We start from the raw sequence: 238,740 nt of genomic DNA on the forward strand, positions 1-238,740 counted from the left end.
GTTGTCACCCCATCAACTGGTAAAGGAAGTCTTCCTCAGGACTTTATTTTGCTGGCTTCAAGAAGACGCCCATGTGACAAAGGGTAACATGATATATACAAAAAAAATATGATCTGATTATCTATACATTTTTATCAAATCTGCCTAATTCAGCTTTTTCCTGTTCACCACCTCGCAGTGATCCATATGTAATTGCACTAAGATCAGTTACTCTTCCCACCCATCCTTCCACTGAACATTACACAAGGAGTGAGGTCCTCTGTGCTGGATTTACCATCTGGGAAGAATCAGACTGTATTACTAAGGTGAGAACAGCTTTTGAAAATGATCATTTCTTATTTAATGTTAACTTTATACTAGTGCTGGGCAGTATACCAGTTCATACCAAAAAACGTTTTTTATTATTTTTATGATATGGATTTTTCTTATACCGGAACACTGGTTTAAATAGCCTAAACAACGTTCGGAACGTGGCGCAGCGGGAAACTGTTCAAGTGGGGACCTTTTCACTGCTGCACCACTAAATAGGAATGCAACAGAGTACATGCGTTAATGGAGGTATTGAGTGGTGAAAATGGACAGAGAACATTCCTAAACGGAAGCTGTAGCAGACGATAAAGTTGAACATGATGACACAGAAGAACTTTTGATGAAAAAAGGTGCCTTGTCTGTTATCTGAAGATACTTTGGTTTTAAAAGTTTGGATGTGGACCCTTATGTTCAAATGTGTGAATACTGTTTCTATACTACTGGATAATACTGCAAGCCAAGTTGTACTTGTTTTATTTTTTTTTCTTAATACTGTGTAATAGTGTGACGATGCCAGTCCCATACAGACTCCTTCTTCCCACATAGGAATCTGTTGAACCAACACTGTCGATAGTTATGACCAAGATGAGCTGGGAAATCTATTTGAAGTCAGGAGATGGTGGAAAGTGCTCAAGTGCTTTTTTGTTAAAAACAGTCAAAAGTAAAACCAAAAGTGTCCATTGTGCAGTGTTCAGAAAAATACAGTACCCAAATAAATTGCAAATCCATAAAACCAGTGAAACGTGGGGATAAAATCCATAATAAATAAATCCGTTTAAAATAGAGGTTAAAATGCAGTCTCTCTCCTCACCCGATCGCAGCACACCACCTTCTGTGTCCACAGCTCACCCTTTACGGGCGTTGCTGGCAGGGCCTTTGCAGCATGAACTGCTTTCTGCCAACTCCTGTCTTGGCTGCCGCCACACTGCACAGCCAGACCCTCCGAGATCGGCACACCTCCCATCTTCCTTCGTGCTCACTTAGACACTCCTCAGATCCATTGGAAGGTCTTACATTTCGCTCGCCCCACTCTACACGCTTGGTCAGTGGGATGAACCAGCCCCTAGATCGCCGGAACCCCAGCTCATACTGCCTTCACCTTCCTGATGTCTGTATCATCTCCCATGACTGCCTTTTCCCTTCTTTAACCTCCTTGTGCTCTATCTTTTCTTTTTTGCTTCCCTCTATCCTGCCAGCCCATAAATGTACATCTCCGTGGGCGCAACGCCTTATTCACATGCCACAATAAGCCGATGAAGCAATAGAGAATGATTGGGTGCGCCTTGCCCCAATCACCTCATCAACTCCCTGCGGTCGTGCAATCGCGTTTTGAAGTAATAGTATTACTAGAAGTTGCACTATTATTTATTTTATTGTTATTATTTATTAGTTTAAATATTATGCAGTTTAATGATGGTAAAGTTGTTTAAATAGTCACTTGGTGTCAGTGGACAGAGATTGTTAACATTAACAGAAAGTGTAGTTGGTTTACAAAAAATATTTACTATTTATTCCTTTTCTAAGACATGTTCAGTACAATACAACTTTTGACAAGCACCTCTGGATATTTTATTAAGTTTAAATGCCTCTTTGGATGATTGACAATATGTTGTCAAAATTTTAGTTTAAGTTGTTTGCAAAATTTGTTTAATAAAAAGGTTCTATATTTTTACTGCAACTGTCATGCAATTTAATTCCTTCTTTTTATTAATTGCCAGCCCCTTGAAAACTATCACTTTATGGGGCCTTGCAAACCTGTACTAATACTTGTGTGCACAAATATTGTTTTTTTGTACAATGTACAATTCTCATGATCGTGGAATAGGTTATTCTTAGCCAGTCTACTGCAGAATTGCAGTGAAAAATGTGGTTAACTTGTGCATGGAAAAAAATACAGTTGAATACCGTGATATAGAATTTTGGTCATATTGCCCAGCACTACTTTATACCAAAGTTTTGTTTTTCAATACCTTACGAAGTGTAACTTTCAAACTAGTTTTGTATGTTCTATGGAATGTTTGATAATCCTTTTTTGACTTGCACCTGATGAATGAGTATTTCTGAAAAATGTCTTGAGTTTAATAGACTTCATTATTTTATTTTTTTTCTCGTTTTAAGCAAAATCATGTGCCATCTCATCTTACTTGATACAAGTTCACTAAAAAGGACAATTTGGTTGGATTGGTGCTTATTTCCATTGTTAGTAAATTAAAGTATTTCCATTTTGTGCTCTGGTGCATTAAATGAAGTAAGCAGCTTGTGGGTGTGTGGAAATAAGACTTTAATCATGTGCTTGCTGACCATTTTAATTTTGATAACCTATTTAAACAACAATTGGAGTTTGGAAAACTGGTCTCAGCCAAATAGTATTTCCCTTTTTCTGTAAGTGTTCAGAATTTGATACTAAAAATAGGTGTTACTCTGGTGCAGATATTGTGTCACAGTTGATTTATAGTTTAAACAATTTGTTCTTGAAATTGACATGAGACAAGTAATAAAATGTTGTCTTATAGTGGACCAATTGAATGGCTGGAGTCTTTTTAATAAAAAAAAAAAAAAATACCACTGCTTAAGATTTTAAACGTTATGGCCCACAGATGTTTGTTTCCCTATTTGTAATGTACAATTTATTTTTTGATTCTCTTCACTTTGTTATATTGTACAGTACAATGAAAAGTTTTTGAACATTAGAACACTCTAGACGAGAACAGGCCATTCAGCCCAACAAAGCTCACCAGTCCTATCTACTTATTTATTCCAAAAAAACATCAAGTCGAGTTTTGAAAGTCCCTAACGTCTTACTGTCTACCACACTACTTGGTAACTTATTCCAAGTGTCTATCATTCTTTGTGTAAAGAAAGATTTCCTAATGTTTGTGTGAAATTTACCCTTAAGTTTCCAACTATGTCCCTGTATTCTTGATGAGCTCCTTTTAAAATAAGTCTCAATCCACTGTACTGATTCCCTTCATAATTTAAACACTTCAGTCATGTTACCTCTTAATCTTCTCTTGCTTAAACTGAATAGGCTCAGCTCTTTTAATCTTTCCTCATAATTCAACCCCTGTAGCCAGCCTAGCCATTCTTCTCTGGACCTTTTCTAGCTCTGTTATGTCCTTTTTGTAGCCTGGAGACCAAAACTGCCCCCAGTACTTCAGATGAGGCCTCACCAGTGCATTATAAAGGTTGAGCATAACCTCCTTGGACTTGTACTCCACACATCGCTATATAACCTAACATTCTGTTAGCCTTCTTAATGGCTTCTGAACACTGTCGGAAGTCGATAGCTTAGAGTCCACTATGACTCCTAAATCCTTCTGATAAGGTGTACTCGATTTTCCGACCACTCATTGTGTATTCAAACCTAACATTTTTACTTCCAATGTGTAATACTTTACGCTTACTGACATTAAATTTCATCTGCTACAAATCGTCCCAAGCCTGTATGCTATCCAAGTCCTTCTGTAATGATGTAAGTTTGTTACTAGTGCCACTTATGATGTTTAATTGTGTGTATTTTCTCTTACTACTTAATTATTCTCTATGCTGCATTGCATTTTCTTGTATACATTACATTGCAGGAAATACCACCATGAAGGAAAGGGAGATTCATAAAAAGATCATTCTTCTAAAAATTCCTCAATGTTGTACTCCTACATGGGTGCTGCATGTAGGGACGTCCTGAAAAAGCAGCTGTCTGTCTTATGGTACTGCACATATATTTAAATGCTATATATATATATATATATATATATATATATATATATATATATATATATTCTTGCTTTGTTAGAATATTTGGCAGTTTTCACTCCTGCAAGCCAAAATGCTGCTTATTGACACTTAGAAATGATATGTGATAATAGAAGGGGTTTTCAGAGTCCACTTAGGGAATTTGTAAATCATCACTTGGATCTAAATGCTCCTTGAGTATATGCACAACTTGTCTCTCATGCAAGGCTCTTGTTACCTGATTTCACTATGGATATTCCCCTACAAGATTGGAATTATGAATACTAATTGAGGCAGTAAGCATAGAAGCTAATTATTAGATTCAGCATCTTGTCAAACCCACAATCTTTAATTTTAATTTATCTCACTTTCACTAAAGGACTTTTCTAAAATATAATTCATCTGTTTGCTGTACATTCATTTTTGAAATTCTTATTTCTCTTATCTCTAATTATTATCAATGTTTAAGGTGAATGCATATTTTCATTTTTGTAATCCTCTAATTTTTATTTAGTGCTTCTGTCTGGCTCCATTAAATTTTATTTCCAGTACCCTTAGTATTTTACAAGTTTTGTGAACTTTGAACTTTAGTTAAAAAGATCAGTTTTCTTCTAACCCAACAACAAGATCATTTCCCATACTATATAGTTGGTTATTCCTTGTGCTTTCTGGCAAACTCCAGACAGGTCTACAAATTATTTGTAATTAATGTTACTTTTTAAATCCTGTTACTTGTGTCTGTATTACATTTAATATTGTTTAATATGCGTGATTGCTTTCCCAAGCTTCCTTCAAGTTAACATCCATGAAATACTAAATCATACTTCAGTTAAACATTGCTAATGCTGATACACTTTTTTGAGAAACTGACCTTTGACATTTTTTCTTTTACATTCTACTGCTTGCTGAAGGTCAACAAATCTAACACTAAAATAAGGCAAAAAAAGTTCAGTTTTAAGGGGAAGGTTGACAGCATCTGGTAGCATGAAAGTGGTATTTGGGTAAAAAAGTGTTAAAGAATATAAAGTTAACACTGGAAAAGCCATGATGATTTTCTTCAAGGCAGCAGTGTTGGTAGACATTGTTTACGGATTTAAGCAAAGCTGTTTGATTGTCCTGTGCTTTCCAAAAGAGAATAGGGTAAGGTGTCTGGGACTGTTAAGGGGATCAACAACTGAGTCTTTCAGTACATTATTGCATTACTAATTGATGTGAAGGCAAAATGATTTTTAGGTTAGTCATTTAGTTATTTTACTAGCATTACACATATGTCACACTGCACAGAGATGAATAATCATGTTAAATGGTAAAAAATAGTTCAAACAATAACTGTAAAGCATTAACTAAATTAAAATGATTCAATGAAATTTCCATTCATATTGTGATGGTGTGTTCTATGACTGTCTTTTTTGTAAGATGGGAGTCCTGAAAGCATGTCACCTTTGAGTCTCTGTAGACCTTGTATGATATGGAGTACACTTGTAAATGGCAACTTCAATTTTGCAAGAATTAAAAAGGACATCTTTGCACCAGCCAAACAGTAAATGTCTTAGTTTTTGAAAATAGCTTTATAGTTTGTAACAGATAGTAAAAAGTACAGTGCAATGTTTTATACCTCCAACACACACTATCATACTCAATCGGTTTTATATTAAAGTCACTTGTCTGTGTCGTATTTTAAAACACTATATTACTACTTGACTGTTGTCCCAGTTAAGATCTTTTTGATTTTGTTTAATGTGCTCAAAATTTCCCTTACGGAAATGTAGTATTTTTCATTTTAGGTTGCTGTGGTAATGCTGATGCCCTGCAGTAAAGAGACCAGGGTTCAGGTCCCGGATCCTCCCTGCGTGGAGATACAAGTTCTCCTCATGTTTGTGAGGGTTCTGTGGTTTACACTCACTGTCCAAAGACATGCAGGTTAGGTAGATTGGTAATGCTAAACTGGCCCTGTGAAGGGCTGGTGCCCTGTCCAAGAATTGTTACTGCCTTGCACACAGTTCTTGCTGGGTTAGGTTCCAGCTCCCACGCAACCTTGCTCAGGATTAGGTTGGCTTTGGAAAAAATGGTATTTTAGCTTTTAAATAGGCCAGAACACAGTGACTGGTAATATTTAGGTAAATAGAGCCCTTCTTGCTTCTTTAAGTATTAAGAGATGCCCAATAAAACTGGTGTCTTGACTGTCCTTAACTCACTGTAGTAAAAAAAAAAAATTCTGTGAAATGTTGGAGTACCAAGCAGGAGATTTTAGCACAAGATGTTTTATTTTTGGAAATATTTTAATTCTGAAATTTCTTTTTTTCCCCCCACAGATAAGTTACTATAACCAAGCCACACCAGGGATTCTACCTTACATTGCCACTGACATTGCTGGGCTGTCATCTAGCTTCCACGATATATTTACAGTTTGCAGCAAATTTCTAGAAGAAAACAGAGAAGGAGCATCTGTGACCAACTTATAGACAGTATAAATATATTCTTTATACATATCTGTAAAATCTTACTCCTCAGAGTACAAGAAGTGGAATTTTTTACCTTGGACCATTTGCTTCAAACCATCTACAGACTGTGGAATGACCCACGTCAACTTTGAAGTTAAATATATATTTATATTGTATAGTGGTAAGGTACGAGTGCTTGCCCAATGTATCTACCACCTATACATGTTTTTATTTGTGCATTGGTCACCTGTTTTGCACAATGTAGCACTTAGAAAACCTGTGATAGGAGTATGTTAATAGAGAAGTCATTTATTCATGAATTCTTTCATATTAGCACACTAATTGAAATTCTGCCACTGCTTTAATTTACTTGAATTTTGTCCAGAAGGGGCGGCGTTTGTAAAGTTTGTTTTGCTGGTACCAGTTTTTTGGGAAATATTTACTCTGTTGGTAGGTACTACTCTTTCCATTGTGTTATAGGATAAATATTGCACATAATGTAATATATTGGGCCATGGGCATGTACTGTATAAAAACAACCATGTAATTATAGCACTTATTGGTGGGAAATTTGCTTTGATCAGAAAGAAAATTCGGCATTTAAAACATTTTCTGTATAACTGATTTGATTTTTGGTCATAAATTCCTGTGATTTTAATATGACTTAAGCATCCTATTATCCTTAAACATCTTTCAGTTATTTACCACAGAAGAATGAAATAAAGGTCCAGTTGTAAAGAAGATCTGTTTGCTAGTTTTAATGTTTGGGTTTTTTTTTTAATTTTGCTGATTTTCTGTGAATGTATTTTTTCAGGTGGTGTGACTTCATGGTATCTGTTTTGCAAATTGAAAACCATTTCACAAATAGTTTCTTTAGGTTTATCAATTTATATTGCAGGAAGCATATGGGATGGACTTGCATCCTGGCAGGAAGTTAAGAATATCCCTTACCTGGACAGGAGGCCCTGAGAATAAAGAAAGGCTTCCCTGCCAAAACAGTGAAGATTAGCGCCCGGACAAGGTTGCCTTAGGAGGATGGTTGGATATCCTAGCCAGACATAGTTCCAGTACCTTCCCAAGACGGGAGAAAAGGGAAGGACAGCTAAAGACTGTCGCCGAGGGATATCTAGTTCCCTCAGGCACTAGATGGCAGCAGCACTCCATGACGGCTTCCATTCAGGAACCAGCAGGGAATGTGAAGAGAATTAGTCAGGCAATATAGCTCTACTGGGGACCATGGGTGCTGCAAAGGGGGTGTGCTGTAGGGAGATGCGCTCCCCAATTTATGGGACATCCATATGACCCAGAAGTACATCCATTGGGCAGTTGCCCTGGAACCGGAAATACTCCTGGGTCCTCAATAAAAGGGACCACACTCCCTTATCGAGGGTGAGTCGGAGCTGGGAGGATGTGGAGCAACACTCAAATGGAAGAGGGCAGTGCGGTGGTGAAAGGAGAGGTGATTAAGAGAATATTTGTATAGAGAGAAGACCTATGTTTGTGCTTGTGCTACTTTGTGGAGGTAGTTTTTGGATATTAAATCCATCCATTACTTGAACTCGGGACTTTGTGTATGTTTCTTTTTGCTGTTTGAGGTTCACAGACTCCCTGGTACCATTACAACATATATAGCCATTTATGTAGCCTTGGTGCTGACTTTAAACTTCCAGGTTAGAGTATACTGTACATTGCATCCGGAAAGTATTCACAGAGCATCACTTTTTCCACATTTTGTTATGTTACAGCCTTATTCCAAAATGGATTAAATTATTTTTTTCCTCAGAATTCTACACACAACATCCCATAATGACAACATGAAAAAGTTTACTTGAGGTTTTTGCAAATTTATTAAAAATAAAAAACTGAGAAATCACATGTACATAAGTATTCACAGCCTTTGCTCAATACTTTGTCGATGCACCTTTGGCAGCAATTACAGCCTCAAGTCTTTTGAATATGATGCCACAAGCTTGGCACACCTATCCTTGGCCAGTTTCAGCCATTCCTCTTTGCAGCACCTCTCAAGCTCCATCAGGTTGGATGGGAAGCGTCGGTGCACAGCCATTTTAAGATCTCTCCAGAGATGTTCAATCGGATTCAAGTCTGGGCTCTGGCTGGGCCACTCAAGGACATTCACAGAGTTGTCCTGAAGCCACTCCTTTGATATCTTGGCTGTGTGCTTAGGGTCGTTGTCCTGCTGAAAGATGAACCGTTGCCCCAGTCTGAGGTCAAGAGCGCTCTGGAGCAGGTTTTCATCCAGGATGTCTCTCTACATTGCTGCAGTCATCTTTCCCTTTATCCTGACTAGTCTCCCAGTTCCTGCGCTGAAAAACATCCCCACAGCATGATGCTGCCACCACCATGCTTCACTGTAGGGATGGTATTGGCCTGGTGATGAGCGGTGCCTGGTTTCCTCCAAAGCGTGGACGCCTGGCATTCACACCAAAGAGTTCAATCTTTGTCTCATCAGACCAGAGAATTTTGTTTCTCATGGTCTGAGAGTCCTTCAGGTGCCTTTTGGCAAACTCCAGGCGGCTGCCATGTGCCTTTTACTAAGGAGTGGCTTCCGTCTGGCCACTCTACCATACAGGCCTGATTGGTGGATTGCTGCAGAGATGGTTGTCCTTCTGGAAGGTTCTCCTCTCTCCACAGAGGACCTCTGGAGCTCTGACAGAGTGACCATCGGGTTCTTGGTCACATCCCTGACTAAGGCCCTTCTCCCCTGATCGCTCAGTTTAGATGGCCGGCCAGCTCTAGGAAGAGTCCTGGTGGTTTGAACTTCTTCCACTTACGGATGATGGAGGCCACTGTGCTCATTGGGACCTTCAAAGCAGCAGAAATTTTTCTGTAACCTTCCCCAGATTTGTTCCTTGAGACAATCCTGTCTCAGAGGTCTACAGACAATTCCTTTGACTTCATGCTTGGTTTGTGCTCTGACATGAACTGTCAACTGTGGGACCTTATATAGACAGGTGTGTGCCTTCCAAATCATGTCCAATCAACTGAATTTACCACAGGTGGACTCCAATTAAGCTGCAGAAACATCTCAAGGATGATCAGGGGAAACAGGATGCACCTGAGCTCAATTTTGAGCTTCATGGCAAAGGCTGTGAATACTTATGTACATGTGCTTTCTCAACCACAGATAAGTTACTATAACCAAGCCACACCAGGATTCTACCTTACATTGCCACTGACATTGCTGGGCTGTCATCTAGCTTCCACGATATATTTACAGTTTGCAGCAAATTTCTAGAAGAAAACAGAGAAGGAGCATCTGTGACCAACTTATAGACAGTATAAATATATTCTTTATACATATCTGTAAAATCTTACTCCTCAGAGTACAAGAAGTGGAATTTTTTACCTTGGACCATTTGCTTCAAACCATCTACAGACTGTGGAATGACCCACGTCAACTTTGAAGTTAAATATATATTTATATTGTATAGTGGTAAGATGACAAGTGCTTGCCCAATGTATCTACCACCTATACATGTTTTTATTTGTGCATTGGTCACCTGTTTTGCACAATGTAGCACTTAGAAAACCTGTGATAGGAGTATGTTAATAGAGAAGTCATTTATTCATGAATTCTTTCATATTAGCACACTAATTGAAATTCTGCCACTGCTTTAATTTACTTGAATTTTGTCCAGAAGGGGCTGTGTTTGTAAAGTTTGTTTTGCTGGTACCAGTTTTTTGGGAAATATTTACTCTGTTGGTAGGTACTACTCTTTCCATTGTGTTATAGGATAAATATTGCACATAATGTAATATATTGGGCCATGGGCATGTACTGTATAAAAACAACCATGTAATTATAGCACTTATTGGTGGGAAATTTGCTTTGATCAGAAAGAAAATTCGGCATTTAAAACATTTTCTGTATAACTGACTTAAGCATCCTATTATCCTTAAACATCTTTCAGTTATTTACCACAGAAGAATGAAATAAAGGTCCAGTTGTAAAGAAGATCTGTATTCCTTTTTACTAGTTTTAATGTTGTGTTTTTTTTTGTTTGTTTGTTTTTTAATTTTGCTGATTTTCTGTGAATGTATTTTTTTCAGGTGGTGTGACTTCATGGTATCTGTTTTGCAAATTGAAAAACCATTTCACAAATACAAAATAGTTTCTTTAGGTTTATCAATTTATATTGCTGGAAGCATATGGGATGGACTGGCATCCTGGCAGGAAGTTAAGAATATCCTTTACCTGGACAGGAGGCCCTGAGAATAAAGAAAGGCTTCCCTGCCAAAACAGTGAAGATTGCACCCGGACAAGGTTGCCTTAGGGGATGGTTGGATATCCTAGCCAGACATAGTTCCAGTACCTTCCCAAGACGGGAGAAAAGGGAAGGACAGCTAAAGACTGTCGCAGGTGGATATCTAGTTCCCTCAGGCACTAGATGGCGGCGGCAGCAGTACCCCATGACGGCTTCCATTCAGGAACCAGCAGGGAATGTGAAGAGAATTAATCGGGCAATATAGCTCTACAGGGGACCATGGGTGCTGCAAAGGGGGGGTGTGCTGTAGGGTGATGCGCTCCCCAATTTATGGGACATCCATATGACCCAGAAGTACATCCATTGGGCAGTTGCCCTGGAACCGGAAATACTCCTGGGTCCTCAATAAAAGGGACCACACTCCCTTATCGAGGTGAGTCGGAGCTGGGAGGATGTGGAGCAACATTCAGATGGAAGAGGGCAGTGCGGTGGTGAAAGGAGAGGTGATTGAGAGAATATTTGTATAGAGAGAAGACCTATGTTTGTGCTTGTGCTACTTTGTGGAGGTAGTTTTTGGATATTAAATCCATCCATTACTTGAACTCGGGACTTTGTGTATGTTTCTTTTTGCTGTTTGAGGTTCACAGACTCCCTGGTACCATTACAACATATATAGCCATTTATGTAGCCTTGGTGCTGACTTTAAACTTCCAGGTTAGAGTATACTGTACATTGCATCCGGAAAGTATTCACAGAGCATCACTTTTTCCACATTTTGGTATGTTACAGCCTTATTCCAAAATGGATTAAATTATTTTTTTCCTCAGAATTCTACACACAACATCCCATAATGACAACATGAAAAAAGTTTACTTGAGGTTTTTGCAAATTTATTAAAAATAAAAAAACTGAGAAATCACACAAGTATTCACAGCCTTTGCTCAATACTTTGTCAATGCACCTTTGGCAGCAATTACAGCCTCAAGTCTTTTTGAATATGATGCCACAAGCTTGGCACACCTATCTTTGGCCAGTTTCGCCCATTCCTCTTTGAAGTACCTCTCAAGCTCCATCAGGCTGGATAGGAAGCGTCAGTGCACAGCCATTTTAAGATCTCTCCAGAGATGTTCAATCGGATTCAAGTCTGGGCTCTGGCTGGGGCACTCAAGGACATTCACGGAGTTGTCCTAAAGCCGCTCCTTTGAGATCTTGGCTGTGTGCTTAGGGTTGTTGTCCTGCTGAAAGATGAACCGTCGCCCCAGTCTGAGGTCAAGAGTGCTCTGGAGCAGGTTTTCATCCAGGATGTCTCTGTACATTACTGCAGTCATCTTTCCCTTTATCCTGACTAGTCTCCCAGTTCCTGCTGCTGAAAAACATCCCACAGCATGATGCTGCCACCACCATGCTTCACTGTAGAGATGGTATTGGCCTGGTGATGAGCGGTGCCTGGTTTGCTCCAAACGTGACGCCTGGCATTCACACCAAAGAGTTCAATCTTTGTCTCATCAGACCAGAGAATTTTGTTTCTCTTGGTCTGAGAGTCCTTCAGGTGCCTTTTGGCAAACTCCAGGTGGGCTGCCATGTGCCTTTTACTAAAGAGTGGCTTCCGTCTGGCCACTCTACCATACAGGCCTGATTGGTGGATTGCTGCAGAGATGGTGGTCCTTCTGGAAAATTCTCCTCTCTCCACAGAGGACCTCTGGAGGCACTGACAGTGTGAGCATTGGGTTCTTGGTCACCTCCCTGACTAAAGCCTTTCTCCCCCGATCGCTCAGTTTAGATGGCTGGCCAGCTCTAGGAAGAGTCCTGGTGGTTTCGAACTTCTTCCACTTACGGATGATGGAGGCCACTGTGCTCGTTGGGACCTTCAAAGCAGCAGACATTTTTCTGTAACCTTCCCCAGATTTGTGCCTCGAGACAATCCTGTCTCAGAGGTCTACAGACAATTCCTTGGACTTCATGCTTGGTTTGTGCTCTGACCTGAACTGCCAACTGTGGGACCTTATATAGACAGGTGTGTGCCTTTCCAAATCATGTCCAATCAACTGAATTTACCACAGGTGGACTCCAATTAAGCTGCAGAAACATCTCAAGGATGATCAGGGGAAACAGGATGCACCTGAGCTCAATTTGGAGCTTCATGGCAAAGGCTGTTAATACTTATGTACATGTGCTTTCTCATTTTTTTTTTAATTTTTATTAAATTTGCAAAAACCTCAAGTAAACTTTTTTCACATCATTATGGGGTGTTGTGTGTAGAATTCTGAGAAAAAAATGAATTTAATCCATTTTGGAATAAGGCTGTAACATAAAATGTGGAAAAGTGATGCGCTGTGAATACTTTCCGGATGCACTGTATGTATTTGTATACACAACACGATGAACTACCTATAAATAGTAAACCATAGTACTAATTATAAAGAGAATAATTTACCTAGGTTGAGGGTAATACAGAATGAGCCAAGGCACTGTGGCAGACTCATTACTCATGTTAAAAGTTTTATAAAAATGAGATATTTAAGTCTATCACCTTTAATTATCCAGTGTAAGTTATCCAGCATCTTGTCCAGGTCAGTTATTAGTCACTTTAGTACAGTAGACCAGCATTAATTCCCAAAATCCACATCAGTAAGGTTATGACTTTTCCCTCAATACTGAATCCACAGATTTTCAGGCAATGTTAGGAATGTAAACACTCAGACATAACTTTGACATTTCATAGTGTTCCTCAGCTATAAACAGATTATTTTGTTTGTTAAATACTGCATATTTATAGATAGGCTCTTGGGAACAGATAAAATACTTAAACCCTTTTCCACATGTGTAGCTTGTACTTGAGTATTTGTCATTTTGCTTCTAAACTGAATCTACAAGTATTTGTCTAGATGTTGCAAATGTATCTCTTTCCAGGTTTGATTTCTTCTGCAAATCACATTTGGTAATGCAGCATATCTGTTTGTATTAATGTAAATTACGAGGAATGATGTTTATAACAAAGTCTGGCTTCATGACAAAGTGGGCCAAAGTCATTTGCTACTTGTGGACTCCAGACTTGTTTATAGATGTCACCTGATGAAATCAAAGCAGGTTTTTTGACAAACGTTTATCTTAAGTCCTGGCAGTTACAGTAAGTGGGATATTATAGTGGGGCATTAATAAAGTAGTTCTTAACCTGTGGAATAGCATTTTGGCTGTGACTACATACCTGGAACTGAATTTCATCTGGAGCACTGATTTGGAGACTTGGGTGAAAGCTGGCATAACTTGTAGCATCGTTTCTTAAGTGGGTATTTCTTTAGAACTGCAACCCTGCTCTCCCCAATCAAACCTTTTCCCAAAATGCCTTTATCAAATAGCATATTCTATTTTTTAAAAAAAAACTTACATCAAGTTAAACACAAATAGTGCAATGTTTTTGTTTTTACTTTAAAACTGCTATATTAGCACCAGGCTGTATTTCTAATACTGTACCTGTGAATTATTAATTTAAAAAAATAATGTTGAATCACAGTGTACTGATTTTACCCAAGTATGAGGCAACCGAAAGAAGAAGAAGAAGAGAATGTTTAATAAGTACTAGCCAAAGTGTTGCCTGGGTATAAATAAACAGGGAGGAAAACCTGTCTTTTGAAAATACAGCTTGGCTAAACACAACCCATAATGTGACAAAGACATAATCTTAGATAAAAGCTGTAACCCTGCAATACATGTCCAGATTAATTAAGGAAAAAAATGCATGTAAATATATTGATTTCACTTATTGACCATTATAAAGTTTGTGAGTTGTGATGAGGATATCCTTGTCCTAGTGCACTCCTGCTGCCTGATGGGAATTGTAGCCACTTCGTCAGTTCTGTTTGTTGAGTTGCCCCCCTTTCATTATAACCACTCTTCCCAATATGACATAGAAGCCTATATTAGATAGATACTTTATTAATCCCCAGGGGAAATTCACATAATCCAGCAGCAGTATACTGATACAAAGAAACAATATTAAATTAAATAGTAATAAAAATATTTTAAGTTGGACCAATGGAAAAAGGCACATGCAACATTTTCTGAAAATCATTTCAGCAGTTTTTGTCTGATTTAGCAAACAGACATCCCAAAAGAAGTGGCTTATGATTTTATTTATATAGATTTTCTCTAGGGTTACTTGAGTAATTTCCTAAATCAGAATTTAGGGTTATGCCCAGAGCAATACATATTAAATGAGAATGATTCAATGTTTGACCAGTCTGAGATGGGCCTTAGTTTACCTAAGAAGTCAAATCAAGTCTTGCACAACATTGTCATTTGCTAAACTACTCTTTAGATGTTACAGCAGTAGTGGCTTTTCAGGGCAAATAATCATAAGTTAAAGCATTATAGGCCAACATTTCTTAGTTTGTTCACTTTTTACCAACCAAGTGTTGATATCCGCTGGGAATATGCATAGTATGATTTAAAGACTTAACTCAGGTAGGTTCAATAAAATTTATTAGAGTTGTATCTTCAAACAGTCAACCAGATGTTTTTTATGACTCTGTTTGAAAAAAGGAACATTTTTATTTGGCAAAGTCAAAAGAACCAAGTAATCTAGTTTCGTACTAAGATGTGAAAATATCTCTAGAAAAACTTCTTCTGTAATCTTCTGGCAGGTTATAAAAAACTCTAGATTTATTTTCATCTCGACTCAGAAGTAAACCTTTGAAACCAGCATAATAACCACCTTGCTCATGTTGGTGCTCCACAGTAACTGAAAATCGGTTTGCACTTTGCAGCAGCCTTGTGGCCTCTAGCCATGTCTTACCTAAAGGCACTGCTTCCAACTGGAATGATACATCCTGCCATACGTTTTTAAATAATCTTAACATATCTTCTACTAACTGCTTTGTATAGCCATTTTTCAGAACTTCTTTTGGCCAGCCAGGAGCAATAGTTACAAAAGGAAAAATAGTATTAATTATGTTTACAAGTTTTTCACCTTCAATATAACCCAGAGTGGCAAATCTTCCATGAGAAATATCCATATTTATCCAGATAGGCCTGAAAAGCATGTTGTTTTGGTAGAGATGTTTAAGTAGGGTAAGGGTCAGGTTTAAGACTTTTTGGGACTTGATTTTTAAAAATATACCCCATTTTTTGGAGGAGGATTGGATCATTTCCAAACACTCCTCTAGCCGAAATGGAGTCTCTGAGCCTTCTACTGCAATTCTTTCTTTATGATTTTTCATTGATCCAACTTGTAAAATGATCATTCCACCATCTTCCCCTAAAAATAAAAGAATTATTTAGTGTTTTACTTAAGTTAACATGATGCTCCAACAATATAATATATAAACGTGTCTCAGAATCATCAATAGTTAATTAAATACCACACATTTTCAGTGTTTTGAAATGTCTAAGCAGTGCCAAGCAAGCTAGAGGGCAGAATGACTGGGACAATAAAAGCGCCATAGCAAATCCAAGACCCCTTTGTTACTTTTTTGCTATTTGCAATACTTGTCAATTAAATATAATAAATGTCTAAATGTATTTTTGTCACTATTCAATAGCAAAATAAGGACAAGTCTTATGAGCTATTTTTCTTGCAGAAAAGAACTCTTAAAAGCAATGTGGATATACAGTAAGTAAAATATATTGGACTTGCTGTGTTTTCAGTCTTGATTTTTTATAATACTGTGCACTGTGATGCACTCTGGATCTTAAATTTAATATAAAAATTAAACCTGAAACCTTCTACCCTAAACCCCAAGAAATGGGGTAGCTTATTTTAAATATGTTGGTCAAATGGGTTATGCTGATACCATCATTATTAAATGGTTTATATTCTGACTGATCCCTTGATTTCAAAAAATGTTTTGTTGATAGCAAATTGCAAACAATATTAAAGAATGACCAATCGAAAATATAATGTACTTGAAAACGGCATAGTTATCAAAGTGGTTAGCACTGCAATAATACAGACATCTGTGCAGCTATCAATACTGAGAGTTTAGATTAAATGAACAATCTAAATCGGGCCATTGCAAGTATGGGTACAGTATGTGTCACGATGGACTTCTCCATTACTGCCTCCTGCTTTTATAACCACATATATTGTAAGTTCACTACATTTTTCATTCATTTTTTCAGATTACAAATTGCTGTTTATACTTATCCTGCGAAAGAACCTGTGCAGTTTGGATGTTGAATGTGAGTACTATATTTGCAGGCTAATCGGATAGTAAAGCTTTACGGGGCTATTCAGGCTGGATACTTCTGCTAATGTTGTGTGTAAATTGGAAACTCAGAGCTGCAGTTGCCCACTTCCCATCAAACACTACAAATCTGTTATGTCATCATAATGCTGGTTAAAACTGCAGTGTGTAATATTCAGGGAGAGCCACTCAGCTCTTTAGCTTAATCCATAAGCCCATCAGTGCTAAATAAGCCCATCAGTGCTATTGTTTTGGAGAAGTCAACCATCATGTTAGATAGTAAAGGTGTTGTGAACACAAACTGGGTTCAGTCTGTGCTGCTTGGATATAACCTTCCTGTAATATGTAGAACTTTTATTTTCTTAATTTTACTACATGCTGCAATTTACTTTTTATAAGAAGAATCAGCTTTTGATATTTGAAAGGCATTGTGAGTTTAAAATAACTTGTTATACAGCAGGGTGGAAATGGATATGCTTTGTAGGTACACATCTCCATTACCAGCTTCTCTCCTCCTTTCCTTGCAGGTGCATGTGTATTAAATATAGTGTGTATATGAACTATATGCAAAAAAAAAATGAACCATTTTACTTATTATTTTCTCAAATTAGAACAGTTGTGGCCTTCCAGTCCAACAAGCTTGACAATCCTGTTCAATTAGATTCCCGAAAATAACATTAAGTTGCAATTTGAAAGTCCCTTAAGTCCTCCTCTCGAACAGACAAGTTCAGTCATTTACTCCACGTGTCTGTGGTAACTGCCCTCCGATGCTTGGACAGCGCATATATACAAAATATCCCAGCATTCTTGTGTGCAACTGAAATATGTCAACTCCATTGTGTCCTTTGGTTATTTAGAAACATTCCTTTAAAACCCCAGCAAGAACCCTCTGCACAAGTCGTCTGAGTCAGCCTGTTTTTTTTTCCTTCATATATATATATATATATATATATATACTGTAAATTGTGTATGTGTTATTTATTCCTGACTACAGCACTGCCCTTGGTGTCTGTATAGCATAGAATGGTTGCTTTCCTGATGTCTAGTATTTTGCATAGCATGCTGGTTTCAAAACTACTTAAATCATTATTCTTGACTATTCTTTTGAATTGTGCACTGGTGATCCATCGCTACCTGAATTTAATAACACTGGGTACAGTATATGAGTCTTGTTGCTGATCAAGAGTCTAATAAAATTCTTACTGACAGTAAATGTCTGATGTAAACATGTGGAAAGAGGACTCATTTTTTAATTTATTTTTTACAGAATCACTTCATAGGTCTCAGGTCAGGCCAGTTGAAATCAAACTCCAGTGCAGTACAGTAAAGCCTAAAATGACCTCGTGTTCCAGTAGCTTATTACTCTGTTTATAGACTATATTTAAATCTACTTGTTCTGCTTTCTCTAAATAAATGTTTCTGTAGTTTTCACAATATGCTCAAGTCCTACTTTCATTAAAGCAGAGAATACTATAATGGTTTTTGCTACTTTGTTTTCTTGCTTGTTTTTGTGTTATGAGATGTTTGATTTCGTAAATGGTTAGACACTAGGCAGTAAACCATGCTTATTAATGCACAAAGGGAATTACATACTTGTATTTATTCATTTACGCAGGTAAGTGATCTGTAAATTAAAATTAGTATGTTCAGATTCTGCGCTCTAAAGGCTTAATCATGCAGTAGTGCACGTTTATTTTAATTTAGCATGACCACAGATTGTAAAAAACTAATTTTTACCTTTCAGTATTGATTCAAGTGACTCCTTGTTGTTGATATGGAACCATTCAATATAAAATCCATCAGAGCTCTGAGGTCTGAAATAGTCAATCAGATTTCCTCCCGTGTAAAATCGTCTTGCTCGATTTTTTTTCACTGAAAGATAAGATGTTATATTTGGTAATGAATTCATCATATGCATATATAATATTTTTATAACTGGCAATAAGAGTGTGGAGACACAACTGAAACCATTTATTTTTCTCATATTTATAAGTGAAAACCACCATAGCCATGATGTTATGTGGTGGTGTGTATGTAATGACTTAAATATTTAAAGAGTAATAAATATTCATTGGGCTCAAGTATCAATGGGGTCAATGTCAGCTCAACTGATCTACAGAATATTAGCTGTTTTTTTTTTTGAGCCATCCGTTTAGGGGTATAAAGATTTTCTATTTCGTATTCAATATATACTGCTGCTTGTGTTATTTTGAATTCATTCTTTTTATATATTAAACATGGAACGGTTTTCAGAAAGCATTTTGTAAAACAAGTGTACTTGATTCGGTATTAAAACACCTTATTATTATTATTAAAAACAACAGTTTACTTACAGGCCACTTCTTTAAACATTGATAAAACTGGCTCATAAATATCATAATAGATCTGATCAGGCTGACTGTTGTCTCTTATGAATAGCAGGTCATCTACAGTCACAGGGTCCGCATTTCCTTGCCACAGTGTTAAACTGTACCTAAATAGAAGGGGAAATGAGAGAAAGTTTAGTTGCAAATTTGAATGATGATTTATTACTGTAGATGAGTTATAATTGCAATACACAAATGTATAATGTATTTGTAAACCAAACTTTACCCTTTGCTATACATAAGGCTAATCCATTAGCTGAGGCCTACTTTGGATATGCAGTGATCGCCAGGATAGTGCATTGAATGTAATCTGAATATGCTTTACAGACCATTCACTAAAAGTAATTCAGGGTCAAAAAAGGAGGTTAATTCAAGTAAAGAGTACGACAAATACCCCCTCATCAGAAAAAGGAATACTTACCCCATAAGTTTACATGTAAGCTGTTTTCTTAAAGCAAACTATAGGTGCTGACTCATACTGGTGAGCTTTACAAGTTAGGTACATTAGAAAACCATTTTTTATTTTAATTGAGCCTGAAGCTCCAAACTTGGATTTTGCCGGTACCTGGTTGTCCACATCAAACTCTAAGAGCACAATAACTGTTAAACATTTTCAAAGCTTAAGATTTAACATTGTATTACAGTGCAGGCTTACCGTGGCGACTGTTTCAGCAACCAGCTGACATGTGGCCAGGCTTGTTTAACCATGACAGCTTGCAGTGGGAAGGTGACTTGCTGAGGAAGTTCCTTAATAATCTCGTACATCTTCTCCATCATTCCTCGTGTGTATACACTGTCTGGCACAAAGGGTAAGTACAGAGTCTTCCATCCTGGTGAGATAGTGACGTCGGGAAACTTCACCTGGATGGCATTTATAAACCTAAGTCACAAACCATTATTTTACTTGGGGGGGAAAATATTCTGGATAGTGTTTTGAGTTAGTAGAAGTTTGTATTCTATAGCACAGGTTCTCTGGTTTGGTCCTGGAGGCTCCCTAGCACTACAGGTTTTCATTCCAACCATATTCTTCTTTTCATTGGACTCCTACATTAATTAACCAAGATGGTCCTTCCCAATCTGTGCTTTTGTATCAATTAAGAAATTACAAATGGTTATTTTTTTGAGTGAAGAGCAGGAATTTAGATGCAAACAAGTTATTTTTAGATTTTTGATGTTATGTTAATTTAATTTTTTAAATATTTATAACATTATTTACTAATAAGTACTCAGGTGGATATCACTAAAAAAAAAAAAAAAAGCTGCATTCAAATGTGCCACTTGCCCTGGCAACTGCTATTGTGTCATTAATTGTCTGTATTGAGATATAATTAAGAGAGCAAATACCCAGGAATAGATGTATTAAAAAGAAAATTACATTTGAGCATCAAATTCTTAAATTTGCGTAAATACAAAAATAAAACTAACACGCTTTTGTGAATGCCAGTTAAGATCAATAAATGGGTAAAAAAAATCAAAAAATGAGATCAATTAAAGGTAGAAATGACTTGCTCAGTGTAATTTGGCTGGAACAAAAACCTGCATCCACAGAGTTACTCCTGGACTGAACTTGAGAGCCTGCATTCTGTAGCATAAATTGTAAAATTGCTCTTATTTTGAATAAAACCACTTAGTACAAAAATAGTCACTCCTTGGCCCTTAGACTTGTTTCAATGGGTCAACTACTGTTTAAATCAGTTCTGTGTCTTGATAAGATTTTTCCTTTGTACCGAGTATGTGCTTATGATTCACTATTTTCCAGGATGTACTTTTAAGACTGGTCATGTTTTCAAGAATCAAAGTCTAACGATTGTGTGAAGCGTTTATTCATTTTTCCATGTTCTTAATGTATTTTAAGTAACATACTTATGAATGTACATGGTTATATAATAATGGGATGACACGGTGGCGCAGTGGGTAGCGCTGCTGCCTCGCAGTTAGGAGACCCAGGTTTGCTTCCCGGGTCCTCCCTGCATGGAGTTTGCATGTTCTCCCCTGGGCGCTCCGGTTTCCTCCCACAGTCCAAAGACATGCAGGTTAGGTGCATTGGTGTTTCTAAATTGTCCCAAGTGTGTGCTTGGTTTGTGTTTGTGTGTATGTGCGCCCTGCCCGAGGTTTGTTTACATTTAGTTAGGATATAGCGGGTTGGATAATGGATGGATGGTTATATGATGCCAAGATTCTCAACTGGATAGCTCTGGCTGATTTCTTACTGTTTCCATCTGTCACATTTGGCTTAATAGTTAAGGTACTGCTTTATAAAAGGAACCTGCTGGAGAAACACCTGCTCTCCAATTCACTGTGTGGTCTTTAGTGAGAAGGTTAACCTTTTAGTGCTTCAGATATGAACTCATAAATGTCTGCACTGCTTGACCATTATATTATATCATGTTTAAGAATCACCGAGATGTATATGTGCCATAAGGGTGACCTGGGTGTGCAAGCCCTGATATAATTAAAAATGCAGTAAAGCAATTCATGTATATTAGTATGCAAAACTATACAGTAATCCCTCCTCGATCGGGGTTTGCTCCAGAACCTCCTGCGATAGGTGAAAATCCACAAAGTAGAAACCATATGTTTGTATGGTTATTTTTATATATTTTAAGCCCTTATAAACTCTCCCACATTGTTAACATTATTAGAGCCCTCTAGACATGAAATAACACCCTTTAGTCAAAAGTTAAAACTGTGCTCCATGACAAGACAGAGATGACAGTTCTTTCTCACAATTAAAAGAATGCAAACATATCTTCTCTTTAAAGAAGCGTCAGGAGCAGAGAATGTCAGAAAGAGAGAAAGAGTGACAGAAAAGCAAACAATAAAAAAATCAATACGTGCTGTTGGGCTTTTAAGTATGCCGGCACCGCGATAAAGCAGCCGCAAAGAAGGGAGCAATGTGAAGGTAGTCTTTCAGCATTTTTAGAGTAGCATCAGTATCTTCTAGGCAAACAGCCTCTGTGCAAACAGCCCCTCTGCTCACACCCCCTCTGTCAGGCACAGAGAATGTCAGAGAAAGACCGAGAAAAGCAAACAATCAAGCACCGCTCAGGAAGCATATCGTATATCATTGTGGAGTTTTAGTTAATATGTAATACATGCTCTGATTGGGTAGCTTCTAACCCATCCGCCAATAGTGTCCCTTGTATGAAATCAACTGGGCAAACAAACTGAGGAAGCATGTACTTTACATTAAAAGACCCATTGTCTGCAGAAATCATGAACCAGCAAAAAATCTGTGATATATATTTAGATATGCTTACATTTAAAATCCGCGACGGAGTGAAGCCGCGAAAGTCAAGCGTGATATAGCGAGGGATCACTGTATATGAAAAGAGCACACACAAAACTCCAAGAGGGACCCACATCCCCACCCCTGCTATAATATGCCTATTTCGGCACACTTGAAACTTCACTGGGAAGCTAGCTGATTGATTAGGAAATTGTGTAAAAAGTTCTTTGTATTAGGCCAAGTGGTGCTGATAAGATAAGAAAGTGACATATAATAACCTTGTGCTTATGTAATCATTAACTTATACATTTTACACAATTTAGGTAATGTTCAGAACCCATCCAGATCTTTGACATCAACATACGGACAAGGAGATGAAAGGCATTCAATGGACTCTTATTATAAACCCAGTAGGTCCTGCCATGACTGTTACTTTGCTTTTGCAGAATTTGCTTTGGTTTGTTTTCCTTAAAATTATGCATCTTTGAGTCTGCTGACAGTTCTTTCAGTCAGACTGATTGACTCAATTACATTTGCAGTTTCCCAGTTTTGAACATTGTGCTTATATTCTTGAACACTCCATGACCAATGAGAGCACTACCAGTTGTTTGTACCCCACTGTCATACTTACTTGGTTGCATTGACCACATCTATAAACTGTGGGACATTAGGACCATGAAGAATGTCTGCATTCAGCCAGACTGGCCGGTCAATGTTTACTTTTAAAGACTTCTTGAGTAAAACGTCTAATGATGGGTCAATTGATTCAGTGCTTTTAAAATCCAGCTTAATGCCTGTGTTTATAAAAAAAAAAAAGAAAAAAATATATATATAAACAGGAAGTTGATTTATCAGATATACTGTATTTGTACTGTAGTAACATGCTGACAAAAGGCCAGAGGTCTGTCGATCCAAGTTATACACATTACTGATCTTGTTCTAAATATTATAATGTCTTGTACACTAAAAAAAACAAGTGTCTTGCATTTTTGACCTGATATATACAACATAAATGAATAAACTCCTCTGAAAGCCAAGAATTCTTCCAGCTATCCGTCTCTACAACTAAGAAACATTTGCGATTCCCCATATGATGGCAGTGTGTCAGCAATGCTGGTTTATTACTTACCAATTAAATATGCCAATTCTAATCAGGAATGTGCGTTTTTAATGTTGTAAAAATGAGTACACCCTGTGGCAGACAGCCGGGTCCTATGACCGGCCAGGACACCCCTTCAACATATGTTCCCGGGGAGCAACCACGGGCTGCTCAATACCTCCCCTGGGACGCTTGGTAGCAGCATCCCTGGCTGACGGTGGTGCCTCAGCTTCCCGCTGGGCTCCATGGGAGATGGAATCCTCCACAGCCCGGTTGGGATCTGGGGTGGCTGTCAGGGGGCGTTGCATGGGTTCTGAGCCCGGCTGGACAAGTCTTCAGCCCCACCCGGATGTGCACTTCCGGGTGGGCTATAATGGGGGCCGGCAACCACCACTCAGGGGCCAGAGTCGGGAGGATGAGGTTACCTGGGTGGAGTGGTGGTGCAGGAGAAGAAGTGTGTGGTATATTGGTGTTTTGGGACTGTGTTGTGGCTGGGGGGCATGAAGAAGTCTCTTTATTTTATACATGGCTCCGTGTCCATCTGTGTCGGGTCAGGCGCCTTTTGTTACAAGCCTTGCGAATTGTATAATAATACTCCAAGTCTAGTTTAGGGTGATTGTCCAGAAAAGTGGTGTTTTGAACCTTCATCACACTCAAATGGGTATAATCAAGTTTATCTTCTCGAGTTGTACTTCTCCCACTGAATGACACCTGGGCCTAATGCTAACCACAGGAGAGAATTATCTCATTACACAAAAAATGACAAGGGAATCCGAAGATCATAAATTACTGGTATTAATCCAAAATATATTGGCAATGATGACTGAGAGTTCAAAAAGTATGGACATGTGATTAGCACCCTGAAACATTCAGGATGTCGTCGTAGCCCTTCATTGCATTCGAGTTTACCCCGAAGCCCCCCCTTTTTTAACTGTGAAATGTACAAGAAAATCTCATATCAAGTGCCTTGGAGCTGCACAAAGTCTCGTCTCACAGAGTCCGACACACCATGCATGGAAGTGGAATGCATTGTTGTAGTATGCACAAGAAGACAAAACACAAGAAGGCCTGTTTAGTCTTGGCCAAGACTCATATTAACAAAGTAGAAGACTTTTGGATGATTTTTTTTTTTTTAAACATCTGATGGTGCCCAAAACGTATGACATTGCTAGGGGCTGGAGTAAGGTGGGATATGTGTGATGGTAGAGTTCTTGTATGGGGATGGATGAGTGCTCAAATGTTTTGAGAATTGTGCTTCATCGATGTCATCAGGAATTTAGATTGTACTACAAAATCTTGAAAGAAAACATACTCCATTCTCTCCATACCCTGGGTCACTGGACAAATTTTGATTGTGACAATGACCTGAAATATTGTTCCAAGGCCACAGCTACGCTCTTAAGAAGAAAAGGTAAAGGTGAACATGAAAGTGCCTCAGAACGCCTGTGGGGAACTTTAAGGACATATTGCCAAGCAGTCAAGATCAGAAGCGAGTTGAAATGGGACAGACATGACAACATGCTGGATCAGTGCAGTCCCAAAAGGTGGTAATGGACATATTCAGTACTACAATATTACCTATTTGTAACAAGGATGTACTCGTTTTCGCCACTCTCGATTTAAGCACTTTCACCCTAATTTATTTGTTTTACATGTATTGATGATGTATCTTTCGATGTTAAATACAAGTTTAATAAACGTAATATTTATTTTTTTCAAGAACTGTCACAATTTAGATATAGAAATATATCTGTGTTCATACAGGGTGTACTCATTTATGCTGTTCCTGTACATTATAAATGTTTTTTTTTTAATAAAAGGGATGCGGAGCTGAAGCTGGGGACCAAGGCATGAGCCAGCACCCCTTTCCAGGTAGCCTGCTGTATATTTGCATATGCCATGCTCATTTAAAATGGGGAATCGCCTAATGTGCACCCCTTTAGGATATGCAACACACACACAATTGATCATTATCAGCAGTAAAATAGCAAACAAAACGACATTCTTGAACTCTTGCAGTCCTATTGTGGGTTGTGGTGGCGGCACAGTTTCTGTCCCAGGCCACACTAGAATAGATGCCAGTCCACGGAGGACTTGGAGTCCTTGGGGTGCCCCAGCCAGCATGATTATTCCAGTTTATCTAGGCACATTATGCTTAAATGAGATTGAAAACAATGCAGCCTTCACCTGTCTTGTAAAAGGAGCTATGCATTTTCACGTTGGGGAAAGAAGATGGGATTAAAGTGTGAAGTGAGGCCGCACTAAAAGCCTTGAGCACTCTGTCATTTATCATGCCATTCTGAGGACATCTTACTCTGACTGACTATTCTGACATTTAATATAACTAGGGCACAATTTCAATTTGTATTTTACCAGAGTAACAATTTTATACGAACGGCACGTTGGGGCAGTGGGAGTGCTGCTGCCTTGCAGTAATTAGGCCATGGTTCACATCCTGGGTCCTCCATGCGTGGAGTTTGTATGTTTTCCCCCCAATGTCTGCTTGGGTTTACTTCAACTGTTCAAAGACATATGAGTAAGATGAACTGGCAACTCTAAACTGGCCCAAGTGTGTGTGTCCTGCGATTGACTGGCCCACTGTCCAGGGTTTGTTCCTGCCTTGTGCCCTATGCTACCTAGGAGAGGCACCAGCAATCTCTGCGACCCTTCTGAGCAATTGTGATTTAATTCTGAGCAATTGTGATTTAACAGATGATTTAAATTAGTTTCATTCAGTCAGTTTCGCAGTATGCACCATCACTTCTTTAGTTATTTGCTATAAGGCAGGTAGGTCTCTGGATTGCTGCTTCCTCAACTGTACTCTGTCTTCTGGTCTTCTTTTTTTATTTGTTGGTTGAATTTACCATCTTTTAGATACAATATGCCCTGCCTTGGACCTCCTCTGGATTAATTTCCTCCAGTTTACACTCCAGCACTATTTTTAACACTCCATCGCCTCTTAGTACATATGTCCCTTCCAGTTGTATTGCCTTCTCACTGTTTCCGTCATGCTCCTTCTTTCACCAGTCCTTTCCAGCACTTCCTCATTAGATAATTTATCCATCCAACTAATCTTTTCCATCCTTCTCCATAGCCACAGTTCAAATGCTTCCAATCTCAGCATTGTCCATGTCTGTACTCCATATGGTGCAACACTCCTCATTACTGTTGTTATTCTCTTCTTCAGTGTTCTGTTAGCAATTGTCATTTTGTGTTGAACGTTGCTTTTCCCATTCATATGTGTATTTTTGCTTTTCACTTCTTCTATCCCTTTGCAGCATACTTCTGAAATATTTAAAGAATGCTTTCTACTTCTTCCAGGATGTGTTCTTCAATTTTTATTATTACTGGTTTCATCATTCTTTTTTTTTTTTTTTGATAGACGCGTCACTTTTGTTTTCTTTATATTGATCTTCATTCCATACATCTTACACATGTAATCTAGTTTTTTCATTAGTATCTGTTATCTTTTTTCATTGCTTGATGATGATTGTTTTATTGTCTGCCAATCTTACGGATGTAATCCATCTTTCTCCAGCTTCTGCCCCCGGCTTGTCATTTGCCAGTACTTCCTGAACTATTCTCTCAGCGCAGATGTTAAACAGGATTGGTGAGAGTGAACATCCCAGTTACCTTCTCCTGTTTGACAGGCCTCTGTTAGTCCATTTCTGGTTCATACTTTTGCTGAATGGTTCTTGTATAGGTTCCTTATTAGTTTTCTGTCCAACCAATCTAATCCTAAGTGTCTCAGTGTTCCTAGCAGTTTTACCAACAAAAACACAAGACTAAAATATACAATAACAATTATAAATTAAGTGTTTTAGCAAATTAATGCCATCAAAGGTGTAAAACAAATCTGACAGAGCACTGTCAAACTGAATATGTTGTATGCATCCTGGGCCAAAAACATTAAAGTTGCATGAAACAGGAAAGGTGGCCATCAGGCAATGGATGATGGCATCACACCAATTGCTCTTGCTGAATATTTTAACAATTTTTAAAATGACGCAAGTTAGGACAACATTACAGGATGTAATAAAGCTGTTTACTGCTCCATTAAGACATTTAAAAAGCATTGATTCATTTTGCTGCTGTTTTAATAAAGTTGGTGTAGATCTTGTATGTCAGTAAAACGCACTGCCTTTTCATTCACCACAGTCGCCCTCCTGCTGCCACGTCTTTTCAACCACCATCTTAACATCTGGGGTTAGGGTTAGGGTTAGGGAAACCTGCTGTTTCAGAGCATGAAATAATGTTGATTCCTAAAACTGTCATCACCTTGATACTGTTCTGTATTACTGACTTCTGTACCCTGAGGGGAATTCATGAAGTGAATTTAAACTGTAAACTCCTGTTTGGGTCTGAGGAACACATAAGGTAAATAAAGCCATGGGGAAGCCTACCTTTCCTAGTGTTGAGGACAGTGTCCAGCCATTCTTGGAGTGTGTTATCGCTGTAAACGTCTGGTGGGTGCGCCATGATGGGGATATCGGTCTCTTGGGCTGTGTTGTAGCCTTCTACATTCACATCGGCTTCAAGGACCAGTGCTGTACCTGAATAAAAGAAAAGCGGTCAACTGCAATTAACAAGGGAGTGTATCAGGAAGACAGCGTCTTTAACTAAGCTGCCACGTGTCCATGCTCAGCTGATATATGCTCATCCACTCCTGCATGTGTCATCGAGTGCAGCACAAATGTGCTGTGAAAAAGTAAAGCAGGAATTATTTTTCCATAGTAGACTGACAGTGGAAAGAAGATTAACACTGAAAGGAGGCATATTTTGATTAAAGCATTGATTGAAAATTCATGTTTGTAGTCTGAAAACACCTCAACCTCTGATGCTTTCTGGGCAGAGCTGGAGAAGTCTGCTTTAGTGTAGCTGGTGTGTTTAAAATGCAAAGCCCGCTGATTGGGCTGCCTTCAAAAACTGCAGAAGTATCTTACTGTTTAGAGCCTGCTGCAGCTCCATTTTTTTGTTAGCCGCATGATACCAGGACACCAGAAGCCCATCTTTCTCTTGAATGTCGCCAGAATTCATTAGGTAATCCAGAAGATCTCCATTTGTAGGGAACGGGGGTCCAGGCACTGGATCTAAGGACACAAGAGAGACAGAGTCACAGAAATGAAACTGTAAAAGGTGCACCAGTGGCGACAACAAAGAGACATGTGAGGTCTGTCTCTTTCCCTCTTAACTACAGGCTTTTAGCATCTACTGAAACTGATACGACTGTATTGAACTGCAAGGAGGAAGTCTGATAGAGAAAGGAACAAACAATGCTTTGTGCAGTTGTGTGGAAGCCAAAATGTTTGAAAACTGAGGCTAAAGACACTGCAACCATTCACTTTTCTTACAAACTATTAGGGAAATTAAAACCTGAAGCCCAGAAATGGCATAAAGTGCAAGGAGTGCTGCTTTTCATGCTTGTTGTTGCATGTGTGCAGTACAATGAATTTCTTACTCACATGTGTCTTCATACCCCAAACAGCATACTTTGTATACAATATTTATATAAAGTGTAGAGAGCAGGATTTTGTTTGTAGCATACTGGCCATGTTGGCTATCACAGGAATAAATACTTGGACTTTATTACGTTTCAGTCCGATATCGCTGAGCCTTCTTAAACCAGGTTTAGAGTTGTCAAAGGCCTGAAGAGGTGAGGCCACAGCAGGTGGTTGTCAATCTAGTAACTCATGTCTTTGTGTTTTGAGTGAAAACCAGGACACGTACAACAAAGTGCTGGGCTCTATCAGCAGACATGAGAAGTTTGCATGAGATGTTTAATACAGACGCACATTCTGGACTACTGCTTGATGACTGTCCTGACCATCTGGTTCCTCCATCGTATCCTGATGCCCTACTTGCACAGAACAATGTTAGACTTCAGTAGTAAGGAATGTATCGGGTAAGCTGATTTGGGTTTTAATACAGTCCTGTTTATCATGGTATCATGTAGTGGTAATGTGTTGCATGTTAGTATGAAAAGCAAGTTAAAATTTTAGTGTACTCTGTATACCTAACAACTTGAAAGATGTCACAGGGTAAGTGTAGACATTCTGATGGCTACCTTATGTGTACAACGTAATAGGAAATTAATATCTAACAGCAGGTTCCATCTGTGGACACAAGCTGGACCTGCTGTAGTTAAACATTAATACCTTTAAATGTTAGCCCATGGTACACCTGAGCAGGTCCGACCAAATCATACTGCCACGTACAAGCCTGTTATCAGATGACAGCAGCTCTCTATTATCCATGTCAGACGTTCTTTTGCGTGTTTAGGGGATTGTGCTTTGTTATACGGTATATCTCTTTCCCGCATACTAGTGCATGCAGTGTGGTGTAGTGGTTAAGGCTTTGGACTTCAAACCCCTATTTTGTGTGTTCAGATCTCTCTAGTGACACTGTGTGACCATGAACAAATGACTTGACCTGCCTGTGCTCCAACTGGGGAAAAAAATGTAACCAATTGTATCATAATGTTGTAAATTGCCTTAGATGAAGGTGTCAACCAAATAAGCACATGTAAATGTTATAATGTTTGTTTTTTCTTGACCTTCTGTAAAGTTTTAATTCTCCCCTTTGGAACAAATAAAACTATTGTGGGGCATAAGAGGGCACAAGCAAGCAAAAATGACGGCTTGGAGCCCTGGGAAGTGGCCAGCCTGGCCCTGAGAGAGGAATTACTCCTATATAATTGTTACCATCCATCCATTATCCAACCCGCTATATCCTATCACAGGGTCATGGTGTCTGCTGGGGCCAATCCCAGCCAACACAGGGTGCAAGGCAGGAACAAATCCCGGGCAGGGTGTTACTCCCATATATATTCTTGTTCAAAAAAGGACTTCCCAACCATTCATCTAAAATGTGGTGTAGCTTGGATCAAGTTATAAGCTGTGCGCTTTAAATTTCTAATTTTCTTAGTAACTTTCCCCTGTCTGTAGGATGGTTTACTACTTGTTTGCTGTCTTATCTACATGAGCCTGGGAATCTTTGTCTAGTCAGAGTTGATACAGTAGAATGGTGAGTTCACTTGCTTCTCCTCAATAGATCTATTGAATGAAAAAATATCCACCTTTATACAACATTTATTTATATAGCACATTTTCATACAAATAATGTAGCTCAAAGTGCTAACAAGGGGTGTAATGATGGTGTCCAGTTGTTTTGTATCTGTCATTCCAAAAGATGGTGCGTCACAAACAATAACACTGCTTTTATGAATCCCATACAAAATGGCATATGACAGAGACATATGCATTGCATGGCGTACTGCAAACTTTAATGCTCAGGTCTAAATTGATTACTTAAATTCCATGCATGCAGGGGATGGGATTAAGTGTATGGAGGAATATTTCGGACAAAATGAAATAAATAAATAAATGCGTAAATAAATAAAAGTACTGTGAAATGTGAGCATAAATAAATAAATGTGTCATGAAATGAGAGCCTTAATAAATAAATATGTCATGAAATGAGAGCATAAATAAATGAATGCGTCACGAAATATGTTTTTCGTTGCTTATTTATTTATTTCATTTTGTCCGTAACATTCCTGCAAACCGTCATGAAATACGGCTTTAAATAAAACTGTCACTTTCACTCGTCAAAGTTGAGAGGGTGGGCAATAACACGCCCTCTAGTTACTGATTGGTGAATCGATAGCACAAGAATTAATTGGAAAAATGCTTACTACTGCCGATGATATGGATTCTGCGAAGATATTACGTATTTCAGAGAGAGAATTGAAGATTTATCGGAAGAAATTACAATGTTGGCGGCCCTTTTAGAATCCGATATAGATGAAAATGTTTTTGAAAATATCGAAGAACAGGTGGAACGGAGTCGACTACACTCCAGTTCAGGTGATGCAGTACCCTGCTCTGGACGTCCATCCTTTGACATTCCAGCTGAGTCAATAGAACACCTTCTGTTATGCGGTTTAAAAGTACGACAGATTACAGATCTATATGGTGTATCGGAGAAGACGATCACAATGTGAATGAGCCAGTCTGATATATGTAAACTGCAACGGCTGTATTAGTTTAGGTAATTTTACATGGAATGCCCAACGCAGCTCCAACTAATAATTTAGAACTGAACAACTTTACCACTGATCAGAGCTGTACAGTTGTTTGAAAAAGTAGCTGCGAATATGCAACTGACTTTATACTCGTAAAACAAGGGTCAAATACTCAGTTCTAAAAGGGCCGCCAACATTGTAATTTCTTCCGATAAATCTTCAATTCTCTCTCTGAAATACGTAATATCTTCGCAGAATGCATTTCATCGGCAGTAGTAACCATTTTCTAATTAATTCTTGTGCTATCGATTCACCAATCAGTAACTAGAGGGCGTGTTAGAGCCCACCCTCTCAACTTTGACGAGTGAAAGTGACAGTTTTATTTCAAGCCGTATTTCATGACGGTTTGCAGGAATGTTACGATTAAAATGAAATAAATAAATAAGCAACGAAAACATATTTCGTGACACATTTATTTATTTATGCTCTCATTTCATGACACATTTATTTATTTATGCTCACATTTCACAGTACTTTTATTTATTTACGCATTTATTTATTTATTTCATTTTGTCCAAATATTCCTCCATATAAGTGGTCTTCGAAAATAATATGGTATACACACATTCACAAATACCATACCCTTTGCAGTATGATTTTAGAGCATATATAGAAAAGAAATCTATAACAGATAATGATAACCGGCAGAATCTAGCCGCTGTGCAGCTTCAAAATGGAAAGACAACAGGAACTAAAATAGGACTGGAAACACACTAAGCTGTGGATTGCATTGTATCATACTCTTTTGCCTTTATTTCTTGTTTGTGTTGAGGTTTGAACTAACTCTTTTATTAAGCAGTTTCCTATTCCAGCGCTTTCTGGTATATGTCACTGTACTGTATTTTATTTCAAACAACCACTTAATAAATTACATTCTTTCCCTGCCATGCTGGAGCTTTGCATATGGTTTTTCAGTTGCAGAGCCTATCCAGTTGGCTATGGAGGAATATTTAGGCCAAAATAAATAAATGGCTTGTGAAATGTAACATAAAAACACAATACATGTACTCACTTAGAGCTTGCCCTCAACTTTGACAAGTGAAAATGACTTTCATGTTGTAGGCAGTGTAACTGAAATAAATAAAAATAAAGAAATAGGCAACAAAAACATGTTTCATGACACATTGATATATGTATGTTCTCATATTGGTTTTATTTATTTGCTTTATTTTATTTTGTAGTACATATTCCCCAGTAGTAACTTTACAAAAGTATTGGATGGACAAAATATAATGGATTGATTAAAATAAGAATTACAATTTTAAAGAAATTAAGACAATTTATAACAAACAAGTATTAAATAACCTAGAAAGAAGAGGTTTGGATGACAGTCAGGAACAGGCCGGCTTGGTGGGTAGTGCATGCACGTCCCGACATATTTGGGGTCGTGGGAGGAAGAAAAAGTGGGGTTAGTCCCGTCCTCACCTAAACACATCATTTGTGTCTGCTGTATACTGTGGCTGCTTACCTTCGATGACTTTTGGTGGTGCCACGTATGATTTGGCGTTTTTAGTGTTAAGCAAACTGCAGATTATAATACAAGCTTTTTTTGTTATAAATGAACTATAATCTGACATGTCAATACTTTTAGTATTACGGTAGTAAACACTGAGAGAGTCCTATAAACTATTAACGTGATTCGAAACCTTTTAGAATTTCAAATGTCACCATCTAAAGAGTTGCAATGGTTGTTAGTGATGCCCTTCGTTGCTCTTTGAGCTGCCTTTTGTAACCAAACGACCAGCCTCCGCGGTCTCGGGCATTACAGCAGCCCTGCGCCCATCCCGCGCGCGTTCCCAAGTATTACGGCGGATTTTTCAATGCAATCTTGTTTATCGTGGCGACGCATTGCATGTTGGGAGGACTTGACTCTGGTCTACACACGTGACAGTACTAATAGTCCTACGTACCATCCGCGTGCTGTACAAATCCATTTTGGGATTTATTTACAGCGTAGCACTATATTAAGAATTGCAAGCACAGCTCAATGGACACTTGGGTTGGTCACTTGCCGAGTGTCGTCTGCATGTTCTCTCGTGCTTGTTTGGTTTGTTCTCCGGTATTCCAAATTTGAAATTAGACCGGGATGACCTCGAGCTGCCCGCGACAGATTTCTGGAATAAACTGTCAGAGAAGACGATTTAATCAGGTGCATAGCTACTAGTGCGCAAAATGTGCTCCGTGCAGTTTAGAAGGCGCACGTCTTGTCCGTGCAAACAGATTAATTTAATTACTGAACACGTTAAAACCCATTAACCACGGATTGCTTCTACAGCTGGACATTACCGGCGTCTGATTCGTCCAACAGCCTTCTTTCTTTTCATAGTTTTTAAAAGTCGGGGCTGGGTAAGAATGAACCGTTAATGCCGATCCAGAAGTCCTTAAAGGCGTATTACAGCTGATCAATCTTGTATAATCCATCGCCCTTTTTTTTTTTTTATAAAATTTGGATTAATCGGGTGTTTGAATGAAAAGTTATTTTATCTTATAGGTCTAACATACCTTAAATAGGAAATAAAGAAAAACAGCTCAGGTTAGGAAAATACAATTTCTGAAAGCAGACTGCTGATCTTGTGATAATGCGATAACTTGGGGTGTGGCTGCAGTTGCACAAAAAGATAAGCGTAGAAAACTTTTGGTTAGAATCCCCAGAATGTATTTATTTAGTCATTTATTGGCACATTAACAATGTACGTTTTCTTCCTAACTTCAATCTTAAAATAGCGGAGCGGCACCTTCCGCCGCCACCTGCGACCGCTGTTCACCCCTCAAGTCACTCGGTCGCGTTTAAAAGTTCACGAAACTGCAGTTCAGTAGTTCGGAGACCCCGAAAACCCCCGTTGTGCGATGATCCCCGTAAAATACTGAACCAAAATGAACCGCAGAACTAGACACAAATAGCATCACTAAAAAACAATCAGCACTTTTTTTATAGTCTTTGGAAATGTCATACCCCGCTACTATTACACTGTAACCGATCATCCCTTCAGTAGCGGGCACTTGTAACGGTCAATATAAAAACAGTAATTAGGTTTACTTCCGTGCCACATCGATGGAATAATAGTCAACTCCTTGAAAACAATAGGAAAGTACAGACACAGAAATAAAAATGTAACAAAGTTGAACAAAACAAGAGTGTGAGAATCCAGCTACTGGTAACGAGCGCAGCGCCCCTTTGTCAAATTTATAGGCACAGGTATACAGCTAAAACTCCAATAAGAGACTAATAATAATTTCCACGGCGCGGCTAACGGGCGTATCGACTGGTGCTCACCTTGTCATTCAAGTCACCTTGTCCGCTCAGCAATTGGAGGATTTTGTTTTTCCTCTAACTTTGATCACGTGCACAAATACACATTATGTTTTTGAAATATGTTCTTATTTCATCTCCCTCATAAACACACAAACGTACTTTACCTGTTGAGTTGTGCCTGTTGATAAGAAACACTGTGACTGATCCGATGATCACCGTGGCCACGACTGCGAGCGTCACCATGACTCGGGCGGTGCAGAATGCGCAGGGTTGTGATTTTTCATCCGTTTCCATTGTTTATATCCGGCGCCGAAGCCACTGACTCATCCAACGCTCCCGGTTCTATAAATACGGGTTCAGATTACTTCGCACGGCTCTCTCTTCTCTGCAGGTTCACACCGGGCAGCCATTCCCCCTTCAGCCGGTAAATGTGTGCGGCGTAGCGGCAGATGGACGAGGTGTAGCCGATCTACTTATCGGCAGTGCTGACGAAGGGTCTGCCACAAAACAAACGGGAACATATTTCAGTCTGTTGTAAATATTACTTTTTTAACACACATCTTAAGTACAGATTTTACTTTAACAAATACAAACGCACACTTTGATGTCCGTGTATCAGGCTCAAGTTCCATCCCGCATGTGAAATTCAAACTACGCGTTGGATTTCAGGGTCGCGGGGATCCGGCGCCTACCCAGACAGCATGCGGAGGGCTGTTGGCCTGAACAAAGGGGCCGGTCACTCGGACACTGGGCTGATTTATGAAAGTAACGGGAGCTGGAGACGAACGTGCAAACTCCATGCAGAGATTGTGCCCGTCGGAACAGGAACCCCGATACGAGGAGAGATTCGATTCAATTCATTTCGGTTCCGTTTAGATTTATAGGCTATAGCGTCATTCACCGAGTGCAGGCACAGGTCGCAGTAATAAGTTTACAAGTCCAATTCCGTAAAGACAAATTCGATCAAACACGCAGGGAGATGCATTTCTAACTGATGTGGCAGCAGCGCCGCCGAGTTATCCAAATCTATTGTTACACAACTAGAACTCAAAGGGCACAGGATTTATTTTAAAATGATTACATCTTGCCTGATGAAGGGGCCTGAGTTTCCTCGAAAGCTTAATAAAAAATAATCGAAAGTAAAATAAGGGTTGCAAGGTGGCTCAGTGATCAAGAAGGCTGTCTTTGAATGCCACCTTGGTCACTGCCACTGGGGAGTTGCGTTAACTTCATGAGTACCAAAGTTGAGCCAACCACATCAGCTGGCAGGTCCTGACTAGTCCAACATGAGTGAAGTTAGGTGGTCCTGTGATGAACTGGCACATGTCCAGTGCAGATTCCTTTACTGGTGGAGCCCTGCCATCTTGGAATGCATAGTCATATGAATTAAAAAACACAAAAGACTTAACCAGATTTAGGTTCTGGTAACCCTAAATCAGGTGAGGGCACTCTAAGGCTTTTACAATTTAAGAATGCATTTTAACGCGTTTGATTAAAACACCAGATTCAAGTTTGTCAGACTTTAGTGGAATTCTTTTTTCGATGTGTGCCCGTAGTTCCCGGCGCCACATTCCATATTAAAAATAAGACACGACTGTGGACTTTGCACATCCTCCCCATGTCTTGGTGGCCTCTTCCTCTCTGGTAGATTGTTCATGCCAAAATGAAATGCAATCCACTGTGTTAACGACATTGCAGTGCATGAGAATGTGGCGCATTTAATGTTGGTATGCTTTTAATGTACAATAATTAAAAAAGTATATCAACCAAATGATTGATTGTTTTTCACTATGGCACAATATTTACATGTCCGTTTAAATTAAATACGTACATTTAATTTAAGGGGACTTGAGGGTGAACAGCGGTCGCAGGTGGCGGCGTAAGGTGCCGCTCCGCTATTTTAAGATTGAAGTTAGGAAGAAAACGTACATTGTTAATGTGCCAATAAATGACTAAATAAATACATTCTGGGGATTCTAACCAAAGATTTCTACGCTTATCTTTTGTGCAACTGCAGCCACACCCCAAGTTATCGCATTATCACAAATGTGTATTGTTTTTTCATTCATGTCCATATCTCGTGTGACATAACTAAAAGCAAAGCATACTTATTGCACTTTGCTTAGTGGCTGCTTAGAGTTTATTGCATTTCAAGTTGAGACCACACTTTAATTATATAATGAAATGACCAGTCAGTTTCAAAGGGAGGGTCAAGGGGCATCCGATCACAAGTGTGTTCCCTCAGCACCAAGGATGATGAACAGGAAGTTAAGGCAGGGGATCCTCCGTCGTAATGGACAGGCTTTCATTTTTCCACAAGTAAAGTTCCATATTCCTTGTTCCACCATAGACCTTCAGGTTTGGCTACACTAAAGTGGTCCGTGTGTGTGTTGTACCTGTGATGAACAGGCGACTCTTCCAGAGTGAGTTCCTGTCTTGTACCCGAGGTTTTGGCTGGCCCTACCTTGCATTGCATTTGGTAGGTGTGAAAGTGTCCTGTAAGTCAAGTTGGGGGGCTCAGGAAGTCAAAGTGAGCTGGCACCATTATCTTTGTTGACGAGATTCACTTATGAATGATTTGAAATCACTTCAGGTTGGTTTTTTTTTTTGATCGGGCATCTCCTGACCCACTGATGTGAGTAAAGGCCCACATATGATATACTGTTTGATGCATCATCATGTCTGCTTATGCAAGATGTTGAGATTTTTGGCCACCCACACATTCAAGCCCCTCATTTTTAGTTAAGTTTGGTAAAGAGTAAAACAATAGGTGTATTTAGCAAAAATGATCAGGAGGACTGGATGTTATGCTGGCCACATTAACCAACCCCTGGGGTTCACCCCCAAATGGGATACGAGGGGCCAAAGTTTACTCCATTTTACAAAACGTAGAAGAAATGGAGATCATTAGGATTGTTAATCCAGGTATGCGGAGTGTCAGTTTTTTGCTATTTTGAGGTTGCTGATTATGAATATGAGATTGATTTCTTGATTCTTTATAGGTGGTCCTAGCCCTCTGAGTCACTCCATGAAAGTCAAAAATGGCAGTTTTCAAATAAAAACATGTGGGATATCATTTTAGACTATTTCAAGGTCAGTGATTACGAATATGATGTTATTTTTGACCTTTTACTGAGGATCTAGTCCTCTATGGACCTCTATCTGACAATGAAAAATGACAAGTTTCTATTGCTATTGAGAATATTTAGACTTTAAACATTTAAATTATAGCACATATTTTAATATGGAATTGTTCCGTTTTACTATGTACTTCTATCACATCTTTATACTTCTTATGAATAGCCCAAATTTGGGTGGCCTATGCTAATTTAGACTTTTCATATACAGACGCGGTTCTAATTTTCACCGCTGAAGTGGTGGGCTCCATGGGGAGGAAGGCTGGAGGAACCCAACCAAACGCAGAGAGAGTATGCAGACGCCAGAGCAAGGTGCAGCCAGAGGCCCAGCGCTCCAGGACAACTTTATGCACAATTCAGTTCAGAAATAATTTTTCTAGCCGAATTGTCTTTACTGTGGATGAAATCTGCACGATCCATAAATGAGCCATTAACATCTTAACAAACTTTAATGATTTAGACCAGGGGTGTCAAACTCCAGTCCTGGAGGGCCGCAGTGGCTGCAGGTTTTCATCCTAACCATCTTCTTCATTAGTGACCAGGTTTGGCTGCTAATTAACTAACTTCTTTTGCCTTTGTTTTAATTAACGTGACTCAGGCCCCTTACTTGTTTCTTCTTCCTTAATTAGCAGCCAAACAATAACGAGACACAAAACGAGCTGCCACATGACCAGCTCACCTCACACAATATCTGAAAATAAAGAAAGGTGAACGTCTTGGTAAGGCTGATCTCTCTGGTCCCCAAAACATTTTGACCGGGTTTTTTGAATAAACACAAAATCAACACTTTTAGAAATGTCTGCTGTGGCAGAATGAGAACAGCAACAAGCCATGGAATTAAATAACGGGTTTATACTATTTGAAATTGGAGAAAATCAAATATTCACTTAGAGGATCTGTAAAGAATATTTTCAAAACCTGGCAGGATCTAATCAGTAATATTTTAGAATAAGCTCTTAAAGCACAGAGGAAGCAATTCTTGCCGCATTTCTTTTTCTTCTCCATTCATCTCTATTGCTTATCAAACTCATCAATGTAGGTACAAAGTATGTTTACAAGCCTTAAGTTTTACTCCGTTGGCCACGCTCTCTCTCTCACGGGTGGGGGGCGACTTGTTCTCAATCCTACTTTTTGTAAAAATTGATCTATTTGTATGGAATGATAACAATAAAATTAATAAAAAATAAATAACAGGTTTAATTAACAGCAAGAATCAGCTTTTCATTAAGAAACAGGTTGGAGTTTGAAGCCCCGATTTAGCTGGTCATTTGTTGGCTTGTTTCACGTCTCATTTCTGTTTGGCTGTCATTTAGTGAAGAAAAGAATCAACTCAGAGGACTGAATCCTTAAAAACTGGGCTATAAAACGAAGGGAAAAGGAGTTAATTAGCAGTGAAAACTGCTCGCTGATTAGGAAAAGGGTCAGAATGAAAACCTGTAGCCACTGCGGCCCTCCAGGCCTGGAGTTCGACAGCCCTGATTTAGGCCATCAAAAGAACAATTATTTGAAACGGTTTTTCAGATTTCTTAGTTTTGTTCCACAAAGTTTTGAATTGTATGCAGTAGAAAAATTCAACAGAGAAACGCTGTGCTGAAATTAAATCTTTAAAGACAAAAATTCCATTTTACTTACTGCAAAGATGTTTGTTCAGGTGCCAGGCAGCCAACACGTTCACCTTTGCAGTATGGACAGCAGTACGCTGGTCTTTTGATCGTTTACCTTATCTGTAATTATCTTCTTGTGTCTTCGAGAAATGAAGGAGGAGGCGATGAAACTGTGATAAGAGCAAAGGGAGACGCTCCTCCTGCTATCCTGCAATCAGCCGTGACATCAAACTCTAAAGTAACGTCAAGGCAGTAGGTTGCCATTTGCATAAGATCAGTAACAGCAAACCACTTTGTGAGATCTAAGAAGAACAGAGAAGTGATGAGAAAATGGCCATTGTGCCCACCAGAGCTTGTCAATCCAGGCAGCGCAATATGCCACATTTCCATTACCTGACGTTTAGTACAGCAGAGTTACAATTAAATATGGACTCCTGTGTTGTGGCAGTTTATATGCACTCCGGACTACCTGTAATTTTGAAATGATGGAGAGCAGACAGCTTAGCAGGTGTGAAGCACTGTGTTCTTCATTTGTTTTCATTGTTCTACATGGAAGTAACTTTGTTTTAATGACGTTCATAAATCTAGCCTATGGCACGCAAATAAAATATTTATTTATACTTGTGTGGCCAACATAAGAAAACTACTCTTTCAAAATTGGGCTTATTTTAAAACCTACATATATATGTTTGGTATCAGAATTTATCGAACTTTAATGTGATGTTAGATTTTCAGATTCTTATTCTGTTTTTAAATTATAAAGTAAAAAAATATAAAGAAGTTCACATCCCGCGAGATGAGACTTTGTGCCAAGAGATTTGGAATAAAAGACAAAGAGTAGGATGGCAGCCGCAGAAGAAACTGTATTTGTTTCCCCATTGTATCACCGTTTAAGAGGGGATTTCAGAGGAGCGCCTTGGGGTGCGTTCAGCCCCCCTCTTCAGTGGCTGGTGTGCAGTGCAGGCCGGGGGGTTGGTGAGCGAAGCGAGCAGGGGTCGAACCCCCTAGTTTACCAAATGAAAGGAGATCATGTATTCATTTTATTTACTTATCTGACTGACGCCTTTTTCTGAGGTGACTCACAACATTTATGATATAATTGGTTCCATTTCTTTTGGTTTTTCTTTTTGGATCATAGCCAGGTCAAGTGACTTGGGGTCGGGTCATACAGTATCAGTAATGGAATCTGAACCTCAGGGTTTGAATACCAGAGCCTTAACCAGTACATCACACTGAATTTAGTCTATCAGGCGAGTTCATTTAGCTATTAGCTAAGTCGTCCCATATATTTTTCATTCAGATTCTTCTTAAAGATTGTCAAGGTTTCTGCTTCACCTTCAAGTCTCAGTAGTTTGTTCCAGAGTATCATCTCCTTGAGTAAAGAAGGCAGAGGCATGGTGGTTAAGGCTTTGGACTTCAAACCCCAAGGTTGTGCGTTTGAATCCCACCACTGACACTGTGTGATCTTGATCAAGTAAGTCACAACCTGCCTGTGCTCCAATTGGGAAAAAGCAAAAACAAATATAACCAATTGTATCTGAGACATTGTAAGTGGCTTTGGATAAAAGTGTTGGCCACATAAATAAATACATGTAATGGTTTCAGTCCTAATTGCACCTCCCCATCACTTCCGTTAGCGTCCTCGAGTAGAAGATTCGCCCTCGCGTTGGAAAACATGTTGCTGGATCCACTTTATCAATGCCTTTGTGGCTTCTTAATACCTCACTGTAGCTCATTTGAATTCTTCATGCTTATTTGTCTTCAAGAGGAGATTTGAAATCTGTCTTGCCCATCTGTCTATTATATAATGCTTTTCATATCTCTCACCCTCACACTCCACTCTTTAGGATGACATTACTTCCACCAAAACACACCAGCATGGGCTGACCGCTTGGAAGAGTCTGGCTGGTCCTTCAGTAGATTGAGGAGAAAGTTGTTGACTTAGTTTGGTGGGCTCATCCCTCTGGAAGGAAATGCTAGTCACACCTCATCAATTCCAACTGGTCACCATGTTGTATTTTTTTTTGTCTTGCTTGGAGAGAGAGCTTTAAGGCTGACCCACACTACAATCTGCAGAACATACTTGATCTGATGAACATGATGACCACAAACAAGTCACTCATTTATTCCATAAGAACCCACCCAAGCACTTATTTGAAATTTTGGAAGAACCTTGTAGATGGTGCTCTCCATCTCCATCAGCAAGGCCTCAATTCCTCACTTTTTCTGTAAAAACAGGGGCCCACATTTCTCTTGTTGAATTACTGATGGTAGGAGATTCTTTTCCAGGGCGCGTACAAGCAGTTGTGTGAGGAGACTTCATGCTGCCATTTCCAGTGATTCATTAAAATGCCTGAGTCATCGGATTTTACTCAGACTGTAAATTAGTAAACAATATTATCAACATAATCAAGGCCGTGGACCCTTTTTATCATCACGAATCTTGTGATCTTGGCTCCTTTATCTCAGGCTGCTATCACCTGAATGTGATTCCATGCCACAGCAATAAAAAGAAGGCAGAGAGCTGCTCTGACCTGCGACTCTTCTGCTGCCTTCAACTCAAATTAATTGTTTGCATTTTGCAGGTGGACGGCACGTTGCCAAAGTAGTAGCACTGCCGCCTCTTAGTAGCGAGACTAGGATTCATGCACTGTGTCCTTCCTGGCTGGTGTTTGCATTTTCTATTCTGTGAGTTTTCTCCGGCCGCTCCAGTTACAGTACTTCCCGCTAACCAAATACATGCAGCTTAAGTGAAGTGGTCACACTAAATTGGCCCTAGTGTGTGTGAGTGGCCACCCTGCCATGCACCCTGTGCTAGCTGGGACACTGTGCTAGCTGGGATAGGCTCCAGTGCCCCCCGTGACCCTGGTCTGGATTAGGAGGGTTAAAAATAACATGATATTTTGCACACAGTCATGACCAAAATTATCGGCACCCCTGGAATTTTCCCAGAAAATGCACCATTTCTGCCAGAAAATTGTTTATTTCCTTTATGTGCATTGGAACAACACAAAAAAACAGAGAAAAAAGGCCAAATCTGACATCATGTCACACAAAACTGAAAAACTGGGCTGGACAAAATTATTGGCACCCTCAACTTAATATTTGGTTGCACGCCCTTTGGAAAAATAACTGAAATCAAGCGCTTCCTATAACCATCAACAAGCTTGTTACACCTCTCAACTGGAATTTCTGACCACTCTTCTTTTGCAAACTGCTCAAGGTCTCTCAGATTTGAAGGTCGCCTTCTCCCAACAGCAATTTTGAGATCTCTCCATAAGTGTTCAATCGGATTTAGATCCGGACTCATTGCTGACCACTTCAGAACTCTCCAGCACTTTGTCTTCAACCATTTCTGGGTGCTTTTAGAGGTATGTTTGGGGTCATTGTCCTGCTGGAACACCCATGACCTCTGACGCAGACCCGGCTTTCTGACACTGGGCCCTACATTGCCCCAGTATCTTTTGGTAGTCTTCAGATTTCATGATGCCTTGCACACAGTCAAGGCATCCAGTGCCAGAGGCAGCAAAACATCTTAGAACCTCCACCATGTTTGACTGTAGGTACTGTGTTCTTTTCTTCATAGGTCTCATTCTGTTTTCTGTAAACAGTAGAATGATGAGCTTTACCAAAAAGCTCTACCTTGGTCTCATCTGTCCACAGGATGTTCGCCCAGAAGTATTTTGGCTTCCTCAAGTACATTTTGGCAAACTCCAGTCTGGCTTTTTTATGTTTCTGTGTCAGCAGTGGGGTCCTCCTGGCTCTCCTGCCATAGCGTTTCATTTCATTCAGATGTCGACGGATAGTTCGAGCTGACACTGTTGCACCCTGAGTCTGCAGAACAGCTTGAATATGTTTTGAAGTTGATTGGGGCTGTTTATCCACCATTCGGACTATCCTTCGTTGCAGTCTTTTATCAATTTTTCTCTTCCGTCCACATCCAGGGAGATTAGCTACAGTGCCATGTGTTGTGAACTTCTTGATTATGTTGCGCACAGTGGACAAAGGAACATGAAGATCTCTGGAGATGGACTTGTAGCCTTGAGATTGTTGATATTTTTCCACAATTTTTGTTCTCAAGTCCTCAGACAATTCTCTGCTCTTCTTTCTGTTCTCCATGCTTAGTGTGGCACACTCAGACACACAACAGAAAGGTTGAGTCAACTTTTCTCCATTTTAACTGGCTTCAGGTGTGATTGCTATATTGCCAGCACCTGTTTCTTGCCACAGGTGAGTTCAAACGAGCATCATATGCTTGAAATAAAACGATTTACCCACAATTTTGAAAAGGTGCCAATAATTTTGTCCGTCCCATTTTTGGAGTTCTGTGTGACATGATGTCAGATTTGGCTTTTTTTCTCTGTTTTTTTGTGTTGTTCCAATGCACATAAAGGAAATAAACAATTTTCTGGGAGAAATGGTGCATTTTTTGGGAAAATTCCAGGGGTGCCAATAATTTTGGCCATGACTGGTATGATATATTAATTTTTTAGGGGAGGGGACTGGGCAGTCTAATGGTCTGGAATCCCTACAGATTTTATTTTTTTCTCCAGCCGTCTGGAGTTTTTTTTGTTATTTCTGTCCACCCTGGCCATCGGACCTTACTCTTATTCTATGTTAATTAATGTTGACTTATTTTCTTACTGTGTCTTTTATTTTCTATTCTTCATTATGTAAAGCACTTTGAGCTACTTTTGTATGAAAATGTGCTATATAAATAAATGTTGTTGTTGTTATATATATATATATATATATATATATATATATATATATATATATATATATATATTGTTATAATATATATATATATATATATATATATATGCCCTGTGGTGGGTTGGCGCCCTGCTCAGGGTTTGCTTCCTGCCTTGCGCCCTGTGTTGGCTGGGATTGGCTCCAGCAGACCCCGTGACCCCGTAGTTAGGATATAGAGGGATATATATAGAGATTTATATATAGATATATATAGATATACAGTATATAATACTAGCGCCGCATAATCAGGCCGCTTTTTAAATGATTTTTAAGCACAGAGGAAAAAATAAACATTTGAAAAATCCGTAATTTAATAAACCACCAAGAAAAGTAACATTGCAACAATGCACGCCACGAACCAACATACAATTGTCCGTGACTGAAAACTGGAGGAGCGCCGTCGCTTTCTCCTTCAAAGCGAAGGACGGGGTTGAGCGGCGCTCGTTCAGTACGCACTGCCCGCTTATGTGCCCACCCCCCAACTCCCTACCTGAGTCGCGTTCGTCTGTGTACAGTCCACACGCACCTGTGAGTCACGTTGACTATTAATTTTCCAAACACCGCCTCAGTCAGTTTCCACGTTGATTTTTCATTGTTCTTTGCGGTTCCAGCTGCTTTTTATATATATAATCCACCAAGTCACCCGACCATAGGGAGCTTTACAAAGGGCAGGGGCGTAATCAGTGCGGCGTATAACCCGCACGCACTGGGAATTCTCGTTCGTGGGGAACAATTGGAAGCCACGGTCTCCATCACAAATGGGGTTCAACGGCTTACCTATGCCTCCCGTACACGTTGATCCATTCAGTGTAGCGCGTGCAGTACCGGACATACAAATGCATCACAGACCTGTTAATGCTCAATCTCACGTGGCTGAAAGCCACTTGTCCCTCTAAGAATTTGGGCGCCGACGCTGTTGGGTCGTGTAACTATTTAGTAGGCGGAGTCTCGTTCGTTTTGGAAATAACCAGCCAAACCGCTCCACCAACTAAGAACTGCCATGCACCACCACCCACAGAATCGAGAAAGAGCTATCAATCTGTCAATCCTGTCCGTGTCCAGACCGAGTGAGGTTTCCTGTGTTGAGTCAAATGAAGCGTGTGGTGCCCTTCCGTCAATTCCTTTAAGTAAAGACTTTGGTTACCGGTTGGCTGCCGCGGGTCATGGGAATGACGCCGCCGGATCGCCTGTTGCGGGGCCTGCATTGGTGAAGCAGGTGAGCGGTAATGAAACAGAGGCACAGGGCTTATTGGTTTTTAAAGACTGCTTCCTTCATTGGGTTTTAACCAATGCACGGAACGAACCAACACACAATCGTCCGTGCGGCTCAGGGTGGAACGGGAGGAGAGGAAAGGGACATCCACTCCGCTCCCTCCGTCATGCTAGTCTGCTGATTTCTCGTTCAGTATACACTGCCTGCTCATGTGTCGTCTTTGTACAGTCCAGATGCACCTGTGACTCACGTAGACTTTTCATTGCTCTGTGCGGTTTTGGCTGCCTTTCTATATATAATCCACCAAGACACCCGACCACGGTGGGAGGGGGGTGTGTACAAAGTGCAGGAGTATCTAAGAAGGCGCATGTTTGTCGCGGATGCAATTGCTGTATGTAGCATGTAAAACAGTTTGCTATAGTGCACGCGTGCGTGCATCGTAACGAAAACTCGTTTTTAAAGACTGCTCACTTCATTGTGTTTTAACCTCAGTTGTAAAGGAACGTTTTAAGGATCCCATGGGATACCCCTCGCAAACAGTTTTACACGCGATATGGCGATTCACCTCGCGAGAAACATGCCTCTATTAACAGTCAGCGTGGGTTGGAGCTACATGTGACCTCTACGACAGACGAATATAAATGACGCCGGTTTTTCTGTGTCGTCGCGTCGAGTTGGTGGGCGTGGCTCTGTGAGTTGTCGTCGTATCCAATGGTCTTGGAGTTGGTGGGCGTGGCTCCTTCCTGCGTGCGCCATAGGTGTCTCACTTGTTGGCGGCTTAGTGAATCCACGCCCCTTCCGGCGTGCTTTCCATGGTTGTCTTGCCTTAGTGAATTATATATATAGATAATAAATTCCTAAGCCTAAAAGTGCAATGATTTTATGTGACATTTTTATGTCACATTTTTTGTCATCCTTTAAATCGGCTTATTTTAAAGCCTGCATATATATGTTTGGTATTTTTTTCAGAATGTATAAAACTTTAATGTGATGTTGTTAGATTTTCAGATTCTTATTTAGTTTTTAAATTATAAACTAAAAAAATATCAAGAACTCACGTCCCCCGAGACGATAGTTTTTGCCAAGAGATTTAACTATGCTCGGGGCCGGAAATAAAAGACAAAGAGTAGATGACAAAGACCACTGCTGTACAGGCTTTTTAAATGTTTGAAGTGCAGCAGCAGCAGTGAGGAGGTAAAAAAAACTGTATTTATTTCCCATTGTGTTACTGTTTAAGTGGGGGTTTTGGAGGAGAGACCGTGTCTCCTTGGGGTGCATTTAGCCCCCTTCTTCATAACATGAGCGGCAGAGATGCGAAGTGGCTGGCGTGTAGCGCAGAAAAGGGGAGTTGAAGAGTGAAGCGAGCAGGGGGTATGCCCCCTAGTAGTAATATAATAAGAGTAGTAGTGGTAGGGTGTTGTACTGTGTTAGCCATGATGGATGCAATGAGATATCCAGTAAAATTATATTTTTATTGGCTAACTGAACAGATTACAAGTGCAAGCTTTCAAGGCAACTGAGGCCCCTTCAGGATTACAACCTGCCTCAAGAAAGGGGCCTCAGTTGCCTTGAAAGCTTGCACTTGTAATCTGTTCAGTTAGCCAATATAATATATTTATAATTTAGACTTTTCAATAATAATAGTAAAAAGACAGCATTCTCAGTTGTAAGGGTATTAAAAATGACCTGATTAATAAACTTGTGTAGTTTAAGAGCTAAATGGGCCAAAACCAACATTGTGGAGAAGCCATCAAATGATGAGGGTCGGGCAGTTTAAGCCTGTGATTGACAGACTCTCTTTGCAGGAAGAAGAATGAATTTTATATTAATTTATTTTTTATCTGACACTTTAACGTGTTTTGTAAACTATGTTGCAGTGCACAGAATTACTTCTTCTAAATTACTCCGTATGGTGTCTGCACCCTACGATGGAATCACGTGTGTACTGGTGGCAGCCTTTCTAACTGTGTCCTGGTAAATGATGGGTGACACCCTGGCATAAAGCACTGAGGTAACACAACAGCCTACTAGTACACCAGCTGACAGCTTGCCATCTCAACTATTCTGACTTGGGCTCCATCCTCACTGGCACATTAGTCTCCGTTTCTGCCTTTCCTCCACACTACCCCAGGGGTTTCAACCTCCAAAGACAGCGACTTTAAAAAAACACTCTCAGTGCCCATATACTTCTGAAAACGGAGCCTCAGTGTTGTGGTGTGGACGGCAAAAGCACCGATTGTTGGGTTTCGTTTTTGAGAATGCACTCTAATCGCATTTGTGCTTATTCTGCAGCCCTTCACTGATTGGGTCCTGCTCTTTACAGCATCTCATTCTCTGATTGGTCAGCCTTCATGGAAGAAAAACCTATTCTGTATTCCATGATGCTGCTTGTATTGTTTACCTGTATGCATTTAAATGGTGTTTTATACACTATGAACGATGCATAAATGCGTAAAAGGCAAATAATTTACTGGGCACTACAGTTTTGTGATAAATCCCATGGCCATCAGTTTTACCATCTCTTCAAAAATCTTTCCACTTATGTACACATGCCCAGTGTAGGCAAACGCCTAGGTCATGTCGTTTTAGTGTGGACAGAGACTCTAATGTAAATGCTAAATGTAGACGTAGAGTTTTATCATTTAAAATAGCATATTTTAAATGAAAACTTTAATGAGCATAGGCTTGGCGACAGTTCCTTTGTATTTCCTAAAAACAAAATATATGAACCAAATCCCCATTAAATGTGCTTCAGGACCATTAAACAGCCAATTATATTTCTCTTTAATGACCTATAAAGGTAAAATGTACATTATTCAAATAATTCTGTTCATAGTTAGGATTTTGTCTTATCAGATATTATCCTCAGTCACAAACCTGGTAAATAAATCATTTGAGGACATTACCCCATACATGCCCATAAATGATGAATTCTTAGTAAATACTGAAAGTGACTGCTGTAAGTCATACATGCATGGACTTTCAAGCTGCTCAATTCAGTTGTTGGTCTTGGATGTGGGGGTGGGGGATGGCACCCATAAATGTGTCGTGAACAATGGAATCCCTTAAACTTTGTGTCCCTGAGTGGGTCAGAATTGTTCACTACACCAGCAGTATCTGAGGCAAATCAAGAGCCAACTTGGGAAGGGCGCACTGAGGCACTCGGTCTCTCACTCGCCATGAGCCCAACACACATATCATTGTTACTGTATGTGGGAGAAACAGAAGAAACATCTACACAGTAACAGAAAGAAGAAGCAATCAAGCAATACCATAAACAACACCAAAGTAAAAGGCAGATGATTCTCCAAATATCCAATTCAGCTTTGCCCTTTTAGGCCTTTTTATCGTTTTACTGCAGTCCTGCCATTCCTTACTCTCAGAGTAAGAACCTAAATATCTCCTCAAGTGCAATACTGCGTATTGCTATCTGGGGTCCCCCAACTCCTTCTTACAACAACTAACCTTACAGTGACCTGCTGACCATTACTCAGGAATGAAACGGACTACCCAGCTGGCCTTGCCACAACACTCATGAAAGAGCTACAGTCAAGATGGTAGGGATGGAGACGAAAATACAGATGAAATACAAAGGGCTTGTCATCTTAAGTCTCTGTGAGATGTTCGACAGGCTATCCACCTTGAATTGCCCTCCTGTACAAGGATGTGGGCCTGTCTGACTGAGGTTGAGTTAATGCTTAAGTAATGGACTCTGATCCACCAATACAGGCTCCATGACGTGAATTGTCACTTGGTTTGCTTTTAAGGCTCTAACTCTCATTTTGGCCTGGGTAAGGTGAATGTCCTCATTCGTTTTGATAAGTTGGTCCACCATTTTTCTTTCAGAAACAGTTGCAGCTTGAAGGGCCAACTGCCTGAAAAACAAAAAAGGCAAAAATCATTTCTTCAAGAAGATGTTATGCTTTCTTTTAATAACTGAGTACAGTTAGACCTCTGAAACTTTGATTTTCTTCTCTACACTCTTGTAGGTGCCATTAGGCAAAAATTACTAGATAATCAAGTGTTGCATATCCACACTCAGCCTGAGCCAGATTAGATGTGCCTGACCCTCTAGCAGCAGGTTTCTTGGAACTGGAAGAAAACATGTGAACCAAGCAAGAACTTGCAACGTGCACACAGAAATCACTGCAGGGACAATGGAATTGTTCTTCAAGTGCTTCCCATTTCACCGCCTTGTTGCTTTACCCACAACTCTCCAAAGGAAAAGATTTTCAAGATAAATTGTGGCATATGTTATCCTGCTTGAAGTATTTGTATAAAGGAGTCGAGAGCTGATCGCTGTAATGTTGTCTTATGCACATATGGCATAATTTTGCTGACAAAAAGTAATCCGTTTATTATTGGACTTGCTTAATTCAGTCAAGGTAAGGGTGAGGTGAGGGGGCAGAGCCTACCCTAGAGGCAGTGTTGTAGTGATGAGGTTAACATGCCTCCTGAGACACACTGCCTCCAACTCGAGTGGTGCTCCCCCTTTTTAGAAAGAGAAGCGGGAGGGTGAGTTTCAATCACCAAGAGATTGCACTCCTTAAAATCTTGGAGAAACATTTCTGCCAGGGAACCAGAAAAGAGACACCCATCCAGTAGACGAACCTCTGATCTAGGGAGCCAGCAAATTCTATGCAAGTCATGCAATAAAGGACCAACTCTGCACTTTCACAGATACATGGGGTGTCATGACACTGTGCCCATCCTGTTTTGTGAACCCAAACGAGACTTTTTCACAATAGAACTACAAGAGAAAGGAGTTCTGAGGTAGCTAAAAAAGGTGTTTTAGAATTTAACAAGAATACACCATTGTTTTTCTCCGGTAAACATGCTTGGCCCCACTGTGGTGTTGTCGGTCAAACACACTGAATGTTCTATCTGAAGGATTGGGGTTGTTGTTGAATCTGATAAAATGTATATACTTAAGCGTGATTGCTCTATATCAAATTTAATGGAATGTAATCGTATGAAAATAATAAATGAGGAAAAACGCACTAAATTTAGTAAGCATTTCAATTTTTAGCACTCAGTAATTGTTGTGGTGGACCACAAGCTCTCCAGTTAAAAGGCCCATTCAGAGCCACAAAGTAAACTCCTACTGAGAACTGAATGGGCAGCCCTGTGGTGTACGACTGAGTAAGGTCTTAAACACAGTATCAAAAAAAAGCTACATTTGTATTTTTTGTTTTGTCAAAAGGGAAAACAGAAATAATGTCATTTAGGGTGACTGGCATGCTGTTTGTTGACATAAACAGACTTTTCTTACAAACTTGTGAATGTCACGTCAGATTTGAAGATGCTGCTATATAGTATGTTGGCATGAGCCATTCTAAAGGTCTATAAAGCAAATGCATGAGAGGCGTCTACACTAACCTGTATTTCATGTGTTTCTTGAACTGCTCCTTTTGCTCCTCCTCCTCCTGCTTGAGGGCCAACACTAAATGTGTCTTTTTTTGATGTAGAAGGCCTTGTCTCGATTTGGTGTCATGCTTCAGCAGGGCCTTGCTCAGAGACAAATGATGTTTGCTAAAGTTCTTCACTTGATCTTGCTCAGCAGTTTTCCGCTTCTTGTTCTCCAAAAACCTGGTATATCTCTCCTGCACAAGCTCTGCCATCTTCTTGTTACTTTCCTCCTGGAGCTGCATTGCATTTTGCAAGTGGAGTTCATCCTGCTGGCGCATTTGGAGACAAACATTCTTTTTGGCCTCGGCGTAACCTTGAATATTACTCTGTATGTCATTTCTGTTGGCGCGAATGTCACTGACCCAATTGGACTTGATGGTCTGACTTTCAGCTTTTTCCCGGTCTTTGTATGCTTTTTCAATCACTTGAAAGGGAGCAAGGCTTATGGAGCCGTACATTTTAGCAATTAACCTTTTCTCCATACTGACTGGTGGCTGGTAAAATGTTTTTGATTTCACTGCATCCTGGCTGAGGAAATGGAGCTGATCAATGGCTTCTCTGACAGTCTTCCCATTTTCATGCCGAGATATTCTCAGATCATTGACTGGGTTAGCATCATGGAGAATCGTCTTAAAGCCGGACAACCTGAATCCCACTTTGTCTTCACCCTGATCTCTCATGTCAGCAATGCCTTAGTGACATAATTAAAGGAAAAAAAATGACAGTTCTGTATATTAGTTCAAAGTAAAGCTCACATTTATTGCTGTGTACACAGTACAATGAAATTCTTACATGTCTCTTCAAAAACGTTTATGTACTGTATATATGTATCGTGTATGTTGTGGACTATGGCCGACTGTTCATCCCGGCCAATACCCCCACGCATCTAGATGGAGCCCTTCCGGCAGCATGGAGGTGCCCCGAATTCCAGCAGGGCATCATGGATATTGGAGTTTTCTCTTCACAGCCCTGCTGGATACCATGGGGGCCGCAAGGGGACACTCTGCAGGGAGGCTCACAGACTTGTATTTGCCCTATAACCCGGAAGTACATCCTGGTCACAGGAACAGAGGAAATGATGTACTTCCGGGATGAAAAAGAAGAGTTTTTGATCTGACACGGAAGTGCTAGGAAATCACATGGACTGAGGGTTCAGAAGCACTTCCGGGTCAAGGACTATAAAGGATTGTGGTAAATCCCAGACGGACGAGCTGAGCTGGGTGGCAGGGTGGGAGTGGAGGATTGATTATTGATTGGAGTATTGTGGAGAGGAGGGTGCTTTGTGCACATTATTATTATAAAATAAATATTATTATTATAAAATAAATAATTACTGGACTTTTATCTGGTGTCTGGCATCGAGTCCGAGGGTTCAAGGGAGCGATAGCACCCCCAATCTGTCACAATGTGTATATGTATGTTGTAATGGTCGGTTGGGACCCTTGCCTAGCCGGCACGCCTGGAGAGTAGAAGGAACAGGAGAGGAGCAGTATCTTCCCCGGATCACGAGAGGGCAGCCGCCCTGGTGGGTGTTGAGACAACAGGAAACAGAGCTTGAAGGTTCAACCCTGTGGGGGCCCGTGGCCACCACCAGGGGCACCTGGGCATTTGCTAAACCTTTGACTGCAGCACTTCCACCACACCAGGAGTGCTGCAGGAAGACCATCAAGGAGCACCTGGAGTACATCTGGGTGCAATGTAAAAGGGGCCACCTCACTCCATTCAGAAAGCCAGAGTCGGGAGGTGGAGGGTGGAGGGCAGAGCTTGTGGGAGAGGAGTGGAGGTGGTAGAGAAGAAATAGAGAAAGAAAGAAAAAGATACAAAGAGCAGTTGTGAAGGACTGTGTAGCGTGTGCTTTTTGGCTTTGGGTGTCCTGTTTCTGTGTGTGTCTGGGCTGATTTCCACAATGCGTGTATATACAGTATATGGAAATATATCTATACAGTAAAACCGTCAGGGCTGAAAAAAAGAAAACCCATTTTGCACACCAATGCCTACCTATTACTGTACTGTTACTGCCGTGCAGTACGCTACTAGCTTTGCACATTGGAACAACTTTCCCCTGTGCTAGCGTGTAGTGTTTTGTTCTTCCCCAGCACCACAGTGTCAGTCTCGTATCTTCAGTTCTAATAGCATTTTACAACTTTTCTCTTTTGTTATAATTAATCTACTATACACTGTTATGGCTGATAAATGTGTGTGGTGTTGGAATTGTCACTAATATTGAAATTATTAAACATTTCTGAAATGGCCTAAGTGTTTCAAGTATTGCTTCAATTTACGGAGTAGGAAGAACAGTGAACGATATACAGCATGATGCCAATAAAATTGAAAAACGTGTTGAAAATGGAAACCACTGACGGCAGTGTTATTGTGTATTAATACAATACAATACAATTTATTTTTGTATAGCCCAAAATCACACAAGTGCCGCAATGGGCATTAACAGTCCCTGCCTCTTGACAGCCAGCCTTGACTCTCTAAGAAGACAAGAAAAAACTCCCAAAAAAAAACCTTGTAGGGAAAAATGGAAGAAACCTTGGGAAAGGCAGTTCAAAGAGAGACCCCTTTCCAGGTAGGTTGGGCGTGCAGTGGGTGTCAAAAGTAGGGGGTCAATACAATACAATACACAAAACAGAACAAATCCTCAATACAGTATAAAAATACAAATTTTACAAGTACGGAGTAGAATTTAACAGTGGATGATATCACATAATATGATTTGGATTTGTTTAGAGTCCTGGAGACTTCAGCCGTCAAGCTGCCTCCCCCATTTGGCCATTCCACAACTGAAATAGCGCTGAGCCAGCCAATCCGATGAAAGGACCCCTCTACCCCACGATTAATACTAATGTTGATGTTCTTCCGTGTTGTAATTTTCTTTTTAAATTCTGTTATATTAATATATTGCGACATGCAGGCAGCTCCTGATGCACTGTATGGGAACAGAAAGGCTGGAATGAATGCTGTAAGTGATGGGACTGGGTGAAGGGCTTCTGTTCTGTAAGGGGTGGACACACAATGACAGGAGAAGTTAGGAGAAAAAGGAAGGTGCGGTGGAAGGACGTTATTGAGTAGGGAGTCAGGAAACAATAAGAGGAGTGTTTTGCGATATAGAGAGAAAAAATAATGGAGGTGGCAGGAGAGAAACTGATTGGTAGGGAAAGCTTTCTTTTGTTGTTTTGGAGGTGTACTCCGTAACTCAGATAACCTCGTATAAGACTGGGCACCGTTTGTTATAGAACAAAGATTCAATGTAAAACATAGAAAACTCCAGTACCTCTGAGTTGTACTTGCTTATTACACTATTGAATGCATTGAATAAAGCTACTGTATATTATGCTTTGTTAATATACTGTATTGTTTTGTAAATAAATATGACTATTCACTAAACTAATCTACTATATATCATTTTTAAAGTAGCCGTTCTGTTATTTGACTTTTCTCTTATCCATCATGGCCTCGGTCCTGACCCGACAGATAATCAAGATTTTACTGTTTCTACATATATACACACACAGTATATGCTAGTATAATACAATAATAATAATAATTCTTTATTTATTTGTCACATACATATGTTTAATATGTTAGAATATCTGTGGTTATTATTGGCTGCTCAGTAACCTTATGATCTCTGGACAGAAACTGTCTCTGAGTCTGCTGGTGTGAGTGCCAATAGCCCTAAACATCAGAAGGAGGCGCGAGAGAGGTGACTACCCAGGATTGCGCAGGTCTTTAATTACACTGTTTGCCCTGCTAAGGAGCAGAGTGTTGCATGTGTCCTGAACAGAAGACAGCTGGGTGCTGGTAATATTCTGTACTGCCTCCACAACCCTCTGCAATGTTTTATAATCTTGAGCTTAGCAGGTACCATACCAGGATGTTGTACTACCAGTGAGGATGGACTCTACTGTATACCTGTAGAAGTTTGTGAGAACTGATGGAGAAATCTGAATTTTTTTTTTATCACTGAGGAAGAAGAGTTTTTTTTTGTGAACCTTCTTGACAACAGTTGAAATGTGTTGAACCCACATCATTAGTGATGGTCTCTCCATGAAATATAAAGTTACTCAACCTCTGCACAGTATCCCTTTTGATGTACAGTAATGAGGTGTGTGGTTTACGTTCTGCTTCCTAAAGCCTGCAAGAAGCTCCTTGGTTTTGCTGACATCAAGGTTGATATTTTTGTCCTGGTACCACTAAGTCAACCCTACAAGTGTGCTGCCATCGTCAGATTTAAAGACACAGAGCTGTGTGTGGCCACACAGCCAGTGGTGAACAATGAGTACAGAAGGAGGCTCAACACACTATCAGTGGAGGGTCAACATGGAGCATGTGATGCTGCTAGGTGTCGCATGTTGAGGTTGGTTGGTTAGGAAGACCAGAACCCATTTGCAAAGGATGGTGCTAAGTCCTATATTGTAGAGCCTTTGATTGTACAACAGTGTTAAACACTGGGCTGTTTTTAATAAACTGGTCTTTGGTATGGTAGGTTTTATTATCTGTATGTGTCAGGATGGCTTAGAGTGCAAGGGATATGGCATCCTCTGTTGACCAGTTGTGGTGATAGTCAAACTGGACATGATTATGAACATCTGGAATATTCTGCTTAGTGTGTCCCAGCACCACATCCTCCAAGCACTCCATTACGACTGAAGTCAGTGCGACTGGTCTGTAGTCATTCAGACAGCCTACTTTTTGATTTATTAGACACAGAGATAATCGTCCTTCCTATGAACTCAGCAAAAATTGTTCGCTACAGGTTTATAAATGACTTGAAACCATGTCAGGATTGGATGCCTTGTGGACATTAACTTAGTTAAATGTCCTAATTTCCTTACATGATGTAAATAAGAAATATAAATCATGTAGTGGTGCAGGCGAATGAATGGTGGGGTGCTTGTTAATACAACCAAAGTGGGCACACAAGGCATTATGTTCATCAGGAAGAGAAAATGCAGATGTAATTGGATTAGTTTTTGCTTTATAATCTGAAAGCACCTCTAGACACCTCCAAAGTCTGGATGAGTTATTACAGCTGCTAAAGTGGTCTTGATTGCTTGTCTGAGCTTGTATCTGCTGTTCTTGTATGCTTTATTTCATATTGTTTTTGACATAAATTAGTTATTAATAGTATTAACAATTATTAACTACAAATAGTACACTTGATAATATCCTCTTCTACAGTTTTTGTGGCCATAGTGTACAGTATAGTCTCCTGATGCCCTATGCTCCTCTTCACCCTCTCACTTCACCACACTCTTTGTGAAGAATTAACCGCAAGTATATACAGTACCTTAAGTCAAGACATGATTTTACCATATAATTTCTGGAATTTTATAATGTCGGTTGTATAAGTCAAATGCGGAAAACTCACGCTATTGGTCCAGAGACTATGATATGCTAACACCCACCTGAGAGAGAACCACAGAGCATACGGCCTTTTTTCTATGTATTGGGCCTACGTGACCACACAGTAATACCTGAACAATTCTGAAGCGAAGTTTGCACTGTTTTGTGTTTTTTGTATCTCACACCATCATACATCTTAATCATAAGAGCATCCCTTATCTACGATGGAGCATTCGATCAGAAGAAAATATTAAGCTGGTTTTAAATTAAAAGTCATTGAAACGGCAAAAGAAATTGGTAACTGTGTTGCTGCAACAAACTTCGATATGTCTGAGAAACTGGTGCAAGATTGGAGGAAGTAGGAAGATATAAAAAAAAATAAAATAAAAAATGTAAGTGTTGTAGTTTTGAACGGGCATATAAGTCGGGATGTGATTTTATGATTGATTTTTCGGGTTTCAAGACCCGATTTATACACGAGTATACACGGCCAGTGTAGCCTGTGGTCTCCAATGAGGCCAAACATCCTTCCTACTCCACCTCCTCTTTTCCTCATCTAAACAATTAATATGGGATTTTGTTTTCCATGAAGTGGTACAATAGGCCCACCATATCTCAAGTCAGATAAAATGTTGTTGTTTTTTTTTCCTTTTACTCTAGAGGAGTTTTTTTTTTTTTACTGTTTAGGGCAGGGTTTCTTAAACTTTTTTTGTCCAGAAAAAATCTTGCCTCTTTTAGTGTCTTCATGATTGTTACCGCGGGGTGATGATTGGGGCCAATTGTCAGAACGGGGGGGATGATCAGACAATTGTTAGAGCAATTCTGATTGCTTAACTGACCTGTGACAATCCCTCTTATCAAACGAATACCATTAAAAACCACAGTAACTTGAGACTCAACAGCAGCAACCTAAGACCCGACCCATAGATTAAGAGACCCTGATTTAGGGGCAAGAAAGAGCCTTCTGCCAAGACTGCCACATTGACACAAGACACCATTTAACTGCTTTCTACTTTTGTCTCTTGGTATAGGTTTGTTCACCTGGAAAGAGCTTTAAGATAAAATGATATTGTAAGATGTTGTTTTTTGCTAGAGTAAGATTCAGTCACCTCTTTTAGAGTAAAACTACATAGGGAGATGGGGCCTGTCCCTTCAGAACTAGGAACGAGGCAGGAATGAATCCCAAAAGGAATGCCAGTTTGTCGAGGGGCACACACTCATTCAATTTTGAGTTGCTAATTAATCTAAAATAGTAATAAAATGAACAACTACACAGACATGTGGAAACCGTGTACACTCCACAAACACAGAATGTGAGCTGAACCTTTGTCCCTGGAACTGTGAGGTAGCTCAGTAGCTGACCAATGACATTTGTCACAAAGGGTAAATCTAAAACACAGTAATAATGCTCATGTGACTCTAGAATATTTAAATTTACATCCTTTTTTTACTATTTTTTAAGAAGCAGGTTCTATTTTTATTTTTAACCTCAAAAGAGCAATCATGACTGTTTACTGGGATATGTGTATAATAAACTCAACTCCCTGTAGTCCAGTGGCTTTCACATTTGAATGTTTCTAGCGCCACCTTCTGCAAGATAACTGATTTTGCAGTATTGTGTTAAAAAATGAATTTGGACTGCTGAGGAGAATTCCATTCATCAGTGGCACATAATAATACGACTACTAGAATTATTTGCCTATATATATATATATATCTGTGTAAGGAAATTTCCTTGAAAAAGAGAGCGGTACACTGTGTGCTGTATGCATAAAACTAGTGAAGATAAAATCCATCATTTTTAAAATATCTATTTATTCATTTTCTAACCAGCTTAATTCACCTCAGCATGAGACACAGCCCTAGATGGGAGAAAGTCTATTGCAGTTCACACTCACTCGCATGACGACAGCCATTTAAAGCTGCCAGTTAACACACATTTGGATTTAGATAGAAATACGGAGTACTGGAAAAAAAATCCAGCAAACACAGAATGTACAGATTCCACTCAGAAAGTATTCTGACCAGAATCTGAACCCAGGACACTGGACCTGGAAGTCAGCAGTGTTAATCATTGGTTAAAATATAAAATATACTATACAGTTTTCAGAAATTAACTTGTCTATAACTTTACACCTTACAGTAGTTTTAAAGAAGAATTTCAGATATCTATATATCATATGATTATAAAAAAAAACAAAAAAAAAATATACCTTTCCTTAATGGTGGAAGAACATCTTTATGTCTCTTAGGGGCAGCTTTCATGAGTTTATTATGCTCAGGAGAGAAGAATGGCACAGGCAAACTTTTATTTTTCCCTTGAATCTTAAAGGATTTCTTAGTATCTTGCAGGGCCTAGTTTTTTTGGGAAAAATACATTCAGAATAAAATAAATCATATACAGTGAATACCCAGAATTTCCAGAGGGCATGTACTGTATCTGTGGTAGAAGAAGCCTGTAATTACAATTTCCATTAGCATCACCTCCCACCAAAGCGGTCTGTGTCAAGAGTATAAACATGAAGGTCGTGTTAGCCTACATGATATAATGGGAGCATTTATATAGACAGGCCTGCTGACCTTTGGCTACTTATAAATGCATCATCATACCATTTCTCTCCTGTTGTATTTTCTATCTTGAAATTTGTCAGCTACACTGTGCTACTGTTAAAATGACACAAGATTACATTCTCAAGAGTCTGGAGCCTGTACTGGTAACAATAGATGTAAGACCAGAATCAACCCTAGGCGGGGTGCCACTCCCTTGAAGAGCCCACTCACACTCTTGCTCACTCTGTAAAATGAAATGCATAAAATTACATTTAACTGCAATACAATTGAGGTCCCCTGACTGGAAATAAGACAATATATAGACAGATATACAAGGAGATTGTTTATTGGAATCTTGGAAAGTGAGAGGATGCCTGAGGAGTGGAGAAGTGTACTGGTGCCGGTATTTAAGAATAAGGGGGATGTGCAGATCTGTAGTAACTACAGGGGGATAAAATTGATGATCCACGGCATGAAGTTATGGGAAAGAGTAGTGGAAGCTAGGTTAAGAAGTGAGGTGATGATTAGTGAGCAACAGTATGGTTTCATGCCAAGAAAGAGCACCACAGATGTGATGTTTGCTCTGAGGATGTTGATGGAGAAGGCCAGAAGGAGTTGCATTGCGTCTTTATGGACCTGGAGAAAGCACATGACAGGGTGTCTCAATAGGAGTTGTGGTATTGTATGAGGAAATAGGGAGAGGCAGAGAAGTATGTAAGAGTTGTACAGGATATGTACGAGGGAAGTGTGACAGTGCTGAGAACTGTAGTAGGAGTGACGGAGGTGGGATTACATCAGGGATCTGCTGTGAGCCCTTTCTTATTTGCAATGGTGATGGACAGGTTGACAGACGAGATTAGACAGGAGTTCTCGTGTACTATGATGTTTTCTGATGACATTGTGATCTGTAGCGATAGTAGGGAGCAGGTTGAGGAGACCCTGGAGAGGTGGAGATATGCTGTAGAGAGGAGAGGAATGAAGGTCAGTAGGAACAAGACAGAATACATGTGTGTAAATGAGAGGGAGGTCAGTGGAATGGTGAGGATGCAAGGAGCAGAGCTGGCCAAGGTGGATGAGTTTAAATATTTAGGATCAACAGTACAGAGTAATGGGGATTGTGGAAGAGAGGTGAAAAAGAGAGTGCAGGCAGGGTGGAATGGATGTCAGGAGTAATTTGTGACAGACGGGTATCAGCAAGAGTGAAAGGGAAGGTCTACAGGATGGTAGTGAGACCAGCTATGTTATATGGGTTGAAGACGGTGGCACTGACCAGAAAGCAGGAGACAGAGCTGGAGGTAGCAGAGTTAAAGATGCTAAGATTTGCACTGGGTGTGACAAGGATGAACAGGATTAGAAATGAGTACATTAGAGGGTCAGCTCAATTTGGACAGTTTGAAATTAAAGTCAGAGAGGCGAGATTATGTTGGTTTGGAAGGATAGAGCTGCCAGGGAAGAGGAAAAGAGGAAGGCCTAAGCGAAGGTTTATGGATGTGGTGAGAGAGGACCTGCAGGTGATGCGTGTAACAGAACAAGATGAAGAGGACAGAAGGATATGGAAGAAGATGATCCACTGTGGCAACCCCTAACGGAGCAGCCAAAAGAAGAAGTAGTAGTATGACGGTTAATATTATTACCTGAGAGATCCAAGAGCATGGGTTTAATTGTCCACCAGTTTGGAGTTTGAGCATTCTTCCTTCATATGCAGGGGTTTTCTTTGTTTTGGAGGTTCAAGTACCTCTACATGTTCCTCAGGCATATGTTATAGCATGCAAAAGCTAAATGCCCATATCCCATACTGTGTGTCTCATCCTTTGACTGGTATGGTATAGGATAGAACGTGCCATCCTAATACTACAACATGAATTCAAGACCCTCTTCTCTATTTAAATTAACCAGTCCCAGTACTCCTGTCAGCCAACAAAATATACGGCTGTCGTTCCCTCATCATCTATCCTGGCTTTTCTTTTGAGGAGTCTAAACATAGTATGGCTGACTGGGCTTCTGTTCTTCCTGTTTCTGCCTATGAAACAAGTCTCCAGAGAGCTTCTGCAACATGAAATGATTTTAAAAGGCACTTAAAACCGGAAAGGTAAATCTAAGGTATGTTTAGCAATTCAGTTATTAATATTCATCCAGTCCCTTAATTTTTTTATTTATGCTGTGATATTTATTTATTTTTTAAACTACTTCAGTGGATTGTATTTATTTTGTTTTTAATAGTTTTGAAGCACTCTGAGATGCTTTTGTTAATGAAGTGTGCAATATAAGTAAAATATATTACTGTATTCTTGCTGTTAATAATAATAACAAAAATAATATACTGTAAAGTGTTATGTACCTGTGGGGCCTCTGATAGAAGCTTTTTCAGGTCGACATTAAGGATTATTCTTTTGGCTCCAGATGGCAACTGGTAGATATCACTCTCTGCATTCTGTATAATAAAGTAAAATTGGAAAACTTAGCTGTGAAAATGAGGAAGCCATGTTATTGGAAAATTAAAAATGGGTTTTATAAGTGTGATAACCACGGAATATGCTTGTATGACCAAAGGTCACCCTGTATTACAGCTTTTCTATTGTGTGTAATATATACAAGAAATGAACTACATCTCAATGTATGACAAATCATTTATGAGCTACAATTGCTACAAACAACTTAATACAAAAATAAACATACTCTATCATTCATTAAGATGTGGGCAGGTAGATGACTTGGCAAAGGCAAGGCCTGTGATGAGCTCTATTGAGTGTCAAAATCTCAATTCTCTTTGACCAAGTACTGGAGAAAGCATGTTCAGATGCATGGAGGTATCATACATGCACATACTGTACATTTTTAACAAATATTCTCAAATCTGCATAGACCAAGTCACGTTTGAGACTGGGCAGAAACTATCCAGGCAGCACAGAGGAAAGGGCAGGAAACAGCCCTGGACTGAATGCCAGACGACCAGAGCTCACTCAGGTACGAACCCACAGTCACTGACACTGGGGCCAATTCAGAGTCACCAGTGCACCATACCATGCACCTGTGTGGGGAAGTGGGGGGAAATTTTGAGTACATGGAGGAAACAGATAGTGATCAGGACTGGGATTTGAGCACAGGTGCTGGATCCAAGAGGTATCAGTGTGGATACATTAGAAATCATGTCCTGGAAATCTAGAAGTCAATTTACACAGCCTCGTCTAATGTACTTAGTACAACACTGAACGTTTTAAAGATATGAACAATTAAAACAAATCAAATTGTACAAATCGTCTGGACAATTAACTAAATACAAAAGTATAGAAAACAATCCTAGCGATTTTACATGTAGACCATTGGCTTGTGTTTTGGTTCAGGTAATCGATTCACTCTTAATTGTAAGGTTATCACACAAAGATTGGTACGGTGGAATCATTCAGAGAACGGTTATATGCAACTAGCCAACCCGTGGCGTAGTATACGCCGCATAATTATTTATTGATGGGTGAACACTTTCTGAAGGACACAGTTGTCCAAATGGGGTGGGTTTGAGAATACGACTGTGAGTGAATGAAAAGATGGAACTTTGGAGAGAGCAACATACAATTGTCTGTGACTGAAAACTGGTTTTGGCAGATACAGGCATATCTTTTTGAAAGTTTGGCCCTGTGCCTTATTAATTGTCATTGCAAAGGCTAATCTAACAGGAAATTGTATGCGTGTAAAAGTAAAAGGCAAATTAGAATCTGATGGGGTCAGGGAAATCCAGGGAATAAGGACAGTTTGTGAGGTAGCAGCTGCGATATTTTTACACTCCAGTACATTGCGGTGAATGCTGGTAGCAGTAAGGTGGGCAGGCAGGGCGGGCAAGCCAACAAAAACACTGTGCTCTTAGTATGGGATTTTTGTAGACAAAGGTTTTCTCGGTTTCTTGGGAATCACTGTATGCAGCGTGTAAAACGGTTTGCGAGGCTGGACGCGGGAGTCAGGGTTAGACTTGGCGAGCGGGGCTCTGTCGTGCATATCCCATGACGCGGGAGGAGGGTTAGAGTTGGCCGGCAGGGTTCTGCCATGCGTATTCCTATCCCATGGTCGACTTATTATATAGAAAAGCAGCCAGAACCGAAAAAAACAATAACAAGTCAACGTGGCTCAAGGGTGCATGTGGACTGTAGCAGAGACGAAAGTGACTGAGGCTGTGTTTGGTGAGGTGTTGTGTGTGGGCACATGAGCAGGCAGTGCGCATGCCTCGAGAGCGAGGGTGGACGCGGGAGTAGGGTTAGACTTGGAGGGTGGGGCTCTGTCGTGCGTATCCCATGACGCGGGAGGAGGGTTAGAGTTGGCGGGCGGGGCTCTGTCATGCGTATCCCATGGTCTTAGAGTTCGTGGGCGGGGCTCTGTGAGTTGGCTGGTGTGGCTCTGTCGTGCGTATCCCATGGTCTCTGTTTTGCGTGCTATGGTCGTCTGCTTAGTGAATTTTATATATATAGATATATATATATATATATATATATATATATATATATATATATATATATATAGATAAGTGGTGGCCAGTAATTGCAATATTGTAATTGTGTGTTAGAGTTCTCATTCATGTTAATCTATTTATTGCATTGTGTGAATTTTTTAGTAATTATTATGACTTTGCAGAACAAATTTTTCAAAAATACAATGTATTATTGACCAGTAGAATGTGATTATGGTGGCAAACACCACTTTAATGACAAAGGTTTTACTAGTACATACAGTACATATGTCTTTTCTTTTTCCACTTGTAAAAATTAAAAAGGTATCTGTGAATAGCAAAAAAAATGTTTTGTGATAAAAATTCTTCCAACATTAGCTAAGCAAAGCTTGATGAAGACACGTACTGCATTAAAATACATACCTGCTTGTGAGGCCCAGGGGTTTTACTTTTGCAATTTCTTTTTTCATGTCCTTGTTCCCTCTTAGGGAGTTCTTTGTTGGAGGTATGAAATGAATATCTCTGCAAAACTCTTAAAACATAACATTCAATGAGCTCATAAAAATGAAAATATGTTTGTTAAAATAAAATAACAGAAGCAAACGTACTTAAGTCTCTTTCTTGTTAGATATCCACGAATCCAGCGCTGAATGATTATTACTGGGGAGTAAATGGCTAGAATGTAGTTTATCTTTGATGTGACTTCTTTAATCAACTTCATTTCTTCTGAAAATGATTCCTGCAATATGTATACAAAGTGAAATATGATCATTTAAAGATATCTAATATAAGAGGAAATTTTGTTTATTGATTTCAAAGGTACAACAGACACATTTGGAAATATATTACAAATTAGATAATTAAATGAAGCACATATAATTTACAGATCCTGACAAAGAACCATTACATGTCAACACAAATACTGTAAAACAACCATTCTTGTATTTATATTCCGAACATAATTATGGGAATGGAGACCCAGAACCCATTCTGTCAGACTGGAGGTAAGGCAGGAGCAACTGAGGATGGGGATTCCATTCTGTTAAAGATCATTCCTTCATTCATCCATTTTCCTTAACCTGTTTATTCAGGCTACGTCTTTGGAATGTGTGAGGAAACCCATATAGACACGGGCAAAAAATCTGTGAAATCTAAGCAAACCACATCCAGCATGACAGCCCTGCTCCTCTTGCCACTACCCAGCATTCATAGCTGGTCTGATTCAGATTCAGCAATTAACTGATATTTGTGATATCAGGAGAAACCAGACTCCATGCAAAAGACTCCTAGACATGAGCAGAATGAGCAGACTCTGCAGGGAGTGAGAACGAAACTGTAGCCTCCAGAAATGTGAAGCAGCAATGCCGACTACTGTACAACTAGCAAACAAAGCGTAATACTGCTGATATTGTAGCCATGCATTAATGATGCTTCAACTTACTGGTACTGTATATGATGGGGGGAAATCACCATTTTGGAATATCTCAAAATGAATTTCACTTACCTTAAAATGCAGTTCACCTTTGTGGATATTTGAAACTCAGTTTAAATGAAGACATCTAAGAATCAGTTTCTTCGTATTTAGGATATCCCCAATACTTAATTCTGTTTTGCAGAGGAAGTTATTTTGAGATATCTTGAAATGCATTAGAGATCTTTATTTGCATCGTAGACATTTCAAAATAACTTTTAGATACCATATCTTAAAAAGAGATCTCAAACGGTATCAAGAATTACATTTGAGTTTCCTCAGAAGGATTGGAAGCCTATTTTAAGATATGAAGAGGAGATACCTAAAATGTTATTAAGATGTAAAATGTAGGTCAATGTGAAGATCTCTTTTAAGACATCTCAAGTGCACCTCAAGGTATCTTCAAACAACAGGAAGTCCTCTTGACAATAAAGTTATTTTGTATTACTGTATCTTGAATTGCATTTGAAATGCACAGTTATCATATCTCACAATTCATGTGGAGGTTTGTCAGGATATCTTGAAATGCACTTAAGATGAAGTACATAATATGATATTTTAAGATATCTCAATGTATTTCAGATATCTGAAAATGAATTTAAGATTTATTGAAATAGATTCATTAATAGAAGTCCATAATTAATTTTAAGATACTGCAACTTAAAAGGCACTTTAAGATAACCCTAATGTTTATTTGGATTGCCGTTCCAATGTATAGCTACATCTTATTACATAAAAGTAAAAGACAAAGTATTTAGATAAGTAATGACACTGAAAACCCTAGCCCACTGCATGCTCTTTGTTTCTGCTTGGTTACTAATTATTTTCATCCCATCAACTTAATTTTGCTGTATTTTCTAGAACAGAAAGATATTGTTCTACTTTTACAGGCAAATTTGCAGTACATATTTTGACACTTACTGATTTCTTTTTGGTAAACTAAAATGACTCTACTACTTCAATCTTTCTTTCTGTAATTTAGTCTGACAAGTTTTGTCTGGCATTTGTCCAGTGCTGTAATGGTCTTCTCGTAATATGGAGATTAGTCACACGCAGGCTTCCCACGTGCATTGCACCTCACCAGCATAAACTCTTTTGACTTGTACTCCACCAGGGCACTGTGTATCCCATCATCCTGTTAGCCTTTTAACTGCTTCTGTAAACCTCCTGCCTATGGACTGCAATTAATCCACCAGGACTCAACACTTTCTTTTAAAGTCAATTTTCATACTTCAAGACCTCCCATTGTATAATTATATTAAATCTCTGAACTTCATATTTGTAAGACAATTACTCACAATAGAATTCATTTGCTCCATTTTGATTTGAATTTTGTCCAATGCCTTCTTTATGGATTTTTGCCAACTGTAGTATGAATCAACCTTAGATTACATTTTGGATAACTTTAAACTTCCATCCATCTATTATCCAACCCACTAAGTCCCAACTACAGGGTCACGGGGTCTGCTGGAGCCAATTCCAGCCAACACAGGGTGCAAGGTAAGAAACAAACCCGGGCAGGGTGCCAGCCCACTGCAGGGCACACATGCACAGACCCACACACCAAGCACACACTAGGGACAATTTAGAATCGCCAATGCACCTAACCTGCATGTCTTTGGACTGTGGGAGGAAACCGAGCACCGGAGGAAACCCACGCAGACACGGGAGAACATGCAAACTGCATGCAGGGAGGACCGGGAAGCAAACCAGGGTCTCCTAACTGCAAGGCAACAGCGCTACCACCGTGCTGCCAACTTTAAACTTTTTTTTTATTTAAATAATTTTTATAAAGGCAGCAGCCCCACATTTGACACCTCTGAAATCCCCATTTTGAACCAAACTAATTGTGAAAATATTCACTGAACTATAATACACTGACTTGTGTTCCCGATAGCTCTGTTTCCATTGATAGACCATTCCTTTAATTCTAATAGCTGTCATCATCTTCAACCATTATAAAAGCTTATTGTTGATGATTAGCAGTTCACGAAGTATCCAATAAAAGGCTTTTTAGAAGTCAATGCATAAAACAACATACACTCCATGATGATAAAATGCTTTTACAGTTCTTGAAGTGAGAGGTGATATTTCTCCTTTAAACCCACACTGATTGTCCCCATCATGCTGTTACGTTTGTCTTTTATAAAAATGATGACCTTAATTACGTGATGATGCTCATTGGGGTGCATATTTTTTGATCACTTTTAAAATATAATTGCACAGTATTTGCTAGCCTTTAAGAATGCAATGCTATTTAATGAATACTTAAATGCCTTTTAAAGGGTTGAGTGCCTTGCAAAATCATTCAGTTCTTTGATCAATTCATTAATTTATCCAAATAACAAATCCTACACTGAAATTGGGTTGTCTCCAATGTTTTATTTAAAAACTATGAAATTCAAAAATAGTGTTTGTAATGTGATGTTGTTAAATGTTAAAAAACATCTTAAGAGAAAGGAAATTACGTTGTTTGTAGTCCTAACACTTCAGTATTTTGCAGTGGCGACTCTTACGGCTGTAAGCGCTTTTAAGTATTTTTGGGAACGTCTTGCTCCCATCTTAGTAATGATTTTGTTCCGTTCTTCCAAACAGATCTGCCCTCCAGTAATTTGTATGGTGCTTGTGCACAACAATTTTCAAACCGTGACACAGATTTTCATTTGGACTTTTGTTTGGGATCATTGTCTCGCGAATGAAGAGCTTTTGCCCAAACTCCTTTTTGTAAAACTCTCTTACAGTATTCGTGTGTATTTTGCACAGCCCTTTCTTCCTACAACTGTATTTAAACCAAATACCCAGTCTTTGCTGATAAAAGGCAGCTCTACAATATAATGGTATCCTCACCCCTACTACTCTTCACTAAAGTCATGGTGTTTTTTAAAGTGTGGGCAGCGTTACGTTTGCATCACACAAATCTCTTTGAATTTTGTCCGAAATGATCTTGGTCTCATATGATTGGAACATCTTTTCACACTTCACAACTGACTGATCTCTTGATTTGGGGCAAACATCAAGCAATATTTGGATATTATTATTTTTTTTCCTCACTCATATTATTTTACCTCTAATTTATTTTTTAATGTTCTTTAGTCTTCCTTCTGACAGCTGTCCTTTTGTTTCAAAATCTGAATAATGATCTTAGGCTTTGGGGATTTTATCCAGAAAATGTGTCTATTTGAATGCTTCACCAGTGGAGGACAACTGTAAAGCAACTGTGTGCTTGTTAGCTTTCATAACACAGGGAATGAATGCCGAGTACAAACAGTATATTACCTTTTTTCTTAGGGGTTTTTAAATTAATTAATTTTAAATTGTTATGCTTTGAAATCAAAATATTGAAGAGAACAACATTTACTGAACTATTTAGAATTTGTTATTCAGAAAAATAAATAAATCAATCAAGGGCCTGAATACTTTTGCAATGCAGTGTGTTATTTAATTGCTTATTTCTATGGCCACTCTTAATTGAAAATTAATTTCCTTTCAACTTTTTTTAATGTTAGCATGTTTAGTATCTGCTTAAAAATGACTTTCTAGTTACTAGCATGTTACTTACTTTTAAAACTCCTCAACATCCTTGATCTCTTGAAGATCTTTACTGTTTATTTCTTCCTGGATCTATACCATGGATCTGGATTGTCTTTCTAAAATTAATTTTAGTAGTTGTGACTTTTTTGCTGATTCACTCTATCAAGACATTCTGACATTTACTAAATTGATCACCATATCCTATCAGTTTAGTATCATTTATACTGCTATGGACAAAGCCAGGTAACACAGTTAGTATTATTCTAAATATATATACTATCATAAATACTGCTTATGGTTTATAAAGCCTTAAATAATCTCGCTCCATCTTATATATCGGAATGCCTGACGCGTTATATTCCAAATCGTAACCTTAGATCTTCAAATGAGTGTCTCCTTATAATTCCAAAAGCTAAACTTAAAAGAAGTGGTGAGGCTGCCTTCTGCTGTTACGCACCCAAAATCTGGAATAGCCTGCCAATAGGAATTCGCCAGGCAAATACAGTAGAGCACTTTAAAACACTGCTGAAAACACATTACTTTAACATGGCCTTTTCATAACTTCACTTTAACTTAATACTGATACTCTGTATGTTCAATTCTTCATAATAATTATTCACAGTGGCTCCAAAATCCATACTGACCCTACTCTCTCTTCTGTTTCTTTTTCCGGTTTCTTTGTGGTGGCGCGCCACCACCACCTACTCAAAGCATCATGATGCACCAACATTGATGGACTGAAAGCCAGAAGTCTACGTGACCATCATCATCAGGTCCTTCCATGAAAACCCTAAATACAAAGAGGACTGTTTGACTTATGTTAGGTAGATTGCCCAGAGGGACTGGGCGGTCTCTTGGTCTGGAACCCCTACAGATTTTATTTTTTCTCCAGCCTTTGGAGTATTTTTTGTTTTTTCTGTCCACCCTGGCCATCGGACCTTACTCTTATTCTATGTTAATTAATGTTGACTTATGTTTATCTTTTATTGTGTCTTCTATTTCTCTATTCATTTTGTAAAGCACTTTGAGCTACATTTTTTGTATGAATATGTGCTATATAAATAAATATCGATTCATTTATTGATTACTGGATTCCTTTGGATTATTAGTTCTGAACACACCTGCCATCACATCTGTGTTAGTCATAGTGAATAGTAAAGTAGCAGTTAGATCTACAAGTCCCAGTTCCTGTGCTTCAGTATGTCCCTGAACTTTCCAGTGTATATTAAGCAATTAAAGATGTCTATTACTAGCATCCTCCACTAAACTTAAGCTTTATCTGTATCAATATATAAAATATAAAGTTGATCGTCCATATACTCATTGCTATAAATCAAACCTTTTCAGTATTTATTGATATGATGCTAACTTATATTCACCACGCTGACAGTGTGCTTTATACAAATACTGCAGCAGCAGTGACTGACGGGCCACGTGAATATCCCCTCTAACCAATAAAGTGAATGGATAACCAAAGATGTGGCTGTGTCCTGGACATGGAAAAAGAGATGTGATCATGTTCTAAAACAGAAAGAGAAAATTTGGTGAAGCTCATGGAAGATGTGAATCTCAACAGTTAGCAAGTGCTGCTTTTTTGTTATTGACTACTGGCACTCTTAACTACGTACTGACCCTCATTTTAGTTATCCGTTCCACTCCATCACAAAAACAACTAGTGGGGTTACTTGGGGGTTTGACCAAAGGAGTTTGGGTGCATTACCAAATAGCGAAAACACAATAACAGCTGTGCAGCACTTTTAAACTGCTGCACAAGAGGGGGAACGAGCAGCATGATAACAGCAACGTGGCAGTTCAAAAGTGCAGCACAGGGAACGTGAGGGATGAACGATTTCAATTCAAAAGATACACTTTACTGTAAAACTGTGTTATGCAATGACCCTCAACAAAGGTCATGTCAAAAAAGCAGGAGTAGATATATGGCAGAAATGTTTTACTTCTGGACAATTGTGTATAGCATGTTCAAGAGTAAGCAGCTTCAGTGACCTAATAATATTATTATTACTTTTTTTTGACTGATGCCTTTATCCAAAGCAACTTACATTGGAGATACAATTAGTTGTGTTTCTTTTGTTTTTCCAATTGGACCACAGGCAGGTAAAGCGACTTGTTCATGGTCCCACAGTGTCAGTAGTACGATTTGAACTCGCAACCTTTAGCGTTTGAAATCCTACGTTCAAAGGACTGATAATAGTCTTATCCACTGGTAAAGAATGCAAACACAGTAATGTGTATAGAAAAGCACTTGGTTAGCTACATTTACTTCTCATGCACCCGATAAACAGAAGAAACTACAACAGAGGGCCACTGTCAAATGAAATTTCTCAGACAAAGTCAGGTAACACAGTTAGTATTATTATAAAGCGGTTAACTGACCCTGGCCTCAGTGTCTATCATTTCTCTTCTAACCCATACATCCTCACTAAAATCTAGATGTTCTATTCCCCCACTAGGTATATAACACTCCCCTCCAATATTTTCCCTGTCTATCATAAATTAGTGTGTCCATTTAAATTCTACTCGTGCCCATTCAAAACACTTAGCCAGATTTCTATTATTGCAATTGTATACAGTATTTTATTGTGTAAAGCTATGTAAAATTCCATTTAAATTTGGGCTACCTTGCAACAAGCAAATTTTTAGTTTATAGCTATTTTATGCATGTTATTCTCTGTTGTGTGGTAATTTCCACATTCCATTTCATGTCATTAGGTTTCTATTTCTGTGCACTTTCATTGATGGTACTAGCAAATATGGTCTGCCTGTCTTATACTCCCTGCCACCCTGATCCCTTATTTAAGCAGTCCTTAACTAGCCTGTGTATACACTTTGCTAATATGTTTGTACCCTTGGGGTCAAATGCTAAATGCTCCAACAGTACGGTTTACATCTGAACCAAGAATGTTTCGCCATAAACTCTACCCCTCTGGTCATGCGATAGATCTTACCTGGCCAAGTAGAAGGCACAGGGAGAATTTCTGAAAAGGTCACCTATTCAATTCTGCTCCCGTTTTTTCTAAATTTTTATATTTGTCTTGCAGAACTGGTCACATAACCTTATGTGTATCATATGCTACAATATGGACAAACCAATCCAGAACAGTTATGCCCAAGATCATATCCTCAAACCCTGTGAACTTTGCTACATGGGATCCTGTGCCGCCCTTGCCAAACTGTGTATTAATCCTCCTAATCACGGACTCCATCACTGTTACACCTTTCCTGTTGCTGGATGTTAGCTTAAAGATGACCTCCTTGGACTCTTTAGTCCTTTACCCTCCAGCTCCATAAGTTGCCCAAAACAAAATTATACTAAACTCTTCTAAAAGTGTCAGATCATCTTTAAATCTAATTACTGTAATTCCTCTTAATGTCAATTTTTCAAGTGTTTAACTTTTTCTATTTTCATCCATAGGACAAAATTTGGAGTGTAAGCCACATTTCTGCAAGTTCAGCCATAATCTCTGGCACGACAAATGTAATAATGTATACACATGTACACTAGTTGTTTGTAGTTACCTCCCATAAATATGTCATATTAAAATTGCAAATAATTAAAATATATAATTGAATATTTATCTAAAGGACAGAAAACACATAAACTACTTTTTAACAGCCAGTCCATAAATGTACATTTCTGAATAAGCAAATACCCTACAACACTTGCCATGACAAAAAAAATAGCCATCCATTCATCTTTTTTCATTACTATCATGTGTGGTTAAGGTTACTTTTATTTTTAAATAAATAATACTGACTTTAGACATAGTTTAGAAATGGAGTTGCACTGGCTTTGTGCCACTGAAATCTGTACTTTCTGGTGGATGACTAGAATGCTAAAAAGGGTTACACTCCATGGCAAAGCCAGTTTCCAGTACTTACCGTAGCAGATACAGGACACAAATCTATAAATAATTTTTTATTCTGAGCTCTGAACTTCTGTGGGAGAGTCCAGTCCTCAATAATCTCTTCATCTGATATGACATAGTTGTCTAGTGCTTTAAGAGACCATATTGTGTTCACAATGGAGTGTCTGTAATTCTTTCTCAAACTGACAGGATTGTCAAACAGCGTCAATGCAATAAGCCCCGGGCACTTTGACAGGCACTCGGTGTTCTGCTCTTTTCCTATAGCATTATCATGGAGAATAAGAATCTGAAGGCTCTTCATGTTTTCCCAAAAGAAACTTTCTGGCAGCTGTGATACCTGAAACAATAGAAATCAATGTTATTGTATTGCTTCAAGAACAAACAAATACTACAGTTAACCAAATTAGCTTAAAGAAGAAAACTATTTAAAAAAACAAATGTAGCATGTCATTATGTTATCTCTTGCATGCATTACTGCTTCTTAGCAGACTAGAGTTGATTCAAAATCCTGCTCTTGGCACACATCTAATGTCTTAATCGCATACCGTAACCACTCTGATGACCTACGTGTGCTGGTCTTGTGCCAGTTGGAGGATAGTCTTCAGCAGGCTGTTACTCATAAAAGCAATGGAAATTCATAGCAGAAACGTTCAATAAAACCTAGCCGAATGACTGAAATTAAACTTGCGTAAAGAGTTTTCTTCTCTTATGTGTTTTGCTTCTTAAATAAATTAATATCATTTTTAATTCACCTATACAGAATACCCAATCATAATTAAAAGACCCAGATGATGGGCATATGCCCCTATGCTAGCTGGTTAAGCATCAGAGTCCTTTTTACCTATGCAAAGAAAAAGTTTAAGAATAGATACAAAAATTTATTTTGTCAAATTAGTTTTCATAAACTTACAAAATACCCGCTCTGTGATTTCTGTATTGTTTAGTGCAAACAATTAGCTGAAACAACAAAAGTAGTTTAATTATATCGTAATCTCATGACTGTTATTGAATGTGCAAAGTAATAAATTACAAAATGCTCCATCCTGATTTGAACTGGGAAATACATTATGCCCATTTCATAGAATATTGTTTTATCAGCTTGTCAATGTTGTAGTAGTTTTATTGCTATATGACTTTTTCCACAATGCTTTCCAATCTAAGGATAGCAGTAAATGTATATACAGCAGCGTTTCTCAACCTTTAAGTATTTGCCACCCGAGTTTTCATAACAGTTTTAATTGCGCCCCCTAACATTTTTTTGAAATGTAGATGCATATTTTATTATACCGACTTAACTTTTGTCGACATTTATCTAACTCTATATTTATTGCTCTAGTATCAGAATGTAGTTTAAGTTAATTTGTTTTGGTTTCAACAGATGTTTTTTTCCATATTTTTGATTCTTGTTTTCTTTTATTCACATCTTCGTGCCCCCCTAGGGGGCCCGCCCCACAGGTTGAGAACCACTGATATACAGCAAGCAAAAAATCAAGAAAATATGGAAAATAATGGACAAGTGGTAATGACCCCAAAAAGTTGCTTTAGCTGCCTGCAGTTACAGGATTACTGAAATATCTGTGCTAAGTACCTTTCATTAATAAGGTGATTTGGACAAAGGTTTTTTTTAAACAGATGCAATAAATATAAAATGCTAATACTGTCATGTTTTTCACATATAGTTACTATCTGTACCCCGTGGCTTCGCCCACATAGTAATGAAACAGGACAAACTTTAAAAATCAATATACGAGGGAGAAATGCACATGGCCGTAATATCTCTGGCAATTAGAAGCTACCCTCTAAAACACATGGAGCTCTGATCTATCTCTCAAAAATGTCAAATGTTACTCCTTAACAATCTGTAGATGATAATGTCTGTTGAACAAACATGTATCACTAGCTAAGCGGAGGCACGGTGCACTCCAACACGTGGCGAGACGTAGACCAACTCAAACAGAGGCTGGCCAGTGACTGAGGAAGGCCCCGCCCCCATGCTCTCGGCCCACAGCCACTCTGTTGGATTTGCATAAATACATCGGTATTGCAAGCGAACTTCTGTTACTTAGCATGATGGGAGAAGTCGCAAAATCAACCGGAAAGTTCAAGCAAATCATAGGAAACAACCAGATTTAAATCCATTAAGTATTTATCTCGTGAAAAGCGGACAGACATACAGAAAGAACGCGCTTGGAGCACAAAGCTTTTAAAACTGCTTCTTAGCGAGCACCTATGGACCAAGGGTAACCTACATTCCAAATTTCAAGTCCCAAGTCCTCGTGGTTCAGATTTCATGATGAGTGTGTCAGTGGTATTTTTGTTTTATATATATACACACACATATATATATATATATACACAGTTGGAAATTAAATTATATAGTTACCTGATTACCATGTAGATCTATTTTTACTAAATGAGGACAAAACATCAAGGGATCCATTTTTTTAATGTAGTTATTTGGCATGATGCAAATTTTTAACAATGTACAGTACTGAATATTTTGTGCATTTTTTAGTAATAAGCCATTTATCTTGACCATAACAAGGCTTTGCAGTTCTGTATTGTCTTCTTTCTTCTGGTTGTCATTTTTCCCAAACCGTAGAAGAATTTCCTTTGAACACGGCACTAGAAAGTCTGTTGGGTGCATCTGAGCCATAATTATTTTGGATCCTTATACCCATACAGCAAAATCCTGTAAATAGAAAAAAATGTCAAGAGCTTAGATTACATACATATGTACTTTACTATGGAGGAACACCTGCAGTTCCAGGCAAAAGTTTAGATGAGCCAGCCAAATTACATATGTTGTTGGTATATAAAGTGAAAAACAGTAGATCACAACTTCGACATAAACAACTGCATTTTTATAAAAAGGTTTATTTACAGTTGTGATTTATCTGATGAAGTGAAAAAATAAAAATAATCCATAACAGGCTATTTTTAGTTGTGGTATAACAAAAAACTAACATGAATAAAGGGAACGAAAACAATTCATTAAGCCTTTAATTATTATTATTAATTTCTACTGTCATATTAAGTGTTTCCATTAACTCTAAATAAAGAAACTGATTTAGTTTAACTATTACACCTGTACATTTTTACACGAAATAAACAATGAAAATGTCTGAAAACACAGTCATATTGGATGATTACACATTTATACCACCCCAATCTTGTTACTTGTACATATACAGAATAGAATAAAAGAAGCACACATGCGAGCTCCCGCCTTTCTTTTACCTGTTGTAATGTTTATTTAACATCAGCACCGTTACAAGTCTTCAACAAGCCCCACGACTCAGTCTGTTAATCATATCCTTCCATCTCAAATGTTTTTGAATACAAAATAAAACAATTACTTTAAACTTAACTGCTTGTCCAAAATTCGCCGTTTCTAAAGCGTGTTCGCGGATCAGCTGACTGTTACTATGGCGACGCATCAACTACGGGTAACGACGAGGAACCCGGAAGGCGGACATTTGTATAGATTTTAGCATTTATGGCACATTGCACAACAAGAGCAATTAGCTGGAACAAATGAAAAAGCTAAAACTTGTGTTTAAATTGTACACACGTTCTTCTAAAGACAACTGCAGTTACATTAGAAAATATAATGACCGTGCCCTCAGTAAACATGACGGTTTCAGAGCCTTTTTAAAAATATCTTCTTACAACAAATTTTTAACGTAATGCAAAAAAAAAAAGCATCATAAATTTTTCAGCGTAACTGTACCTTATTTTGTGAAATGGGGAATGTAATATTACAAATGTACTTCTTTTTTTTTTTTACTGTAGACTTCTAAAAGGAGACGCGTTTTAACCAAGATAAACATGGCGATTACTACTTCACGGTCTTCTTCCTTGCGCTCGCCCGTCTAAGTTCGTCAGTTCCTTAGATTTAAAACGCTTGAAAGAATGGCGGACGTACCTCCGTTTTGTGTTGCTCGCTTGCAAAAAGTAACGAGGCAAAGGCTGGACAAGTTTAACGATCTGAGAGGTAGGCATCTTTTTGTTGATCTCATCATCAACGAAAAAATATATTTAAAGTTAAATTTATGCGAGAGTAAGAATACCACTATACTGGTACTCTTTAAAAGTGACAGGCATGTTAAATTATACGAATGATTCAAAAACACTTTCTCTCGAATTAGATGAACTTGTAGATTCTGAGCTTCCGTGCAATTTTCGACTGACGGATCCGCACTGTAAAAGTTTATTCTTTTTCCAGTCTATACATCAGTAGTTTTACATTTGTTTTAACAGGTCAAAGAGTAAAACCTGGAGAATTCTGGGATGTAATTGTTATTACAGCCGCTGATGACCGTCAGAAGGAAGCATATGAACTGCAGATAGCAGAAAAAATACAAAGGAAGGAGCTCCCCCTTGGTGTTAAATATCACGTATTTGCTGATCCACCAGGATACAAAATAGGTGAGAATCTCTGCCGGGCTGCACCTGCGTATTCGGATTGGTGTTCGGGAAAACCAGGGGCTGATGGGGCGGTAAAGGTAAACCAGAGAGTTTGACCTGGCAACATGCATTACAAATACATTGTAATCAATTATTAGGCCTGGCTTTACAAATGAATGTATTAATAAATTATTCATGGAACCTGAATGTATAGATGAGTTGTATAATTACATTGTTAATATACCAAACTTTTGCACGTCTTTAATTTTCCCAGTATTGCAAGTCTCAGTCTGTGTGTTGTTTTTATGCCCTCTGCACATCTACTTGGGTTTTGCACTCACATCCCAGATGCAAAGTTAAGTCTGCCTAATTCCAGCTTTGCACGTGGTGCTCTCTGGGACCCCACCCAGGCAAATCCAGGAAAAGTGGGTTAAGTGGATGTGTGAATTATGTTGCAGCTTATTTCATGTGTGAAAGTATGGGAATTATTTGTTCACAAAATTGAAATGGGAGCTTAATTTAAAGCTATTTATATAATTGTTATGTTGGTCTGCCATCTTTGAGAAAAGTAAAAAGATGGGTTCAAATTTGAAGATTTTTTTATTCCTCTAAGGATTTTTTTCTTTTAAGGCAATGGTGGATCCACATTGTGGAGCCTACATCACCTCAAAGAGACGTACCATGACCAAATGAATGAACATAAAGTTCTCCTAATACATGCAGGTAACTGATTGAATCTACAATATGTTCACAGAAACAATCTTACCTTCATCATTTAGTAATGCATTTAACATTTTTGAAATATTTTCTATATTATTTATGTTGTCACACTAATGTCCTTCTTATTCAGCCATGTTTTCAGCTATTGGTAGCACAAGTGTGTATATTTTTTGGTTTGAAATGTATTTTACTTCCATTAGCATGTTTACTTTTTCTTTTTAATAATATCAGTAATACTGTTACACTAGTATTGCTGTAAACATAATTTTTGATGTATTATTTAGATTTAGTTTTATTCTACATTTTAATCATGGATGTTAGTCCTAACTTTATTATATTTTGAAGTGTTTTCTTAAGTTAGTTGTGAAGCAGTGGTACAGTGTGAACGATCACGAGAACTGGCCGTAAAGTTCCAGCAGGTTTGTTTCTTTGGTTAAGGCACTGTCCTCCAGATGTTTACACAATTGTGCTAAAGAAGTTAGCCGTTGAAATGAAAATCTTTAGACAAGAGTGATTAAATGCAAATTACCTGAAAAGTGTACAAATAGCTGTAAAATTCCAAACATTATTGAAACGGGGGTCTCTTTAGTTCCAGTCATTACTTAATCAGATGGTTCCAAATATGCACTCTTAATCCATTGTGACAGATAGGGGACGCCTCCAGACTCTGGATACAACCAACACAAATACAGTCACAGGTTCAAAACAAAGGATTTTATTATGCCACTACTTCACAAAGGTTTCTTGACAAGTTGTACACACACAATTTTCAACACATGATTCTTCCTTCTCTTCTCTCTCTGTTGACCTCCCTTCAGCAAGTGTTTGCCTTTCTTCCTCTCTACTGTGACTCAGCTGGCGCGTTCAAGCACAGCAGGATAATTTTAGATGTTCAGGTGACCAGATGTTGGAGGAAAATCAAAGTACTGCAAGACACAAGAAAGGCACATGCAGACAGTGGCTGGCCAAGAATCGCGCCTAAACTCCTCTAGCGATTAAATGTGCCACTGTGCAGCCCAGAAACCATTCACTGGGCAGTAAGTTTACCAGAACTTTGGAAAAAGTTTCTTGAGTTTAAATTAAAGGAATCAATTTGAAACAATATTTTTTGTGTTTATTTATTTTGAGCATGCACAGGCGATACTGTACATTATTCTGAATAAGCGCCTCTTCTGGAAGGCAGTATACAATCTTTACAACCGGTTTTGTAATTCAGTTAAGATATGCAAATTTCAAGAACAAAATTATAACAAGCAAATTGACCTAATGTAATATTTCTCAGAAAGTTCTCCTAAAGACTTGAGAACATGAAGACATTGTCCAGTTAAATAAGCAGGAAGATGAAATCCTAGGAGAGTTGGACAGGACTAGAGAACCGGATATTCTGTGTGGTAGTTGTGCATGAAAACTACATTACAGTTGTATCTTGAAGTGAGTTTTATGCTACATTACTTTATCTTGCATTGTTATTTTATAGCCAAACTCAAGTTAATGTAGTTATTTAATTTATTTATCTTCATTTCTTCTAATGTAGGTGGATACAGTCAGAGATTGCCAAGTGCAAGTGCAATGGGGAAAATCTTCACAGCTTTGCCTCTCGGAAGTACTGTGTACCAGATGTTAGATCTTAAGCTGGCCTTATACGTTGATTTTCCATTTCACATGAAGCCTGGATTTCTGGTAACGTGTGCAGATGATATTGAATTGTACAGTATTAGTGAAGGCGAGTCCCTGATTTTTGATAGACCTGGCTTTACTGCTTTGGCTCATCCTTCTTCTCTGTTGGTTGGGACCACTCATGGCGTTTTTGTTTTTGATGAATCTCAAGAAACGGGTTGTAAAGAGCTGGAATATAGAAAGGCTCGTTGTTTTCTGCATAAACCAGCCATTGAGAAAATGTACTCAAGTGGTGCCGTGTGCACAAAGCGCAGTAATGCGTCAGGGTTATTTCAAGACCTCGATTTTTCAGGATCTAAAATTTCTGAGTTTGTGTATACTGATAGCACTTACTACTTTGATCACGGGACAGCAACGCAGCTACTGGTGCTTTTTAAAGAAATCTCTCCCCTCGATTGTGAAATAGACGCCTATGGTGATTTCCTTCAAGCACTGGGACCTGGAGCAACACCAGACTATTTTACATATATGAAGAATGTCACAAAGGAGGCGGCAAAGCTGGTGGATGTGAGAAAGAAGCTATTTGTTTTACTCAAAGGGACCCCTCTCACAGTAATTCTACTGAACAACTCCAAGTTCTGTCATATTGGTACTACCCAGGAGTACTTGTATCACTTAACAAGAGACCAGAAACTAAGGGCAGAGCTTGGCTTCCTTTCTGAAGCTTTTAGTATCTGTGCAGCACAGCCACCTTCCAGTTCCGCAGCTTGTATAATTCACAGCCTTGTGGCTCCTAGCTGTAGAGTAGCGCCGGGTTCAGTGATTGAATACTCCTGGTGTGAAGCAGGTGTTGCCATAAATGAGAACTGCATTATAAGTGGGTGTTGGCTAACCAGTGGTCTGCAGGTACCACCCAACACTTTTATGCATTCGTTATGTGTGAGAATAAATGGAGACCTGCAGTTTGTAACGGTAGTGTTTGGATCAGGAGACGATCTCAAGAAAAGCGTCGGCTCACCATTAGAAACTGAAAACCTGAAGTTTTTTGGAACAAGTTTGAAGAGGTGCGCTGAACTCTGGGGCATTTCAGTCTCCAGTTTGGACTTCTCAGGCGATCAATCCGATCTTAGTTTGTGGAATTTACGCATTTTTCCTTTGTGTTCTGACTTAATAAGCTCGGTGACGTTATCCCTGAAAATGCTCGAGCATTTGAGTGGCAAATCCAGTGGCCACTTTGTAAAGGGAGTGCAAATGGTGTCGATGCAGGAAGCTCTTAGCTACAAAGACATAACAGAAATGTTAAAATTTAGACAACACCTTTACCAAGAAATTGATTCTAATAAACCAAAAGAAACAGTTGGCCTTAAAACAAAGGAATTCTAGTGAATGTTATCATCACTACACGTGTGGCGTATCTGTTGGGAGTCGGTTCTTTCATTCATATAAAGTGCTGTTTTTCTTGAACTGATTATTTACACTGGATTTTTCTTTGAAAGCTGAAATGTAAAATGAATGTTATCAGAAGTATTTTAATAAATATTATAATAGTTAATATTTTATACAATATTTTAAATTAAAGAAATATTTTTGTTTAAAACTAAAGCTGTCTTGAAATCATCTCACTTATATATAAAACATCCATCCAATATCCAACCTGCTATATCCCAACTACAGGGTCACGGGGGTCTGCTGGAGCCAATCTCCGCCAACTCAGGGCGCAAGGCAGGAAACAAACCCTGGACAGGGCGCCAGCCCACCGCAGTATATAAAACATTATCATAAGAAACTATTTTATAGATATGTTGAATGTTCTGCTTGGCATGCCTTAAAATAGTATATTCTTTATAATTTAAATTCACTTGTGTAATTTATATACTTTATATTATAATATAGCATGGATGTAAATAGAAAATACTTAATGAACATTCTGTAGCAAAGTGTGCAGCACGTCACCAACTTTCATCCATCACATACTCTTCTGTGGTCAGTAATGTAAAAAGGCAGTAAAAAGTTTAGAGCTTACATTTTATAAAGGACTGGGTACCATTCACTACTTTTGTCTTGTTTGGCTGGCAGCATGGCATCAATTTGCAATCCTGGCTATTCTTACCATGGCTGTTTCACATTCCCGCTAGAGTTTGTGACCTGCAGGGGGTACACCAGCTCCCCACTCCCATCACCAACAGATGCAAGGTACAAGTCCAGCACAGGCTTTTATTGACGTAAGAAACGCTACCCAAATCGTTTCCCACGACACAAATACACAGCATAGTACAGCACTCAGTACTTTCTTGTCTTCTTTTCTCTGTCTATGTCTCGGTCTGCCCTTCCTCCTCCACTCCTCAATCCTCCAGCAAGCTTTGTCTTCCACCTCTCAACTGCGGCTCCTGGGGCAGTGGCAGCTGGCTTCTGTAATCCTCCACCCAGGAATACTTCCGATGGCCCGCTAGCGTGGCCTGGTAGCACTGCTGGGTGGGTTGGAAGTCTGACAAAGTAAGGCTCCGCAGTCTCTTCAGCACCCCCTGGTGGAATCCAACACAGCTGTGTCAAACTTCAACTCCCATGAAGCCCTTTGGGAATCCAAGGCACCACTGGAACCCCAGGGGGCTGCCATCTTGTGATCCATGGGAGATAATGTGATATGTCTGTTCTCTCCCCCGGTCTATCGGTGTCCCGAGTGGGCCGTCCATCATATCTTATACTAATTTCTGTATTGTACGGAACCTTATTCCCTCCACTTAAAAACTGTCATATTGTTTTTACAGAAACTGTTGCATTATTTTGCTCCCATATTGCTTGTTTATTTTCTGCATATGTTTGTCTTCTCGTTTGACTTCTCTTTGTCTTTCTCGTTTGACTTCTCGTGAGAGGTTTATATTTATTATATTTTCTTGAAAAGTAAAAAGATGTGTTCAAATTTGAAGATTTTTTTATTCCTCTAAGGATTTTTTTCTTTTAAGGCAATGGTGGATCCACATTGTGGAGCCTACATCACCTCAAAGAGACGTACCATGACCAAATGAATGAACATAAAGTTCTCCTAATACATGCAGGTAACTGATTGAATCTACAATATGTTCACAGAAACAATCTTACCTTCATCATTTAGTAATGCATTTAACATTTTGAAATATTTTCTATATTATTTATGTTGTCACACTAATGTCCTTCTTATTCAGCCATGTTTTCAGCTATTGGTAGCACAAGTGTGTATATTTTTGGTTTGAAATGTATTTTACTTCCATTAGCATGTTTACTTTTCTTTTTAATAATATCAGTAATACTGTTACACTAGTATTGCTGTAAACATAATTTTTGATGTATTATTTAGATTTAGTTTTATTCTACATTTTAATCATGGATGTTAGTCCTAACTTTATTATATTTTGAAGTGTTTTCTTAAGTTAGTTGTGAAGCAGTGGTACAGTGTGAACGATCCGAGAACCGGCCGTAAAGTTCCAGCAGGTTTGTTTCTTTGGTTAAGGCACTGTCCTCCAGATGTTTACACAATTGTGCTAAAGAAGTTAGCCGTTGAAATGAAAATCTTTAGACAAGAGTGATTAAATGCAAATTACCTGAAAAGTGTACAAATAGCTGTAAAATTCCAAACATTATTGAAACGGGGGTCTCTTTAGTTCCAGTCATTACTTAATCAGATGGTTCCAAATATGCACTCTTAATCCATTGTGACAGATAGGGGACGCCTCCAGACTCTGGATACAACCAACACAAATACAGTCACAGGTTCAAAACAAAGGATTTTATTATGCCACTACTTCACAAAGGTTTCTTGACAAGTTGTACACACACAATTTTCAACACATGATTCTTCCTTCTCTTCTCTCTCTGTTGACCTCCTTCAGCGAGTGTTTGCCTTTCTTCCTCTCTACTGTGACTCAGCTGGAGGGTATGGAGGAATATTTCGGACAAAATGAAATAAATAAATAAATGCGTAAATAAATAAAAGTACTGTGAAATGTGAGCATAAATAAATAAATGTGTCATGAAATAGAGAGCCTTAATAAATAAATATGTCATGAAATGAGAGCATAAATAAATAAATGTGTCACGAAATATGTTTTTCGTTGCTTATTTATTTATTTCATTTTATCCGTAACGTTCCTGCAAACCGTCATGAAATACGGCGAAATAAAACTGTCACTTTCACTCGTCAAAGTTGAGAGGGTGGGCTCTAACACGCCCTCTAGTTACTGATTGGTGAATCGATAGCACAAATTAATTAGAAAATGCTTACTACTGCCGATGAAATGGATTCTGCCGAATATATTACGTATTTCAGAGAGAATTGAAGATTTATCGGAAGAAATTACAATCTGCAATCTGTTGTACTTTTAAACTGCATAACAGAAGGTGTTCTATTGACTCAGCTGGAATGTCAAAGGATGGACGTCCAGACCAGGGAACTGCATCACCTGAACTGGAGTGTAATAGAGTCCGTTCCACTTGTTCTTCGATAATTTCAAAAAAGTTTCATCTATATCGGAGTCTAAAAGGGCCGCCAACATTGTAATTTCTTCCGATAAATCTTCAACTCTCTCTCTGAAATACGTAATATCTTCGGCAGAATCCATTTCATCGGCAGTAGTAAGCATTTTTCTAATTAATTCTTGTGCTATCGATTCACCAATCAGTAAATAGAGGGCGTGTTAGAGCCCACCCTCTCAACTTTGACGAGTGAAAGTGACAGTTTTATTTCAAGCCGTATTTCATGACGGTTTGCAGGAACGTTACGGACAAAATGAAATAAATAAATAAGCAACGAAAACATATTTCGTGACACATTTATTTATTTATGCTCTCATTTCATGACATATTTATTTATTAAGGCTCTTATTTCATGACACATTTATTTATTTATGCTCACATTTCACAGTACTTTTATTTATTTACGCATTTATTTATTTATTTCATTTTGTCCGAAATATTCCTCCATAGGAGGGCGGGCGGCCTCCGTTTATGTCAGATCCAGGAGTACTTCCAGTGCAAGGGCATAGCCAGATAGAAGCACTTCCTGGTCAAGAATTACTCCCAAAAAGCAGGGATCGTGAATATCCACAGCACCCCTTGGTTGCAGCCATGGGACCCAGCAGAGCTGACTTAGAACATTACAACTGCCATCATGGCCTGCAGGTGTCCACATAGTTACTGAGGTCCTGGGATTCTGCCATCTAGTGGATGGAGGATAATAATAATAATCAAAAATAAGAGCCTTCTCCCATTTCTCCTTTGTCTTGTCCTCCCGTTTGGTGTATGGGTTCCATATCCATCCTGACTGGGATACCAAGTAGTCCTGCCTGGCACTTGCACCATCCAACTTTTTTAAAATCTGCTCAATCTGACTTTAAAGTCATGATGGATTGGAGTTCATTCAGGGTGCAAGGCAAGAGTCGGCTCTGGGCACAGCTGCAGCTCAGGACAGGGCACGTTCAAGCACAGCAGGATAATTTTAGATGTTCAGGTGACCAGATGTTGGAGGAAAATCAAAGTACGAGGAAAATCAAAGTACTGCAAGACACAAGAAAGGCACATGCAGACAGTGGCTGGCCAAGAATCGCGCCTAAACTCCTCTAGCGATTAAATGTGCCACTGTGCAGCCCAGAAACCATTCACTGGGCAGTAAGTTTACCAGAACTTTGGAAAAAGTTTCTTGAGTTTAAATTAAAGGAATCAATTTGAAACAATATTTTTTGTGTTTATTTATTTTGAGCATGCACAGGCGATACTGTACATTATTCTGAATAAGCGCCTCTTCTGGAAGGCAGTATACAATCTTTACAACCGGTTTTGTAATTCAGTTAAGATATGCAAATTTCAAGAACAAAATTATAACAAGCAAATTGACCTAATGTAATATTTCTCAGAAAGTTCTCCTAAAGACTTGAGAACATGAAGACATTGTCCAGTTAAATAAGCAGGAAGATGAAATCCTAGGAGAGTTGGACAGGACTAGAGAACCGGATATTCTGTGTGGTAGTTGTGCATGAAAACTACATTACAGTTGTATCTTGAAGTGAGTTTTATGCTACATTACTTTATCTTGCATTGTTATTTTATAGCCAAACTCAAGTTAATGTAGTTATTTAATTTATTTATCTTCATTTCTTCTAATGTAGGTGGATACAGTCAGAGATTGCCAAGTGCAAGTGCAATGGGGAAAATCTTCACAGCTTTGCCTCTCGGAAGTACTGTGTACCAGATGTTAGATCTTAAGCTGGCCTTATACGTTGATTTTCCATTTCACATGAAGCCTGGATTTCTGGTAACGTGTGCAGATGATATTGAATTGTACAGTATTAGTGAAGGCGAGTCCCTGATTTTTGATAGACCTGGCTTTACTGCTTTGGCTCATCCTTCTTCTCTGTTGGTTGGGACCACTCATGGCGTTTTTGTTTTTGATGAATCTCAAGAAACGGGTTGCAAAGAACTGGAATATAGAAAGGCTCGTTGTTTTCTGCATAAACCAGCCATTGAGAAAATGTACTCAAGTGGTGCCGTGTGCACAAAGCGCAGTAATGCGTCAGGGTTATTTCAAGACCTCGATTTTTCAGGATCTAAAGTTTCTGAGTTTGTGTATACTGATAGCACTTACTACTTTGATCACGGGACAGCAACGCAGCTACTGGTGCTTTTTAAAGAAATCTCTCCCCTCGATTGTGAAATAGACGCCTATGGTGATTTCCTTCAAGCACTGGGACCTGGAGCAACACCAGACTATTTTACAAATATGAAGAATGTCACTAAGGAGGTGGCAAAGCTGGTGGATGTGAGAAAGAAGCTATTTGTTTTACTCAAAGGGACCCCTCTCACAGTAATTCTACTGAACAACTCCAAGTTCTGTCATATTGGTACTACCCAGGAGTACTTGTATCACTTAACAAGAGACCAGAAACTAAGGGCAGAGCTTGGCTTCCTTTCTGAAGCTTTTAGTATCTGTGCAGCACAGCCACCTTCCAGTTCCGCAGCTTGTATAATTCACAGCCTTGTGGCTCCTAGCTGTAGAGTAGCGCCGGGTTCAGTGATTGAATACTCCTGGTGTGAAGCAGGTGTTGCCATAAATGAGAACTGCATTATAAGTGGGTGTTGGCTAACCAGTGGTCTGCAGGTACCACCCAACACTTTTATGCATTCGTTATGTGTGAGAATAAATGGAGACCTGCAGTTTGTAACGGTAGTGTTTGGATCAGGAGACGATCTCAAGAAAAGCGTCGGCTCACCATTAGAAACTGAAAACCTGAAGTTTTTTGGAACAAGTTTGAAGAGGTGCGCTGAACTCTGGGGCATTTCAGTCTCCAGTTTGGACTTCTCAGGCGATCAATCCGATCTTAGTTTGTGGAATTTACGCATTTTTCCTTTGTGTTCTGACTTAATAAGCTCGGTGACGTTATCCCTGAAAATGCTCGAGCATTTGAGTGGCAAATCCAGTGGCCACTTTGTAAAGGGAGTGCAAATGGTGTCGATGCAGGAAGCTCTTAGCTACAAAGACATAACAGAAATGTTAAAATTTAGACAACACCTTTACCAAGAAATTGATTCTAATAAACCAAAAGAAACAGTTGGCCTTAAAACAAAGGAATTCTAGTGAATGTTATCATCACTACACGTGTGGCGTATCTGTTGGGAGTCGGTTCTTTCATTCATATAAAGTGCTGTTTTTCTTGAACTGATTATTTACACTGGATTTTTCTTTGAAAGCTGAAATGTAAAATGAATGTTATCAGAAGTATTTTAATAAATCTTATAATAGTTAATATTTTATACAATATTTTAAATTAAAGGAATATTTTTGTTTAAAACTAAAGCTGTCTTGAAATCATCTCACTTATATATAAAACATCCATCCATTATCCAACCCGCTATGCAGATGTTCTACCAGGCGGTTGTGGCGAGTGCCCTCTTCTACTCGGTGGTGTGCTGGGGAGGCAGCATAAAGATGAAAGACGCCTCACACCAGTAAAGTTGGACAGTTTAACATCTGTGGCAGAGCGACGGGCGCTAAGCAAACTCCTGTCAATCATGAAGAATCCACTGCATCCACTGAACAGTGTCATCTCCAGGCAGAGGAGTAGCTTCAGTGACAGACTTTTGTCACTGTCCTGCTCCACTGACAGACTGAGGAGATTGTTCCTCCTCCACACTATACGACTCTTCAATTTCACCCGGGGAGTAAATGCTAACATTTAATTTTATTTTAATTTTTTCATTTTATTACTATTTAATTTAATATTGTTTCTTTGTATCAGTATACTGCTGCTGGATTATGTGAATTTCCCTTGGGATTAATAAAGTATCTATCTATCTATCTATCTATCCGACTCTTGCTGAGCTTTCTGCGCAGAAATGGCTTTCATTATTGTTTGATACCATCATAGATTTAGAAATGAAAACACATGATTTATATCATGCTTTGAGAGTGAGGTGTAGTAATAATCAATTGTCACTTTGGTGAGTTTACCAAAAGGCCAGATATTTGTTTTTTAATATAGAGACAAACACAGATCTGGGGTAAAAGAACAGAAGCTTTGAGTTTATTCTCGGTTACTTATGAACATGGCTGTAGTTTTCCATCCAGCCATTTACTGTATATTCTGGAAGTCACCGCGTATGCCGGCTGCGAGGATGTGCAAGACAGAATTCAACCTTGGACGGGGCGCCCGCTTCACACACATCCGAGTACACAACAGTCCAAAATAAAATGTATTTAGTTGGAGTTTCCAAATTTCCAGAGACCTTCATTAATGTTTTGAAGCCCAAGGCAAGGCTTTCCCATCAAATGCCATGCAATGTGTTAGCAGAAGCGCATAATGGCAGAGATGCACAATGTGAAACGGTGCACTTCCTTCAAGAAAATGAATTCACTGACCCCACTTTTGTATTGTTCATTGTGCTTTCTTGAAAATTAAGTAATGTTTATTAGTCTTTATTACAGAAATGGACAGAAGCATAAGCAACAGCAAGTCTGATCATTTATGTGAGCTACTGGCTGTTTTATGGAAAGTCTGAAATAATAAACTTTAATTAACAAGTTTGACTTCGCAGAGGCAGTCTTTAAGTAGAGGTTTGGAACTTGAAAGCGTCCAGCGTGTAACATTTCAAATGTGAATGATTTTGACTTGCAGATTACTGTATATACTCACGTATAAGTCAGGTCTTGGAACCTGAAAAATTGATCATAAAATCAGACCCCAACTTATACGCCCGTTCAAAAATACAACACTTAATTTTATATATTTTTTTCATCTTCCTGCTTCCTCCAATCTCAGATCAGTTTCTCAGACATATCGAATTTTGTTGCAGCAGCGCAGTTACCAATTTCTTTCACCACTTCAACAACTTTTAATTTACTTTAATTTAAAACCAGCTTCATATTTTCTTCTGATTGAACGCTCCATCATATATAAGGAATGCTCTTACGATTAAGGTGTATGAGAGTGTGAGATACAAAAAACACAAAACGGTGCAAACGTTGCGTCAGAATAGATTGGGTATTAGCGTGTGGTCACGCAGGCACAATGCTTAGAAAAAAAAGGCCGTGTGCTCCGTGGTTACTCTCTCAGGTGGGCATTGGCATATCATAATCTCTTGGAACAATCGACTTATACAACCAACATTATAAAATACCAGAAATTATACTGTAAAATCAAGCCCCGACTTATCTGCGGGAGAACTTATCTGCAACTATATACGGTAAATGTTCCTCATCAGTAAGCAAATGTTACAATCCTGACAAATGATTGTTTTGACAAACCAGATTTAGAAAGTGTGTTTTTATAAAAGCAGATTTAAAGTTTGAATAAATTAAGGTGTGTGCTGTAAGAATAAGATACGACTGAAATTTTTGTCTCCAGGAGGAAACTTGTCTTTTTACAGAAGCTCTCATAAGTAAGTAAGTAATAAATAAACATCGAGACACACATTGGAATGACTATAAAGGAAAAAAATTCAGGAAAAAGAAAACATCCAACTTGGCTGGCCCAGTCCCAGTGAGGCCTTATACAGACGTATTGCTGTTGGTATAATGGACCCCCAGTAGTTTTTCTTGACACACTTCTGCTGAATAATTTGTTGTCTGAAAGTCCTCAGTGTTGTTGTGTCAGAGGATGTGCAGCATTGCTCATAATGGCACTCAGTTTTCATTTAATTCTCTACTTCGCTACGACCTCCAGGGGGTCCAGTGTGTATTCTATAATTGAGTTTGCCCTTTTAATTTAATTAAAAACACAAACAGGTCATAAAAGGTTGGGCCATGTATGTAATCCCCATAATCCCAAGCGATATTGTTCAAGTCTTTTCAGACTGCAGCCCAAGATGACACTGAGGAGAGGTAGAATAGGAGCTGGTTATATGGCATCCTGGAGGGCATATATGACAAAAGTGACCTCAGAGGAGGTATGGGTGCCAGTCTTCAATTCAGCAGAGAGAGAAGAAGAAAACTCATTAAACAACAGTGCCAACCCCTGGTCTGGAGGAGGATTTCCAGTTCCAGAGCCCTTCAGCTGTCCTCAAAACACACAAGTGTGACAGTGCAAATGGTAAGGCAAACTGGGTATACCACGATGAGCACATCATTGTGTATAAACTTCACGCTGAAATCCCCCAGAGCCAATAAAATGCTCCCCATTTGTTGTTTCTCTTTGGGAACCTTCCATGCCATGTCTGAAATTCAAGCTCCGAACTGTGTACTATTTAAAGTATGAAAATATCAGGATTTCTAATTTTTATTCCATGTTAAACCACACTGTTGTTAATACATTAAAAAAAAATATATATATATAATATTTGTACACAAGAAAAATTAAATGATGCACAAAAACAATCTGTAACCCTTTGTTAAAGCTACCCCAAGTATAACATTTTCAGGCAGACAAAGAAATCTCACCTTTACTTTTATAGTACCTAACCACAGCAAATATAACATTGTGGCACTTCAGAACATTTGAATTCCTGGATGTGGTAGGCCGAGTCAAAAGGCTGAGAACCCCTGGTCTGGAGTAACCTCGAGAGCAAAAGTTAAAACAAAAACCACTTCTCAGTAAAGTCTGTTTATTCAGAATATTGTGTGTGAGGATGTGCAGTATGTTCTGCTTAAATATGTTATATAATTCAGTAAGGTGCTTTGTAAGCAAACACGTACTATATATAGACAACAAGCATTTAAGCATACATGCTCGTACTTTATATGTATACACAGAAGTATGTAATCATCCAAGTTATTCATCCATTTTCTCACCCTTCTCTGCGCTTACAGCTGTGCACCTTTCAAATGTTACAGCCTTCCATCCACAGACGACACAACGTGCTGTTACAGCTGCTCTCTTCTCATATGGTGCTTACCAGCTTCCTTATTTATGCAGGAGAAGAAGCACTCAAGTACTACCGTACAGTACTGTCTCTCCAGACAGAATAACATTTTAGGAATTGGGACCCCCTAGTGGACAAAATGTGCATTAAAAAACTAAATTACAACTGGTAAGTCAGATCTATTCCCTCATTCATCTTTCTCAAGCAAAGGGTCTTAAGTAGTGATGAGCGAGCACCAAAGTGTTCGGGTGTTCGGTCCGAACACATCGCGATGTTCGTGTGCTCTACCGAGCACCCGAGTATAATGTAAATTAATGGGAGACAACCAGGCACCCCCTGCTCTGAAGAGGGGAGGGTGCCTGGTCCATTGGAAAAGGTCAGAAAGTGACAGAAACACCACCCAAATGGACCAGGAACAGCATGGGGACGATGTCTGGATGCATCTTGGACTCCCAAGTCGCTGCTGGGAACCAGTTTGTCCAAGTTGTACGCCACTTTTACAGACTGACAAAAACACGCCCAAAACCCCCCAAAAAATCAATTTTACAGGAAAAATGACGCTCTAAAACATTATATGCCAGTGCCTGCAGGTGAGCTGACGCTCTAAAACATTGTCGGGCAACCGGTGCAGTTTTCTAGGGGGGTCGCGAAATCTTTCGTAAAATATTTAAAATTGCTAGTGTTTTTGAACTTTTAGTTGATTAAAAATATAATGTTTAAAAAAAAATTATGTTGGAAAAACAGATAACGGAACACTTACGGAAATGAAGTCTAAGAAACGCGAGAGACTTCAAATGATCGACAAGGAAATGCGCGTCTGTCTTTCGAAAATTGATCCTCGCATCAATCTCATATGTGCTGAAAAACAATCTCAACGTTCACATTAATTAAATTTAAGATTTATCCTTTGATTCCTTTATTAATAAAATGTCTTTCAAACTTGTAAAATTAACTGTTTTTATTGGCGATTGTCCATAGATTGTGTCGTCACGACTTTATTTATGGGCAGTCCCTCAGGTGCGCCGCGAAAGAAAATGTTTGGACTTAGTGCGCCGCAACTCGAAAAAGGTTGCCTTTCACTGCTCTAAACTATAATATGGGAGTGCCTGCAGGTGAGCTGACGCTCTAAAACATTATATGCGAGTGCATGCTGTTTAGCACCCGATGACGTGTTCCGGCCAGCCAATCACTGTAATGCCAGCACCTGACATGGCTACTGGCATTACAGTGAGGGCAGTACCAGCCCCTTGATTGGCTGTCTCCAACCCGCGAAACGTGCGGGGCAGAGACTCGAGCATGCAGCACGAGCACAGTTGGTGCTCGTTCGAGTAGCGCCATGCTCCGAGCGTAGCGATGCTCGAGCCGAACATATGTTCGACCGAGCATCCTCGCTCATCACTAGTCTTAAGCAGACAAAACCGTACCCAGGTGCAAGGCAGTAAACAAGGCCTTGACAGAACAGTATATTACACCGCATGGGCTATTCTAGTCACATTTTGAGTCGCCTTAACCAAACATGCATACATTTGAAATGGCTGGAAAAGCTAGAGTCATGCAATTTAAACAACTCAATAACATGTTGCCAACTGGCAACAGTCATTCGCTTCCATTGTCACGACTATCTGTAAACCTGGGCGATTATATCTCCACAGCTCTGCCATGTCTCTGGAAATTAATGCTACTAGCCACAAAAATAAATCTGTAAACCTTTATTATATGTCTGCATCTTAGGCACATGCTTATGATTGGCAACTCTTCAAAAAATGCCTTATATACATTATCAACATGGTTTTTTGTTATCTGTGTAATTCATATCAGTTAGGTGCTTTAGAAAATGTTAGGCTACAGATCTATCTATCTATCTATCTATCTATCTATCCATCCCAGCATGCACTTGAAGCTACTGACCCAGAAGCCTTTCTCCAATGCCAGCTGTCTCCCCTGTGTGCTCCTGTATTGGCATGCAGCTTGACCTGCTGTCATTGTTGTCTGGCATTCCTTCCACTGCCAGGCTATTTTTAGTTCACCACAGTGATCCCAAATTTATCAGCTGCGCTGACATTGTACTTCAGAAGTGACTCTTGTTGCTTATACCGTGCAGTTTCTACAGTCTGTTTACTGTTTTGCTGTACCTACTTGGTTTTGGAAGTAAACCAAATGGGGAATTACAAATCGAGACCAACCCAGACCTGCACAGGTAGATTGATTTTTTGTGTTTGAGTGACTTTATTAATTAGGTGTTGGCCAGTTTTCTTGAATGTTAATACGAGGGTCAGGTCTTAACTTGAAATTGAATACAAAGATATTGAAAATTCTGGAGAGCTGTGTGCATTTTGACCGACAAAAATAAGAACTAACTTGATCAGGGTGCTTTGACTTGTATAATGCAGATAAACTTGGAAGCCGATAAACATGATTTTTTATTTTCCTTTTGACACCATTATTTCTGAATTCAAATCTGAGAATTGTTTCCTTTGTAGGGTGGCATGGCTGTCACCTCGTGGCACTTGGGCCACAGCTCAATACTAGCCTGTGCTACACTTGATGTTCAGTTTATATCTCTTTTGTTTTTGCACCGCTCAGTTCAGTTCTCCCCAACAGTCCGGCTCTTTAATGTCTCCAAAGGTGCCGTGAGTGTACAGGTGGGGGTCTGAAACCCTCTCTGATAGAATGGCGTGGCTGTCTCAAAGCTTTTAATCATTGCGCCTGGGATGGTCTCCAGCTCCTCACAACCTAAGGGCGGGCAGGGATGGGGGGGGAGGACAATTAAAAAAAAAATAAAATGGATATTTCCTTTCTAATATCTGAAATTAAAAACACACTTGGTCATTACAATCAGGGAGAGCTCGGTGTTTACACTGGCAAGTCCTGTTTGTTTAATTCAATTGCACTCTTGTTTCTAGTCTTTGCTAACATTAACAGCTCAAACTTCCATTTAAGATGATTTTTGTCTTCACTTGTGAACAGATGAATGGAAGAAGAAGGTGACAGAGTCCTATTCAGTAATAATTGAAAGACTAGAGGATGACCTGCAAATCAAAGAGAGCGAGTTGATGGAGCTAAAGCATGTCTTTAGGTAGGAGGTTTTATTTTGTAGTGCATTGTGATCACATCACTCAGTCTCTGTTGTCTTAATAAGCCATTAGTTTGTTAATTCATGTCATTTTCTCAGTGTAGCACATTTTGTAAAGAGTTCCACAATGCGGGAGGGGATGCAGTTCCTTGCATGTACTTCTCATGGCGCTTGATAGGGTGCTTCCTGTGTGGGGTCTGCATGTTCTGTTTGTGAATGAGCCCAGGGACATCAAGACAAACAGTGGGAGTCAGGTGGTATTCTGTTTGGGGGGCAGGTATGGACAGACCATAACTTGGCAGTGGTTTCTGGGACGTGGCACTTTACATCACTAGCAAAGAAGAACTCTGAACGTGCGGAAGTGATTGAAGAGCACCAGCTGGGTATCGTTGAAGTGTCATCCACGCATAGCGTTGGCTCTGGAACCAGGCTTCCTGGTTGAATGTGTGTGTGTGTGTGTCATACTCACCTGATCCTGACAGAATGTAGTGTACTACAGCACATGAGGGTCTCCTCAATAATACTTGGAGCCACTGAGTGGAAAACTTTCATGTTGTTTGTGTGCATGTGTGTTTTGGGACTCCAGGTAGGTTCCCATTTATATAAAGAAATTGGGCACACATATGGAAGCCGTAGCACACTTCTGGGAGATACCTTAACCCTCTGCTAGCCTCTCTGTTCTACAAAAGCTCTCTCTTACCCTGTCAGCAGTGCTTTCTGTCCCTCCAGACATCAGACTGTCAATAGAAAGACAAAGACCCACCATTGATCGGTCCACTGGTTCATGGAGTCCAGTCAGATATTACTTCTTCTGACCATTTGGGCGCCCAATGTCCTTTTTATGAAGAGAGTAGACAAATATATCACAGCTTTGAAGGCCTGGCGTAGAAAGTAAATTGAAAATCTAAATCCCCTCCTAACTCTGCAGTCCTAATGGGGTACTTCATGAAAGGGGCTACCCATGAAGAGTTGAATCTAATCCAAATTGTGAATTGTTTTTTGGATTTTGGTATTACTCATGGGTCATCCATAACAAACAACTTATCCGAACATGTTGTTACTGATATGCATACCTGAGTACATAGGTTATGGGTCAGTGATTGACGTTGTAGATGTTTAATATGAATTGAGGTTGTGTGTTTTGGTTATTTATGTAAAAAGAGGTGCCAAGTAGTCAAATGATCCCCGTTTGGAGATTAAGTAACACAGATGGCAAGTCTTTTGGCTAGATGGGCCTGGCACAGCAAAAGAGTATTCTGGGAACATGTAGACCAGAGCTCTCAATCTCCATTCCTTCAGAGCTGCAGTGGCTGTCAGTTTTTGCTAATTCCATCTCCTGTTAGTGCTCTCACTGTGCCATGTCAGATATTTCTGATATCAAAGATTTTGTTTTTTTAGAACATTGACATAGAACCATTTTTTTAATCTATACTTGTACTTTATTAATACAATACAATACAACTTATTTTTGTATAGCCCAAAATCACACAAGAAGTGCCGCAATGGACTTTAACAGGCCCTGCCTCTTGACAGCCCCCCAGCCTTGACTCTCTAAGAAGACAAGAAAAACTCCCAAAAAAACCCTTGTAGGGAAAAATGGAAGAAACCTTGGGAAAGGCAGTTTAAAGAGAGACCCCTTACTAGGTAGGTTGGGCATGCAGTGGGTGTCAAAAAGAAGGGTATCAATACAATACAATACACAGAACACAATCAATTCTCAATACAGTATAAAAATAAAATAATTACAAGTATGGAGCAGTAATGTATTGTATTTTATTAAAATAGACTACGTTATTAACAAACTCACACACACGTGCAGATAGGACCCCATTAGCTGCTGGTTTCCTTCGCATCTCATTGTTACTTGGCTAATAGTCAAGGAAAAAGAAGCAATTGAAGGTTTTGAATCTTAAAAATGCGAGTTGAAAATTAAAGGAAGGTGCCCCCCCTACCATTAAACCCCCAGGTTTGAGTTTGAGCACCATCCGTCCATCCATTATCCAACCGGCTATATCCCAGCTCCAGGGTCACGGGGGTCTGCTGGAGCCAATCCCAGCCAACACAGGGTGCAAGGCAGGAAACAAACTCCGGGCAGGGCGCCAGCCCACTGCACACTGATTGCACAGTACCACTGATTGTAATAATACAAAAAGAACAAAACCTTAAAATAAATTTAGTGTGTATTCAACCACAAAAAATATGTATTCATTATGTAATTTTTAACATATACTGTACAAAAATATGGAAAAAAAATATGATCACAATTTTTAAATTTTTATAAAGAATCAGATCAATTTTCCTACGTTAGCCATTGCAGTTTTACCCAAAATCACACGAAGCAGACCTGCAATAATTTATCCAACATGGTTACACTGCCCCCAGAAATGGGTAATGTAAACAGGCTTACGTTTGTGTAGGTATCACACACATATTCATCTGTTGTTATTATAGTTGTTACCATGTGTTGTCATGGGTTAGCAAAGGCTAAGTTTCAGTTTCTTTAAGTTTCAAGAAAATGTTTTCATTATCCTGAGAAAACGATAATAAAAAAATAAAACAAAAAATGATGATATTGCAAATTTGCAATTCCTCAAAAAAATTATTTTCTCCAGATAATGGAATAATACAAAAAAAAATGATATTGCACGTTTCTGTCTCAGCTTGGGCAAAAAATAATGAAATCAAAAGGAAGAATATTTTCTTCAAACAGAAACTAATAGAAAGTAACATAAATTACAGAGGAATAACAGAAAGTGGAAAGATGATAAATTGAAAAATAGTAAAAACTTAAATGAAGAAAGTCTGAGTAGAATAGTAATGTGTAAGCCCGAAAAAAAAAAAAAACTATCAAAGGTGCTGACTCTGATTTTTATATTTGTTTCTATCCATCTTTCCATTTTCTGAATTTTTTTCCAGCCCCTTAGTGTGATGCTATTCCAGTACTCATACTTTATTTTTTTTCTTTTGTTCTTGTTAGCTCAGATGAAGCCTTTAGTAAAGTCAACCTTAATTATCGGACAGAAAATGGCCTTTCTCTTCTTCACCTCTGCTGCATTTGTGGGGGTAAGTGTTACCTGTCTCAGCTCATCTTGTTTGGGTGTACTTACCTGTGATAGGTTGGTGTATTGGAGTCACTAAAGGTATTTTGGGCAAATATTAAACTTTCTAAAAATGCAGAAGGAAGAATGTCAAGAATGTTTCTTGCTTTTCCTTTTTAAAGTAGTTACTACTGATAAACCCTCAGTTCACATCTCACAGAATTGTAATTCTCTGCTTACCATGTCCATGTGTGTTTCCACCCATATTCCGAACACACATGAAATGCCAAACCTGCCTTTATTTCAGCTCTGGGCCCATTGGGAAACTGCCTTGTGTTGCTTGCCCCAGTTAACTTAACCCCAGGCAGCCTAACCCCAAATCAAAGAGTAGATGTCTGGCCTGCGCCAGACCAAAAATGGTGCTATGGCTTTTAAAGTTTAAAAATGACATTTTAGGAGGAGAGGGAATGATCAATGTTTTATTTTCTGTGCTGAAGTTTGCTGTCATCAGCTATCTTACTTGGAGTCTAATGGTGCACACGGTCAGAGAAAGTGCTGTAAAATGTGCCGGCAGGACCGATGTCTCCTTTGCTGTTGTTGCAGAACGAGATTTTGTGTGGAGTGGTGACAAGATGGAGTAGAGATGTACCTAACTGGCTTGAACAGTTGTTGTTAATGATTCTCAGTACCTCCAGGTGCCTCACCAGCATCCCTGTCATCAAGATGAGCACCGTGTCCTGTTTTTGTTTGCTCCTTGTTTTACAACAAACCTTTCAAAAGACCCTTTAAGAGCCACATTTGTATTTTTCCTCTATTTGCTTCCTTTTTCTCTTCTCTCACCCCTTGTTGTAATTGTATCTCTACTTATGCTTGTCATTTGTCCACCAGCTACTTTTTGCACCAAGCTAGTTTAGTTGTGCCACTTTCTGCAATAACTTTTAAACTGATGATGCAGTTAATGCAGGACGGATGTGCATCCCATTAGCAACCACATTGGAGATTTCATCATCAGTAGAAATACATTTTTCTGTGTCACCTATTCACATCTTTTCTGTTTTTCTGTCTATGTGAAGAGCTATTGTGAAATTATCGGGTCAGTGTTTCCTAGCATTTCATTTCTTGCCATTAGCCTCTGAACTATTAAAGATGGCTGCACGGTGGCAGTGGTAGGCTGCTGCCTCACAGTAAGGAGACCTAGGCAGTCCAAAGATATGCAGGTTAGGTGCATTGATGATTCTAAATTGTCCCTAGTGTGTGCTTGGTGTGTGGGTATGTGTGTGTGTGAACTCTGTGGTGGCTAACCCCGGGTTTATTAAATGACTGCCCTGTATTGGCTGGGATTGGCTACAGCAGAAATCACCAACAGTATTAATAACATAGTATAAAGAGTAATATTTAAATTATAACAAAAAGATTAAAAGAACCAAAAGATAACTTGAGTCAGAAAAAAAAAAAATCCTGGCTGAAACAAAACACACAAAACCAAATTTCTGCTAATGCTAGGACACTAGAGCTGCTTCAGCTGTAGCCCTCCATAGTCCTCCTCAGGTCAGGTCATTGCTTTAACTGAGAAGGCTGATTCTGGTAGCAGTCCTCCCCTAGCAAAAGCAAGACAAAATCAGGAGTAAAGATTTGGGGGAGAAATAAAATACACACAAAAACCAAATAGGGCAATGATAACGACTTAAGGTAAAATGAAAAACACAAATGAAAACAATGACAGGAGTGAGGCATTGCTGTAGTCCTCACACAGATCTACTGGATACTTGTGCTTGGGTTGAACTCAACCATCACACCTGAAAGAAATTCTCCTGCATCTTTGGAAATGGGGAACTTGAATGGCTCAAGAATGGTTCAAGAAGTCAGTAGGAGAAGAGTCTGACTTACGTCAATTAATGACACCATCATTAAGATAAGTCATTAAGGTTAAAAAACGGTGGCAAGCCATACAATATCAGCAGTACAGGGTCCATTTGGGCAGATCTTTGCTGGTGGGGACTTAAGGCAGCAGCTGTAGCAGTGATCTGGAGAATGACATTCAAGTGGGCCCTGAAAAGGCTCTGAAAACAAACCATTTTGTTAAGATGTTGAAGGAGAGAAGTTGCCCATTCTGTTCTCAGCAGGGTGGGACATGTTGACCTTGGCTGTGAATTTGATAGAGAGGTGGGAGAATTGCTTTGAGGAACTCATGAGTCCAGTGGACATGATATCCCCAGAGAAAGCACTGCTGGAATAGAAAGAGAATCTGGGGTTGTCACAGTGGTCTCCACTCCCATTCATACATTTTGGAGAGGAGAATGGCTTTATTAGAAATGTTAAGGTTTGCAGCTTTCTGAAACCTTTCACCAAGAAAACAGCAGTGAATTTCTGCACAATCTCATCGGCACAGCTTTCTGTCTTAATTGTGCAGTGCTGTTCTGGCAGGACAAGTTAAGAAAGCAAACAAAGCCTGATAAATCAGCACACGCCTGTGGTCAACTGTTCGGTAAGATTTCTAATTCTTCAATTTCCTTGGAAATTTGTGTGAAGCATGGTTTTTTCCAAAAGGTCTAAGGTCAAGTCGCCTGCATATGGTACTCCACGGTTTGTGCCTTCTATGATTATTATGTCTGCTTTATATTTGTGTCAAGAACTTGAGTTAAACAACTGATGAAAATCAGCCAAATCGGGCCAAGAAGTGAGCAAAAAACCTGCGGAGCTTTGATGTGAATATTTACTGGGCTTAATCAAAGGTGCTGACTCTGATTTTTATATTTGTTTCTATCCTTCTTTCCATTTTCTGAATTTTTTTCCAGCCCCTTAGTGTGATGCTATTCCAGTACTCATACTTTATTTTTTTTCTTTTGTTCTTGTTAGCTCAGATGAAGCCTTTAGTAAAGTCAACCTTAATTATCGGACAGAAAATGGCCTTTCTCTTCTTCACCTCTGCTGCATTTGTGGGGGTAAGTGTTACCTGTCTCAGCTCATCTTGATTGGGTGTACTTACCTGTGATAGGTTGGTGTATTGGAGTCACTAAAGGTATTTTGGGCAAATATTAAACTTTCTAAAAATGCAGAAGGAAGAATGTCAAGAATGTTTCTTGCTTTTCATTTTTAAAGTAGTTACTACTGATAAACCCTCAGTTCACATCTCATAGATCTATCTATCTGTTTCAGTGAGTGTCTGGATATTCTCTGTATTTTCTTACCATGTCCATGTGTGTTTCCACCCATATTCCAAGGTCACACAGTGTAGGTGTTTTAACAGCCCTGAACTGATGTGGTGTGACCGTGTTTGTATGCGAGTGAGCCCTGCAAAGAATTCGGATGCTGCCATCTTGGAACGGTCCGATACTTCAGTGACTCAGGGTTGGGATAAGTGGGACAGGAAAAATTCTTTACTGGATTTCTGGATTTCTGGATTTCTATGAACTGACTGCCTTGTGTTGCTTGCCCCAGTTGACTTAACTCACACAATATGAGTTGACTTGGCATCATTGGTCAACTTCAGAATCTGATCTAGCTCTGAAGTTTAAGAAATCAATATTAGTCAAATTGTCAGATTTATATGGAAATTTAACAATTGGTATAACTTGAAATCCAGTTTATTCTCTTATTCTAATGAATATTTCTAATGTGAGAGGCTATGAAGGAAATGATCAATGTTTTATTTTATGTGCTGAAGTTTGCTGTTATCAGCTATCTGTACTTGGAGTCGAGTAATGGTGCACACGGTCAGAGAAAGTGCTGTGGACATGGCATACCCGGACAGGACCGATGTCTCCTTTTGCTGTTGTTGCAGAACGAGATCTTGTGTGGAGTGGTGACAACATGGAGTAGAGATGTATCTACTGTAACTGGCTTGAACAGTTGTTGTTAATGATTCTCAGTACCTCCAGGTGCCTCACCAGCATCCCTGTCGTCAAGATGAGCACTCGTGTCCTGTTTTTGTTTGCTCCTTGTTTTAACAACAAACCTTTCAAAAGGCCCTTTAAGAGCCACATTTGTATTTTTCCTCCATTTGCTTCCTTTTTTCTCTTCTCTCACCCCTTGTAATTTTATCTCTACTTATGCTTGTCATTTGTCCACCAGCTACTTTTTTTGCACCAAGCTAGTTTAGTTGTGCCACTTTCTGCAATAACTTTTACTTTGCAACTGATGATGCAGTTAATGCAGGACTGATGTGCATCCCATTAGCAGGTCTTCCACTAATTGGAGATTTCATCATCAGTAGAAATACATTTTTCTGTGTCACCTATTCACATCTTTTCTGTTTTTCTGTCTATGTGAAGAGCTATTGTGAAATTATCGGGTTAGTGTTTCCTAGCATTTCATTTCTTGCCATTAGCCTCTGAACTATTAAAGATGGGCGGCACGGTGGCGCAGTGGTAGCGCTGCTGCCTCACAGTAAGGAGACCTAGGTTTGCTTCTCGGGTCCTCCCTGGGTGGAGTTTGCATGTTCTCCCCGTGTCTGCATGGGTTTCCCTGAGTACTCTGGTTTCCTCCCACAGTCCAAAGATATGCAGGTTAGGTGCATTGATGATTCTAAATTGTCCCTAGTGTGTGCTTGGTGTGTGGTTATGTGTGTGTGTGCGCACTCTGCGGTGGGCTGGCGCCCTGCCCGGGGTTTGTTTCCTGCCTTGTGCTCTGTGTTGGCTGGGATTGGCTCCAGCAGACCCCCGTGACCCTGGGGTTAGGATAAAGCGGGTTGGATAATGGATGGATGTACTATTAAAGATGCGGTCATGTTTTCTGGATAAAACTTTCTAAGGACTGTATTTTGGAAATATCACCCTGTTATATAAAAAGAGCTGACCAAAGTAACTTTTCAGTAGTAAGCTTATAATTTGTCAAGTAAATTAATGAAGGAAAAAAATCAAGCATCAGTGAGCAGTTAGGCAGAATGGATTGTGTCCCAGAAATATGCTGGAATTCCACGAGGAAGCAACAAACACATGCAGTCAGAGAAGTACTGAGTTACATTATTTACCTTCATTTTCTGAAGGCTTTCAATAATTTCCCCATATAGGCTATAGATTATACTAAAAAAAGATGGGGGTCTTAGGCACAGTCTGTAGGTGGCTACAAAACTTGCTTAAACACCAAAAACAAAGGCTTATGGCGAGAGGTGATGTTGAAAGTGATGCCCCTCAGGTTTTAGTGCAGGGGATGCTGTACTTTCTAATAATCTGCATATACATTATCTCACAAAAGTGATTACACCCCTCACATTTTTGTAAATATTTGATTATATCTTTTAATGGGACAACACTAAAGATATTACACTTTGATACAATGTAAAGTAGTCAGTGTACAGCTTGTATAACAGTGTAAATTTACTGCCCCCTCAAAATAACTCAACACACAGCCATTAATGTCTAAACCGCTGGCAACAAAATTGAGTACACCCCTAAGTGAAAATGTCCAAATTGTGCCCAAAGTGTCAATATTTTGTGTGGCCACCATTATTTTCCAGCACTGCCTTAACTCTCTTGGGCATGGAGTTCACTAGAACTTCACAGGTTGCCCCTGGAATCCTCTTCTACTCCTCCATGATGAGCTGGTGGATGTTGGAGACCTTGCGCTCCTCCATCTTCCATTTGAGGATTCCCAACAGCTGCTCAATAGGGTTTAGGTATGGAGACATGTTTGGCCAGTCCAGCACCTTTACCCTCAGTTTCTTTAGCAAGGCAGTGGTCGTCTTGGAGGTGTGTTTGGGGTCGTTATCATGCTGGAATACTGCCCTGCGGCCCAGTTTCTGCTTCAGTATGTCACAGTACATGTTGGCATTCAAGGTTCCCTCAATAAACTGTAGCTCCCCAGTGCTGGCAGCACTCATGCAGCGCCAAACTATGACACTCCCACCACCATGCTTGACTGTAGGCAAAACACACTTGTCTTTGTACTCCCCACCTGGTTGCCGCCACACATGCTTGACACCAAATAAGTTTATCTTGGTCTCATCAGACCACAGGACATGGTTCCAGTAATCGATGCCCTTAGTCTGCTTGTCTTCAGCAAACTGTTTGCGGGCTTTCTTGTGCATCATCTTTAGAAGAGGCTTCCTTCTAGGACAACAGCCATGCAGATCAATTTAATGCAGTGTGAAGCGTATGGTCTAAGCACTGACAGGCTGACCCCCCAACCCCCCCTCCTTCAACCTCTGCAGCAATGCTGGCAGCTCTCATACGTGTATTTTCAAAAGACAACCTCTGAATATGACACTGAGCACGTGCACTCAACTTCTTTGGTCAACCATGGCGAGGCCTGTTTTGAGTGCAACCTGTCCAGTTAAACTGCTGTATGGTCTTGGCCACCGTGCTGCAGCTCAGTTTCAGGGTATTGGCAATCTTCTTATAGCCTAGGCCATTTTTATGTAGAGCAACAATTCTTGTTTTCAGATCCTCAGAGAGTTCTTTGCCATGAGGTGCCATGTTGATCTTCCAGTGACCAGTATGAGAGAGTGTGAGAGCAATAACACCAACTTTATCACACCTGAGATCTTGTGACACTAGCGAGTCACATGACACCGGGGAGGGAAAATGTCTAATTGGGCACAATTTGGGCATTTTTCACTTAGGGGTGTACTCACTTTTGTTGCCAGCGGTTTAGACATTAATGGCTGTGTGTTGAGTTATTTTGAGGGGACAGTAAATTTACACTGTTATACAAGCTGTACACTGACTACATTGTATCAAAATGTCATATCTTCAGTGTTGTCCCATGAAAAGATATAATCAAATATTTACAAAAATGTGAGGGGTGTACTCACTTTTATGAGATACTGCATAAATAATATAAATAACATATAAAATAAATAACAAGCTAGTTAAGTCTGCAGATGATACTAAACAAGGTGGCTGGGCAGATAATGTAGACTCAGGGAGACCTGGAAAAAAATACAGGCTTAGGAAATTCAAAGAACTAAATCATATAAAGTATTACATGTAGGAAATAATGAGAAGTAAAGCAAAATGACACCATTTATTGGCTAACGAAACAGATTACAATATGCAAGCTTTTGAGGTATGTTGGGGTCCCTTCTTCAAGCAAGATGTAATGGCCTTTGATTGCATCTTGCCTGAAGAAGGGCCTGAGTTGCCTCGAAAGCTTGTATATTGTAATCTTTTCATTAACCAATAAAAGGTGTCATTTTGCTTGACTTCTCATTACATCCATAATGGCTAACACGGTACAACACCTTAGTACTACAGACATGTAGGAAATAGAAAGTATTTTATTAACAATAGGAGGTTTGAAGGTTGAAAGAATGCCTTATGAGAAAAGCCTAGGAGTCGTAGTGGACTCCTCACTCTCTACATCCAGTCGGTATACAGAAAAGATCAAGAACGCTAACAGAATTTTAGGTTACCTCGCACGGTGTGTGGAGTTAAAATCAAATGAGGTTATGCTTAAGCTTTAGAAGCCTCTAGTGAGGTCTTACCTGGAGTACAGTATTCACTTTTGGTCTTCATATTACAAAAAAGACACAGCAGCACTAGAGAAAGTTAATAGGACAGCAACCAGCCAGACTCCAGGACTAAGACGTATGAGCTACCATGAAAGACTGAAGGAGCTGAAACTTTTGACTAAGCAAATGGTGATTGAGAGGTGACATGAGTGAAGTGTTAACAGTTATGAAGGGAATTGGGAGGATGGATCCCATCTGTTACTTGAAAATGCATTCTTCAGTAAAAAATGGAGACGTGGGGAGATTTATTCAGGGCCAATTTCACGCAAACATTAGAAGGATTTTCTTCACACAAAGAACCATAAACATGAAATAAATCACCAAGGTGTGTGGTAGATGGTAGGACTTTAGGAACCTTCAAAACTCAACTTGCCAAACTGTTTGTTATTTAGGAGAAATGAGGCGAAATGGATTATCATCCTTTATGGGCTAAATAGCCTGTTCTCCTTGAAAGTGTTCTAATATTCAAAGTATATAAAAGAATACAGGAATGGCAGTGTAAGCAATGGCTATGGTTCATATGTCCCAAAGTATGTATATTTATGTGTGCGTTTATGAGAGGCTGACAACGGCCAGCTTGTGTTTTTGATACTTGCGACAAGCGAGTGTGAGGCACCAGAGCAAGTAAGATTTTCATGTTTTATATTGGAATAAACATTAACTAATAAAGTATAAGAGCCTCTTTGAGGTTTAAAGACATACAATAAAATAAGTAAATGGGATGTGGCTATTTAGACCACTGAATGCTGTACTTAGTGTTAATATTTTATCACCTTTATGAAATGGCAGGAAACAAAGCTCACATAAGAACACTAATGCTGAAAGGACTGCGGCCATCGAGGCTGACAAGAAACGGATTCACTGCTCTACACTTGGCTGCTTACAAGGTCAGTGGAGATGAAAACTAGCAGGTCTGCTCCAGTATCAGAAGCTAAGAAACTTGAGTTTGGTTGCTCAGCACAGTCTGAATAACACTCACTGGAACAAATTGCTGTAATGATGCAAAATGTTTCATTTCAAATATGTTAATCTTGTGGGCTTTCATTTAATTTTAAAGTGAAGTTGCCTAGTTAGTTAAAGATTGTGATTATATGTGTGAATGTGCCCTTTGGTAGACAGGCATCCTGTCCAAGGCCAGTCCCTGCCTTGCCCTTGACGTGACCAGGATAAGCTCCGACCAGAGCAAACTTGAATTGGACAATGTGGGCACAGAAAATGGGTTATTGGTAAAAACAGTTATTAATGTTCTTCTTATAAGGAACATAATAGAAGAAAAGAGGGCAAACTCATGAGTAGAATAAAATGAATAAAGGAGAACAAATAAAAGCAAATATGTACCTTTGGCAGGCACCAAAAGGAACACGGAAAACAGTAGGCATGAATAAAGAATAAAATACAATGAGGAATCGATGGAACATAACAAGGTTGTTGATGGAAGGGATGTCAGTTTCATTTATGTGCAAAGATGGATGCTGACACAAATGACCCTTTTCCATTATTTTTTTATCTTTATGTTACTTATCAGGCCAATGCAGAGCTGGTGACTGCATTGCTTCATGGAGGAGCTGACATCCAGCAGGTTGGCTATGGAGCACTCACAGCCCTGCACATTGCGACAGTGGCAGGCCACCATGAGGTGAGGCCGGCATTGTGCTCTGCAGAGAATGAGCCACACTATTCTGTTTGTTAATATAATAAACTCTCCGGACTGCTACTTTGTTAGAACTTGGGGCAGATTTTGATCATTAGAGACCTTGCAGGTCATTTGTTCATTTCATTGTCCCAAATTAACCTGCAGAGAAGCCAGCATTTGAGATACCTGAGAGGGACACTATAGAGAACTGGAAGCGTTTGTGCTGTGCCAGCAAGTGTTTCACTAAGAATAAGTCATTAAGAGCTCTTGTTTTGTTTGTAGGCTGTTGACATCCTCTTACAGCATGGAGCCTATGTGAATGTCCAGGATGCTGTGTTTTTCACTCCTCTACATATTGCGGCTTATTATGGCCATGAGCAGGTAAAATGCCACTGGTACAACTATTTGATTTGAATTGAAGCATACTTTGTAAGTAAAAATAAACATTTACATCAATTATGTTAATTCTTATATGGGGCACTTTGCAGAGGACAGGCTCAGGATGTTTACAATGATGTACAGATAAATAGGGGAACAATGTAACAAATAACTGCACAACATCAATATAAATAGCCACAATAGTAGTCTCAAATTAGTGTAATACCAGACATGGTTTAACTCGCCTTGCCTGGTGGTGCCAAAATAAAACATCACAGAACGTGATGGTTTCCCCCATGCAGGTTTGCACACAATCATAAGCATATCAGGAATCAAAGAGCGTTGGGAGGTGGGGGTTTTTGGTCCCCCTTGTACTTTTAATGTAGTTTCAAATGCTCTGTTAGATGCTCCAGAAACTGAAGAGCTAGGGGGTGTGGGTGCCCCATGGAGTTCACATTTAGCATTCATGAACAGGATATACAAGGGGGAAAAAAATATTGAATACGGTAATGTTTTTCTCAGTAAATACATTTCAAATGGGGCTATTGACATGAAATTTTCACCAGATGTCAGTAACAACCCAGGTAATCCACACACACAAAGAAATCAAAATAAATAATTCTATAAATTATGTGTAATAAAGTAGAAGTTACAAGACAGTGACTGTGACTTTTGTTTGCAACATGGGTAATGGGGGTCGGAGCCAGAGCACCTCCCAACACCTCTCTGGATCCCACTAGTAATACCCACATCTATAAACTGGATAAAATACAATCAAAGTTTTGTTAATGGGAATCCAAAAAATGAAAAACAAAATTCCAAGTAACAGTATTCCTAGAAAAGCTAAACCTTTCGAGGATTGCTGCTCCTTTTGAACAAACGGTTTCAGAGTTCCTCTAATCCAGGCCAATGGACACCCTCGACTTCCAGGCAGTCAGTAATTTGATATGCCACGTGCTGAAATCCACAAATGTAGTATAATATTGTGCACTGGTAATATGCTACCCCATTGACTAATTCCATGACCTGGAACGGCAGCCCGGCAAAATAGCAGGAGACCGAAAAGAAAAACAGGCTGATAATGGCTGGAGGTGACTTATTAACAAAGTAAATAACTGCCTTACTTGCAATGTAGCCCATAGATTTGTTTCTTCCCCTTTATTAGTTTTATAGAAATACATTACTATAAGTTTAGTACAGAACTCCTGATTAATGGCCAGATTAAGACCCTCTCAGGTCACTGGGTAACTTAGCTTCTTAACAGAGAGTTGACCATAGTTTTAAAAATGCAGTTTGTGGACACCAATTCATTTAATGCAGTGCAGTTTTTACACTCTTGATTTTGGCACAAGACTTGATTGCTTTATTGTCCTCTCGGTCATTTTGACATGTGGATAGTTTTAGGTCCCCCTTGGTCATTTCAACTCACAGCTACTCTCTCCTTTCATCCAGCTGCTTTTCCTTGAGCATTCTGGTCCACAGATACAATACAATACAATACAATGATATACAATACAATTTATTTTTGTATAGCCCAAAATCATACAAGAAATGCCACAATGGGCTTTAACAGGCCTTGCCTCTTGACAGCCCCCCAGCCTTGACTCTCTAAGAAGACAAGAAAAAACTCTCAAAAAACCCTTGTAGGGAAAAAATGGAAGAAACCTCGGGAAAGGCAGTTCAAAGAGAGACCCCTTTCCAGGTAGTTGGGCATGCAGTGGGTGTCAAAAAGAAGGGGGTCAATACAATACAATGCAATACACAGAACAGAACAGAACAAATCCTCAATACAGTATAAAAATAAAAATTTTAGAAGTACGGACTAGAATTTAACAGTAGATGATATCACATAATATGATTTGGATATATTTAGAGTCCTGGAGACCTCAGCCATCAAGCTGCCTCCCCCATTTGGCCATTCCACAGCTGAAATAGCGCTAATCCGATGAATGGACCCCTCTTTCCCACGATTCCTGCGATCCTGCATCAGGGATGACTTTACCTTAGGCAGGTAAAACAACTTGGCAGGTGGACCGTAGCACCAATTGCCACATTTGAGTACTGAGAAGAGAAACAGTATAGGTGAGGGTTAGTATCCAATTATAACTATCATGTTACTTATATTTTAGTGCTAATGACTAACAACAGAGATGCAGTCTGTACAGTTAATCAGCAGCTCTAGTCAGGATATGCTAAACTGAAGTAGTGAGTCTTCAGCCGGGATTTAAAAGCTGAGACTGAAGGGGCATCTCTTATAGTAGCAGGCAGACCATTCCACAGTTTAGGGGCCCTGTAACTAAAAGCTTGACCTCCCACTGTTATTTTTTAAATCCTTGGAATCATAAGCAGACCGGCATCTTGAGATCTTAATGTGTGCTCTGGTTTGTAAGTCATAATAAGTTCAGACAAGTAAGCCAGACCTTGGCCTTTTCATGCTTTATATGTTAAAAAGAGGATTTTAAAATCTGCCTTAAACTTAACTGGGAGCCAGTGTAAGGATTTAAGAACTACAATTATATGTTCATATTTTCTTGTTCTTGTAATAATTCTTGCAGCAGCATTTTGGATTAACTGGAGGCTGTATAAAGAATAGTTTGAACATTCAGTGAACACCGCATTGCAGTAGTCAATCCTACTAGAAATACAGTAAATACATTAATTAATTTCTCAGAATCCTGTTTATTTAGAAAGCACCTTAATTTCCCAACATTTTTAAGATGGAAAAAATATGATTAGGACAACTTTGTAATAGGCGATTTAAATGACATGCTAGAGTCAAAGATAACTCCTAGATTGCAGGCTGATTCAGTAAAATTAATGGTGATTCCAACTGAATTAAATGATGACAAAATATTGTTGTGATCAACGTCATTCCCTCCAACAATTAACATCTGTTTTATCTGTATTTAAAGACAAGTAGTTCTCATCCATCCACTCTTTTAATTCACTAACACATCTAATTAAAGACAACATTGGAGAAACTTCATTTGATTTAAATGAAAGGTATAATTGGGTGTCATCTGCATACAAGTGAAAATTAACATTATGTTTCCTAATGATAGATCCCAGTGATGCACGTAAAGTGAAAACAGTAAAGGTCCCAGTACTGAGCCCTGCGGGACACCCTATCTCACTTCTGTGTGTAATGATGGAGTACTGTCAGCACATTTCTGTACATATTGGAATCGATTTGATAAATAAGAACTAAACCAAGCGAGCACAGTGCCTGTAAGCCTGTAACAATTCGTCTCGAGCACTAGCCTGAGAGTAATGCTACCACTATTCTGACCTAGCTAAAGGCAGATGATAAAAGGATAGGCCAATATCACACCTTAATAAATTTCCCGTACGCCTTTATTCTAATAAAACAATCCCTTAATATCAATACATTTATAGGTCACTGCACACCATAGTCCATATTTATCCTTGCAGTCCATCAAATAAACAACAAATAGAAAAACAATCCCTTACACATGGATCGCCCCGCCCGAACCTAAGTAACCCTTAATTTGCAGCGCCACACATATACAAGTTTCTATACATCAACAGTTTTCATCCCCCAATTCCCGTTCCAGAGATAACAAATAGGTCCATAGATAGTCCACTGTAATACTCCAACGGCGGCGAGTTGATGAGGAGTCCTGAAAATAGAGGACTATATAACCAATCTCCTCTTCGTCATAAAGACATACAGTCAGACTTGCGCCATGATTAAAGTATAGTAAGTCCGTTTTGGTAGCTCACCCGCGTCCGTAGGTAATAGCGAACGATCGATTCCCAGGAGAAGACCATCCACCTTCATACAGGACTGATAGGAGCTCCTAGGCTTATCCCATGGCCAGAGCAAAAGCTGATCTGCCTTTTTCTGTTATCCGATGTTCTTCTTTCCCTCTCTTTCTCCTTCTTTCTCCTTTTTTCTCCTTCTTCAAAGACGGCGCGCTTTATGCAAATGAATCCCCAAATCAACCGGAAGTTCCACCTCTGGGGTACCGCTGTCAATCTCTGTCAGAAGCTATTCCCCAACAACCGATCGACAGCAGAAAACATTATCTTTATGTGGCAGCGCTACAAGCCCAACATCGTTTTCTAGCCTGTGCAGTAAAATAGAATGGTCAATGGTGTCAAATGCTGCACTTAAGTCCAACAACATAATTACAGTGGAGTTTCCTTCATCAGAGGATATCAGAATGTCATTTACAACCCGTGTTAGTGCCGTTTCTGTACTATGACCAGTGCGAAAGCCAGACTGGAATTTCTCAAATAAATTGTAATGCTAAGGTGTGACTGAAGCTGACTGGCACTACTTTTCTAGTATTTTAGAGAGAAATGGTAAATTTGAAATAGGCCTATAGTTATTTAGTATGTGTGGGTCTAGGTCTGACTTTTTAAGTAAAGGTTTAATGACTGACACTTTTAGTGCATCAGGTACTGTGCCATGCAATAATGAACTATTGATAATGTTAGAATAGGGCTGCAAGAACATCCATTGCACTTTTTACTAGTTTTATTGGCACTGGATCTAGGGAACAAGTAGTGGGCTTCATTTTAGTAATTAAAGTTAAGACTTCCTGCTCAGTTACAGGATTAAAATTACTAAAGTGCTGAATGCAATGTGAGCAGGGTCTGCTAAGCTAGTATTTGGTTTGTACTGTGATGCTGAGATCTGGGATCTTATATTTTTAATTTTCTCATTGAAGAAGTTCATAAAGTCTGTACTGCTAATATCTGTTGGTATTTTGCACTGTTGATCTGAAGTTAATTTAGCCACTGTTCTAAAAAGTACCCTAGGATTTTTATTATTGCTATCTATTAATGTAGAATAGTATTCTGAGCGAGCTTTAAAGAGGGCTTTTTTATATTTTTAACACTCTCTGTCCATGCAATTTGAAAGACATGTAGCTTTGTTGTTCTCCATCTGGCTCCAGTTTTCACACTCTAATTTAAGAGCTCAGTGTTTTCATTAAACCAGGGAGAGTTTCTATGTGCTTTGATCACTTTTGTTTTAGGGGAGCCACTGTGTCCAGAGCATCTCTCAAGGTCACATTATAATGTGATGTTAGCTGATCTAAATTGTTTTCCACGTTTACATTTGATGTTAACTGATCTAAATGGTTTTCCACAATTACACTCGACTTACTCAAGGTATCTATAAATTTTGAAGCAGAATTACAATCTAGATGTCGCACTGTCTTTGTTTTAATCTGTGAGTGCTTGGCATGGGCAGAACTAAATCAAATGTAATTAAGAAGTGATCGGAAATAACTACATTTAATGGAGTAATATTTAAATTTTGAATTTCAACTTTGTAAGTTATAATTAAATCTAATGTGTGGTTATGATTATGAGTTGGACCTTTGACAATCTGACAAAATCCTACTGAATTTAACAAATAAGTAAAACATTTGCTAAAAGTGTCAGTTTCCACATCAATGTGTACATTAAAATCCCCCATCAGAACTACGTGATCATAATTTATAGCCAAATCAGACAGAAGGTTGCTAAATTCAGTCATGAACAATGAATATGGCCCTGGTGGTCTGTAGACTAGCACTATAATTGTGTTGGAATCTGTTTTAATATTTAAAATGAATGCCTCAAAGGATGTAAAGTTGCCTAAATTTTTAGGAGTGATTTGCATTTTGTTACAATGAATTATTCCAAGGCCTCCTCCTCGACCAGAATCTCTAGACTTATGAAGGAACAGTATCCATCTGGTGACGCCTCAGCTAGGGAACAGTGTCACATTTACTAAGCCAGGTTTCAGTAAGAAGACACAGATCAGATTTTGTACTTAATATATATCATTTACCAAAACAGCTTTAGTGCCAAGAGAGCGAATGTTCAATAAACAGCATTTAAAACTGCATGGTTCTTTCTGAACCGCTGATATATTTTTGTTTTAATTTGAATTAAATTTCTATTACAGATGCCCTGGTGGAGGTCTGGTTTTATCCCTTGGTCTAATTATACACCTTATTTTTGGTTATCAATTAATTTATGGTTTGTATCAAGACTAAATTTACTGGATGCCCCACAACAGGGATTATGGGTAACAGCTTCAGGAAAATAACAGGTGGAATAAACAACAGCCTGTGATTTAAGATCACATGACTGCGCCTGGATGGTGCTCTAATCAGTCAACCAGGCAGTTTTGCTGCCATATTTTGGGATAATACATAAGATCCCTCCAGTTAGGATGAAGACCATCTCTTCTGAAAAATCCAGGCCTTTCCCAAAAATCATCCCAATTGTTCACAAATGCTATGCTTTTATTTGCACACCAGGTTTCTAGCCAGCAGTGAAAGGAATGCAATCTGCTATAAATCACATCCCCTCTATATAATCTTGGTAAGGGACCAGATACAATTAAATTCCGACATTTTGTTTTAGCTTTGGTGCATAGAGAGATGAAGTTCCCTTTAATACCTCAGATTGCTGTAAATAAATATCATTAGTGCCAACATGCAGCAATAAGGTAGATACTTCATCGTGCAACACGGTCCAATGCGGCCTTTATGCCAGAAATCTTGGCCCCTGTGAGGCACTTAACATTAACTGCTGGTTTAACATAGTTTGGAATTCTAACATTCCGCACTATGGAATCGCCAATTATGAGCACTTTATTATTCTCAGTTTCCACAGGCGCACTGCGGAGAGCTGAGAACCTGTTCTGGGTCCGAATTGGTGACCTGGGTGCTGGGGACTAAATTTTGGCTTCTTAGACCCCCGTCTTACTGTTACCCACTCTCCTGGTGGCTGAATTGGTGCTGCTGATTTGGCCTGCACTGACTACAGTGGGACCTGGAGAGACTGAAGCGAATCAGAAGTAGCCAAATTGTCTAAACAAACCGAGTCGATCCAATTTTCGGTTTGCCTAATTGCTATCAGACTCCTAACACGGTCCTCCAATTCGTGTATTTTCCCGACCAACTCTAAATTAACTAAACACTTTTGGCAGGTGAAGCTGTCTACACTGTCGGCCGGAAAACCTGAGCTGTACATACTGCAGGACACACAACATATAAAACGTGCCCTCAACAGGCAGAGAGCAGATAGAACTTACATTTAGTGCTGATATCATCTTCTCCTTTTTTGTAGTAACTTCGGTGCTTCGGCGCTTTTCGCGTTCAGCTGAATCACTAAGAGACCGTTGGCTTTAAGTTTCTACCACCCTCTGAACGATCAACTTTGATTTCTCACTGCCAGTTATTTCTCCTGGTCAGCTGCTGGCTTTACTTCAGTTGAACTTACTCGGGTGTTTGCGAAGGGCTACGTGCCTGTGGGAGACACCACTGCTCTGTGCTTCCGCTCGCTGCTACTCCAAAGAGGTGTGGCCTGAAAGAGAGATGATTGGTTGTATCATCGTTATTGGTAAAAACACCCCTGACTGTCACAAACACCTGCGCGGACACCTAGAACACCATGATGGTAGACCTGACCCTATACAGAACATACAATTAATAATACAATATTTGATTTCAAATTGGGGCAACATAGTGGCGCAGTGGGTAGAGCTGCTGCCTCGCAGTTAGGAGACCCGAATTTGCTTCCTGGGTCCTCCCTGCGTGGAGTTTGCATGTTCTCCCTGTGTCTGCGTGAGTTTCCTCCAGTTTTCTCCCACAGTCCAAAGACATGCAGGTTAGGTACATTGGCGATTCTAAATTGTCCGCTTGGTGTGTGGGTGTGTGTGTGCGTGCCCTGTGGTGGGCTGGCTCCTTGCCCAGGGGTTGTTTCCTGCCTTGCACCCTGTGTTGGCTGGGATTGGCTCCAGCAGACCCCAGTGACCCTGTAGTTAGGATGTAATGGGTTGGATGATGGATGGATGGATTTCAAATTGAAAATCATCTTCTACACCATCCTCAAGCCTTATGGAGATCTATGAAATCAAATAACCCATTATGTAGAGTCACTCAAACATAATGAAGCTTCTACAAACAGTCTGTTAAGGAAAACACAGAAGTGTTTGAGGATATGTGAGCACGAGTGAACCAGGAGTGATTAAATAGCAAGGAGATGGCAGAGGGCAAAGCAGAGGGTCGTAGTACCAGCAGAGCAAAACACAGCCAAAAAACCAGAACAAAAAGGGCAGGACGAAATCAAAACACAAAGATTGATGGAGATTTCTACCAAAAATGAGAATCCTACCACTGGGGCCTACCTGGAAATAAATAAACTTTCACTAATAACCTGAGGGGTGTCGTGTCCACCAAGGGATAAAGAAGTGTGCCATATTTATATTGTCACTTTCTGTGACATCATCAGTGCGACAACTGTCATCATTTGACAAGACTAAAGATGGCATCACATAAATAAAGAAAAAATGATGATAAAGAAAATCAGCTAGGTCATTTCAAAGCCAAATGTAAAAGTTATAACAGAAATGAACTATTCAGATAAAAACTATATGTAATAACAGGTTTAATAACACAAGCGTATCGAGTACTGTGTGACAAGCAGGCACATTCCCCGCCAGAACCATCTTCGTGTGAGACAGTTCCAAAACATGTGGACACTTTACACTGATGTAGATCTTATTGAAGGACATTTCACAGAACAATAATCAGACACTCAAAGTTAAATAGATAATTAATGAATTTTGGGATGAAATCCTAAAATTAAGGTTAAAAACAATAATAGAAACTTTGAAGACACCTAAAATCAACTACTAATAATAGTGCCACACAAAACGGGCAAGGAAACACTTGACTCAAGCCAGAGCCCTAAATAAGATCATGCACTCCCTTTCTAACAGACATTAATGGTTAGACCTCACAAATAGAAAGAAAAGTGAAAAAATGGGAAGAGCAAACGTGTCCATGAATGTGAAGCTACAGACAGATCAGAGCAAAACCACAGCATAACAAACCAAACCTGTGCCTTGGCTGAGACTGCAATGTATCCTGTCAGTGTTAATGGTTGAAATGGTATCTAACCCTGGATAATGGTAGTTGGTAGGATGGTGGAGTTTAAATTTGTCTGTCTCTCTCATAGTGTGATACCAAGCAAATCTTTTGTACTGTATTTGTAATAAATGTCAATAATCATAATAAATACAACTCAATTGGTAAATGGATAATTTCATAAACATGCATCTAGCCCAATGTTGTAAACCAAAGTTTCCAAGAAAATAACTACAGATGCCTTTGCTCATCCTAATAATGGCTTCTTTACACTAGATAATCCGTACATCTCTGCAGATAAAGGTGATTTTTCTTATTATTCACAATCAGCACATATCCTATCCAATTTCTCTAGGTCACCAAGCTGCTTTTAAAGTTTGGTGCAGACGTGAATGTTAGTGGAGAGGTGGGAGATCGACCCCTTCATCTTGCTGCTGCCAAGGGATTTCTTACAATTGTCAAACTGCTGATGGAGGAGGGCACCAAAACTGATGGTAAATTGGGGGACGGGGAAGTTTCTGAGTTTCCTTAAGGGGTTTTCAAGGTTAATGTCCAGGATTGACATTCTGTTGTAACAGGAGAGCTTTCTACATCTCCTCATAATGCCAAGAAAGCAACAGGTTTATTTAAAAGAAAGTTTTTGCTCCCCAAGTGATATAAGAAAGGAATGATTAGGCAGAGAAGGAAAGATTGATCCAAAGCATGCCGCTGGACAGATGTAACGGGAGAATGGAGGTTAATTGCAAACTGGATACTGAGTTGAGTGGCAGCTTCTTGGTGGTGTGATGATCCTATAACTTTTTTTGGTAACACTTAAGTTTAGGTACTGCAAAAAATGAATCTTCTTACTCATTTACTGTACTCTTATGTAACAAGACCTTAGGAGAGACTTCTTTTAATCTTAATTACAATTACAAATCATTAATACAGTGGTTAATCATCTCTGAAATATGGCCTCCTAAAATAATTTCACTTTAAAATGGTCAGAGGTGGCTCAAGTGAGGTGTATTTCTCTTGATATTGTAGACTGTAGTTAAAGAACTGTAAATCCTTCATATTTATCAACAATTTTGCCAGCATATCAAAAAGTCTTAATATGCCACTTTGAAGGGTGGCACGTATGATCAGTTGTCCCAGCCGGGATGGGGGTGAGGTTATCCACCTGGACTGGAGGCTAGCCCATCAGAGGCACGAGAAGAAGGGTGATGACTGTCCTGCCTCAGTCAAGAGGGCAGGCATGAGATGCCCGTGCGGAAGTGGGCTCACTGGCATCCTGGCTGGGATGGACAGACAGGTGAAGGCAATCAGCTTGGACTATACGGCAGATGGTAGCATCCCTGGGCTTCAGCATCCATACAGACAACTGCAGGGCATGCTGGGATCTGTAGTGCTGTCAAGCAGCCCAATTGGTTTCTGAGAGTACCGCCAGGGGGTGCTATGGGGATTCATGTTCCCCACTCTTACGGTCTTCCACTTGACCCAGAAGTGCCTCCAACGGGCTCTGCCCTGGCACTGGAACTATGGCTGGATCCGGTTTAAAAGAAGCTGCCCTGCTTTACCCGAGGAGTCAGCATTGGGAGGCAGAGGACACAAATCTTTGGAGTGGAAGGAGAGATGAGGAGTTGTACTTCTGCATTTTGTCATTCTTTCATTGTGCTTATCTCTTTGTAAAAACTAACATTTTTAATTAAAGGGACAATATTTGAACTGTGTTGAGTGTGATAGTGTTTGGGGCTTTGGGATTCAGTGGACCACCCTACTGGTTACAGCCACACTGTTCAAATACTAATAACGTATTGACTGATGCTTTGTAAGTGTCATTAAGACCAAAAGAAACTTTTCTTAAAGTTTTGTTAATTAAGAGTAAATAAATAACGTGATTTTTTTGCAGTACCTAAACTTATGTAAGGTGTTACTTTTTTTGCAGGGAAAGCAGAGGTGTTTTTCCCATGGTGGCTTGGTTTTAAATCATTTGCATGTGATTTCTATTCTCTCCTTCCTAATAAAGCAGCACTGTGGTAGAACCAACAGAATGCTTGGAATATGAAGTGCTATGAGGCGTCTTTTCATCTGTCCAATAATAATGGGTCTTCAATAAATGCATTCCAAAGTTTGAAATCAAATCACCAAGACCATCCTCCACCTAGGAACCTCAACTGAAAATATCCATCAGCACTATGTTAGTTTAGTGGTCCTCCATCCTTTACAACAAGAGTTCCCAAACTTTTTTTGGCCGCAGACCCCTTTACCAAAAATTTTTAAAACCGTCGACCCCCTAGTCACATGCAATGGTTTTTCATGTCTGCATTTGCTTTGATACGTTCGATAAGGCAATGCACAGACATGTTTGTGCTACATGTACTTTTATGCATTCTTACGTATGACTCTTTTAATGACACATTTTACCTTTTCGTTTTGGTTTGTAATGTGTTTTATCAAAAAGGTGTTTTTGAATTATTTTACTTTTTAATTAGGTACCTATTGGAATCATAGATATTTTGAAGTAACAAACAAATAGCAGTAGTAAGGGGGTCTATTTTTGCTGTCGTCGACCCCCAAATTTTCTTAATGAAGCTATCGACCCCTAGAAAGTTCAAATCAACCCCAGGGGGTTGATATTGACCACTTTGGGAACTCTTGCTTTACAACATCCTAACACGCCTTGTCCAGCCTTTCTCTCTGTCTCTCTACTGCCCTCTGGTGTTCCTTGTCTGCCATTTCTGCCCCATTTGTCTCTGGTCCTTGATAGGCCCCGTTCTTGTTATCTGGCCCCTTATCTATGTAAAGCGCTTTGAGTAGCTAAAAAGAGCTATATAAATTAATCATCACAGTGTCTCTGATCATTTCTTTATTTTAATTGCTACTATAAGTGTCAGCCATAAAGAGGTAGGAAAATGCAAGTAAAATATCAGTGCTTGTAAATTATTTTCATTGCAGTTGAACTCCTTTTAATAATTCTGTCAATTAAAAGTTCACCTTTTGAATGAGTGCAAATCATCAACTAAATTGTGTAGTATTTAAATATTGTAAGACGAGTCTCGTCTTCATGCAGGAAACAGCACAGTGGTTCTCATCTCCTTGCGACCCTCCAGAGGGTCACATCTGCCAACTGCTTAGAGTCCCAACGCACTGTTAGACACCATGGAGTTATGTTTAATGGAAGTGAAGTATCAATGACACCCATTTCCACGTTTAATTAATTGTTATCTCCACTACTTGAATGTATTTTTTATTTCCCTTCCCCTTATTTCTCCCCCCCGACATACTTACGTTGTCTGAGGCCTCAGAAATGTAGCACTCATTTTCAACATCCATTTTGTACACATACTGACAGACTGAGATGTTGGCCTGCGGATGGTAGCTAAAGCATGAAGACTGTTCTTAATGTTGTTGAAAATATGCATTTATTAAAGAAAAAACAAATCTATCTTTCACAGTAAATGCACAAGACAACGAAGACCATGTTCCTCTTCACTTCTGTGCAAGGTTTGGCCATCACGAAATTGTGAGATTCTTGCTGCAGGGCAACTTTGATGTCCATCCTCACGCTGTGAACATATATGGGGACACACCGCTGCACCTGTAAGTACAACACTGAAGCAGCTCAGAAAACCGTTCGGCCCTTTTTACGGATGGTACTGAATATCCCAAAGACCGCCATATGGAAAGCTGCAGATCCCTCACACTTTTTCTTTTGATGGTATAATTTAATTCCTGACAGATGGCCGCTTGGCCGGGGTGTCCAGTGTCACCAGATAGACCTCATATGGTGAATGAAATGACACTGAACTTACTCTTAAGCATCAGTATGTTGAGATCTTAGTGTCTTAGTTTTTTTCTTTCTTAACTAAACGAGCACAAGGTATTTATTTTGAGTTGCATTTGTGTTAGAACATCTGAGTACTTAACATAATAAATAATAAATAAGTATGGTATATAACAAAATATGGTGAAAAATAAATCAAATTGCAATAGTGTAGGAAAAATGAAGATAAATTTTAACTTGCCCATCCAGGGACGGTCATAATAATTAGGGAAGGAGGAGAGATTTAACTCGGTTAATCTATTAACAGACGTGACTCAGGCAATGCCGGTAATTGAGTAAATAGTTTGATGTGGCTCCTACTTTATTTACCTTACCTTTCTGTGTTGTCTCCTGCTATTAGACTTGTATCAAGGTAACTGAAGCACGCTTGGTTTAAGAAACAGAATGATACAATTTATTGAGGAACATGATTTATATTTAAAGAAATATGATAAATAATAAGACAGGACACAGACAGACTAGACAGACAAACCAATAACAATGAGAGGTTAGCTGTTTACCGGCTATTTAGAGTTCTGCGTAGACAGTTTTATGATACCAAGTCTTTAAAGTCTTTATCTGATATTATGTGGAATTGTTTCTCCAGGTTCAAATGAAGGATTCTTCTTGTATTAGAGTGCACTCTTTCTCTTTGTGACGTGGTCCTTTGTTTGTGGTGTTCTGTGCTTTCCTCAGTTAGGCCCTTTGCTGTGCTATCTGCAAATTCAGAGGAAAAAGCATGAGAGATCAGATGCTTAAATGCCCTTCTTGAAATAATGACTGCTACTCAGTATTTTCCAACTGAAATCATTCCTTCTTGGACCACTGCACTTTATGCATTACTTCTAATAGCTTGTGGTGTACGTCTCGTTTATTCAGGGCATGCTACAATGGCAAGTTCGATGTGGTCAAAGAGATTGTTCACTTGGCTGGGATGGAGAGCCTGACTAAGGAGAACATTTTCAGCGAGACCGCCTTTCACAGGTACAGTCAGAGTGGCAAGGATATTGTTCAGTTGTCTGCATGCTGTTGGCTCACAGAGTGACTGATGTGTTTCAAAAGACTGTCTGCTTTTACAAAGTGTGAGGATTTTCTGTGCTTGCATTAATTAGATAATCGTCCAGAGGCAGAGGGTATGTTTTATTATGTTGTCAGATCTCATGTGACAAGCACCTAAACTGAAGGGTACCAGCTAACCTGTTAGGTTGTTTTCGTAATGAGTGATAGAAGTAAATGTCAAAACTAGCAATGCAGCTGTCACCCGTAACCCCTTACCTGTCTCCTTGTACCTTGAATATTCATCCCTAAGGACATTTAATGGCAGGTTGCTTGCTCTCTGTCACTGTCTTTATTTTCATTCCTTTACTTTAATCCAGTTTACCTCAAACATAGGACTTCACAAAGGAGTACGCTTGAGCCCTTAAGGGTCCATAGTTGGACAAAGAATGATCGGTCTAGCTCTTGGCCATGCTAGTAGCAATTAGGCAGTGACATTAATTTAAGCTTTCACTTGAAAATAATAATAATAATAATAATTCTTTATATTTATATAGCATTCTTCTCACTACTCAAACCACTTGCACTCAGGGAGGACACGGGACAAGAACCCATGATCTCCTTACTGCAAGGCAGCAGTGCTACCACTGGCCCACCCATGAATATAAGGAATGCAATGAATTATACAACGTTGGGAGTGCCCAGACAGCAACGGTTGTATGCTTGTTGGGACCTTAGGTTAAATAAAGATTGGAGGCCCCTTGTTAACAAATTACACTGAAATGTTTCATAAACGCAGGGGTATCGTTTTGTGATCAAAAACTAGTGGTGGAGAGGGTCCTCGTAATCACCACGATCAAATGTGCGGAGGGTCAAATTTGGAGTGTTCAACACAATCAAAGACTGCATTTTGCCCTATTAGAGCAAGCAGTTCAATTGAAGAGTGGATGAGTCCTCTTCGTAATGTTCAATGCAATCAAAAACTGGAGGTTGGGGGGCTCGCTCTGGTGCTTCAGAGCCCAGTCATCAACTTTCACTTTCCACTCATTCCCATTTTTCATGACAGGCTAAGGAGATGGGGGTCTGGCTATGGTCCCATGGATGGATAGTTGACAATTCTCAGATGGCTTCTTTGCTTTAGCTGCAAGTTTTATGTGTTTAATCAAAAATGAAAGGAAGGATTTCTTGCCGGAGAGAGAGAGGGAGGGAGGTCTGTTTTCCAGGGCAGCACAAAGCAAACTCCACAAAAGTGTCCGAGGTTTTGGCTGTTAGTAGACAGAAAAACGCTCCTTACAAGTGTCTGTGTCAGCAGCTGAACTTAAAGTGACATTTTTGCAACAAGCAGCAACTGATCTAAGAGAACTCCTCATAAACTCTTTATAAAAATGGTTTATATTATATAGGTCAACTGATCACCACCTGGTGGTGAGTTGGCTTCGATGGTGGGGGAGGATGCCGGTCAGGCCCAGTAGGCCCAAACGTGTTGTCCGGGTCTGCTGGGAACGTCTTGCAGAGTCCCCTGTCAGAAGTAGCTTCCATCAGCAACTCCCACCTCCAGCAGAACTTCGACCACATCCCGTGGAAGGTGGGGGACATTGAGTCCGAATGGGCTATGTTCCGTGCCTCTATTGTTGAGGCGGCTGACCGGAGCTGTGGCCGTAAGGTGGTCGGTGCCTGTCGTGGCGGCAATCCCCGAACCCGTTGGTGGACATCGTCGGTGAGGGATGCCGTCAAGCTGAAGAAAGAGTCCAGACCCTTTTGTCCTGTGGGACTCTGAAGGCAGCTAAAAGGTACCGACAGGCCAAGAGGAATGTGGCTTCGGTGGTTGCTGAGGCAAAAACTCGGGCATGTGAGGAGTTTGGGGAGGCCATGGAGAACGACTTTCAGACGGCTTCGAGGAGATTTTGGTCCGTCATCTGGTGTCTCAGGAGGGGGAAGCAGTTCAGTGTCAGAACCGTATATGGTGGGGATGGTGCGCTGCTGACCTCGACTCAGGACGTTGTGGGTCGGTGGGGGGAGTACTTTGAAGACCTCCTCAATCCTACCAACATGCCTTCCAATGAGGAAGCAGAGTCTGGGGACTTGGAGGTGGGCTCCCCCATCTCTTGGACTGAGGTCACTGAGGTGGTCAAAAATCTCCTTGGTGGCAGGGCCCCAAGGGTGGATGAGATACGCCCGGAGTTCCTTCAAGGCTCTGGATGTTGTAGGACTGTCTTGGTTGACACGTCTCTGCAACATCGCATGGACATCGGGGACAGGGCCTCTGGATTGGCAGACTGGGGTGGTTGTCCCTGTCTTTAAGAAGGGGGACCAGAGGGTGTGTTCCAACTACAGAGGGATCACACTCCTCAGCCTCCCTGAAAAAGTCTGTTCGGGGGTTCTGGAGAGGAGGGTCCGTTGGATAATCGAACCTCGGATTCAGGAGGAACTATGTGGTTTTCGTCCTGGTCGCGGAACAGTGGACCAGCTCTACACCCTTAGCAGAGTCCTGGAGGGTGCATGGGAGTTTGCCCGACCAGTCTACATGTGTTTTGTGGACTTGGAAAAGGCATTCGACCGTGTCCCTCGGGGAATCCTGTGGGGGGTGCTCCGGGAGTATGGGGTACCGGACCCCCTGATAAGAGCTGTTCGGTCCCTGTACAACCAGTGTCAGAGCTTGGTCCCCATTGCCGGCAGTAAGTTGAACCCGTTTCCAGTGAGAGTTGGACTCCGCCAGGGCTGCCCTTTGTCACCGATTCTGTTCATAACTTTTATGGACAGAATTTCTAGGTGCAGCCACGATGTTAAAGGAGGTCCGGTTTGTTGGACTCAGGATTGGGTCACTGCTTTTTGCAGATGATGTTGTCCTGTTTGCTTCATCAGGCCGTGATCTTTAGCTCTCTCTGAATCGGTTTGCAGCTGAGTGTGAAGTGGCTGGGATGGGAATCAGCAACTCCAAATCCGAGACCATGGTCCTCAGCCGGAAAAGGGTGGAATGCCCTCTCAGGGTTGGAGGTGAGATCCTGCCCCAAGTGGAGGAGTTCAAGTATCTCGGGGTTTTGTTCACGAGTGAGGGAAGAATGGAGCGTGAAATTGACAGGCGGATCGGTGCAGCGTCCGCAGTGATGCAGGCTCTGCATCGGTCTGTCGTGATGAAAAAGGAGCTGAGCCGTAAGGCAAAGCTCTCAATTTACCAGTTGATCTACATTCCTACCCTCACCTATGGTCATGAGCTATGGGTAGTGACCGAAAGAACGAGATCGCGAATACAAGCGGCTGAAATGAGTTTCCTCCGCAGGGTGTCTGGGCTTTCCCTTAAAGATAGGGTGAGAAGCTCAGTCATCCGGGAGGGGCTCAGAGTAGAGCCGCTGCTCCTCCGCATCGAGAGGAGTCAGATGAGGTGACTCGGGCATCTGATCAGGATGCCTCCTGGACACCTCCCTGGTGAGGTGTTCCAGGCACGTCCAACCGGAAGGAGATCCCAGGGAAGACCCAGGACACGCTGGAGGGACTATGTCTCCCGGCTGGCCTGGGAACGCCTCGGGATTCCCCCGGAAGAGCTGGAAGAAGTGGCCGAGGAGAGGGAAGTCTGGGCTTCTCTGCTCAAGCTGCTGCCCTTGGATGGAAGGATAGATGGATAGATTTTTGCAACAGAAATCAAATTGAATGTAAATGGCGTGATGAGCAAGACATTAGCTCACCCAAAAAAAGCTGAAATAGAAAAGAGCAGTGCAGTTTAATCTGAAAATCGGTATGAAAGTTAAAGTACAACTCACTCTCTGCCTCACATCTGATATTTCACCAGTAAAGCTGAAAACACATTACTCGACTTCTAGTCATCTGCAGCTGCTGATTTCTTTGTCGGACTGAGTCAATTGCTGGGTATGTCGCATTTACTTTCTGGCGCAGTCCTGCTTAGTTCTTTTTGTGTCCACCAATAACCCACTGCTTGAAACAGCACTTAGAAGAGCACTTCGATTGGACGGCTCAGACTTGTTTTCTCCGGTGAGCCCCTGGATTGGATTCTACACTTGAGTCGGGTCACAGAGAGCCAGGGGAATAGTGTGGCATATGGGTTGCCTCTGACTCCAGGTGAGGTGGAGCTGAGTGGTATGCATTGTGGAGACAAAGAGACAAACAGCTGGGAGTGCATGGCACCGTTGAAAACCTGAGCAGAGGGTGGAAACAGCGCTGAAGATATCAATTGTCTTTTTAGGTCAACTCACCAGCAATCGACATTAAGATGCTAATTCCGTTTCTCTGTCTCCCACTCCACAGTATTAATGCTGTAACATTTTATTGTTTTTTTTTTTTTTAAACGAATTCGATAAATGAAAATATTAGGTAGGTTTAAACCACATATTCCCTTTCTTGTTAGATTCTTCTTATCTACTGTGTGGTGTATGGCCGGCTGTTCATCCCGGCCAATACCCCCAAGCCGTGAGGTGGAGCCCTCCCTGCAGTATGAAGGTTCCCCGAAGACCAGCAGGGCATCATGGACATTGGAGTTTTTATACACAGCCCTGCTGGATACCATGGGGGCCACTAGGAGACGCTGCAGGGAGGTACATTGTTTATTTACCCTACCCTACGGAAGCACGTCCGAGTCACATGGACAAGGGGAATGACGTGCTTCCGGGGTGAAGAAAAGGACTTTTGATCTGACCCGGAAGTGATAGAAGATCACATGGACTGCGGATTGGAACACTTCTGGGTCAGGGATTGTGGGAGCTCCCATACGGCAAGCTGAGCTGGGTGGTAGGAGGGCAACGCGTCTGGGAGTGGTGGATTGTTTATTGTGATTGTTTTGAGTATATTAATGAGTATTGTGGAGGAGAGGGTGCTTTGTGCACTGTGCTGTGTGAATAAAGTCAACATTTGGACTTTTATCTGGTGTCTGGCAGGGGTTCAAGGGAGCTTGAAAGAGCTTTAACTGTACATGCAGCATTTTAAACTTGATCACATTAGACTCTCTGAAAGGATCCATTCTTGAAACCACTTAATCCAGCCTGGAGAATATGCCAGCAGGAAAGGCAGGAAACACATTTGAATGAGGAGCTAATCCATCATACGGCACACTTCTATTCTCACTCACTGTCACTGGTACCAGCCATTTTAGAGTAACCTCATATACACATCCATTTTCCTAGCTCACTAATCCAGAGTAGGGTTGCAGGGAAGCTATATTCCCTCCCAGAAAACAGTGGGGGCAAGGCAGGAACATTCCTGTGGGCATGGTGCCAGTCTATCTCTAATATGCACAGTTTTGGGTAAACCCACAGATTCAACGGGAGAACAGATGAATATCCCATGGTAGCAGGGCCGAGATACACTTATGCTATTGGAGCTGTGTGGTGTAGCACTAAACATTGTGCCCCCATGGTGTTTCATATTAAATAGTCACATACTGTATTTAACTGCTAGTTGGGTTTATCATTCTCACCTCCTTTCTTTAAAGCTGCATTGCTGCTCACTACTCAATCCTTTTCATTGTTCCTGCTGTATAATTTAAAAAACACAAACATTATCCCAAAATCATTGCAGCCACACCAGTTTGAAAGCCACATCTTGCCCACAGTCATGAAGTAGCCACTTCCAAAGAGGATAACCCAACATCGCCAGCCATGCTGCCTGCATTGTCCCTCATATACTGCAAAGGGCTTTTGTCTCGGCATCTCCGATCCAGAAAGACTGACACAACATTCCTCCACCCTGCATCTGAAAAGGCTCCAAGACTGAGCATTGCGCACTTACTGTTTGTGTACACTGATTATCAAGTCTTGATTGTGTGTCAACTTGACTTCATTTCTTCTTACCACTGAATTTGTTGCTTTGTTTTGAAAACAGTGCCTGTACTTATGGAAAGAACATTGAAATGGTGAAATTTCTTCTCAGTCAGAATGCAATAATTATCAATCACCAGGGAAGAGATGGCCACACTGGTAAGCAATGCTGAAGAAGTTTAAGTAAGAATTGTATTACATGTAGCTGTTATTCCCTGGATTTGATTGGTCTCTAATTTCTTGGCTATCTTCATTATACTAGAATTAATCTTCTGATACAGATGTCTTTGTCTTCTACAGTAATGTTTTTTTCTGCTTGGCCCGACCTTTATTTTGTAGAGATCACAGAGGAAGAACACAGCTGTTTTAGTAGTTGTTCTCATATTTCATCAAGTAAAAGTCACTTAAAGTCCCAGTCCTACTATAAAATCCCAGCTTAGAGCATTGAGGCCTTCAGCACACTTTCCTTTTATTGTCCTTAATTTTTTGTTTTTTTATAATCTCTGCATTATTAGGGCTGCATAGCTCCTGTTTTCATGGACACATCCGTCTGGTGCAGTTCTTATTGGACAATGGAGCAGATATGAACCTGGTTGCCTGTGACCCAAGCAGATCAAGTGGAGAAAAGGATGAGCAAACATGCCTAATGTGGGCATATGAAAAAGGTACCACTAGAGATTAGCACACACTCAGATGTGGACTTCAAGATGGCAGACTTTGATTTTGCTTTTGAATCTTCAGTCTCAGTGTAGCTTCATCTGTTATGCACAAATAACCTACATGGGTGGTGTTATTAGTTGGAGTCGCTGCCTGATTCCTTACCTTCATACAGGTACATTGCTTCCCAGTTTGTGAATTACCCTCATTCAGTGAGAAAATCAGTCTTTTTAGGTTGGTATTCTTACTTTTATTGATACAAAAAGAGAATTACAAAATTCGTGGGATACTTTATGATCAACTTTATAGCCTGTGCTCCCCTATCACAATAAAACAAGTCAATGGGGCAGACTACTGAATATTACTCATTTTATTTAATACTCTATAGTCATTTATGTGGTGCTGTTGTTTAAAAATCAACTGTATTTTATATGTATAGGGTGGTTCAGATCTAATTATGCAAATTTTAATGCAATGCAGGAAAACAATACAAGACAAAAGAATTGTTCAAAATATCTTGTAATAAATGAAAATGGACTTACATTGAATTAATTCACTGATTTTCTATGTAATGTCCCACTTGCCCTCCTTTCAGTTGTGAATTCTCTATGTAATAAACTTAATAAGTTATAGCGTAATGAAAATTGCATAATTAGATCTGGAACACCCTGTATTTAGTGATCTGCCACACTTGTTTTCCCCAATCACATTTTATATATTGTTTCAGTTGCTGATGGTAAACACACCTAAAAATTTTACCATTTTTCTGAAATTTTATGTTGTATATACTTTAGTCATATTAAACAATTTACCATATATACTCACGTATAACTCGGGTCTTGACACCCAAAAAATCGATTATAAAATCAGACCCCGACTTATATGCCTGTTCAAAAATGCAACCCTTTTTTTTTCACATCTTCTTGCATCAGTTTCTCAAACACGTCAAATTTTGTTGCAGCAGTGAAGTTAACAATTTCTTTTGCCACTTCAACAACTTTTAACTTGAAACCAGCTTCATATTTTCTTCTGATTGAACAATTCAATCATAGATAAGGGATGCTGTTACGATAAAGTTGTATGAGGGTTTTTTTTACAAGAAAAAAAAAAACAAATCCGGGCAATCGTTTCTTTGGAATAGTTCGGGCATTACTGTGTGGTCATGTAGGCACAATACATACGAAAAAAAAAGGCAGTGTGCTCCGTGGTTCTCTCTCAGGTGGACGTTAGCATATCATAATCTCTTGGACCAATAGGATGAGTTTTCTGCATTCGACTTATATGACTGACATTATAAAATACCAGAAATTATACTGTAAAATCAAGCCCTGACTTATACAAGGGAGAACTTAAATGCAAGTATATACAGTAGGACAGATTTATAACATTGTGTGCTTGAAGAATGTTTTTTCATAGCTAAAAACGTTTTGTGATTCACAAGCACAAAAATGGCAAACAGGTGTTAGGCATCCAACCACAGCCAAAAAGCAGGCCGGACTCTCCACTGGCCCACCCAGATAAGGCACACCGTCAGGCATTCTTACTGCCTACTCTAATGGCTGGCTTTGGCCTAAACCAGGCATAATGACTTGGCCTTCAAATTTTCAAAAATATAAGTAATGTTCACAAAATTGGCAGCATGGCTGTAAACCTCCTCTGGGAACAAAGGGTACACAATAAATCTTTAAAAATAAAAGATTTATTACTAAAAAGGGGAAATAAAGATCAAAAGCTAAAAAGAGACAAATAAGGTGAAAAGGAGTTGTCTAAAACAGTAATCTGCAGTAATCAAGTCCCAATGTGCAAAACAAAAGGCGAAATCCTTAGAGAGAGCTAAAATGTCAAAAATTCCAAAGAGGAACAGTAAACAAATGAAGGGAACTCTGCACCACCGTGAGTGCATACAATGTACAGCAGAGGCCTTCCCTTGAGTCTTTATGGAGCTGAGAGTAGTCACTCAATGGAGATTGGCAGGTGGCCCCGCCTCTTGGGGAACCACCGACAAAACACAAGGAACACGGCAAAAAACTGATCCATACATAGAAACATAGTAAGAGACAAAAATGCATTAATAATATAAAGAATAAACACAAACTATAACATACACAATAAGTGAAGAATTAAAAATTAATTGATATAAAAATGGAATTCAAACATACAGTAAGTCAGATGGCTGGACCTTGGCTTACACATAACAAAAATGTGCTCAATGTCAATACGCTGGTCTGCAAAAATGTATTTATTTATTTATTTTTTTGCTCTCATGAAAAATCTGAGGTGTACTTTTTAGATGTTGAGGGTAGTAAATCCAAATCTAGCAACAGAATTAAACTCTCTCACATCCAGTTTTTAAGAAATGAAGGATTAAAAGTAAAAGTTTTTAAAATGAATTATTTAGACTTAAAAATTATAAATTACACATATAGATATGTTATTTAAATATTATTAATAATTACAAAAATTCAACACTATCAATTGATAGTTTTTTTCCTATTGTAATCCTCGGAATTTGTTTCACAAATGACCATCAAAGTCCACTTCCATGTCCTCAGGGAAATACAACATTTGTTTACCTGTTTCTTGGTCAAGACAGTGGATGGATCAACCCGACCTTGCATACTTCTGTAAAATCATTTAAAAAAATTACATTTTTTTCATCTGGATAATAAAAAGGCATCTTTCTCGCCTTCTAAATACAAATTCTTGGTTATTCTGAAGAAATACAGTACATTGTAAGAAGAGAGAAAAAATACTGCATGAGAGCAAAAACTGTGTACTGAATATGTGATTCTGGGTTGTTTCCACCTCAGCTAACCTTTTTCTTATGAATAAGGAAAATGTCCATTTTTCAGCTCAAAATAGGATTAAAATAATATGCTGAGAATGAGTCTTTGTCCACCCATAAAACAAACATAACTTTTTTTTTTTAAATCTCACAGAAATGGTTTGTGGAGAAATTCTCGTTTCAGAAATGGATTCAACTCAGCTAATCTACAAAGTAATCCTAATTTTTCAGCAAGAAAGATTATGGTGCTGATATTAGAGTTAGACTATCAAAGCAAAAAAAAAAATTACCAACATAACATTTATGGAAACCCTCCTGTATATTATGGACATTGATGAAGTGTAGTGATTGTAATTTGTTTTGCACGAATGCCTTATTCAGCTAAATATGTTTCGAAAAAAAAAAAATGTAAGACAGTCATTCATTGTTGGTGACTCATTCTAGTACTTAAAAGAAAAGGAGAGGTTACCTTTATGGTAATCAGTCTGCTCATGCGCATTTCTTTCTCCTGCAGGCCATGATGCTATTGTCACATTGCTGAAGCACTACAAGAGACCTCAAGATGAGTCTCCTTGTAATGAATATTCTCAGCCTGGAGGAGGTTAGTACATCTGTTGGTATCAGGAAAGCAGCAGGTATGAAAGTGCAGGCCTGCTCTTACGCCACACTATAGACAAGTGTATTTAGGCAGTCCCGGGAGAGCTGGGCCAGTAAATAACACCAACGATATCAATGGTTGCCTAAGATATAGGGCCATTGTGGGGGAAAAGGATGCCTAAAAGATATATGATTTAGTAGTAGCAATACTGACACATGTATTGAGTACAGTGAAATTCTTACTTGATTTATGCATCTGCCTACGGAGTGAACACTTGGCATGGGCACATTGGCATAGTGCTTTGTAGAGGTTGTGGCAGCCCCGGCCGGGACGCCCAGGAGGACCGGAGGAGGGCTTGTGTCTCCTCCAGACCGCGAGGGGGCGTCCGCCCTGGTTATGTTGGGGGCCTCGGGTAAAGGGCTTGGAAGCCCAGCCCTGTAGGGACCCGTGGCCACCGCCATGTGGTGCCCCGGTGCCTGGATATCCCTGGAGCCCAGCACTTCTGCCACACCAGGAAGTGCTGGGGGGAAGACGACTGGGGACACCCGGCACTTCCGCCACACTGGGGCGTGGCTACGGAGGAATGCCGGGAAGCAGCTGGAGCCCATCCGGGTTCCTATTTAAGGGGCCGCCTCCCTCCAGTCATTGGTGGATGTCAGGTGGAAGTGGACAGAGCTGGAGAGAGGACTGGAGGCGGCCAGGAGAAAGGCATTGGAACTGTGAGGCCTGGACTTTGGGGAATCGGTGCAAGAGGCACTGGGGTTTGTGGTGCACGTGAACTTGTGTAAATAGTGTAAATAAACAGTGTGTGGTGAACTGAAGATGTCCGTCTGTGTGTGTCCGGGCCAGCGTCCACAAGGTATAAGCAAAATCTAAAGCCATACCAATTTTAGCAATGAAATATTGAAAGGAAACAACCTTGGCACTTCTTCACCACCAGAGCTCTTAAAGAACAGTATATTGGGTGGGTTTTCAGGCGTGATGAATGTGCTCTACTGGGTCATGGCTGTATGTCATTTTTCTGTATGGATTTCTTTTTATACAATCTCAATACAAGACTTGTAAAGTCCACCTTAAGAGCGTTTGGGCAGGAAATTCATACCCAGACTCTGGGAGCTCTGCAGTAGCAATGCTAACCATCATGCCACCGTGCCGCCCAGCATATTGTAATAAAATACTGTGTATGTTGTGAATATTTTTATATAGCCATGAATGAAAACTGGTTGCCATCTACACTTTGAACCACTAGTGGACATTGAGAAACTCTTGCCACTGTGTTTTCTGTCATTTAAAGTAGGTATTGCCCATTCAGCTAGGCTTTTAGTGGCACACAAGGCTGTTAAGACAGCAGATTTAAATGGGATACAGAAATCCAGCTTCACTTTGCCCCAGCCTACAGTACATTCTAGAATAAAGCACTGGACTGCAGCTCTTACTGTACCAGGATCAGTCTGTGTATCACTTGATAACAAAGGTGTAAATCACAGTTGAACTGACATCTTTGCAGAGCCCCCTTTCAGACCAGAAGGCGGCAAATGGGTACCCAACTCCAAATAAAGAGCTTTAATTCAGTGATTGACAACTGCGGTGGACAAAACAACGCATCTATAAGCAGGCACTGATTTTGTAACTGGATGTGACTCTAATCCAATCACAGGAGGTTACTCCTTCCTTCAATGTCTGCCAAACTTTGCAAAACACCTCCTTTCAAGATTACATATGATGTGCTCACTGAATATGATGAGCTAAGAAGTTCTTACTACAGCAACTTCTTTACAAAAACTGTCTACTAGTCAGGACGTTTTTTGATTAAGAAACATGGTCTTCCTCAAAATGATGGAATATAATGGTATTTGGTTATCTCTGAATCTCGGAATCCTTGCAATCAGATTCTTGTGAAGATGTTTAACTGGAATTCATTTTCATGTGAGTTGACAGACCAATAAAAGCCTGTGCTTCAAATGGAGGTCCTCAACTGATTTAGTTGATCCAGATTAAAAGGTAGTCCAGAGGTCAGAAACTATCAATGAAACAGAACCTGCATGAAAACAAAAATGCTTATTCTAAAATATTATTGCTTAGATCCTGCTAGGTCTGTAAAGAGTTTTGAACAGATCCTCTAAAAGAGAGTTGATTTATTTCCAATTTCAAGTAGTATATAACATGAGTTACCCACTGACTTAACAGAGGTGGGTTAGGATTCTTCCAGTTGAACAAGATACTGTCTTGAGTCTGCGTTCTAATATGGAAGTAAAGGCAATCACAGTTTGTTTGCCCTTCTCCACTTTATGTCCATCTGGGAGTCCACCAAACACAGCTGTTAGTGGATTAGATGGGATTGTGACACCAAAGCTGTGTGAAAGGCATGCAAAGATTTTGGTCCAAAATGATGTTAATTTCGTACACGTCCAAAACATGTGGCCTAGTGAGGCTGGAGCTCAATTGCACTCTTCACTATTTGATTTTTTCTTGACAGTGTTGGGATAAGAATGGTCCAGACTGAAATGGTGAAACTATTGTTATATAGTGTGAATATTTCCTAAGGAGAGCTGAAATGTTTAACGTATTGCTTTTCATGCTCTTGAAAAGTGCTGTCACCAGCCTCATTAAGCTTTCTATTGAATTCACTTTCAACCAAGAAGATGGTCATAGGCAGGTTTGAATTAAAGCCAACAGAAGAATTCTCTCATGAGTGTGAAAATCTATCTATGGATCTGTCCATTCATTTTATGAACTTGGTTTTTCCATTAGAGGTCTTCACGCAAAGAACTTTAGACACATAGAAAGAGTTATCAAGTAGTGTGGTCAAATGTAGGACTAAAGTGACCTTGATGTTATTTTGCAGAATCTAGGTGAATAGGACTGGTGAGCTTGTTGGGCTGAATGGGCAAGTATCGTTAAAATTCTTTGAATGTTCTGCCTTAGGCCAAATCCTGCTGGTACTGATTAAAGTTCATATATTTCTATGCATTAATTACTGGTCTTTACTGTAATGGAAACACATGTAATAATTGTCCTAGGAGTATTTGTAATATTTCCTTTGACACAGTACTTATTATTCTAGATGGGTCTTATGTTTCTGTCCCGTCCCCACTTGGAAGAATAAAGAGCATGACAAAAGGTAAGTATACCTGTATGAACATTAATGATGTTGAAATCAAATCTTTTTATATGTCAGTACTGTTTTATGAATATTAAAAAATAACATGAATCTATCCAGTGTATGGTATGTACAGTACATCCAAAAAGTATTCACAGCGTGTCACTTTTTCCATATTTTGTTATGTTACAGCCTTATTCCAAAATGGATTAAATTAATTTTTTCTCAGAATTCTACACACAACCCATAATGACAACATGAAAGAATTTTATTTGAGATTTTTGCAAATGTATTAAAAATAAAAAAATTAAGAAAGCACATATACGTAACTGTTCAGAGCCTTTGCCATGAAGCTCAAAATTGAGCTCAGGTGCATCCTGTTTCCCCTGATCATCCTTGAGATGTTTCTGCAGCTTAATTGGAGTCCACCTGTGGTAAATTCAGTTGATTGGACATGATTTGGAAAGGCACACACCTGTCTAAATAAGGTCCCACAGTTGACAGTTCATGTCAGAGCACAAACCAAGCATGAAGTCAAAGGGATTGTCTGTAGACCTCCGAGACAGGATTGTCTCGAGGCACAAATCTGGGGAAGGTTACAGACAAATTACTGCTGCTTTGAAGGTCCCAATCAGCACAGTGGCCTCCATCATCCGTAAGTGGAACAAGTTCAAAACCACCAGGACTCTTCCTAGAGCTGGCTGGCCATCTAAACTGAGCGATCGGGGGAGAAGGGCCTTAGTCAGGGAGGTGACCAAGAACCCGATAGTCACAGTCCAGAGGTCCTCTGTGGAGAGAGGAGAACCTTCCAGAAGGACAACCATCTCTGCAGCAATCCACCAATCAGGTCTGTATGGTAGAGTGGCCAGATGGAAGCCACTCATTAGTAAAAGGCACATGGCAGCCCGCCTGGAGTTTGTCAAAAGGCACCTGAAGGACTCTCAGACCATGAGGAACAAAATTCTCTGGTCTGATGAGACAAAGATTGAACTCTTTGGTGTGAATGCCAGGCGTTACGTTTGGAGGAAACCAGGCACCGCTCATCACCAGGCCAATACGGGATTTGTTTAAAGGGGAAATATATATAGATGAAAGCAAATTTAAAAAATGTAATACATTGCATGCATTTTATCATCCATCCATCCATTATGCTATATCCTAACTACAGGGTCACGGGGGTCTGCTGGAGCCAATCCCAGCTAACACAGGGTGCAAGGCAGGAAGCAAACCCCAGGCAGGGCGCCATCTCACTGCAGGGCGCGCACACACCAAGCACACACTAGGGATAATTTAAGATCGCCAATCCACCTAACCTGCATGTCTTTGGACTGTGGGAGGAAACCCACGCAGACACGGGGAGAACATACAAACTCCATGCAGGGAAGACCCGGGTAGCAAACCCAGGCCTTACTGCGAGGCAGCAGTTACTCGCCACGCCAGCATTTTATCATGAATTTTTTTTATGTTCTTTTTTGTATGTGTCATAGTATTTGTGGTCTGATTTAGAAAACATTTTCTAATAGTTTTAAGTGCATTTGGGATGTTCACAAAATGCACATAACAGAGAGTAACCAATGTATTATTGCTGATTCCACTAGTATTTTTGACACTCAAAACATTATCTGTTTTTTTTTTGCTTTAGATTACAATTTTTTTGCAATAAGGAAGATTAAGAAACAAAAGAAATCATTGCTAAATTTCAATTATATTTGCAGAATAAAAGACAAAAAGATTTTAGTATGCTGATTGACAAATCCACAGTTTAATTGGATGCTGGTAGGGTATTGCTGTTTCTTACTTATAGATCTAATAACAACAGAAGGTGCAAATTGAATTTGCATCAAATATTACTAACAGCTCACAAGCTGTTAAATGAAATTTGACTAAATGAAATTTCTGAACCAAGAATCAAAGTCGAATCCAGATAAACATTCAATAACACTGATAAAAATAAATTTATTTATTTTGGCAGAGGACCAGGAAGTGCACGGTGCTGACCTTTTATCCGGTTAACACCATGCCCCTCTGGGTTTTTTTTATTAGCAACAGCAAAACAACTGATGCTTAAAATGCTGTCGGAAAAAGACACAAAAATATATAACCAGTATAAAGCTATTTTTAATCAAATCCAATACTAATATTGAGTTCTCTGACCTCCAAAACCCATATCCAGTTATAACATGTAATTATATGAGGTTTAAAAGGGGGAGACGTTAATTTAAAATGAACATAAACCATAACACATATGAGTCACTTTGGCATGAGCTTGATTCTGGTGTGAAGTTAACAAATATCTGTCATGTTTGCATCCGTCCTTCCCATGAACCATGTGTTCTAAATCACATACACTACACAAACACTTTTGAAATTGACCATTAGCGGGGGTATATTGCCACATCCTTGCTAGAATAAGGGCAAATGCAGGATCTTTAAATATTTAGTTTCACAAAATATTCTGTCACTCTCTAACATGAAAAGCAAAAAAAGGCAGAAGGGAGTTGCTGGAAAAGGCAATCCAAGATGAACAAGGCCCCAGTACAGTAAACTCACCGACTCCAGAGCACATTCACAGTGAACCGCCGGAAACTGTGGGAGATCCTCCAAATATACACAGGGCAGAAGGAAGTTCCTGGTGATTATTAAAAGATGGCCTGCCCCTTGGGAGACCAGAAACGAAACACAAGGCACATAACAAAGGCAGCTTATACACAAAGAAACCAAACAATACCCTCAGACTAATAAAACACATGTAAATCAAATCACATCAAATCTGTAACTCAATTCATAATATTAACATAAACAAAAGAATCAAACATGAACAAATGAGACATTAAACAAAGATTTGAAACCCCTAGGCCAAGGGTGGAACCACTGCTGAAGTATAACACTTATGTTCTGAGAGTGAACATTTTTTGTATAGTTTTACTATGATAAATAGGTTAGGATCCTTATTCTGTACTAAATTGCACTGATGATATTTATTTATGTAAGTGAAAAAGTGTGCCCCAGGTGATGGCTTGTCCTTAAGTTTATGATGTGATCATCTATCGTTACTTTATAGCAGTTGTGGGGCAGATGATGTGATTAAGTATCTGGCCAGGGGTCCCTATCACAGGGTACTAAGAAGCTGTAAGGCGTATTAGCACATGAGCGTGTAAGAAGGAAACAAACCACATCACAGTCTTGCATGCAAATATATTTTTTTTTATGTACAAATTTGTTTTAAGTTTGTGGGCCCATTAGAAATCTGCCAATCTAGAATTATTGTTTATATTTAATATTTTCATTTTTGTAAATTACATTTTTGGATTCCTAGAAACCATTGTAAAAAAAACTTTTTATCTCAGTAAACGGATATCCTTTGTTGATAAATGCAATAATAAATGCACATTGCTGCTAAATTCTTTTGTTGTCTGCTTTTTTCTTAAAACACAGCACATGATGAGCCATCAAGAACTGTTTTAAACTAACAAAAAGATGCAAAGCTAACTCCAAGATAAGAATATCTGATTTAGGTTTCCAGTTCCATCACTTCCTCACTTTTTTTTTTCTTGCTAGAAAAAGCCGAAGTCCTCCTCCTGCGCGCCAGCCTCCCATCTCATTTCCACCTCCAGCTGTCAGAACTTGAGTTCCATGAAATTATTGGATCAGGTAAATGTCTAAGAACCTGTATGATGCCCTGATGTTATCCATTTCTCAGATACATGCAATTAAATAGACATTTCTTTATTTAGGATCATTTGGAAAGGTTTACAAAGGGCGATGCCGAAATAAAATTGTAGCAATTAAACGGTAAGCATCAGTTTTACATCCTCTTTCAGAGTCTTGTTTCATGGTTGAACCTCGTTCTGATACACTGTAGTCCTATCTTCACCCGTTTATTCTAGTAGATTAAAGGTCTTTTCTTGGGTTTTACATTTGAAATGCCCACTTTTGAGAGGACCGTTGACTTATTTAAGAGTGCAATATCCAGCCAAGACTTTGCCCTATTAATAAAATCCTGGATGACCAGATACAATTCGGTAAATAACAAATCTCTTCTCCTTCTACCATCCGGCATTTTTAAAATGATGAAAGCTATTATTTGTTATGATCTGCTGCTTTACTTAAGTTTTTCTGGTTTTCAATAAAATGTATATACATAAACTATGGTTTTGAAACCCAAGGAATTAATTTCTAATATTGGTATTCACTTTGACTAAGTTTTAACAGTGTTAAAGATAAATCACGTTTTCCCACAACACTATTGTGCTTTCTGTGGATGCTGAAATTTTAGGGAGTAATTGTTGATGGTTGCTAAGTTGCGCTAAGCAGGGACAACCTCAAATGCACAATGTGTGATGGCCTTGTCACAATGGTATAAAGCTCAAAGTTACACACTTTCTAGTTGTCCAAAATTGTGGATTCACTGAAAGTATTTAGTGCTGATTTTTTTCTTGTTTTTGTGGCGAAAATGTTATGGTGAAAGATCCTTCCTTTGTTTGATGATTTAGATTTATTTATTGTGTTCTGTCTCCATTTTACTTGATTATGAATCTTGTCCTGTTTTTATGACTATGATTCATCTCCTTGTTACTTTTTTTTTAAAAAAATAATGCCATAGTGTTTCCCCTTGCAGGCAGTACACTATCCAAAAGAAAATTGTAGCTCACCTTTAGGCTTATCTGTCTTTTTTCTGTAGTCTGTAGTAATTGGGTCACCTAAAAAGTTGCTTTATTCCTTTTAAAACGCATTCTTCTTTTTTCATACATTTGATTTTAAGCTTCCTTTATTTGTAAATAAAGGTATGCCAAAAGTATGTAAGTGTGTAGATTCAACAGAAATGGAGAATTTGAACATTTAAAGCACAGATCATGACAGCTTATTGATTATTTTTGGTTGTTTTCTACATTGTATTGTAAAATCCATGATTTTATGTATTTTTATTTATAATTAATTTGGAAAGTGCCTCATAATTTTGTTTTCAGTTTCATATTTCATCTTGTTTCTGTTAATGAATAGCAATAAATAGTATTAAAAACAAAATGAGTAATGAATCGTTTTTTTCTATTCAATGACTTAATGTACAGGATTTTCATTTTGCTTGTTTCCTCTGTTGACTTCTGATTTTTGTTTTAGATGCTGTCCACCCTCAAACTGTTTTTCCTCTTTAATACAGATACCGGGCCAACACGTATTGCTCCAAGTCTGATGTGGATATGTTTTGTCGGGAGGTCTCTATTCTCTGTCAGCTCAACCACCCTTGTGTTATCCAGTTTGTTGGTGCATGTTTGGATGATCCAAGCCAGTTTGCTATAGTTACCCAGTATGTCTCGGGGGGATCTCTGTTTTCCTTGCTTCATGAACAGAAAAGGTATATCAAAAATTCTCACATGCCTCTTTCCATAATTATGAAAAACAGAATAACTTTTCTTTATAAATCTTTCTTTATAAATTCCCTCCAGTTTTGTAAATAGTCATGTAACACTGAATGACTATTTTAAGTGTGTGATTGTGTAAGAGACTTTGAGGATCACAAAGCTTTGCTGTTGGTAGCATTATCATGCATTTTAACCCTCTGACAAGTTGTCTCAGTTTAGTGATGGCATCACCAATGAGACACTAACAGAATGAGCTGGCATTCCATCATTTAAATGAGCAGCTGCAGGGAAGCCTATAAAAATGGCAAATCTGCCATAGTTTAACAAACTCCATCTATTTCAGCAGCAGCAAGTGGCCCTTTAAAGGTGCAAGAATCCATTGGGTCAGCACCAGAGAGCACCTCACAGCACTATAGTGTTATACATCATGGTTACCTGGTTTCCTCACTTTATGTGAAGAAACAAACAGCCCACCGAGAGCTGACATTATTTCTGAAATGTCTAATACTGATCCTAATTTTACCACAGAATTATTGACCTCCAGTCTAAGCTGATCATTGCTATAGATGTAGCCAAAGGAATGGAATACCTGCACAACCTTACTCAACCAATCATTCATAGAGATCTTAACAGGTAAGCCATTTTCATTTAATTCAGACTTAATGTAAATGCTATTTAAATAACCTTTAATGATATCTAGTCAGAAGACAAATGATTAATACAGTGGTTTAATTCACAAACACTATACACTAGCACCACTAAACTATTTAGATTGGGTTTAGGTTATGATAAATTAACAACATAAACAATTCAACAATAAAAATAATTCAGTATCAGCAGGCATTGGGTAGAGTAAAGTCTTCTCTCTCACAAATCATCTAAAAGAGAACAGAAGAACAGCATATGAGTTAGGAAGCTTAATATAAACATATTTTAGACACGTTGATACAGTCATTCCATTTACTGCAGCAGATGGATTTGTTAACAAAGGCTTGTCTTCTCTCAAACCTTTTTTGACTTTTAAACTTTTAGGATGCTTTTTATGTGTATTGTAGTTTTAAATATGTAATCAGAAATGCATTCATGTGGAAATAATTTGTGTTTTCACTTTATATACATTGCTATTAAATAATTGAAAAGCATGTACTGTATATATTTTCATTATTTTTTGTGGTGACTGATTGTCCTGTTTTGGTACCTCGGTGAAACCTTCTGGTGTAGCTTTTTAACAAGGGCTCTCCAAGCTTTATAAAGAATAGAGCCTCACCAAGTCTAAATCTGGTACTGGTTTGGCTGCTCTGCCCAGATCAGTGGTGTGTTGAGATGGCAGACCTTCTGGAAGTTTCTCCCATTGCCAGACAGGTTCCCTGGAGCTCAGCCAAAATGACCATTGGGTTATTGGCTCAGCCAGCTCTAGGAGGATTCGTGGTAGTTCCAAACTTATTCCATTATACAATTATGGATGCCACTGTGCTCTTAAGAACCTTCGATGTTGCAGAATTTTTTATGTCTTGTCACAATCCTGTCTGTAAACTCTGAAGGCAATTCCTTTGACCTCATGGCAGTGGTTTTTGCTTTGATACACATTTCCTAATCCTGTCCAATCAATTGAACTGAGTACAAGTGGATTCCAAACAGGGAGCAGAAACACCTAAATGACGATGTGTAGAATAGGATACACCTGAGCCAAATTGCAAATGTCATAGCAAATGGCCTCAATGTTTGTGTCAATGTCATATTTCAGTTTTTTTTTTGCTTTTTTTGTGAATTTGAAAAAATTCCTACACTCCTGTTTTCACTGTCATTCTGGGGTATTGAGTGTTTTTTGATGTGAGAAACAATGAATTTAAATGATTATATGTTGTGTGCAGATTTATACAGTATGAACATATGTGTGTGTGTATATATATATATACATCATTTGTGCATTAGCGGCTAAGTGGCTGTCTTTCTTCGGACGTTTCATTTTGCCGACGTGGTCGCCTCACTTGTATACCCTCAGAGATGGAGCCCTTACCCCGACTCCACCTCTCACTTCTGGGACGAATAAACACACACACTTCCATGCGTAGACGTTTATATATAAGATATATAGGGTGGTCCAGATCTAATTATGCAATTTTCATTACGCTATAACTTACTAAGTTTATTACATAGAAAATCACCCGAAAAATCTCGGGCCATCGACAAGTGTGCGAACTGACGACATGAAGAATTGTCTTCGCGCCGGACTGGAACTGGAATCTTCCCCACATAAATCAAAGTCATCCAGACGATCTGTATATATATATATATATACTTTACAAAATTGGTTTTTTTTAAGTCTGAATTTCAATCTGATTATTAGGTGGTTACCTGCCAGGAAGCAGCTCATAGATATGTGTATAGTACCTGCCAAATAATACAAAGAGTACACGACACGTGTTTCGCCTTTATTGGGGTTCATCAGGTGTACACACTTTTGCATGCCCCTTATGGGGACTGAATCTTGGACGTCAGCGCCTGAAGCGAAGCAACTGGTTTGCTTGTTTGCCATTGTAAAGATCAGCGTAGTACATTCTTTTTTTAAGTCTGAATTGCAATCTGATTATTAGGTGGTTACCTACCAAGTAACACTTGTGGTGCCAAATCTCAGATTGTTTTTACTTAGCTCCTCCTGAATGAAAACCATCTTTTAGTCAAGTGTCATAATTCTTAGCCTTTCTCATTTTTTTTCTTACTACTGTTCTCACTTCTGTTCCATCCCAGCCTTTGGCATGTGCAACGTAGGTAGTTTCCATCCTGATGAAGGTGCAGAGAGTCAAAACTGGCCCATGTCACAGGCAATTATTGTGACCATGTAAGGCACATGACCTTGATAGGCACACTTTGATGCAGTACTACCTCATGATGTAAGTAAGCTCTAAACACACTCCCATTTTATTTCTATATCGAGTTTTTAAATGCTAAGGGAGTTACATGCTACTGTAGGAGCTCAGGAAGGCCAACAATAAATCCTGATGAAAACTGTGCTGTGGTCACAAGTAGGGGCACATATCCTTTTAAGTAGAAACCACTGCATAAGTGGCCAGAACCACTTAACAGTCAGTTAGGTGAGACACCAGAGGTATTCTTGCGTCTATTTTCTGGCCACATAGCAGCCAGGTGAGCTTATAGGTGGGAGAGGAGCAACAACAAGGGCTCACCTGGATTGAAGGAGGACAAACTCCAGAACAAGACCAGAGTCAGGAGGTGAGGTGGGATCATGCTTGGGTAAGTCCAAGTGAGTCTAATTTTGTGTCATATTAAATTGTGTTTCTTTTTAATTTGGTTAACCTTTTGTTGGTTTTACCCTACTCTGTCTCAATAAATCCCCTTTTGTTGTGAACTTGGCCTATTGTCTGTGTGTTCTTTTGAGTTTGAGGCTTGCTCAAGAGGGTATACAATCTGACAGTCTGTTTACTACCTAAAGGAAACATTATTTCTGTATCTATATGTTGGGTCTGCTTGTTTTTTTTATTGTATTACTGAAACACATATAGTATGTAAAGATTCAAGCACTTGAGCATGAAGCCTACCACCTGGGATCCTGTAATATTTCTGATTAAACCATACTGCAACAAACCTTAAACATCTGCATCAACATTAAAAAGTAAGTTTACTAAACATGTTTCAGGCCTGTGTATCCTATAGACTAACTAAATGGAAAAAAGTTAAAATAATATTACAGTAATAACAGAAATAGCATTCTTACTCTGCTTACCCCAATTTAGAGTCACAGGGGGCCAGAGCCCATCACAGGATGCAGACAAGAAACAAGCCTGGCCAAGACAGGACAGGAGTACATCACCAGGGGCCTCATGTATAAACGGTGCGTACGCACAGAAATGTTGCGTAAGAACTTTTCCACGTTCAAATTGCGATGTATAAAACCTGCTACACTTGGCGTAAAGCCACGCACTTTTCCACGGTACCTCACGCCAAGTTCTCCTCTCGGTTTTGCAAACTGGCGGCACCCAGCGTCAAAGCAATGGTACTTTTCCTGTGTGGTTACTCATTATGTTCCTGACGCGGCTTTATAAATACACTGAAACTAACCGCATATTGTTTATTAGTGTAATGCATCTGATTGTAATTAACTCGTAACAATATAATGGTCCAGGGAACAGCCATAGTATTCCAAATCCCATAACTACTTTAGCGTTGTTACTCTCACTTCTTCTTCTTCTTCTTCTTTCAGCTCCACCCGTTAGGAGTTGCCACAGCGGATCATCTTTTTCCATATTGCTCTCACTGCACGACTCGGAGTATTTATATCACTGTATCTGAGTGTGAATCACAGCAGCAGCTGATCGGAAAGAGAATTATCGGTATACAGTTTCATGGACACGCTGTCTCTGCCACTGCAAAACGTTTTAAAGCCTTTCCTGTACGGACCTCGCGGTTCAGAAACAGTTTCATCCCAAGAACTTTAAATGCACTCAATCAATTGCTCCTTGTAGAACGGTTTGTACTTATAAGTACAATCACCCCACTGTAAACTTGCACTACAGTTATAATATCTCACAACCTGGGCCACTTTATAAAGCGCGTATTTACATATGATGACGATATAATTTTTAAGGTGAAATGCAGCAAAATATGTTTGTTAAATTATACGCATAAAACTTTTAACTTCATTTAAATAATCTATATTCTTCACTGGGAGTGTCGTGAAGGATAGAATAATTAAACATGTACTACGAAGATATTTCAATGTTCTTTAAACGTTTTGAATAATCGGCGCTAAGCTTACAGATGGCTTAACTTCTATTACAGAGCTGATTGTGTGGCGATCGGTTACTTGGGGAAAGAAAAGCAAGGACTCTTGGGGCGGCCACGCCAATATATATTGAATATAAAACAGAAAGAGAAAATAACAACACAGCTAAAAACGCAGCGACAAATTTCGACAAAAGAGACAAAAGATAAATGCTTGACATGAGCACGAGGCTCATGAAACACATGTTTAATAATGTGCTTTAGCTCCTATCATCATGAAAATGACATCACGTATACACGTGTTCACGTATTCCTGCATCTGGATTTTTCTGTGCTTAAGCACATTTCGGCTTTTGTGCTTACGCCATGTTATAGTGCGAGTTCTACGCACGGCGTTATACATGAGGCCCCTGTGCAGGAATCAGTGCGTACTCCAACTTCCACGTCCTTCCGTTACATAAATCCCGATCAGCGTGAAAACTAACCCTCGTGCACGCGCATTTTGTAACGCCCCAAATCCTCCCAGAATTACGCCTATTTGAATATGCAAATCAATATAAATCGCCCTTAAGCGCAGCCTTCTGTGAAAAGACAATGGGAAAAGCACGGGGAAAATATAAGAATTTCAGCGAATACCAAGTGGAGGCAAAGGAAAAACATACTATTTGTTTAAATAAACCGTGGTATAATCAACAAAATGAAGTTGATTGAGTGACATAGCGTGTTGGAGAAACTTGAAAGCTCACATTCACAAAATCGCACAGTAACGGAAATAAAAAAGAAGTCACATATCAAAGTTGCCGTGAAAAGAAGAGTTGTAAGCCCACTGTCTGAGTGTCATATGAAAGTTTATTAGGGTACAGAGAAAAAAGGCACACGGTGGGGAAAAAGCACGAAATGTCAACTTCAATCTCGAATTTTCCACTTTAATCACGTAGTTTATTTTGTCATTTAGTAGAACATTATAAACTTCATCTTAAAATCGTTTAATTAACCAGTTTCTCAAATCACATCGTAATTAAAGTAGCACGTTAAATGCTTTGTTTTGTATTTGATCTTCTATGTGATCTATGTGTGTGAATCACTACTTGCTTCTTAAACTGGCTCTCTTCCTCCAACTGGACACAGAGTCCATTACATTTGTGATATTACAGCTCTCTGAATAACTAAAATACTGAGATGTATACGTGATGTCATTTTCATGATGATAGGAGCTAAAGCACATTATTAAACATGTGTTTCATGAGCCTCGTGCTCATGACAAGCATTTATCTTTTGTCGAAATTTGTCGCTGCGTTTTTAGCTGTGTTGTTATTTTCTCTTTCTGTTTTATATTCAATATATATTGGCGTAGCCGTCACTGAGTCCTTGCTTTTCTTTCCCAAGTAACCGATCGCCACACAATCAGCTCTGTAATAGACGTTAAGCCATCTGTAAGCTTAGCGCCGATTCTTCAAAACGTTTAAAGAACATTGAAATATCTTCGTAGTACATGTTTAATTATTCTATCCTTCACGACACTCCCAGTGAAGAATATAGATTATTTAAATGAAGTTAAAGTTTTATGTGTATAATTTAACAAACATATTTTGCTGCATTTCACCTTAAAAATGATATCGTCATCATATGTAAATACGCGCTTTATAAAGTGGCCCAGGTTGTGAGATATTATAACTGTAGTGCAAGTTTACAGTGGGGTGATTGTACTTATAAGTACAAACCGTTCTACAAGGAGCAATTGATTGAGTGCATTTAAAGTTCTTGGGATTAAACTGTTTCTGAACCGCGAGGTCCGTACAGGAAAGGCTTTAAAACGTTTTGCAGTGGCTGAGACAGCGTGTCCTTAAAGCTGTATACCGATAATTCTCTTTCCGATCAGCTGCTGCTGTGATTCACACTCAGATACAGTGATATAAATACTCCGAGTCGTGCAGTGAGAGTAATATGGAAAAAGATGATCCGCTGTGGCAACTCCTAACGGGAGGAGCTGAAAGAAGAAGAAGAAGAAGGTGAAGTGAGAGTAACAACGCTAAAGCAGTTATGGTATTTGGAATACTATGGCTGTTCCCTGGACCATTATATTGTTACAAGTTAATTACAATCAGATGCATTACACTAATAAACAATATGCGGTTAGTTTCTGTGTATTTATAAAGCCGCGTCATGAAAATAATGAGTAATCACACAAGAACAGTACCATTGCTTTGACGCTGGGTGCCGCCAGTTTGCAAAACCGAGCGGAGAACTTGCGCACGACAAGGCATGAGGTACCGTGGAAAAGTGCGTGGCTTTACGCCAAGTGTAGGTTTTATACATCGCAATTTGAACGTGGAAAAGTTCTTACGCAACATCTCTGTGCGTACGCACCGTTTATACATGAGGCCCCTGGCCTGCTTATGCCCAAAAGTGCACTCACACGCACAAAAAGCCAATTTAAAATCCCCAGTTAGCCTATTATTGGTGATGTTGGGGAGAAAAAGGGCATACCTGTTGAAAAACTCACACAGACAAGGGTAGAATCTGTAAACTACATTAAAAAAATGCAGAAATATGTTTTCCATACTTATTTTGTTCTTGCTGTATTGATTTACCAGTTACATTACTTACAGATTTCTAGGTCACCTTCTTTATTGCTGATGCCACAGCCCAAGTCATTTTCTATTTGGAATGCACGTGAGGCTGATTTTGTTCCAGTACTCTTGAGCTCCCTGGAGCAAAAAGAATCCTTCTGAGTTTGATTTCCAGCACTGTGGATGTCCATCTTATCGGTGGTCTTTGGAATTGGCCGAACTGTTGTCTTCGATTTTCCATACGTAAACCACAGCATGCTGGCACCCAGCAAAAGCATAACTGTTATTTTAAAAGAAAATGAACACTATGTCAATGTATGCTATTGACTCAAAAGTCATTGAAGCAATCAAGACTTGACAACGGCTTTATTTATTATCTTGTTAGAGCTGTTTGTTTGATGGGCTCAATGCACTAAATTCACAAGTTCTGTGTGCCTTCAGTCTCTAAGAGTGTCTCCTTGAGTAAACCACTTCACCAACAAGATGAAAAATATAAAAACTCAGAAGTGGTTTCTATATACATTTGGAGAAAAGTTACATTTATGCAATATAAGGCATGATGTTTATTATTACACTACTTCATAGTGAAAATAATGAGGTATTTGAATATGTTATATATCTGTTTGTATATACCTGTACTCGTGTCCTAGAACTAAAAAAAGGATTAAAGTATTTAGGCATAGGCACTTCTTAGAATGTACGTGGTGTGGACGGTACCAGGCAGTTTATCCCGGCCAAGTCCCCCAAGCCGCCAGATGGAGACCTCCCTGCAGTATGGAGGTGCCCCTAAGACCAGCAGGGAGTCATGGATTATGTAGTTTTTATCCTCAGCCCTGCTGGATACCACAGGGGCCGCAAGAGGGAGCTGCAGGGAGGACCAAAGACTTATTTGTGCACTATGACCCGGAAGTTCATCATAGGAAGAGCGACGGACTTCCGGGATGAAGAAAAGTACTTTTACCTGACCCGGAAGTGATACAAGATCACATGGACTGGGGATTGGGAACACTTCCGGGTCAGGGAATATAAAAGGACTGTGGGAGCTCCCAGACACTAAGCTGAGCTGGGTGGTAGGAGGGCAACGCGTCTGGGAGTGGAGGATTGTTGATTATTGATTTATTATTGTGATTTATGAATAGTGTGGAGTGGAGGGTGCTTAGTGCACATTGTTATAATAAAAAGAATAATTGTAGCACTTTTACCAGGTGTTTGGCGTGGTACCTGAGGGTTCAAGGGAGCACTACTGCCCCCTACTGCGACAGTGGATCAAATGCAGTGATACAAAAGCAGTGTTAAGATTTGTATTCAATTTTAATTATTTTTAACATTTGTAATCAGTTTCAATTATTTGCTTGTCTCTTGCCATTATTATTTCATATGTCTGAAAATATGTTTTTCGGGCCATAGTACCCATTTTGAAATTATTTCTTCTGTTAGAAATAGTTTTTTAATACTTACATATTTTTTGCGTCTTTTTCTGACACCATTTTGGTTTTTCACGGGACCACCATTGGTTGCTACAACCTTGCTATGCACAACCCTTGGAGGTGTGTGGTCGGCACAGTGCCCTTCTTGGTCATCTGAGTTTGCAGACAAATATAAATAATATTTCTGCATGGTTGCTATTAAGATCCTTTTTTGTATTAAAGACTCTTTTCCTGGCTTTCACTGTGATTGTCCGTTTAGTGATTAGGTTTGATGAATGTTAGGATGGATTCTCGACAACTTTTTTAGCTAACATTTTTAATGTTTCTTCTTCTGGGCACCTCTTTTTCAAAAAGTTTCCTGTTCCTGGGAAAATATAGGACGAAGTGGAGAAATGTAATCTTTTGAAAAAAGTGTTGGTTTATATCAGCAATCCTCATTTTACCCATACTATACTGATGGTGGGAATACTGAAAACATTAGAAATGATAAATTGTGGGGATTACTGTTTTCTGATGATTTATCCATAGTTGCAGATTTGGAATATTAGCTACAAAGAGTATGTAATTGGGAAGAAACCCAGGAAGGCACAGGATTAGGAATAAACACTGAAAATATAAAAGATATGGTGTACAGTAAATGAAGGGAAGAAAGAATAAGAGTTGTGGACAGAAGAAAGGTAGAACTAAGACAAGTGGATCACTTCAGATATCTGGGTTCAATGTTCAAGGCAAAGGTGGTTGTGAAACAACAAGAAATTAGAGAGTTAGAGAAAGATGGATATAATGGAAGGATGTGGGAGGAATTAAAATTAACAAAGGTTGACAAAAAAAAACACAAAAGTATAAGTTATTTAAGACTGTAGTCCAGCCAATGCTGTTGTATGGCTATGACACTTGGGTCTTCAGAAAGGATTTCACCAGAAGAGAAATGTGGGTGCTGAAATAGCTTTCTTTCAAGTGAAAGAAAAACAAATGAGGAAATTTATAAAAATGGCAGGGGTCAGGTGTATTAGGAGAAACCCATGAACCATAGACTGAGGTGGTTTGGACACGTTGTATGCTATAGGGAGGACGACCCATTTTTAAATACACGGTGGCTATTGGTGGAAGAAAGAAAATTGAGAGGATGGCAGAGGTGGGGAGACTTGGTGGCAAGAGATTTGAAGGTGTTGGTCTAAGGTTAGAGAATACAGAGAAGAATAAATGGAGATGAATGTCTGACCTCTAAACGTTTCAATCAAAAGAGGAGGAGATATGGAAATGATAGGTGATACCAAACAGCTCGGAGAGAGCCATTATTTGATATTTGAAATTGATTTCAAGATTGGGTTCTTAGCCATGGGACCATGTCTTTCATGCTGGTGTACATTCACCTGCTTCTTTCACCCAGTATTTCTGTCAGGGTGATGGATAAAGCGAGACTAGTCATTCTGGGGCAGAGTGCAGTTAAGGATCAGCTGGCACATAAAAATAAATTCTTCTGAAGGCATGAGACCCATCATTGGGTCTGCTTATGTGTTCTAAGAATAGAAGGACTTAAAGGTTAGGAGCACACGCTGATACAGTGCATTGCTGCGCCCACCACACAAAAATCAACTCAGGATCCAGATTAGGACCCGAGTGTAGCCATGCAATGGATGATACCTCAGCACCACACTAGTTCAGATGGAGTGGAACGGTGTGAAGTTTTTTTCTGGTGGCTGGAGTGCCAGTTCTGCCACCAACCCCCAAGTTTTTCCTGCACTTAAAAAGAAACAACAAATTGTGCAACACTGCTAGGCCATGATCTTCTTCTTCTTTCGGCTGCTCCCGTTAGGCCATAATACTAACCTAAAAGTAGAAGAAGAATGTAAACAGCAGCCTTAGATAGACCTACAAGCCTGCCATACTCATCTGACCTTGTCCACTCAGTGCAGTTAGCTGACTGTTGTTAAGCTCAGAGGAGAACAACTAAAGCACATAATAAGAATAGACTAAAAATGGAAACAATGAGTTTGAAAATGAAAGTAAGTAAACCACTGCGGTGGGCTGGCGCCCTGCCCGGGGTTTGTTTCCTGCCTTGCACCCTGTGTTGGCTGGGATTGGCTCTAGCAGACTCCCGTAACCCTGTAGTTAGGATATAGCGGGTTGGATAATGGATGGATGGTTGTAAGTAAACCAGAGAGAAAGAAAACAAATTGTTATAAAATGACACGCGAACCATTATAAAGATGATGTCTAACTCTCCTAATAAGGTCCAAAGACCTGACCGTTTACTTGATTCCCCAAGCCTCTTTGTATGTAGGCCTACATGTATGAGAGTAGCGATTGTGAGGCCACATAGTAGTGCACTGTGGTTGTAAATTTAAAGATGACATAAAGATGACACTCAGCAAAACAGAGAAAACTCAAAAAAAGAGTATTTGAAAAGAACAAAACATATTCAAGCAGTCGTGTCTCATGAGATCATACAAGCACACGACTATCCGCATAATCCTGGCAGTCAGCCTCACGGAAGGTGAAGAAGAACTGAAACATGAGTTGCTAATCAAAAAATCAAGGAAGATGACTCTGGAATTAAACCTCAGACAGTAGAATGCCATTTTCCTGCTATAACGTAACAAAGTAACTTTTTGAATTTTAACAAGTATTCAGGTAATAATCTTTTCAGAGCAGTCTCCGTTAAAGGAAAACTGAGCAATTCTCACCATTCAGACCTTAACTTGAATTGTCCTCAGTGCTTTGGCTTCCCCTTGGGGTTTACTCTAATAGATTGTGAATTCTACCAGGACCAAAATCTGTATCGAAATGTCAGTATATTTCTACAAAGGCACTTACCTAAAAATATTAATACTGCACCCGTTGTGACCCCAAGAGTAATTCCATTCATTTCTTCAGAGGTGGTGCGTCTTGTTCCAGGATTGGCTGTAATGGCAGTTGCTGGACAAATGTCATCACTTACGTTTGTGAGAACAGTTCCAGCTGTGTGTTCAGGAGTTGCACACATGGTCAGTAAGTCATTGGAGAGGCTTCTGTTTTCGTAACCTAATGTGAACATTCTCAGCCATTGCACAAATCCCATCAAGCCACATGTGCAGTGCCATGGGTTCTGTGAAATGTCTAGCCATCTCAACTCCAAATCACTATAAACTCCATCAGCTAGGACCCAAAGTCGGTTTCTAGAAAGATCTAGGTTTTCCAGTCCTTTGAGATTCTTAAAGCTCCCACTTTCAATGGTGTGAATATGGTTTCCACTCAGGTTTAGTTTTATTAGCGCTTCTAGCTCAGGAAAGCTGTCTGAACTGATGACCCGGAGAGGAGAAAGACTAATCTCTAGGTGTTCAAGGTCAGTCTTGTTCATAAACCAGTTTCTTTTGATCTTGTTGATTGGATTTGAGATAAGGTGTAGTTCCTTTAAGTTCAAAGATTCAAATGCATTTTCGGAAATCTCTTGTATCATTGTCTTCCTGATAGTTAGTATCTGAAGGGATCTGAAGCTGTTGTCTTTGAAAGTATCAGCCTCAATGGTTGTAAGAACTTTTCCACCAAGGAACAGACTTGTTATATTTGAGGTCAAAACTAGAAGAAACAGAAACAGAGTTCATCTATATTTTTTGTAAATGCTGAAGACAATCACCAGCTGATTTTTATCAGTTTTGATGTGAACGGCTGCCATTGCCTTTCTTGATTTGTCTTTCTTGTATGAGAAGAAGTATATGGGCGGTCTAGCTGATTATTATGTTATGTTATTTTTGTATTAACCATTATCACAAAAGGCAGCTTTTTTCTTTGTATTATATCTTCCTACTAGCATATATTCTAGTTGTCTAGACAAATGCTTTTGCATGGAAAATCAAATAATTCTGTCATTGACAACCAAGCTTCTGCATGTACAGACTGATGTGAACATCTCTATTGAATTGACTTTGAATGCAACTTGTTCACCTACGTGTAAAGTATATATAGTCTACATGTTAAAATCTAAATCTGCTTTTATTTTTTGTTTGTCTCAAATGAAGCACCATTTTTATAGGGTGCACTATTGCAGGTACCCACAGTCATTCAGGGCTAATCTGGAGTTCTCAATTGACATGCGTCCTTTTGGGATGAGGAAGAAGAGCCACAGAATTGAGAGAAACCCACCCAGAGGCATAGAGAGCATGCAAACATCACAGTCTGACCCTGGATTTGAACCCAGGGCTGTGGACAAGGGGCCACTAGCAGCAACCAGTGTCCCACCCAGTTATGAAAGTAGAAATACAATTTCTGAAAGAGTAGCAACAATCCCCAATGTTACATTCCAGTCAGTTTGGTTATTTTATAAAGGTTTTACAGTAAAACAGATAAAAAACAAAAAGCATTCATACCAAATTTAGTAAAAAGGTATTGAACTAGGGTGGCACGGTGGCGCAGTGGTAGCGCTGCTGCCTCGCAGTTAGGAGACCCGGGTTCGCTTCCCGGGTCCTCCCTGCGTGGAGTTTGCATGTTCTCCCGTGTCTGCGTGGGTTTCCTCCCACAATCCAAAGACATGCAGGTTAGGTGGATTGGCGATTCTAAATTGGCCCTAGTGTGTGCTTGGTGTGTGGGTGTGTTTGTGTGTGTCCTGCGGTGGGTTGGCACCCTGCCCAGGATTGGTTCCTGCCTTGTGCCATGTGTTGGCTGGGATTGGCTCCAGCAGACCCCCGTGACCCTGTATTCGGATTCAGCGGGTTAGAAAATGGATGGATGGATGGTATTGAACTACCATCTCATTTGCAAAATAATACTCAATTTTCTCATATTGAACTATCGGCTCATTTGCAAAATAATACTCAAAATTCTCATATTGTTGCAATTAAGATTTGTAATATACTACATTCACACTTCATTAAGTTTTTAATTCTGTAACTAATTTAAAATTAATAGTGGCATCCCTGTTGGCTCATAAAAGAATTTTAGATGTATATTTCTGTGCTTTCCCTTCGTTCTCCAAAACAAATTTACGACACAGTCCTTCTAGGACACCTCACAATTTTGTGACCACTTTTAAAATAATAAGATAATAATAAATAATGTGTTGGCTGGGATTGGCTCCAGCAGACCCCCGTGACCCTGTGTTAGGATATAGCGGGTTGGAGAATGACTGACCGATGACTAAATAATAGGATATCAATAATATACCGTAATTTAACTTGTTTTAAGCATTCACTTTGCTTAATAACTCTCAGTTCTCATAAACAAAATAGCTTACCTCCAGGTACGGGAACATTGAAACAAAACATTGCAGCGTCCGTCTGGAGATTAAGAAATTCTCTTAGTGACCAACATGCAGACTCATTCATTTTGCTGTGCACTTGCCCAGTAACAATCAAGACATAAATAAAATAAAGTTGGTTTGGCTTCATTTTCAATCAGAACAGTGTCGCATTATTCTTTTAAGGTTTTTTTGTATGCTTTATAAGAAAATAACACTTACAAGTCTATTTCTTAATGAGTATTGTTCACCACAATGAAAACAATTATAAATCTGTAGCTTGTCAGTGCGGAGGCTGCTGTTGGTTATTGGAAGCTTTCCTCCCTCTTTTCAGAAACCTCATTTTATTATAGCAGCTTATCTGAGTCAGGTCATGTCACAATACGCTCCATTCCAGTGGTTTTGCAAGTGTTATTCTGATAAGCTTTGACAGCAAACTGTGCCATTATTAAAACAAGTGTTTCTATGGACGCCTCTTCGGTTCCAGGTACAGACAGATCTCAGTAAACGATGTGAATAGAACAATTTGTAAAGCATCCAATTTTACTCAAAGAGTTGTGAAATCTGGAATCTGGAACAAACTACTAAGACATGCACGTAAGTGAAGTAGAAACCTTTAAGAAGTGTATGGTGGAGATATTGGGAAAGCTTAGCTATTAGCTAAACAAACGAGCTTGATGGACAGAATGGTCTCCTCTTATGTTCAATCAATTAATCAATTCATCATTCAACCAGCATTTCAGTCTGCTCTTTAGATGCACACCATTTAAATGATGAGACAAGTGATTCATTTCAACATAATGGTCAGTGAATTAGCGGTTGTCATGAGATAGGTGAAGACTGCCTTTAATTAGTAATATCTGCTGTGCTACACCGACATTCAGTCTAGGAGACGTTTATCCTAATATTTATTGATTGCACCAACATTTTCTTTCATATCGCAAGTATAGTGCAGATGTTTCTATAGGCCTTATACTGTATGTTAAAGTGACTCACTCAGGCTCAAATAGTGAGTTCATTGTGGGTGAATTAGCCTGGCAGACTTTTGTGTTTTACTGTCCAACACCTTGGCCATTAGGCAGCTCTTCCCTGTAGTAGAACAATTAACTTCTCAGTTATACTGAACTAAGACGCACTAGCAGCTTGTTTCTAAGAAACATTTAAAACATCCCCTGCTCCTCACTGATAGGGATAATATATTGACCAAACGTACATAAAACAGTTTCTCAGACTTCAGTAATATATAAATGTAAGAAATTTATTTAACAAAAATATCTCTGGAGCACACAGATGCAAGCAGGGTTACTCTTATATTTCAAATCGGTTGTGCGGACAATCCTTTGTTTGACAAAGGCTTTACAGAGAATGAATATCCAAGAGAATATTATTAATATTACATAGCATATAGCCCATAACATGTTAATCTATTACAAATATGTTCATATATGGGACATTAGATCCTCCTGTATTAGGTTACATAGAGATACTTGATACTTCATTCCAAGTATGGAGCGACCTTGAAGCACTGCACACTAAAATGAACTCATCCTGCTTACATCAGTTAGACAAAAGGTACTATAACTAAAAACCTTAATAAGCAACAATTGTTACATAAAGATTTTCCACTACACTCATACACACAGTGATCTTGGGCTCTGGCATTTTAATTTTTTATTTTGCTTTATCTTATTTTATTTTGTGATTTTCACTTAGTTTAAAGTGCTTGGTCAAGTTCTGTCATCATGGTGCTCACCATTAAAATGTATTATTTAAAATAAAGGCTGATTCGTTTATTCTCATTTCACTGCATTTTGCCTGATTGATTTTCATTCCATAATAAGTTAGTAGTAGCCTTAAAATTGATGAATACTTTACAGGATATACTGCATATTACAATCTTAAATATGGGAATACAGTATTGTCACTGTTATTATAAATATATTCCTATTGGACAGGCTTAGGATTGAGGTGAAATTGTATGTTGGAGAGAAGGGAGAAAATTGTGTTTTAAAATTTACCACAGGAACCCTCCATTGAGTTGTTGCCTTAATGTGATAGAGTGGTTTGTGTGATGCGATGATCCCCTGAGCAATGCCATTAGGAGTCGTGTACTCCTGGTAGGGCCCACATGGCGGCAAGGTCAGAAGTGAAGTCCTGACCAAGGGTCCATCCAAAGTGGTGCAACTTCCTGCCATACCTTGTCATCTTGCACCTTTCTTGCCACATGGATTCTCAACAGGAAGTGAAGTAGTGTGATTGAGGACCATGCACCCTCACTACTACCGGTATCAACGGCTCATTTGTGATCAAGAGTCAAAACATAGGAGGTAAGTTTAGAGTAGCCTTCAAAGATGGGGAGTATAAAAGCGGACAGGAGATGAGGAAGAAATGGCAGAGTCCGAGCAGCAGGCTTAACAGGAATGCACTGGAGAGAATGAGTGCTGGTTGACAGGTACAGCTGTGCGAGGACACCGAGGAAAGGCAATAAAGGAGCATGTAGGGCAAGAGATACCAAGTGCTTTTTAAATTATTCTTTTATCTGTCTTTGTCAGGTAATGTGGTTACTACACAATACGAGGTAACATGTTCGGAAATGAATAGTCATAAATCATTTCTCAGAACATTATTTTCTGCATAAATCTTAACTAATATATATTGAAAAAAATTATAGGCATGTATTTGTTCAAGGAGTGTAATTGGTTACTATAACCACCTCACAGCTACAGAGTCCTAGGTTCAAATCCCAGCCAGGGCTCTGTATGTCTGCACTCTGCATGTTGTTCCCATATCCAGTTTCCATCCACAACTCCAAGAAGACCAGTCTGTGGTACGTGTTTAGTTTAAAGTGGTCGGGTGGGCCTATTTGTATAATTTATGACAGATTTAGTATGTCTAGACTGTGTCCATCAACAATCTATTAAAATAAATGAGTTCAGGAAATTTTATCTTGAAACACATCATCCATCCATAATCTGAGTTGTGAAGTAGCAGATACCATATTGAGAGCAATGGGCACACAAAACACTTCTTGAATGATGCACACAAAATTTGAAAGATGACATTTGACTGGACAGTACATCTTGAAATGTGAGAAGAAACCCAAGTAGACATGGATTGAAAGTGCAAGTTGCACATTTAGGCACTCAAAATGAAAGTTGTACATGCAGAAATAACTGGTTTGAGGTCAGTAGATTTGTATACACCAGCGGTTGTCAAATTTTCATATTAGGCGCCTCCCCTTTTCTACCTGGAATAATTCTGCGCCCCCTGCATAATACAAGATAAATGAGAATAACCCATGATACAACTAACAAAGGTGTGATACTCGTGTGGTGTCGCGGTATCCTATCATTTTTACTTCCATAAGATTTGGATGTGTTTGGTTAACTTCTATGAAATATTTGCAATTTTTTTTTTTAAAGTGCTTTAATAACTGTTAAAATGCCTTGTGTGGTTTATTATTTAATTTTTTTTTATGTAAAGAAAAGATTAAATATGTTTTAATTCTTAAAAATCTCGTAAACGAGGACACCGATGAAGTCTGACAAATATTATACCGCTGTTATTTGTATCAGTTGTATCATGAAAATAACCCAATAGGCAGTAAATACTTTAACTCAATTTGGCAATATTGGTTACGCTGCCAATGTAGTGCAGACGCACTGCATTATCACCTGATCTACTGTTACCCGAATGTTTGCGACAGGTACCAATACGTCTCGAACTTTCTGGATTGAAAATATGCGACTATAAAAGCAGCAGCAGCAGCGGCGCCACTCATCATAGAAACAAACTTCAAATAGAAAAGGAGCTCAGAGTGTCTATCTCAAATATCAAACCAAACCTGGACAGGCTGCATACAGTACTTTAAAGCAGAAATGTTTTATTTTAATTTTAGTTATAATGCATTTGTTGTGATTATATGCTTGAAAATTTAAATTTGAAATAAAAATGTAAAAAATGAATTTCGATGTCTTCTTTATTTAATCGACGCCCCTCTTGTACAGCTTCAGTGCCCCCCCAGGGGGCCGCGCCCCACAGTTTGAGAACTGCTGATATACACAAACATGGCTTCCCTGCAAACCCTAATGACTTGCTTCTACCAAAAATGTTTGTGCATTGTCTCATCCATGCCTCCCACAGACGTCTTATTGCTGTCTGTGTCTTTTCTTGAGTCATTTAGACTGACAGCGGTGTCTGCCAAGCTGTGGATGTTTTGTGTTATGAATCAACCCTTTAGTAGGAGTAGAAATGAGCTGACAGTATTTTATATTAATTTCCTTTATGCAGACTGTGTTACTTTTTTGGATGGTTTCAGTTTCAAAAACTGGTGGGTAAGGAAACTGTTCTGAATTATTATTTAAGTGTGTGTGTTTTTTTTTATTCTAGCCATAATATTTTGCTGTATGAAGATGGGCATGCTGTGGTTGCTGATTTTGGAGGTACTGCTCACTAAGTTCAATTTTTTTCTCTGTAATAATGAAGTTCAAAAATTCTCTTCTAGTATCTGGTCACAACATGTTGCAACTGTGGTACTTTGAACACATACAAGCCACCTACCTGGTTGGTTTACAGATTTTCTTTAAATCAGATGGTTAGGTCATGTGTGTTCACTCCACAGAAAGTCTGAGACTCTGGAAGCTGAGGTTTGATCCTAGGTGAAGGTTTTCCCAAGGTGGCAGTTTAGGACAAAAATAGTTATAACTATAGTAGCCATTTAATTCAAGTATAAGTAAAATGCAACCAAAACTAAGAATAATGTAAGAAAAATTGGAACATTAACCCTTAAAATCTTAGTCAAAACATTCATGGGCCAAAGCCAGGGATCTCACTAAACCAGAATACCACAAAGTACAAAAAAAAAAAGTTAATCAAAAGGCATTGATCAAAAAATAGGCACGTATTTCAGGCACACCAAGACGAACAGAATCACAAATGAAACGCACTACAAGGGTTTTTTATTCATCCAGAAACATAGGGGACGGGAGTTGTCCTCTGCATTCTTAAACAGTGTCTGGCGTGTGACATCACATGTCATCAACACGGCTATCTTAATGTATCAGCACAATGGGCACTGGCCAGGAGTTCTAGGGTCATGGGGGCCCACGATGCTTCTGAGGCCTTGGTATGTTCCTGTTTTGCTATCAAAACAGGGGCCCCAGTGTGCTACTTTGCCTGGGGGCCTATGATGTTTTTAAGATGGCCCTGGTCATCAATCCATCAATTATGTGACTGATAGCTGGAGCTATTGAAAAACAAACACAAAATGGCAGCTGCCATGATCCAAAACAAAAAGCAAAGCGGTGGTGTAAAAAAGTTATAACATAATGATAATATATTTTTATAATAAAACAATGACCACATTAGCAAAATAATGCAGAGTATTATTCCACGGGTTCCAAATCAGTAAGTGGTTTGGTAAAAAAGAAAGAAATATATTCTAATAATCCAATTTTCCGTCAATCACACGGAATATGGAACCAATGCATGAAGCACTTTAAGGCACAGAAGCTCTTGTCTGTTGCACCTTTACATGATAATCACTTCTTTTAGCCCTCTCAAACCAGCACAATATTTTATGTTTGGAAAATGTCCTGGATTAAAACAATTACTTACATCTTATGAACAATTACGCTTCGAATGTAACTTCCTATCAACACAATTTTTACACTACTTTCAAATTAGAAACTTTGCTAAAAGTAACCTGCCCAATTTCTCTCACCTCCCAACCATTTCTATTCCAGAGGCAATACAGTCTTGAAGACTCAGACAGCACCTCAGTAATTAAAACATTTTAAAGTTCCATCCTTTCAAAGGTCCTAGAGTGCGGTGTGGAAAGGACCTTTCACTTAACATCTCTGAAAAGTGGAAAAAGGCAGCCATGCATAGAATACACTCCAGATCCATATGCAGAAAGCATTCAATTATTCAACTTAATTATTTATCAACCCTGTTTATCTCATTTAAAATTGTCCAAAATGTATCCAGAGCATGATTCAACCTGTGAACATTGCACTCGAGCTCCAGTCTCACTGGGCCACATGTTTTGGATGTGTACCAAACTAATATCATTCTGGAGCAAAATCTTTAAATGCCTATCAGCCAGCCTTGGTGTCACAATCCCTCCTAATCCATTAACAGTTGTGTTTGGTAGACTCCCAGATGGGCTTAAAGTGGAGAAGGGCAAACAAACTGTAATTACCTTTACTACACTACTGGCATGCAGACTTATCTTGCTTAAGTGGAAGAATCCCACCTAACCTCTTTTAAATCAGAAGGTGACTAATATGCTATACTATTTGAAATTGGAAAAAAATAAATTCTCACTTAGTGAATTTGTTCAAAACTTTTCTAAAATATGGCAAGTAGTAATTAATCAAATCAAATTAGAATAAGAATTGATATTGAGGAGAAGGACATTCTCCTTTCTTAGTTGTTTTTAAAGATTTCTTCTGGCTGTTGGCTCTCCTCTCTTTCTCTCGGGTGGGGGTTGAACTCTTGTTTGTTAAGGTTGACTTGATTGTATGGAATGTTGCTTTCTTTTTTTAAAAAAGCGAAAAAAGAAAATGTAAACTCAATCAACATAACATTTCACTGCTTTTTTATTGTTATTGATTTTTTTAATTACATTTTATTATGAACTAGTTGGTGCATCACAAACAATAGCAACACATTAATGAATCCCACGCCAAATGGCATGTAATGGAGACATAGCATCCAAATGGACGCACAGTCACACAGATATTGAGGTGGATAAGTTGGTTGCAATTCATTTTTCTAAATAAATGTTGTGCTTTTCTAGTCTCTTTCATTCATATTATGAGTTTTGAAGCATCCTGGAGCTGTTTTTTCTTTTAATTTAAAGTATACTTAAAATTGTTAAAATAATTTTGTGTATTGCTTCAATGCCATTTTGTTTTTTACAGGCACAATTGTTTATGGTTGTCCTACTTTCATTGCTGCAATGAAATAAAAGGTCAGCAAGGGGCATTACCTCCATTCATCCATCCGTCTTCTTCCGCTTATCCGGATTGTGGGGGCAGGGAGGCGTTCAGGAGGCACCCTGATCAGATGCCCGAGCCACCTCATCTGACTCCTCTTGATGCAGAGGAGCAGCGGCTCTACTCTGAGCCCCTCCCGGATGACTGAGCTTCTTACCCTGTCTTTAAGGGAAAGCTCAGACACCCTGCGGAGAAAACTCGTTACGCATTACCTAGTCATCCAAAATTGTGTTTAGCTCTTTAAAACTTTGAGCGATTTTGTTTTTGTAACTTTCGATTATTAAACTTTTATCCTCCATCTTTGACTTTGATTTAAAGTTCTCTTGTGAGACTGTTTAACTCTCCCAGTTTTCATCTTCACATGCATACATCCATCCTCCAATACATTTTAGGCAATTTTTGAGGCAGGAAAGTTTAGATTTAAAGAGACGGGTGGGCTCGCTTACATTGTGACCAAGGTTTATTTTGACTTGCTGAGACTTTTTTCCTCCTTCTTCATCTGGCAGGACACATTAGTTTCAATGGCTAATAAACAAAATACTGTAACAACTGGTAGTTGAGTATTGAAGTTCTCGGAGCTGAACTTTGCTGCGCACTTCCCCCAAGCTATCGGCTAGCGGAATTCCAGCGCCATACACGCAGCTGTACCTAGCTCATTAAGCAGGCGAACACTCGTGTTCCATACACCGCACGACCCCGAGTGTCTCCGTAAATAATTGCATAGATGGAATATCTAGCAAGACACAGCTCTGTCCTTTATTATCTCTTTAATAGAGCAGAGAGTCAAAAACAAAGCTTAATACATGCAAGGCCATAGCCAAGGTCATTCATCAAGACATCTTTCTCCATAATGGTAACTGTTACACTTTTATATACCTGGGCTGCAAATGACCCAAGCTCACCCAACTAACTGAAACATAAACACATATAACATTTATAGTGCAAAAGAAATCGATTGCCTTGCTTAATTAACACAAAAAGTAAACTCTAACGAAATACACATAATGCACCATGCTGTTAACGCTGACTGCCGGGTCATTACAATACTAAACAACAATACAGACAATTCTAACAACAATGTGGATTAATTTGTTTTTCTTTTCATTTTATGTCAAACATGTAGCCGAAATGCTATTTCACAACTCTCTTCTTGTTGCTTCATTCTAAGCAGAGCAGTAAATGAACACTGAATGATCTAAGAGATTAAGAACATAGGTCAGCAGACGACAGACGTGCAATTTTGCCAAACCATTAAGCATTCTAAAACTCTGACAACATTTTCATAATTGATTTTAAATAAAATGGGCAGCAGTGTTAAGATACAATAATGGATGAATTTAGATTTCCTTTCAAATATGTGTTAATATTCTGATCTAAATTTTGATGCCGAGTTGCCATTTCTTCTGACCATTGTGGTGTATTTGATTCACTGAAAATGCTTATTGAGCAGTAATTTGAATAAATCTAAACTTTATTGGCGTGACTCAGAGATATGAGTGAGAAATTTCAAAAACCAATAGAATAATTTTACAAGTCATCTGTTAAGGACACAGTGGAGTTCCGAGGGATTATTGTTAACACTTTAAAATATCAGGAGATAATAATGAAAACAAGGACATAATCAAAAAGGGGTCGAAACTCTAAGGTCAAGCCAAACCAGGAACAAAAGGAGAGAATGCAGTTTAAAGGTTGTTTCATCCATGGCCTCCCATAGACTTTTTGTCTTGATGTTATCTGTGTCATTTATTTGGATTCTGACCATTTAGACAGACTGCCGTGCTTTTAATGTTTCATGCTAAGAATCAACCCGAGTAGAAATGAGCTGACAGCAGGTATTTTATGTTGATTTCCCTTTTATACTCCGTCACAGACGGCTGGGCTCCTTGTCCAACCGGGATGCCTCTTCATTGTATGGACCGGGGGAGCAAGCCTGGTCAGGACTGTACCTTCCCCAGAATGCTAGATGGCAGCCCCCCTAGGTTACAGCAGTGCCTAGGACTCCTGCAAGAATTCATAGGAGTTGGAGTTTGGTGCAGCCCTGTTGGGATCTGTGAGTGCCACCCGGGGGTGCTGTAGCTGAGCCCTACAGAGTAGCTCTTCTGCCACACCCAGAAGTGCTGCGAGAAATCGGTCATCAAGGCGATAAAAGGAGCCAACAGCCACTACTCCAGGAGCCAGAGTAGAGAGGAGGTGGACAAAACTTTCTGGAGGGAGAGTGGAGGAGTAAGAAAGAGAAAAGTGTTATTGTGCTGTGCTGTGCTGTGCTGTGCTTGTGCTGGACTCTGTTGAGCCTGTGGGAACGGGGAAGGCGTTACCCACAAGGTATACGAGAAAATAAAAGTCCTGTGTGCTTTGAGCTTGTGTCCTATGCCTGTCTGTGTCAGGGCTGGCTTTTACAACACTCACCAGGAACACAGGGATAAAAGGTCGGGGCAAAGCAAAATTAAAAACAAATGCACAGTCCTAGGTGTTAGAGCCTACTTGAAAAATAAGGTAACTGACACTGACAAGAGAATTATCCTTGCAGGGGTAAATCATAGTGTGATCACTGTCATATTCAAAGAGCAACTTCCATTACATCTCTGGCGTGATGTCATGTAATCTCAAAAAAGGCATCACATACATCAAGAAAAAGAAGACACTAATGAAATTAAACTTTGTAGCCATAACTCAACACATAAAATAAACATCAGAATTTGTATACAAAAAACATGACTATAAAAATGCTTATTATCACTTTACAATCCCAAACTAAACAGTTGAGATCGCTGTGAGTCATCCAGTCAGTTCAGTTGCAATTGTAGCAGGCAGGTAGAAATGGAGCTATGCACACACATTTCTGAATACGGTGATTGTGTATCATTTTTCTGAAGATATTTATTTATTTTAGAGTAATTGAAACATTTTAAATGATACTGTTTTGATTCAATTAATCATTTATTTGTTTGAATTCAAAGGAACATGTCTGAGAGAGTGCAGCACAGTGGCGTAGTGGGTAGCACTGCTGCCTCACAGTTAGGAGTCCCGGGTTCGCTTCCCGGGTCCTCCCTGCGTGGAGCTTATATGTTCTCCCCGTGTCTGCGTTGGTTTCCTCCCACAGTCCAAAGACATGCAGGTTAGGTGCATTGGCGACTCTAAATTGTCCCTAGTGTGTGCTTGGTGTGTGAGTGTGTGTGTATGCGCTGTGGTGGGCTGGCGCCCTGCCCGGGGTTTGTTTCCTGCCTTGCGCCCTGTGTTGGCTGGGATTGGCTCCAGCGGACCCCCGTGACCCTGTAGTTAGGATAAAGCGGGTTGGATAATGGATGGATGTCTGAGAACGATGAAGATTAAAAAAGAGAAAGAAAATGAAAAGAATTTGTGTTTATAGAGAAGAATTGCAGCAAAAATATGATTTCATAAAGAAATATTATTTCTCGTATTACAAATGTTTTTGCAATTAGTGTAGAAAATCATTTAGTATCTCTCATGGCAGACTGAATGATGTTAAAAGGCATTGTACCGGATCACAGCACTAATGCGTAAACATTTTACTTACCTACCTTGGTGTATCTAATTTATTCAACCTACCTTTTTTAATAATTGATATGTGAAGATTTACAGAAAACAGATAATAACCAAGAAGGGACACGTTCATACATTATTATTACAAGGTATTTTGTAATCTGATGTACCAATGAAAACAATCCAGTTTTGTTTTTTTTATTGTGGTGTTCTGATTTTTTAATGTTGATATTCTGAAATTAGCTGATCACGAGTTGGTCACTCTACTTTTAAATAACATACTATTGACTTTCTCTTTCATTGCTTTCATTTTCTTTTTAAGAATCCAGATTCCTTCTGTCTATGGATGAGGACAACATGACGAAACAGCCAGGGGTTTGTATCATTTTGGCTCTTGATTGTCAGAGTGGTTAAAATTATTTGTCATTCTTGTATGTACAGTTATTTCAGTTACATTATTTGGGCTTTTTTGTGCATTTATTTCTTCAGGGGCTATAATTACGTGTGCTTCATTTTACATTGAAGCCACCATTTTACAGCTCTGGGTCACTATTACTCTAATGATCTTTGTTAGGCATGTGATGCCCATGTCATGTCACCTGTGACATCATGGCAGCCTTTTTATTACAAAGGAAAGACTTTAATGAAAAATTTTGTTCTTGAGCATTTGTCATGTTAGGTGGTCTTTGACTTTGAATTTATTGTTATCGCTTAAACTTAAGCTACATTTGCCTACGATTTTGTTGCAACTAAAATTTCTGAATGTTTATTACAGTGCTCATCAAGTCTCATATCTAAAAATCTCTGTGATCACATTGTTAATGTTGTCACTCGGCTGATGACGTTTAACTGCCAGATACACTCTGGTGGCCGAGTCTCCTCACATAGTGTTATTAGAGGTAGGAAGTGTAAAAAACACACTTGAAAAGCACAAGAACTGTGTGTTTTTGTTTACATGTTTTTAAATACTAACATTAATAATCCAAGATAAATAACATACTACTGTCAAACAAGACTGGCTTTCTTCAAAAGTCAGTGCCCTGCCAGTAATTAAGAGAAATTAAAAAGGTTAAATTGTATGCAGTGTTAGTTTCACGTAGTCATGTCTCAGTTTTTGCACTGTACCATACTGTAAGACCAATACAAAGTTTACTGACAGGGCAAACATTTGTTTTTAAGTAATTGGGAAGCAATGCCTGCAGTGAAAGAGTGATTATAGTGAGCCACAGTAATTCCCTCTCTTCTGAATCCACAGAACCTGCGATGGATGGCCCCAGAGGTTTTCACACAGTGCACCCGCTACACTGTTAAAGCTGATATGTTCAGTTACGCCCTTTGTCTCTGGGAGCTGTTAACGGGAGAAATTCCATTTGCACACCTGAAACCAGGTAAGAAACAAAACAAAATTACAATGTCCTTCCTAAATTATTGCTTTGTTCTAATGTGACATACATTTTATTACCACTTGACCCTGAACTAAGCAGGTTTAAAAATATATAAATGGATTTCTTTCTTTCTTTCTTTCTTACGGGCCGGCTTTGCAAATTTGTGTTCAAGTTACAATTTTCATATGAACACCTACAAATGAAGCAGCACTCTGGGTACTTACCCTCCTCTGCTTTTTTTTCCAACATATTTTCATTTTTGCATAAAACAGATTATGTTCGACAAATAAAAAATTGATTCCATTCATCTTAAATTGCCAAAGTGGAGAAGGCATGATCTTAGAGATCAGCTACTTCATGACAGAGGTCTGAGCAGGTCTCAGAAATGGCAGAGTAGGATTTGCTATGTTACACATTTCATATGTCCTCTCTTTCACTACGCCTGAATTAAGTTATTATTGTTTTTTACTTTGAAAGTTAGATTTTATTTTCACCTGCTGTTATTATCATGTTCTAATAAACAATTGGGTAACCTACTCATCTCATTTAATTTTCTTAAGCCACTTTTCCTGGTCAGGGTCGCGGTGCAGCAGCACAAATTTCCTTTCCCCAGCTATAGATTCCAACTGTTCCTGGGGAATTTCCAGGTGTTTCCAAACCAGCCATTAAATATACTGTAGTTCTGCCACAGAGTCTCTGCCCAGTGAGATGTCCAGAGAACAACTAAAGGGGGAGTCAGCCAGATGGCATCTCATGATAAGACCAGACCATCTCAACTTGCTCCTCTCAATCCAGAGGAGCAGCGACTCTACTCCAAGGCTCTCTTTAATTCTAAGTTTCTTACCCTGTCATGGAGGATTTATAAAATCTGATCTCGAAGAAATGAACCATTATAAAAATTGGGAGAAAAGGAAGGCTTCACTTAGAAGTTATCCCAGCTTGGATTCAAAGAGGGTTTTTGGGTCTGTAAAGGTGGCCAGGTTACTTACTTCTCAATTTTGATGCCAAGCTGCCAGTTGAATAACATAATACAAGAAGCAGTGTTAATACTGGGAATATTTAATGAAGCATAGCAGGAGAAAGCAAATCTTTTTATTTTGTGCTATACAGTCTGCTAATTGGAGACTAGAGAATGAAGATGCCAAAGTATGGAGGTCTTGTGTTGCCATCGGATGTATTGAAGTACTCCCTTTCCAGTAAAATGAATGTAGCTGAACTGGCTAGGACTGACTGGGAAAAGAGGATTTCCTGGAGTCAAATTGAGGCTTTACTGTCAGATACACTTCCCATTTTTCTCTCTATTCCCTGTTACCAACAAAAAAAATCACAGGCTGTTGTCTGAATTGCCTGGAAGACATTACCCGCTCTCACTATCTCACCAGAGCAACAAATATCATTAAGGATCCTTCACACCCGGGTCACCACCTCTTTGATCTGTTGCCCTCTGGTTGGCATTAAAGATCTTTGAAAGCACCGACCAACAGATTCAGAAACAGTTTCTTCCCAATGGCCACAAATGCAGTGAACAAAAATAAGCAAATTTATTGTTACTACTGGTTTAATTTTTGATCTCATTTCTTTTTAAATATATATTTTATTTTACATATAATATATACCTATATCTAAAAACTGGGCTAAGTGTGCAATATCCTTTAGTGCAATAATATTTTTTTAATATTTATTATTTTTATGTTGTTATTCCTGCGGTGGGTTGGCACCCTGCCCGGGATTGGTTCCTGCCTTGTGCCCTGTGTTGGCTGGGATTGGCTCCAGCAGACCCCCGTGACCCTGTGTTCGGATTCAGCGGGTTGGAAAATGGATGGGTGGATGTTGTTATTCTTATGTGTAATATGTGTTGTAGTTTTTTTTTTTCACAAATGTAGTGTCATTTACTTTTTTATACCCAGCTGGAGTGGCACTTGTAATTTCATTGTCATTTTTTTACAATGACTATAAAGACTTTCTATTCTATTCTATTCTATTCTATTCAGAGAGAGTGTTAAACATTTGTGCATCGGAGTGGCAGAGCTCTCTCTAGTCTAGGATTAAGAGTGTAATGATACGTGAATGAAAAACAAACCTAAGAAAAGAGAGAAGATAGACACCATAAGGATAGCTTCTGAAATAAGAAGTTTAAGCTGGTTCCCCACAATAAACAAGGGCCACAATACTTGAACTTGCTGTGACTCACCATGACATGTAAAAGTTCATTGAACTTTTTTAAAAGCAATCGAACATTCCACATTTATGGAGACAAGCCAGTTCTGAGTAGTTTCCCCCTTACTTTTAAACTTGCTCCATATTTTTTCCATCTTCGGGCAAGCTGTTCCTGCAATAAGGTGCAAAAGGTAGCGGTGATCACAATGCTACCAGCTGAGTACAGGAACATTTAATATATCCCACTTTACATTCTCTGAGTCTCTTGCATGTTCAGATGCTATAGATGTAGGTAGCCATCAGATTCTTCTGATCCTCTTCACTCACTCTGTGACAAGTTTCAAGTTCCCAGCTCGTCCAAAAGGCAGTTGATAACTGGCTGACCAACTGGCTCAGGTCTGTGTCTGTGATGTTAACAGCATATCTTTGATTTAAAAATTCATTTAAGTTTAATAGTAAAAAGTCAGAGGCTAAGTCTTAATCCTAGTATTAATAATAATCAAGGTTATTATAGTTTTGCCTTTTTATATTAGTTTTTATTTCTATTTTATTTTTATATCCTTTAGTTTTAGTAATTAAAGCATGGTTAAAGAGCTACTAATGGAGTTTAGTTTTGTGTCACAAATCAGATGGAACTGTACACTTAACAGGTTAGGATATGAGTTTTAAAGCTTACAACACTACATCGTTTACTATCTGGTTGTGTTTTTTGTCTGGTAACAACAAACATAATCAAAAACAGATACTGAATATGAACAATTTTATACAATTTTATAATTTTTTAAAATATTTTCTATATAATTTGTGCTGAACAAATGTGCAATGATTATTGGCACTTTTTATCTTTTCTTCTTTTATTGCCCAGAATGGGCCAATTTGTAATGAAATTTAGGTGAATTTAAAGGTTGAGGTTTTTTTTTTTTACATTAAATGTCTATACCACACAACATACCCTGCTCCAAGACAATATGCTTATAATGAATGCCTTCAATATTGCATTCAAAAATCTCCCATACTGCGCTTTTTATTTTCTACCAGCCATATTGATCTCTGATTCCATCTCAGGCGCATTACTTTTTTAAAGCAAAAGTGATTGGTCAGCAACAATATGCTGATCTTGTATGATGATCTAGTCAGTCTCTCGATCAGTCCCGCTTTATTTTCAGAAAGGATTTCTCCTGTGCGAAGTGGCAGTTGAATTACTGTCAACAAAATGAAGGCACCTGAGAAATAAACTGAAACGTTACTCACTCGTGATTTTTATGTTCATATAGTAAAGGTTTTGTTGACCAGCACATTCCGATTTCAGGCGTTTAAATTACATCTTGATATTCAACAAGCGCAAAGAAAGGCGGCACAGTAAATTGCTTTCTATTTCACACGCTTTACTCTCCCGTATGAACAGCTGCTCTCCTTTACCAGCCGCCGTTCACTGGATGAATATATTCAGGCAGCTCATGGTGGATTTCTTTCTGTTTTAGAGTTAAAAGTTACAAGTGTTAAAGACTAATGACAAGAATATTCATTCAAAGACTAAAACTAAAAATATTTTTAGTAAATTATTTTATTTCAGTTAATCTTTCCAGCTACTTTAATAGTTTAGTTTTAGTCTTTCATTTCAGCTTTGCTAATTAATTTAAAATCAGTTTACGAAAATATTTTTTTAATAATAGTTTTGGTTTTGATTTTATATTTTGTTAACTATAATAACCTTGATGATAATTGAATAAATTGGTTAATGATTGTACTCCTGTAAAAGTAGCCTCCAGCGTGACTTTTGGAATATTTTTTTACCTCCACCCAATAAAAAGCTTTTGGTTTTTTCTCCTATTTCAATCCCTGTATCTGATTTATTGTTGACATACGTGATACTCATAAATTACAAGTAAATGTGTGTCCATGATGAAGGTGGTGAAGTGAGGAATTGAGGTGAAGGCCTGTTGACTTCGAGCTCCTTGCTAAATGGGACTCTAAATCCAGACTTTGTTTTCCAAATCTGCTCTTTCCAATTCTGGGTCACATAGCCTATCACAGAAGCAACAAACTGAGAATAGTAACCAACACTGAATGGGGCACTGGTCCATCACAGGGCACGCTTATAGTCACACCCATACTGATTCGTACAGAGCATTTCAGAGACAACGTCTAACCTGATATCTGTGTCTTTGAGATTTGTTATTAAAAATATAGTGTCAACAGAAACATGGAGAACATGCAGACTCCACATAGACATTAATGAGGTGGAGGCCCCATTAGTGTGAACCACATTGCTGTATCAAACATAGATAACGAAACATAATACTCTCAAACCCATTTAATCCATTTTGGGGGTAAAGGACTGGACACCATGCCAATGTGCACAGTTTCCAGGCTTTATAATACTTTAGCAAATAACCAGATTTAACATTGCACCATTTCCAGGTAGATTATTAGGACACTGTTAATCAGTTGCTTCCATAGTTCTACAACTTAAACACTGTTAGGTAAAACCACACACCCAGGGTCAGACTGTGATTCAATAGTGGGGACAAAACCAGCAGCGTTGTGCTTTGCATTCTAACATCAGATCTACTAGGAAGATGCAGTTCCCTCGAGCTACCCGAATCCCCCAGTTATTGTCTATCAATATTGTTCTCTTGCATGAATGCATCCTGTGGTTCTTTCAAATAGCTGTCTGTCACACTTTGATCCTATATCTATCCTTCTTCCCCCTACATTTCTACACTTTCATTGTCTCTTACCATATTACATGAGTCATAACTGGATTGATAAAGCTGTTCAGGTCTTGCCTGGCTTGCCTTACCTTCCATCATTTGTATTTTTTGTCATTATTATTGACTGACTGCATATTGTACTGTAAATACAAATCTATGTGTTCATCTGTTTTCTACAGCAGCAGCAGCAGCAGACATGGCCTACCACCACATCAGACCCCCGATTGGATACTCCATACCCAAACCAATCTCATCTCTTCTTATGAGAGGATGGAACGTCTGTCCTGAGGTAGGATCTTGTCAGGTACAGATAGCGACGTGTACAGGATTACCGGTCACTTAATTCTGCACTTGTTCATTTGTTTTGTGTGCTGGAAAATCTCCAGGAGCTTCTGAAACATGACCTAGCATGTTATATGGGAAGAACAAATAAAGGCAGGCAAAGTAACATGACAAGAAGGGAAGATCCATCAGCTGCCTACCTTTCTTGTCATATTATGCAGCTTCAACCTGGGCTGCTTGGGCTGCTGCCACTTTTTCTTTACTTATTCCTTTTAATACTAGGAGGTGGCCCTGATGCAATTCCTTTAAATGTTTAATACACTTGTAAAGGTATTGTTGACACACTGGTAACTGTGGGCAACACATGGTGAATAATTAAATTTATGGACTTAGGTGTGTGTGTGGAGTGTGTGTGGTGTGTGTGGGCCATATCCTGTCACAACTTGGCCTTGGGGACGGAGCAGTGTAGGCCTGTATTGCAGTGGCCATTATATCCTGCCCAAGAGTCCGACCTGTTTTGTAGATTTTTACCAGTGGCAGACTTCTAGCCCATGGCAGCCTATAGCACACACCAAACAATAGCAAACCCAAATGAAGGCCCCACTGAAGGCATCACTCTGCATGTGCTGTAAACGGAGGAGTTAAAAATCTTGTATGTATTAATAATTCATTCTACAATTTTCCAACACATTCATTTAATTGTGAGATAGCAGCAGGACAAAGCCTGATTTGGCAGCACTGGGTGCAAGGCAGGAACCCACCCTGTACGTTATCTCTGTCTATTACAGGTACGCTAACGCACACAGCCTCTCTTAAACAATTGAACTTTCAGGCAATGTTCTAAAACATTTGGATATGAGAAGAAACATGGAGTACCAGGTAAGACTGCACACACACAATGACCAGGCCAGGATTTGATGCCAGGTCCCTGAAGCTGCAAGGCTGCAAAAAATAAATAAATAAATAAACACAAGCATCACTACTCGCTGCCCTTGGGAAAACCAGATACACAGCGACCTATGTATTGAAGATTTCTGTAGTGCAGCAATCATTTATTTATTTATTGCATTGGGTCAGCGTGATCTGTTTAAGGGAAATTTTACTAAATAGCATCAATTGCTGTTTAACTTATTTATTATATTTGCATTTGCATATTTGTTCTTATCAAGTGACCAGTAAGGCTAATAAAGGAGGAGATACCTTTAGCTCAAATATAAATAAAAGTTCTGACTTAAGGGAAGCCCTAAGGCCTAATCTTGCCTTGCTTTTACCCTTAACTTTGAATCTAAATTTTTCTGTTTCAGTTGTGTACATTAAGTTTACTTGCATCCACTTGTTGTGAAAAACTCCATCATCCTCTACAACAGCTCGCTGGATCTCTTTTAGCCTAATGGCATTGTTTTCTCTCACCACGTCCACAATTGTCATGGTGTCAAAAGTTGTCTTCTCCCACCAGAATGAGGCAGTGGTACTATTCTGACAATGCAAAGGTCATCAATTTATCAATTGTTCTACAGAGGTCACAGATTCTACTATTTAAACTGCAGAAATGTTTCATATGACACTGAAATAGACTAAATGGGGGATCAGACACCCATTCTCATTTCTGAATGTCCTTATTACAGAAGCCAGTGTAGACCATGGCACCTGAGGCTGTACCTGTTGACTAGCTTCAGCCACACTTAGGCCATGGTTGATAATATGGTCCACAGTTGTTGCCCTTATTTCATTAGACACCCTTTAGACTCTGTTCACTTCTCTCCCTCTACCCCTGCCCCTGACTCTTTCTTGTCTTCTGTGTGTTCCTCGCCCCCTGCCATACCAAGCATTCGGACACGATGTCCTCTCACAAAGCCTGGTCCTTGTACCTGCATGACACCTTCTTCCTGCTCTATTTTCAGCACTATTCACTGGATGAAACCTGAGAATGACATATGCTTGTGTGTAATTACCGCAGTGCCATGACATGCAAGTGTGATACAAGATTGAGAACATAGGTTTCTATTTTTTCAACTGAACGTGTTCTGAGAAGATGCTGTTACATTTGTTTGGAGTTCAACAGCAATTTTAGTTATACCAGTGACAGCATCTGACTGGCCTTGCACTCTCATACATATCTGAAGAAATGTAATGCTGGACATTGAGAGTGAGAGATCTAGAATTCTGATTGACAAAAATACAAACTGTTTTGAGGAGTTGTCAGAGTTAGATGAGAAATGCATCAGCACAATGACAAAACATCTTTAGTAGTTAAGTATACGTAGAAACAATAGCAGTTGAGTACAAACGCAACGAGAAATGCTAATGTAGGTGGGTAAATATGTTACTCATGTGAGAATTGCATCAAAGCAATCAAGAAAACCTATAACTGATAATAAGGGGGCAGGAGCTCAGAACACTGAGTGCAAGCCAAAAACAATATGATTATGGAGAATGGTCCACTGCAGGGGGCAATCATGTGACAAAATCAGTCCAACCAGCCCCCCACATATCAGCCCACTTTAGAATATCCAGTTAGCCACATGTGCAGTACTGTACACATCTTTGGGGTTTAAGAGAAAATCACTGTTAGAGATGAAGAGAAAATGAAAATTTCAGTCTTAAATTGACCAAGTCAGGAGTCAAACCATGGCCTCTGGAACTGTGAGGCAACCACACAAACCCTCACAGAAATTAATGAGAGACTATTGTACTTTGTACTTACAAATGTCAGACACTGTTTGTGATAAATCCATCGATCCTTCTGTTTTCTGAACCTGCTAATCCAGTTCAGGGTCACTAGTCACAACATCACTGCAACTCGACCACATCTGTGGTGCCAGGCAAATTATACATAGAAAACTAACATATGGACAACTGTGATAGCAAATACTCACAAATACATATTTGTGATCATACTGTATGACTATAGCACAACCCAAACAAAAAAATAGAGAATGTTGGAAATTAAAGTTAAATTCTACCAGTCTCGTCAATAAGAGCTGTAAACTACAGTATGTCACAGTGTGGTTTTGACAATAGGCAACATGGATATTATATCTTAGTAAAATAAGGTGCCACATGATAGGTTGGACATCAAGTAAATGAAGTGGGAGTTCAGGGTGATGTTTTTAGATGGGTGCAAACTTGACTCAGACACAGGAATTGAAGGGTGATATTGTGAGGAAACTTATCAGAACTGGCTGATATTAAGAGTAGTGTCTCACAGGGGTCAGTGCTTGGGCTGCTGCTATTTTTAATAAATATAAATGATTTAGATAGGAATATAAGTAAAAAACTGGTTTAAATATGCAGATGATACCAAGTAAGGTGGATTGGCATATAATTTGGAATCCGTTAAATTATTACAGAAGGACTTGGACAGCATGCAGGCTTGGGTAGATCTATGGCAAATTAAGTTTAATGTAATTAAATGTAAAGTATTACATGTAGGAAGTAAAAATGTGAGGTTTGAATTCACAATGGAAGGTCTGAAAATCTAAAGTACACCTTATGAGAAGGATTTAGGAGTCATAGTGGACTCTCCGCTATCAACTTACTGACAGTGTTCAGAAGCCATTAAGAAGGCTAACAGAATGTTAGGTTATATAACACGATGTGTGGAGTACAAGTCACTGGAGGTTCTGCTCAACCTTTATAATGCACTGGTGAGGCCTCATCTGGAGTACTGTGTGAAGTTTTGGTCTCCAGGCTACAAAAAAGGACATAGCAGCACAAGAAAAGGTCCAGAGAAGAGCGACTAGGCTTGTTCTAGAACTACAGGAGGGGATGAATTATGAGGAAAGATTAAAAGAGCAGAGCCTATACAATTTAAGCAAAATAAGATTAAGAGGTGACATGATTGAAATGCTTAAAATTATGAAGGGAATCAATACAGTGGATCGAGACTGTTATTTTAAAATTAGTTCATCAAGAACATGGGGACACAGATGGAAACTTGTTAAGGGTAAATTTCACACAAACATTACACAGAGAACCATAGACACTTGGAATAAGCTACTAAATAGTGTAGTAGACAGTAAGACTTTAGAGACTTTCAAAACTAGACTTGGTTTTTTTTTTGAAGAATTAAGTGGATAGTACCAGGGTGCTTTATAGGACTGACTGAATGGCCTGTTCTCGTGTAGATTGTTCTAATTAAACTGTAGTTATTTACATACAGTTGCGGACAGCAGACTTCACTTAGTGTGTAAAGAGTAAAAAAAGATGTCCCAGTCTTTAAGAGCTCTTCCTCAAAGGTCTGGAGTCCTAAGCCAGGACACTGTCTGTGTAAGGTCTGCATGTGCTGTCTGTGCATGTGTGTTTTTCCTGTTTTTTTTTTCTTCATTCCAAAGTGGTTATGTTTAAGTTAGTTGGCAACTCTAAATTGGCCCAGTATGAATTACTGTAATGGAGTGGCACTCTGTCCTGATGCTGCTGGCGTAGGCTCCAGCCCTGTGATGCAGAATTCTTAAAATAAATAAATAAATAAATAAAATAAAATAATGGGAATGGATAAAATTCACACAATTTTAGTAGAAAATCTGAGGGACCAGGTGCATCTGTTAAACAAAAGAAAAAAAATGAAAAAAAGATAAAAGCTTTATTAAAAACAGTACCAATACAATTCAAACTGAGAAAAATAAATTAGAGAATCTTTAACATATTTAGTCCTGTAGACTGAAAAAAGCTTTCCTGTAACTTCCATCTTTTACTTGAATTGGTTTTCTTGGATGGCTGTCCCATATGATGATGCAGCAGGTGATGTTGCTATCTTTCAGTTCGTGGCCCCTAATTTAACTCCCATCTGGGTGTCTTCTTAATGAGTTTCCTTATTCTCTTCATGCTCATAATGGATTCCTGCCACTGTGCTTAGACTGATTTGTGATTTGCAACAGAGTGGTATTGCTTCCAGGTTTGCCTGCTGTTTTGTATCTGGTGCTGTCTACGTAGGCTTCAGCTCCTTATGACACTATACTAGACAAAGTGACTTTGCAAAATGGATGAAGTTCTTGGCATGTGTGGCTTTCTGAACTAACTAACCAGCTACGTTACAGTTTGCTGATCAAGGGCTATCGTATCTTCTTGTTGAGTGTGTGCTGTGACTTGATATTTGACTGTTCAGGAAGAACCAAACATATTTTCTTCTTCTGACTGCTGTCTCCAGACGCCATGTCGATTTCTTGTAGGATGCCAACACCTGACAAAACAGAATCAGTGGCAGATTTTTCAGATGCCACTTTTGGAATAAGGAGCACTTTAGGTGTTTCTGCCTGAAAGCCTTTTGTATTGCTGGTGTCACCTTGGGTCGACAGGCCAAGTAAGGACTTAGTGCTGTTATTGTTTGAAAGGTTTTCCTTGTTTACATGTTCCTCAGTTGTAGCAATAATTTCCAGTTCGGGCTGAGTCTGAGATGTTCCCGAGTCCAGAGTAACCGATAACAAGGTTTGGGCTATGTGGCCATTAACTGGATTTTCAAGTGCATTTATGTTACACGGCTCTGCAGCTCCAGTGGGGTCTTCTGGTTTTGCATCCTCTACCTCATTTGCTGGTTCTTCTTCTGTTACAGTAATGCTCTCATTAGGAGTATTTTCTGAAATGTCATCCTGTGTTTGTGTCTTGTCCAATTTGGGGAGCTCTGCCATCTCTGTACTGTCTTCAAGATGTGTTGACAGCTGTGGTGCAATGTCTTCTGGAGATGGGTCAGTCTGGCAGTCCTCTGAGTCCACAGCTATTTTATGCTCTGGAGTTTCAGCTTTCTGGCTTTCATTGTTTTCATGCTGCTCCGCCATTGTATTAGCATCTGCTGAGGGCAGATCTTGGGGTGGAAAAATGTCATTTAATACCTCACAGTCAACATTTACAGAAGCACCTTCTCCTATGTGCTCCTTTGTCTCATGGATTATTTGCAGTCTTTCATTGCTCTTAGGTTTATCAGAATCTGATATATCGGTGGTGTCTTTTTGATATCTGTGATCAGCATCTGAGGATTGTTCACTTGATAGATGCTCAGTGTTTTTGGTCTCTGGGCTTTGTGTGATAAATTCTATTGAATTTTGCTTGTCGGTCCTTCCTTCTGTGTTTACTGGGAGCTTGTTCACATTGGGTTCTGTAGATACATGGCTTGTGATTTCTGTAATATTGTCTCTGGCATTCTCACTCTGCTTCAAGGCTTTCTTACTGATGCTTTTACTGTGCAGCTCTTCTTGCAGAGAATTGCTGCTCTGCAGGAGGCTTGGCGACATTACCTCGTCTTTAATATTCTTTGATGTTTGATCAGGTTCACTTTTGTGTTTATCCTTCACAGTTTTAGGTCTTTCAGTTTTTGATTTGGATTTCATCTTCCCAGTTGATCTAATGTCTGGGGCATCCAGTGCAGCTGATTGATCTAGAACAGGTATAGCGCACTCAGTTGTTGCTGACTTCTCTTTTAGCTTTTTTGTTTTGGCCTTTTTCCCTGATTTTATATGATCTTGGTCCACACTCTCTTCAAGAGTGACCTTCTCCTCTTCACACATTTTTTGAACTTGTTTTGTTTTGGCCTTTTTCCTTGATTTTATCTGATCATGGTCCATACTCTCTTCAAGAGTGACCTTGTCCTCTTCACACATTTCTTGAACTTGTTTTGTTTTGGCCTTTTTCCCTGATTTTATATGATCTTGGTCCACACTCTCTTCAAGAGTGACCTTCTCCTCTTCACACATTTCTTGAACTTGTTTTGTTTTGGCCTTTTTCCTTGATTTTATCTGATCATGGTCCATACTCTCTCGAAGGATGGGCTTCTCCTCAATCCACATTTCTTGAACTGGATAAACTTTGTTTCGTCTGAAAGGGTCTAAATTGATCTTGACTTTCAGTAAACCATCTAAACAGGCTTTGGGTTTTAATGTAAGCTGAGTGGACGAGTAAAATTTTTTCTCTGCTTTAGTGGCTTTTGAATATGAAACACCTCTCTCCACTTCCTCGCTCATTCCTTTTGTTTTACCAATGGGCTGCTTAAACTTTGTGCTGTCATGTGTGCTGCTTTTCCTTCTTTTACTTTTAGGAGAATTCAGGCATTCATTTACTGAATCGGGTAAATTAAAGGAGACACTCTTTTGTGCCTGAGTTAACTTTACTCTTCGTAACTCAGAGGGGTTTTCAGTTGTTTCCCTCTCATGATATTCATCTCCAGTTGATTTTCTATAAACTTTCTCTTCTGTTGTGCTGCTGTTCATTCCTGTAGTCCCTCTAGAGGAGTGGTTTCTGGGCCTTTTGCCTGCTGTTTGTGGCCTACTCCTCTCCTCATTACTCCCTTGCCTGCTGTATTTGTAAGTTGTATTACAATGAAAGCAATCAATAGTGAGGTAGTCTGGCAGTAAGTAAATATTTTCTTCATCTGTAAAATGGTTGCTATGAAGATCTGTTTGTGCACAACTGACATCTCCTTTACTGGACAATTCTTGTACACATGTAAGAGGTGTTGTGTACACAGGGCTTTCTTCTTTTTCAAACATTGTAAAGTTCTTAGTTTGACAAGGGCAATCATTGTGACCTGTTGTTCTTCTCCATCTAGACAGCTCTTTGGTTCTGTAATCTGTAAAAGAAATTAAATAATGAAGTGGTATCTATAAATGACTTCCTGGAATCCAATACACACAGCTTACCCCAAGATTAGTCCTTAATGTCTGAGGTTCACATAGCAGACATATCTACAGTGCCTATAAAAAGTATTCACCCCCGGGAAGTTTTCACATTTTATTATTATATTATTACACAACTTTGATTTGCAATGGATTTAATTTGGCTTTCTTGACAATGATCAAAAGAAAAAAGAAAAAGATGTTTTAATACCAAAGTGAAAACAGATATCTGCAAAGTGGCCTAAATTAATTAAAAACACAAAACAAAAAATTATTGATCTCCTAAATATTCATCCCTGTTAATATGACACACCTAAATCATCGATTGGCTTTAGAAATCACCTGTCTAGTTCAATGGTGATCATCTGTCTGGGGTTTCAGTTAACTTTACTCTAAATGCACCTTATCTGGAAGGTCAGACTTGAGGTGGAGCCCTAAACTACATGAAGAAGACAAAATAACGTTCCAGGCATCTCCGTGAAAAGATGATTGAAAAGCACAAGTCAGGGGATTGGAGATAAGAAAATATCTAACTCACTAAATATTCCTTGAAGTCCAGTTAAAAAGAAAAAAATGTAAAGAGCACGGCACAGCTGTAAATCTACCTGGAGCAGGCTGTTCACAAAAACTGAGAGATTGTGTAAGAAGAGGATGAGTCCTGGGGCGGGGCAGGGGGGCATTAAGAGACCCCTGAGAACTCTGAAGGAGTTACAAGCATCAGTTCTAAGACTGGAGAGACTGCTGACACTAAGGTGGAACTTTTTGACCATCAGAATAAATGCTGTCTTTGGTGTAAAGGGAAACCCTACACATTAATAACAAAATCATCCCCACCAAGAATCATGGTGGTGGCAGCAGGCCCTGGAAGGCTTGAGATGGTAGAAATTGAAAGCTGCAAAATACAAGAAACTCCTGATACAGTTTACAAGAAATCACCACTTTGGGAGAAGATTTGCTTTTCCAGCAAGACGACAGTCCCAAGAATACAGTCCAGGCTACACAGGAATGGCTTAAAAGCCAACAATGTTACTGCCCTGGAGTCAGAGTCCAGTGCTCGTATTTATCAAGCATTTCAGAATAGGAAAACAGCCCTAACTAGCTTAGAAATCTCAGAATGACACAAATGTGGTCCTCATCTTATGTCTTAGAATTAAAGCATTTTATCAGTTTTCTTAATTTAGAAAACTACTCCTCACTTCACCGGGATTTAGGAGAGCTTGTGAGTTGTCCAGACTCGGCCAGGAGCTGCCAGAAGATGACATTCAGGCAGAGATCGGCTCATGCATCCCGAAAAAGTGGAATGCTTTGGAAATGCTGGACAATGAAATGAAAGTGTTGGTAATGTTACTTTTTTGCTTATAGAAAAAAGGAAGCTTTGCAATAGTGATGATTTGGGTATTTACATAGAACCAGCAATTTCTAAAAATTTTCACCAAACTTTAAATGCCCATGCAAGGCATGAAGTAATATGTGGGCTCATACATTTCCCCACCACTTCACATGAGGTAATGATAAAGCAAGCTGCATTCATGCACACACAGAAAGGTCATTCCCCGAAGTGCGAGTGAACACACATATGTGAATCTCAAGCGATATCATAATATCATCACACAGGTGATCACGTGTGCCAACTGTACTCAAGCAGCCAACATATTACAATGAAGACAAGCAGAGTTGGATAGGTGATTGGCAAAAAATATGTCCCATACATACGCAGAGCTTTGCCTTCCATGAACCCCTGGAACATTTTGTGGCATGCGGCTGAGGGTGGAGCCCAGTCGGGACGCCCGAGGGGACCAGAGGAGGGCTGGTGCCTCCTCCCAACCATGAGGGGGCGACCGCCCTGGTTTTGTTGGTGGCCTCGGGTAGGGGGCTTAGAAGCCCAACCCTGTAGGGGCCCGTGGCCACCGGCAGGCGGCACCCCGGTGCCTGAAGAACCCTGGAGCCCAGCACGGAGGAATGCCGGGAAGCAGCTGGAGCTCATCCGCCACAAGGTGGCTATAAATGCCGGGGCAGCTGGAGCTCATCCCAACAGTCAATGGCGGAAGAGTGGAAGTCAGGTGGAAGAGGACGGAGCTGGTGAGAGGACTGGAGGCGGCCAGAAGAAAGGCACTTGGGACTGTGTGAAAGGCCCGGACTTTTGGGGGATCGGTGTTGGAGGCACTGGGTTTGTGCACTGGACACTGTAAATATTGTAAATAGTTTTGTGTAAATAAACGTGTGTTGGGGAACGAACGATGTGTCTGTGTCCAGGGCCAGTTACACAATTTGCATTATGCTTTACCAGCCATGAAGGTTCAAAAAGGCAGGCAGAGATTCCTGGGGCAAGAATAGCCGTGGGTAATACCGCTATAACTGTTACTTTATGAGGGTCTTCTCATGGCTGTGGATCATTCTTTGTTAAATAAATATGACTGTTACCCGGGTTAACTCTCTTTCAGCTTTTGTCTCAGTCTTTCTATTTCAGTACATTATTATTCTTGATGTTCTTGTGAAGTGAAAACGGCTATGTGCAGCTTAGCACAATATCATACCTTATTATGTTTTACTTCTTCTTCTCCTACTGCTTTGAATATTATTTTTATTATTAACATTATAATCTTTGTGGGGAATCATTTGTGTTAGTATCAGAAAAATACAAAATGTTATCATGAGTGCCAAAAAATTGCTTGGGGTTTGGTGTGCTATAAAATTGTGACATCATTCATTCTCAGACATGGCCTCCCACTATTGTTGAGAGTGGGAGTTGAATGCTTTGTAACCGCTTCTCATGTCCTGCTCTGGGGTGGGACGAATTCTACCCCAGTCAGACATTTAGTGCCATTCCTATTCCTACACTTAATAACTAGAATTTGTGGCTAGACTTGAAAAAGACTGTTCACTCGCATTTTCTGTACAATGTGACAGAAGAATGGGTGGTAAATTGCGGTGCCCAGATGTACAAAGCTTCCAGAGACATGTCCACACAAACTCAAAGATGAAATGGCTGCCAAAGATTCAAGTACTGTCTGCTCCATTGCAGATATAATTGACTATTAATATCTATTTGTACAACCCAGTTGTGCCTTCATTCCTCTCATATCTTTTTGATGGAATATGAGGTTCACAAGGTTTTTGATTCTTGCTACAGGTTGTCTAAAGTTATCGAAACAAGGGGCATTTGTGAATGCCTGTTGTGAACTTCCACTTTGTCCCTTTCCTGGGAAACCTGATAAATATGTGGAGAGTGAGACCACTCCGCGCAGAGGAATTCTTTTTATGTATTTGTAAAGTTAAAATCTTGTTAGCCTTTTCTCTGTGCTTATAATAAGACTTGAAGATTAGTTGTTCTGTTTTGCTCTGTAGTAAAAAAGATTAAATCCTATGTGTAATGATAGCCTTTGTATTTGCAGTGCGTCATTAGGTTAACACGTATTCATTGTCTACTTTGGAAATCTTAGGAATGTCTACAATGTGCCTCAGCAGCGATTGTAATTTCCTGCACATTGCACTGTGACACATGCAGTAAAGACGTAGAAGGAAATGTGGACTGTGTCTTTGGGAAGGGTCTGGATGGAAACCTCCAATGGGCTTGTGCTCCACTTGTTCTCCTATGCCTCCCAAACTCCACTTTTGTCTCCCCAAATGAGGCTAAGATCACCACCAATTCACTCTTCCACTCTTCAGATTCCCAGTCCTCAGACATGGCAGATAGCACAGCACGCCGTAAACACGTGGCTCCTCCAACAGCAGTGATCAGTTAATTACAGTGAGGAACAGATCATCTTAGTTGTTTTGAAAAAGGTTAATAAAAAGAGTCAATAGACAGAAAGCCTTAAGTAGCTGATAATAAAACAAATCATATATCAGTAATATTAATGCCAATATTGATTAATACAATAATGCTAAAGCCAATATTAATTTTAATACTGAAAACAGCAACAATATTAATACTACATGTAAAAATAGTACAATCACAGAAACTAATAATGAATCACTATAATAAAAAAAGAAGAGAAGAAGAGTGAAATACTTCATAAGAAAAACAAATGAAAGGAGAACAATCTTCCAATTGCTGCGATTTGCCAGCCAGAACACCGTATTGTTAGTTGTGTGCAGTATTAACTCTGTGCGGGCTTCATAGGAATAAATTAAATTAACCTTAATTAAACTAACCCTGAGATAAAATGGTGAATCAGTGGTTGGCACTGCAGCCTCCCTGCTGCCCCCATCCTGAGTTCAAAAACATGGCCTAACCACTGCCAGTGTGGAGACTGTAACTTCTCATTATGTCTGCTCAGGATTTTTCTCTGATCACTTCTGATATTTTAGCCACATGTCAAACACGTAAAGGTGAGATGAACTGCCACCCCGTTCAGGGCTGGACTTAATAACCCTGAGAGAATTTGAAAAAGGATGGATAGATAAACTAGTTTAAAGATGTTAGTGGAGAAGAACTTAGGTAAGAAATGGTGCAATAACAATTGTAAGATGAGAGCTGAATCTGACTATTAGGACAATTACTGCCCACAGTCTAGACCAGGGGTTCTCAACGTCGATCCTGGGGACCCCCTGTCGCTGCAGGTTTTTGTTCCAACCAGCTTCTGTTTTTAATTGAACTCCTGGGCTAATTAAATGAACTGATATTTCCCAAGTTCTGTGTTTAAGGAACCTTGCTAAAAAAAAAAAAATAAATTAAAATGTACCAAGCAGTTATATAGGAACAATGTATTTTTTTTAACAGTATTTTCATCTTAATTTTCATTCTACTTTTCTAGGTATTCTAATTGTTTAAGTAATCCATTATTTACTAATTAATTAGGGGTCTGACTCTAAAGTAGTTGCAGCCTTTGGTTATTCAGTGTTGTTTGCCTGGGTGTCTGCTCTGCTCATTTTAAATTGTCCTTAATAAGATACAACAAAGGGGGAAAACTGCACAGAGAAAGGGCAAAGTATAATGAAATCAACAAAAGAGAGTTAAGCATTTAAATCTAGAGCAAAAGCAGAAATATTTATAAATGTCTTATAAATGTAAAAATCATGCTGCTATGCTTTTTTTTCGAATAAAAGAAAAAAAAAATGCCAGCTAATTAAATGAGCTCAGTGTTATCAGGTGTTGTCACTGATTAGGAATCTGGTTGGAACAAAAACCTGCAGCGACAGGGGGTCCCCAGGATCGACGTTGAGAACCCCTGGTCTAGAAGTACTACAGGTCAGCATTGAAAGTGCTTGTCCTACAGTAACCAACCAACAAACAGGGGTTTACTTAATCCTGGCCACACAGTTTAATCAAATTTTTGAACATTTAAGAAATGCTATTTGGAAGATTGTCCTAGTTCATTTAAAATGTACTGATGTGTGAGTTCCATGTTACTGTTTTGTTAAAGTGTATAATTATTTTGCAGATTGTGTGTAACCTATTTTTAATCGGTTTAATGAATGTAAGTTTGTCATCAAATTTTAAAAGCACATATAAAAACAATAAAATGCTCAACATTTGCAAGTCTCCTACAAGGAATAACATGCCCAGCTACACCATTATCTTATGCCATCATTAGCCTGCCAGTTTGCTCAAGTGTGCATTACGCTTTGTAGCTCTACACGTTCACAATGACAAATAAACTGCGGCACAAAAAGTAAGGAGACTACATTTTAAAGTCCTCCATCCTTACCTTCGTTACCCTTTAGGATAGACTGAGGCATGCTTCTCTCTGGATGTGCCCATGGGGCCAACTCCCTTGGTTTAATGGGCATTGTTGTCACTTGAGGGACACTTCTTGAAACGACAGAATCCCATTTATCAAGTGCCCTACTCCCATTTGAGACAGACTGTACCGATCTACAGTTAAAACAGGCAAAATATCTTTTCTTTTCTGTTACTGGTATATTCTGTGCATGGTGATATCTTGTAGGACTGTTGCCATCACCTTTCTGTGAGTCTTGAGCTTTTCTTGTCATGGCTCCCACACCATTTTGTTGCAAAAGTGGAGCTTCATTTCCAGGGTGCATTATAGACAAAATTTGTACTCCATTCTCCTCAGTAAATGTGCAGTCAGGTGTTGCTTTAGATGATTCATAACTTTCCTCATTCTCATGCAAGCGTCCGTTCAGTGCAAGCCACCTGCCTTTCCTGCGCTTGGCTTTATAGTTCAGGAAAATGAAAATAAGAAACATTAATCCCAGAGCTCCTAAAAGGAAACAGAGTTTCACATGTTAGTACTTCATGCTTGAGAAACATCAAGTGATGAAGGGTAAAAGATGGAAATGAATGAAGCCCTTCTTATTTAATTTTCAAAAAAACACTATTTGCAAAATTAGATCATAATTTATTAACTGCCAAGGAGAAATTAACATACAGTACAACATAGTTACAACATGCTGGCTTAATGATAATCATGAGCTGTTTGGAGAAATATTTATATGTTACAGTGAAAAAAGTTACCAGTGGTAAATTCTTTTCTCTCCCTATTCTATATTTCTGCAGGCAAGGGCCTAACATTGTACTTTCTAAGCATATCAATAGATGGCTGTACTGTACTTCATGTTGTCCAACACATGATCATCAACAACTGACTATCCTTTCATGGAGGGATGTGTGGGTTGAACCTCTAATATACTGTATATTCAAGTTAGAAAATATATACATAGCATAACATGTACGTGCATTCCAGATTATGCAGTCACTGTAGACCTCAAAGGACTGATTTCAGTAGGTCGCTTCTAGAACCTTCTCAATCCATTTCAGGGTTGTGGGGCCAAAGACCATCTCGCCATGATTGGGCAAAAGACTGAAGAGAGGCCTGGGCAGACTAGCCTGTCACAGAGATCACTCTCACTCATACATGCATGTAAACACATGCATACCCACTCCACATCCACACACAGCGACAATTGGCAATTATCCTAACTGATAGATAGATAAACCTCTGTAATTCATTCCTTCTTTGCTTGAGCATGTCTGCCTGTTATAATCTTCATGAAATGGGACATGCAAAGCTATTCAGTTATGACAAAGAGAATTAGGGAATAACAGAAGTGAAAGGCAAAGTTTATTACAGCGACTGAGCATTATGGATATCTGAAGAATGTGGCACTCTGATGGCAAATTGTAGAGTGACTTGATTTTCAAATTGCCAAACAGAGCCACTTGTATAACATGTATGCACACAAATAAAGCCCATCCTCATTTGTTTAATGCCTGCTTTAACTCATTAACATCAACGAAGGATCAAGGTAAAAATGGAAAAAACACTTTCACAAATGAACACATAGGATTCTCCAACAGTTGTTGATGTGGAAACAAATAAATGGCAGTACTGTCTGCTTCTCATTCGACCTCACAATGCTGTTCAAATTTAAGAAAAGTTCTTAATAAGGCCTTTCCCACTGAGGCTTTGATGGCACTATTATATGTATGTTGCATCAAATGGGAGGAGGATGGGGTAGTATTGGGGGTTTTGGATTCTCCTTGGAGTTTCACACATGCTGTTCTAAATATGTTGTGAGGATGAATGTTTCGGCATGGCAGGGTTTTATTAATTGGCCAGCCTGTTAAAACTGGGACATTTTCATATTCTTTGGTTATTTATCAGAATGAAATTGGAACTGTCACTCTCCCAGGGACAGCTGATCACCTCAGTAAATTATACTGATAGTGAAATAGTGAATCATTATAATCTCCAGATAATGGAGCTGTGAGGTTGGTATAGTGTAAGATAAATACAAAGTAAATGTTCATGGCTTACACGTCACAAGGTCCTTCAATCATATGTAGATCACCTTTTGTTTTTCATGCTTCCATTTTATACTTTCATAGTTAGGTAGTTTGTTTAACTAACTTGTTATGAGTTAAAGCACTGGTAAATGTGACATGCTGATTCGGTATACAGATATATATACAGGGTGGTCCAGATCTAATTATGCAGATCCAGATCGTCTGGATGACTTTGATTTATGCAGGGACCATTCCAGTTCGGCACGAAGACGATTCTTCATGTCATCAGTTCGCACACTTCTCGATGATCCGGGATTTTTCGGGTGATTTTCTATGTAATAAACTTAAGTTATAGCGTAATGAAAATTGCATAACTAGATCTGGACCATCCTATAGGTAGATAGATATATAGATATATAGATATACAGTAGATATAGAGTGAGAGATTGATTGATTGATGGATTGATTTAGATATAATTTTTATTTTTACATTATCTTCTTGTAAGGAATATGAAAGTCTGAAAGGTGGTTGTGCTCCATATAAATCTATTATTTATTAATACTAAACTCTGATCAACTTGTTCTGGACCAACAGGTTCATGGTGACTCCTGGTGAAATGCCAGAAGAAGTGGAAGTGCCACAGATAGAGTCTCTGACAATTTGTATAAACAGATTAAATTTTTTGGTTCCATCTAAAGTTAAACAGTTTGGTCCAGAGACTATCTTTAATGTTTACTTATCACTCTTGCAGTATAATGTAAACGTTACTGAGGCCCCAATGTAATGATTTGGCTGCAAATATATATTTTTTTATTTCAGCAAACACAAAATGTGCCATTGAATGTCTTTGATAAGTAAATAGCAACAGAGAGACCCAAAAATAAAGTTTTACGTATTTTAAATAATCCTTGACAGACCTAAGCAATAACCTGAAATGAGGAGCAAACACAAATCTTATTGTAGATTCTGCAATGAATTGCTTTGCTTACTTGCGATTACATCTATGTAATGAGTCTAGCTTCTACATGGACAATATCAGGTCAGTTTGGGGAGCATGCACTGGTACAGCGCATTGGTGCACCCAACACATGATGAAACAGCTCGAGTTCCTGGTTGGCAACCCCCCAGTCAGACACACGATCCAGTCCCACCCTCCGGAAATAACCATCTATCTGCTGCAGCCAGGTGTTATGTGGGTGTCCCCTTGGCCTGGTCCAGCCACTTGGGTCCTTAACAATGAAGATCCTTCGAGCTGGATCACCCTCTAGGAAATGTGCCACATTGCCGTAGTGACGTAACTGATGTTCCCTCACAATGCAGGTAATGTGCCTCATTCAGAACTCCATGAGTACCTGCTCATTCAACACAAAGTCAAACCAGTGATACCAAAGGATTCTCCGAAGAGACACAGAACCAAAGGAGTCCAGTCTTCACCTCAGTTCACTAGATGGCATCCATGTCTCGCAACCAAATAGCAAGACAGGAAACACCAGGACTCTAAAGACTTGGACCTCTGTCCTTTTGCAGAGATATCAGGAGTGCCAGACACCCCTTTCCAGTGACCTCATGACCCCCCCCATGTTCTCCCAGTCTGTCTACTGACTTCATAGGAAGAGAAAGTCTCTCTCTCTCTCTGCATAAAAACACACTGTTGATGTATGTGCCCAAGAGGTCAGTAAAGGCCTGGATCTTGGTAGTAAAATCCTGAACGCATACAAATGGTGCTGTTACTTGGATTCGCTTGGGGGAGAGGGCGAGTGTACAGAGGCTGAGAGAAGGTCTGCTGGTGCACAACAAGCCCCTTTTGCAGCAACCCAATTGTCCACTATGTCTGACAGAGTTCTACCTTAGCACTGCTGCTTTGTAAATGAGATATGTGCCTGAGGTGGGGTGGTGACAGGCAGGAAGAAAATTCTAGAGCTTAAGGTGGTGGACTGGTGACCACAAACTTGCAGGTTCATATTTCACTGCTGGTTTACCATGCAACCCTGAGCATACCTGTGTCTACAATCAGTTTAAAATAAAAAATCCCTGTAAGTCCCTACATCTAAGTCAGTTTATTCAATTATTTAGATATAGTATCTAAAAGACTATAAGTGATGGCGTACTTATTCTTTTCAACAATTTTGTCAAACACAATGAAATTATTACCCAGAAAAGGACAAACATTTTAATGGAAATTACCAAAGTTATAGTTTTTCTCAACTGATAAAATACCTGAGAAACAAAATGTTGCCACCAGAATGATGTCCCTCACATAGTTCTCCTGGATTTTCCTTTGTATGATGATGGTGATGTTTTGATTGGCTGCTACACAGTTAGCATCAGTCAGCTGAAGTATGGTCTGCCCTGCTGGGTTCTTAACGTTCTCACAGATCAGTTGCTTCCCATTGTAAAGGATCTTATTTGGATTTTTGAGATAGCTTCGGAGAAACTCAGAAAGCTCCTTTAATTCACAGGTACAGTTCCAATGATTCATATCCAGGTTAAGAAATGACAGCCAAGAAAGGTAAGAAAAAGCATCAGGCATGGCAGAGAGGCTGTTCCTGGATAAGTCTAAGTGGTTGAGTTGACGAAGTCCCACAAAAGCATCTTTGCCAATGAACCTGATAAGATTATTGGACAAATCCAGATTCTTAAGATTTTGAAGGTTGGAATCTGCAAAACTGTTATTGTCCAGTCTTGTGATTTGGTTGCCTTCTAACTGTAAAGTTGTCAAATTCCTCATGTTTTTAAACCAGCGTCCACTGACACTTTGTAAAGCGTTGTTACTCAGATGCAGAATTTCCAAGCTGCTAAGGCTGGAGAAGGTGGTATCCAATATGGCAGAGCTTGGGATAAGATTGTGATCCAAAAGCAATGTTCTCAAGTTATTAAAATTCTGAAAGGCATTGTCCTCAATTTGCATTATATTGTTGTTGCTGAGCCCAAGTAGTGTGATGTTGGAAAGGTAGGAAAGATTTGAAAAATTGATGGAATTAATAAACCCGTCAGTGAAAATGATGGCTTTGTTGTTACCAGGAACATCTGTAAGAGGGAAAGCAGGCAAAAGTAAGAGAATGGAAAATTTTCTCAGCATTTTTCTGACTGTGTTCACCCCTTAAGTTACGGAGGTAGTCAAACTTACAGGATGGGGAGACTATATAAATATTTCAGCAAAAGTACAATTAGCCAGTTTTTTTCCCACTTGCTGATGCTTTTTATAATGTAGAATTATATTTTGTTTGATATCTCCGGAAGATGAAAGCAATTTACTGAGCTTATTTAATCCAGTTTTAGAGTTGTAGGAAGTCAGAGCCTATGCTGGTAATATCAAGCATTTGTGAGAGTGGATGCTGGTCCATCATCTACATATCCACATTCACTTGTAAGATACCAGCTTAAAGTCAACAGTTAACCTAACCTACATATTTTTGCACTGTAAGAGAAAAACATGCTGTGTATGTCTGACAGAGCAAACTCTCCACAGACAGCAACTAGGAAAAATGAAGGATTTTGAATGTCATTTAATTCATTTTTAAATTCATTATTTGACTAATATGTATCCAAAGATGCTTTCAGAGCTCTAGTGCATAGTATGCTTATATCCGTATATCTAAAGCTGGAGATTATACGGTGTCTCACAGGCCACACTGAATATGTGACTTGCATTCGCTAAGCTGATTGATAATGCTGGTCTGTACATAAGAGAACTTCACTTGAGAGTCTGTGTGAAATCCTATTTCAGACAGAAATGCCATTGGATAAATATGTGTAAGACAATGAAGCTACTCCGGTGGGCTGGCGCCCTGCCCGGGGTTTGTTCCTGCCTTGCGCCCTGTGCTGGCTGGGATTTGCTTCAGCGGACCCTCGTGACCCTGTGTTAGGATATAGCGGGTTGAACAATGACTGACTGACTGACAATGAAGTTACCAGTTTTTACCAAAACATTAATCTTTTAAACATCATTCAAAACATTATTCTTTCATCTCTTTCTTTACTGCATCGGTGACCTTTAGATTGGAATATATGGCAGTTGTGACATTCAAATCTTGTTGGCCCACCTATGATGTCCAGGAGTTTCTGACAAATGACCACTTCCTCTGAGCAGACGACACAGGTGTCCGGACAGATCCTTGCTGACTGAGCACTTGCAGGGAGAATTAACAGTGCAATCAAAACACCTGCAGAATTCAAACACAAACTGTCATGAATAAAATAAAGGCCTGAATATTGAATTTCTTACTGTAAATATCAAATTGGAAGAAGTTTGGTTTTCACTGATTTGCAAAGAGAACACAAAGTAAAATCTTTGATAGATAGATAGATAGATAGATAGATAGATAGATAGATAGATAGATAGATAGATAGATAGATAGATAGATAGAATGCATCTACTCCTCATTTACTCTTATGTAACAAGACCTCAACACGGGCCTCTTTTGGTCTTTGTAACACTTCTAAAACACCAGTAGATCGGTTATTCATCTCCGAGTAGTGCGGCTTATTGACATGATGATAAAATGACTTGTTAATGTGAAGGTTTTACTGGTCTTATGCTAAATATGGAGTATCAAGAGAAATGTGTCTCAGTTCAGCCACCTCAGACCACTCCAAAGTGAACCTTTGTTAGTCGCTCACTTCGGAGAGGTGAAGAAACACTTTACTGATGATTTCTAAATGTTACTTGAGACCCAAAGAAGTGCTTATTAAGGTTTTGTTACAAAATAGTAAAGGGAATAAAAGATGCATTTTTTCAGCACCTAAACTAAAGTTTTACCATATATAAATAAATAAATACATACGCACACACACACTACGGTCTGAACACACACCAGAACGACTGAAAAAAGCAAAAAAATTTAAAAAGAAAGACATTTTCTCACTTGGCAGTCTCACTCCCAGTGAGGCATTATACAGAAATATTGCTGATGGTTTAAAAGACCCTCAATTGTATTTCTTGACACACTTCTGCTGAATGATTCATTTCCTGAAAGTCCTCAGTGTTAGTGTGTCAGAGTGACAATGTACAGCATTGTTCATAATGGCACTCAGTGGTGTTTTAATTGTCTCCTTTGGTAAGACGCCCAGGGGGTCCAGGGTATGTCTCTTAATTTAACCTTCCCTTTTAATTGTTGATTTGGTGTGCCCCCTTGAAGTGATTCACCAGTCCAGCACACTACGACATAGAAAATCACACTGACTATCACAGAGTTGATGATGAGAAGATGTAAATGATGACATTACCCACATTTAAGAGATTCGGTGTTCTAAGGTAAAAGAGCCTGCTCTGCCCCTTCGTATACAGTATATGGTTTACTTCCTCTGTGTTATGAGAACAGTCCAACTTGTCATTGATGTGGACCCACAAGTACTTGTAGGAGCAGTAGGACTGATTTTAAGGTAATGTCCATCAGGAATCATTTAATAGTTCATGAAACACAGCGAAGAAACCTGTTTTTGACAGGTGGTGACTGATCACCATCCCATACTTTATAAGTTCACTGCAGCAATATGTTGGTTATATTTAATTTTTTTATAAAGAAACACAGTGAGTGTTACACAGTGAGTTAGAAGGGAAATTTAGACTGGTAGTCTTGTGCTATGGTAGTCCATATTGCCTGAAGTTCAAAAAGGAACTCCAACAAAATAGTAATTAGTGACGATGACATCCAACTGACACAGAAATATAAAGACTTCCTCCTGAGCCCTACGATACCTGGACATGTAACTGGATAATCACTTCTGTGACTCATATGAGCTTTCTAGGAAACAGCAAGGTATTGAACAGATATTATTTATCTTATCTGTCATCACCTCTTTTTTATTTTATAGCCCTTCTATCTCCAGCTCATTTCCCCCAAGATACTAAGGTTGTATAAACAAGATAATTAAAGTGACCCATACCTGATGGTAGATAGTGCAGGCAGATTCATTTTCTACACTACCAAAGCCTTTCCCATTACCACCTGCACAGCATATGTTACTTTGCAGATGTCTTATTACTTTATCAGCAGAGCTTAATACAACATTTCAACATATATAAAAGATGGAAATATTGGGAACAAGATGAGAAATGATAATGACAAAGATATTATCTTTTGCACGCTTTTGTCACAATGAGATTTGTGTAACTTCGTAGGTGTAATAAGTTATGGAAAGGTATATAAAATGTATTCTGCGTGTAACCTTTCTGGTACGTTTTTCACAGACACCCTTTGCTCAGGTCATCTTCACCATTCATCTTTGGCAGTGGACTTGTGCACTCCATGGATTGCAGCTCATTTTAAGATTAGACTTACTGTTCATTTTTCATTGTAGACTGAAGAATCTCTTTTCACAGCATTGATCTGTCTTCTTTTTGTTGACGTATATAGGACAGCAGGCACATGTTTTCATTTTTGAAATAATAAATCCTACATAACAAACAAAATGTCTTTATTAGAACACATACTGTAAAATATGGAATATTACAGTGTTATGCAGAAAATACTACAAGCCAATATGTTTTTTCAACAGGAAAGGCCTGAATTTTCTGAAGTGGTTGCTAAACTTGATGAATGTCTATGCAACATTGAAGTAAGTACTCATTATTAATGATGAGAGTTACAAGAAAAAAATAAATTGTATCTTAATTATCATTAAGCATATTAGATATAGATAATTCATTGCCATGTTTTGAAGTTTTCCATTTGGTTTCACACAACAGTTAATGTCACCTGCCTCCAGCAACAGTAGTGGCTCTCTGTCACCTTCATCTTCCACAGACTGTCTTGTGGCACGCGGTGGGCCGGGGCGTAGCCACGTTGCTGCCCTGCGTTCCCGATTTGAGCTTGAATATGCGCTTAATGCCAGAGCATATGCTGTCTGGTCACAAAGGTAGGACAGTCATTGTATCTTATGAAAGGAAAAGTGTTTGGCATTTTTATTTGGAAGAATGTTTATTCTGTGTGCAAACTGTAGCTACTCGTATTTCTTATTCATGTGTTTGATTCAAGGCTCATCTAATGGTACATTTCTAAGAATGACTACATCTATCAGGATCAGCTATAATCAAACAAATGACCTTTTATAGCCAAGCACATACACTGGATAATGTAAAATTATAATCCAAATAAGAACATAAGATGTTTGACAAATGAGAGGAGATAATTCAATCTATTATGTTCATGTAGTTTTCTAATAGCTAGGTTGTCCCAATATTTCTGTTATTTTTTTTATATTAACATCATAAAAATTAATTCTTTTTAAACATATATGTAGTTCATTGTTGCATTTTTTGGAATTGGCAGAAAGCCTTTTCAAATGAAATAATATTAAAAGTTATCATATCCCGCCAATGGACTGGTGCCCCAGTGCCACTGATTTAGGGCGCAGCTCTCGTGGGTCTGAATTGATAGAGATAGATAGATAGATAGATAGATAGATAGATAGATAATACTTTATTAATCTCAGGGGGAAATTCACATACTCCAGCAGCAGGATACTAATAAAAAACAATATTAAATTAAAGAGTGATAAAAATGCAGGTAAAACAGACAATAATTTTGTATAATATTAACGTTTACCCCCCCGTGGGGAATTGAAGAGTCGGATAGTGTGGGGGAGGAACGATCTCCTCAGTCTGTCAGTGGAGCAGGACAGTGACAAAAGTCTGTCGCTGAAGCTGCTCCTCTGTCTGGAGACGATCCTGTTCAGTGGATGCAGTGGATTCTCCATGACTGACAGGAGCCTGCTCAGTGCCCGCCGCTCTGCCACGGATGTCAAACTGTCCAGCTCCATGCCTACAATAGAGCCTGACTTCCTCACCAGTTTGTCCAGGCGTGAGGCGTCCCTCTTCTTTATGCTGCCTCCCCAGCACACCAACGCGTAGAAGAGGCGCCACCACAACCATTTGATAGAACATCTGCAGAATCTTATTGCAGATGTTGAAGGATGCCAGTCTTCTAAGGAAGTATAGTCGGCTCTGTCCTCTCTTGCACACAGCATCAGTATTGGCAGTCCAGTCCAGTTTATCATCCAGCTGCACTCCCAGGTATTTATAGGTCTGTACCCTCTGCACACAGTCACCTCAGATGATCACGGGGTCCATGAGAGGCCTGGGCCTCCTAAAATCCACCACCAGCTCCTTGGTTTTGCTGGTGTTTAGGTGTAAGTGTTTTGAGTCGCACCATTTAACAAAGTCCTTCCTATACTCCTCCTCCTGCCCACTCCTGACGCAGCCCACAATAGCAGTGTCATCAGCGAACTTTTGCACGTGGCAGGACTCTGAGTTGTATTAGAAGTCCGATGTATATAGGCTGAACAGGACTGGAGAAAGTACAGTCCCTTGCGGCGCTCCTGTGTTGCTGACCACAATGTCAGACCTGTAGTTCCCAAGATGCACATATTGAGGTCTGTCTTTTAAGATAGTCCACGATCCATGCCACCAGGTATGAATCTACTCCCATCTTTGTCAGCTTGTCCCTAAGGAGCAGAGGTTGGATGGTGCTGAAGGCGCTAGAGAAGTCCAAAAACATAATTCATACAGCATCACTGCCTCTGTCCAAGTGGGAGTGGGACCGGTGTATCATATAGATGATGGCATCCTCCGCTCCCACCTTCTCCTGGTATGCGAACTGCAGAGGGTCGAGGATGTGGCGGACCTGTGGCCTCAGGTGGTGAAGCAGCAGCCGCTCCATGGTCTTCATCACATGTGATGTCAGGGCGACAGTCCGGAAGTCGTTCGAATTGGATTAAGGTCAATTGGATTAAATAGATTCATAAAATGATGTAAGCATACGTGATAGCATAGCCAGCGCTAATGATTTTGCTGCCCTAGGCAAAGCTGTAAATGACTCCCTGCCACCCTCTTTGCTTTGAGTGGAATCTTCACTGCCAGGCCTGCACATAGAAACCCGGAAACACGAGAGGAGAACCAGGACTGCTAGGGAAGAGTGAAATATGGAGGGTTTGGATTTAAAGCAGTCAATTGACAATATGAGAATTACTTATAGCAACATCTGTTTGCAAGACTATCTTAAGAAAAATACGCACTTGATGGGTACCATTTCAGAAAATATGTAGGAATTAGAGTGTAATAGCAGGTTTCTATTTACTGTATGCTCTCTGTCATATATTAATAATGTCATATAACTGTCTAATCAATGCATGACTTCAGGGAGTTTTCTTTTTTAGTGATACATGGACTGTGGAGAATTGTTTTAGCTTGCTAAGAGCAAATGTGATAGATGGTGGTAAAAAAATGGAGAATAATATTTGCCAAGTTTTAACGCAAGCTTTAATGTAAGCCCATTTGTGAAATGTTTATAGTTTGCATTACAATAAAGTAAAATGAAATAAAGAAACTAGAGCATTTGGCATAAAGATATGTTGAGTGTAGTGCATCTTGGGATTTAGAACACCACTTGTAACAGACTTGTGCAGGTTGTCAGGCCAAGCATCACTTGCATGTAAAGCTAATATAAAAGAATATAACTGAGAGGGGTTAGGAGTCAGGCAGTTGTATCAGCTCAAGGTGTTTGAAAGTTAAAGTCTACATTGTTTCAAAAAAAATGACGCCATATTTTGCCTCTATAGGTGACCACCTAGTTCACTTAAATGGTACAGCCAGCCCTGCATGTTAGCCAACCCTTAGTTCTAAACATAGAAATTCTTAATTTGAAAGCAATTCACATATAAAGCAGTAAATGAACACAATGGTGGCCAGTAGTGCAGTGGTTAGCTTTGCTGCCTCATAACTCTGTACTCCTGAGTTCATGCTCTGTCTGTTCATATCACTTCTCTTCAGCTTATTTCTGCCTCCACAAGTTTCAATGCTGATGTCATGTTAACCACATACCGTATAAGTAAGGTGGTGCATATGTGTGCCCAGTGGTGGACTGGCATTCCCCTTAAAGTTGCTTCCTTCTTTTTGCTTGATGCTTCCAGATTTTTGCTCCATGTGTTTCTGTAATGGTGTGATTTTAGAAAATGAATAAATGAAGAAGATATTTCAAGATAGTATTATAATTGTGTGAATGTGCAATGCGTGCTCTGAATGGACAAATCTTATATGTGTCAAGATAAGTTTCTAAAATTTGTGACAAAGTTTGTAGCGGTGAGGATGTGCAATAGTTTCTCTTGCTGTGTGTCAGCTCCAGAGTCCCACCAACTCACCCCAGCTCTCATACACTGTTATGTCCTTGTCTGTCTGAGTTTTCCCAGAAATGTGCAGGTTAGGCTATTCTGTAGTTCTAAGATGGCTGGCTGTGAGTGTCTGCAGTGGTCGTGTGCCCCATTCACTTTTAGTTCTTGCTTTGCTCCCAGTTTTGTCAGCATATGCCCTGGCACTTAAGATACCCTGAGCTGGAAAATGCAGGTGTAATTGGATGGTTCCTTACTTCTATTAGAATTATTGTATATATGCTAATAAATCCATGATAAGCTGTTAATTACTAAAATTTATTTTTGGACATGACTTCGTCACAAGAGCCTAACACCCATCATGGCAGCATTGGAAACAAGTCTGTCACAGGCCACTGACAATTTAAAAACTCGGGTTAGCCTATTGAATATGTGAATGTGGAAGAAAACGAAAAAGCTGAGCGTCACAAATTTGTAAAGTGCAAACTCTACTTAGAAAATGATCAGGGCAGAAACTGAACTTGAGGCCTTAGAGCTGTCAGACAGCTATGCTAACCTCCAAGCTATTGTGTGGTTTATTTTCCACCTTACAGACCAGGCTTCATTATTTATTCAGAATTAAGTTATAGTACTACACATTCAAGTACATGGAAACAGTAGGTGTTGCTCAGAAACACTAGGAAGAAAAATAAATAAAAGCCAATGTGCTTAAACATACATGAGCACCTACTGACTGATTACATACTGTAGTTAATGCTTCCATTTATTAGCTTCTCATCCAACTTGCCCAGCAACAGTTTCCAAGTATACAATATCAAAATGTGAAAGAGACATATGGGAAGTTAACTGCTGGAATTTCTTTAAAGAAGTGCGTCTCTCCAAAGGTGCCTGTCATGTCATTTTATCCAGGAGGAAGTCTCAGCTCACACTTGGTGATGGGTGTAACCAAAAACACAATGCATAGTAAACATCAGAAGTAATCCTGCTTAATGACTTAAGGCCCATTTTGAAAACAAGATCTCTATTTCAAAGGGTTAGTATAAAGTAGCAAGTAATCACTATTTACAGTATCTTCAAAATCACTAAATCCACTTCCAGTTTAGCATAATAAGACCTGTAGCCCATATCAGAAGCATTGGCTGGAAGGCAGGCGCTAACACTGGATGGAAGCCCAGTCCATCACTGGGGACACTTATGCGAAAGCCCACTCTCACTCATCCACAGGGGGCTAGTATAGAGGCCTCCAGTGAACGCACAGGTGTCATGGATGTAGCTTGGTTGGCCATGCACATATTCATGCGGACACGGACTGAATACACAAACTACATACAGACAGGGACCAGGCTGGGACTTTGGAGCAGTAAGGCCACAGATCTAAACACTCCACCATTTGTAACCTTATCATAAAATGTAACACACTTTGTAAAAAAAACAACTAGTTAAACCCAAAATAAGTGATCCAGTTTTGAAGAAAATCAGTATGGGAGAATAGTATATCCAGACATTTATATTATTTAGTGTGTACTCCTGTTGTAGACCTGAGTTAGACTAGTTGGGTTTGAAGATATGTTATCTGTTATGATCATATCCACCACTAGTATCAGAATCAGAATTACTTTATTGCTAGCATGTGAAACATACCAGAATTGACTCTGGTTAGGCACAAAAACATGGAATACAAGATATTACCAACTCAAGACAACACATTTTCAACCACTATTAATCTGACATTGTGCCAACAAATATACAGATACAGCAGTTTCTTGAACAAAGACATTTACAAACTTCAATAATACCCTCAAATAAATTGAAAGGCTGTGATACAGATATCAAACAGTACAAGCTGAGCAAGTATGAAGTATTTATGAATAAACAAACTGCACAGTTCCCAGTTATATGTTGTAAAAACAGTTGGGGGTAACACTTTATAAGTGTATTTAGAATCTGAATACTTTGAGGAAAGAACCTGCAGAGTTCAGATTGCAAGAGCCCTGTACCTCCACTGTGATGGTAATTTAATTAAAAGATGGCTGCTGCTATGGGTGGAGTCAGCATCTTTCCTGCTTTCTTTTTGCTCTGGTGATGAACAGATCTTTTAATTTTGGGAGATTGTAACAGCCAATGATTTCCCCAGCTGAACACATCACCCACTGCAACTGACTCTTAGAAAGAGAGGAGACAGAAGGAAACCAAACAGTGATGGAGGTGGTCACACTACTCTCAGTCTTCTTCTTCTCCTTTTGGCTGCTCCCGTTAGGGGTTGCCACAGCAGATCATCTTCTTCCATGTCTTCCTGTCCTCTTCCTCTTTCTCTGTTACACCCATCACCTGCATGTCCTCTCTCACCACATCCATAAACCTCCTCTTAGGCCTTCCTCTTTTCCACTTCCCTAGCAGCTCTATCTTTAACATCCTTCTCTCAATATACCCAGCATCTCTCCTCTGCACATGTCCAAGCCAACGCAATCTTGCCTCTCTGACTTTATCTTCAAACTGTCCAACTTGAGCTGACCCTCTATTGTACTCATTTGTAATCCTATCCATCCTCGCCAAACCCAATGCAAATCTTAACATCTTTAACTCTGCTACCTCCAGCTCTGTTTCCTGTTTTTCGGTTGGTGGCACGGTCTCCAACCCATATAACATACTGTAGCTGCTCTCACTACCATCTTGTACACCTTTCCTTTCACTCTTGCTGGTACCCATCTGTCACAAACTACTCCTGACACTCTTCTCCAGCCACTCCACCCTTACTGCACTATCTTCTTCACCTCTCTTCTACAATCCCCATTACTCTGTACTGTTTATCCCAAGTATTTAAACTACTCCACCTTTGCTAACTCTACTCCCTGCATCCTCACCATTCCTCTGACCTCCCTCTCATTCACACACATGTGTTCTGTCTTCTTCCTACTGACCTTCATTCCTCTCCTCTCTAGACCATATCTCCAATTCTATAGGGTCTCCTTGACCTGCTCCGTACTCTCTCTGCAGATCACAATGTCATCAGCAAACATCATAGTCCATGGGGATTCCTGTCTAATCTCGTCTGTCAACCTGTCCATCACCATTGCAAATAAGAAACGGCTCAGAGCCGATCCCCGATGTAATCCCACCTCCACTTTGAACGCATCCGTCACTCCTACTGCAGACCTCACCACTGTCACACTTCCCTTGTACATATTATGTATCACTCTTACATACTTCTCTGCCTCTCCCTATTTCCTCATGCAATACCACAACTCCTCTCGAGGCACCCTGTCATATGCTTTCTCCAGGTCCACAAAGACACAATACAACTCCTTCTGGCCTTCTCTATACTTCTCCATCAACACCCTCAGAGCAAACATCACATCTGTGGTGCTCTTTCCTGGCATGAAACCATACTGCTGCTCTCTAATTATCACCTACCTTCTTAAAATAGCTTCCACTACTCTTTCCCATAAGTTCATGCCATGGCTCAACAATCTGATCCCCCTGTAGTTACTAGAGTTCTGCACATCTCCCTTATTTTTTAAAAATCAGTACTAATATACTTCCCACTCCTCAGGCATCCTCTCACTTTCCAAATTGCATTAAACAATCTGGTTGATGGCTGAGTAAAAATTTAACAATAAGCTGGTGAAGGAAGAACAATCTCTGCCTGGATTTCTTGATGATGGAGGTGTTGTGCTTGTCCCATTTTAATGTATTAGTGAAAGTAGTCTCCAGGGATTAAAATGACTAAACCACAGACATAATTTGGGCATTACTTTGAAGAGGTGGACAGTTAGTGACTTGTTGGTGGAAGTCAATCCTCATTTCCACTGTCTTAATAGCACTGAGGTCCACGTTGTTACAAGAACACCATTTTACAAGACAGCTCACCTCTCTTTGACAGGAAGACACATAATTATTAGAAATGAGACCAACTACGGTTGTGTCATTTGCAAACTTTAGGAGTTTTACAGATTTGTCCATGGATCTACAGTCATTTGTATAAAGTAAAAATAGGAGGGGTGAAAGGACACAGCCTTGAGGGGAGCCTATGCTAATTGACATTGGATTCGACAGGTGGGGGCCCAGTCTTACATACTGCTTGCTTGCTAACTGTCAAGAAACTCATAATCCACTGGCAGACACCATAGGGTACACCTAACTGTATTAGTTTACTCTGAAGCACCTCCAGTACAATAGTGTTGAAGGCTGAGCAGAAATCCACAAACATGACCCTCAGATAAGTGTTAGGCAAGTCCAGGTGCTAAAGAATCTGTGACATCTGTGGCGGAGCTACAGGCGCTGAGCAGGCTTCTGTCAATCATGAAGAATCCACTGCATCCACTGAACAGGATCATCTCCAGACAGAGGAGCAGCTCCAGCGACAAACTGTTGTCACTGTCCTGCTCCACTGACAGACTGAGGAGATCGTTCCTCCCCCACACTATGCGACTCTTCAATTCCTCCCGGGGGGGATAAACGTTAACATTATACAAGATTATAGACTGTTATACCTGCCTCGCAGTCTCTCCTTGCATTTTTTAACTTGTACTGCATTTTTATCATTATTTAATTAATATTGTTTTTATCAGTATGCTGCTGCTGGAGAATGTGAATTTCCCTTTGGGGATTAATATCTTATCCTGCATTTCCTATCTATCTATCTATCTATCTATCTATCTATCTATCTATCTATCTATCTATCTATCTATCTATCTATCTATCTAATCCTCCACTGAGCCATTTGCCCTATATGCAAACTGAAGTGGATCAAGGAAGACAGTCAGTGATGGACTTCAGGTAGAAAGTAATACTTTCTTAACCTCTAAGATCAAAGCAATTGGACTACAGTAATTAAGGTTAGAGATTGTATCCTTCACTGGGATAGTATGGAGGAATGTTTCAGATAAAATAAATAAATAAATATGCAAACACATAAATGAATTGTGAAATGTGACAAAAAATAAATAAAAACATATTGATAAGCAAATGTAAATAATTAAATGTGTCATGAAATACAATGCATGTTTTTGTGGTTATTTCTTTATGTATTTATTTAATAATGTCTTAATTTATTGATTTCAGGGCGGCATAGCTGCATAGTTGTAGTGCTGCTGCCTCACAGTAAGGACTCCAGGGTTTGCTTCCAGAGTGCTCCCTGTGTGGAGTTTGCATGTTCTCCCCTTGTCCATATGAACTTCCTGGTGTCCTCCCACAGTCCAAAGACACACAGGTTAGGTGGACTGTAATTGCTAAAATGCGTCTAGTGTATGTGTGTGTTCACCCTTTGATGGTCCGACACTCTGTCCAGGTGTTGTTCCTGTGTACCATTTAATGATTGTTGGGATGGCCTCCAGCTACCCTGGATAAGCAATTATTTATTTCAGTGGCACCGTACACAACATGAAATACACCTTGAAATGAAAACTGTCATTTTCACTTGTCGAAATTGAGATGGTGGGCTCTAGTGAGTCCTGTGTTTTGACTGGTGAATCGTCACTAGAGTGCACATAAGTCTTTGGCCATCAAGTGCAGATGCCACATGTCAGATGCATCCTGAGAGGACGATGAATTCAAGGCCTCTTGAATTAAAGTAGCTGCTTCGTGATGTAGTTCTGGCCTACTTTTTCTTGCACTTGTGCCCTCAATGGATACACAGACACAACTTTTTTTTTTTTTTTGTCTTGGGAATCCTTTGGCTCATCAGCATATGCAAAGTAGTGACAGTGTGACCAATCAAAACACAGGACTGTATAGAGCAAAGCATGTTTCATGTTGTGTGCAGTATCAATGAAATAAATAATAAATAATTAAATAAATACATAAAGAATTAAGCAAAAAAGAACATGTTTTATGACTCCAATGTTTGTGCTTGTATATCATTTATTTATCTACTTATTGTCACATTTTACAATACATTAATTTGTTTCATTTTATCCAAAATATTCCTCTATATACTAAATAAATGGTGGCCAAATATGATTAAAGTGTGCTGACCACTGACCTTCCTGTGATGCCCATCAAGTATACCAAAAAAATTCAAATGGGCTTTTTATCCTTTGTTAAAACATTGAGTGATTTTAACAGGTGTCCCAGCCTAGTTAAACAAGCCTTGGTGGTCATTTTGACATACTGTAGGCTGCCCAGAGGTGACAGTGAGACATTTAAGGTAAGGATGTTTACTTGGATGAGTTTAACGCTGATGCCAGCTACAGCCTGGCTCATTCCATAAAGTCCATAGACCACCGTGCCTCCCAAATGTGCAACTCCATAATAGTCGATGTTGTTACATGACTGCCCACCCATGACTCGCACAGCTGCCCGCATTGCCTTTACACTCATCTGACACTCCCTCTGTGTAGGCCCTCAGTTGGTAATTTGTCTGGACTGACAAATATTGTTAAGCTCGTGTCACTTGTTTTGTAGGCCAATTCTCAGACAAACTGCACCACTGCTTTAGTCAACAACTATATTTTTTGTGCCAGACTGAAATTTATTTTTTTCATTTAAGTATTGTGATTAGTCAAAGCTTATCCCAGTAGAATCGGGCACAATTCAGGGACCAACCGTAGAGGCGGCACCAGTCTATTGCAGGACATATTCATTCACACACCTACAATTTTACAGCTACCCTCAACCTAACCTGCAGTTTTTATAATCTGCTTACTGAGCTTTAAGATTGTAAAAGTATTATAAATACGATATCACATGAGAGAAGAATGAATTATTCAGATGAAAAAAAAAGGACGTTTACAGAGCTGGCAGGCAGCAGCACTAACCACTGTGCCACTGTACTACCCTGAGTTCAATTAGATGAGATGATATATTTTACCAGACTACAAAATATAAGTTATGCTGTACTATTAAATGTTTAGTTTCTTTCCTTTTAATCTTGCCGTAGTACATTAAAATAGAAGTCTGTTTATAGCAGACAATAGAAAATAACATAAGCAATGATGATATATCAAAATACAAATAATAATTAATAATAAATATTCATAATAATAAAAATATTATTAAATAAATAATATTTTCGAGTCTCCTTGACTTTTTCCCTTCAGTAAAGCAAAATGTATATTAAATACCATCTCGGTTAATGTTTTATGTCTGTAGGCAAATCCTGCTGAATGTTGTCACAGCATTTTAACAAATTCTAAATGACCAGCTGATTTTCTACTATTTTAAAATACTACTACTGACTGCATAAAGCAGAATTATTATGCCACAAAGACAGCAGTATAAGTTGCTAATATTGCATTTCTCCGGTGTATTCACAAATAAGAGTAACAACCTGTAATACAGCCTAATAATAGTATTGTGCTTACCACATGCTGAATTGCTGTGGATCAGTTACATTAGACGCATGTCTTCATGCTCCAGGAACTCCTCCGGCTTAATGAGACCACAACCAAGCAAGATGTGTTTTTGGAGATCCATCCAAATATTCTTCAGGAGTGGAAGGCAATGTATAGTCCAACAAAGTGGCTTAAATCTAAAAATAAGTGAGCTGCACTTTTACTGATCCAACTGAACAGGCACGTCCTCAGACAGCAGTTGTTACCTGAGAAGAGCGGGCAGCAGGCACTGCGTCAGACACCATCTACCTCTGACACAGAGACAAACTGCCCTGACTCTCATATTGCACAATATCAGTTTATACAACTTACAATTCATATTCTTTCACTTTTAGTAAGTTTTTGATCTCATGACTTGAGGATGGTAACTGGATCACAAAAATATATCTGTATTTATGGTAAAAGGAAATGTAGCAGTGGGTGGCACTGTGGCGTAGTGGGTAGCGCTGCTGCCTCGCACTTAGAAGACCCGAGTTCACTTCCCGGGTCCTCCCTGCATGGAGTTTGCATGTTCTCCCGTGTTCGTGGGTTTCCTCCGGTGCTCTGGTTTCCTCCACAGTCCAAAGACATGCAGGTTAGGTGCATTGGCGATCCTAAATTGTCCCTAGTGTGTGCTTGGGCTGTGTGTTTGTGCACCCTGCGGTAGGCTGGCGCTGTGCCCAGGGTTTGTTTCCTGCCTTGCACCCTGTGTTAGCTGGGATTGGCTCCAGCAGACCCTCGTGACCCTGTAGTTAGGATATAGTGAGTTGGATAATGGATGGATGGAAATATAGCATTTTCTAGAATAAGAAAACTCTAGTTTGGTGTTATATCTTCATAAAAAATTGTCAGTTCATTTTTGCCAGCAATACAGTTGTGCAATAAGGTACTGCCATTTGCTAAACAAACAAAAGCTCATTAGAAGCACTCGTATCCAATGATGTCTGTTTGAAACTCACCTGATCAGGTCACCTTTATAAAAGCCTTCATTGAAATCTGTGGTCACAACAAGACAAAGGCCACACTAAACCTCCTTGGCATTAAGTCAGAGTGTATCTTGGGCTTGGAATTCTGGGTAAATACAGTTAATACTGATTAGTACTCAGCTTAACCAATTTTGATAAGATATGAAGTGTTAAGCCCATATAACGCTCAGTACAGTATTCTGTTACCATCTTATGAATGGAAAATATGAAATCATGAATTTTTCTATGTATTTTGTCACTCTATGGTAACTCAGCAATAATCATGAGTGGGGCAGAGTTTTCAATCAAAACATCTATACTAACAAAAGGCAAAGCCCTCACTGACTGACTCACTCACTCACTGACTGACTCACTCATCACTAATTCTTCAACTTCCCGTGTAGGTAGAAAGCTGAAATTTGGCAGGCTTATTCCTTACAGCTTACTTACAAAAGTTAAGCAGGTTTAATTTCTGAAATTCTACGTATAACGGTCATAACAGTCAACAACGTCCGCCATGTTGAACTTTCTTATTTATGGCCCCATCTTCATGAAATTTGGTAGGCGGCTTCCCTGCGCTAACCTGAAACCGATGTACATACTTATTTCGGAGGTATGACGCCACTGTCGGTCACCATATTGAACTTTCCAACGTCATTAATCCTCCAACTTCCCTTGTAGGTAGAAGGCTGAAATTTAGCAGGCTAATTCCTTACAGCTTACTTACAAAAGTTAAGCAGGTTTCATTTTGAAATTCTACGTGAACGGTCATAATGGTCGACAACGTCCGCCATGTTGAACTTTCTTATTTATGGCCCCATCTTCACAAAATTTGGTAGGCGGCTTCCCTGCGCTAACCAAAACCAATGTACGTACTTATTTCAGTGGTATGACGCCACTGTCGGCCGCCATATTGAACTTTCCAACTATTTTTGTTACTTATGGGCCCATCTTCAAGAAATTTGGTACGTGAGTTCCCAATGCTAACTGAATCCTACTTACGTACATATATACGTCCATAGCCTGCAGCTCGGTCACTGTGTGAGGCGGCGTTGGGTCCCCCATCCCAATGCCTCCCACGTTGTTGGCTGCCTGCCTATATAAGGCCGTCCGTCGCTCCAGTCTCTACATTCCCTTCCTTGCTTCGCAATGGGATTCACGTCTCCCTGCTGATAACTACAGCCTTTTTATTTCATCCACGGCTTCTCTGCTGTTTTATTGTTTGTTTATTACGATTAGTTATTGTGTAGGTATTTTAGACTTACTTTACATTGTTCAGGTACCCATTTCCTTTATCGTTCCAACCGCATTACCCCATTAACATGTCTATCGAGGTGATCACCATCGATCAAAGAACTGTCACTTACCGAGTGGTTTCCATGCCCAGAGATGGCACCTGCCTTTTCTATTCTCTTTGTTACATATTGCACGGCCATATCAGGCTCACTCTTGATATCCGAAGGAACATTGTGTCTTATGTATTGAATGACTGGGACAGGTTCAAGGTGTGGACTGATGACGGTACAGGAGATAATTATACTACACAGGAGCACTTTAAGAGTGAAATGCTTAAGCCCTTCACCTATGGTTCTGCATGTGAGTTGATGGCTGCCGCTGAATTGTTCGGTTGTCGCTTTCAAGTGTACCGAAATGGCCAAATATTTTACACCTTTCGACAACCGCCAATGCCTCTTAAACATCTTAGATTCACAGGTGACGATTTCAGTAGTGGACACTTTGATGTTTATGAATGTTTAAACTCTCAAAAGCTGGATGTGAAGTTATCGATGAAACCGGTTGTGTGCTTACAATGCTTGACAGATGCTGAATGTCACTTCAACACAAGTCCTACAAATACTGTCGTAATTGAAACAAACCATGAAACTCAAACCGATTATGACAGCAGCAATCCAAGCTGTGAGATTTGAGACAAGATTACTGTTCACATGGCCAACTGTACGTTGCATGCTCAAGAGTAAGCTCAGCGCACAGCTTGGTCATATTACAACCGGAGGGCCGAACTCACAATGTGGTATACAAAGAGATCCTTAACAAATAATTATTGGTATATTTTCCCTCAGTTTAAAAAGGTTTAATTTTCTTCTTAATAAAAATCTTAAGGCAGTACTTCGCCGCTGTGAAGCGCGGGTATTTTGCTAGTGGGTTATAAATGAGAAACTGTAAAGCCAGTTTTAGAACAAACTGAAACTGAACCATTAGTTAAATCAAGTGATAGCGATGACAATGTGAGTTTGTTCATCAGACAATGACACAGACAGTGAAACTGATGCGTATGACACTGCCGAAATATGCCTGGTGAATTCAATAACATGAAGGTTCAACATTGTGCAAGTAACTTTGTGGCAAAAAAAGCAAAACGATCGTGATCAAGTAAAAAAGCACAAAAGATGTTAGCCCCCAAAGGGGGAAATATTTTTCTCTCTATATATGCTTGATTGAGTGCAGGATAAGGCCCCCGTGTCATTTCTAGAAATTGTTTTGGGCAGGAAATGCAAAAGAGATTCTTTTTTTGTCCAGAAGGTGACCTGTAAATTAAAAATATAATGTGGGAAAAATAGCTGAAATTCAAATCAAATGGAGAAAACCAAACATTTATTTTGTCGGTTACATGATGCCTGTGCACTTATCACTGCGGTGTACATTTATGGCAGTCCCTCTCTAATGTTACGTGGTGCTGAACTTAGGGGACATGCTTAAATTAAAATGTCACGTAGCCTTGATGGCTGGATGTGGACAGCGTGGTCACAGGACAAGGCTAACAGGCCAGAGTACAGTACTAATGGCTAGTGGTATTAAATAGTGAGTACTATAAAAATGATACTGACATTTGTATAATGACATTGGAGGGTCAGGATTTAAAAGAGGCAGAAGTAACTTCTCTGCTCTGGCACAACCAGTTCCTCAGCATTTAATCTCATCTGTTTTTTTTTTGGTGTTTTTGTGTATTTTTTGTAATTTTTATATACAGTATATACATATACAGTATATTTTAGCCTTTATAAGAAATGTCTTTGAAATCCCCAATTATTCTGCAGTGTATAACAGCAGTGAAGTGTGCGCCCTAAGGTTGCTATTATGTTACATATTAACTTGTCACTAATTGCTCCACAAAAGCATCAATTCTCAGAGAAATACAATCAATAAATTGTGCAGAAGACATTGTGTGTAAGAATAAGGAAACCCAATACAGCCCGTCTTTGTCTGTAACCTTAGAGCTGGCCCGTGTGCGTGATGCACTTCGATGGGAGCTTCATTTGATGCTAAGCTTTTCAAAGCATTGCTGCTTTGTCATGCTACGTGGTAACAGTGGAAATCCCACAGACCACCTTTTTTTTTTCTCATACGGTGTTTTGAGTTAAACCAGAAAGTGATTCACTGATAGTTACTACTACTTCATTTTGATTTTTAATTCTTTGTACCCTGACAAAATTTTCCCTGACCGATCCTTCTTTTTCTTTAGCACCGGTCGTCGATCTTCACAAGGCCTTTCCTTGGATGAGCTCAGAAAAAACCTACAGTATCCACCCATTGACAGAAATGGTAAAACAAAATGGATGGGGTTTGAACTGCATGCTGGATTGAGGTTGAAGGGACAGTAGAAGTGATTTGGCATCTCAGAGCTCCACACGTTCTTTTTATCCACAGATCTCTGTTTCTAGTGCTATATATTGACTTGTTAGATTTCAAAAAAATAATATTATTAGACTTTTATCAGAACTGTATGTCTTCATCTTGAAATCTATAGTATATCTGAAAATATCTGATGCAATCTTGGTATCCCAAGAAATGTCATTGCCTACAGCAGACACTCTAAATGTTTTCAGGCTATGGATTATTAAACTATCTTTCTATGAAAGTGACCACAAGAGAACACCATGAAGCAAATCCTTAATATTTCAATTGAAAAATGTAAACTATAGCACTAAAGATAGTTTTCATGACACATTATTAAACATTCCTTGCAATGAATTGCCGTCCCGGGTTGGTTCCCACTTTGCAGAATTTGCTGCAGGGATGGGTCTTGACTCCCAGTGACCCCAAATTAGACAGAGCAGGTAAAGAAAGTGAATGGAAATATTATTAAATGTTTAAAATTGCATGTAATGAAAGCACATCTAATAAATCAAAAATGCATAAAACACACCGGTGCTTGGTGATGTGTTTAGAGTTATGGGAGCTGCTTAAAATGGATTGTCATCATTGCCATTATGGCTGAATGAGGACAGCTAGCTATAGAACAAGGCTAACAGGCCTGCCAAATACTAACTACTAGGTAGTCATATAAAAGGCCATGTAGTTTCTGTATCTGTTTATCCATTTTGGTCTCACAGTTAGCTAGAACTTGTACTGGCAGCCCCAGAGGCAACGCAGGAAGTACCAGTCCATTATGGGGCACTATTCAATGCTCATTCTTCTCAATATAATTTATAGTCACCAATTAACGTAATGGACACTTTAATCCGGAACCAGGATGGGAATTGCCCAGAGGGGACTGGGCGGTCTCTTGGTCTGGAACCCCTACAGATTTTATTTTTTTCTCCAGCTTTGGAGTTTTTTTTGTTTTTTTCTGTCCACCCTGGCCATCGGACCTTACTCTTATTCTATGTTAATTAATGTTGACTTATGTTTATTTTTTATTGTGTCTTCTATTTTTCTATTCATTTTGTAAAGCACTTTGAGCTACATTTTTTTGTATGAATATGTGCTATATAAATAAATGTTGATTGATTGATTGATTGAATTGACAGCAGGTAACTGGAGCTCTGAGGTGGCAGTGCTAACCACTGTACCTCCACTTCTTCATTAGGTTCACTATTATCTTCTGCACTATTGTGCTATGGTGCCTAAGCAATTATTCAGGACAAATTTAGAGAGTAAAATCATTTCAGATTTGCCTGATGAATGCAATATACCACATGCATGCATGACCACCGTCCCCCCAATTATTATTTCTGTTTTATACTGTTGTTATGGGTTAATATCCTAGGTGCTTCCTGCATGGAGTTTATATATGTGGGTTTGCTCCAGTTTCCTCCCATAGTCAGAAAACATGCAGGGTTGGTGGACTGGCAATTCTAAACTGACCTGTGATGTGTGTGTGTGTGTGTTCACCCTACAAAGGGCTGACACACCTTCAAGGGCTTGTTTGTTCCTGCCTTGTGCTCAATGTTTGCTGGGATAGGCTCCAGCTTCCCTGTGACTCTAGTCTGGAAAAGTGGGTTTAGAACATGGATGGATGGATGTTTGTTTTTATGTGGACTGAAGAATGAATTCTTGATTCAGGGTAGCCAAGTTCCTCCCTGACTGTAATCAAGAACAACATACCTTTTTTTTACCACAATAATACACACTCTTGTGGTGTGTATCCACCCTCAGAACAATCTGAAGCAGGCTATAATTATATAAAATGGTACCTAAATTTAATTAAATAGTGTGAGAGAGAGAGATGAGAAAAAGGAAGAATGCTAAGTGCAAAAGCAAGTGTATGAAATGATAAGTCCTGTTATCTTTTGACTGGTGTGTCCAATGGTGTTGCCCACCTTTAGTGTATTGTACCACTCTCTTCCAAAATGCTGACTTCTTTTCTCCCTCAAGTGAAACCTTAAATTCTCCTTCCAACTTGAGGCTTGATCTTCCTTAGACATGAGGTGGGTTTACACCCATGGCTTCCTTCCAATCAAGCACCAAAAACTCTTCCATGGTTGGGATGGCTCTTGTTTGTTTCCAGGAATTCCAAACAGCAGTCTTTGGTTCCCCCTTAGCCCTCCGAAATGTGTTAAGGATCTTCAAGGTACCCTCTATGTTGTCTCCTTTCTCTTATGGATAGCAGAATCCTACTTATGCTAGGAATGAGCTGTGTGTTGCCACCGACTGGCATGGCTGCTCAACACCCTCCCTGTCCAATTAGAAGACCAGGACTACCCAGTGTCTGCTGCATCTCCTGAACTGTTGGTAACAAAGCAGATTTTCACTCAAGTGTACAGTCCATTTTTTTCCCATGAGTGCTTCCAGCCATTGCACATTCACAGTAACATATTCTGAATGTAACAGGATATATGCCCCCTAGTTTCCTCTGTTTCTTTATTCATGTGCTGTTTGGCTCTTTTCCTAGTGGTGTGAAAATCTTTCTTACAGGATTTTGCTCTGCCCTGTGTCACTGTGCTGGGGCTCTCCCGGCCCCCCTTTAACTGCTGCTTGAAACTCCTTTGTGATACCTTAATAAATGCTTTTAAATATTTTTATATATTTATGTATCATATGCTTCCTAGAATTTTCACTTTTTGCTGAATACACAAAATATGATACAAAAACAAATACACAGAAAAATGATGGACAGGTTGACAGACGAGATTATATAGGAGTCCCTGTGGACTTTGATGTTTGCTGATGACATTGTGATCTGTAGCAATAGTAGGGAGCAGGATGAGGAGAGGTGGAGATATGCTGTAGAGTGGAGAGGAATGAAGGTCAGTGGGAACAAGACAGAATACATGTGTGTGAATGAGAGGGAGGTCAGTGGGATGGTGGAATCAACAGTACAGAGTAATGGGGATTGTGGAAGAGAGGTGAAAAAGAGAGAGTGCAGGCAGGGTGGAGTGGGTGGAGAAGAGTGTCAGGAGTGATTTGTGATAGATAGATATCAGCAACAGTGAAAGGGAAGGTCTACAGGATGGTAGTGAGACCAGCTATGTTATATGGGTTGGAGATGGTGGCTTAGACTGACCAGAAAGCAGGAGACAGAGCTGGAGGTGGCAGAGTTAAAGATGCTAAGATTTGCACTGGGGGTGACGAGGATAAACAGGATTAGAAATGAGGACATTAGGGGGTCAGGTCAAGTTGGACGTTTGGGAGACAAAGTCAGAGAGGCGAGATTGTGTTGGTTTGGAGATGTGCAGAGGAGAGATGCTGAGTATATTGGGAGAAGGATGCTAAGGATAGAGCTGCCAGGTAACAGAAAAAGAGGAAGGCCTAAGCGAAGGTTTATGGATGTGGTGAGAGAGGACATGCAGGTGACAGAACAAGATGCAGAGGACAGAAAGATATGGAAGAAGATGATCCGCTTTGGCAACCCCTAATGGGAGCAGCTGAAAGAAAAAGCAGAAGAAGCATATTTGTATAGTATGAGCATGAGCATGATTAGCAGCAGTCACATAGACACGCCGTGAGTCTCTGGTGGGGATAGAGCTGGCTGGGCTGGTTTTCTGTGTTGCTCCTCAGCCACTAAACTAATCTTCATGACTTAGCCTATGTGAAATAAATGGCTGGACACACAACAAAGGTTTGGGGCAGCCACCCTTTTACTTTCCGTGGCTAAAAAAGGGCAAAAGTTTTAGTACAATGTGTACAGGTTTGAGTTCAAAGTAGAACCGCCTTGGTATGGATGACGGTGAGTTTTTAAGGTGTCTCAAGGTAAGTGATGTCCTCGGGGCCGGGACAGGAAGTGACATTGTTGGACCGTATTCAGTCTCTTGTCTGCTGAGAGAAAAGAGAGAGAGATTTAATGCAACCCACTGTCCCCTGGCCTGGCATGGAATTGGTGTTTTCTGGTCCCTTTGGTTGACTCCCAAATGCGCATGGGTGACACCTTGTAGTGTACATATGAATGGCATGGCTCTTTCTGCATGTCCTCCTAATTATATTCAGTGTTTCGCCCTTCACTCAGTAAAGGTTTTCCTCTGCTTCTTGCATGCCTCTACCACACATATTCATAGTTCAAATCAACACAAAATCAACGATTTTTTAGGCAGTGATATATTCTTTTAACAACCCTGTTATTTATGTTTACTCTTCTCAGGTTATGTATCTGACCCGATGAGCACCATGCGTTTCCACTCTTGCAGCAGTAATGGCAGCTTCGAAGACAGTAACTGAGCAGTCGCTGGTAGACAGAAGCACCAATCAGACAAGAAATGTGCTCCTTTTTTGTAAATGTATTTGGTTTCCAACAGCCAGCAAGTCTGGACATTTAATGCTTTAAAGATAAGTGAAACTGACAACCGGAACTCTCCTTAAAATGGTCAGATTCTTGACAGGGGTGCAGATTAATAAGTATTTGAATAAATTATTAAAATTACAAATGGTTACATTAAGGCCTACTTGAGGCAATATTGAAAAATGATGACATATTTGGGAATAAATATTGAGTGTGGCTTCTTCCTCCATCCTTAAACTAAAGCGTTTCCCATGGAGAAGTGTTAGCCATCCATTAACCCTGAGGTATATCATTCCAAGCCTGTTCTAGTAGTGCTTTTAAATGAGGGAACAATAAGGCAAGACGGAAGAAATTGAATGACCTCACAAGCCATAAACGAACAGTTGTGTTTTCTTGGTCATAAATCATTATCTTTTTGTACCAAAAACTGGATAGACATGGGGTTTATGGCCTTTTTAAAGTAACCATAGGTGGTCATATTGCCCTTCACAAGTACAACAGTTTTTTATACCATATTTAATAATCCCAAAAATCAATATACCATGAATCTGAAAAAAATAATCAGCTTATTCTTTCTCTCCTGAGTATCTCCTAATCTTCATGTGTCCATCAGTCACACCAAGCCCAGAAAAGCTCACACCAGTGAAACGATTCCAGCCATAAACTGATTTCTGCACAACTTTACAGACGATGTTCATGACAAAGAGTCAGAGTGACACACACTGTAGTTAGAGGGTCTGAAGGTCTCACACCATCTTCCAGCAGATTGCTACTAGGTGTATGGGGGTTTGGAGGAATTTGAAAACTTTAGGATGAGAGAGAAAATACACATCATACTTAACCTGGCTTTGAACCGAGGAACAAGATTCCTTCTGAGCCAATAATTACTCATTTGGCAAATGTGCTTAATAAAAACTCTTGAAGGTTGAAGATTAAGACATATATATCAAATACAAACAGTAGCTATAAGAGAATTTCTGGATCAGATATGGATATTTGCTTTTGTTTTTTGATTTTTGTCTCCCTATTCTGTAGTTATTTGTAACAATTAAAGTTATTGTAATAAAAAAATCCAATTTGCCTTTAGCACCCTTAATCATTGGGACTGAACCCTGAACTAATCATCTTCAGAAGAGGTGCTGCCATAGCCCTATAACAGTCTTGTATCTGAACGCTGCTCATTTTTTAGTGTAAAGGAAGTTTATTTTTTAACAATCATTGTATATATTAATTCACCATGGAAGCTTGCTTCGTTAAGTAAATAAACCTGCATCTCCCACCAGTGTCTTATAGTGGCAGTTAGGGGGGACACCAGAAACAAATGTGAAAGCAAAGCCCTGGATCATACAAATATGTCTGCAGTGAATCCAGCAATTTTCCTGAGCATCGATTCACATCTTGAGATACCCATACTGCTGTATCATTTTCACAAAAGTACAATGTATTTTTAAGAAGTCCAGCTACCCACTTCAATTTATTTTTCTCTGTGTACGTGACAGACTTTCACTCCCAAGAGTTTGCTTACTTGTACTGTTTTGTGAATGATGCAGTTGCAATTGTACTTTAATGGTGAGTTAGGAGTGTTGCGGCACCTCAAACACAACAACACAGACACAAGTCATAGATTCAAATATAAAGTTTATTACAAAACAAAAAATAATTTACAAAGACATCTCACCTGTTGCATACACACAAGTATTCTCTCTTTCTCTTACTCGCATGTTCTTCCATTGCTCCCAGGTGAGCTTTGTCCATCTTCTTCCACACCTGACTCCACTTCCCTGGGTGAAGAAGAGTGGTGCAGTTTATGGAAGACCCGGGAGTACTCCCAGTGCCAGGGCATCACCCATAGGAAGCACTTCTGGGTCAAGTGGAAACCCCACAAAGTAAAGATCACAGATCTCTGAAGCTCCTCTTGGTGACCCCATGGAAGCTGACAAGGCTGCACCATGGCACTACAGTTTCCAGCATGTCCTTTGGGTGTCCGTATGGGTACAGACGCCCAGGGATGCTACCATCTAGCGTATTGGGGTAGAATGTACTCTTGTTGAATCGTCTCCCCTGGACTCCACAATTTATTGGTCTCCCAGCCAGGTAAATATCCTTGCTTCATCTCAGCCCAGATGCCAATGTATCCGTAGTCGTATCTCCTGCCAAGCTCCAGGTTAAGACGAGGAACATCCTGTCTCTTTTCTGACCCACTCATTAACCATGGTATCCGGGCTAGGTAAGGAACTAGACCCATCGTTTCAGGGATGATGCCATCCCATGCATGCCGTCCATTACAACAACTATACTAATTTTTTGGTGAAGTTTTAATTTGTGTAAAGATTTCAGAAAAAAGCATGCTGTCATATTAACCGTGAACCTCACCAGGAAAACTGGATAAGAAAATGAGCCGTGATTAAACGCTTTTATTTTATACCATTAATATGTATCACTTCAAAAGCAATAAAATGTTTAGCCTTGTTGCTGAACCTTAAATGTCAGGATATAACAATTAAAAGCTGTAAAATTTTGAAGAAGTAAGTAAAAGGGACCAGAGAGAAAGACATGTACCGTCTATAGCTATCCAGTGAGGACAACTTGCAATTTTCTTGTATGTACAATTTATGGAAAATGTAAAATAAAGTCTACTGAAGGCAAAGGTCTTTGTTTCAGGGCCTGGGACTTGTGCTTTTGCTGCTGGACAATGCAGACGTGTTTGATGACAAACATTTCTATCCTACATGTTTATTCAACATCACTAGTATTCATGAGCAAATTAAAAGCACCAACACGGGGTGAAGCCTTAGTATTCTGTAATAATCAGGATAGACTTGAGGGTGTAGAGGTGATTGAACCACTAGGGTCAAGTGACCATAATGTAATACAATTCTCAGTATTTTGTAAGAGTACAGATGCAAAGACTAAAATTGTTAAGTTGAACTTTGGTAGGGCTAATTTTGAGCAGATGCGACAAAGTCTAAGTAGGATAGACTGGGATAAGCTTTTAAATGTGGAGACAGTCGAGGAGCAGTGGAACAGGTTTAAAAATGTTTTACATGTAATGCAGGACAGATACATACCTAAATTTGGAATTAATAGGAAACTAAAAAAAACTCCACGATGGATTAATAAAGATTTAAAAAAAGAAGTTGCAAAGGAAAAAACTGCTGTATAAGGCATATAAGACTAATGACTGCAAAGAGAACCGTAGTGTGTATGAGAACATGAGGGCAACCATTAAGAAGGATATCAGAGAGGCTAAAAGACAGTTGGAGAGGAATATAGCAGATAAGGCGAAAGAAGACCCCAAGAGATTCTTTCAGTATTTTAGTAGTAAAAGAACAGTTAAGGAGGAGGTCAAGTTCATCAGGAATAGTAAAGGGGAATTAAAAGATACAGACAATGAAATAGCAGATGCCCTAAACTTACATTTTTCTGAGGTGTTTACAAGTGAGCAAGTGGATAACCTCCAGAGGTAACGCAACTACTAAGGAGGTACTGAGGGATTTGGAAATTGTAGAGGGAGAAGTGCTGCTCAGATTAAATAAGATGAAATCAAACAAATCACCAGGCCCAGATAATATTTATCCTCGTGTTCTTAAGGAGGCTAGTGAGTACATATATAAACCCTTGACACATATTTTTAGGAAGTCACTGTGCACTGGAGAGATTCCAAAGGACTGGAAAATGGCAAATATCATCCCATTATATAAAAAGGGTGACAGGGCAGATCCAAGCAACTATAGGCCAGTAAGCTTAACAAGCATCACAGGAAAATTAATGGAAGGAATTATTAAGGATAAGATTGAGCAACACATGGCAAGGACAGGAGTTATTCTGAACAGTCAGCATGGGTTCAGAAGAGGGAGGTCGTGTTTTACTAACATGTTGAATTCTATGAGGAGGCAACAAAAGGATACGATCAAAGTGGAGCTTATGATATTATTTATCTGGACTTTCAGAAAGCATTTGATAAGGTGCCACATGAGAGATTGGGCATCAAGTTAAAAGAAGTGGGAGTTCAGGGTGATGTTTTTAGATGGGTGCAGAATTGGCTCAAACACAGGAAGCAGAGGGTGATGGTGCGAGGAACCTCATCAGAACTGGCCGATGTTAAGAGTGGTGTTCCACAGGGGTCAGTGCTAGGGCTGCTATTTTTAATATATATAAATGATTTAGATAGGAATATAAATAACAAGCTGGTTAAGTTTGCAGATGATACCAAGATAGGTGGATTATTTGGAATCCGTTATATCATTACAGAAGGACTTGGATAGCATACAGGCTTGGGCAGATTTGTGGCAGATGAAATTTAATGTCAGTAAATGTAAAGTATTACACATAGGAAGTAAAAATATTAGGTTTGAATACAGCCAAGCAACTAATACAAGCGTGTACTGATGTCCCACGTTTACTTTCTTTCAGCAATACTCCTTCCTCACAATATACATTACACACCTTCCTGCACCTTTGAATCCAAATGTAAATTTGTGGATGAGTAAATCTTAGCTGCATTATGAAATTTTAACAAAAACATAATTTAAAACAATTGACATGATCTGGGTGTTGCGCAGATTTATGAACTATCTTGATCAAGAAAATAACTTTTAACTTTGTGCCTACGACGGTAATTTATATCCGTTGTTCTTTTATAAGTTTACAGATTGAGTCAAGCGCCTTCATCGTGCCTTCCGTGACGACGCTCATCTCAAGCGGCTCTTCGGGTACAGGAGTGTATTTTGCACAGACAGCACATCCTCTGGAGCACAGACAAGCAACTCTTTCATCGTCAAACTGCAAGGCCTTGAACTCAGACCCTTGTGGATTCGAGTTCATCTCCTTAGCCACTAGAGAACAATGCCTAAAAATATACACTAGCATGCTGTAAAATGATCGGAGATGTTGCTCCTGGATTTTCTGGTGCTTCTTCCTTTAAGGACATGCAGTATTCAGTTTGTGGTATTATAAACAGAAAGGAAATTTCTCTTAAACGTTAATATATATTATAATTAGTATAATTATTCAAAAATGATTAACTAATATTCATCAGCACAAAAAGCTTAAAATCACAAACAGCCTGAGTGACTAAGTGCTGGGTGATTATACTGGAAATCCCAATTCCTGTTTGTTATAAAGCATAAGCTTTTAGTTCAGAATAGACTGCGTATAGAATATGCTCAGTGAACTGCATTATACACTTTTTGAGTAAATGGATGTATGTTATGAAAAGACACACTAATTCAAGGTAACAAGACCATTGTCTCACCTGCTCTGTTTCTTAAGTTACTTCTGAACTCGTTCACAGCTGCACGTTATGACTGAAGCTGTAATGAAATTCTGTTACCTGATGTTAAACACTTAGAAACCTTCGGACACTTCTGTTGTTCATAAAGGTTACGTACAGATTAGATTGTAAGAGTCTGAACAGCACATTTCTATTTGTTTCGGTACAAAGAAGACTGAAAGACAATCCACTACTTAATTCAAGCTGTTGTGGGGTGACATAATGTGTAGTGTTAGGTTTCCATTCTAAGAAGAATTCATGAAAGCAGCATTTGATGCATCAAAACCTAAAATTAAACAAGTTAAGCTGATTTCATTAATCAGTTTTTAGGTCTGGCGATATCCCATTTGTGGTAGCAACATTGTGAGGCAGTGCCAGTAACTGACATTACTCCAAAAAATGATTTGTTACATGAACTGAATTTAGTCAATAGACAGTGGTTCCACACAATTAGTTTGAGTAGATTTAGAATGAAAAATTCTTTTTAAGTTGATGCATTCACTTTGTGTTCAGAAAACATAACATAGTTAAGGTAAATTAAACAAATGTCTTTCTGTAGAATTAAAGTAACTAAATCCCATTCATTAAATGCAAATTACATGTTATTAAACATTTTTTTGTTGATGTTTTATAGTTTTCATAAGTCAATCCAACTAAATCGTATTTTGCTACATATGAATGAAAATTGCAGACAGGGGTGTGATTTAATAAATACATAGAACACATGGTTAAGTGTATAGTTGTTCATTTATTGCCACAATATGCAAATTCTATTTTGGTTTATTGAATTTTTCTTATCTAATCGTAACATTACCTATAATGTCGTATTGGAAACAAAGAAAAAGATGCCTTTCTGATGTAGGATGTGCAATGTGCATCACAAAAGTATCATAGCTCGGCTTCCTGTGTGGGAGGTTCTTCCGGCTCACCCGGAAGTGCAGCCGGAAATAGGCCATCAAACACCTGGAGTACTTCCGGGTGGGCTATAAAAGGAGCCAGCAGCCACTACTCCGAGAGCCAGAGTCGGGAGAAGGGAGACGAAGCTTGCCGGAGAGGAGTGGTGAAGAAAAGAGAAAGAGAAGAAGAATTGTGTGTTGCTGTGCTTGTGGGACTGTGTTGTGGGTTTGTGGGGATGGGGAAGATGTTCCACACGAGCGAAGAAAAATAAAAAACATTTGTGTCTGTTTCTGCATCTGTCTGTGTCGGGTTAACCGCTGGTATAGTGTCATTGTCACTATATATATATATATATATATATATAGTGAGATGTGGCTGGCTTGTCATCCTGGCCAATACCCCCAGGCCACCAGATGGAGCCCTCCCTGCAGTATGGAGGTGCCCCGAAGACCAGCAGGGAGTAATGGGACATGTAGTTTTTATACAAGACGCTGCTAGATACCACAGGGGCCGCAAGAGGGAGCTGCAGGGAGGATCAAAAACTTCTTTGTGCCCTTTAACCCGGAAGTTCGTCAAAGGAAGAGCAATGGGCTTCCGGGGTGAAAAGAAAGGACTTGTACCTGATCCAGAAGTGATTGAGAGTCACATGGACTGGGGATTGGAACGCTTCCGGGTCAGGGAATATAAAAGGACTATGGGAACTCCCAGACGGCGAGCTGAGCTGGGTGGAAGGGTGGCAACGCGTCTGGGAGTGGAGGATTGATTTATTGTTATTGATTGTGAGTGTTTATGAATATAGTGGAGGAGAGGGTGCTTTGTGCACTTTGGAGATTTAATAAAGTCAAATGTTTTGATATTTTTTCAACAATTGACCAGTCTTTTGCTGTAAGCAATATACGGGGAAATTCCCCAACTCTTGATAATTATTTGTGTACGTTTATTTCGTCACAATATATATATATATATATACACACAGTAGATCAGGAGTGCCCACACTTTTTCGGCTTGCGAGCAACTTTTAAAATGACTAGGTCGAAATGATCTACTTACATTAAAAATGCTATATATATATATATATATTGTAAAAGGCGCTATATAGCGCCCGACCCGGCACAGACCACGCAGAGGCACGTGTATAAAACACACAGGCTTCATTAGTTTTCTTCAGCTGGAGGGCATGTCTTCCCCGTACTCCCCCCAGCCTCAACACAGTCCCAAAAGCACAAAACACCGTCTAAACAACCCTTCCTGGCACCACCACTCCTCCCAGGCAACCTCGTCCTCTTCCTCCCGATTCTGGCCTCGAATGAAGGGAGGCTGGCCCGTTTTATAGCCCACCCGGAAGCGTTCCAGGTGCTTGACCAGCTGGCCCTGATTGCACCTCCGAGTGGGGCTGATAACTCGTTCAACCGGGTTGTTGGCTCTCGGCAGCACCCCCTAGCGGCCAACCCATCTCCCAACCAGTCTGTGGAGGACTCCATGTTCCATGGAGCCACGTGGGAGACGGGGAAACGAATAACGGCCGGGGAGGCTGCCACCAAGCGTCCCGGGGAGGTATTGAACTGTACATGGTGGCTCCCCTGGAACATATGCAGCAGGGCGTCCTGGCCGGGCATGGGACCTGGCTGTCCGTCACAATATATATATATATATATACTGCTCAAAAGAATTAAAGGAACACTTTTAATCAGAGTATAGCATAAAGTCAATGAAACTTATGGGATATTAATCTGGTCAGTTAAGTAGCAGAGGGGTTGTTAATCAGTTTCAGCTGCTGTGGTGTTAATGAAATTAACAACAGATGCACTAGAGGGGCAACAATGAGATGACCCCAAAACAGGAATGGTTTAACAGGTGGAGGCCACTGACATTTTTCCCTCCTCATCTTTTCTGACTGTTTCTTCACTAGTTTTGCATTTGGCTACAGTCAGTGTCACTACTGGTAGCATGAGGTGATACCTGGACCCTACAGAGGTTGCACAGGTAGTCCAACTTCTCCAGGATGGCACATCAATACGTGTCATTGCCAGAAGGTTTGCTGTGTCTCCCTGCACAGTCTCAAGGGCATGGAGGAGATTCTAGGAGACAAGCAGTTACTCTAGGAGAGCTGGAGAGGGCCATAGAAGGTCCATAACCCATCAGCAGGACCAGTATCTGCTCCTTTGGGCAAGGAGGAACAGGATGAGCACTGCCAGAGCCCTACAAAATGACCTCCAGCAGGCCACTGGTGTGAATGTCTCTGACCAAACAATCAGAAACAGACTTCATGAGGGTTGCCTGAGGGCCCAAATGTCTACTGCCCTGTGCTCACTGCACAGCACCGGGAGCTCAATTGGCATTTGCCATAGAATACCAGAATTGGCAGGTCCACCACTGGCGTCCTGTGCTTTTCACAGATGAGAGCAGGTTCACCCTGAGTATATGTGAAAGGCGTGAAAGGGTCAGGAGAAGCCGTGGAGAATATTATGCTGCCTGTAACATCGTTTAGCATGACTGGTTTGGTGGTGGGTCAGTGATGATCTTGGAGGCATATCCATGGAGCGACTCACAGACCTCTACAGGCTAGACAACGGCATCTTGACTGCCATTAGGTATCAGGATGAAATCCTTGGACCCATTGTCAGACCCTACGCTGGTGCAGTAGGTCCTGGTTTCCTCTAATGCACGACAATGCCCGGCCTCATGTGGCAAGAGTATGCAGGCAGTACCTGGAGGATGAAGGAATTGAAACAATTGAATGGCCTTCACGATCCCCTGACTTAAACCCAATAGAACATCTGTGGGACATTATGTTTGGTCCATTAGGCGCCGCCAGGTTGCTCCTCAGACTGTACAACAGCTCAGGGATGCCCTCATACAGATCTGGGAGGAAATGCCACAAGACACCATCCGTCGTCTCATTAGGAGCATGCCCGACGTTGTCAAGCATGCATACAAGCTCGTGGGGCCACACAAGATACTGAAAAGCATTTTGAGTAGCAGAAATTAAGTTTTTGAAAAATGGACTAGCCTGCCACATCTTCATTTCACTCTGATTTTAGGGTGTCTACACAATTGAGCCCTCTGTAGGCAGAAAACTTTTATTTCCATTAAAAGACTTGGCATCCTTTTGTTCCTAAGACATTGCCCTGTCGTTATTTGTATAGATATCCAACTTCATATTGAGATCTGATGTATCTAATGTGTTTCTTTAAAGTGTTCCTTTAATTTTTGTGAGCAGTGTATATATATATATATATATATATATATATAATATACCGAGTATATTTTATACATAAAATATATGTTGTCTTACCTTGCATAACTAAATAACCTTTATGGCACAATAACAATTCAATACATTTATGGTCAGTACAGTATTTGGATTTAATAATCTTCATGTGGGAAAAGACTGACTCGCATAAATAAGTGGAGCCGAATAATGCAGTCAAGGAGCTTTTGAATTCAGCCGAGTGAAAAATGACGGCTGTCCGATCAACTGAGATTTTAGTTGTCTCTACTTTCTCTTTCTCAGATCGTTTTTTGGAAGGAAGTCAGTTTCTTAGTTTTTATGAACAGTTTGAAAGTGCCTTTCCACATTTTCCTCCTTTGGAATAGCAATGATAGATTGACAGATCAGACAAACGCACTTCGATTGTGACATTGTGAGAAAAAAATGCTCTTCCAATTCCACATCCAGTCCATACCCTCCCAAACAATTTTCTTTTTAAATCCCTTCTTTAGTTGATATAAATTGGAAAGCTAACTAGATCACAGCCGGAGTTTTGCAGTAGCTCTCGCGTTTGATCGTGCGTGCAGGATGACCAGTGTGTTAGAAGAAAAAGATCTTATACTGGCTGCCGTGTATGTCAATCAAGTGGCAAATGCCATAGGGAGGATACATGATAGACTAACGTTAAAAAAAACTTTTTTTTTGAATGCAGCGCCATCTTCCTGCACTACCTTTGCAATCTACCGGTCGATCATGATCGACACATTGGGCACCCCTGCAGTAGATATTGTGGATTAATTCACAAGTTACTGTAGATTTAGAGCACATTCTTCTTTAAAAGGCCAGCTAATTTTGTTGTAAATAAATGGGGGAGTATTGAAATAGAATATACAGTAACTCTGCCCAGTTATAACCAAGTGCTTCCTACATTTTGAATCTCTGCTCTTCATGCAGAGTCTTAAAGACTCTTGGAGACAGACAGCATAAACACAGATCTCAAAGCTCTTGTGAGGAATTAATAAAATGTGCTTTAATTAGTCCATCAGGCTGTAAAGATTAAGAAATCCATGGCACATAAACCTCGTCTTAGAGCACTTAAGGCCAGGGAACTAATTTACAATTCCCAATTTGGGAAAGTATTCACCTGCTTTCCATTCTGGTTCTGCATGGATGGGTTTTGAACCCCCTGCGACAATGAAATTGGAGTAAATAGATTTAAGAATGACGTCTTATATTCCATTCCATTTTGTTCATAACAATAAATCATATCTTGTAACTCTTTACAGATTTACCACTTTAAAAAAATAATGCTTTAAAGTGCTTGTGATATGTTTAATTTAAATAAAAAAACCTATAGATGCTATAAATTACTGTAACATTAAAGTTAAATTAATTTTATTGAGGATATAGTTGAAACAAAAATACATATTATAATTTTCCCAATAAAGCTGCTGGTCCAGGTCAGCTCCATGCTCCCTGGTTGCTTCCGGGATCCTCTTGAACCCGAAACCATCAATAGTCATAAAATGAGGGCCCACATAATCAGTAAGGGCTTGATGCAGAAGTGCCAAGTGCTTTAAATAAAAAACAAACAAAAACAAACAATATTCAATAGTGCAGTGCAAAAATCTTCCTTGAATAAGTAATAATCCAATAAATTCAGGTTGCAAAATGTGGAGGTTAAAAACAAGCAATAAATAATTCCATTAAAACGAGGTTAAAATACCAGGTAGGTTTTTCTTTTCAAATACACATGAGCCCAAATGCCTCTTCCTAAAATCTGGCATCTCCTCAGCTTTTCCAACCAGGTCCTTGCAGCATGAGAAGATGAGTGCCGATAGGTGCAGTCATCCACTTATCTCAGGTTTGGGGTCCTACTGCCAGTTTGTTGGCATCCATAGAACTCTCCTCTCAACGCCATGCGCCCCCTCCCTCGGTCCATCTGTCGGCGTCTCCCAACAGGGCCGTGTTGCTCAGTCACGATGCGCCCCTGCGCCAGCCCCATACTTGAGCACGGCCTACTGCTCGCTTCACTTGGGCATACTTCTGACCCCCTGCCTGCTTTCCAATCAACATGGGTTCTTCCAGTCAGGCCCCTTTCTTTTCCCATAAGCTTTGTTCTCTTTTTCATTCATTGATTTGATTTCTTTTTCCTTTCCTCCTTTGTATTGTGCACATGCTCTTCTCTACCTACTCTGAGGTGTAATCGAGGCACCTGAATGATTCGCTGGCATTTGCATGTGAATGCGTGATCGGCTAAATACCCCAATCAGTCCCGGAGTGGTACCAACATGAGCACACCTGCACACTCCGGGGTCGGATTATTTATTTAAAAATCGCACTTCGCTACAGACCTCTTATCACAGTAAATGGAAACAGAACATGATAAAGAGTTGGGGACCAGCTGGGCATTCCATTTAATTTGAAGATCTCAAATTAAAATGAAAAAGGTTCAAAGGAATGGACATCTTCCATCCTGTGTACACACCATCTGTATAATGAGGTTCTCCATCATGGAGTTCCATTTGCTAAAGGCTGTGTCAAATTACACGACATTTCCAATAATTTTTCAGTTGTAGCCTTCATTTATATAATCTTAGTGAGTTGGAGGTATTTGACTGTTTGCTCCCATGATGGCCACCCAGACATACCCAGCAACTCACTTCACCTAGTCTGTGACTCACCCTGACAAAATCAAATGTCTTTAGTTGTAAAGGCGTGCTTGTATACATGAGAGCTGATAACCAACCAAAGAACGCTCATCCAGAAGTACAATGCATAGAACACAGTGAAGGTGAATAAGAAATGTGGGTATTTTGGACCTCACACAGAAATGTAGCTCACCTTTTGATGTCTTGTGTTTTACATGCCATGACAGAATGAAAAAAAAAAACAAAACAGACAGAGATTGTGGCTGAACTCGCCTTATCTGTTAACCCTTCATCATGGACTCCATCAGGCAGCATGATACCATATTGACTATCACAAAAAGGGCAACAACAACTGTGTTGGAAGGTTAGCACTCAGTCGTTTAAATAAGACATACCCTGCGATTTCAGTAATGTAAACTGGCATGGTCTGGCGACAAGTTAAGCGACTGTGGTCTGCAAGCCTGACATATCCAACAACTAGACGCAGCATACTGCCATATCATCTTAAGCAAGCATAGTTTGAATGGTGGCTCCTTAAATACCTCCCGGGCCTGAAGAGTTGAGAACTCTGGGTCTGTACTGGAAGTGATGACATCTGAAGGAAAAACAGAAGAGGTGGTAAATGAATGCTTTCCCCCTGCAACTGTGGTTGGTTATCTTGCATTAATAGAGACTTCCAGATGCTCACCAACTGCACATATGGCAACATATATAGATTATGTTACTGATTTTTGTAAGCTATATTCATTCCAGTGCCTGATACACACAAGAGTACAGTCCCATACTCTGAATATGTGACAATACTTCTATTGTACTGACTGGCGGGTATCAACTGCATTTAAATAAGAATGTAGTCCAATAACAAAACAAATTAATCAGAATGCTCACTCTTCTCTTTGTTGAATCCACAATCTTGGACAATCAGTAAGTGCATGAGGCTGATCTTTATACCTTTGACCCAATGATGTCATGTCCTGCCCACTTGACTTAACTCACTTATGACCTAACAAGGCCATAGCAACCACTTTATCACTTGTGAAATACCATTCCAACAGTGAAGCACGATGATAGCAGCATCATGCTGTGATGTTTTGTTCAATGGCAGAAAATGAGAGAAGATTGGGTTGAGGATTAGCTGAATGAAGCAAAGTCCACACATATCCTTAATAAAATCCTGCTCCAGAGTGATCTGCGCATCAGATTGGGCTGAAGGTTCACCTTCCAACAGGACTGTAAACTCTAAGCACAAAGCAAAGACAACACAGAAGTGTATTAGGGACAACTCTGGCAATGGTCTTGAATTGCCCAGCCAGAACTGAGACTTAAACATCTCTGAAAGGACTGGAAAATAGCTGTCTACCTATGGTCTCCATCCTACATCATAGAATTTCAGAAGATCTACAGAGAAGACCACAAAATCCAGGTCTGTGAAGCTTGCTTCTTTATATCCAGGAAGAGTCTTGGCGGTAATCTCTGCCAAAGGGGCTTCAGCAAGGTACTGAGTGAAGGGTCTGAATATTTGTGTCAGTGTTAGATTTCAGCTTTGTATTTAAAAAAAAAATAGTAATTTGTAAAATCTTGTTTTTGTTTCCTCATTTTAGGATGTTGAGTGTCATTTGCAGAAGCAAATAGCAAAATGTGAAAAAGTGAAGGAGTGTGAGTGCTTTCTGAATCCACCGGTCCATTTAGGGCAAACAGTAAGACTTCTGAAGGTGTAAAGTGGCAGCCAGTCTGAAGATTAAGTAAGTAAGTCCTTTGCAATGGGGCCTGACAGCTGCAGCTCACATTAGTATTCCAGAATGCACAGAAGTCCATAATTGTGAATTGCTTTATCATTTAAGTAGATGATTACTGTAGATAATTTTCTTCATCTCTGGTATCACTATACAGATAATAGGTAGGTGAGGTGTATGAACATACTATGAATATCAACAGAGATAATCAGGACAGAGACCCATGAAATGTTCTTTTCATGGCATACAGCGTGGTGCTGCACCCACCACATGATGATCCACCTCAGGATCTCAAATTAGGACCTGAGCACAGCTGTGCAACTGGCAAAACCTCAGCACCACACCCTTGTTCGAATGGAATTGAACAATGTGAGTTTTTTTTTTAATTTCTTTTCAAAGCTGGAGTGCCAATCCTGCCACCAACCCCAGAGGTTTCCCTGCAAGATAAAGCTTATGCACATATTTAAACTGCCTAAAGTGATCACTACAGCTCCTCAAGCACATTTCTAATATTTTTAAAGATGGTGATATTGTGGGTCCACTGAGAGATGAGAGGAAGAGGCTGATATGTAGCATGACTTATGTATCATGGAGTAGAAGAATGAAATGGGATTTCTGCGAAAGTAAAAAACTCACAAAGGAGAAATGACGATGGAGGTGAAGATGCAATAGAAGAGACACTAAATGATTCAAAACCCCAACTGACAAACAAATCAGCCAAAATGCAAATTCCAAACTCAGCTTAGCCACGTGATTATTAATCATCCTCAATTATGTCTGCTGTTTGAGTGGACTGCATTATACCATATTTGATTAATTTATGCTATAACCTGACTTAATTGAACTTTACAGGTCTTCAGATTCAGGATGGGACAAACATTTGCACGTAATTGGGTTTGGGCATACTGTACATACGCAGTAGAAATCCAGGCTGAAGTGATAGAAAGGATTACTAAGTTTCAGTGATACATTCAGATCTAGAATAGAGACGCTGGCATTACACCGGTCATGGATTAAAACAAAGGGTTTCAATCCAAGTCTGTTGTAACTCCAAATAAATCTGGAGAGCAAAGACTAAAGTTTGGGCCAGTAAGATTAAACAGAAGTGGCACAGAGGGGTTATAATGGGAACTAAATAACAAAGGAATACTTGAACTTGGTAGGACTGCTGTCTTGATATCCACCATGGCACAAACCACACTTTATGGGGTGATCTCATGCAGAGAGGAAGTTATATCCAGATACTTGAACTAGCCATTAATTGATATATATTCCCTCTTTCCATTTTTTACTTGTCTGACAGCCACTTGGATGCCCAATGCAAAAACAACTGACACTGTAGCGGCTCCTTGTGCTGCACACTGTAGCGGCTCCTTGTGCTGCTTTAGATAAGTCATCTGATAGAGCGCAATTTGGAAATACATGGAGTTGTGAAGCAATGATGTAAGCATAAATAAGGTTGAATTGATTGAACAATATTATCTGCATATTATTATTGTAAAGAACCCACACTAGCAATCAGCAGCTGAAAGGTGTTTGAACTAATTAATAACACGGGAAAGGCGTAGCCTCCCGACTGATATAACCACGGGACAGGCGTAGAAATGGACAGTGGCACCTTCGGTGGCTTAAGACCCTGATCTTTCACTCCCAGATAAACTCGAACAATCGCAGCAAAGCCCTGATCTTCTTAGTCTATCGTGCACCTTTCATATTCCCATTATCTAAAAATTCACTCCAAGTTCTTACTTATTTATATCATTTTAAGGGATTACTGTGTTTTAACTAATATCAATAGTTAGATAGGGAACTTATTTCAGTTTCTTTTCTCCTTTCATAAGGTAATATTGATACAGATTTTAAGGCAGCATTGCTCATTTTGTATTAACAGATATTTTTCAATTGCTTATTATTGAATATTACTCCATTGAGTAAAAGTTTTACAAATGTTTAAGAAAATTGCACAATGCTTAGCCACAGACCCTCCACCAATCATGCCATTTTCACATCACTTGAATTGCACTGCTGTCCATATAAGCTATTGAGCCACCACAAGCCTCTCTGTGCTCTCCATTGTAAAGTGCTGCCAAATGCACATACACTAACACATTGAATTGCATTCAGTTGTCAATATTACTTTTGAATATGACTCATTGTTACAAAACTGCTTAATAAAGAAAACTGTGATAACTGACTCATGGATGCAGAATGTTCCAACTTTCATACCAGTTAACCTTAGTCGCCAAATGCACCTGAATGTGACGCCATGCCTTCATTGTCTAACTTGTTTAAAATTGTGACATGCTGCTTGTTTCGCACACAGACACACTAAAGCACACCATCATGCACACCACTGGACTTTCCTCACAGGAAAACTCACTACAAGGAAAGGCGCCACTGACAGACTCCCACATCCCCAATGTTACTTTGCAACTGCCTTATCCTAGTTTAGGATATGCATAGTTAAATGAAATGAAATTAGACAGATGAATGCTGAACTAATACATGAAAACACTTTCAGATAGAAGCTAAATGTCTTTCTTCTTGAGTGAATGGCACACATTTTGCTGTACAAAAAAATGTCATTTGTTTCATAAATTGTCTGGGAGTTTCATTGCAACTTCAATATGGAATGAATCATTTCACTCATCACTAGTGATAATATTTTATCTTTTAAATCTGAAAGGAGTGGATAGGTAGGCACACAGATAGGAATGGCACAATATGATAGATAGATCACAATATAAAATACATAGATAAGGCACTATATAAAGTGGATAGTTTGATAGATAGACAGATTATGCACTATAAAAAGAAGATAGATTTTTATCTGACCCCGGGGTAAATTTGAATTTTTACAGATGCTCCTTAAGTAAATAAATACTTAAATAGATAAATATATATACACATAATAACAAGAGTTTACCAACTGTGAATTTGTGACATTGTAAGACCTTAGGATTGAAAGGGGCCAGCATTCATGTGCTACCATTTTCATATACTACAGAATTTTACAATTCCAACCATTTGGTGGGCACAAAGAAGAGCATCTGTGCCAAATAAATTGTCCTTCAGTCTATTAGTAGGTGTTTTAACAAATGAATAGGACGGGGTGTCTTAAATAAAAAGAGGTTCACCCAAGGACAACAATCTCTATGGAATAAAATGGTTATAGACAGGACAGAAAAGCCAGCATCAGTTCTGAAACTCCTGAGCTTAATGGTCATAGATAGATAGATAGATAGATAGATAGATAGATAGATAGATAGATAGATAGATAGATAGATAGATAGATAGATAGATAGATAGATAGATAGATAGATAGATAGAGAGACAAAGAATTATAATTATTCTAAACTAGAACTAGCTGTGTTACCCAGACAAAATGTTGTAAGATAATGAGCGGTTGGTTAATCGGGAGTATTTAGAAGTACTAGCACATGACAAGAGCATGAACATAAACATTTGCACACAACAACAAATTAGGTTAATTTTTTTTTTAAATGTAAACACATTAATGAACGTCCTACATCCCAATTCTAATAAGCACAACTTCCTTAGGTGATGGCTCCAATCAGCCACTTGGTTGCTGCTCTTCTGTTTATCTGAGTCCTGTGAGAGAGACGCCTGCTGAGCAACAGTTTCCAAGCATACAGTAACATGAGGTAGAAGGCACAAAAAGCTCACTAGGAGAGACACCTTCCACAGAAAAGAGCCTATGACCAGCACCTTATGCATTATACATTACCTAGGGGCTTTCATTCACCTCTTCCCCTGCTTTGGTATGCCCTGTTTGCACCTCTTAATTGTGTACTGCTATGGGAACAGCTTCTTCCAAATGCAACTCAAAGGTGGCATTTGCTCTTGGCATTTTTTTTTCCTTGAGTTTTCCAGGGGTCACATTCATCAGTCGGCCTTTGTCTCTATCTATCTATCTATCTATCTATCTATCTATCTATCTATCTATCTATAATAGTTCCATTCATGTATATCTGTCTGTCTGTCTATCGGTTTATTGCAGCAAGCTTTTTTGGGTTAGATGTTGAAAAATAGTATGTCACCACATGCGGATCACAACAGTCAATTGAAAGCATTTATTGGAGACTTTCACCGATTTCTGAGCCTTGCTCGTATGTTGTATAAATTGACCTGTTTGTATTTCTTGCATTCTAGCTATAAAGTGAAACAGAGGTTCTTGGGTGGGCAGAAATTCAAATCCTTATATTCTTTAATTAATTATTGTCATTACAAATGGCATCCCTGATACTTAACTAACTTGTTGAGTAACATCAGGCAGTCATTCTTCTCACACCATAAACACTGTCGTACGTCTCCCTCTTGCATTTTGAGAGAACTGTTGGATCGATCTGTCAAAATAAACTGTGTTTGGTTTACTGTGTCTGAGTGTACTGAAACTTTGGCAGATGTGTGTAGCTATAACAGAAACCAGAGCCTGTAGACATTAAGTGAAGTAGCAGCAGTAATAAATTCAGGACTACGGTTCACACAAATATCCTGAAATCAGAGAAATCACAAATAACACAATGGAAGTGGCAGGTTTATTAAATGGAAAACAAATTCTACGTAACCAAACTAAAATTACAGTTTGGAGAAATTCTAGTTAGGACTGCCTTATTTGTTGTTCTTATTTTTGGATCATTTCTGTAGATGAATAATTTTCAGTATACTTTATTACTACAGTATCATCATACTAAATATAAAGGCCGAGTACTTTGGAGATCTTCATTTCATTCTCATTTATCTTTTTGCCATTGATACAGGCTCCTTTACTGACGTAAAAACTTTTCTGGGCATGTGCGTGATAATACAGTATCTATAGGAATATTTTGTAAGGATCCAAAAAGGAAAGCTGTAATATGCTTAAGCAATTTTGGGTGGGAGCTGATAAATGAGCAAACATTATAAACCTGTAGATCAATACCATTACAAAGGACGTGAAGAGAAGAAACTAGAAATAGTGAGCTTGTATTGAGTACTAAAACAAACAAGCCTACCATGCCAAGGTCTGTCTCACATGTTTGTCTCCTGCCTGCTCCCTCTCAGTTGGCTTGCCCTCCATGACTGTCTCTTTGGGGCCAGTTTGCCAGGATTAACTTTATCAGACGTGCAAGGCTTCCAACAGCAGCACTGAAAAAAGCACGGAGGTACATAGAACTGAAACCATGGGTGGGGTGGAGGATAGTGACGCCTCCTACAGCGGGTTGACCCATTCTGCTCATTTAATCCAGGAGGCTTTGAAGGTTCTGTCATTAAAATTCTAATTCTAATGTAGCCTCTGTCTTGTGTACCACCCTTTTCCTTTGGTGGTTCTATAACAGAGTTTTTGGCTGGGTGGGCCCATTTGCTCTGACAGTGGGTTCATTTTATTATCATGTATTCCATGAGCAAGTCGAAAACTTATGGGTGATTGTGCTTTTGCAGCTGCTTCAATTATTAGTTTTAAATCACAAATAAAAACATTGTATTCACTGGCATTTGGCTCATAGTAAAGGGTGTATTCCTAAAGGGTGTTAATATTTGTATGTATTATTATTGTGCAAAGCTTTTTAAATTATTTCTGAAGAGCTTCTGTAAAAAGCCAAATATCCCCCAGGGGACAAATAAAGTTATCTATAAAGTTATCTATTGCTCTATATTTATTAGTTTTTACTTGCTATGAACTGTGTTTTTACTGGTTATTGAGGTTTTACTGTAAAGCACTTTGTTCAACTTGTAGCTGGGCTGAATGTGCTATACTTCTCCAGAGTTATATATTTATCTGAATTTCCCGTTGGGATTAATAAAGTTTATCAATCAAATCAAATATAAATAAAGTTTGACCAGTTTAGCAGGCAGGACAGAGAGTGAGATCAGCTAGCATTCTTGCTACTAATTAGCATTATGAAGGGACCTCCGAAGTTGGCTTCTCCACTTTCTTGTCTTTCTACCCCCTTTACTAAGTAGGCAAAAAGGTGTAATTGATGAATATGCATTTTCACTGCTATTTCCAAGATAGTTGAACATCCTAAATAATGTCCAGCTTATTTTTCATTTTGCCAGAAATTTGGGAAGCAAGTGGTCGGTAGACTCCTACGAGTTAGGACACTGTGGGCATGACAGCACAGGTGGCAAAACAAGTCTCACACACGCAGTTACTGCTTGATGCCACCCTGTGCAAAATTAGATGTGGTATGTAGGCTTCCAAAGTTGAAGAAAGGAGCCCAAAACAAAGGCACTGAAATCCACTGAAATGAAAATGTGTAATTCCTGAGAGGAGTACCATACTTGACAAACTAGAGAACTGTGAAAATTGTGCTTGATAAGAAATTAAATACTAACTTGAATGTTTTCAATTTATAATGGTGGCCATGTGGATACAGTAGGTAGTAACTACCGCTGCCTCACAATATGGAGGCTCTGTTTTGATTACCAACTGTCATTACTTCTGGGTCGAGCATGGATGTTCTCTGTAGAATGTGGTTTTCTTTCCCAGTCCTAATATGAACACTACATTCACAAAATTAAACTGACTGGCACTGGTTCAAAATTTCTTTATGTAGTCATGTTTACACAAGAAAATATGAAATGTGCCTTCTCAGTAGCATCTAATAACAGACAGAAAGAAATAAAACAACAAATAGAGACCAGACAAAATAAGCTAGTTTTGATGGCTACAGGATACGTATCAACCTTTAATCATTTTCTCCAATATTCCTTACTAGCAAAATACCCGCGCTTCGCAGCAGAGAAGTAATGTGTTAAAGAAGTAATGAAAAAGAAAAGGAAACATTTTAATAATAACGTAACATGATTGACATTATCATTGTCATGAGAGTTGCTGTCATATATATATACAGTAATCCCTCGCTATATCGCGCTTCGACTTTCACGGCTTCACTCCATCGCGGATTTTAAATGATATCAGTAGTCAAGCACCATCTAAATTCCCTAAATTCTAGTGTGGCTTCTATCAAATGCCAGCTTCTCTTTTAAAATCACTCCTGTTTTGCCTTTTCTCCCCTCTTTCATCTTAAATGTAAGCATATGTAAATATATATCAGATTTTTCAGTGGGCGGATTTCTGCAGACAGTGGGTCTTTTAATTTATGCTACATGCTTCCTCAGTTTGTTTGCCCAGTTGATTTCATACAAGGGACACTATTGGCGGATGGCTTAGAAGCTACCCAATCAGAGCATGTATTACATATTAACTAAAACTCCTCAATGATATAAGATATGCTTCCTGCGCGGTGCTTGATTGTTTGCTTCTATCTCTCTCACTCTCTCTGCCCTGACGGAGGGGGTGTGAACAGAGGGGCTGTTTGCACAGAGGCTGTTTGCCTAGAAGATACGGACGCTCCTCTAAAAAATGCCACCTTATCGCGGTGCTTCGGTATACTTAAAAGCACGTATTGATTTTTTGATTGTTTGCTTTTCTTAGCGAGCGCTCTCTCTGACATTCTCTGCTCCTGAAGGCGCTCCTTTGAAGAGAAGATATGTTTGCATTCTGCCATCTCAGTCTTGTCATGGAGCACAGTTTAAACTTTTGACTAAAGGGTGATTCTCAGGGCTCTATCGAGAGGGGTCTGGTTTCTACTTTACGGATTTTCACCTATCGAGGGGGTCCGATCGATTGAGGAGGATAACTGTACAGTATATATATATATATATGTACACACACATAAACATATACTGTATATATACATATACACACATATATACAGTATATATACACATATACATCCACATATATATATATATATGTGCACAAAACCACACTTTTATCAAGGCTTCCGTCGGGTAGTCTTTTGAAATGAAATTTTCCTCCAATCAGTCGTAGCAACGCGCTCTCTTCCGACTGTTACATTTTTGTAGCTCTGATGTGTGCATCAATGTAATCGGTGTACCAGGAAATCATGCATTGACAGAAGTTCCCCTTTGCTTGGAATGCAAAGTGTGATTAAATGCGTTATTTTTAACGCGTTATGGAGCACATGCTTCGAAGCTGCTCAGCTGTGCTTGTGCTAAGAAAAGGAAACATTTTAAAAATAACGTAACACGATTTTCAATGTAACCTTTTGTAAGTAGTGCCTGAAGGATTCAGAGTGTGGAGAAACTCTAGAGACAGCGTGTGTATTAACTTGTGGATTTTTCTGTATTTGGTGGAAGCGTCACAAAGTTGGTTCCGCAAGACTACGTTAGCCGTGGAGCTCAGCTCAGAGCGAAATGAGGTGAATGGGAGGGGAGATGATGACGTGACTACCCCACCCTTCTTAACTGTCAATCCCCCCACAAACACAGTCTCTCGGAATGTGCATAAGCACAGCCCTTCACCTACAAATTTTAACCTAGTTACAAAGTGATCAAAACTCTCGTTTATATCCTGCGTCCTCTCATTAAACATGTATCCCGCATTAGCCGTGGGCATGACAAACGCCAGCGGCAGCCTGTCTATGAACTTAATTTAAACTTTAGGTTTACACCGTGCTTTTTTTTCAAAGTATGTGTTTGACCGATGTTGACTCACTAATTTTGGTCCTGAAGCCAGTCATTTCATCAGGTTTGGGCTGCCGACACCTTTTGTTGGTACTCGAACCGCTACTGCTAGTGCTAACAGCATACACAATTTCTGTGTTCGCTGTAACATGTTTTGTATTTAGATGGTACTGTAAGGTTGAAGTGCTTGGGTTGAATGGAAACTCCTTTTTGCACAGTTTGCACAAAAACCACGCTTTTATCAAGGCTTCTGTAGGGTAGTCTTTTGAAACGAAATTTTCCTCAAATCAGTCCTAGCAACGCGCTTTCTTCCGACTCTAACATATTTGTAGCTCTGATGTGTGCATCAATATAATCGGTGTACCAGGAAATTATGCATTGACAGAAGTTCCCCTTTGCTTGGAATGCAAAGTGTGATTAAATCCGTTATTTTTTAATGCATTATGGAGCACATGCATCAAAGCTTCTCAGCTGTGCTTGTGCTAAGAAAACATTTTAAAAATAACGTAAATCAAACTCAAAACTCAATTGTATAATGCATGTTTTCTTCAGCGCTTTTTGGAGCTCTTCCTTGTTTTCTACGTACTGCGTTGACAGTCAGTTCACGTGATTACGTGGGAGGCGTGATGATGTCACACGAAACTCCGCCCCCATGGCCATCGTGCTCAACTCCATTACAGTATATGGAGAAAAATAGCTTCCAGTTATGACCATTACGCGTAGAATTTCAAAATGAAACCTGCCCAACTTTTGTAAGTAAGCTGTAAGGAATGAGCCTGCCAAATTTCAGCCTTCCACCTACACAGGAAGTTGGAGAATTAGTGATGAGTCAGTGAGTGAGTCAGTGAGGGCTTTGACTTTTATTAGTGTAGATTACAAATTCATATGGCAACTAGGAAGAATGGAATTTCTGGAGTGATTTTATTTGTGTGGGTTTTCACAGCAACTATCCTTCCTGATTTACTCAAGTTCAGCATATAATGGACTAAGGGGCTTCGCCCCCTGCTCGCTTCGCTCGCCAACCCCCATTTTGTTTTTCTGGATACACACTTTTAGGATTTTTTTTTCTTTGAATTGTTGCTATTTCATTAGTTTCACTTTTATTTCAGAACTTCTGTAAAAACAATATTTGGATTCTTTCGAGTCCCAATGTGCTTAATCTTTTAAATGAGGTCAGTGAGACGTGTTTTAATGACTTTGTACCATAAATCAGGATAGGTTTCTCCGTTTGGAATTTCAGCACTGACAAAGCGATCAACATCAATAGCAGTTAATTAGTTTTTTGCAAAGTAACCAATAAACGCATGTGACGTAAACTCCGTTTTTGAAATTCTCTGACTTAAACTTCAAAGCCTTACAATATTTACATACTTCTGACATATCACCTGTGTCCATATATTCAATCTCTATTCACCTTTTTGTTATTTCTCCGGGTAATAATTTCTCTTTCTTTGCACTAATGCGATGTTTACTTTGTTTTGACACTGTCGTTGTTTTGCTGCTTTCATATTCTGTATCTTGCTCTGCATGTGTTTCACGCCTACGTTTCTTTTGAATTCCAGTTTTAATTATCTCTAACCTGCTCTGCATGTGTTTGGCCCCCTTGTTTTTTAAACTCTTTGATGTTTTACTTTGTTTTCTACTGTCTTTTATTTCTGACCTCGTTTTGTCCTGCTTTTTTTCCAATGACACCTGGTGCATGGAGATTATTTTCCCTTTTACAAGTAATAATTTCCGTTCGTTTGCGCTACTGCGATCTTTACTTTTTTTATACTTTCTAATTTTCCTACTTTCATATCCTTTAACTTTCTCCACATGTGTATCGCGCCATTTTTTTTTGAGCCTTTCGAATTCCACTGCTTTCATAATCTCTAACCTGCTCTGCATGTGTATAGTGCCAACGTTTGTGAACGTGTTTATGAAGTTCTACTTTGTCTTTTAATTCTTAGCCAGAATGGACGTGCTTTTTTTTAATTCCACTTGTTTTGCGCTGATAATTACTTTCCTTATTTTCTGAATTTGCACCTGGATTCTTCTTTTTTTTCTGTCCAACACTTTTGAGTCTCTTTTCTCTGCACTGCTTTCTTCTTCGCTTAGTCGTCTACGTTTCATTTATACGCTTTATATGTGCCGAGAGCCCCGGATCTGTGTGTGCTCAAAGCCAAAACACGACCGAGTGCGTTCCTGCCCATGCTGTTATTTGGTTGTAAGTAGGGCGTGTCTTGCAAGAATCTCATGTTCCACGTCATCGTGAGACTGTCCTGGGTCAATCTCTTGGCACACAGCCTCATGTTTAAGACCCCAGCGAGATGCTCCGTGGCCAATCTCTTTCATCTTGTGGTTTCTTTTAAGTGTCTTCCGTGATCTTCATGTGAAGATCACATCTCGATGCCCTAGTGTTTCTTGCCAGGATTTTTTTTTTTTATAATAGAGAGATGACTTGTCATCAGTAGAAATGATTTCTAGTTTCTTTAACGTGGTCTCCGACACAAGTTATCATCTATAGAACAGCCCTATATCTTTAGCTGCAGGTTTTAAATTTAAAAAGTGAAGACAGACTGGATCACACTGCGATAAAAGCACAACTTGAGGTCCCTGTCCACTTAAATAGTTTGAGTTTACGTAGGAGAAATAAGCGCTGATTGCATTTAGAGAATAGATTTTTTTTGTATTTGAATACTGTCAAAGCTACCAGTGACACAGGAGGAGAAAAAAAACAAGTTGAGAGAATGTTCACAATTTTGCAAGACATATGCACTAAAAATAAAATCAGACATGAAAAGGTGAACTTGATTTCAGTTTTATTCTTAGTTAACAGAAAAACCAGTGCTTATAGTCGCACAGTATGAAAAGGAGATTTGCAGTGCTGGAATGTGCACCATACATCATCTTCAATCACAACATTAAGACATTTTACACCCAGTTGCTCTATATTGTGAATCACAAATGAGACAATTTTGTTAAAACACATTACATCATTAGGCTAAAGCTTTAAAAGGTTTATTAAAATCACAGTGAACAAAAAGAATAAGTACTAAATGAGGAATAAATATAAAAATCTGCTTGATCTGTAGAATTGATCTGCCATAGAAGGCAGGAGAACATAAAAGTAACAATTAGCATCAATGCATTCTGAAAATATAAACATATTACAACAATGTACAGTTAAAAAATACAAGACCTTTAACTGAAGTAAATGTTTCACAAAAATAAGAATCTTGAAAAAATGAGTGCAATTTACATAAAATGTCAGCTATGAATGGTTTAATTGCAAATTCTACTTTTTGTGCACATTTTCAAATTTTAATTGTTTAGGAGGAAAACATTGAATGGTAAATCTTTTAAAACTGTACATTAAGCAGCTTGTGCATTGGTTTCATACTTTGTTTCTGCATCTTCAGTTAAGCCACCACGAAGTTTGATGTCACCTGTGACATTTCAATCTATCACACATATGATGACAATTTTAGAAGGCTGGAAAAATATGAAACACACACACACACACCGCACCTTTGTGGTTAGTAAAAAGCAAAAGTGATTCCTGAGCTAACAATACATAAAAAGATGTGGAACTCCACAAATAAAATATTGCACACTGTTGAAATGTTTCACACACTGTATAAAGATATGCACATATTTGCTCAGCTAGGTCAATCATCAAACATATATCAAAAATAAACTTATGTCATTGAGTATTTAAAAATAAATCATCTACATAATGAGAAAATGTTCAGCTGTTATTTATTTTGTAAGGCTCATCTAAAGTTACAAAGTGCTATAAAGTGCAAGAATTAAAGGCAGAACAAGTCATTTTGAGAGTTCATGATATATTTCACTGTATTTGCTTCATGATAATCATCATCATCAAACATGATTATCATTCTTAAGAATTTGTGTTAAAAATAGCATTGCAACACAAGATTTAGTAAAGTGCATTGAAATGAATGTTCAGTCTGGACATTAACGCAGACACAAGTGTCTGACTGCAAAATGTGGGGAGAAGCTGCTGAGAATGGCCTTTCACATTTTTCAGTATTTTTCATGTTTGCTCCCACCTGTATGTGCACACGATAAGTAACACATTAAAGTGTGGAATTGACATTTTTTTTACAAGATGAACCACAATTAATACAAAAATGTCTAAAAGCCATATTCCACAGATGTACAATGTCTAAAATTTCAGGCTGGAAGCACAACCCAACACCAAGGTTTTTCACATCAGTAAGCTACATTACACAATAATTATTACAAAAGTTATGCAAACCAAAGGGGTGATAATGGCAGTTAAGCCTTGTGATGCCCCTCTAGGTGATAGCAGGTAGTGTTTTAAGAAGACACCGAGGCTTTCTTTTGAAATCTAAATGCAATTCTGGTAGAGGCCATGGAGTCCAAGTGGACTCATCACTGCCCACCACCAGATGATACGGATAAGGACTGGGGGTCAGGTTTTAAAGCAAACAATTTAAGATATGTGTGAGCATCATGTGATCTTCTAGTCCCCGATTCACCAGGAGAATACAGCAGTGCTTGAAAACATCTAAGAACTAAATCAAGACTGAAGGTAGAATTTATTAGGATATAATTTAGTTTGGCCAAATCGGGGTTAAACCGTTTTAAGAGATGGAATGCCATCCCATCGAGGTGTTCATGTCTATTGCTGGATGCTCTGGCTACTGGCAACACTTTACTAAAGAAATGCAGTTCTAAAAATGGATTGATGGGTGGAAGGTGGAAAAGTAATGTGGATGCTAGCTATATCCTTAAATTCAATTAAAGAGATGGGGGAACTCATGGAAGCATCTAAATTTCACAGGAATGTTACAAAGTAATTTGTCCCACATATAAAGGTCTAAAGACACGTACCAGAAATACTTTAGCACACTTTAAAAAAACGAGCACCTTATGATTCTTGTTATTTTGGACGTGTTAGTTTTGGGATTGATGGCCAGTCAATTAATGGTCCACATAAGAGTGTGATTATTTGAAGCAACTCAGAACGACTCCCTCACTTCTAACCTGAAGAAATGACAATTCTTATTTCTTGAAATTCTGTTTCAGATGTACAGCACTATACGCCTGTGCCAGTTAAGCTTCAAACAGTGAATTGTCTCTGCTTTTCTTTTGAGGTAGATTATAATGATGCTATTTAAACAACATCAAATGATTGTGGCATGGAGATATGACCCTTAGCAGCTTCAACTAAGAGAATGTATAATGAGTAAAACCAACCAAGCAAACAAAAATCTGCAATTTACTTCAGTCTTGCGGTAAAGAGACCTTTGAAGAACACAAGATGAAAGCACAGCAATGAAATACAAAGGAAACCTGTCTTTAATGGGCCAATACTATTTTGACCTGAATACCACTGTATGTTTTAATATACACAGCATTTACCTTTTATAGATTCTATATTAATTATTTTAGCTACCTAGCCCTCTTACTACTCTGACATTAAGTTTTTTTTTTTTAAGGTGACTTTTGTTCCTCTGTTCTTCGATGAAAGTGGTGCACTGTGTGTTAACAGACCAGGATTGTCCTTTTGTGTAGACAAGAGTACTTTAAAGAACACACACTCCCTGTTATTGCAGATGCCAAGTGTGTGCATTTTAATCTGTGAACTAAATGAAGACATGTGGGACCCGGCAACTTGCCTGCTCTTCAAATCTGCCGCCTCATTGCCTCTACTGAGACAGCTTATACAAGCCATGCTGCAGTTTACAACACTTGAGGGCTCGAGAGCCTCCACTGCACGCCACAGAGGGATTGTGCTAGGAGTCCTGCTCAGGAGGCGAGGGCACCCAAAGGTTAATACTTGTAAACTAACAGCGATATGCTAGTCTTACAGAGATCATTTATGTGTTGCAGCAGAAATACAGAGCATGTGCCACTCAGGGTCCATCAACAGACGCTGACATGTTCATTTAATCGTTAACAACAAAATAAAGCACATCTGCAAATAAGCTTTTACATATAAAACACAAAAGGTAAACATCAAAAG

The 238,740-nt window shown here is 39.4% G+C and overlaps 7 protein-coding genes across 12 annotated transcripts in view; 4 read left to right on the forward strand and 3 right to left on the reverse strand.

Annotated features, from left to right (window-relative positions):
• The window catches only part of acot11a (acyl-CoA thioesterase 11a), a 69,122-nt gene extending 62,253 nt beyond the window's left edge, over positions 1 to 6,869 (forward strand). For both annotated transcript variants that reach the window (XM_039734620.1, XM_039734621.1), the window contains exons 14-16: positions 1 to 83; positions 179 to 305; positions 6,354 to 6,869. The exon at positions 1 to 83 is cut by the window's left edge and continues 49 nt beyond it. In XM_039734620.1, the coding sequence (XP_039590554.1) occupies positions 1 to 83; positions 179 to 305; positions 6,354 to 6,503 (360 nt within the window). In that variant the 3' untranslated portion in view covers positions 6,504 to 6,869. The remainder of the gene's footprint in view (positions 84 to 178; positions 306 to 6,353) is intronic.
• Positions 6,870 to 15,170: 8,301 nt separating this feature from the next.
• On the reverse strand, positions 15,171 to 35,613 carry fam151a (family with sequence similarity 151 member A). The gene is made up of 9 exons (XM_039734995.1): positions 35,519 to 35,613; positions 35,085 to 35,417; positions 28,528 to 28,674; positions 27,988 to 28,137; positions 23,117 to 23,279; positions 19,912 to 20,136; positions 19,224 to 19,363; positions 18,628 to 18,762; positions 15,171 to 15,962 (listed from the first exon to the last, which is right to left on the reverse strand). Exons 2-9 carry the CDS (start codon positions 35,212 to 35,214, stop codon positions 15,298 to 15,300), a joined length of 1,755 nt encoding a protein of 584 aa, XP_039590929.1. The 5' UTR covers positions 35,215 to 35,417; positions 35,519 to 35,613; the 3' UTR covers positions 15,171 to 15,297.
• A 12,789-nt stretch (positions 35,614 to 48,402) lies between these two features.
• Positions 48,403 to 76,520, reverse strand: lrriq3 (leucine rich repeats and IQ motif containing 3). 3 transcript variants are annotated; one of them, XM_039736153.1, is made up of 9 exons: positions 76,193 to 76,520; positions 74,648 to 74,956; positions 72,278 to 72,601; positions 63,984 to 64,114; positions 63,799 to 63,907; positions 61,282 to 61,374; positions 58,607 to 58,748; positions 51,009 to 51,729; positions 48,403 to 49,504 (listed from the first exon to the last, which is right to left on the reverse strand). In XM_039736153.1, exons 2-9 carry the CDS (start codon positions 74,918 to 74,920, stop codon positions 49,321 to 49,323), a joined length of 1,977 nt encoding a protein of 658 aa, XP_039592087.1. In that variant the 5' UTR covers positions 74,921 to 74,956; positions 76,193 to 76,520; the 3' UTR covers positions 48,403 to 49,320. The 3 variants fall into 3 exon arrangements, with proteins under 3 accessions (XP_039592087.1, XP_039592088.1, XP_039592089.1); XM_039736154.1 differs by lacking the exon at positions 76,193 to 76,520 and adding an exon at positions 75,998 to 76,180; XM_039736155.1 differs by lacking the exon at positions 76,193 to 76,520 and adding an exon at positions 75,505 to 75,940.
• LOC120515290 (fucose-1-phosphate guanylyltransferase-like) lies at positions 76,150 to 80,577 on the forward strand. Its single transcript, XM_039736157.1, has 4 exons — positions 76,150 to 76,261; positions 76,528 to 76,695; positions 77,305 to 77,397; positions 78,929 to 80,577. Exons 1-4 carry the CDS (start codon positions 76,180 to 76,182, stop codon positions 80,392 to 80,394), a joined length of 1,809 nt encoding a protein of 602 aa, XP_039592091.1. The 5' UTR covers positions 76,150 to 76,179; the 3' UTR covers positions 80,395 to 80,577.
• A 1,353-nt stretch (positions 80,578 to 81,930) lies between these two features.
• Positions 81,931 to 86,746, forward strand: LOC120515291 (fucose-1-phosphate guanylyltransferase-like). The gene is made up of 2 exons (XM_039736158.1): positions 81,931 to 82,064; positions 85,146 to 86,746. Exons 1-2 carry the CDS (start codon positions 82,031 to 82,033, stop codon positions 86,609 to 86,611), a joined length of 1,500 nt encoding a protein of 499 aa, XP_039592092.1. The 5' UTR covers positions 81,931 to 82,030; the 3' UTR covers positions 86,612 to 86,746.
• A 5,643-nt stretch (positions 86,747 to 92,389) lies between these two features.
• On the forward strand, positions 92,390 to 211,125 carry tnni3k (TNNI3 interacting kinase). 3 transcript variants are annotated; one of them, XM_039736150.1, is made up of 25 exons: positions 92,390 to 92,527; positions 93,298 to 93,406; positions 96,381 to 96,466; positions 104,681 to 104,778; positions 105,417 to 105,527; positions 105,807 to 105,905; positions 115,158 to 115,296; positions 118,240 to 118,384; positions 119,487 to 119,591; positions 125,430 to 125,524; positions 125,881 to 126,030; positions 129,322 to 129,408; positions 132,470 to 132,526; positions 136,064 to 136,156; positions 136,240 to 136,297; positions 137,664 to 137,858; positions 138,394 to 138,498; positions 156,204 to 156,256; positions 162,639 to 162,691; positions 163,572 to 163,704; positions 168,752 to 168,861; positions 190,648 to 190,707; positions 190,838 to 191,007; positions 206,010 to 206,089; positions 210,345 to 211,125. In XM_039736150.1, the coding sequence occupies exons 1-25, from the start codon at positions 92,488 to 92,490 to the stop codon at positions 210,419 to 210,421; spliced, it is 2,508 nt and encodes an 835-aa protein (XP_039592084.1). In that variant the 5' UTR covers positions 92,390 to 92,487; the 3' UTR covers positions 210,422 to 211,125. The 3 variants fall into 3 exon arrangements, with proteins under 3 accessions (XP_039592084.1, XP_039592085.1, XP_039592086.1); XM_039736151.1 differs by having other exon boundaries at positions 168,755 to 168,861; XM_039736152.1 differs by lacking the exons at positions 190,648 to 190,707; positions 190,838 to 191,007 and having other exon boundaries at positions 210,345 to 210,431.
• Positions 173,480 to 201,662, reverse strand: lrrc53 (leucine rich repeat containing 53). The gene is made up of 6 exons (XM_039736149.1): positions 201,555 to 201,662; positions 190,431 to 190,544; positions 188,193 to 188,312; positions 186,367 to 187,176; positions 182,107 to 182,622; positions 173,480 to 176,409 (listed from the first exon to the last, which is right to left on the reverse strand). The coding sequence occupies exons 2-6, from the start codon at positions 190,435 to 190,437 to the stop codon at positions 173,906 to 173,908; spliced, it is 3,957 nt and encodes a 1,318-aa protein (XP_039592083.1). The 5' UTR covers positions 190,438 to 190,544; positions 201,555 to 201,662; the 3' UTR covers positions 173,480 to 173,905.
• Positions 211,126 to 238,740: the final 27,615 nt, after the last annotated feature.

Source organism: Polypterus senegalus, chromosome 14 (assembly GCF_016835505.1).
Source record: "Polypterus senegalus isolate Bchr_013 chromosome 14, ASM1683550v1, whole genome shotgun sequence".
NCBI lineage: Eukaryota > Metazoa > Chordata > Cladistia > Polypteriformes > Polypteridae > Polypterus > Polypterus senegalus.

Bases quoted from the DNA above. Each gene is read 5' to 3' on its own strand.
- fam151a (XM_039734995.1), bottom strand. From the start codon at position 35,214: ATGGAAACGGATGAAAAATCACAACCCTGCGCATTCTGCACCGCCCGA. The intron at 28,675-35,084 runs GTAAAGTACGTT...TTGTGTCCTTAG, and splicing joins CAACAGGCACAACTCAACAG to ATCCAGTGCCTGGACCCCCG. The intron at 20,137-23,116 runs GTAAGTATGACA...TTTGTGACTTAG, and splicing joins GATGTGGTCAATGCAACCAA to GTTTATAAATGCCATCCAGG.
- lrriq3 (XM_039736153.1), bottom strand. From the start codon at position 74,920: ATGGCTCAGATGCACCCAACAGACTTTCTAGTGCCGTGTTCAAAGGAA. The intron at 61,375-63,798 runs GTATGTATTTTA...TTTATTATACAG, and splicing joins CCCCTGGGCCTCACAAGCAG to AATGCAGAGAGTGATATCTA. The intron at 49,505-51,008 runs GTTAGTGTAGAC...TTTGTTTTTCAG, and splicing joins AAGAAACACATGAAATACAG to GCAGTTGGCCCTTCAAGCTG.
- LOC120515290 (XM_039736157.1), top strand. From the start codon at position 76,180: ATGGCGGACGTACCTCCGTTTTGTGTTGCTCGCTTGCAAAAAGTAACG. The intron at 76,262-76,527 runs GTAGGCATCTTT...TTGTTTTAACAG, and splicing joins CAAGTTTAACGATCTGAGAG to GTCAAAGAGTAAAACCTGGA. The intron at 76,696-77,304 runs GTGAGAATCTCT...TTTTCTTTTAAG, and splicing joins TCCACCAGGATACAAAATAG to GCAATGGTGGATCCACATTG.
- LOC120515291 (XM_039736158.1), top strand. From the start codon at position 82,031: ATGAATGAACATAAAGTTCTCCTAATACATGCAG. The intron at 82,065-85,145 runs GTAACTGATTGA...CTTCTAATGTAG, and splicing joins AGTTCTCCTAATACATGCAG to GTGGATACAGTCAGAGATTG.
- tnni3k (XM_039736150.1), top strand. From the start codon at position 92,488: ATGGGGAATTACAAATCGAGACCAACCCAGACCTGCACAG. The intron at 93,407-96,380 runs GTAGGAGGTTTT...TGTTCTTGTTAG, and splicing joins GAGCTAAAGCATGTCTTTAG to CTCAGATGAAGCCTTTAGTA. The intron at 191,008-206,009 runs GTAGGACAGTCA...CTTTTTCTTTAG, and splicing joins TATGCTGTCTGGTCACAAAG to CACCGGTCGTCGATCTTCAC.
- lrrc53 (XM_039736149.1), bottom strand. The intron at 182,623-186,366 runs GTATTTTATCAG...GTTTCCTTTTAG, and splicing joins GGCAACATTTTGTTTCTCAG to GAGCTCTGGGATTAATGTTT. The intron at 176,410-182,106 runs GTAAGGATGGAG...TTTCTTTTACAG, and splicing joins TATCCTAAAGGGTAACGAAG to ATTACAGAACCAAAGAGCTG.